The sequence below is a fragment of the Pezoporus wallicus genome, unplaced genomic scaffold, assembly GCF_028554395.1.
Source record: "Pezoporus wallicus isolate ANWC-B61680 ecotype Strahan unplaced genomic scaffold, APGP_CSIRO_Pwel_v1 contig_6665, whole genome shotgun sequence".
NCBI lineage: Eukaryota > Metazoa > Chordata > Aves > Psittaciformes > Psittacidae > Pezoporus > Pezoporus wallicus.
This window is the reverse complement of record NW_026636967.1, coordinates 524945-807914: the sequence shown is the minus strand read 5'-3', so window position 1 is coordinate 807914 and position 282970 is coordinate 524945. Positions and strand designations below refer to the sequence as shown.

The 282970-nt window shown below is 45.0% G+C and overlaps 12 protein-coding genes across 23 annotated transcripts in view; 5 read left to right on the top strand and 7 right to left on the bottom strand.

The window, feature by feature from the left end:
* Positions 1-37250, top strand: part of PXYLP1 (2-phosphoxylose phosphatase 1) — a 64373-nt gene extending 27123 nt beyond the window's left edge. For 5 of the 8 annotated variants that reach the window (XM_057402427.1, XM_057402432.1, XM_057402428.1 and 2 more), the window contains 4 exons: positions 22134-22295; positions 23183-23309; positions 33322-33461; positions 36027-37250. In XM_057402427.1, the coding sequence (XP_057258410.1) occupies positions 22134-22295; positions 23183-23309; positions 33322-33461; positions 36027-36958 (1361 nt within the window). In that variant the 3' untranslated portion in view covers positions 36959-37250. Of the gene's footprint in view, positions 1-13816; positions 13913-14958; positions 15177-17251; positions 17271-22133; positions 22296-23182; positions 23310-33321; positions 33462-36026 lie in introns of those variants that run through there. The other 3 variants (XM_057402429.1, XM_057402425.1, XM_057402430.1) reach the window with 3 other exon arrangements.
* Positions 37251-47074: 9824 nt separating this feature from the next.
* LOC130595567 (procollagen galactosyltransferase 2-like) lies at positions 47075-49691 on the bottom strand. The gene is made up of 3 exons (XM_057402444.1): positions 49174-49691; positions 48229-48361; positions 47075-47137 (listed from the first exon to the last, which is right to left on the bottom strand). Exons 1-3 carry the CDS (start codon positions 49299-49301, stop codon positions 47075-47077), a joined length of 324 nt encoding a protein of 107 aa, XP_057258427.1. The 5' UTR covers positions 49302-49691.
* A 31770-nt stretch (positions 49692-81461) lies between these two features.
* RGS21 (regulator of G protein signaling 21) lies at positions 81462-85321 on the bottom strand. Its single transcript, XM_057402436.1, has 3 exons — positions 85153-85321; positions 83756-83922; positions 81462-82783 (listed from the first exon to the last, which is right to left on the bottom strand). The coding sequence occupies exons 1-3, from the start codon at positions 85193-85195 to the stop codon at positions 82580-82582; spliced, it is 414 nt and encodes a 137-aa protein (XP_057258419.1). The 5' UTR covers positions 85196-85321; the 3' UTR covers positions 81462-82579.
* An 8508-nt stretch (positions 85322-93829) lies between these two features.
* On the bottom strand, positions 93830-102481 carry RGS18 (regulator of G protein signaling 18). 2 transcript variants are annotated; one of them, XM_057402434.1, is made up of 5 exons: positions 102122-102481; positions 101359-101460; positions 97878-97939; positions 96678-96844; positions 93830-94302 (listed from the first exon to the last, which is right to left on the bottom strand). In XM_057402434.1, the coding sequence occupies exons 1-5, from the start codon at positions 102238-102240 to the stop codon at positions 94048-94050; spliced, it is 705 nt and encodes a 234-aa protein (XP_057258417.1). In that variant the 5' UTR covers positions 102241-102481; the 3' UTR covers positions 93830-94047. The 2 variants fall into 2 exon arrangements, with proteins under 2 accessions (XP_057258417.1, XP_057258416.1); XM_057402433.1 differs by having other exon boundaries at positions 97878-97942; positions 102122-102480.
* Positions 102482-133142: 30661 nt separating this feature from the next.
* On the top strand, positions 133143-138568 carry RGS4 (regulator of G protein signaling 4). 2 transcript variants are annotated; one of them, XM_057402423.1, is made up of 5 exons: positions 133210-133463; positions 135994-136098; positions 136723-136784; positions 137540-137706; positions 138239-138568. In XM_057402423.1, the coding sequence occupies exons 1-5, from the start codon at positions 133420-133422 to the stop codon at positions 138488-138490; spliced, it is 630 nt and encodes a 209-aa protein (XP_057258406.1). In that variant the 5' UTR covers positions 133210-133419; the 3' UTR covers positions 138491-138568. The 2 variants fall into 2 exon arrangements, with proteins under 2 accessions (XP_057258407.1, XP_057258406.1); XM_057402424.1 differs by lacking the exon at positions 137540-137706 and having other exon boundaries at positions 133143-133463; positions 138239-138309.
* Positions 138569-143891: 5323 nt separating this feature from the next.
* Positions 143892-153098, bottom strand: RGS5 (regulator of G protein signaling 5). Its single transcript, XM_057402422.1, has 5 exons — positions 153037-153098; positions 148202-148312; positions 145388-145449; positions 145118-145284; positions 143892-144602 (listed from the first exon to the last, which is right to left on the bottom strand). Exons 1-5 carry the CDS (start codon positions 153078-153080, stop codon positions 144441-144443), a joined length of 546 nt encoding a protein of 181 aa, XP_057258405.1. The 5' UTR covers positions 153081-153098; the 3' UTR covers positions 143892-144440.
* A 5253-nt stretch (positions 153099-158351) lies between these two features.
* Positions 158352-160841, bottom strand: HTATIP2 (HIV-1 Tat interactive protein 2). Its single transcript, XM_057402378.1, has 5 exons — positions 160653-160841; positions 160472-160579; positions 160253-160390; positions 159440-159501; positions 158352-158867 (listed from the first exon to the last, which is right to left on the bottom strand). The coding sequence occupies exons 1-5, from the start codon at positions 160824-160826 to the stop codon at positions 158642-158644; spliced, it is 708 nt and encodes a 235-aa protein (XP_057258361.1). The 5' UTR covers positions 160827-160841; the 3' UTR covers positions 158352-158641.
* A 1492-nt stretch (positions 160842-162333) lies between these two features.
* On the top strand, positions 162334-163385 carry LOC130595566 (1-phosphatidylinositol phosphodiesterase-like). Its single transcript, XM_057402443.1, is given in 2 exon segments — positions 162334-163216; positions 163219-163385. Coding segments are annotated over 2 exon segments (1050 nt in total).
* Positions 163386-167319: 3934 nt separating this feature from the next.
* On the top strand, positions 167320-175246 carry SELP (selectin P). Its single transcript, XM_057402421.1, has 17 exons — positions 167320-167472; positions 167882-167972; positions 169638-170027; positions 170115-170222; positions 170335-170517; positions 171482-171667; positions 171802-171987; positions 172141-172326; positions 172460-172645; positions 172782-172967; positions 173104-173289; positions 173425-173610; positions 173764-173949; positions 174100-174222; positions 174622-174652; positions 174854-174909; positions 175121-175246. The coding sequence occupies exons 1-16, from the start codon at positions 167368-167370 to the stop codon at positions 174906-174908; spliced, it is 2574 nt and encodes an 857-aa protein (XP_057258404.1). The 5' UTR covers positions 167320-167367; the 3' UTR covers position 174909; positions 175121-175246.
* Positions 175247-175265: 19 nt separating this feature from the next.
* Positions 175266-249629, top strand: ATF6 (activating transcription factor 6). Of its 2 annotated transcripts, none has more exons than XM_057402419.1 (16): positions 175266-175344; positions 175428-175504; positions 177154-177241; positions 177576-177670; positions 178176-178305; positions 178552-178758; positions 181382-181602; positions 185252-185437; positions 185860-185951; positions 197616-197759; positions 200055-200174; positions 201060-201162; positions 202351-202415; positions 205844-205958; positions 231699-231783; positions 248960-249629. In XM_057402419.1, the coding sequence occupies exons 1-16, from the start codon at positions 175272-175274 to the stop codon at positions 249166-249168; spliced, it is 2010 nt and encodes a 669-aa protein (XP_057258402.1). In that variant the 5' UTR covers positions 175266-175271; the 3' UTR covers positions 249169-249629. The 2 variants fall into 2 exon arrangements, with proteins under 2 accessions (XP_057258402.1, XP_057258403.1); XM_057402420.1 differs by lacking the exon at positions 248960-249629 and adding an exon at positions 233445-234583.
* Positions 249630-251746: 2117 nt separating this feature from the next.
* OLFML2B (olfactomedin like 2B) lies at positions 251747-265671 on the bottom strand. Its single transcript, XM_057402418.1, has 8 exons — positions 265477-265671; positions 264201-264464; positions 260698-260805; positions 257403-257579; positions 255508-255736; positions 254256-254780; positions 253597-253773; positions 251747-253291 (listed from the first exon to the last, which is right to left on the bottom strand). Exons 1-8 carry the CDS (start codon positions 265618-265620, stop codon positions 252690-252692), a joined length of 2226 nt encoding a protein of 741 aa, XP_057258401.1. The 5' UTR covers positions 265621-265671; the 3' UTR covers positions 251747-252689.
* A 12599-nt stretch (positions 265672-278270) lies between these two features.
* The window catches only part of HSD17B7 (hydroxysteroid 17-beta dehydrogenase 7), a 6592-nt gene continuing 1892 nt past the window's right edge, over positions 278271-282970 (bottom strand). Inside the window, exons 5-10 of one of the 2 annotated variants that reach the window (XM_057402417.1) lie at positions 282588-282782; positions 281351-281455; positions 280260-280316; positions 279616-279714; positions 279092-279224; positions 278271-278921 (exon numbers count right to left, since the gene is read on the bottom strand). In XM_057402417.1, coding sequence (XP_057258400.1) covers positions 279129-279224; positions 279616-279714; positions 280260-280316; positions 281351-281455; positions 282588-282782 — 552 coding nt within the window. In that variant the 3' untranslated portion in view covers positions 278271-278921; positions 279092-279128. Of the gene's footprint in view, positions 279225-279615; positions 279715-280259; positions 280317-281350; positions 281456-282587; positions 282783-282970 lie in introns of both variants that reach the window. The other variant, XM_057402416.1, reaches the window with a different exon arrangement.

Below are 282970 nucleotides of genomic sequence, written 5' to 3'. Positions count from 1 at the left end.
ATGCCATTGGCCTTCTTGGCCACAAGGGCACATTGCTGGCTCATGGTCATCCTCCTATCCACCAGGACCCCCAGGTCCCTTTCCCCTTCACTACTGTCCAGCAGGTCAGCCCCCAACCTGTACTGGTACATGGGGTTGTTCTTCCCCACATGCAAGACTCTACACTTGCCCTTGTTGAATTTCATCAAGTTCCTCTCCACCCAACTCTCCAGCCTGTCCAGGTCTCGCTGGATGGCAACACAGCCTTCTGGTGTGTCAGCCACTCCTCCCAGTTTAGTATCATCAGCAAACTTGCTGAGGGTACACTCAGTTCCCTCATCCAGGTCGTTGATGAAAATATTAAACAGCACTGGTCCCAGCACCGACCCCTGAGCGACTCCACTAGTCACAGACCTCCAGCTAGATTCTGCCCCATTGACCACAACTCTCTGCCTTCTTCCTTCCAACCAGTTCTTGATTCACCTCACTACCTGATCATCAAGCCCACACTTCCTTAGCTTATCTATGAGGATGCTGTGGGAGGCAGTATCAAATGCCTTATTGAAATCAAGAAAAAACACATCTACCGCTCTACCATCATCCATCCACCTAGTTACTTGCTCATAGAAGGCTATAAGGTTGGTCAAACATGACTTCCCCTTGGTAAAGCCATGTTGGCTGCTCTTAATGACCCCCTCATCCTTGATATGCCTAGAGATGGTGTCAAGAATAAGTTGTTCCATCACCTTTCCAGGGATGGAGGTAAGGCTGACCGGTCTATAATTACCCGGGTCCTCCTTGCCCTTCTTATAGACCGGTGTGACATTTGCCATCCTCCAATCCTCAGGCACCTCACCTGTTTCCCACGACTTACCAAAGATGATGGAGAGTGGCTCAGCAATGACCTCGGCCAGCTCCCTTACCACCCGCGGGTGTATTCCATCCGGATCCGTCAATTTATAGATGTCCAGATTGCTTAACTGATCCCTAACCCAATCCTCATCTACCAAAGCAAACTCCTCCTTTATCCTGACTCCTTCCGGGGCTATAGGAATCTGGGTCCCCCAGGGAGAGTCTGCAGGAGTAAAGACAGAGGCAAAGAAGGCATTCAACACCTCTGCCTTCTTTATATCCTCTGTCTCCAGGGCACCCACCTCATTCAGCAGTGGGCCTATACTGCTTCTTGTGTTAGTTTTATTCGCTATGTATTTGAAGAAGCCCTTTCTATTGTCCTTGACCCGACTTGCCAGATTAAGTTCCAAGGAGGCCTTAGCTGTCCTAATTGCTTCCCTACATCCTCTAACAGCTGTCCTATATTCCTCCCAAGTGGCTAGCCCCTCCTTCCATATTCCATAGATTCTCTTTTTCCGTATGAGTTTGCCCAGCAGTTCCTTGTTTAACCATGTTGGTCTCCTGGCTCCTCTACTTGACTTCCTACTCATTGGGACACTCTGATCCTGAGCTTTGAAGAGGTGGTATTTGAATGCTGACCAACTGTCTTGAGCCCCTTTACCACCTAGTACTCTTTACCATGATACTTCCCTTAGCAATTGATTGAAGAGGCCAAAGTTTGCCCTTCGGAAATCCAGAAATGTGGCCTTGCTAGGTATTCTATTCCTCCCACACAAGATCCTAAACTCCACCATCTCATGGTCACTGCAGCCCAGGCTGCCATTGACCGTCACTACTTCAACCAGACCCTCCTTGTTGGTGAGTGCCAGATCCAGCAGCGCTCCTCTCCTAGTTGGTTCATCCACCATTTGCATTAAGAAGTTATCATCAGTGCACTGGAGGACCCTCCTAGACTGTGAATGACTGGCTGTGTAAGTCTTCCAGCAAATATCGGGTTAGTTAAAATCCCCCATAAGGACCAAGGCATGTAGTCATGAGGCTGCTTTCAATTGCCTGTAGAAAGCCTCATCAACTCCTTCATCCTGATCAGGAGGTCTATAATAGACCCCCACAACTGTGTCACCCGTACCAGCCTGTCCCTTAATTCGCACCCACAGACTTTCCACTTGCTCTTCATCTGTCCCTGGACAGAACTCAATACGTTCTAGTTGCTCTTTCACATAAAGAGCAACTCCACCACCTCGCTTTGCTGATCTGTCTTTCCTGAAAAGGACATAGCCATCCATGACCACATTCCAGTCATGTGAGCTGTCCCACCATGTCTCTGTAATTGCCACCAGGTCATAACCTTTAGACCGCACACAGACTTCTAACTCCTCCTGTTTATTCCCCATGCTGCGTGCATTGGTGTACAGGCATTTCAGGGAGCGAGCTGAGCACACTAGTGGCACCCTTGGAAGGCAGGAGGCCTTCTGGTCTTCATTCATACTAGAACATTGCCCCGCTACTTCAAACCAAGCTACAGCCCCCTCACACTTCGAATCTAACCTAGAGCTCTGTGAGTGAGGTACCCTTTTTCCCCTGCAGGACAGGGTTTAAACAACTACCCTTTCCCTCAAATGAAACAATAGATTGAGAGTTCTCCCTAGTCTGCCATTCTTCAAGTCCTAGCATGTTTCTCTTGGGCTTGTCCCCAACAGGACCAGTTATCTCCCCTTCCCCTTTCCTACCTAGTTTAAAGCCCTGTCAATGAGCCCTGCTAACTCGTGCCCCAGAAACCTTCTCCCCCTCTGGGACTGATGTATCCCACCTGCCACCAGCAAACCAGGTGTCTCATATAGCAGCCCATGATTGAAAAACCCAAACCCCTGCCTTTGGCACCAGTCCCATAGCCATACATTGATCTGCAGTCTCTTCCTATTTATCTCTTCTCCTTTGCTTGTAACAGGTATGGAGGCAAACACCACTTGTGCTCCAGACCCTCTAACCAGCCGTCCCAGGGCCCTGAAGTCTCTCTTCATTGCCCTTGCCCTGCTTGTAATAATTTCATCACTGCCAACCTGAAAAACCAGCAGTGGATAGTAGTCAGAGGGCTGCACCAGATCAGAGAGTTTCCTTTTAACATCTCCAGTCCGAGCCCCAGGTAGGCAGCAGACTTCCCTGTGGGATGGATCAGGTCGACAAACGGGCCCTTCTGTTCCCCTCAGAAGGGAGTCACCCACCACAATTACTCTTCTTTGCTTCTTCGTTGAGGAAGTTCTAAGGCATGGGGGTGAGTGACAAGCCCTAGGTGACTCACTAGATGGATCTACCCCTCCATCACCATTTACCTGGCCCTGTAGTTCCAAGACCTCATACCTGTTACTCAAGGGCAACTGGGAGGAAGGAAGGGATTGTGAGGGTTTTCGCTTACCTCTCCGAGGAGGGACCTCCCTCCATACTTCCTTGTCCCTTAAGTTTACTCCTTCTGTCTGATGGTAGGAGGGAAGGGGATCCATCAGTTGTTCAACCACTTCCCTCTGCCCTTGTCTTAGGGTGTGGCTCCACCAATCAATTTCACTTTCACACTCTCTGATTGCTCTCAATCTTTCTATGTCCTCCCTCAGTTCAACCACCTGCTTTAGCAGGTCATCTACTTGCTCACACCGCACACAAGCGGTGTCACTGGCTCTCTTTGATACAAGTGCCAGGCTCAGGCATTCACTGCAGCCAGAGACCTGCACGGCCACATGTCTGCAGGAAGGCTCAGTCTGGGTACCCACGTTATTCCTAACTACAGGTTTTGATTGAGTGGTGACCATGATCTATCTGGTCAATTGGTCCATCTATGTCTCTTTGCACAAGCAAGCAGTCCTTCCTCCTCCTGCGCTCCAGTTGAGTCCTCTGGTTTTGCACTGGAAGTTTTGGTTTTACAGATGAGTCATGAGAAACAGAAATCAGGATTCTCCACAGGGAAAAGCAGTGGAGTTTTATTTTGTCAGCCTGAGTGATGCAGCCAGCTCTTACTCTATGAGGACCATGTGGGCACTGTATGCAACCCACCAGGATGTTGCCTGTAGGAGGCAGTTGCTTCCTCTGGGGAGCCTGTTTGCACCCTGCTTGGTGGCTCAATACAGCTGTACAAGAGCAACACTGCAGCTTGGTATCCTCACCACTGCTCGCTGCAGCTCCTACCACAATAGAAGCCTGTAGTGCAGTAGGTGCTGGATGGTCTGGGGAGGAGGTGGCTCCAGGCGAGTGTGTGCCAGGGTCAAACGCTCAGCGGGGACTTGCAGGTGGGAATAGAGGTGGAAGCTGAGGGGGTGAGGCATTCCTGTTCAGCCTTTCCATTTGCAAAGCAGGATGTGCTTCCTTAAGTTGTGAAGTTGTAACTGTGGCACTGCAGAGCTGCCACTTTTCCCCCACCCCAAACCAGAATGTGAGTGTGAGCTGCACCCACAGCCTCATAACCAGAGACTGCAGTGGGATGCCAAGAGGAGCTGGGATATGTGAAGCCTGTGGGGAAAAAAAAAAAATGCGTGAGTTGTTTTTTTCCAGAACTTAATTTCTGAAGAAGACGGGTAGAAAGACTCCAAGGTATTCAGTAAAAAGATATATAAGCTTCTAGCTGTTTCTGGATAGAATACATATCCTTACCATCTCTCTAAGGTGAATTCCTTACCATTTTAGCATTGTTCCACCTGGAGAAGAGAAGACTCTGGGGAGACCTTAGAGCCGTCTTCAAGTACCTAAAGGGGCCTACAAGGAATCTGAAGAGGGACTTTTTACAAGGGCATGTAGTGACAGGACAAGGAGAAATGGCTTTAAACTGAAAGAGGGGAGATTTAGACTAGATGTTAGGAAGAAACTCTTCCCTGTGAGGGTGGTGAGGCACTGGTGCAGGTTGCCCACAGAAGCTGTGGCTGCCCCATCCCTGGCAGTGTTCAAGGCCAGGCTGGACAGGGCTTTGAGCAACCTAGTCTAGTGGAAGCTGTCCCTGCCTGTGGCAGGGGACTGGAACTAGGTGAGCTGTAAGGTCCATTCCCACCCAAGCCATTCTGTGATTCTACAGTCTCTTACTGTTCCTTACCAACAAGCAGTAGCTACTGATGTTTCTTATTTTAAGAATATAATTTCTTCAGTGGAAGAAAAAAATTTAAGAGTATTGCTTTTTCCTGATTTATTCAGCTACCTATATTTCAGAAGCCACGACTTTAGAATTCTTGATGCAGGGAAGTTGTTTTTTTCATGTGTTACCAGTGTACAAAATTAAAATGAGACCAGATACATCCCTCCCTGAATTTGCCTTCAAGCTTATAAGCATGGCAGATTTTCCACTAATGAGAAGTCTCTCTGGGTTTTTTGAAAGTACTGATTTAATCTGAATTTAAGATTAAAGGGAAAAATAAGGCACAAATAATATATACAAGGCTGTGGAAATTTTGGTAGTGAATGAAGAAAACTAACTGCAAATATACAGATATTTGTTAAAGATGCTTTTTATGTTGTAACTGGAGATACTTAAATAATGTTTTTTGTGATTCTCAAAAGTGGTGATCTTACATACTAAGAAGGCAGAAATTAAGCCTGGAAGGGCGAGGAGACACAATGAATACTTGACAATGACACTGTGGGACAATCTTGTTTTCTCCCACAAATATAAATCAATCATTTTTAAATATCTTCTTTTATTATAGGTCAGGTTAGGTTGCTTCAGACAAGATTTGACTTACAGAAATTACCTGGCAGGCTACAGAAATTCATAGATCTTCTTTAAATACATATTTTGGCTTCATTTGTGATGATTATTTGAAATGTATTTAAGCAGATATTAATGTGAGCTGTTAAAACATATGTTTGAAAGATATTATAAGTAAAACCTAATATTTTGCAAAATCTAACAGCAAGTTTCTAGTTAGGCTTCTGCAAACCCTTACTACAGTGTTAGATTATATTATGGAGAGAAGGAGACAAGACTAGAAAATAATAAGCGTTTTAACGCTATTTCTCTTAAAATCCAGCTCAAATCTTTGTCCTAATATCTGTAAGAAAGTTTAAAAGTGTTGAAATTTTTGCTTCAGTCTTTTAATAATTATAGTGATACATCTTGCAATTATTTTAAATATGTGAAAGGGTCAATGACTTTTTTAGGGACAGTCTTATAGGTATGTACCTATCATTAATTTTTCTGAGTCTTGAATGGATAGTAAACAAAGGAAAATCAGTATTCACAGAAGGGAAAAAAAATGTTGTGCTTACAGTAATTAATATTTTTGTCAGCCTTTACCTGGACTAATGCATTGATCTTAATTCTCTCTCTTTATATTTAAGTTTCGAGTGAACTCTGTTTAGTTGCTAATAGTTAAGCTATCTTTCTTGGAATACCTATGCTGTAGTTAAATCCTTCCTGTTCCTGCATCCTGTCAAACTGGGCTCTTGCTCTAATTGCAAATAATGCCACAAAGAGGTTCCACCAGAAGATGACTCGTATGTTATATGTAGTATTTTATTTAAACAAACCTGATCTATGTTTCCTTCAGTGATGTGGGTAATACCTTTATCTTTCTACACACCATGGTCCAGCTGTCTCAAGATACTTGGATTTATCACCAGAATGGGGCTGTAAAAGTAAATGAGAGTAAAATATGAAATGAGGAAGGATCTAAATTTTTTTCATTGTGATTATGTGAGACACACCTATAGGTTTGTTGTGTGAAGATGTGAGACTGGCCTTTGCTCCTCCTAAAGCACTCTTCAGCCAAGGACCCTCCTCTTGAGGGGCCTTGTGGAGGCCAAGAGGCTCCCCAAGAAGTGTGTGTACTCCTTGGTGACCTGGACTAAGATTTTTTGCAATTCAGTGCTGTTCCAATGTAACTGCTAGAAGCTATATTGCAGTTGAACTCTTACAACCATTTGCATAGCTAGTCTTGCATGAAAGTCTGTGAAAATGCAGTTGGCTTTTGGGAGCTAATAGAAGATGATTGTATAGTGTTTTCCTCTTATGACTCATGATCTATTGTAGGTTTTTTCCTACCTCTTCAGATACTGCAATCATTTTACGGTCATGAACTCAGTAGTGGGTTTTTTGGAACCATTGCTTGGGACTGTCTGGCATTGCAGTTGCATACAATTTGAGTTACAGTGCATAGAATAAGTACCTCAGATTTTCTGTAAAGCTTTAAGAAATGCTCTGGGTTTTGTTTGGTTTTTGTTTGTTGTTATTGTGGGTTTTCTTAACGTGGAGTATACCTCTTATTCCTATGCCACTTTTTCTTCTTTTTTTTTCTTCTATGAGCCATTAGTTACTTGCCTTTTTATGTCAACTGAATGTCTTCTTAGAAAAGTGCAGTTTGTACTTTAACGTGTATAAACTTGATGATGGGCAATTTCAGTTAAGACGTGACAGTGAAGAAATTTGGGCTTTTTCTTTTAAGAATTGCTTGGTCATACCAAGCTTTAGTATGGCTACTAATGTTCTATGTTGTAGGTGGTTTTAGGCAATGTATGTAACTTTTTAAACTGTATACAGTTGTCTGCACAGTGCGTTGAGCAACCTGATTGGAGTTAGCTGTTTTGAGGGCTGTGTTGAAACAGATGACTTGCAGAGGTCCCTTCCAATCTAAATGAGTAGTTTATTCTGTAGCAGTAGACAGTCAATCAGGTGATTATTTATTTATTTATGAGCAAATTCCTTTTTTGTTTTTTTAAAATTTCAGGAGTATTACCCTTATCAACTCAACAAAAGCATAGTAATGCAGTTCTCTGCTGTTCCTTTTCCATAGCTTTCTAATGCTGAGTCAAGCTGCCTTAGAGGTAATGCCAGATTGTTTTGGATTGGCAGGTCTGTCTTTTAAAGCAAAAAAAAAAAAAAAACCAAACTGTTCTAGGATTTTTCCATAGGTTAGTTGTATACTGACCTGAACTGTGTTCTAGCACATGTAATGTTGTTTTTACATTCTGAAATTCACCTTGTTTGTAGACATACTAAAGAGAGATGGTTGTATTTCTAATGTGAAGCTGTTATATACTTTATAATCATAAAATGTTTGGGATTCGGGTTTGGTTCAAGCAGGTGAAATCTGTACAGTATAAGCCCTCAATGCTCACAAGAATGCAGCCCCTCTGAGCAGGGTTTTCTTTCTAGCTCCTGTTTGGGTTTTCCAGGATAACAGATTTCAGTGTTATAGAGGCAGTTGTGTGGATCCAGTCCCCACAGCCACGGCCTGCCAGGAAGACAGACGTGCTTTGGGCAGCTTTGGTCTTCGCTCACCTGTGGGAACGCCTGGGGCTGATTCTGCCCATCTCTTTTACCCTCTCTGCTGAGCTTCCCTGTTCTGGCTGGTTGGGCAGTGGGAAGTGATTGTCACCTCTGAAGGTTTCTTCTTTTCCATGTGCAATTTCTCAGCTGCTCATCCCCTTGCTGTAGGCTGCCTTCCTTTATACCTTTGTTTTTTCATGGTTCGTAGATTATGGCATTGAAACAAAACCTGGGTGTCTTAAGCTAAGAAGGTAAAGACAGCCTCATCACCCTGCTTTGTTTTAGTAAAGCCCTTTATTAATCCTTTGCTGACCACTCTCTTTAGACCAGCTTTGTGAGAATTCACAGTCAATTTATACTCTATTAGCTTTATCCCTCTTTAATTAGACCTTTTAGGACAATGCTGTCTCTTAATTGCAAATGGATTCCTCCTACATAAATTGTTTGTTCTTTGTTTGAGATTTGTGTTCTGCATCTTCATCAGAGGAATGTTCTGACCTAACTCTCTCTTCCCTCCTTGTTCAGAGTTCAGGCTTAGAGTCTCAATGTGAGAATACCAAGAAACTATCATAACATCAGTGTTTATAATGCAGTTGTATTCCCCTGTTTATGGGCTACATGCAGTCTTCAGGAAATCATGGATGACTGCTTAAATGTTAGATACGATGATAGGTTTGTTGTTCAGAGCTGTGCTTTGTGCCTGCCTTAATCCCTACTGTGCTGTTGCAATTTTAGTTGAAAACCATTGTTTTTATGGATTTGCTAGTCCTCCTGTATGTATCTGTTTCATATTCTTCAGATAGTTTTTCTGCATGTTTCTTCTTAGTCCTCTTAATTTTCCTCTTGCAATTTATCTTCCAGGCAGTTTTGTTCTTTTATCTGTGCTTTTGCTGGGCTTTCATTGCTGAAACAATACGGTGATTTACTTAATGCAAAGCGTCTCATCATTTGACTCTGAAGATTTTGGGAAAATTTATTGTGTGTTCTTGGGCTTGTGTGTCTTCTGTGATTAATGAGGTTTCTTAGGCTGTACTGATTTTGAAGATTTTAGTGACTGCAGGCAGGTTGTTTTTTTTTGGTTTTTTTTTGTTTTTTTTTTTAAATTGTAATCTCTGTTTCTGAAGTTACTTCCCTTTTAAATTTTCAGAGCTTGCTCACCAAGAGAAAAGCAGTGCTTGCACATACTAAATGGCATTGTGGTTTATTTCTTAATGATGTTGGGTCTAAGCAGTTTGTATTTAAAAGACTGAGGCTTTTGTGGACTTACTGCAGTGAATTGTAAAGTCTTGCAAAATGGAAGTGATCTCCCTTTATGATTTTTGTGAGATGGTTGGATTAAAATAGCTGGAAACCTTAGGTAATTTTGGGTTTACCAACTGTGCACATTAATAAGGATGGAGACAAGAAATAAGATTCACCATCTTCCTCTAAGCTGGTTTATGGCAAGTGTCCTAAAGATATCAATAATGCTGTGATGCAGAGAATGCTGCTCTGAATTTCTAAGGTTAATGAAGGTGCCTGGACAGCCTTCCCCAGCACAAAAATCTATCAGGCTCTACAGTATTAAATATGTTGTTCTGGAGTTTACTGCTAGCAAACCCATGGCAGTTTTCTGTGCCCTGGTGCTGACAAGGACAAACAAGTGAGCTCGCTTGGCTTGGGTAAGCAGTGGCATATGGTGTTGAGATCACTTCCCTGAGCAGGTCAGGTTGTGGACAGAAAACAGTTGGGATTAGATATGAAACAGAAAGCTGCTAATTTAATGCAGTAGTGAAAATATTGATTTGAATTTGTAAGGCTTTTTATCTTGGAAGGACACTCATGTAGAGAAGTGGCAGATGTCTGTGGATTGTGTTTGACGGATGATATTAACATATTAAACAGTTTTCATCCTGTGCCTTTGCAGAGGCTATGGCTGATCTGTAGACATGGTGGGGTTTTCTGCCTTTTGTGCCCTTGAGAGAGATTACTCTATCTGACCCAGGTGTGCAGACATAGAGATACTGCTGGGAAGTGCAGAAAGCAGCTCTGTTGGGTGGTGACAGAAAGATGCTTTTACTAGTGAGCAGATGTACAGAATTTGTTACAGCCCAAAAAGCTGCTGAGTTGGTGTTCTGAAACCACAGGAGCAATGCTTGTAAAGATGGGCAGAGCAAATACGTACTTTTAACTCCTTTAATCTGCTTGCTTTTACCTATGCGTTTTGTGATTTTAATCCTAAGAAGAGCCCTAAGAGGCAACGATATGCACCTGAAGCTGTAGATAACTAGATGCTATCTTTTAAAGGGGTAAAAAATATTTTATCTAGGATAATAAAAAACAATTGTGCAGACTTTCTCTTTGAGGAGTAAGGGATTAGTAGAAAGAGTTAATGAATTTCTTAAAGAATAAATGCAGGAGAGCATGCATATTTCAGCAGCAGAGAGCCAGTGTCAAAGATGTTAAGTGTTAGCGACAGATTGCTAGGGAAGAGAACAGGAGCAGCTGCTGAACTATCTTGTACTCTACTGCACAGGGCATATTTTTGTATCATTCTCAGCTGCTGTCAATGAAACGATCACTGAAGCCAGAGGATATGCAGTCCATGTTCCTGAGAAAATTTTTTTTTGCCATGTTTCCTTCTGCAATGTTGAACACTTATTGTTGTCCTCCATTTTTGTGTTCAGTTCACATGTGAAATCTGCCAAGTGTCTTTTTTTCAGTCATGATGTAATCATTGCTGCACAGCTTCCCACTCCAGTATTTGCGAGATCCAAAAAATACACAGGACAAAAAAAAAAAAAAACAAAGGTCACCACCAACAGGCAAATTATGGCAGTAGCATTCAGTGCATTGTGTCCTGCAGCTACCTTTTCATGTTGACCTTTATTTTGAGACAATACTATGGAAATGGGAAGATTTGCCAGCAGTTTCTGAACACAGCTGATAAAAGCTATTTTGAAAATCTGTTCCAGGACAACTCAGCTGGATTAGTTCATTTACCAGTTGCTGAGTTCTGTAGACAGACACAGAACAGAGCTTTAGAATCTTATAGTAGTGCTCATGAATTTTGTTAGATAAGTTGTTAGATAGTGTCTAGCTCTACTGTATTTATAAAAATCATGTTTCCAGGCCATAAAACCCCTCAATTTTGTATACTTAAGCCTTGTGTGGTACCCTTCAGGACACTGATTTGGTGCAGTCGAAGTCATCTCACAGCCTGATAAGACACGACAGCTATGCAGATACATCGATAGGAATGACTTCATTTATAGCATCATGGTGCAGTTTATGTAACACTTCTCATTTGTGAATCCTAATGAGACAAGAATAGGCAAGGGACCAACATAACTGCTTCATTGTAAGCAGTGATGGGGCTTTTTTTGCATCCTGTCACTAAATAACCTGGAGCATGAGCAATATCTGACTTGAGTAATGTGTTTGTAGAGCAGGAAATCTGTCCGCCTGTCTAGATGTCTAGTAGGAACCTCCCCCATCCCCTTCAAAGTGACTGGAGAGCCAAGCAGTGAAGTAATTAGTGAGAAGCTGGTAAGGAAAATCTTTATTATGCAGATGTATTTATTTTAAAGACAGGAATACATTTAATTGATGGAAATATAAATCTTTTCCATGTTAAACAACATAGTGTTTCAGTGTAATAGGAAAACAGAATAGAGGGTAATTTTTCACTTTGGGAGGAGAAGTGGAAAATTACTGTCTTCTTTAGAACTTGAAAAGGCTTGGATTTGCAGTCAGTATTGCTATGTTATTGCTGTCAAGCTGAAAATCCTGGAACCTATTTAAACTGTGCCATATGCCCTTCCGAACTGTCAACTGAAAAACAACTGAGGGGTGGGGAACCCTAAAACTATAAAGCTCTTTCAGAGCCACATCTGAACTTAATTAAGTACAAGCACCCATTGTGTAATTCAATGTACCTGATTAAATTCAGTCCCAAAACCACAACACTGCAAGGCCTGCCATATTGTGCTTTGGTTAAAAAAAGATTTTCTTAATGTATTTATTTTCCTTGTGTAAGTCAGAGTGGGACCCTGTAAAAGAATCAGCAAAGCATAAAGCTAATGCAGCTGGAAATAAGAAACTTGTTCTCAGAAATACTGGCATGAGTTGTTTAAAGCTTTAAACAACCAGTAGTGAAAAAAAAAAAAATCAAAGCTTAAGGAACTAGAAAAAAGGAATGGAAAAAGGAAAACTTCAGGCAGCATTTATTAAAATTTCTTATTTCCAGTAGATATGTCCATCTCAGCCTTGACACGTGATTTTCCTCAGGTTACAAATGAAAATGAAGCTGCAAACCAAAAAGAGTGTTTGTTTTCACTGTGAGATGCATAATAGTGAGTTGCTGTAGCTGATGGTCTTGTTAGTTATATTGTCTGCTGCACTTTTTTCCTCTAATGATGTCTTTGACAGTCTTTAAAAGGTAGCTGAAACACCTTTACTTTCAAGTATTTGTTAACAGGAAACCTGGCTGATGTTTTCTAGCAGTCAGCCTGATGATGATAACTTAATGCTGAAGTTGAGTCACATTAGCACATTAGTAATGCACTTGCTCCAGTGAGCAATGTGCAAGCCGTCATCTAGGTTTTGCCAGTTCTGGGGCATGTACTGTGCCTTGTTAGCGAGGCTCTGCCCAAGTGAGGTCTGTGATGGATCGACTGCTGCTTCTGTCTTGGGTAATTATTATAAGAAGCAAGGCTTCAGGTGAAGTTTTGGGGAACAGTCATTATCTATGTACCTTAACTTGAATGGCACTGCTTCTCTTATAGACAAAATGTGTACCCATATATGACATTTATGAAAACTGTGATATGCAGCATGTGTCACAGTGGGCTGAGCTTCTCTGCCTTTCTGCTGAAGAACAGTTGAGGCAATGCTGAAGTTCTCTTTGGCTGTGAAAACCAGGATCTGTTTATCCTAAATCTTAGTTCAAATTTCCCGTACTCTTTCCGGTTAGAAGAGAGTGGTTGGTTCCTCATGTGGCCTGCCCTGCTCCCCTTCCCACCATGAATGACTGGCTGAATCCTCCAGGTGGAGGGAGGGTAGTGGGGGAACTGATAATTCAGGCTCTGTGCTGACTGGGTCTGCAAAAGTAAAGGAAAAGGGAAATCCACCTCTTTATTATCACAACGAGTAATTTGGGAAGGAAACGAGACTTTTGTGTCATCATTTGCCGAGGTATCTCCAAAGAGTACGCCTTAAACCGGACTGAGGGGAAGCTCCGCGTGCCGGAGCCTCAGATCTGAGCGAAGACAGCCCCGAGCCCTCGCCAGACCTTGCCTAGGAGCTGGCAGCTCCGCTGAGACGGGCAAACGCTCACGGGGGCGGTGCCAGGAGGGGCGGTGCCAGGAGGGGCGGTGCCAGGAGGGGCGGTGCCAGGAGGGGCGGCCCTGCCCTGAGCCGGGAAAACCCGCCCCGGGTAGCGCGGGAGCAGGGTTAGGCGCGGCAGTTGGGGCTGGGGTCGGGCAGCGGGTGCGATGGTGAGCGGTCCTCTCGGGTTTAGGGCCCGCTCTGGGAGCCTTGCTCTGGCTGCCCCGGGAGTGGCAGCGTCGGCACCAGGCAGAGCCGATGAGATGGGAGGCTGCAGCGCTGAGCTCGGGGTGCAGGCGAGGGCGCACAGTGGGCGGGGCTGCCCTGGCGGAGGTCCTCGTGCAGCAGGTGCTGAGCTGCGGGACGCTGTCAGTAGCTGAAAGGTGTCAGGGAAGCTCAGAGCGAGCTGGGCTGCTTGCTCCAGGCCCACACTGAGCACCAGTAGTGGCACTGTTTATTGGTGCATCAGCAGGATGTTCATTTGGTGCTGTGTGCGTTTCCTCGTTAGCCCCCTGCAGAACTATGAAACCGTCCTGGGTGGGGTTGTCAGATTTTGGAGGAGGAAGACCCTTGCTTTTAATTGTACTTTTTGTTGTTGTGGTGGTTTTTTTGTTTTTTGGTGTTTTGTTTTGGGTTGGGTTTTTTTTTTGGTGGTGTGGTTTGTGGGTTTTTGTTTTTCTGGTTTGCGGTTGGGTTTAGGGGTTGTTTTTTTTTGTTGGTTTTGGTTTAGGTTTTTTTTGTGGGCTTTTTTTTTTTCTTTGTTACTAGCTCCCAGCTTCCTGGACTAATGTAGTCCTCCTTTTCTGTATGCGGTATGGTGGATGCTTGTGGCCCCTGCAGAGTCTGCATTATGGATGAAGGCCCTCTCTGTTAATATAGATCTCACATTTTGGGGCTTGCAAAGCTTTTATTCAGCTGTACAAAAGAATAAACTGAGAAGGATAGATTGTGTGTCGTACAGGCATATCTGAACTTCATTGGCATCCAAATATGCATTCGAAATCTGAAGTAGAGCTCTAAAGCAACCCTTGGGATGAGTGCAGGGTGACAGGGCTCAAGCGCAGGGCGGCTAGGTATTGGAGTTATTGCAGCCTTATGCCCAGGCTTCCTTGCTGCCAAACTGGCAGTGTGTACTTTTGGTGTTGCGCTATATGCTCTGCAGCCCACGGGCACTTTATCTACTTTTTCCAGGTTGTTTTCGTGCTGTATGCATCTTCACCTTTTTCCCCCATCTCAGGTTTTTGAAGCGTTCCTACCTCTTTGTGGTGGCTCTTCCCTGCACTTCTCCTTTTCTAGCTGCCATTTTTTTTCAGAGGAAGAGGAACTAGAAGAGAAGGCTGTATTTCATCATCAGAATTTCACAAGCCTGAGTGCTCTCCTCTGTGCTAGGCACCCTTGTTAGTGCCCTGCTAGGAGCAGGGGGGCGGGGAGGGGGAAAGGTGGAGGAGGGATAAATAACTTATTGTGCTCTGCTGTGCGTATTTACTTTTTTTTTACCTGTTAGCATTAGGTTACTTTCAGTGGGGTTGGTGGAACTTTTTTTACTTACGCTACTTTTTATTTTTAATTTTTTTCCTGCATTTTTGCTGTGTGGCTTCATTTCCATGTGACTGTTTTAAATAGTACGTTTGCATGGGGCTGAAAGAACCTTCTGTTTTGTAAATGATCAAAACGTCAGGTCTGTTTAGTGAGAATATTGAGACTAACATGGCTACTTGTGCTGCTGCTTCTCAGGCTGGTTGGAGCTACAAGAGAAAACAGAAATGGAAAATGTTTTTACTGCCTATCTATCTGGGTTTAGGTAAATGTTAATGGATTTTTTTTTTTTTTAAATGGATAAATGTTTTTCTTGGTGGTCAGGGGTGATACCTTTTGTTTTTCAAAACAAACTAGGACTGCAAGAGGGAAAGAAATGGGTAATGGGGTGCTTAAGCATTTAATTTGGTGTTTCTACTATATGAACTGCACTTTGCTTTGTATTTATTTTTCTGCTGTACTGAAGTCTGTCAAATTTATGTCAGTTTTGTAACTCTAATTCATATCAGGCTGGCTTCTGCTTGGGCTTCTGAGTACAATAGCTGATGCGATAAATTTAACATTGTTCTAGAAGGGATTAGTTGCTGTGTAGTGATTGTTACAATTGTTATTCTGAAAGCATTTAGGAATGATTGTCTCTCTTGCTTAGAAACTACTTATCTCATAGTTGTCTTTTTTGATATATTTTGTGCCATTCAGGTCTAGGGGGGAGGAGGGGTAGGACATGTGAGGGGGGAGGTGGAAATCAGTTGAATTAGCTTCTTGATCTTATGACCTATTTAAGGTAATATTTAATGCATACTAAGAATAAAACCATATGTCATAATATTTAAGATGCCACTGGTTTTGGTCATAACGACAAAACAGTTGACTTTAAAATTCGGTGTCCAGGTTCTGTGGTTTTATTTAAAATAAAAATTACTGGGGGTTTTTTATTTCATTAAATTTAGTATCAGAGTTTGGATTTTATTTCCTCTGAATTTTGCAGCTTAAAAAAAGTTCAGTTTGGACCTGAGGAACACCTGAAGGCAGGATTGATTCTTCAGCAGTGTTTAGTTATCCTACTATGTGACTAGTGCCCCTCTCTCTCTCACAGGATAGTTGCTGTTTGACTGTTCTGTCAAGTCTTGCTTTTGTCTGATACCAGCCCATGTTTTTAGTTCTACTTTGTGTTTCAAGTAGCTTGAACTAGTTGGGACACGAAGCAGAGTTGCATTGAGGTCTCTTTCTTTTTATTGTTTCTGTAAATCTTTTGCTTTTTTCCTAGATATAACTTTTTCAAAATTAATGTTTCAAAGTAGTTTTTATGCAGTTTCTTTAGTTTTAAAAATCAGCTTATGAATAGTGGGAAATATATATTGTCTTTCCCTTTCTGTTGTCAGACTAGCTCTATAATAATATGTACATATTCTTCATAGTTTCAGCATTGGCAAAGTTTCCAGTTAGATCACCAAATAGGTTTCAGATATGTTTTATTAACTGCCCTGGCTGTGGGGAATGAACACTGAAATCATCTGTTTCATTTCTGTTTTACAGTGTTGTATTCCTGTCATAGTAAAACATGAGCTTTGAAAGGCACAACAATGTAAAAATCCTGTTCAAAAACTCCCTTAATCAAAGATTTAAGTATGACTATATACACATTGGCAGACTTCTGTTTTGGGCAAGTGCTTGTTACTGTGAACTAATAGAGCAAGTCATAAAACAGTGCTAAGCTATAAAAAGTTGTGTGAAACCTAGATAAGAGAATTCTGATCTTATGATTTACAGCTGAAAGAGCACAACAGCATTTGGGAAAAAGATTAATTCCAGCTCCATATGAAGGACCTTTTTGGACTCTTTCCCCCCACTCTGAGCTGTGTCAGGCCAATACTGTTGTAGGTTGGCTAGTTGCATATGGACCAGAAAACCCACTTGGAAAACAGAGGTTGGATTGACACTGCAGAGGAGGACTTTCAGTAATTAAATACTTGTATACAGAGAGACAGTTGACTCTCCAAAGAGCTTTAAATAGCCGCACTATGCGGTGAAGTGGGTACCAAAATTGAGGAACTAATGGAGCCTTTTTGTGCAGTAGAGAGCTGGAGAGGATGAGGTGTGCAAAGAAGGACTCAACAGCTAGGAAGCGGTATAAACAAAGGCAGCAAGGGAACATGAAGCCCAGGTAGTTGAAATGAAAAGGGAGGGAGAAAGGAGGAAACAGAAATGCACAAGGCACTAGCAATGTCCAGGGAATTACAGAAGATGAGAAAACAATTGAGAGACCACTGAGATTTTAGTTGTTGGTATATATCCTGGGTTCAGTATGAAAAAATGTGTTGTCGTTTGGACCAGCAGAAGTCTTGAGTCCTGATCCAAAGTATTGAAACTTGCACAATTGTTACAGCTTGTGAGGAGCTTTAACGAGGGAAAAGAAAGACCAGCCTCCTGGGTGGGCTTTTCAGGGTCACTGTGCTGATAAGGCTGAGCAAACAGAAAGCAGCTTTCCAACTGGAATTCATCTCTCCTTGGTCTTATTTCTTCACTCTTCTTTGGGAATACTCTACTCTTATGCTTATACATTTGGTAGAAATTTCCAGTAGACTGCCTAGACTGGTACCCAGGTCATATGATTTTTTTTTTTCTATTTAAAATTTTTCCCCCAATATGTGTTATTTCAGGTGTGCTAAAAGTAAATACTGTTTGCTACAAAAGTGCTTATTTAGGTGACTGGAGATTTTTTACCTCCTTGATATTTTTCTCTGTCAACAATATAAACAGTTTGAATCATTTAAGTCAAGTCATAGAATAGTTTGTGTCGGAAGGGACCTTTTTAAGATCATAGAATAGTTAGGGTTGGAAAGGACCTTAAGATCATCTAGTTCCAACCCCCCTGCCATGGGCAGGGACACCTCACACTAAGCCATATCACCCAAGGCCTCATCCAACCTGGCCTTGAACACTGCCAGGGATGGAGCATTCACAGCCTCCCTGGGCAACCCATTCCAGTGCCTCACCACCCTCACAGGAAAGAGCTTCCTCCTTATATCCAATCTAAACTTCCCCTGTTTAAGTTTTAACCCGTTACCCCTTGTCCTATCACTACAGTCTCTAATGAAGAGTCTTTCTCCAGCATCTCTATAGCCCCCCTTCAGATACTGGAAGGCTGCTATGAGGTCTCCACGCAGCCTTCTCTTCTCCACGCTGAACAGCCCCAACTTTCTCAGCCTGTCTTCATACGGGAGGTGCTCCAGTCCCCTGATCATGCTCGTGGCCCTTGTCTGGACTTGTTCCAACAGTTCCATGTCCTTTTTATGCTGAGGACACCAGAACTGCACACAATACTCCAGGTGAGGTCTCACGAGAGCAGAGTAGAGGGGCAGGATCACCTCCTTCAACATGCTGGTCAAGCTCCTTTTGATGCAGCCCAGGATACAGTTGGCTTTCTGGGCTGCAAGTGCACACTGCTGTCGGCTTATGTTCATTTTCTCATTGACCAACACCCCCAAGTCCTTCTCCGCAGGGCTGCTCTGAATCTCTTCTCTGCCCAACCTGTAGCTGTGCCTGGATTGCTCCAACCCAGGTGTAGGACCTTGCACTTGGCATGGTTAAACTTCATGAGGTTGGCATCAGCCCACCTCACAAGCGTGTCAAGGTCCCTCTGGATGGCATTCCTTCCCACCAGCGTATCAACTGAACCACACAGCTTGGTGTCATCGGCAAACTTGCTGAGGGCGCACTCAATCCCACTGTCCATGTCAGCGACAAAGGTGTTAAACAAGACCAGTCCCAACACCGATCCCTGAGGGACACCACTCATTACTGGTCTCCAGCCGGACATTGAGCCATTGACCACAACTCTTTGCGTGCAGCCATCCAGCCAGTTCTTTATCCACCGAGTGGTCCATCCATCAAATTGATGTCTCTCCAATTTAGAGACAAGGATGTCGTGTGGGACAGTGTTGAACGCTTTACACAAGTCCAGGTAGATGACATCAACTGTCATCAGTTCCTTAGCCACACCATAGAAGGCCACCAAATTGATCAGGCAGGATTTCCCCTCAGTGAAGCCATGCTGGCTGTCACCAAGCTCCTTGTTGATTTTCATGTGCTTTAGCATGCCTTCCAGGAGAATCTGCTCCAAGATTTTGCCAGGCACAGAGGTGAGACTGACTGGTCTGTAATTCCCCGGGTCATCCATTTTCCCCTTCTTGAAAATGGGGGTTGTATTTCCCTTTTTCCAGTCATTGGGAACTTCACCTGACTGCCACGATTTCTGAAATATGATGGCCAGCGGCTTCGCAACCTCATTCGCCCGCTCCTTCAGGACTCATGCATGGATTTCATTAGGCCCCATGGACTTGTGCATGTTCAGATTTTTAAGATGGTCTCGACCCAGATCCTTTCTTACAGTGGGCCCAAGGTCTTCATTCTCACAGTCCCTGTGTCTGCCTTCCAAGACTTGAGTGGCGTGGTCAGTGCCTTCGCCAGTGAGGACCGAGGCAAAGAAGTCATTCAGAACCTCGGCCTTCTCCAAATCCTGTGTAGCTAGATCATCTAGTCCAATTCCCCTACCATGGTCAGGGACATTTTTCACTAGATCAGGTTGCTCAGATGCGTTCAGAAATCTAGATAACATGGTTATGCTCCAGGCAGGTTCAAAGTTAGAAGGTCCTTTAGCCCAGTCCCTATCTGAGGTACTTGGTCAGTGTGGTAGTAGATTAGTGGGGAAAGGAGTTTACTAGGCTTGTACCATGTACCTCCTTCCCTGGTATAAACCAGGCTTATTCACTGTACAGTAAGGGCAGTATTTACTAGCTGTTACTAAGTAATTAATAAATGTAGTTATCAGCAGCATTTAGAGTAAGTTAATTTTTAACAAAACTTTCTTAAAATTAATGACATGAACGGTTGTTATTCCTAATCTCTTGAGTCCACAAAACAGTCTTGCATTGCACCCAGAACTGCTGTGTTTATCCTTTAAGGATGTTCTGTCAGTGGCTTTTTAAACTTCAAATGTGTAATCTGATAATCCTGTTGATGCTATTTTTAATATGCCATTTTATTTTTAAATGGAGTAGACTTTTCTCTTTAAGATTTAGTGCTTTTCCTTATTCTTAAATTTGTCTGTCACTGTTAAAATATTTATTCAGCTAGTTTTGTTTGCAGATAGCAAGTCTCATTTCTAATCAAATATTTGGCCTCATGAATCATAGGCACTTGATCTTAATAAAATAATGTATGCATCTGTTGACTGCTGTAGTTAATAGTCTCAGTGCACAAATGTGATCTGTTCAGGTTTTTTATAGTTAAAACTGCATGAGATAAAAAATTAGGTTCCTTCTTTTGCTTTTAAATCTCCCAACCAAATTTTAGCACCAGTAAATAGCTGCTGCTGTTGGGGTATGGTTTCCCCTGTCTTCTGAAACACTTACTTCTGTGAGTGCTAATGCCAACTCCATATGTTTTTGTGACACTAAGTGATTAGTCGCAATGTTGTGAGTTGCTCTGGAGAAAATATTGGTAACAGGAAGCTGAGAGTTGCTGCTCCTAGCCTTTTCTGGCTAGGAAGCTCAACCAGTATAACACAACTGCTTGAATTTCACATTTCTACTTTTTAACCAGCTACTGTCTTGTACTGTAGTTTACTTGCAGAGTCCAGCAACTGTTGTAGCACACTCTTAGCTTTTGGGATTTATACCCCAAATGCAAATTTGCTGCAAGCTCCGCTTCAAGCCAGAGTTACCAACCTCTGATAGATGTTGCCAAGACTCTGTGTGACCACTAGAGTTTCTTGGTCAGTGGTTTGCAGTGACTCACAATAATGTGAGTCTTCACGTGGAAAGAGCTAAAGACTGAATCCAATGGATAAATGCTGGAAAGGCAGCTGAGCTCTGCAGTTTAAGTGGCCAAAATCAAAACTACAGTTTAATTCTTACCAACTACAGTCCTGTGGGCAGTTATATGCAAAATATGAAACGGCTTAAGGAAAAGTTGAAAGTCTCTGCATTTTGCAAGTATTAGCTGTGTCAACAGCACTAGGAACGGTATGGAAAATGCTTCAATTCTGGTTTTGGCAGGCAAAGAGAAACCACATAAAATATTTAAAATGGAGTGAAGAACGACAAGTCTGTGTTATATTAACAGCTACATGCTCTTAAAAATCTTTGAAGGTTTCACTTCAGTTTGCTGTTTTCATTGGTTTTCTTTGTCTGCACAACCCTACTGTGGAACAAATTCACCTCTTAAATTAGGACCGGGAGTCAAGATGCAACTGAGGAACTGACCCAGAAGGAATAGTAAAAATTCTGCATTGAAATGTGTTCTCTTTCTTTTTAATTTTTCCCTCTCACCACAGAAGACTAGTAAGGGTAAAAATATTAAGTTTCCCTCCTCAGTTTAACCTTCAAATCTTCTGGAGATTCAAATATCAGAAAATAATAATAGAAAAAGAAAGCGTCCATTTGTTGTTACAAGTAGGCTTGTAAGGCTCAAAAATTAACAAATGCTTTCACATCAAGACAAGGTAAAGAGACATTGCCAATACAACTCTGGCCGTGAATTCACATATGCTTCAGCATGATTCTACGTGTCAGAAGACTTAGTGACGGTATTTATGTTAATTTCCTTGCTGTGTGTGTTAACTGCGTTTCTCTGTATTTAACATTTTTGTGATGGTCTCGGTTGCATTGCAACTAATATAGTTTGTGTGCATTTTCTTTAGATAAGTCAGACAGTTTAAGGCTGGCAAGGGTAACAATGGAAGGGCAGAAATTAGTAAGAAATTATGAACAATCCAGCCACTTGAATCTCAACTACTTAGTTTTCCCAGTGGTTTGTAGCACCATTGTCATAACTGTGCTGTGCCTTTTGCTGATGTCCTTCAATCTCGGTTTTTAAATTAAAATGATGAGAGGCAGCTGGGCCTGTTATGGCCCTTTTCTTCCTGTTCATACTCTTAGAGCTTTATGAGAAGCTAACAGAGCAGCTTCAAAAAGTGTGCAAAAGGGAAAGTTGTTCTACATCTAGAGGTATTTCTGCAGTCTTAGTCAAGCATTGACTTTGGGCTTGCTTTACTATGTATATCATGAAGAAATCACAGCAAAGATCTATACAGTAGAGTGACATCTTTTCATGGAAACCATAATCTTTGTGCATAATTACATTTTAGGAAAAAAAAAAAAAGTCCCATATGTCCTTAAACACTTTTAAAGGTATATGTCGCATGTTTTGCATTTTTCAGTGCATTTAATCCCAGTGAACTCTGTCAGGGAAGATGGGTTGAGCACTAAGAGCCGAAAGAGAATAATGCCTGGTTTGCTGACTGAGCCTCCTGCAATAGATCCTGTTTATGAAGCACATGTTTACTGCAATGTTCCCACCATTGCAGAGCGCAGCATGGAAGGTAAGCTTTGTGAATGCAAATGACAGCTTATTTGCTTGTTTCTACAGATGTCATGGATTTGTGCATTGTCAGTTCTTTGGTGCTTGGAGAAGGAACAGCAAATGCCAGCTGGTTGCTGGATTCTGTTAAATCATTCAAAATATACTGTTCTTCTTCCCTTTGTATCCTCTCTGTTGTGTTGATTTTTGGAAGTGGTTTTGTTTCCAGTCAATTGGAGGCCTAAAACTGAAATGTGTGGGAGAGATACAGGTATTTAATACTTGAGCTGTAATTCTTATTACAAGTGAGCTGCATTGTAAATAGTTGACTTGGGATTCTAAAAAATACCCTAACCTCCAAAACACAGAAGTAATTAATTTTAGAACTCCAAATCAGTAGGCAGCTAGAAGGTACATTTGCATTCTTGCCCTCGCAAGACAGCAGCAAGTTATTCTGAATGAGTTCCTTCATTAGAATGTCCCACTAATACATGTAAAATAAGTTACAAACTGGTATATCAAAAAGTTCCACATTAGAAATGCTGCAAAATCCATCATTATGCTAGTGGTCTGGAAGAGAGGCATTATAAAAGTGTGTCAACCTTATCATGTTGGCAGAGGTCAGTGCTTGACTAATGTCTTGTATGGTTGCTGGACTTTAGATGTATTGTGGAAAATGTACTAAGAACCTGAGTCTTGCCTAAGTTGTCTTGCAGTTTAAAGTGGAAATCCTTCTTGAGATAGTAAGTTGTCATTTCTCACGGGGTTTTCTTTCACTGCATTACCAAAGCTATTAATCTAATTATACCTGCTCTATTTTATTAAAGAAAATACATGCAAGGGAAAGATTTCTCTCTCACTCCTTTTTTGGGGTTTGTTCCCCCCCCCCCTTTTCTGTCTTCACTTTAGGGCACGCACCTCATTATTTTAAGCTAGTGTCAGTTCAAGTGTTGATTCGACATGGTGACAGGTATCCACTATATGCCATTCCCAAGACAAAGAGACCTGACATTGACTGTATGCTGCAGCCTAACAGGTAAAATTCTTGGTTTTCATCATTGCCAAGTGTGTGTTTTGCTTGATAATTATTTTGTTCCTCTTCAGGAAACAGTTTGTGCAGCCTGAAGCACATTGTGACTTCTTGTGCATTGTCATGGATTATAAAAAAAAACAAACAACAAACTGCATCAGTACAAGTTCCTTGGAAACAGGAACTATTACCTGATACCAGTTCAGATCAGAAGAAATTCTTGGTATTTCTTTAAAAAGCAAAACCTATTTAATTGAATATTTAGGTTACCATTCCTCTTAGATAAGCTTCTAGATGTTTTCTAAATGCATGTGCAGTATTTGAGAATGTCTCTTCCATTTCAGCTAAGCGTACTTCCTTTCGTGTGGATACAAACAGGTCTTAGTTCATCACTACCATAGGAAAATGAATATTTGTGGTTTGTTGTTATCTTTTACTTTTCAGAAATGTAGGTTATCATAGTTCCTTCAAATTAATGATCAAAGTCATTAGTTAAAGTCAGTGTTAAGGAAAAAATATGGAGGCTGTACATTTAACTATTAAAATAAAAGTTAAACAAAAAGTACATTGTTTGCTACTTGAAAACTACACTTTTCCTTTACTTACCATTCACTGTTTAAAGCTGTCACACTTTATTTGTGTCTGTCATTAAAACATAAACGTTTACCTCTCTATTTCAGTATAGTGTGCTTCTGTCTAATATCATGTCTTTGTAGATTTCTGATGCTTGTCTTCATGCATGAACCATTGTGAGCTGTAGCTATGAACTGAATTGCTTCTCTTCCTTGTGGAAGAACCTTTCTTTCTTGTTTGTCTCACTGATAAAGAGGAATTATAGCGTTAGAGCAGTAGAAACAGTTATGATGTAAATCGCCAACCTTTGTCTTAGCTTGCTTGATTACGTGAGGTTTTTTTCCTTTTAAGTAGGATCTGTGGTATTGTTTGGGTTTGTTTTTCCAAACAAAAACTGAGGACTTGCCAGCGAACCTACTGAATACTTACAGTTTTTCTTGTTTTCTTTCTTTTAATTATCAGATGTGTTAGCAAAACCTCTAAGCAAATCTACACATTTATGCTGCTGCCCACTCAGCAGTGTCAGATGCGGAGATTTCAGTAACTGGGAGCTGCATCTGCATTGTGCACTTGCACACATTACTCAGGAAAAGAGGCATAGACATGCTGGTATACAAAGCAATGCAGATATACCATAAATACTTTTTTTGAGAACAGCATGGAATCTCCTGTCTTTAAAGAAATAACGTTCTTGCTCTTCAGTTATTCGGAATTGGCTTTACTCTCTCATGCTGAAGGTGTTAATGGAACACTGAAAGTACGTTTCTGACTTAGATATATCAAATGAGTGTTTCTTGGTTTGATAGATTCATGGGCTATGTTCCTTGAAATTTTAGTAGCTTCCTGTCATCAATAGCATTTATGATTTTTATCTTTTATACCTGAAATAGTCTGTCCTTGCAGCTTTTCCTTAATGGGCTTTTAACAAATGAATCTCTCTGAAGAAGATGGATTATGGTACACTTTTACGCTTCTAGGTTTGTGATTAGCTAGTCTACAGCAGTTCCCTTTGAAAACATGAACCAGCTTTCATAAATGGTCCTGTGTCAGTTTCTGGCTCAAATATATTAAAACCCAAACACCATTGTGATATTGCACAGTAGGAATGTTGCTTAAATACACTGAAGTGACATGAAAGAATACCTGGAGCTAATTAAGTATAGCTTCATCTCTCAAAGCTGATGGGAAGCTTGATTAAAGAGACTTGCCTAGTATCTAGTAGATACATACATTAGGGGACACAAAGGCTAGCAGAAAATTGTAAGAAAATTGGATCTTTCTCTGACGAAAGCTGAAATATGTTGCTTTTCTTTTTAGATACCTGGCTGCATAAAAAAATTGTGCTTCTTATTAATAGGTGTCCTGAAATCTGCAAGGTGTGCAATGCTGTCTTCAGTTGTGGTCAGTGTTGTAATGCTATTTGGCATGAGTAACTGAAAAGTAACCATTACTGCTGAATCAAGGGCAACCCTACAAAACTGTGAAACCATCACCAGTTTTCACCTGTATGTGTGTCTCCCTGTTCATAGGTAACAGGTACTTAGGAGCTCCCAAGTTATTCACGCTACTGTGTCTACCTGCCTACATTTTGCATGAGGATCTAAACAGATTTAAAGTTTCCTCTGATACCATACTGGTTGCTGCTTTTCTGTATTGATACTGCAACTTCCACCACAAAATCCTTGTTTTGTGAAAGTGGCATTCAGTGATCCTATCCAACATCCTCCAAGAGAAGTCTGACTTCTTTGAGAGATGTCCAATCCCAACAGTGTTCTATGCCTGCTGTGAGCTGACTGGCTTTCTGAAATTAGATATGCAGCTCTGAGATTGCAGACAGGAGACCAAACATCAGTTATCTCTGCAGTAGATTTAACCGACCAATTAATTTCTTTATCAAGATGAAAAATAATCATCTGCTAATAGCTATGATAGCATTTTTATGACCTGCCTATAAGGACTGAGATTATTCTCAGCATGACATACTAAGTAAAGAAATACGATGCAGATTTCTTCTGGAGTTCTTATAGGTTGTGATCTTCTGATCTTGCTCTGTATCTGTCACATTAGAATGTATGTGAGAACACTTTATTGCAAAGATGTTAACTGCAAGTGACAATGTTGTATGAAAAGCTGTATTTCTCAGTGTTACAGTGCCACACGAGACATCAGTTTTGTATTTTCAGAGAAGTTTTTATAGCTGTTTCTGCTTCAGTTTCAGGCAAGGAACGCAGCATGAAGGCCCTGAACTCAGGAAAACTATCCATAAAAGGCAGAGAAGGAGTGCAGCTTTTAACATTGCCAACAGAATCACCAAGTCAAGCAGATAGGGAGGGCACAGTGTCAGGATGTGATGCAGCCAGCAGTGTAGATGCTCTTGGCTGTTACTAATTTATGAAGCATTAGAACATCAGTGTATAGATGATACCTCCCTTACTATTCACAGCTGCTGAATATGAGTGGAGAACCAAAAAGACTGTCTCCTTGAAGCAAAGTTTATGTAAAATAGAGTCTCCTGGCTGACTTTGAAAGGGCAGCAGAAAAATTAAAGGAATTGACTCTACCATTCTGTCCAGATGTGTTAAAGCTGACCTGAATAAAGCTAGAATTGTTAGTTTCTGCCATTGTTTTGAATGGAACATTTATTACTTCAACATCAGGAAGCTATTTGCTGCATTTGGTTGTCAGGCCTATATTCTTTTATTATGTAAATTTGGTGCTCAGTTGTAAACATATTTATGTTAAGAGTATTACAAGGTTTATAATTGCTACCTTTGAACTAAAGGTTTTGTGATGCTGTATGGCTAAGATTTCTGAAAGTCTGCCTTATTTAAGCTTTCTTGACTTCAGTTTCAGATAAGTATGCTGTTCATATTCAGTCTGTTCTTTATTTGACTTGGCATTCAGCTGATGGAATTCATTAATTAAGTAGATTATGCTACAGGCCCATGGACTTCTAATGGGTATGCAAAATAGCCTTGAGGTCACAAGTCGGTTTTGTGAATTACGGATTGTGACATGTAAGTGGGAAATGAATATAAGCAAATGGATTAAATGCTTTGGAAATTTGTTCCATCTAAAACTTCAATTAATACTGTTTTCATTGTTCTGGAAACAAATTTCCAAAGGGAGCTGAATAATACATACTTTTTTTCCTCAAAAAATTAATGGAATGATGTTACAAAAATCCTTTCATTGTAGTGTTTGCTTATGGGAGGCATAAATTAATCTTCCGCTTTTTCCCTTTGTATCTTACAGTGTCAAAACTATAAATGTACTATACTGCATATAAAATGCAAAAGTATGTAAGTATATACTCATAAAATTATAAATGTACTATATTGCATATAAAAATATGCAATGTTTCTTCATTGAGTTTGTATGCAAGACAGTGAAGAAATGCTTTTTGAAAGATGCTGTCGTTTCATAGTATGCTGGCTTAATTAGCATATGCTTTGAGGCATTTTGAAAGGTGTTGATGTTAATCGTAAGAAGCTTAGTAACAAACGTTTGAATTTTAGGTTCAATATGCACATGTCTTGAGACTGCCAGAAAAATGAAAGCAAAAAGTGTGGGAGAGGCAAGTATCATATTGTAAGCTAAAGGAGGTGTGGGTTTGACTTGGAGGCAGGTCAAAGCATGATGCAGGCCAGAATTAGGTGAAGAAAGGTCTCCTGAGGCCTCTTCTGACTTCTCTAGAAACTCAGAAGAGCAATGAAGTAGACTGGATCACTATAGAGCATTATAAAAATGTAAAGGCTCTAAGACCTTTATGAATAAATATGCCGCAACAGTACTGATGCTGTTGTAACTATCTGTTTTGTAGACTGCAATAATCTGTTGTTGGTTTTAGTGGCTCTTTCATTCATTTGCCTTCTAAAAGGAAGCAGTATAGTCCTTTGATCTAACGCTTTTTTTGTCTACTTAAATGTCACAGAAAACACATTATTTTTGCTTGAAGTTGTATGTTTTTTCATTTTAAGTAAAGAGAAAAGGGACTGCCCTTTGATTCAGTTACCAGACAGAATCTGGTATATCTATTATATGATTACAGAAAGGTAACGTTCCTCTGTCCAAAGCTTTGCGTGTGCAAGGCATGGTCATGTTTACTCACCAAGTGACACACTGAAGGTTCTGCAACTGCCTGTGATGTGTTCAGTCCTCTTCAAATTCTGCATTTATTAACAAAAGTGACATTTGCATAGATAAATGCTATTTGGGAAGGAAAAAGTTATCTCATTTTTGTAAATGTCCACCTCCACAAGTTCTTTCTTGTGGCATGTAGACCTCAGAACTCTATAGTGCTGTAAAAGGACAGCACTGTGCAGTTACAGAGGTAAGATGAGTAAAAAGTTTACTTCTCCATAATTCTACTTTTAATTAAATGACACAGTAATTAATCTCAATAATTACATTTTTTTTTCTGACAGTTTCTTTTTAATCATAACCTTGACCAATATATTTTTTTTTGGCCTGTAGCATTTTGCATGATGGCAAAAACATGTTATTTATGCCACTCCTGAATTTTTATGAACATGTAAATTATTAAATAAACTGGAGCTGCCTGTAATCTTGTCAGGAGGATGTCTTTCCATGTCTGTTCCTTAAATTCTGTAACTTGACAATTTTTAGCGATATATGGTCTCAAACTTGTACATGGTTCAAAAGAGCATTCAATTTAATGAGTTGGAGGACAGAGTGGATGCTGTGGTTTGTTGACCATCACGTTTGTTGAAGAAACAAGGCTTGCACTGTACTTCATTTTACAGTATACGTAGTAGAAATAAGACAGTAGTTCAGTGGTCTAGTAGCCTAAATAGGGAAGAATGTTAAAGGAATCTGAGCCTGTTCCCACTGAGGAATTAATTTTGATAAAAGTAATCCTAAAATTAATAAATGTAAGGATTAACAGGTGGGGAATTTTTACCCAAATTGACCTTTTTTGGGTCTGTTTTGCAGTTTAGGTCAAAGGAGGAGCAAAACTAGATCTGATTTCTATTTATGTTTTAATTCTTTAATAAAAACAATTTCTGCTAACAAGGATCAGAAGGGAAGCAAGTATTTCACAAGTAGACAATATAAATCAATAGCAGTATTTTCCTGAATGATCCTGAGGCAAGTAGACCTGAGAAGCAAGGGTGATTTTCTTTTTGCTCTGTGAATTGACTATGAAATCTAGCAATGATCTCCATGCTGTGCTGCTGATGATAATATTTAAACAGAGGCAACCAGCTCAAAGAGCTAGCTTTTTACTGAAAGAGGCTTCCATACACTCAGTCTGAGCATTGCTTTATCCAGGGGCAGAAAGCCCCATTGTCTCCCAAACCAGTTCCTAAATATCGACCTTGAAGTCTTGAATTCAGTTAGTCTCATGGGGTGGGGTACAAGAATGTCCTGTAACAAAGTTGTTCCACTGCTATGCAAGATTTGAAAGTTTGCTGTATAATATCTTTAAACTTAATGTGAAGCTGCATGAATAAGATTTCATACCTTTGCATGTCTATAATAGATGCAATAGATGTATTTTTGTGCCTGTTTCTCACAGTGTTTTGTGCCATTATAGCGTAACCATCCAAAATCAATCAGCAAATTTTCTGAGGTGTCATGTACATATGCTCACCCTGGTACTATATTTCTCACTTTGCTGTGCTAATTCAGAACAACCAGCAAGTTAGTGTTCGCTTCTCATAAATAAATAAATAAACAAATCAATCAGTCAATCAAGCAATTAATCCAAAAAAACAACCACCTCATTTCTATTTTTTTTTTTTGTAGCTCAGCTCCTCAAGGAAAAGGGAAATTGTTATTAAAGGGTGAAAAGATGTCCGCTCAGTTGCTGGCATTTGAACCATAGTTCAAATAGTTGCACAGGATGGTTTCTTTCAGTGTATGCTGGTTACAGTGTAGCAATAAAGAGGTGACATTTTGGTATTAAAGCTTCCTAAGACCTTTACAAATAAGATATTTAAATGTTGAATAAGGATTTAAATGTTGGTCCATTTTAATGCTAGTGCATGAAAACTGCGCTATTAAATCTGGGCCCATTATCCCAGCGTTTAGTTTGTAAATAACAAAAAGCTGAATTCATTATTTGAGGGGAAAATAACTGTTCTCAGCTTTGTCACAGATAAAATTTATTTTATTTTACAAAAATAAGATAATTAAAAGGAAAATTAACAGACATTAAAGATGGAAATAAATATTCAAATTAAGAAAAAGTGTGTTTATTACTAGTGGTGTTAGGTGAAAAGCCATTCCATGTTCTGACACAATTTGAAATATTTATTGTATAAATACATTTTCCAAATGTGGTAACTTACCGTCATAATGTCCAGCAATGTGCAGAATGATATCTCTTTAGCCCATTTTTATTTTCTGGTTACTTTTATGGAAATTAATTTTAAGGATATTTTAGTCTTTTCAACTATACAACTGAGTGATTTTCTTTGCTTCCCGCTCAAACAGTCCCAGCAGTCTTGGTCGTGTTGCCTAGATACTCCATCTCTTGCAGCATCTGTAAATTGGCCAATTCAACAGGAGGATTCTTATTCTAAATAAAAGAGAAATCTTGGAGCAGGGAGGGGGAATCTTTTGTTACCAGGTGGCCTGAGTGGTGCAGTGAATTTTGCTTTTGAGAAAAATAAGTTTTTATTTGCTCAGTTATACATGGTTAATCAGAGAATTGCCAGTTTGTTCAGAATCTTGTTACATACATGAGGATTACATTCAGGGTAAAAGTATACTGTAGCCTGAGATGTCTGTCCCTGTCAGGCAAAATGGTTCTTCACCCTCACTGAGAAGAAGTTTCTTCTCAAGTTTATGTCTGTCCCTGTCAGGCAAAATGGTTCTTACTTCTGCTGGTTTTTGGGGTTTTTTTTTCTTCTTCCCCTGGAATGTATTTAGCAAGTAGTAAGCTTTGAATTTATATTCAGAAATACATTTAACAGTCGTATTTCATAATTTAGTTCTGCAAGCATGTGGTTAACCTGTGCTCACTTTAAAAAGAATGTAATCCAAAGTCAAGTAACTTGAATCTAAATGGATATATGAAAAGCTATATTAATATAGTGGAATATGATTTTATAAATTACCATATATGTTATTATTTTATGTTGGATGTTAGTTTATCTTGCCTGCCACTTTTTAGATAAATCTTTTCGCAAAGCACTGATAAATACTTCTTTCTCTTCTTTTCTTTCTTCCTTTCCACAAGTGATTGCTGAGGCAGTTTTATCGGTGTGGGTTTGATTCCGTTAGTATTCAGATTTTTGTAAGCAAAGCAGCAAAAGAAGCAGAATGGTTAATGCAGTTCTTTTCATTTTCTTGCACATGTACTTGCAGAAATTGCTAATTAAGTAAACAGGGTTTAAGGAAAATTATGACTGACAATTTATTCGTGTTTATAGCTTTTTAAAGGGCAAAGTTTAGAACATTGGGGGTTCAGCCTGCTACATCTGTAATAAGCTTAAAAAGCTATTTACGAATGAGTTTAATTTAATTTTTTCTCAACCTGATTCTTCCATTTTTAGATTGCACTGCTGGGCTGTAAAAACAATGAAATGTACAAAAAGTTAATTCACCTCTGGAGCTGGATTAAGCTTTCTAATGTATGCTTACTGTAAGAGGAAGCTCTACTGCTTTGGAAAGGAGCAGTACCTTTTCTATGTAGCTCTACTTCTCAAATACTAATCTTCAGTTGAATTCTCAAAATTATAATATACAGAAGAAGCTGTGGATTTAGAATGCCATAAATTGGGTGGTTTTCTTTTTAATTGGAAGTAAATATGAAAAAAATTCTTTTGATATTTTTATCTCACCTTGCTTTTGTCTCATTTTACATTTTATCTTGCTGGCAGTTGCACCAGAATTTATTGTACCATTTTACTCACAAGATATTCTTTTTCTGAAGGTAAATTAAATACTAGAAAATTCAAGTTTTATAAAATGGTATGACAGTGTGCTGCCTCTCTGTCGACAGAGGTATTGATTCTTATGAGACCTCCTGTACATGCATGCTGTGAGCATTGCTCTGCAAGAGGTGCTTTTGCGCTTGGGAGTGTCTTAGTTGTCTCTTCTATGTATAAGCATGAATGTCTTTGCCCTAGCAAACTTCTATTAGACACTTCCTCCTACTTTAATAGTGTTATTGCTCCCTCTTGTGGATCGTGCAACTCTGGAAGGGTTTTTTTTCCAGACCTGAAGTTTTTTTATCACAATAGTTGATCATTTTAGCAAAGTGTAAATATGAACAATAAACACTAAAACCAGATTTCTGTAAAAGTTATCTGATCCAGTTTATCTTCTATTTTATATACTTTTGTTGTTAGTAACATAAAAAACACTTACTGTATTCAGGCTGAAAGCCCTATTAAGATGAGGACTGTATGGGGTGGAGTTGGGTTGCCAGTTTTTTATTTAGTTCTGCACCAAAGTAGAGGTGACTGTGACCTTTCTTGAATGTTGACATTTAACAAAGAAAATCCCTACTTATCTAATGTATTTCTGTTGCAGAAGTGTGATTGTAGATTTAGTTTTTTAAAGGTTTAAATCATAGTGGAGTTTTTTTGTGTATGTAGTTTTCCACACAGTAGTACAACAATGGACAGAGCCTGTAGTGTATCTGAAATTTGCAGAACAGTTTAGGAGATCTAAGCATTCTTTCCCTGACTTGAATTCAGTGAGTTAACTTAGACATTTTTGTCTGTATCTCTTTTCCAGTTGCATTCATTATGTGCATTGTGGGAGTATCTCATCTTTTTAAGTGTCCAGCAGTGTTGGTCTCTTTCTTCCTGGGTAATGGTACAATACCCAAAACAATGATTTCCAATTTTAATGGGGATACCAGATACTACTTTCCAGGTGCAACTTAACTGAGGCTATATGTGCTATTTGATTTGGAGCTTGAAGTGATCAGAATAGTTAGTGTTGGAAAGGACCTGAAGATCATCTAGTTCAAATAAAAATAGAAATAGTGTCTGATATTGTAATCAACATAGTACGTTACAAAACTTGAGAATACCTTCAAGATCATCTACTTAAACTACTGGTTATTTGAACCCTTTTAGATTGTTAGTGCCTTTGGTCATAGCGTTAAAGTGCAATAGTACTTCAGAAACTGGACAGAGTATTTTTTGGTAGGGATTTTTTTTTTTAATTCACAACAGCATTAGTGACTGCGTTTAAAAAAAAAAACAACTTTCAAAATTAATCACCAAAAGGTAGCATAGTTTTAACATGACAAGTTTCCCTGTAGGCCTTTGGTAGTTAGTAAGTACTTAGGTTAATTTTGCATACTTTCAAAATTCTTCAGTGAGACCAGATGTTGTCTCAGTGGGAAATAACCTCACACTATGAAATGTCTGAGCTGATATAGTCAGAACGCTTGACTCTCCTGAGCTGTTTTTCCATATACTTTGGGAAGTTTTCACATTTTGGTTTACCTCTCTAGGAAACCTTCTCATCCTCGGCTTGAAGCTTTCATTAAACATATGTCAAAAGGGTCTGCAGCCCAGATGGGTGGTTCCCTAATCAGCCTGCCTCGCTACCCTAGCCATTCTTTGTGCGAAATGGGAGAACTAACACAGACGGGTAAGTTCCAATAGAGCTCTGTCTTTTCCTCTGTTCTGTTAAATACAGTCTGCTTGAAAGGGGATCTCCTATTTTTCTTTATATTGAAATAAATGCTTTTTTTTTAATGGGAAATATATAATATTGGTCATAGCCTAGCTTCTGCTGAGATATGAATATAGTATTAGAGTCTCTACAGTAGAAGTGGTAACAGTTCTAGAAACTGTGCTTTATCCTATAGCTTGCCAGTTCTGTTACAGGTCCATCACGCTTGCCATCTCTTAATAATGTTATTTGTAACAAGTCAGAGCACTCGCACCACAAAATTGCTTGGTCACCCTTGTAAAAAATGGCATTGCTCAGTCCCTCCTGAGGAAGGTCTGTAAGGGTTTGTAATTCAGCATGGCCATGGAACTAAAGAATTTAGTTGCCAGTTTTTACCTATGATGAAACTACTGTGTCCCCTGCAAGGGATTCAGATGTAATAGATAAATATGATGCTTGTATTATAGAAATAGAAAACTTTTTACACATGGTGCTTTTTCCTTCTCTCCTCCCCTGCCCCAAGCTTTGTAGTGAAATCCCAAGGTTGTGGGTTTTGGCAATTTTTTTTGTATTTTTTTTTCCACAGGAAAATTAGTTATTTTCTTATTCCATCTATCAGGTCTGCTGAGCTATTTATTGGGAGGAAAGGTGGAAATATTAGCAATTAAGTTCCAAACAACTATTTTAAAAGTTGAAGTTTTGAGACTTTATCCAGTATTACTTATGACAAGAAGACTGCTGAGCTCTGCTAGTGAACATATTGTTTAGTTCATCTGAAGCAAAGAGGTGGGGGAGATGGGAGGTAACCGAAGTGTTGCAGTGAGGGATTTGTCTATGTAGAAGAAAGTATGTGGAGAGTTGAGAGTAATGTGGTGCTGAGGGCGCTGAGAATGTTAGAAAGAGATAAAGGGTTTGGGATTGGAGAGGGAAAATGGTAGTGGTGGATCAGAGCCGCGATAAAAGGGCCATTTGCAAAAGACCTGGGACTGCTGTCAGCAGGCAATAGAAAATATGAGGAGAACAAAAGGTAAGAAGGCAAAAGTATAGAAACAAGTTGTCACTTTGTATGAAACAGATTCCACAGCTCTTGGAATTTTTTGTGTTCTCCACCCAGAATAGCCAGATGAATTAATATGGGCTGAAGTCCATGCGTTTGTTTGCTGTGCTTATTTTTCTGCATATATCCATATCAGTGTGTCAGAACCAAACATATAGAAATGCTTTCCCACAAACGTGGAAACATACTGTTGCATCACTGGGCAGAAATGCGATTGTGAAAAGGGTTATTCACGTGGATTTTTCTCTTCAACATTCAGGAATTTAACAGACTATTCATATTAATAACACTTTTTGTTCTCCTATATCTTTTCAAATTTTAACATTGATCCATTCCTTTTTATTCCCACACCTTGCTTTTTAATGTGTTGCTCTTTTTATCTTAAATACCAATGACGGAAAGAGCATATCACAGTGGATCTGGGTAGTCAGTAGGTTTGGAGACTGCCTATGGAGAACAAAAAGAGTGTTGAAGATCCGAGGAGTTAGTGGCATTTTCCACTTGCCAGCTGTCTTTCCAGGACCTTCTGTATTCTTCAGTCCAAAACTTGCCTGTCGTATTCTCGTAAGTTCTGGGATCCCACCAGAAGAAATGTTTGTGTTAAGCGAGTGTCAAGTCTTGCAAAGTGATGTCAGGAGAAACCTAGTCAGGTTACCGAGGAACTCCTCCTAACACAGCATGTTGTGTGTGAAACTGGACTCAACACTGCCCACAACTTGTAACTGAGAGAATATCTGGGACTTGTATTGCCTGTAGTAAGCTATATAGATGATCTAGTTCATAAAGGGTTCATGCCTGCTGCTTTGCTGCTGTGGGAGGATAACACAAGCAAGGTGGATTCTGGAATAAAGGTTTTGGCATGTGACAAGGATATGCACCCTCTTCCTTTCCAGCTGGATCAAGGCAGAGCCTTAGTGTAAGATTTATTGAGCAATTGTAGCACTTCCCTGAAGAAATCTGGAGAAGGAAGTTTGATGCAACTGACACACCTCACCACTGTGTTTTGTGAGTTTACACACTAGTTTATATTCTGTGTGTTCATTTCCTGGCTGCTGGTAGTTTTACCAGCTGCCATAAATTTGCAGGGAGCGCAGCATTCACTGCCTGTCTGAAAACCTGACTCAGCTGCAGTCTGGATCCATCTTCATAACTGTCTTTCAGTTATGGTAGACCCATTCAGTCTGTGTCTCTAGTCCAGAAAAACACTAAGGTTTGAAACAAATCTTAAGGAACCAGCTTTATTTATCTACATCTCAGTTTAACTCCTACAATCTAAGACATACTGAAGAATAGCAGGTATCTGACATTACATGCAATTTTCCTAATAGTTAAGCATAGGTGAAGTTCAGTTGTGAACATTTTTGACCTTTAAACTAATAGTTCATTTATCAGTAGGACTGCTAGCAGTGCTTTTTTTTTTCCCTCCAAAAAAAAAATCAAGATTCTAATCATGTGTTGTAACTTCTTTTAAAATTCTCTTTCAGGGGTTGTGCAACACTTGAAAAATGGACAACTGTTGCGAGATATTTATATAAACAAACATAAACTGCTTCTGAGTGACTGGACAGCAAAACAGCTTTACTTGGAGACAACAGGAAAAAGTCGAACCCTGCAGAGTGCTTTGGCACTGCTCTACACTTTTTTGCCAGATTTTGACTGGAAGAAAATTAACATCAGACATCAGTGGAGCACCATTTTTTGCTCTGGAAGCTGCAACTGTCCTATGCGAAACCACTACCTGGAAGAGGAACAGCGCAGACAGTACAGTTTGCGGGTGAAAAACAATGACTTAGAGAAAATATATGTGGATATGGCAAAGATTGTAGGCATTCCCACCAGGCAGTTGAGAGCTTCTAACCCAATAGATTCTCTCTTGTGCTATTTTTGCCACAATGTCAGTTTTCCGTGTACCAAAACTGGCTGCATTGATATGGAACACTTCAAAGTGATCAAAAGACATCAGTTGGAGGATGAGAGAGAAAGACAGGAAAAGAAACTTTATTTCTTGTATGCACTATTGGCTACTCATCCTCTCCTCAACCAGACTGTTAATCGGCTGCAGCGTATTGTAGAAGGCAAGAAAGAAGAAGTATTTGTTCTTTACTCTGCACATGATGTCACATTGTCACCTGTTCTTAGTGCCTTGGGCATTACAGATGCCAGATTTCCTAGATTTGCTGCCAGATTAGTTTTTGAGCTGTGGCAGGATGGGAAGAGACCCAAAGATCACTTTATCCGCATCCTGTATAATGGCGCTGATGTCACATTCCAGACCTCATTTTGTAGGGATTATTATAAACAGTCCGCAAAGCCTATGTGCCCCCTAGAAAAATTTGTCAATTTTGTCAAGAGGGATGTGTTCATAATTTTTAACAGCACTAGTTATTACGATGCATGTCATAGAAGACCACTGTAGGGCAGGTGAGTGGAAAGGAAGCAATGTTAACTTGTGTATCAGTGAAAGTCTGTATTCTGGTTGAAGCGCAGTTCAGTTCTGTTATTTCTCGTACTTGTATGTGTAAGTACAAAAGGATATTGCTTGAAACATTTTTCAGATATTTTTATTTTTCATTCAGACTGCAGGTAGTCTCCAACAAAAGAACAAGTTCTGAGGGGGTGTTATGTCTATGTGTATGCTCACATATGCTGTGTGAACTGTGATGGTAAATCACATGGCTATTATAACCGGTATGTCACTTGATAAAGAGTGAGAAAGCATAGACTTTGTTTCTCTGTACTCCGGAGCAATACTTGGATACCTTAATTTTAAAACCAAACCCACAATCTCAGTAATTTTAAGCAGTTTGTATCATGGCCTTTATGAATTCCAGGCATCTGTATTAAGTCATTTGTAATAAATTCTTGAACCTCCCTACTTAAAAACAAAGAAGCCTTGTAAAGTTTAGGGGCAGGTCTTTAAAGCAAAGTGCATGTGCGTATCTGTGCATCCTTAGCTGAGCATGTACAAAGGAGCATGTGCCTTTCTGACCTCATAGACCTATAAATATTTGGCTGTTGTTGCCAGTGCCAGAGAAGAGTGTACTGGAGAACAGATACAAAACTCTATTCTTTGATTGCATTTTCAGCACTTTGAATAGTTCAAACAGTCTAGAAATATGTAAAGGTCTCATGACATTAAAATAGATGGCAAACGCTAACATTACCACTAAACCTGAGTGGTTAGGGTTAGAAATCAGTTTTATGGTGAAGTTTTGGGCTGTTTCCTGTTGTGAACATGTTCAAGCTGCTCTGCTATGGAACACATCAGTGGTTTTGGAATTTGATGTAGTGACTGCTTGAGACAGCTTGACTAAACAAGAAGAAAATTTTGTAGTTGATTTAGTATTTTTATGGACTAGGAAGTTCTTATTTTGTAAGATTAGACTTGTATGTATTGTACTGTGTATATTTATAACACAGTAAATTTTTCTTACTTGTTTAGTTTGTAAAGAATTGTGAAGCTTACTTTAGATGTTTTTTCCCCTTGATCAGGATGTTTAGACTTAAGAATAAACTTTTATGGGTAACTTGAACAATGAGTAGATATGAAAACTTGTACTTCAGACTGCTTTCATCTGTTTAGGAGTGGTAAATTGAGAACCAATTTTTAATAGAACTCATAGAAATTTTATAATGGTGGAAGTTTTTTATGCTTCTAGAAATAATTTAGTCTGTGACTTGTGATGCAATGGTGCTAGTTTATCAAAGAAAACACAACTCAGTGTAAGTCCTCTGACTAGTGGCACATTCCACTCTCTCTGTTTTCAATGCTGCATTTGAGAATGTTTTTTAAATAAAATTTTGGGGCCTGTTTGTAACTTGTGTGTTACATTTATTCTGACTTCCTTAGCTCTTTGCAGTAATGTGTATTGTGTTGTTGCTTGTTGCATTAGTAACTTCTGCACTTAATACATATTTTGGTTCCTCGTCTGAGAAGAAGCAGATATACATTTTGCGAATACTGAAATATTATGTATGCCACATTAGAATGTGTAACTTCTGGAAACATTTTCTGTCTAAGAGACTAGCTCTGGTAGTTGTTGTACATGTTTGTGTGCTGGAGGGCAAACAGGAAGAGAGAATCTGAAAGTTGAGTTCGCTTTATTATAAATGGCATGAACTGGATTGCTTGTCCAGTGTAAGTACTAAATACTCCAAAGAGCTGTTGAGCTATCAGCAAAAGCCAGCTATAGCTCTTCAGAGGGTTATCTGTTGGACCTTTGTTGCTGTTTGGTGACCATTTGCAGGAATGATGTTGAAATGTAGAGAATGTTACCATAGGCATATCATTGGTGTTTCAAGCAAGTTATTTACAAACTTTGAACTCTTTACAGCTTTTGCACATGCCAGTCTTGGTGTCTTCAAAAGCCTGTGTTAGGAACAGTATTTAACCTTGCATCTTCTTCTGAAGACAGACCATAGAAGTGTTCTGATAGATTTCCTTGTGCAGAAAGATCCCCTCTGACTGTTGAAGAAGTTTTGAGATGCAGCCATGAATTGGAGGACATGAGAATTAGGGTGGATTTTTCACTTGTTGGGCTCAAAGAAACATTGAGATCCCAGATATTAATGGATATTGCAGCTATTTTCAAGACTTCTATCTTAACTTTTTTTTGAGAGCAGCAAAATGGCACTGATTTTGTGGACTTTTGGTCAACTAATAAGCATTCTGCTTGAAATTTCCAGTAGATCTGGAGGTTAATTCCCTGAAGTAAATGAGTTAAGTTAGGTGCCAGGAAATACGCTCATCTGTATAGTCACACATCTTGAAAAAACTGAGACAGATGCAGAAAGGCCAGATTCTGATAGTAGCTGCAGTTCCTCAGATTGCCCCAGATATCAAATGTTTGCCCTTTCTGGATGTCTGATCACAATCAACAGTGCTGTGTGGAAGGGTGTCCCTAACAATGGTGGTAAGGATGAATATGAAGCATTGCTATCCTCTAGTCAGACTTCTCTTTATGCTTAGAATTACGGGAACTGGTATTTAATTCTTCATTTCTGTTCTCTCTTCTTCAGCCAGTGCTTCACAGTTACCTATAAACATCTGTAGGTTTTTAAGGAGGGTAGAAAAGTGGGTATAGGGATACTTCATTCTCTTTCCTGCGTTGTTCAGCCAAGCACTCCCCCTGCTGTCACTCCTTACTGCACAATCTCTGGATAAAGGAATGATCCTTAATATCATGTTTTTAAGAAAGTCAGTGTGCTGCTTGAGTGACTTAAAAAGTATACATTTTATAAATGGAGGAGCACAGGCTGAATTTAACACTTTTGTATAGAGAATTGTATAAGAAAAGAGGTGCATGGCCATAATGGAATGTAGCAAGGTGAAAAGGAGTTCACTTAATTGGTGGTGGTTTACCTTTGTCAGTTTTTCTTGTGGCATCCAATCTATAACAGTGTGAACAATCAGACCCATGTGTGTGTAGTATAGTGAAAGGCACCTATTTTCCAGTTGTTGCTCTTCCTGCATGCTTCTGTCTTTCCTTTGAAGAAAAAAACAGTTACGTGAAATTTAACAGGTAAGTAACTTACCCTCTTTCTAGGGGAAATGCAGACAGACCATTGCAGTTACTTTAAACATATGTATACTTTGCTGTTAAGGAAACTTCTCCAGAACTCCAACAGGAGTTAATAATCTTATAATATTGCAGTGTATCTGTGTTCAGACAACTTTTGAGTATCTCCAAGAGCCCAGAGCCCCAACCTCAGCCATCCTCACAGTAAAAAAACAAACAAAAAAACCAGGATGTTTCCTTCTGTTTCAGGTGGAGCCTCCTGTGTTTCAACCTCCTGTGCCTACTGCCTTTTGGCCTGTCACTAGGCATCAGTGAAGAGATCCCTTTTATTTACACCCTCCCTTCAGATACTGGTATGCATTGATGAGATTCCCCCTGAGCCTTCTCTTCTTTGGGGTAAACAGTCCCAGCTCTCTCAGCCTACCCTCATGTAAGAGATGCTCCCATCCCTTAATCATTGTGGACCTTCAGTGGAGAATTTATAGCAGCTCCATCTTTTCTGTACTGGGCATGGTAAAGAGCATGATAGGTCTTTGAGCCACAGTGGCCTTCCACTATGAGCAGGGCAGTGGGGAGGAACCCGAACTGGGGAACTTAAGGAAAATCTGGAGCAAAATTTTCAAAGGTTCAGAAGGGTCAGATTCTTCATATTGTTTAGATGGCCAAAAATGCAGGTCAGTTACAACAAAAGGTATCTTTTCCTTCCTTTTCCTATTTTTGTGCTCATGTCATAAATAATTTTCCTTTTTTCCTGCAGCTGTCAGTGTGAGTAGGAACTTACTAACCATATTGCTAGCACCTGCTTACCTCTGTGTCTGAGGGTCAGTGCATGAGCATTACCAAATCTCTAAGGTAAAAAAAAAAAAAAAGAAAAAGCTAAGCTACTTATTTTTTTGTGTATACATAGTTCATAAAGATATGCTCATCTCTTCTAAGCAACATACTCAAAGGCAGCCACAATACTGGATTGGAGAAATTACTCCAGGCCAAAGGGGCTCACCCACCCGTGCTGATTCATCCCTCCTGTTCTGACAGACTCGGATGCAAATGAACATTACCATGCGCTGTGCCAAGCTAAGTCCCTTGTCCTCTCATGCACCCTTCCCACCACAGCTCCAGCAGCTGCCAGCCTTCAAAATAGCATTACTAAAGGCCTCGAGAAACAGCTACTCTGCAAAATCAGCCTCAGGTCCCAATCCCAAGAGAAGCATGATGTGATGGACCAACTTAGTAACATCATACTCATATCCACATTGACACCTGACAGCATGCTGGTTGCATACAGGAGTCCTGCTTCTGAAGGCTACACCAAGCTTCTCACCAACGTCTCTGGGATGGCCATCGTGCTCCAAGCAGGTCAGACTTGGCACTCGTAAAACAAGATTGGAGGAGGAAGCAAGAGGGCTTGTCAGAAAGGAATGACCCAGGCTGTGTGTGGCGGCCCACAGCAGAGCTGCTCTTCATACTCACCATGGCACATGGGCACCTGCTCCAGCCTGGACAACAGAAGGAATGTGGCTTCTAGGTGGTAGCTGTGGAGCAGGCACATTTTTACAGCCAGTGACTCCATGGCAGAGTGACAGAGATGCAAAACTCTTGAGCTGGCCTTCCCTGCCACGGCTACTCCCACCCAATGAAGAATACACAGCTGCTCATCTTGCACCAGGTTTTATGTATTATAAGACCTGCTGACAGGCAATAAGACGTCTTCTTTAGCAGAAAGCACAACACTAATCACTAATTATTAAAAACGTAAAAAACCCAAATGCCACCACCATCACCACCAAAAACCAACCAACCCAGCCGCTGCAACAGCAATCTGTAGCTTGAGATCTGTGCCTAATAGAGCTGTAGTGCACAATTCTGTCATGGCTGTTGAGAACAGTACGGTTGACAACACTAACATTTCTGTAGGTTGTTTTGGTTTTATGAGGATAGTGGAAGCAGTTTGTAAACAAACTTTAGATTTTAAGTTCCTAGAGGTCCTATGCTTGGCTTTATGGCCTAATTAAGCAGGCCTGCAAGTAGGTTGTCAGGCTTTGTTTTCCTGAAGAAATAAATTGAGATGGGGGAAGGAAACAGGACATGACACAGACGAGCTCCACCTGTGCTCCCTTCAGGCACTGCAGAGATAAACCCTCCACTTTACCATCCAGCTTCCAAGATTTTAGACATGCCAAGACATCAGTTCTGGGCTGGGAGGCCTGTTTTGATGGGATCTAGCAAGTTTTGAAGTCTGCGGAGGGGAAGCTAGCAACAGCTTTCTTTTGAGATGCAATGAGGGAGAAGAGGCTACAGAGGAGCGCTGCTCCAGAGCCCTCAACGTTTCTGGAAACCATCTTGATTCTGACAGGGATCAGTGTCAAAACCAAATAACCCAAATGCTTGCCTGCAGTTTCTCTCAATGCACAGGGCTATAAAAGCCTGCAAACCTACAAGGAGTTATAGTTACACAGCAGCCCAGTTACAGCTATCCAGACAGGTATTAACACTTGTACACCTCTTTATAAATACAGCGTTCTACATGAAGAACTATAGAAAGATGTTGTTCAAGGCTGGGGATTTTTACAAAAGCTTGTGAGGGCTTTTGTTCACATCTCTGCCTTTTTTCTGCCACTTGGAAACACTTGTTCTTTCTCCTTCTTCATCTCCCACCCAGTCCTAAGTGACTCGGTTAGTCGGCAGATCCAACATCTTTGCTTTGCCATTCAAAGCAGTGGGAAGGAGGCCATGTGAAGAAGGAGGTCACAACTTTCAAGAGTGAAAAGCTAATGTGTGAGGCAGGTTCAGCTGTCAACAGAGTCCCAGGGGAAGTGGGTAGTCATACCTCATCCCTGGAGAACGGCTCACTGAGAGGTGACTGGGAAGGCAGAGCATCCTTGTTCTGGGCATCGCTGTGGATCTTGCCCTGCTGATGGGATTTCCAGGAGTGTGTTCTGTCCCAGTCTGTTGACACAGTCTCCTTGTCCCAGACTGTAGAGGTCTCTGTGTCACTGAGGTAGCCTGGCTGCCCCGTGGAGTGCATAGGGTAAACAAGGAGGGGTTCTGCTGAAAAGGCTTTCAAGTCTCTGGACTCATTGTACTCCGTGCACTTTGCTCTAAAGAGGAGAGAAAAATCACTCCAGTAACAGAGTGAACGTTCACCAGTGCCACTGCTTATAACTGAGAGATACAAGCCAACCCACCTAGCAAACAGATCCCAGGGAGTGGAGGAAGTTGCTGGGTAGAGTTCTAGTAGAGAGTTCTGACCCTCTACAGCCAGAACCTCCCGTCTTACAACCACACACAACCTATACAACGAACTCCTCCATTACCAGAGACAGCCAAATGTCTCGGGACCGGTGCCTGCTTGGTTCAGGGCCTGTGAACAATAACCCCTCTGCAGCAGGTCTGTCACCTCCTTTGACCTGTGTCAGGAGCTCTGCTCTAGAGAGCCAAAAAGCATGAGTAGCCCTGTCTCCCACCAACCAGGCTACAGAAGTGAGACACACCAACACGATCTGGCTTAAGGACATTAACAAGATCCAGCTCACATCAACATAAGCAACAAAGACTTACTACTTACACAGGGTGCTTGTTGTACATAACTGGCAGAAATTCATCTACAGGCAGCATCTTGCTGAAAGGCTCAGCTCTGATGAGTTTCTGAGCCCCTTGTAAAGAGATTGCGTACCCCAGGGCCCAATATGAGTAATTATCTTCCACCAAATTCATGACACTGGGAACGGCTTTCTCAGGCTCTTGCACCCACACCCTTTTCCGGCCAATGTAGCTTAAGGGGTAAAAAAAAAAACAAGGAAACTGGAACCAAAGTGAATCTGAAGCAACTAAGACCACAAGACTATTCATGTCAACCAAGGAAGGGCAACAGAGCAATCCAAGAAGTAATCCCTGACCAGGCTCACAGATTTCTATCCTGCGCCACTCTCAGACATCCAAGCCTTAGGCTACTGAGTGGTAAAACTGTGAAAGACTTCATACGGGAGAAAAGATGACATGGCCCAAACCTCAGGACTGAGCTAACACCACCATTTCCAGCCTGCCCCAGAAGGCAGATCTGTCCTGACGGCAAGAGCCACTGAGAAGTCTCTGCCGCCTTCTCCTGCACTCTAGCATTAACCTGCACCTCCACCATGACACAGCAGCTGCTGCTGACCTCCCCTGTGTGCCCAAGAGTTCCCAGGTGGCTGCGGAACAGTTACTTACATAAGCTCCCAGTCTAGCGGGGCTTGTTGAATGTTCACCTTCACATTGAACATCACAGCTTCATAAGCTTCCTCTTACTGTTGGAATGGAAGGTTACAGGCTCTTTAGGAAAGACAGGCCTGGCAGGCGGGGAGGGGGAGTTGCCCTTTATGTTAGGGATAGGCTGGAGAGTATGGAACTCTGTCTGGGGACAGGTGAGCAGTCAACAGAGAGTTTGTGAGTCAGGGTTAAAGGGAAAACAGCTATGGGGGACATTACTGTAGGGATCTGTTACCGACTGCCTGATCAAGGAGAACCTGTGGATGAAGCACTCCATAGACAGATAGGAAAAGCCTCACGCTCACAGGCCATTGTTCTCATGGGTGACTTCAACCACCCTGACATCTGTTGGAAGGATGGTACGGTCCGGCAAAAGCAATCCAGGAGGTTCCTCGATTCTGTGGAAGACAACTTCCTTCTGCAAGTAATAGAGGAGCCGACAAGGAGAGGTGCTACGCTTGACCTCATGCTCACCAACAGGGAAGGGCTCGTTGGAAATGTGACTCTCCAGGGCAGCCTTGGATGCAGCAATCATGAGATGCTCGAATTTGAGATCCTCAGGACAGTGAGAAGAGCGTGCAGCAAGCTCACTGCCCTGGACTTCAAGAGAGCAGACTTTGGCCTCTTCAGCAACTTGTTTAGTAAGGTTCCCTGGGGTGTAGCCCTAGAGGGCAGGGGGGCCCAAGACTGTTGGTTGATATTCAAGGATCACCTGCTACAAGCTCAGAAGTGTTGCATCCCAACTAGAAGGAAGTGCAGCAGGAGGGCCAGGAGACCTCCTTGGATGGATAAGGAGCTGCTGAGGAAAATTCAAGGGATAAAAAAGGCTTATAAAAGGCAGAAGCAAGGACAGGCAGCCTGGGAAGTATACAGGGATGTTGTGCAGGAAGCTAGGGACCAGGTTAGGAAAGCTAAGGTCCAGTTAGAATTAAACTTAGCTAGGGATATTAAGGATAACAGGAAGGGATTCTACAGGTAGGTAGCAAATAAAAAACAGAGTAGGGACAACGTAGGCCCCCTCAGGAAGCTCTCAGTAGAACTGGCTACACGGGATTTGGAGAAGGCTGAGGTTCTGAATGACTTCTTTGCCTTGGTCTTCACTGGCAAAGGCTCTGACCGCACCACCCAAGTCTTGAAAGGCAGATGCAGGGACAGTGAGAATGAAGATCTTGGGCCCACTGTAGGGGAGGATCTGGTTCGAGACCATCTTAAAAATCTGAACGTGCCCAAGTCCATGGGACCTGATGAGATCCATCTGCGGGTCCTGAAGGAGCTGGCGAATAAAGTTGCTAAGCCGCTAGCCATCACATTTGAGAAATCACAACAGTCAGGTGAAGTTCCCAATGACTGGAAAAAGGGAAATATAACCCCCATTTTCAAGAAGGGGAAAATGGATGACCCGGGGAATTACAGACCAGTCAGTCTCACCTCTGTGCCTGGCAAACTCTTGGAGCAGATTCTCCTGGAAGGCATGCTAAAGCACATGAAAAACAACAAGGTGCTTGGTGACAGCCAGCATGGCTTCACTGAGGGGAAATCCTGCCTGACCAATTTGGTGGCCTTCTATGATGGAGCTACAGAACTGATGGACAGGGGTAGAGCTGTTGATGTCATCTACTTGGACTTTGCAAAGCATTCGACACTGTCCCACACGACATCCTTGTCTCTAAATTGGAGAGACATCAATCTGATGGATGGACCACTCGGTGGATAAAGAACTGCCTGGATGGCTGCACGCAAAGAGTTGTGGTCAATGTCTCAATGTCCAGCTGGAGACCAGTAATGAGTGGTGTCCCTCAGAGATCAGTGTTGGGACCGGTCTTGTTTAACATCTTTGTCACTGGCATGGACAGTGGGATTGAGTGCGCCCTCAGCAAGATTGCCGATGACACCAAGCTGTGTGGTTCGGTTGATATGCTGGAGGGAAGGAATGCCATCCAGAGGGACCTTGACACGCTTGTGAGGTGGGCTGATGCCAACCTCATGAAGTTTAACCATGCCAAGTGCAAGGTCCTACACCTGGGTCGGGGCAATCCCAGGCACAGCTACAGGTTGGGCAGAGAAGAGATTCAGAGCAGCCCTGTGGAGAAGGACTTGGGGGTGCTGGTCGATGAGAAAATTAACATGGGCCAGCTGCAGTGTGCGCTTGCATCCCAGAAAGCCAACCGTATCCTGGGCTGCATCAAAAGGAACTTGACCAGCAGGTCAAAGGTGATCCTGCCCCTCTATCCTGCTCTTGTGAGACCTCACCTGGAGTATTGTGTGCAGTTCTGGTGTCCTCAACATAAAAAGGACATGGAACTGTTGGAACAAGTCCAGAGAAGGGCCACGAGGATGATCAGGGGACTGGAGAACCTCCCATATGAAGATAGGCTGAGAAAGTTGGAGCTGTTCAGCGTGGAGAAGAGAAGGCTGCGTGGAGACCTCATAGCAGCCTTCCAGTATCTGAAGGGGACCTATAGGGATGCTGGGGAGGGACAATTCTTTAGAGACTGTAGTGATAGGACAAGGGGTAACAGGTTAAAACTTAAGCAGGGGAAGTTTATGTTGGATATAAGAAGGAAATTCTTTCCTGTTAGGGTGGTGAGGCACTGGAATGGGTTGCCCAGGGAGGTTGTGAATGCTCCATCCCTGGCAGTGTTCAAGACCAGGTTGGACGAGGCCTTGGGTGATATGGTTTAGTGTGAGGTGTCCCTGCCCACGGCAGGGGGGTCGGAACTAGATGATCTTAAGATCCTTTCCAACCCTAACTATTCTATGATTCTAAACTAGTGCTCAAAGCACATATTGTCCTCAATAACAAGCATCTTCCCCAGTTCTCTGTTCACCACCTGAAACAAAAGGTTCAGAAGCGATCACAGTGGCACATCCCCACCTGAAGCTGCACCATCTAGAAGCCAAGAGCTACCATCTTGTACGAGCACAGCAACCACCTCCTCAAAGGAACATGCAGCAGCCTTTGATACTAAAGCTGCTGTTCAGGAAACACTCCTTCTTAGGAGAAAGTGTTTGTGAAGTCTGTGAAGGAGGACAATCTAGCATATCCAGAGTCTGGCCCTGACAACTTGAAGAACACATGCGCGAAGACACCCTGTATGTTGGTTCCCACATTGCCATCTGATATCTGCATTGCCCAACTTCTCAGCACTGAAGTCACTCCTGCTGGCTCTAGGCTCCTTGGAGCAGTGCCCCCCCTGCTGAGAAGTGCTGCAGCTACCACCACCCAGGGCAGAGGGCTGTCTTCATCTGAGTAACCACTGCCATTGCCCAGTCTTCTTTCAGTACCAAGTCTTTCTCCCTGTCTCCGCCACACTGTACATGAAATAATCCCTCCCGTTTATGTCGGCCTGTGTAACTGCAGCATCTACGGCCAGCACAGCCCAGATCCTCTCAAGCGTCGCTCCCAGGTGACCAGGGACAGACAGAAGCTTTTACCACCCAAACAAGATCTCTTAGCTCAGGTAACAGAGGTGCCTGCTATTAAGCATCTTCATGACATGCCAACTCAAAAAAGCCAGTCAGCAGACTTGGCTGGAACTTGCTTCAGCCCACATGCAGAACAAGAGATAAAAAAAGGAAGTTTTTGAAACACCATTTGTTCTTCAAAACCTTCTTGCCTTTCTCCGAAACAAACTTGCTCCAAGCAGGCTACTGGATAGTTTGCAAACAGTCATGGAAATACTCTGATAGACATCATTTGTCTCTGTTGGCAAATGGAAAGCAGAGATGAGAAAGCTGAATATTGTATTCAAGAAAATGCCCATGCCTGATCCCTTACAAACCAAGGAAAATGGTTCCATCCTACAGTTCCAGAAACCAGCATCGTACTTGATGCTCTGCCCTAGGACTGGCTATGTGCCCACCTCCTGCACCTACCCAGCACCTTCCTGCAGGAACACCAAGGCACCCGCAAACTCCTTACCTCCTCCCAGATGTAAGAGTGACTGAGAAAGCAGCCAATCTCTCCTCTGGTTAGTGGCCTGGAAGAGTATGGGTCGCGGGATCCCAGGAGCATACCGATGCTGAGAGCTTTGAGCTGACTCGTGTTAAGTGGTCTGAGAAAAGAGAAAACATCTATCACCATTTAAAAGAAAAGTGAATTCAAGTCAGACACGGACACAACACGGGAAACGCTGCTGATGTTCAAAGAAAACCTCTATCTTGAGAAATGCCTGCACTGGTTTCACTCAAAAACCTCGAGAAAAATTAACTTACTGATTTACATTTCTAAATCAAGCCAACAAATCATAGCCTTAACTCTTCTAACAGCTTCTTGTGCAACCATCAATGTGTCAAGTGCTTGGCTCAGATTGTTTTCCTAAGAGGCCTTGACGGGTGCCAAAGTATTCACGATCTCTAAATGGCATGTGGGTTCCTATCTCCCTGATGCCTTCTGCAACTCCCAGACCAAAAGTTTCTGCTTTGATTTCTCATTATAAAAAGGCTTTGACACACCTTAGAGTAAACTTGGAAAGGGCAATGTCAGGGTTTACAGTGTAACACAACAGCTCTGCAGCACTAGGGTGGACAGCCTTCCCAGGAGATAATTGCTCTCACTTTTACTGCCGACTCCTTTGAACTGTGTGCAAGCGTTACAGTTCATAGAAATCAGCATGATTTTAACCCCATTTTCACCTTAGTCTGAACCACCCTGCCCTGGTTCTCTCACGGAAACTGAAAAATTGCAGAAGAAAGAAGGAGAGCAAAACTGCCCCAAACAGACTGTTAGGTAGATAAAAGTGATACTCACCTCTTCCCCCAGCCCAGCCTTCCCCACCAGAAGGGAGGTCAGGGCTTTCAATGAGATGGTGTTAAGCAGTTTTGGACATCCCGCTCCTTGCAAACAGCAACCCCAGCCTAAACTCACTTTCCATGCACAGCCTCTACTCTCTTGACTGCAATCTCCTGCTCATAGAGAGTCCGCAGTATCCGATCCTGCCTGTCTTTCCGACAATTCAGATTGATCATGAAAATCTGGATAGAAGAGAAAGCCATCAGCCTCCCAGTTTGGGACTGAGGAAGAAAAGGGAGTCTTCATCCACTCTTCTCCAGCAGCCCCACTGGAAAAGCACATCTTTTGAAAATATTGGGTGTGTTTTCATTCAGGTTACTTAGAATTTGCCAAAAAAATGGAGTTGGTTTTGAGTTGAAAGCTTAGAGGCAAGTTCTCGATCTTAAAACCATTTTTTAGGGATGCTCACAAGGGAAACTTGCTCTTTGAGGGTCAATAAAGGTGAGGGAAGACCAGTCACAGGAAAGTCTGTAACTTACAAAGATACAGGATGCTTTGATTTATATTAAACACAGAGTATCTTGGCCATCTCCAGCCTGAGTCCTAGAGGAACACTGACCCACATATTTCTCCACAATGCTGCCACTGCCTCTATTGAGTGTTACCAGTGGGGCCACCAGTGTTACCAGTGGGGCCACCATTCAAGTACAAGGACACAATAAAGAAAGGATTTTTGTCATTGCCTCAGGCACTGAAAATCCACTGCTATCCCTGCCAGAGCAGAAAGCCTAGCAGAGAGCCAACACTGGGGATAGAGATGTCTGGGCAGGGCTTCACCTAGGCCTTGAGGAGACACTCTCTGGTGGAGGGCAGAGAACTTAAGCCCTCATTTGTAGGTACACTGCAGAGGGTCAGCAATATTTTTCAGTCCCCGGCAAGCAAATGCAGCCCGGTAAGGACCAGATCAAATTCCAGCTCAGTACAAATGCAAAAATAATAAATTAGATAAATAAAGTGCAGCCACAAAGGACAACATGGAAAAAAACTACACCAGCTCTGTCCTCAACACAGACACTCAAATGCAGAGAGCCAAATCAGGTTCAGACTTTACAATTCCTATAAACGGATGGAGCAGGATCCACCAGGAAAACAAAGGCTCCCCTGATCAACACAACTCCCTTGGTCACAGTGCCACTGCCACCCTGCAAGAAGGATACACAGAGGTCTGCTGGCTCTGTGAATAACACAAGCACTGGTTAATTAAAGCACAGCAGAGCCCTATCCAGTCTTCTGTTCTCAATGCTTGCCCTCTTCACAACATGAGGCAGAGTTGGGAGAGGAATTTCTGTGGTTTCTTGGGGCACTACCACTGTCAGCAGCTGTCTTTGTAGTTCACTACTACTTAAGGCCATAGCAGAAAAATGTGGCAACCAAGAAGGGCAGAGGGAGGAGCTGCCCCAGTAAAGAGACAGCATGCATGCTTTTAATCACCCCTGACCATACCCAACTTGGGCTAGAATCCAGCCGACAGCCTGTGTCCCACAGCTGCTCCAGAACTCCAGTGTTTCTCTCAGGTGAGAGAAATCACTCCCTTCTGTCACTGGAAAGCAGGAGAGTTTTCCAAAAGACCAGGTTTTGGCACAGAAAGGAAGGACTGCCAAGCTGCTCTGCAGAGTCGGATGTAGAGGAAACACACGAGAACTGGGGAAATAACCTGCTTTTCAGCCCAACTTCTCCATCTCCTCCTGGCTGGATTCAAACATCCATACCCTCAAGACAGGAAGCCCAAAGATTTGCTGGGCACTGCCATTGCACAAAAGTCCACACTTCTAAACATGGCTCTCATAGCAGGTACGAAGTGCTCACAGACCTGACTGGCCTTGTGTCTCTACAGCAAACAGCAGAGGCAAAGTGCACGTCCTGAGCCCTTTCCTTTCTGTTCTCCCAAGCTCAGCATTTCTCCCCACATAACAAATGGCTATTTTCTCCTTAAGACCAAAAGATGAGGGATCAGGAAAGAGCTAACTACATGAAAAGATAATATACTCTGGGGGAAATGGCTAGAACTCACCAGCAGGGAGAACCCAGGTCCTCTAGGTAATGAATGGACGATCGACTGGAAGAGAGATCCCAAGCATCACCTTCACATACATGTTGCATCGATACAAGGTATAGCCAAGTGTTTTCATCACTGGGCTGAAAGCCCCAGGGAGCTGGCATGTGAAGTCAGGCCAGGAGTGGGTACAGCAGAAAGCATCCATGGTGCAAAGCAGAAGCCAGCAGCCATGTGCCAGACAGACATCATGACAAAAAACTGAGTTCTGTAACATCTACTCCACCTGAAAGATGCATATTTGCTTTTTATCTGGGGAAGTTGAGGGATTTTGTGAATGAGGTTCACCTGACTGTGAAGGGATTACATCCCTGGGGAGAAAATGGAAAACCGCATATCAAAACTGCATGAGAACCGTCAGATCAGGATGCAGGTTCCCAAGGGGAAGAAAGCTGGGCTGCTGGCAAGAGAGCTCCACAAACATTAACTGGGGTTACTGGGAGTGAGGGCTGGTGTTTGCAGTGTCCATCATGGCAGGGCACAGCAACTTACTCGTAGCCTCGATTAACATGTGCACAAAGTTCTCAGTTTCTTCTTGCAGTGTCTGCTGTGATTTCAGGGGCATGGGAAGGAAACCGTAGTGTTCACGGTTGCAGATGAACATCTGAATTCCTGGGGATCACACAAAAAAGGAAATTAGAATCAGACCTTTACCAGCAGATTTCACTGCTTTGTTGCTACATCGCCACCATCCATCTTTATGCCAGGACCTCAGTCCCAAGAAGGTCTGCTTCATAAGCAATCTATCAAAAAACACCACAGTGCCATTTTCCTGTTTATTCGGCCAGCAGCAAGTGATCTGTCCTATGAAATCAATTTTTACTTGCTCCCTAACAGCACGTACTTTTACCCTGCAATCAGTTTCCCTCTGGGAGAGACTGGAAACCCTCCTATTAGAACAGATGAAGGTATTTTTTCAGCCTTTACCTTCACACTACAAAACCAAGCATACAGCAGAGGCATAACTGCCCTTTAGCAGAAGCAGTGTCTGATACACAGACACATACAGCAGGACTCCTGCGGGTACCTGGGGAGTACCACAGGAACCCCCATTCCCAAAACTCCACCTGTTCTGTTCAGACCTGGCACCTCACCTGACAATCCCTTCATAAACCCAGAGCCAAAAGCAGCAACAGGTTTTCAGCCTCTGAGTAAGCCAGCTTCAAGTGATGCCATGGGCTTTCACCCGCAGCTGTGATGGAGATGCAGCAGCAATCCTAGGACATGGGGCCTCTCTCCCTGCACACACCCAGGGCTCGGCAATGGCCTCCAAACAGGGGATGGGGGGTGGAATGTGACAGGACAAGTGGGAACATGAAAGAAAGTTAGTGTTAACATAGTGTTAACATGAAAGAAAGGAAATTTAGGCATTAGGAAGAAGTTCTTCACTATGAGGGTGGTGAGATACTGCCACAGGTTGCCCAGAGAAGCTGTGGCTGCCCCATCCCTGGAAGTGTTTAAGGACAGGCTGGATGGGGCTTTGAGCAACCCGGTGTCCCTGCCTGTGCCAAGGGGGTTGCAACCAAACAGATCTTTAAGGTCCCTTACAACACAAATCAGTCTATGATTCTATAAATGTGGCTTAAAGGTAGGGGAAACACACGGGTTTCAAAGTTCACAGTGAAGGGTGGAGGCATTTTTACTCATGAGTGGGCAGGCAGGATGTGGCATTTCATGACACGGACTCAAGTTAATGCAGACTCAAAGCCTCGTTTATTGTCACAAAGCTTAAGGGCTGGGTTAATAAGAAACAGTCTAAGCTAATAAAAGCTAGTAAAACAAACATTCTTAATACAATTCTTTCACTCATAGCAAATAAACTGTTAAAGAACAGTTAACGTTCTGCACTAACAATTGGTTTTGAACTGTATAATGAAAATACAGATACATATCTGTTTCTACAGATCTCAACAAATCAATTTCTTGCACCTGTGTTATTATACCACCCAGCCATCCCACGTGTCCACAGGATTTGAGGTTGCCATTGCTTCCAACAGCAGTCCTCTTAGGTGTGGCAACCAACAGGCACAGGGTGTCTTGTCCATTCGCATTGGCTATAGATGTTCTCTTTTGGCTGAGCGGGAAACCATGGCTGGGTCAGCCCTCTTGTGATGAAGAGACAGAAGACAAGGCAGGACGAACCCATCGTGCAGGGACCCAACGAAGTCCTTTATCTGTGGAAACACAAGCATACCCTTGTCCCCAGGTTAGTAAAAGGAACGGGCCTTCCCATTCATGAGTTTCAAGATTACGTACTTTAACATGAGCTTTCCCTTGTTCAGAATTCTTAGAACCCCTGAAATGTTGCTGTATAGGAGGTCCATCCTCCGTCCAGTGATTTAAAAAATTCAAAACATAACAAACTTTTGCTATATGTTCTTGTGGGGTTAACCCTGAACTCCCCCTTTTTTGTTTCTGCAACATAGCCTTAAGGGTGCTATGTGTGCATTCAATAATTGCTTGGCCTATGCGAGAATGCGGAATACCTGTAATATGTTGAATTCCCCACTGTTGAAGAAATGCTTGTGTTTTGTGTGCTATATAACCTGGGCCATTATCTGTTTTTATAGTTTTTGGAACTCCCAGGGTAGAAAAAGCTGTAATGAAATGTCGACTATAGCCGGGCCCATCCTCCCGAGGCTTGCTCTTCAACCTTCCCTGTCCTTCAACAGCCCAGCTCATCGCCCCAGGGCTTGTTAAGCACTAAGGCCTCAGAGCTCACTCCCAAACTGCTCACCTTCACTCCCCACAGCAGGACTCACCCCCGAGCAAAGGAAGGCTGCATTTGTTACACACCTGCGAGGGGTGAGGTGGTTCAGATGAAAAGGAAGCAGTCCTCCTGTGGGAGAGGAGGCCCTGCCTTGCACCTGGGCACGGAGGGGTGCAGGTCTAGCAGAGCAGGCAGCCTTAGAGAGGGAAAAGTTCAAACAAACCCAGCGTGCCCAGGGGTGATGGAAGCTTTTGTCTGTGCTTTGCAAGGAGTCTCTGTCAGAGAGATAAGTAAGTATGGAATGACTCTGCCAGGGTGGAGAAGCCAAGTCTGACACCCAGCTCCAACAGCGCACAGTAGGTCAAATGTGGGCCCAAGCACTCAGCTCCCCTGGGACTGATAAGCGGATTGACTCCACAACTCATTAATAGTTGTAATGCAGGTATGCTTTTTATTCAGTGCTGAGATGCACAGGGATAATTCCTCAAAATCATGCGTGCCTCAGTCTTGTTTCCCTCTACATTTATTCTCTAAAGTTATATATATTCATAAGGTTGCATAACATGCCTATACATATTCATATCCTATCCCTGCTTCTTATTATAATGAGATAGAAGGTCCTTTGCGCTTGCACAGTGCCCCCTCTGGTCATGGGCAGGGGTCTCAAGATGAAGTAAATGAGTCTTCCTCCTGTGGGTAGGGGTCGTCAAGATGAAGTAAATGAGTTTTCCTCTTCTTGAACTTTTCACCTTTTAGTCTTCACATATGGCCTTAGGGTTTGGTCGGTGTCCCAGCCATAAACCATCTGCTTCTCCCCCTTATCAGTAGATTCAGGTGTCTGCTTTTCCTTATCAATAGCTGCTTATCAGTAGAATCAGGTGTCTTGCTTTTCCTTATCGATAGAACCAGGTGTCTTTGTTCTGCTTAGTAGGCATTTACAACAGACAATACTTTTGTTTAAGCAAGGGAATTCCTCTAATCCGCTTGTACAACCCCCCTGTACAACCCCCCTGTACCACCCCCCCTGTACCACCCCCCTGTACATTGGTCAACCCTCTGCATCAGGACCACACCGGATGGAGCTGCAAGGCCCAAGGCATCAGGATAGGTGCAGCATCTGTTCCCAGCCTAGCAAGGGATTCAGGCTGAGTTTTGCAGAATCATCTTACTGCTTCTGTTTGCTTTGGCTACAAAATAAGACAGTATGTTTTCACCTGTGCTGGCAAAAGACTTTGAGGAATATATATGATGGCCATCTTGGAAGTGCCAAGCTGCCACCAAACGCCGCCCTTTTCTTTCCAGGACTAGTTTGTACTGTGTCCTGAACACTACAGGAAAATCCCAGAGAGAGCCACCAGCAAGGAGAAAAGATGCTTTCAAAAAGAGGTCATAATATAACATCCTTCCACTCAAAAGCTTTTGCAGCTGCTTGCTCAGGGAGCTGAATCTGAAGGTGAGAAAATAGAGAGAAGATGGAAAGTCTCTCCTCAGAGCAGACACCTTTGCAAGAGAGACCCACCCACTGCTGAGCTTGTTCACTGGCAATGTCCCAGGAACCTGTGATCAGCAAAACACTGTTCCCTCTGCACTGACAGAGGGTTTTCTCATGATCAGCTATAACTGCAGCACCACTAAGCCTGATGTCACATCAGGCATTACACTCAAAACCTACATCCAGGGAAGCCAAGGGAAAGTATTTCGTTGTTTTTCACTGAGGTCTCGTGACATCTTTTATTGTTTAACCACAATCTGAAAGCCACTTTCTTTTTTTTTTTTCTTTTTAATTTTAATGAAACAAGCACAACCACCCCCTCCCTGTAGGAAATAAATGAAAAGCAACTACATGAATGCGGCAACATACCAGGTATTAGTCCCCCTAATCCTTGGTATTTTTAGCAGAGCAGAATTGTCTGCATTAATGCCCCCAGGGTTTCTACCACTTTAAGTTCTGCAGTAAATTGCAGGCTACACTACTTGCCAAGACACATCCAGCTGTCAGCTGCAATTTAGGTAGATGGCATAATAAAAAATACTACCTGCTGACATTCATGGATTTGGCGCTGATCTAATCAACTAATCTTATCTGGCTCACTGAGCTCTTTTCTTATCCTCTGCTGGCTTAAAACACAGATGATCTGTATAGATTCATGCCAGTATTTCTGTTCCTTCTGGGATAAAAGCTGCTTTAGAATGGTAAAACAACCTTAAAATGGGGAGGTGGACTTGTTCTTGGGCTGTGTTTTTGTTATCAAGTAAACGATTGCTACCAGGGACAGAAAAGGCATAGATAGCTGTATAATGATCAGCCTTTGTCAGGCAGTGACCAGCATTCACAGCTACACCCTAAACCCACAGCCACATTTAGGTGACTTCTATTTCCCCCGGGGCCCTGTGAGCAGACCTTCCTGCTGGCTGGCTCTAGTTCTTCAGAGCCTCAGGCTGAAAGGAAACTCAGGACATCTGTCTGGCTAAACGCTATCTTGCATAGGAGTGCAAGGGGCCCGACAAAGTCCAGCCACACTGAGATTTTGGTCTGAGTCAGTACTCCCACCACAGGCCACATCCTCCCAGCAGAGGTGGGGTGGTCTCTTTGGAGCATCACAAAACAGTTGCTTTGAGCAGTAGATCCACTGTGGAAAACCCATGGTTTGACCTGAGGCATTTTCACATTTCTGAACCTGGATGTCATCCTTTTATCCTGGGTGACAAAACTCAGCCCAAGAGGACAATCTGAGCAAATCGATGGGCCAGGGTGTTGAAGCAAAGCCTTTGATGTCATGGGTCAGTCCTGGAAAAGCTAAAGTGCTCTAAGATAGAAGTGAAAAATGATGGATTCCAATCCCTAAAGTACTTCTTACACAGATGGAGCTAATGCAATGCAGTTAGCACACTCAGTGGATGCTGCATTTCTGGGAGAGCTGTCAGAGGGAACAAGTGGGAAAAGTAGATTGGAGGGAGCCTACTTTGCTAGCCAGGCTTAAACTTTAGTTTTCCTCTCTCCCATCTTGCCTCCAAGAGCCTCCCAAGGCTCAAGTTTCAGCTCTTGCTCCTTCTGCCATTTGTCTCTCTGATTTCATGCCCCTTGTTGTGGTTTAAGCCCAGGCCATAAATCAAAAGCATGCATTCTACTCCCCCAACCCTTTCTTCTGCCCCCCCCCCCCCCCCCCCCCCGGCTCCCAAAGGGACGGGAAAGAGAATTGAAAGAATGTAACTCCCATGGGTTGAGATAAGAACAGTTTAGTAACTAAGGTATAACACAAACCATTACTGCTACCACCAATAATAATAATGATAAGGGTAATAACAAGGGAAGAGAATACCGATACCCAGCCTGACCGAGCAGTGAACTAGCCCTTCCAGGTAACTCTCAGTTACATCCTGGGCATGACGTGCTGTGGTATGGAATACCTCTTTGGCTAGTTTGGGTCAGGTGTCCTGTCTCTGCTTCCTCCTGGCTTTCCCTCCTCCCTTGCAGAGCATGAGACTCAGAAAGTCCTTGATTAGACTAAATATTTGAGCAGTAACTAAAAACATCGGTGTTACCAGCACTGTTCCCAGGCCGAAAGTGAAAAACACAGCGCTGCACCAGCTCCTAAGAAGGAGAAAAGATGACTGTTACTCCTAAACCCAGGACACCCCTGTCGTGGTTTAAACCCAATCAGGCAACTCACTCCCCCCCTTCTTTCCCTCCCCCTACTCCCGGAGAGACGGAGAGGAGAATCGAAAAGAATGCAACTCCCACGGGTTGAGATAAAAACAGTTTAGTAACTAAGGTATAGCACAAATCACTACTGCTACCACCAATAATAACAATGATAACAAAGGAAATAACAAGGGAAGAGAATACAACACCTCAGCACCAGCTGACCGATAACTCGCCCCCCCCCAGCCCAACCAAGCACCGACCGATACCTCCTCCAACCCCGCAGTCCCAGCCCTTCCGGCTAACTCCTAGCTACCTCCTCCTGTGCATGATGTTCTGTGGTATGGAATACCTCTTTGGTCAGTTTGGGTCAGGTGTCCTGTCTCTGCTTCCTCCTGGCTTCCCCTCCTCCCTGGCAGAGCATGAGGCTCACAAAGTCCTTGGCCAAACCAAAACATCCTTGTTATCAGCTCTGTTCCCAGGTCGAAAGTCAAAACACTGCACTGCACCAGCTACCAAGAAGGAGAAAAATGACTGCTACTGCTGAACCCAGGACAACCCCTCATGATCTCACAGCTGAGTTTTAAAATGTCTTGCTTAGTCTGTCAAGACAGTGCCATCTTTTTCAGTGCTGTCAAGAGCTTCAAACCAGAAACATCCCGAAAAGGAAAGCTACAGACATCTGGTGTCTGCTTTGCTGGTCTGGAAATGGTGGGAAAGGCAGTTTTCTCAGCCTGTCTCTTCTGCAGAAGCAACTGCCAAAACCAACCAGCTATACTTCTTCACTTTCTCTCTGTTTGTCTGAAGGACAGCCCTTCTTGCTCACCTTAACTCTGCCTCCTTTACAAACAGCACAGGTAACAGCAAATGCACTTCACCTGGAGGACCCACAAGCCATTTTTCTCCACCACTTCAGTAAGTCGGAAAACCAGTCATGAAGCTCCCACAGCTAGGTGTAAGTAAAGCTGGCACAGTGACATTTGGGAAGGCTGCTCAGGGACTGCAGAGCCTGCTTCAGGGAGCAGAATTCTATGGACTTTGTTAGGATATTAACTTTTAGCACTGACTGCTCTTGCTATTTAAAGACCACCAAAATGCTGAAGTTATCTGCCTGGATCATCTGTGTGATAAACACATAAATGTATTGGCTTTCGCAAATCATAGGTGTTGCTATGTGGATATAACTGTAGGAGTTTGCAATAACAGAAACAAAGCTCTCTAAAGACACAAGATCAGACAAGAAGTTGAAAATGGCCAGAACTCTTGAGCAAAATGGAGTCACATAGCAAAAGAATTTGAAAAGGTAAAAGAAAAGGGGGGAGGGGACACACACACACAACGACTTGACATGAGGCAAGCAAATGCCTGGAAAACCTAGAGATAAAGTAATTTTAGCTTAACTTGGGTCGAAGATAGAGAACAATGTTTGTGCTGTAAGTCTGTGGTGAGATAACAGTATTTAGCAGCCCCACTAAACATGAGTGAATTATTTCACACTATCCTTCTACTTATCAGTTAGTTTGAAGACAGTGCCTCCCGAACATCTGCTAGCTTTGGATGCTCCTTGTCCTCCCATATTGTTTTGCTTGCAGTAAATTTTGTATGAAGGTCACACTGTTCTAAATCTTTGCAGCTATCAGAAAAATTAGATATGTCTGGTTTCAGCTAGTTTTGTGATTACTGGGGCACCCAACTGTGCCAAAGGTGAAAAGTACACCGTGAGGAAGACTGCTTACTGTATCTTGAAGACTCCTGCCTGCACAAGGAAGACTGCTTACTTCATCCTCGAGACCCCTGCCCACGATCACCAGAGAGCAGTGCGCAAGTGCTGAAAGGAAGGAGACTTATGATAATAAGTTCCTGGAGCTAGTTATAATATTCGCCGCCCATACGCGGGCATTATGGATATGTATATGGCTATATGCAATAGTGAAAGTATATAAACCTGTAACAAATGCTAATCAGTGCGCCGCTGGCTACGGTGTTGCTTTTGCTTTATTCACTCTGTCTCTCAATAAGATCCTGTTATCTCCATGAGAGCAGTGAGCTCGTATTTCACAATCTGGAACATCTCCTTGTGTTCTCTCCTTGTCTTGAGGTGTGAAAAAGATTTGACCACTTGTGACCATGATCAGAGGATTCTTAGTCCAGAAATAAGGATATTAGCTTGTGGCCTGAGAAGCTAAACATCTAATAGTTATTTCAGGCTGTGCCATGGCTTTTTCTCTGCCTTGGGCAATATGGTCTAGCATGTGGCGTCTGTGCCTGTGGCAGGGGGGCTTGGAACTAGATGATCTTCAGGTCATTTCAACCTTGATCATTCAGTGATTCTGTCGTCTCTTCCTGGGAATCGGTGCTGCTGTGGATGTTTGAGGCAGATCTACAGGTGATGGCTATTAATCTCAATATGTTATGTTTCTATAATTTCTTTGGGATAGACTGAGGTTAGCGGAAGAGGGAAACATTCAGAAATGCCAGACTTTGTTTTGGGATTCTCACTTCAGAAGATTGCTCTCTGCAGACTTCCCTCATGTTTTAAATCTAAGTGATGGAGTTAGTTTTGGACATTTTAATTGTGATCTGGAACGCACATAATGCTACTGAAAATGTGATTCCTAGGATTTGCTGTAGGAACAGCATTTAAATTGAAAGTTCATTTACTCTTTCTGGAAACTATGTATGCATGAATTGAACGAGTCAAACTTAAGCCATGCCATCCGATTATAACTCAGTGAGTGGGAGGGACACAGTCCTTAGGCTTTGAACTACTTAGATACAAATGCAGAGCTAGCTGGGAAAACTCTGACCAGAGGAACAGGAGGCCCCAGGTAGAGTGGGATACTCCCAGTATCCCAACCAATAGACAGTGCGACATAGTTATTAAGGCCAGAGTCCTCTGAGGAATGCTTGGCTGAAAAGACACCCGAGTGTTACAGACTTCTAGGGGAGGAAAAAAACAATTTGTTTTTGAAAGGAATATTGAAAAAGAGCCTAGAATCAAAACTAAAGAGATGAAAATCCTCATAGTCTGTAACAGAGATTTATACTGTTTCAGCATCCTGTATCAGGGCCAGCAAAGGCATAACTGCAATCAATGTATCTGTAACCAAAGTAAAATGGAACAGAGCAGAACGGAAGAAGAAAGTTATGGTTATAAATGGAAAGTTTTGAGAGCTATTTAATCAAATAGTTAATTGTCTTGTTATGGAAACTGAAGCTTGCTTGAAAAGAACATGAACTATGGCAAGGAATTTGCAAATGAGGAGAAGGACTGAGTAGCAACTAGCCAAAACAAAAAACCAAACTTGTAAATGTACTGAAAGTAAACAGCTTCTTATGGAGGATCAGCCTGTTTATGGGTAATGGAGAAAAATCAGGGAAAAGAAGAATTTTGCTGTAGCAACCCAGTATGTGTTTGTGCCATGACCAATCTAATGATTACACCTTCCTTAGGTGCAGAAAAAAGAAAAGGAAGGTCTGCAACTAAGAAAAGGCAATCTTTTGAGTGACACTTGTATGTGACAGCCATTTGATTCGCAAATCAGGAAGAGAGGTTTCTTTTCCTTAATTCAGCTGATGCAAACAAAATGACCCATTTACATGACAATGTCCATCAGACTTTTTTTTTCTCATGTCTGTTGGACCTAATTTCTGATGCAGTCTAGAAGCTGTGGCAGAAAACTTGGTGGTTACAAAGTGATGATACTAAATGGAAGTGTGTATGTGTGTGTAAAAGATGGGAAAATCAGTCCCTTCACTGAAAAAAATCGGTAAGCTCCATCTCCCTGTCTTCTCCTTTCTATGCACGCTTGCCTATTCCTCTGTGAAAAAAATCATAAGGAACACAGTCCCATTGTTTACAAACAGAGCAAACTCAACAGGAGAGCAACTTTCACTTTGTTAATACCCCGCTATCCCCTAACACAGTCTTGTTTCAAGCACTGTGCAGTATCTGAGTGCTTTGGACACTGCTTCTTCTTGACCTGTTCTAGCGGGTTTGTATCATCTTTATGAAAACAAATTAGTGAATAAGACTGCCTTGTGAGATTGGAGATACCTTTTCTTCTTTTTTCTTTTTTTCTTTTTTTTTTCTTTTTTGGTGATATGTTTGAATTATCGTGAAAGATTAGTAACCTCATGCAACTGGTAGGCAGTTCAGGTCTAATTTCATGCTAAACTACCAGCTGAGCAAGACGTGGGCTGTGCTGGTGCAGGGTCTGCCTCAGGATCCCAGCCTCCATCTGGCTGAAGTCACCAGCTTGTCCTGGAGCTTTGCCATATGCCAAGGCCAGCTCCATTTGACCATGTCCTGGGAGAACTGATGGGGAGCCATTGTGCTTTTCAACCTCGGAAGCTTCTGCAGATCTCCCTTCCCATCATTTTTCACTCAGTTTGTGACATGACGATTTTGGTATGGAAAGGACAGCTTGCCAAGAACACCTGCAGTGTTCCCCCAATCTAGAAGTATGGCTTTGATTGTTCTATTTATTATGTGCAGGCCATTTTCTGCCCTCCGCTCTGCACGAAGCAGTAGAGCACCTGGTATAGGTTGTGGTTAGCAGAGGAGGGAAAACATTCTTTTCTCTTACTTTTCTTTCTTTCCACTTTTCCTGGCAGAACACCAGTGAGGAGGAAGACGGCGCTCTTTCCCACAGCATCTTGGTAAGCACGCTGATTCTCGACGCTCCTGACAAAGAAACACCATCGCTAGGGGTAGAGTGCAGCTGGCACAGTGCCATTTTGGAAAGCTGTTTATGGGCTTCGGAGCCTGCTCCAGGAGTAAACAGCAATGAGACATCGTTCCAACGCTTCCCCCCCCCCTTTATTATTTTCTTTTTTTCATCCTAAGAATTTTGATGTCACAAAAAATTGCAGCCACTGAACAGAAAAAGTCTTTCCCTAGTACTGTAATGATAGTGATACTGCTTTATAAAAGCTGACTAGTTTTTGTATTTGGTAATTCAACTGAGTTGTTGGAAGTTTTCTACATTTTGGAGCAGGGAGGGAGGGAAGCACTGAACTGTATCCTTGGTACAAGTCATGAAAAACTGCAAGCGCACCTAATGTCAGAGACAGATAGTGGGTTTTGGCTGTCCCAACCAGTATGAAATATCCCAGTATGCTGATCCGTAGCCTGGCCAGGTAATCTTCAATTCAAGGGAGGGTATGAAGTTTTTGACAGTGTAGGTAGTTAAATCAACATAGATGTGTGTGTGTGGAGATTAGGAGGATTTGGGTAGCTGAATTTTATACTTTTATCCATTGAAAGTCAGTGCAAGTCCTTGCAAACATTTTCTTTTTAAGTTTCATCCTAGAGAAAAATATTAACTGCAGACTAAATTTTAAAAACATTCTTAGGTAAATCTTGTTGCATATGAAGCTACTCATTTCAGCAGCGACCGTAGTGATAGGACAAGGGGCAATGGTTCTCAACTTGAGCAGTGGAAGTTCAGGTTAGATATAAGGAAGAAGTTCTTTACTGTGAGGGTGGTGAGGCACTGAAAGAGGTTGCGCAACAAAGAGTAAACGCTCCATCCCTGGCAGCGCTCAAGGTCAGGCTGTACAGAGCCTTGGGCAATATGGTCTAGCATGTGGCATCCCTGCCTGTGGCAGGGGGGCTTGGAACTAGATGATCTTCAGGTCATTTCAACCTTGATCATTCAGTGATTCTGTTGTCTCTTCCCCGGAATCGGTGCTGCTGTGGAAGTTTGAGGCAGATCTACGGGAGGTGGCTATACCTCTCAGTATTGTTATGTTTCTATAATTTCTTTGGGATAGACTGTGGTTAGCAGAAGAGGAGAAACGTTCCTTTCTCTTACTTTTCTTTCTTTCCTCTTCTCCTGGCAGAACACTATTCAGGAGGAGGATGAAGAAGGTGCTCTTTCAAGTGACAGCCTGGAAAGTGTGCAGATTGAGAGCGCTTCCCAAGAAGAAACAACATCGCTAGGGGTAAGTGAAGCTGCTACAGTGGCATTTTAGAAAGCTGCTTATGGGTTAGGAGCTTGTTCCAGGAATAAACAGCAATGAGACATCATTCTAGCACTTCCCCTCCCCCCTTTTTATTCTTTTCTGTATTTCATCCCAAGAATTTTAATGTCACAAAAAATTGCAGCCACTGAACAGAAAATGTCTTTCCCTAGTACTGTAATGATACTGCTTTATGAAAGCTGACTAATTTTTGCATTTGGTAATTCAACTGAGTTGTTGGAAGTTTTCTACATTTTGGAGCAGGGAGGGAGGGAAGCACTGCACTGTAGCATTGATACAAGTCATGAAAAAGTGCAAGGGCACCTAATGTCAGAGACAGATCGTGGTTTTTGGTTGTCCCAACCAACATTACATGTCCCAGTATGCTGATCCGTAGCCTGGCCAGGTAATCTTCAATTCAAGGGAGGGTATGAAGTTTTTGACAGTATAGGTAGTTAAATCAACATAGACTGTGTCTACGGAGCTCTTTCAAATTCCCGGCTTGTGACTGTTTTTCTTTCTTTCTTTCCTTCTTTCTGGCTTTCTCTCTGTTGTGTAGCTCTCTGAATCCTCCATTCTACCTTTCTGTGGATCCATTCACTTGGGGGAAGTGTCTGGAATCGCCACCCCAGCCGTGACCATCTCGAAGGAAAAGGACTCCTCAACCAATACTGCACTTGAAGATTGCCATAGATAGGATAGGATAGGATAGGATAGGATAGGATAGGTTATCATAGGATAGGTTATCATAGGATAGGATAGCATAGCATAGCATAGCATAGGGTAGCATAGGATAGGATAGTTAAAGAGATTTTATTTTTCAAAGCCATAGGCAAGACATAGATTGTAAGCAGCCCTTATTGAAAAGTCTTCGAGTTACATTAGTAGTAGTAATGTATTTTACAATTCTGTAAGAGGGTACTCTTAGCATGGTTTCACCCTACAATTAGTATAGTTTATTTATATTATTAGTACAGTGTATGTTAGCGTAGGTTTGCACTACTGTAAGATTTACCACTTCTATTTACAAGTACCAGCATTTAGCTCCTAGTCCAAATAGTTCAAGAATACCAAGTTAGGGTTTTTTGAGAGGGTAAATATAGTGTGTTTCCATAGTTTACACTTTACATTACATTGCATATGAAAAAGATGTTTTTAATTGCTTTCCTGCAATATGTATACATAAGTATTAAATGTTTTTCCACTGGTATTTGCCTTGAGTTAATCTGCGTTGTTAGCTTAGACTTTCTTACTGAATGTCAGGTTGGGGGGCTTTGTTAGTTAGGTGTTGGTTTTGGGTTTTATTCAACACCTCACACCACCTCTGTTGCTCTGTTCAACTTCATTGCTTTTACTGTTGGAACTTCTTCCAGCTCCCACAACTCATCTTCCCTGCCCCCTTAAGAACTTGAAACACCCCGTTTCAGCTGAATGGCCTGTAGGTGTAACCCTTCAGCTACAACCTTCCTTCAGCATTGTTTTCATTTTCAACATCACATCCAGTAACAAGGTATGGACTGGTTGTAACACCACCAGCGTTACTGGCGTGCATCTTGTTTAAATTCGTGCAGTTTTTCCTGAGGGTGGCTTCTGTGTTTCAACAACAGTGGGGCTAGAAAGGGTTGTCCAAGTAAACCAGTCTCACCTGCATTACCCATCGAGTCACAGCAGCTTATCATAAGCTCTGTGTAGTCCAGTTGCATGCTGCAAGAGTGCAATGAGCTTATTGCGAGCTAGAGGAAAACGTCAGGAAAGCAAAAACTGTCCCAGTGCTTCAGCCATGCACACCAACCTGCTGCTGCTCTGGGATATTTTGTGCTCTTTTTTGAGCTCGCAGTTTAATGATTTCTGCTGCAGCTAACTGGGCATCTGAGATTATACACAAATTTTACAACTCCTTCTTCATGAAATTGTTCTCTTTTGGTGCACTGAATGATTTCTACAGCAAGTTAATAAATGTAAAATGGTTTTGAGTGTTTGCATCTTTTCCCCATTGTCCCCATCATGGCCTTTTCCCCTCTTGGCCTCACAGCCATTACTATCTTGGGGTTTTTTCCCCTCCTCTACACACAATACTAAGGGTTGGAGTTTACACATAACAGCTTCTTATTCTACCTCTTAGCACAGTCCCTCTTCCACTCAGACCTCTCACACAGATAACCTGCCATTCACAAGTCACTTCATCACTAGGGGAGACTCCTAAAGTCACTGCCAAAGTCACACTTAGTACCTGAACTGTGGCAGTTGCCTTTGCCACGACTTTCATGACAACTGTCAACTGCTTTTCATGTTACAACAGCAAAGCCAAGAAGAATGATTATACTGAATTTAAGCTGCCTCTTGTTTTTTTTCCCGGGGATACAAAACAAAACAAAACAACCTCACTCAATTTCCTTCAGGATAAATACAATCTATCTGTGAACTAGGAATTTCATATTGCCATATTGAGAGTACACCACCACTTGTCCTTTTCTAAACAAGGGCAAAGACAGAGTTATCAGATTACAAGCACTCTTATTGCAGATATTCATTTTTAGGGCCTGTCACCATAACCTTTCTTGGGAACAAGCTACTTTGTCAGCTGGCTTGCTACTTAAGACTCTAAAACCTGTTGCTAGCTTCCACTGCTCTGTCACCAGACTCACTGGGGTAGGCATTTGCTGGGCGTTTATTCCCATCAGCTGGGGACTCCTGGGTTTCAGCTCTAATGCTCCGCAGCAGAGCAGAAACCTCATACCAAAGAGAGGGGGGGAAGGAGGAAAAGGAGCCATCTGTGCGTCATGAAGCAGCCGGGCCAATTCTTACTTTCCTCTTGCTAAGTTCTGCTAACGCAAACTCATTTTCAAGGTGTCTGAGCAAGCGCGTGACTACACACAGCACAAGGCGCCTTCACATTTGGGCTGTGGGTGCTAAGCCTGCAGGAGGCTCCGAGGGGACACCTCTTCCGTGCCTGTGCTGCATCATACCCCAGGCCAGCGCAGTCCCTGCTCTGCGCACAGCAAACAGCATCTCCACCAGAGCCCAGAGGCTGGTTCAAGCCTGAGCTCCTCCTTGCCCTCAGTTCTGAAGCCCATTATGTGAGTTAAAAACAACAAACAAACAATCAAAAAAGCAAACCTCCCAAAACCCCAACCACGGAAAGTGGAAATATAATGGACAAATACACAGGCGTTTTAGCTGGCTCCTACTTTTCCAAAACACAGTTAATTCCGAGTAGGGCAAAGCCTGGACAACACAGCCAAGGAGCTGAAAATGAGAAAAACAGCAGGTGGAACCACTGGCCATCCACCAGGTCTTGCATATGAAATCTCTGTCTATATGCGCACACAGGTACGCAGATAGGTAAAAGAAAAAGCAGCTAGATGGAGGCCATATCTGCTCTTAAACTGACACATTCAGTTAATTCAGGTGTTTGTTAGTTCTTCCTTCCCAGAAACCGCCGTCATGCCCTTTGTACCACTTACTCCGAGGGTCAACTAGAAGAAAAAAAACACGCACACAAAGAAACCCCAAACCAACCAACCCACCTCAATGCTGCTGTCAAGATGCTTTTAATAAACTGCTACTGCTCTACTTCAGGAAATCAAAGTTAACGAAACTCGGCCTCCCTGAGCATCCAAATCAGCTCTGTGATAGCGTCATTTCCTGAGACCAGGGCTGTTGAGGACCATTTAAAGAACACAGTGCAGCTGCACATGCGAGGCTAACCACAAAGTGCTGGCATAAGCAGACCAAGGAGAAAAATAATGTTTGTTCCTCACAGACTGTTTCAAATAGGAAGTTCTGGAAGCAGAACATAACTTGTGCTTAACTGCTACGCAGTCGCAAAAAGAAACACAGTCTGTAAGAGTGATGATTGCTTAAGCAATAACATAGATTGTTGCATCTAAAGCACGTATCAGCTAGAAACAGTAACAAGGAAATGGTTAGGAAAAATGGTGACTGAGTAACCTATATAGGAATATTTGTGCCATGGGTTTTTATTGGTTATTTGCCATAACACCCTTGTAAGCCTAAAGCATATAACCCAGCGACTTTGTTAACTAAATGACTCTGTATCTCCATGGAGTCCGTGACATCATACACCAGAAATGGTGCCCAACGTGGGTTGAAGAGAATCTCAGGCTGAAGATAGCTGCAGAAGTCCGGTGGTGTACCCCATTTGGCTGGACGCATGGAATAACCTGAATTAGAGGATCCTGATAAACATTCATCACCAGTTGCTGGACGTCTAAGGTGAGCAGCCGTGGGTAGCTAGACTGACCCCTTGATTTCGATACAGGTCAAAGCGCAACAAAGGAGCAGCGTCTTGGTAACTATCTGCTTCAGCATATTTTACAAAGACAAGGCTTTAAGGGAACCCAGCTTGAACTGGTTAAATTGCTGGTCTGAATCAGAGATCATTGTTCCTGGTTCCCATCGACTGCCTCTTATGAATCGACTCTGTGGCAGCAAGTGGGAGAGGAGTTGCAAGCAGCCCAGACATTGAAACCTGACTCCCTAAAGGGACATTTATTGACTTGGCGCATGGTTTACTCTGCCTTGCGAGCTTTATAGCCAGCCGAACAGGTGCTGCAAAACATGGCAGCTCCTAACCCTGAGGCGGCTGAGGCAATGGAGGGGAAGCAATCTTTTGAATTGCTTGGCTCTGAGGTGGGCCCGCACCGCACCCACCCCACCCTACCCCACTCCACCCCCCCAGTTGAAAATCTGATGAATTGGAGGATCCCTTCAATCTGGGAGTGATTGATCCGGAAGCAGAACCTGATCTTTACCCACCGCTGACACCCATTAAAGCTTTGGCTGCTGCGGCCCTCACTGCCGATGAAATCCTGCAGCAGCAGTGTAAACGTTTGCTGTCCCAGTCCTCTGTGGTGCGTCCTTCACCAACTGCCCCTTCACTTTATCAGCCAAAGCAGTAAAGTCTTGGTCTATTGGGCAAATGTAGAGAAGAGGCTTTGCGATGTGATGATTTACAATTAGTGCAAGCCATGCCGGTCTTCTATAAGCCTAATCAACCTCCTGAGTTCGGACAATTGCCTTATGATGTGGTAAAAGAGGTGCGGAAGTCTATAAGAGATTATGGTTTACAAGCATCTTTTTCTATGAATTTGCTGCAAGCCATAGGGGAATTGCATACCATGACTCCAGTAGACTGGAGACCTCTCCTGCGGCTTGTATTGTCAGCTGCACAATATTCAGAGTGGTCAAGAGAATATAGAGACCTAGCCATAGCTCAAGCAATGGAGAATTTAACGTATGGTCTGGCGATTGGACAGCTGGAGTTATTGGGGGAGGGTCAGTATGCAACAGGGGCAGCTCAAGCAGCTTTAAACTGTGATGTTTTTACTCAAGCGACTAGCCTTGCCATCAGAGCACTCCACAGAGTACCAGATGTGGGTAAAAGGGAGACTTCTTTTGCAACGATCCAGCAGGGGGTGCAAGAGCTCTATGTACAGTTCCCTGATTGGTTGCAAACAGCTATACAGTGAGAGATTGATTCCCCACAGGCAGCTGACTTGTTATTTTTTTCAACTTGCTATTGAAAATGCTAATACCGATTGTAGATGGGTGATAGACCCATTGCGGAATCAAGTTAAAACAGTAATCGATCTCATAACAGCTTGTCAGAATGTTGGGTCGGATCAGTACAAAGCTGAGCTTCTCGCAGCAGCCTTATCTCAGCAGCTGACTGTTGCTAAGGCACAGTGAAATGCTTTCTCTGTGGGCAAGAGGGTCACATTAAGAAGGATTGCCCCCATCAGAATGAAAGGGGCAAGGGATCACAAGGGGAAGCCCAGGTTAGGGCTCCTACCCAACTTTGTGCTCAACGTCAAAAGGGCTATCATTGGGGCAATCAATGTCGGTCAAAAATGGACAAATCTGGTAATGTTTTGTCAAGTCCAGGAAACGGCTGGAGGGGCTCGAGATCTGGTGCCCCAAAAGCTGCCAACAGGGCCAATTGGCAAAGCTCACAACTCTCAGTCCAGGTGGCCAGCTTGCAAAACAACACACCCACAATGGGGTGCAACCAGGGACCATCGTCAGTCAACTCCAGCCCGCAACAGCAGGGAGGGCTGGGTCAGAATTGGCCACAAGCCAATGCACCATAATCATAGACCAGAGTGTATATTTAACACCCACAGGAATGTTCGGGCCATTGGCTAAGTGTCTGTTTGCTTTGTTAATCCATAGAACCTCCAGTTCCAGAGCAGGGTTGTTTATCCTCTCAGGGGTAATTGATTCAGACTATACGGGGGAAATCAAAATTACAGCATGGACACCTATGCCTCCTTGTACAGTGCCTATTGCACAATTAATTCTGCTTCCCCTCAGTACATCTAATGCAGGGCAGCAGCAATTGTCCTACAGGGGATCAGCTGGGTTTGGCAGCTCCGGACTTCCATATATCTTCTGAACGCAGAAGGTGACTACTAGTCAAGCTCTGCTAACATGCAAGATACAGGGATCTCCCTTTACTGGCTTAATTGACACAGGTGCAGATGTTTTAATTATTCAACCGTCTATATGGCCCCCTGAGTGCTCTTTGACACATGCAACAGCCGTAGCCTCAGGAATTGGAGGAACTCAAGACCCTGGGCAAAGTGCTGTACTGTTATGTGTCAAGGGGCCGGAGAAGAAGGTAGCAATCTTGCAGCCATATGTTCTGGACATGCCTTATACCCTTTGGGGATGAGATTTATTGAAACAGTTTAACATGGCAATTATGACAAATTTTCAATAAGGGCCATTGATGCTCAGCCGCTCCTAAAATTGACCTGGTTGACAGAAAACCTGGTCTGGGTAGATCAATGGCCCTTGAAGAAGAGCAGCTTCACAAAGCTCAAGAACTGGTTCGGGAACAGCTTTCTCTGGGACATATTGTTCCATCTACCAGTCCATGGAATACTCTTATTTTTGTTATACCTAAAAAATTAGGAAGGTGGCAGCTTTTGCAAGATTTATGAGCTGTTAATGCTGTTATGGAACCTATGGGTGCCCTGCAACCTGGCATCCCTAATCCTCCATGTGTACCAGACAGCTGGTTTTTCCAAATTATTGACTTGAAAGACTGTTTCTTCACCATTGGTTTACATCCAGATGATGGTCCCAAGTGGCATGTATCCAGATGGTCCCAAGTACCAAGTATCGATAAGGATCAACCAATGTCACGGTATCACTGGATTGTTCTGCCACAAGGCATGAAAAATAGTCCTGCAACATGTCAACTTGTAGCTGCTGAAGCATTCCTAATGTGCAAAATTCTCATAACCAGATCAAGTTTTATCACTACATGGATGACATTTTGCTGTCATCTGAGACCAAAGTTCCATTGAAACAAGCAGCTTGTTGTCTTTCTCTGGAATCACAACATTATGGTTTACAAATTGCTCCAGAGAAAGTTCAACGGCTTCCTCCTTGGCAATATCTTGGTTGGAAACTGTACAATTCCTGTGTGTTCCCGCAACAAGTACGCATTGTTAAAAATATTGCTACTTCAAACGATCTGCAAAGGCAGCTTGGAACTTCCTTTGTTTAACCTTTTAAAAGGGGATCCTGACGTAGCCTCGACACAAAAGCTCACTCCTCAGGCAAATGTGACTCTCATTAAAGTGACATTTAAGATAAGCACTGCCTTTGCACATCGTATAAAGCCTGCCTTGTCAGTAAGCCTTTTTATTGCGTTTAATGATTTTCAGCCTTATGGACTAATAGGTCAATGGGATGTGAATTCCTCTGACGAAAAGAAAACACTCATCGTAGTTGAATGGTTATTTTTACCCCATTCATTGTGAAAACCCTGGTAAGTGCATTAGAAATTATTTTCTGTCTAATTTCTCAGGGCAGATTGCATTGTCAGCATTTGCTGGGACAAGATCCTGATGTTATCCATCTGCTTTGCAACCTCTTGAATATGCAACTGCATTCAGAGAAAGCCTATCATTACAGAGTGCCTTGGCAGATTATTTAAATGACATTTCTCACCCGTTACCTCGGCAAAAACTGCTTAATTCTTTAACCTCTTTGTCATTACAGCCAAAATCCTTATTATCTGATTCTCCCATCCCAGGAGCTCGCACAGTTTTTGTGGACGGTTCAGGTAAAACTGGTGAAGCTGCTGTGGTTTGGCCAGCAGGTAATGATTGGACCTCTGAGGTTATAACATTATCTGGGTCCACACAAGTAGTGGAATTAGGGGCCACTCACCATGCCTTTTTCTTGTTCCAACATGAAGCACTTCACGTTGTTGCAGATTCTGTATATGTGGTAGGAATAGTTCAGTGTCTACAAGTGGCCTTTATCAAGGAAGTTTCGACCAAACAACTTTTTCAGCTGTTATTAAATCTTGCCTATTTGCTTAAACAGCGACAACATCCTTACTTTATAATGCATGTTCATTCACACACCCGTTTACTGGGCCCAATAACACAGGGCAATGTGTGGCTGACAAGATGACTTTGACAGTGGTTTTGCCACAGCAGTGTGAGCAGGCTAAATTATCCCACAACTTTTTTCATCAAAATGCCCATTCATTGCATAAGCAGTTTTCTCTTAGCCTAGAACAAGCAAAGGAAATCGTCCGTGCATGTCCACGCTGTCAGTGTTTAGCTCCTGTACCCTTATTGCAGGGGATAAACCCTCGGGGACTAAAGGCTAATGAAATATTAATTATTTGGATTATTGGATATGCAAATGGATATTACTCATATCCCTTCATTTGGCCACCGTAAATACGTTCATGTTTCGATTGACACCTTTTCAGGATTTTTAATTGCCACAGCTCATACAGGTGAGAAAGCCAAAGACGTTATTAAGCATCTGCTTCATTGTTTTGCCACCATGGGAGTCCCTGTGCAACTAACAACTGACAGTGGTCCTGCTTATAGTTCTCATCGTTGGGAACTGTTTTTACAAACCTGAGGCGTCACTCACCTTACTGGTGTTCCTCACTCTCCGACTGGTCAAGCGATTGTAGAATGTGCCCATGGCATCCTGAAAGCTATGCTTGACAAACAAAAAAGGGGGAATACCCTGGGTGTGAGCCCACAGGAGCAATTGCATAAAGCTACCTATGTGTTAAATGTTTTAAATTTCTCAGGGTCTCAGAACTATGCTGCAAAGGATGGGCATTTTTCGCCAAAGTCAGTTCCAGAAATGTATCCTGAGGTTTTTTAGAAGGCTCTGCAGACAAAGCAGCGGGAAGGGCCTGTCCCTTTGCTTACATGGGGACAGTGAGAATGAAGATCTTGGGCCCACTGCAGGAGAGGATCTGGTTCGAGAGCATCTTAAAAATCTGAATGTGCACAAGTCCATGGGTCCTGATGAAATCCATCCACGGGTCCTGAAGGAGCTGGCGAATAAAGTTGCTAAGCCACTGGCCATCATATTTGAGAAATCATGGCAGTCAGGTGAAGTTCCCAACAACTGGAAAAAGGGAAATATAACCCCCATTTTCAAGAAGGGGAAAATGGATGACCCAGGGAATTACAGATCAGTCAGTCTCACCTCTGTGCCTGGCAAAATCTTGGAGCAGATTCTCCTGGAAGGCATGCTAAGGCACATGAAAATCAACAAGGTGCTTGGTGACAGCCAGCATGGCTTCACTAAGAGGAAATCCTGCCTGACCAATTTGGTGGCCTTCTGTGGTGGGGCTACAGAACTGATGGACAGGGGTAGAGCAGTTGATGTCATCTACCTGGACTTGAGTAAAGCGTTCGACACTGTCCCACACAACATCCTTGTCTCTAAATTGGAGAGACATCAATCTGATGGATGGACCACTCAGTGGATAAAGAACTGCCTGGATGGCTGCACACAAAGAGTTGTGGTCAATGGCTCAATGTCCAGCTGGAGACCAGTAATGAGTGGTGTCCCTCAGGGATCAGTGTTGGGACCGGTCTTGTTCAACATCTTCGTCGCTGACATGGACAGTGGGATTGAGTGCGCCCTCAGCAAGTTTGCCGATGACACCAAGCTGTGGAGTTCAGTTGATACCCTGGAGGGAAGGAATGCCATCCAGAGGGACCTCGACACACTTGTGAGGTGGGCTGATGCCAACCTCATGAAGTTTAACCATGCCAAGTGCAAGGTCCTACACCTGGGTCGGGGCAATCCCAGGCACAGCTACAGGTTGGGCAGAGAAGAGATTCAGAGCAGCCCTGCGGAGAAGGACTTGGGGGTGCTGGACGATGAGAAAATGTACATGAGCCGGCTGAAGTGTGAACTTGCAGCCCAGAAAGCCAACCGCATCCTGGGCTGCATCAAAAGGAGCGTGACCAGCAGGTCGAAGGAGGTGATCCTGCCCCTCTACTCTGCTCTCATGAGACCTCACCTGGAGTATTGTGTGCAGTTCTGGTGTCCCCAACATAAAAAGGATATGGAACTGTTGGAACAAGTCCAGAGAAGGGCCACGAGGATGATCAGGGGACTGGAGAAACTCCCATATGAAGATAGGCTGAGAAAATTGGGGCTGTTCATCCTGGAGAAGAGAAGGCTGCGTGGAGACCTCATAGCAGCCTTCCAGTATCTGAAGGGGGCCTATAGGGATGCTGGAGAGGGACCCTTCATTAGGGACTGTAGTGACAGGACAAGGGGTAACAGGTTAAAACTTAAACAGGGGAAGTTTAGATTGGATATAAGGAGGAAATTCTTTCCTGTTAGGGTGGTGAGGCACTGGAATGGGTTGCCCAGGGAAATTGTGAATGCTCTGTCCCTGGCAGTGTTCAAGACTAGGTTGGACGAAGCCTTGGGTGATATGGTTTAGTGTGAGGTGTCCCTGCCCACGGCAGGGGGGTCGGAACTAGATGATCTAAAGGTCCTTTCCAACCCTAACCATTCTATGATTCTATGTGTGTCTCTTCCAAAAGGCCTTTATTGGATTCCAGCAGCAAAGACTGTGAAACCTGCGCAGAAAAGTGAGCCACGTAATGAGGACGCCTCATCAGGATCTGTAGTGACCTGATGACGATAAGAAAATGAAGTTTTCCAGTTACTTGTTTATTTTCGTGACTGTTCGTATGTGTCCTGAAGGAACTTCTGTGTATTGGGCACAGATTCTAGATCTGCCCCTTTTCCGGCCACTTACATGGTGGGTTCTATAGGGGTGCATTGATGAATTAGACCTACCAACTGGGAAACACTGATGTGCGCAGTTTAACAGCTTAATCAAATGATAGAGCAGAAATAAAAGCTTCTGCTTTAAGGAATGATGTTTGAGATCTTGTTGCCTTGAAATTGATGTAGGACTGGGATGTTTTGTTTGCGTGTTAAACATAGTGCTTAGAAACTGACTTGTTTAAACCTGTTGTGTACTTTTACCATGAGTGAAATAGGTGTAGTGTTTCCTTATAAAATACAGCTTATTTTTCAGTGCAGTTCTGATGGGTCTCTGCCTTACACACACACACACACACACACACACACACACACACACACACACACACACACACACACACACACACACACACACACACACCCCAACACCTCTGCATTTGTTTCTGCTCTGGTAGCAGAATAATAATAGCTTTAGTTTCAAATGCTCTTTGAACATTATGAATACCAAATAGCTTTCATATTCCACTTGTTTACTTGGGAATCATTGAGACGATATCTAAATACAAAATATCGGGGCACAAATTAGTACAGAAAAAAAGTTCTATTTGAAAATGCGGAGGTATCTTGAGAAAGAAATGGTCTGCCCTCTCGTGGCGGTTTTCTGTTGTACAAAAACGAGTTGGTTTGAATGAAACTGGAAAATAAATGCTTTTGTTCTGAATTGCAGCACTGTGGAAAAGCAGAGTTAAAAGCAGCTAAGTTGTAAATGGATTTCATCCTGCAGTCTGACAAAGAGTTCTCTTTATTTATGGTTTAAGTGAATGGTTGCTTATTTATAGAAGATGCTTAAAATGTTATGAAGTAGGAATAATAATGAGAACCATGATGGTTATTTGAAGTATGTTGTTCATATTGTTGAACGTAGATGTCACTACAGCTTTGCTATCCTCTGTACCAAATTCAGTCCTACTCTTTTCAGCAAAGCCATTTTTTAAGTTAGTAAAGCCTATTATATGTGGAATTATAAACCAGACTTATTTCCCTGTCAATTTGCTGGTTTGGAATTGGGCAGATTGCCTTGTGGTTTGGTTTCTTCCCCTTTTGCACATGAAGGGAGCTATGCCACATGTGTGTACTATGTCTTCATTCAAGTAGTTGAGATAGAACGGCCATTTGCAAAAGACCTGGGATTGCTGTCAGTGGGCAATAGAAAATATGAGGGAAACAAAAGGTAAGAAGGATGATGTGTACAAAGTTGCCACTTTGTACAAACAGATTCAACAGCTCTTGGAATTTTTTTGTTCTCCACCCAGGGTAGCCAGATGAGCTGGTATGGGCTGAAGTCCATGTGCTTATTTTCTGCATATATTCATACCAGTGTGTCAAACATATAGAAGTGCTTTCACACAAACATGTGAAAACATGCTATTGCACTAGTGGGCAGAAATGTGATTGTGAAACGGGTTATTCACATGTGGATTTTTCTCTTCAACATTCATGAATTTAACAGACAATTCACATTACTAACACTTCTTGTTCTCCTGTATCTTTTCAAATTTTAACATTGATCCATTCCTTTTTATTCCCACACCTTGCTTTTTAATGTGTTGTTCTTTTAATCTTAAATACCAGTGACTGAAAGATTATATCACAGTGGATCTGGGTAGTCAATAGCGACGTAGAATTGTCCCTGAATTGTATAAAGACATTTCCCTGAAAACACCAGGATGCTTAGGATTCGAGGGAACAAGAAACCTGGGTAGTTTTGTGCTATGGGAATTGAGCACCAGCCTTGTGTTCACTGCCTGCTGTAGGGGTGGAATCAGTGTCCAACTCAAGTGAAATATGGGCAGAAAAGAATTTAGTGGTGAAGCCCATCTGCTGTGCCAGTGAGAATTTCTTCTGTGGTCCATTATCTACTTATTATTCCAGTGAGTATCCTATCTCCTGGGAATTTTGTGCTTTCCCTCAGGAAAACAAGGAAAAGTTCCTAAAAAATCCTCAATCTGTATCATGGAGCTGTAATCCCATCACGCTGGTTCCTTGAACCGTGTTCCATGTTTTCTGCTTTTATGCTGCTTTAACAGACCTGGTTCACATTACCTTGGCCGAGATACTGTATTTATGGTCACTTCTGGTCATAATGTTTTTTCATAACTCAAACATCTGTTGCCTTAATTTCCTAGTCACTGGGTTCCTGCTGGTTCACGGATATCTTTCAGATAAATGAGGTGCTTCCAATTTCAAAATGCCAATGTATGAAAATTTTGGAGAGCAACGGTTCTCTGCCCCGTGAACACCAACAATATTTTGAAAATGAAATGAACCCTAAATAGTTCAAGGCTGTGTACATTCAAGATGCTTATTGAATTCTAGGACTGCGTTTGGACCTAATACATTCAGATCCATATGAACTGCTTTCAATTCCTGAAGCAAAGCTCAGTTGGAGCTGGTTGTCCTTAATGTGAGGCCATGCACTTGGAATTATACTTCTATACTCCCCATCATAGGCAAAGCCAAAAGGGACATTGTTTAAACATTATCTGCTAGTTCAGATCTTTGAAAGGTATTTTTGAGAAGAGCTAATACATACACCTGAATAAACAAGCCCTTAAACCAAGGGTACAGAATGCCCTTCAACAATACTGCTAGATACCACCTGCCCAGTGGGCTGCATTTCAAGCTGTCTTCCCCTAAATGTATTAGATTAACATTTATGAAGCTGAATCTCATTACTTTTTTTTGTCATTAGTCTGCTGCCTCTATGCAGTTTCTCTTCAATTACATTGTACTACATCCCCTTTTAATGCCTGCAGATTTCATTTGCACATGAATTCCCCTCACTTTTATATAATTGAGAACTGAAAGGAGATCTCTAATGGGCTGTAATTCTTTTTGTTATTTCTCTTTTTTCATATGGATTTCCAACAAAAGATCAATTCCTGGAATAATTTTAAATACACAATTAACATAAAAATTAATAAAATCATATAGAAATGTATTACAAAAGTAAGATGTGAGATACAATTTTCTTCAAAAATAAAACCAGATAATTTTGTGGCATACACCGCAATGCCTCTGTAAGCACTTTGGCAAGCAACAGCTCATAGGAATTGTCTGATGAACTTCAATTACCAATGCATAAAAACCTGTTTTCACAGAGAACAGGTTTTTTTATGGACTTCAATTTTTTTCTTTTATGGACTTCAATTACCAACGCATGAAAACCTGTTTTCACAGAGGACAGTAAAGTGTGAATTACTTCATATTTCTGCCCATTCTAAGGAGAAACAAAGCCAACAAAAAACTCCACCCTTCTTTTAAGAAACATACATTTTTATTTTCATAATAAAAATAGAGCTAACCTGAAATGGCATTTTTAGGGGATAAAGTACTTAATTGTGGTAGGTATTCTTTATTATTAATTCACTTCACAGAAACCCGTGACACTTTATGGACAAGATGGACATTTTTTTTAAACTGGAATCCTTCATTCCTGTCCCCTTTTACCATTCCTCCAATTCTAATTTCAGTTTAAAATAGAGACTTACTACCTAGTTATGCACAGAAAAAAAAAAAAATAGTCCTAATAAAAATGTTGGACGCAGCTTGGAGACCTGCCATTAAAAATGACAGAACCAATCTAGGCATATTTTTTAATATCCAATTTTCCTGATTTAAAATTTATGCAGAAACTCAGTTTTGCTAAGAGAACCCATGTATTCACATCAACAGAATTCAGCTCCAATGGGGTATGTCATTGTCACTGCAGAGAGCTGCATAAAGGGTGAGAGTAACTGCAATATGGCATAAGTATCACAAAATATTAAGTATGATCCAACTACAGGTTATTCTAATATTTCTAATATTTCTAATTCTAATTATTCTATTAATTCCTGTCTCAAAATACAGAATTTCCAGTACTGACTCAATATTAACAGTGAAAGACATTTGAGACTGTAAAAGGTGTCAATATTAATGACTGCCTAGCTTGGAATATGTTGCACTTAGCATTTGGCTTGAAAAGACATCATATCACAAACCCCCCTTTTATGCCATTTAACAAGCCACATTTTTAATTTTATTCTCCTAAAAGGCTCAGCTCTGGTAAGGAATTCAATAAATACAAGGGCTTCCAACTGTGCCATTTTATCTCATTACAACAGGAAAAATGATTGCATTTAGATCAAAATCCAGTCAATTTGTTCTGGAAATTAAATTCAAATCAATTTGAAACTATTCATATTGTATAGTTGCTGGTGGTGAAACTATACAATATGAATGCAAGTTCAAGTAGAAGACAAATGATAGCTCTGTACAAATTTAGAATGAGCTTGAACCAGGAGAAGTTCCTTTGTGGTGAAGAGCTTGGGTGAAAGACCAGGTAGACAGAGTGCAGAACTCAGAAAAATATTAGCAGTACAAGCAGTAGTGTCGTTGTCAGTCCATGGCATTTTATCTCTTATCTCCTAGTTTATGTAGTGTCATTTTACAGTGTCAAGAGCATTTCAAAGATGAAATGTTGGCCCTTTCAGCCTGAATTTGCCTATGCATCTTACTATTGAATATAGTATTTTAAATACCAAACTAGTTCAGCCTTTCAAAGCAGCTTCCCATGTTACATTATGTGAAGAATGAGCTTTCCTGAGTTTGTGATGTTTATATTTCTTTGTATTCTTTAATTTTTATTTAGAAGCAAATGCCCCTTGAGCCCTGAATGTTGAGTATTTGCTTAGCTTAGTGACAGAACTATCTGTAATTAGACCACAAGAACCATTAATAACATCATTTATGTGTGGTGGTCATTTAAAGACTAGAGAATCTGTAACCTGAAGTTAACATGGCACAATTACTCTACATTTCAGAGGGAGAGAAAGGTAATACATTATTAATGAGGAGTTCTTTGCCACTGGAACTTGGTGAAGAACTGAAGCTCCAACCTAGGCATGATTGACCAGTGTAAGGTAATCTCTCTGTACCCTGCCTTGCTACATTCTCCATGCTGTGCAGTCATGAAGATGTTGCTGCCAACACAGATGTTTTTTATCCAAAACAGTAAATCCTACATTTTCCTTATGTCTTCTCTTCCTGCCCTTTTCTCTCAGCTAAAACAAGGTATTTATATGACAGCATAGTACATTTGAAATTATTCAAAAAATACAACTTATTTAAAGATTTTTTCCATTCTTCTCTGGTTTATGAGCTTTTAAGTTATAACTACTGTATTAGGAAAAACATGGTTTCCGTACAGTTTTTACTGAGTATGTGCCTTTGTTTACCTTTCCAGGACTATTATGCATAGTAGGCAAAATATTCATAGAACTAAAAATAACCTACATGCAAACCTGAATGGAAACAGATATGGACTGAGAGACAAATCCAACTCTACTCATTTTATATGCAAATAACCAAACCCATGCAATATAGAAGAAAAAATAATGCAAGCTAATGTCTTCCTTAGGACAGCTAAACCATAGCAGCAATATAAAAAAATAAGGCAGGGAATCATTTGCTTTAGTATTGTCTCATTTTTCTCACTAAAGATCAAAGCACTCAGGGCCTCCTCTGAAAGTTGTAAGAATACATTGAGTCTAATTTCCATGGCCAAGTATTATAGAAGTTGAAAAGCTGGGAAAAAAATGGAAAAGAAACTTTTCTGGGAGGTGTTTTCTCTCAAAATGAACATAAAAATTAATTAATAAAATATGATCTTATACTGGTGTTATTAATTTAATCTACCTGCACTTTCTTTGCAGGAGCCAAATTATATATGGTAGCTTTCCCTTTCTTACACATAGCAGTAAAGTCCAGATATAACAGGTAGTCTTCCCCAAAATTCAGAGTCTTTATGGTAAAAAAACAGCTATTTTTAGTCTCTAGGCTTCAGAACTTCTAGAAATTTTATATTTCTAGTTCAGATAGTGGATTGTATTATTTCACATTTGATCTAACTCACACAAAGGTGAGCATGGGCCCTTCCACTGGCTTACGTGGCTTCATTCACATGATTCCACACAACCTGACTGTTTTATGTATATTTTTAACTTTTCCTTATGCTGCGTTTTCAAGCAGACAGGAGTTGGAGACCCCTGGAAGCCATCTTTTTACCAGTTTCTAGCTCTGTCTGTGATGGTGTAAAGTCAAAAGTGTGCAAGTTTTAAAGGAGTTGTGAGGTTTCATGATCACACATCTCTTTTCAAGGTAAATTTTTTTCTTTCTACTTGCCCTGCTAAGAAAGGTGATGTGATCCCACTTCTTCCAACATGCGGCAAGTTTCTCTTCTGAAAATGAGAACTGGATTTGTAAGAAGAGAAAATTACCTGCTGCATTTTTGAGTAAATTTCAGCAATCCTGACTGCTGCCTTCACTGTGACTTTAAGCAGCAGAAATCCCCTGGTGCAGAAAGGAGACCAAGGCTGCACTGCAGGCAGAACTTGCAGTTTTCCACAGAAGTATCATTGCAAAATGAATGGTAGCTGTGGGACTGCAAAACAAACCTACATCCTCTTTTCAGCTCAACCGCAGTGACTGTGTTTGTTTCTCTGTTAAACACTAGTACTGGGGAAGAAAGAAATGAAAATGAAAAGAAGACAGCGAGAAAAAGTAGGTGATAGTAAAGATGGTGGGTGTCAAAGAAGAGGCATTTTACACCCTACCTAACCAACTACCTACATAAGCTGTGGCAGGGAACCTAAGTATACAACTCAAGACAGTGTACTGGGGCTTTCAGACTACTTAATATCCTTTATTTCCTACATGAATTAGTTCTTTAATGTAGTTGGATAGCAGAGAGGGTCTTTTGCATAGAATATGCGATGGTGTAGAGAAGGCATGAACAGAGAATGAGAGATTCCTAGAGATTCAGAGCAGCTCAAAAGCAAAAGAATCGAAACAATCAAATTAATATCAAATTAAAGGTTTCGGGGGGTATTTTCCTGTTTTGTTTTTAAGAAAAATCTTACTGCTGTCTCTTGTATTTAGAATTAATTCCATAGTGAAGATTCTTCCTGGCCCAATATGGTTTAAAATATTTCTTATTTCAGTACTATACAACAGCTCCTTCCTTCATCAAAATATACACAATAAACTCTCCAACAGCAATGAACGAGAGCAGTGTGTGCAAACATGATAACTGCACTAGAATCCTACTGCATCTTGCTTGTTTGAAAAATAACACCATGACTAAATTCTGATCTACATGCTTACTTGCCTGAAACTGTTCCTCTGATGTTTACTTTTCTGCTCACCTGTATTTCATTGAAAAATTGTAATAACTCATTTCATGAGTGCATGGGGACAGTATCACTGATACACTTGGAAAAGCAAAGAAAAGGAACTACTAACTGAAAATGTACAAAGGAATATTTACTCAGGGTTTGTTGTTTTTTTTTCCAAATGCCTACACAATTAATAAATGAGACTTCTCAATAAAAATTCAAATTAAATAAACACAAAGAAAATTGGATAGAGTCATATTGAAGACAGCTGCATTATGAAACAGTAATATGCTCTGAAAGCCAGGGACATTTGTCATAAAACATCTGCCTATTAAATATTATCATACTGTGTTATCTACCATATTTCTACTTCTCCTGTTTTTAGTTGGTATAAAATATGCTTAAAGGAGGATTTTTTTTTATTTTTTTTATTTTGACATATTACAAATGAGATGATGAATGAATGAGTAAATGTATCCAAGTCCCCTGAAATTTATTTTTGAGGCCATACTTCTACAGAAAAATCAATAACAAATCAGAAAATCCAAAACATTCTGCTTAATGTGAAAACACTTTGACAGATAAAGCAAGCACTGGCAAAATTTTCAATGGCAAACTTCTTTACAAAAAAGGAAGCTCAAATGTCTTGGCATATTCTATCCTGTTTCTTGACTATTTCTCCACTGTTATTAGAAAGTATCATGTGCCTATTGTACTTAAAAACAAGCTGGCAAAGGCAATTTAGATCTGGTTTGTACAATCAGTTTAATAAAATATTAACTGTACTGACTTGCAATGGGAGACATATACAAATTCATAATCCCTTGGGCATTTTCTCACAAAAATGGGAACCATCTCTTCTGATTTCCATTCTGTTGCTTCTTTACCAATTCCTTGTAAACTTCTGACCTTAGAAACCTGGGAAAAGAGTCCTTTGCCATGAGACTATAGACTAACCTCTGAGCATCATCAAAGCAGCTGAGAGTGGGTTCAGAGATGTTCTGAGAGATGTGGGTTTTAGTTTGGAAGTCGATATTAATCTGTAGGAAAAAAGGAAGCATAAAACCAATGTCAGTTTGGTTGGAAAGCTGAGGTTTGTTCCTCTACAAGACACAGTCTGCATCTGAATTTCCCCTCAAATATCCTGGCTGATGCAAATAAGCAGGAAGGTTATCCCTTAATTTTCTACCATACTGAATTCTTAATTTTATTTGACTCTTAAAGAGACGGCATCACTGCAGAAAAGACGGGGAAAAACTTGCTTCTGTTTATCTCATTTTTTGCCAATGCAAATCCTTTGAAGTACTGATTATCAATGGGTAAATTAGGGATGAAGGTACTCAGCATCAGTTTAGGTTTTGGCCTTATGTATTTTATAAAAGTATTTTTGGGTTTTTATCATAATAAAATGGATTTCAATCATATGCAAGACATGGAGACACTCAAAGCACACTCACTGTCAGAGGCAAAAACATGAGTGTAAAAATTTGTTAGGGAGTAGAATGTGAACAATAATCAAGTAGTAATTTCTTCCTTCATCACAAGCATTTTTTGAGTAGATAACATTAAATGCTGTGATGGAAATGTTTTGCAAGTTTCCATTTTAATTTTTATCATGTCAAAATACCTGTATGAAAGAACAAATACAACCACTAATATACTAATATTCCAATATACTGGTACCTAAAATATGGAGGAAATGGTGCTTATTGCATTATTAAAATGGTTAGAGAAAACAAATTCTATCAAATATATATTTCATTAAATTTTAAGGTAGACTTTTCAGAAGGTGAGATAAACCCATGCCCTCTGTGAAAAGCACATATACCATAAAAGGTCTTATTTTGCTTTACAGAGTCCCATGCAGTGTTTCCTACCTGGTAAATAATTGACATGAAAATGCAAAACAGCCACACTGAATTGTATTTTCTGTTATTCCTAGAAGTTTGTATCTGAACTTTCCAATTGATTCCCATACTCAGTACCCAAAGTACACACAGAAAACTATTTACCTCCTTTGGAGCATCAGCTTGTATGAAGTCAGAATAAATCTTTCGGGCTTTTGAAGCGATCTTAGCCGAGGACTTGGTTTTCTTGAAGTCCTCACAGGCGAGCCAGAACTCCACATTCTCCTCACTGAACTCTGACTTTAAAAATGTCCTAAAAGCTGCCAAGCCATCTGGAGAAAAAATGCATGAGATGATGGGTAGAGGAAAACTGAAAGACGAATACAGATCATATGTATGTACATACACGTGTGTATATATATATGTGCATTTTATACGGTGTAACTTAAGTGTCTGATATTGTTTGGCCTGTCAGCCATCAATTAATCTTAAGAGGCTGTTGAGGGAGAAATAAATAGGAGATGAAACTACAGCAATGATAAAGTGACTAAGAGTTCTTTCAGAGAGTTACTAACTGAGGAAAGCTCCCTGCTACTATCTGGTCTCTAGCACTGATACACTAGTTAAAAGGGAATCCTAGAGATCTTGGCTTTCAAGAAGGATTTTAGTGACTAGAAAATTAGGGATTTGAGGCTCACTGCTGTTCTACGAAGCAATGAGAAATCTAAGTTATATTGCACTACTGTGCTCCCCTCAGAGCTGAGGTTACCCTGCTTGAATAGCCCTTCCATCTTCTTTCAAATAATGATAGAGACTTGGACAAAGACATGGACTCTGTTATTTCTTTATTCAGCATTTTTTACATTTTTAAGAGGAAAAAGATAAATAAAGAAAGGACAAAATTGATTTACACTTAATCCAAGTTGCAACCTCTTAGAAAAAAAAGCTGACAGCACCCAAATTAAGTTCTGTTAGTCAAGTTAATGCTATTTAGATACAGCGTGGAGGCACCCCAGTGTCCAGGCCACAAAGTTACTGTAGAAAATGGGGCAGGGGCAAGGAAATTTTAAAGTTACATGTGGCTTGAGGTTTCAGGTCAGTAGGAATGGGATCTATTAGAGAAGTGACTTTGGATAAATTAGAAATTACTTTTTGTTTGACTGAAAGCCAATGCACAGCACATATATTTTGATGTAACAGGAATACTGAAGAAAGGGTTTGTGTGTTTGATTTGGTGGGTTTTGGGAGAGTTTTTTAATTAAAAAAAAAGGAGAAAGAGAACCATTGCATGGATAGTTTAACATGGTACCTTAAACCAAAATGCTTTCAGAGGCTTTTGCCTTCTTATATGTCCCTTTAGCACTGACCAGAGGTATATTGTGTTTGCAGCTTGGAGAAACATGCCCCCTCTGCCTTTCAGCATGGCAGGTTGCATGCCTCCAGTATTAGTGTAGTTCAAAGCACGTGGAGAGTCCAACTGGAAAGCAGTGTGAAAACCTTATGGCAACGTTTGTGAACTGGGTTGATGCATGTTTTAAAAAAATTTATTTTTCACTGCTTACCTTTATTAGCTAGTATTGTATCCACAGACTCAGACCAGGCCATGGTTTCCCCAGCGTTTGACCTGTGGAAACAACATCTATCCTTGAAAATAGCATTGGGATCTTTTGCCTGTGCAGTCTGTGGCAGCTAGTCTATTATTTGGCTATCTCCCTGAGGGAGCAGAGCGAGTAATTCCTGTTACCCTATGCACTGAATAACAGAAAGTCAACAAAAAGCAGGACGCGTTTTTTTTTTAGAGTGTAGAGAGCCATATGGACTCATACAATATATTATTTGACATTGGAACTTGAATGTTCATCCAGGAGGTAGTAGTAATGCTTACAATTAAAATAAACCTGAAAACAAAACACCAGGAATAAATCTCATTGGTTGTCTAGCTCATATTTTTCACGTGTTTTAAAATAAGACACCTACTTCTTCAATAAACTTGGTTCAGTGGTTTGTAACTACATTTTTTAATAGTGTTTTTTTTTAAAGAAATTTTTTCTTACAAATGTCCCCAGCCAAGATTTTTGAGCTAGGAATTTCAAGTGTTAATCAGTTCTTCTTGTAACCTCTAGTGACAGGTAAAAAAAATGAAGAATTCCAATGAGCTGATACCCCATTATCTGCTTGGAACAGACTTAGTAGGTTTTATTTTATTTTAGTAAAATTAATGCAGGTGCTCTGCTTAGTGGATAAGGGAATTGCTGTGGATGTTCTCTACCTAGACTTAAGTAAAACCTTTGACACCATTTCCCACAGCATTCTCCTGGAGAAACTGGCTGCTCACGGCTTGGACGTGCGTACTCTTTGCTGGGTAAAAAACTGGCTGTATGTCCAGGTCCAAAGTGTGGTGGTGAATGGAGCTCAATCCAGTTGGCAGCCAGTGACAAGTGGTGTTCCTCAGGGCTCAGTACTGGGGCCAGTTCTGTTTAACATATTTCTCAATGTTTTGGATGAGAGGATCAAGTGTACCCTCAATAAGTTTGCAGACGACACCAAGCTGGAAGGGAGTGTGATCCGCTTGAGTGAGAGGCCCTACAGAACAATCTGGACAGGCTGGATCACTGGACCAAGGCCAACTGTATGAGGTTGAACAAGGAAAAGTGCCGGGTCCTGCATTTGAGTCACAACAACCTATGCAACGCGCTAGGCTTAGGGAAGAGTGCCTGGAAAAGGACCTGTGGGTGCTGGTTGACAGCTGCTGAACATGAGCCAGCTTGTGCTCAGGTAGCTGAGAAGGCCAAGGGCATCTTGCCTTATATTAGAAATAGTGTGGCCAGCAGGAGTATGGGGTGATGATCCCCCTGTACTCAGCACTGGTGAGGCTGCACCTCAAATCCTGTGTTCAGTTTTTGTCTGTCTTCTAAGGTGAGAAATAAAAACCCAGGCATCATCATGCACCACATTTTGACCTTAGTAACGTTATGGAGTTATTCCTCATCCACACCTTTTGTGAAAAAAGAAAAACAGTATATAAACAGCCAGTGAATAAATTTAGACTGAAAATGAAGAAGGCTTCAGAAAAAGTGTTTTTAAGTCTCCCAGTAGAATTTTTGGCCTCTCTACTCCTCTGTACTTCAAAGGTAGAGCTTCACATATTTATGAAATAGATTATTTTAAATTGTTGCCTTTGATAATAGGGAACTAGAAATGATGACCCAAGGTACCCCTTCCATTCCTACATAATGCTGAAAAAGACTCCTGGTAGCAAAATACAAATCCTTTCTGCAACTTCTTACTTTTGCATCCACCTTCTTCTGAAAGTTATAACAAAAGGAGAAAAATATGAACTATCATCCTGATTCTTCCCAGTGTTTCTTATTTTCCATAATCAGTTATTTTCTCTTATTTCCACTGAGTATGTACTGCAGGCTGTAACACTGCCAGTCAGGACCAAAAGCTTTCCATGCATTGCGCTATTAAGATTAATTTCAACATCTTAAAGGTGGAGAGAAAACCCTCAACATCTGCATGCACATTGAATCCTTTGTGACTGATTCAGTCCTAGGTTTGAGATTTGGTAAAGAGGAAAAGCATGATATAAAATCCAAACAATATTTATTTGTAGAGTTTCTGGCCTTGTAGATGGTAAATACCTACAACTCGAATTTTCTTAGAGTGAGATTGTCTCTTTCTCAATTAATGCTGATACAGTAATTTTTTTCCCCTAATGTCATGTTTTGTGATTGCTGGTCTACCTTTCTCATGTAGCAATCAGGAGATTCTTCTGCAAATCCATGCAGGCATTTACGTGTATTACTACGCCTTGTTATTTGAAAAAAGACAAAAAAGGGACTTTGCTTTTCAGTGCCCTAGGTTCCCAGGGAAAAGTGGCAAAGACTTAGGAGCAGTTCAAAATAGGCATTGAATTTCAGCCAAGAGACAAAATTCTAGATAAATGTCTGATGCAAGTTTCCTCCAGATTCCTTGGTGCAATGCCAGTAAAGTCAATGCAGTTATAAGCACAGAGATGACACAGTTATGAGCAACATTCTTGGATGGTTCCATTCATTTCTTGATGCTTACCCTGTGTCTAGTCCCAATGATTATAATACTCACTCACCTTAGAACTATGATCATAAATTGACTTATTTTAAATTTTTGAAGTGGTAATAACATTCTTGTTAGAAAAGAGTCCCATTCACTTCTGTGACACTATTTATGAGAGGGAGGGCTGCAGAATCTGTCCCTACTTTATTTATAATCAGGTGGTTATACACTTTAAAAAAAAAAAAAAATCAAAAAACCCAAACAGTTCCAAACACTACAACAGATGGGTTTTTTTTAAATATTTCTAATTGCCTGGTATCGAATGACACAGACATAAGCATCTCTTGAAGATTTCCAGCGCTGACAGATACTTTTAAGACAGTTCCAGCAGTCACAGAAAGGTGCTGAAACCTATGAGTGTTCTGACCAGCACACAGAATAACTAGATGATGCAGTCTGATTGCTCATGCAATTATGGGGTATTGATCACAATTCACAAAACCACAAAGAAGCTATGAGGGATTTTCACCATTGTGTAACATGCTGTTCAGGGACTATTTAGTGTACATAAACTGATTCCAGGATATTCCAGGATATTCCAGGAACACAGCATGTAATAGGGTTGTTATTATTATCTTAGTACAAATACCACAAGTCCAGTAAGAGAAGTCAGGCATCTCTTCTCATAAAAAGTAGTTGGTAGCATTTTCATATACTTCTAATGCTTAAACTTATCAGTTTCTTTCCAGAAATTATTATTTTACTGAAATTTCATAAGGAGCAAAAGTCATCTTAGTATTAAAACAAATGCATCAGCTGCTTGTGCAAATTGGAAATCTGGATCCAGCTGACAGTGCTGATGTTTGCATCCTCAGTTAAATAATAACTCAGACTGGACTTGCAAGGCAGCTTAGACCCTTATCTGCTCAGCTGATTTCAGTGTATTTTAAAAACTTTATCGATGAGGCCTCTGACTTAACATTTCTGAAACTTGCAGAACTGTGCTATGGATTCCTGTTTTGAGCCTCCTATCTTTGACAGGCCACAGGAGAGTTAGAAATGTAGGAAAGGGAATGTGGATCTATTGATTGAACGTTTCCTCCTTTGCCAGTATTACTTGTTAAAGACTACTGATCTGTTAAATATTTAAATCTCCTCAACTTTTAAGCTTACTGCTTGGCTGTTTACTGATAGTCATCTTTTATTCTTTTAGCTATTTTTAGGCACTAGTTTCACTGACTTACCTTCCTGTACAAAAAGCTATTGGCTGTTTAGAGGAATATGGTGTGATGTTTTTTGTTCCTCTGATCCACATTGGAGTTAGATATTAATGTCAATAGACCATATAAAATGCTTTATGTTCAAACTCTTGGTGCATTAACCTAAGAAATCACTTTCATTTATATATGTTCCTAGAACAGTTACCTCGTACTCACCTGATTGAAATGAGAAAAAGGGTCACACTCTCCAATAGCTGTTCTGGTGTGCTAGTGTTTCCCCTGGGTCAAGTTCAGTATGTTACTGCCCTTCCGCAGTTGGCCTCTGTTCAATCCATTCCACACCCAGGTTTGCTTGGATAATATTGCTTTGTATAGCGTAAGCTAAGCAGAAGAATAAAGTTAACGTTCTGCTGGTCCAGGCAATTCAAGCACACAGAGACTTGGCTGCATTTCTTATGATGGGAGAAGCCAAGATGATTTGAGCACTGCTGGCATCCTAAGTAACATAGAAACGCCTGTCATACGGGATGCAAATACATTTTAATCACAGCACTATTTTTTCTTCCATATGAATAACTTGGTGTGTCTGCAGTATGCCACAGAGTTGTTTTGCGTAAGAAAACGAGCTGTTATTTTCCACCCAAGCAAAGTATGCCCTTCAGGTAAAATGTTTTGATTTCAAGAACTATCTGTCAAAATGTTTTACAGCATTCTGGGCCCCTCATATATGGGATTTCCAAGTACTATGCAAACACTATACAAACACAAATCTACATCAGAGAAGAAATGGAAACATTTCTCAAGAAAATGTACAACCTTGAAGATTCTCATTTAGTAATAACTAGCAGATTATTTGGCATAGTTTATGGATGAATACACTGGTTTTTACATAGCATCACACTTCACAAAACTTCATACAAGAAGCCAATATAGCACAAACATATAGGATCATATTAAAACCTTATGATGAGACAAGTATAAATTGCACCAATGCAAGAATATGGGAAAGGTAGACACTATGCCTCAGAAAGCTCATATGGAGTAGCATTAACTGCAGAAATCTAAAACAAGTCTGGAAAGCTGGGAAGAAATGGGGGCCTCTAAAATACAAGCAAATTGCCTGGTGAAGGAACAACAGCTCAGGGTTGTCCTTACATTAGGCTGCAGCTTAATCTTCTGTCCTGTTTGAAAACTCTAAATTGACTTCCATGGAATTTTATTTCACGCTAGTTAATTTTAGTTACGTTTCACAGAGAAGGCAATGATAGAGGCTAGACTGTAAATCTTGGTGTCTAGATAACCTGTTGTAAGATTTATGAGGAAGTTAGGCAAACAGATGCTATTTAGGAAAGGAGAGAGAAAAGCTTTAGTATAAAACCAGAGGGAGCTTTCGAGTCCAGCCCTAAATGAATTGAATACAAAAAGTGGAAGATGACAACAAGACACTAGCAAGACAAAAGTAGGAATGGAAGCAACCTGGATGCTGTATAGAGGAAATACATGTTTATCTTTGGCATAGAGCCACACAGGTTTTGATTGAGGCATTTGACTAAAATGCAAATTACAGAGCGGGATCCAGGACAAGCACCTAAGCCAGGCGTACGTTCATGAGCATATGAATCACTGAGGAGAGGATGATGATTTTATGTTTTTTTTTTTCTCAGTTGAGGTTTTTTGGCAGTATGCGTGGTAAAGAGAGGGAACTGCATTCAAAGCAGTACCTAATTAAGGCACGCTGAGCAGCTGGGGAAAAAAAAGGGGAGAAAAATGATCTGACTTTTGTGAGTCTCTTGTAAGCCGTAGCATGTAAAGGCATCTAAGAGCCATATTACTGACTGCCAACTTCAACAGAAGATGGAAATCTGTTTCTTTTAGATTCTTGATCTTAGATTGCATTCCTCTTGTTTCTTGTCAAATCAAAAATTAATACAGCTTTCTTTTGCACAATATTAAATTCCAAAAGCCAAAGAAGATAATGTGTCTGTGAATTTCCATCTCCCTGCGGTTAAACAAGAAGAGCAGATAATAATTCAGCTGGTTTAAAGCATCTAATAAGATTTAAGTATTGAAGCAGGAGACAAACCTTTGTGCTACACAGGTCAGCAGATTATTTCCCTTGTACTTTGGGTATGGTGACTTCATGTTCATAAGGAGTAAAGTGAAGTGTGCATGTACAGTGAGTTATGTTGGTAAGAGGAATATTTTGAGAGCTGAGTATTTTGAGCACTCTTACTGGATGCTGAATGGCACATACAAATCTAAAAAGCTGCTACAGAAAATAATCCCCAGTAAAAATTCTTGATGATTGGTTTTGTGTATGTGTTATTTGTACTAGGTCAGCTAAACAAGAAGGTTTACATAATTATGGCATTGATTCTGCCAAAGCTAGAGAAGCCCGACCATGCTCTCTGGCACCACTCTAAGGTTCATACCATAAACCCACCTGTGCAGGGGTAGCCCTTAGTCTGATCAATCCCATCTAATTCAACCTTGGGACAGCATCACAGACTTGTACTAAATCTATGCTTAGTTCATCTTCTAGAACTACAGCAGAGAACTAAGTAGTAGAGCACTCATTTTCTCCCACTAAAAGGACCCTCTTTTAGAAAAAACCCTTTGCCAGCTAAATACGTCATTTTAGTTTATCTTTGTGCCCTCTGCTTTCCTTTCTCTGAATTTATCTTGACTTTCTTTTTACAGCAGTTCCCATGACATTCGTATGCTGTAAATTCAGCTACAGTTCATAATTATCTTTGAAAACCATACATGCATAAACAGCTACCAGAAATATCTTGTTTGCTTTCATCATAAAACTCCTAAGAGGGACCAGCACTGTCAGTACCACAAGACTGATGGTTTTGAGGAAGGCCTCCCTGGAGATAAAGAAAACTTTCCATGTGTCAGTGAAATGAAACAAAGGGTGCCTGCTGACCTAAATTTATCATTACAGACCCTTTTGAATAACAGCTGGCTTTTTGCTAAGAAGTAAAAGTCTTACTCAAGGTACTATATTTGTCATTTGTTTGGGTTTTAGAATAGTATTAAGTATTTTTTTTTAATTATTTGATCAATGGCAAGATTAAAGGTGCAGATTCTCAGCTGGTATGAAGAAACATAATCACACCAGGGGAGAATCTAGCTGCAGATGTCCTCAAACCTGTTCTCTTTCTCTAACAAAGTTAGTAATATAGGAACTTGCATATTTTAAATACCTGCAAAACCTGGCATTCAGACATATTAGTCTAGTTGATTCTATGATTAGAGATTCCCTAATCTGAAACAGGATCATTTGTGCAGAACTGATTCATGACGCAGGGACAGTCAAAGAGCAGGGATAAATAATCTATCCAGAAGAACATACTGACTTCAAGCCATGAAATTGTGTTAGGAAGTTGCTTTTCACTGTATTCACTCATTCATGTGACATGTGTGACAATGACAACAGGAGTGCAGTTTGTAAAAAATGGTGCTGAGAAGCTCCAAAGCTGCATTTGATATTGATAGAGACTGAAACACATTATCAATATTACTAAAAACATTTTATTTATTCCTGAATCACTGTGCAGAGGTTCTGACGCCTTACACAGTTAGAAATAGCATGTGTCTGGAGTTTTGGGATCAGGGAAGGATAATGGAATAAACCAGCAAGGTTCATACTCCTCGCAGCTGCAAAAGTGTTTCCTGTCTCTTCCCAGGGTAAAGCTGAGAGCTTGGAGATGGCTGTCAGGACACTGCAGCTCAGCAGTGTTTCCTGGTGAGTCCGGGTCTCTCTGCACAGTAACACCGGATTGAAATGGCCACAATTACAACTGGTATTGAACTGTAAGTGAAGTCTTCATGTTTTACTCATCAATGTACTGGTGACAAACTGAATCCTGACAACTTTTTAAGTAGATCACTTAGGATTTATTGAAAGTTAGTAAAGCAGACAGGGGAAGCCTCAGATCAAGCAGTTCATATATACCCTGAATTAGTAATGAACACAACTTTTCATCCTCAGGAACTGCACCTCTTCACTTTGACAACTTACAAAGAGGGAAGAGAAGGGAAATATCTTAAAACTCCATGAAAAGCGACTGAATATACAAGTCATAGTTACAACCAAATCCTGCAGCCACTTGTTAAACTGAACCAATGTTTAAGATTTTAAAAGCTTTCCCATGCTTCAAGATATGTCTGCATCAATTCTGAAAGAAGACACTGTATACTGACTGTGAAAATGACATATCTGACTTCAGTTTACTACTGAAGGTAAAGGGAGATTTCTCCTTCCTCCTCTATAACCATGGAGAGTAATGACCAGTAGAACTGAAGGTTATTCTGCCTGAGTCCAAGAGCTGTTAATTTTCAGATTATTTTTCAAAATAAAAGTCAGAAAAAAGTTTAGAACAAAGCTTAGTAACGAAGTTGGTATACCATAAATATTTGCAAATAAAAGTAGGACTATGATATATACATATACACATCCATGTGACCTGATATTTAATGACACACATTGTGTTAAAACAGCATTCTTGAGTCTCTGTTGCTACTCATTTGGTTGCAAAAACCTAGAATACAAGTATTTGATGGCTAAACTAATAAATACAGCATAACTTAAATACAAAGAGACACATGTAATAAGAAAACAGTACAAATTGTACCACAAAAATTAAAGATATTATGTTCCTCTTAAAATATGCAATAGCTAAATTTTAATTACGCAGTGGCTGTAGAAAAAATCCCTGTAACTTTACATTATACCTAATAAAGTTCGTATGTGTTTTGCAGTATGAGAAAATACCACAAATACTCTGTGCTTAGTGTAGAAAATATTGCAGAAACATAAATCATAAATATGTGCAAAGGCTAGGTATATAGATTCTAACTGTGATGAGACCCTGTCCTAAATAATACAGGCCAACGATACACAGTAGATATTATCAACTGGCATCTTATACGTTTTTATGCAGGAAACTCAAGTTTTTCTTCTAAATACTTGGGTTAAAAAAAATACTGTATGAAAGCTTTACGTGATATGTCTTGACAATATGTTGCCTACTTCTCTATAATAAGATTAATCAGTGGCTACAGAACTCTGACCTGGTGTAAGTGCATGTAACTTCGCTTTCCACTCATCTACACCTGCTAAGGATTTGGACTGTAAAATACATATGAGTTGCAGCAGTAGCTAAAATTTATGAGGGTTCAGTTTCCCTGCTACCAAACAGTAAAGTCTGGTCGTACACCTTTAAAATCATTGACAGTGAAAGACCGTGACCGTCTCCTAAGGGTAGGACGACTGGGACTTCTCCCCTTAACCAAATTTAAATAAGGATCAGATCTCAGGAAGCGTGGGTAGCTGTCTTGCTCCATCAGCCTGTAGACAGTGTTTTGTGCTCTATCAAAGGTGGTGATGATGGGCTGTTCAATATTCTGACTTGTGACTTCTTTGGTTTGAAAGTCCAAATTCACCTGGAGAATGAGGAAAAGTGGATTTCTTTAATATACATTCATGCATTTCCTGTGTTATTATCCATAGCAATGATACTGTATTTTGGTGAGTTTTTTTCTGATAAAAGGACCTTGAATCCCTGATACAATGGATATTTATATCACAGAAATAGTTAGTATGTTCATGTAACATCTGCCGGAAAGTCTGCACAGATGTGCAATTGGTACAATGGAAAACTGACAAAATAGAAGGTAAAGTTTGATGTTTGACTAAAAGTAATTTTCTAATAGCAATCTTTGTATAGTTGCAGCTGTCAAGCTTTGCAACACCGGACTAATACAGAACTTCATTTGATGGGGTATCAAAATGATCATTTATTCAATGTGTCATTGCCTTCATCCTGGAAAGAATTAATTAGTAATTCTGGAAAAGAATTACTGGAAAGAATTAATTAGTATGAGAATTTTATTAAAGTCTCAGGCACTTACCTAAACAAGATATTTTGAAAAATAAGATAGAATGTATATTAAAAATTGCTGATTCAGTCAGAAAGTAACTTCTCTAGTATTCCTTTTCTTCCTCTCTAAGATACATCTGTCATTTCCATAAAGCTAGTTAAAAAATAAATCCAAGAACTGAAGGACAGTTAATGACGATAAAATAGTCCACTCATCAAACCTATGATTTTATGATCCTATCATAAAACTGTACACTCTGAAATGTGTGTGTAAAAGAGCTCTGCTCCGATGTTAGCCAGAGAAAAGATGCAAGTTCCAGAGCTGTGTGTTGTTAAATGAGATGCTGTTGGCTGGTCTCAGCTGCTCAGCTAAACCCAAGGAAGGAAGTCTCCCCATAGCCAACTGCTCAAGGGGAACAGCAGTACTCACACTACCCACACATGCACCAAATCAAAAGTATGACAGTTAAAGAAATTGCTACGTTACTGTTAGTTAAAGTATGACTTCCACACCCTGCCCTCTCCCTAGCTTTCCTACTGCTCACCTCTTCACTATGTCAACCTTGGAAGTGCTGACAGTACCAGTACTTGATACCCTACCAGAACTGCTCAGAGATTGGTCAAATGGCAGTGACAGGTTCTACCTTGAACAGCTATGGGGTCTCTTTTTACATAAGGTCCACCCCAAAGACAGGCAGCAGGGAAGGAAATAAAATGGGACATAAGCCTTTGAAAGTGTGCATTTCCTAGGAAAAGCAGACCTGAATCTGAAATATAGTCTATGCACCATTTTGCAATCTTTCTCTTAAAATAAGAATTACATCTTTTACACCCTTGTTACAGGGAAGCAGCAGTTAGTGTGTAAATTTTGCTATATTGACAAATAAGAAAGAAATAATACAGGAAAAAAAGGAGCATTGGCCAGTAACATAATTTGATCTCAAACTCAACAGAATTACAGGAAATTATTAGTCCAAAAGACGTACTGGAGAGGCTGATGGTGATTTCAGTGAGACTTCATCATTTCCCAGTCTGTTCATCACTTTCGTAGAGCACGCAAAAAAGTATTCCTTTTGCTCATTTCTGAATTCTTTATAACATGTTTCAGTAATATGAAGAAATTGTAAATATGAAAACTTCTTGCACTATTACAGTAATATAAAAAGGCCTTACTGTTGATGAGGATTGATGTACCAACATATTTTTATGTATGTGTGTCGTGGTTTAAGCCCAGCTGGTAACCCAGAACCATGCAGCCACTCACCCCCTTCTTCCTCCCCCACTCCCAGCTGACAGTAATGTACCAAGAACACACAATTAGATCTGGGGAGTAGAAGGGTGGAAGGATCAATCAGGGGAAGGATTAATCAAGAAAAGCCCATGCTTAAAAGAGTTATGTTTTAAAGGATATGTTTAATTTTAATAGCTTATTCTAGTCTCTTTTAGTCCTTTGGCTCATTTAAAGTAAAAGCTTCTGAACCTCAGTCATGTAATAATTCAACAGAGGATTACTGGTTTAAAAGAAAGGGACAATAGTTCTGTGGTTCTGGAGGTAGCTTTAAATAAAGACAGATAATACTTCCACAAATTCTAGCTATTATATCTCATTGCAGCTTTAATATTTAACATCCCTATTTTTTCTTTACAGACCACTAGGAATCTCCGAGTCCTATAATATAACATTTAATCTCTTGCTCTACACTTAAAAGAGTAACATGGAGGGGGTATTGAAAGGAATATGGGGGACAATGAGAATAATCTATGCCATTGCTTGCACATTTCCTTCCAAACTTTGACATTTAAGGTACAGACTTCTTATGTCAGTGACTACATGATTAACTGTTGCCTCCACATCTAGGCATGCACTTCTTAAAAGCAGATTTCAGCAGATGCAGTTGTGTCAAATACTGTATACAATGAAGAATGTTTTTACTGTACCTCTTTTGGAGCATCTTTCTGTATGAATGTTTCATAAATGGTCTTAGCTTTTGGCAAAAGTTCATGTGCAGTCTTGCTCTTCTTGTAATCCTCACAAGCTATCCAGAACTCAATGTTTTCCTCACTGAACTCAGTTTTCAGAAACTTCGTAAAGGCATCCAATCCAGCTACAGAAAGGAATGTTGAATGGCGTTAAAAAAAACATATATCCTTATCAAACAGCTACTCTTTTCACACAGTCTGTGCAAGGCAACAAAATAGGTTCTGCTCCCTTTGAATTATATCACATTATAGATAACTACTTTAAAATACATAAAGATTTTCAAATAAGTGCAGTTCTTTCATTATGACCCTGACTACTGCAACTCCCATTAGAGAATTCTCAGCAGCTGTAAAACTCCACTACCAAGATCTTATTAATTTAGAAACAGAAATAATCAAAACGTGTGGATGTTTGTGGAAGTGACAGATTTTATTCTGGCTGAATGTCAACTTAGGTTGACTGAAACACTATTTGAATCTTTGTTTGTATGTAGGCTGTCTCCAGTAACAATTTAAAATGAATGGCTTTTAACATCTTGACAGTTTGATTTATCTTATTTTTATCATGCTGAAGATATTTTCATTTCAAGTATGCTTAATCTGCAGAAGTAATGCAATCGTACTGATGTCAGCTATTCAAGGGGCAGATCTGAAAAGCACATCGTGTCCAGCATTGTAGCTGGATTATACATGTGTCCCTCCAAAATTGAAGGAGGGGCATACGTGCATTTGATAATTACATAAGCAACAAGCCCTTTCAAGTGACGGTCAGCTTTGATCCTATCACTGTTTTAGAAACAAACTGTACCAGAAGTGACAAAGTCTGTTCTTAAATACACAGAACATGTTTTCATTTTTAAGGTTTGATCTTATGGTCAGGAATATTTGAACAATGCTCAAATAAAATTCTACTGTTTATTGAAGGAACTCCTTGCTGTCTGTTACATTACTTTGCTCAATAAAATACAAAACTTAAAAGCTATTTTCAACTATTTTCAATACTTGACAGCATGCTATAGCCTAAGCACAGGAGAGCAAAAACACAAGCTACTACAGATAACCCATCCTATCTAGTTTAAGGTAGTTGCCAGGTCTATTTAAGTGCACACTGGATTTTTCTATCCCAACAGTCTGCACAGAGAGGGAAAAGCTACAAACCTTTCTCAGAAAGCAGTTTGTCAAAAGACTCTCCCCATTTCACTGCTTCTTCAGGAGACACACTGCTTAAGAAACAGAAAGTGGGTTTGAAGAATTGTGCATATTGTGTATTTATGAAGCTGCTGCAACTTATGTAACCTGTTACCATTATTGCTTAAGACTGTTTCACAAAGTCTTTGATTAGATCACATTACTAAAGGAGCTAATTTTCTTAGGGACTTCAGAAACATTTGGTTTCATTTTTTTCTGACACTTTTCCTGCAGAGTTGCATTTTCCCCTGCCTAAAAATCCATAAAAGCAGAGATTTTTCTTTTCAGTGTTTTGTGTTGTGCTACTAATTAAGCAAATTGATATCATGCAGTATGGCAAAACTCTTGGGGGAACCAGGCAGTCACCTACTTAAACTTAAAAAATATTCTTGCAGAGATTTGGTTTTGAATGTACTTGGTCTGAGGCTGTGTTACCACCAGAAGTTCTATAGCCTGAAGACAAAGTTGTAGCAATATGGTTTAGGTGATAGTCTTACAGGGTAATAGCACAAATAGGCTGGTTTGTTCTCCACAAAGTTATGCTCCATTTATAAAACATATTCTTCAACAAATATGTCAAGTTGCACATATTTTACTTTGATTTCAAATATTCTGCCTAAAAGAACAATGAAGAAAGTAAAGAAGAACAGCCAACATCACTCGCAATTACAGATTTGGAGAAACCCTTTTTTTTTGTTTTGCATAGATTAACCCTAAATGCACACCTCAACAGTACTTTGATTTTTAGCAGACCAGAAATGGAGTAAGCCCAGAGATTAATTTCATCATGCTAGGAGCAGGATTTAAGTTTCAAGCCTGAAGCTTAAGTCAAATTTTATCAGCTGCTTGAATGTTAATATTTAGAACCATTTTCATTCAAGGGCAAAGCACAATACACTGAAAGTATCAGTAGGTGACTTGTCTGGGTTAGTTGGTTTGAACAACTCTTCATGGACTGAACATTTCTTGGACATGACTCCCTCTTCCTCGTGGAGGCTTGACGTTCTGTTGCCTGATTCACAAAATTTGGGTTGCCTTGGCAAAATCTGTAGGCACATGAAGTTTAGATGAAAAGAAATTCCAGTCATTTTGGGAAGGAATTAAAAGCCAGTAATGATCTTGGTCTTGCACAAAACTAAAAGGAGTATTTTTTATTTATTTAATAGGTGATGCATGTATCTTAGTCATTGCTTATAGGAATGAAATCTTTAACTAGAAAGAAACAAACAGTTCTTCATAGGTACACATGCTGGAGAACTGAAATTGAAGAAATGAGCATAGACCAGTAAAGTAAGGGGATTCTGGAGTCAGAGAAAACAAGAGCTCACTCTCTTACAGATGTTTTTAGTTATGAAAGTACAAAAAGTGCAGTTCTCTGTGGACTTGTAAGTCTGGGAACAGTGAGTTCATATAGTTACAGGAATTAATTTGGTCACAGTGAAAGAAAAAACCTGATGACTTCAGACAACCTATGTCATCTGCAACTGCATGGAATGTGAGAAGTTCTTTGCTGGGTTTGGAAACTTGGTGTGGATTTCTGGTTTTCCTTCAAAAAACTGCATCAACCCAACAGCGCCATAGATCCCCGACACTTGGGTGCAGAAATGAGTTGCTGCAATAGATGGAAACCAAGATTTGTTCAGCTTTGTCACTTTCTAAAGATGAGAAAAAGCTAATTTACAGGTCAGAGGCATTTCCACAATCACCACTCTGGCCAACTGCAGTGTTTCATTATTTTTTTAATACCTGTGTTAGTCAATATCTGTGTGAAGAATGGAAATTATAAAAACTGTAAATTATTTAAGTAATAAATCTCAAACTATCATCTCATTTTACTATTCAGAAAAGAGTAATTATCTTTTATTTTCATAAAAAAAATAATACCCCTCTCTAATCCATATGTAAAGATTGGCAAAAATCTACCAGTTTCTCTTCTGTACCACAAGAAGGTATGAATCCCTGTTAGTCAGGCACCCAGCTGAGAATAACATGGTAAAAGGCAGCTGAAAAGGAAGTGATAGTCTGTTAAAAGGGGGAAATTCTTCAGAGAATTATTTATTGCTATAATATCTGGCTCCAAAAGTGCCTTTCCAGAGATTATAAGAATGCACTGATGGCCATGTATTTTGAGATACCTGGGGTAATCAAACACCCACCACTGCCTGCATACAGGTGGCGTGGAGACTGTGCTTCCTGTTTTCAGCTGCAATCTCACATGGTTTTACATGTATGGAAAAGAGAAATGGGAAAAGGGTGTTCTCAGCACTGTTTTAACTTTGTCATTGCAATGTCTTGTATTCCTGAGTGAACTGTAAAAACACTGAATTAAGGCTTCTGCCAGCAGCAAAACAAGAAGGAGAGAGGAAAAAAAAAATTAATGAAATGCCCCACAGGTGTGGACTGGAAAGTTCCACATTCTGAGTACACCCTATCATTTGGATGGGCATGATATTTGGACATACAAGCAACAAATGGCTAATTACCCTGATGCATAGGTGCAAATATTCTTGACCACTTTTTCATGGGATCTAGAAACAGCATTTGGATCTCTATACCATTTCTACTACACATTCACAATTAGTAAGGGCTTGTAGAAGCCCTTTTTCTGGTCAAAGTGGCATCTTGGTCCCAAAAGATAGTAACTGCTTAAACAAGGTTCACCAAGTTCTAAAGGCAAAAGAGCATGGAAAGCACTGAAATATTCTGAAGTGATCTGTAATGGAAAGAAAGGGGCAGCAAATTTGTTTAGGCCACGGAGTTGCAGTATTTCACAAATTCCTTCTTTTCAGTCATGACCTACAAATGCAATTCCTATGCATCAGTGAGATCTTGGTACCCCACTGAAGTCAGAAACTAAATTCTTATTGAATCCAACAAAACCAAGATTTTACCCTGTATCTTTATAAGAAATAGTATAATAGGGACAATATTACAACAGTGTTTAAACTTCAGTATCTGAATTTTGGAGACAAAAGTGTTCCAATAATTACTGGAATTATTAAGGAACTATGCATTCAGTATTTGACATTTATCTGGCATTTGTACATCACAGAATTCTATGGGAAACCTGCTTTCCAAGTAGCTGTATGATTTCCCTGTAAGCAAAAATTTGTCAGCTACATTTCTGAGTTGCCGCTTGCTCCATGTAGTCAGTGGACTAATAAAAATGCTGTTGGCATGAGGAAAGGTTTAAACATATCTGCAAGTGTATGGTGACCAGTCTACACTTAGTGGTGTAAAAACACTTGTGGTGAGCTACCCTGGTGCATACCAGGTAATTCTATAGTGTTTACATGCTTGAGTTAGACTGCTAGCTTTAAAATTAAATAGAACTTGAAAGCCTTGTCTCTGCCAAGTCTGAACACACTCACATAGATGCAGGAAACGATCTGACTCACACAGGCACTTCTTGAAAGGAATCCCCATCTCCTCAGTCTTTTATAACACTTACCTTGCTGCTTTTGTCAAGTTTTCAGGTTTAGCAAGATGATCACCTTCATGAAATTCAGGTTTCTGCAGGAGAAGGCTCAGCCTATTTCTCTTCTGCTTAGCTCTACAACAGAATTAGGGTGGCTTTTCAAGCAACGTTGTTGAAAATTAGGGGGTTTTCCCCTCAAACATTTCCTTTGACTAATATCTCTTTCTGCATCATAGATCCACATATATTTACTCACATTAATGTTGATGCTACCTCTCCTACTTATTCACATTAGTGATTTTTTTTTTCCTTTATAGCTTAGCACAAACTTACATAGACAGCACTGGCAAAGAGAAATAGAAATCTTTTCATTTTCACTCTCTTGATTTTGAAATGAAGGGGTGAAATTTCACATTAGAGAACATAAACAGCTGGCTCAGCAGTTCAACTTTTAAAGTTTTGCAGAGAAAAAGGAAGTATTGTTTCCTGTCATTTGAAATTTTTACAAAGAAACTTTACCGGCTCATATTCAGGCTTTAAAGAAGCATTTCTCAGAATGTGTTGAAACCTCCTTTTCCTATTTTCTTGCCTTATTATTTGTTCCTTGTTCTTACAAAGGAAAAAAAATAATCTGTGATGAGTATTTTGTGTATATGATTTCAAAGACTGCAGTTCTTGAGTTTTCATGAATACACAAAAAAAAAAAAGATCTGTGCCCTAAATTCATACCCACAAGCTATGTTAGAATCCTCTATGTAAACAGAATACTCAGTATCAGCATGCCCTTAAAACTTACCCAGGCTTGCTTGCTTTATGTGGCTCTTCCTTAATGGTTGATTTCATGACTTTGTAATAGGGTTTATCCTTTGAAGCAGAAACGTTTACTTGAGGGAATAAAAGAAGCGGATTCTCCATCTTCCTCTGAAAAGGCTTCCCAGTTTCAGAAAATGTTTCTTTTACTTCCTTACAGCAGTTACATCTGGTGTGACTGATGTGCTCAGGAGGGCTCTCACATGCTGTATCGGTTGCCCCCAATTGGCCGTCGAGCAGTTTCCAGAGCAGGTAGTAGGAAGAAGGAGGTTCTCCACCTTCACTGCCACTGCAGCTGCACGTACACAGGATTTCAAGTAGGGTTCTGGTTTTACACTCGTCATTTAGGGAAGTGAGATTGCAACTTTGCAAAATGGCCATTGACCATCCAGACAAACACGGCTACCAGCAGGGAGCACCTCCTGGGTTTCTGCTTGTGGAAGCTGGTATTCTACTGGACTTAGGATGTTACCAACGCATAACATTATCTTAAGCTCTTAGAAGAACTTCTAACTGACCTTAAATTGCCCTCTACAGCCTCCAGCAGTGCCATATGCCAGACATAGAATCAGTTCTATCAGCAGCATGCAAAATTGAAATGCAGGGTTTCTCAGAGTCTACTGCAAAAGCCAGATGAACCTGTGGTTGAGTAGATATTTTGTAAGCAGAGATTTTAGTTTTGCCCCATTTTTCAGAAATTATGGGCACCTACTCTAATTTCAAGTTTCTCCACTTCAAACTCCTCTTTTTTCTACATGTGGCTTTATTTTCATTTAGTTTCCCAGACAAGGTAAAAAGCCTTTAGAAAAAAAAAAAAAAAAGGAATTCTATTTGCTTGTTTTGACAGTAAATAACAAAAAATTTCTCATTTCAGTTTGCATAATGTAAAAATGTATTAATTTTTTAGCCTGATAAGCACAAATTACCTCTTCAAATACAAGTTTGGTGTCAGTTAAGTTTCTTAAGCACAATTTGTGTTGGTTTTGCTCAGTTCTGACAACTACTGCAACGTGGGTAAGTTCAGGTGCCTGTCCCACTATGGCCTTTTCCTTGTGGCTTCCAGAGATGAGAAGTACACGAGGTATTAAAATTCAAATGAATTACAGAAAAAACCTCTGCTGGGACTACAGATTCCTGAAACATAACAAAAAAAGATGTTCTCTATTGTGAATTTTTTAAGAGAGAAAAAAAATGAAAGAAAACTCACATGTATTACATATGTGACACAAATTTTAAAATCAGACTAAGTGGGAAATACTCAGTGCAAATCCACATTTTGTAACACAAGGATCTTTAAGAAGCCGAGTTATGGTTTTAACATTCAGTTTCAGTTTCAGAGTAGACATATATCACATCCTGCTTCTTTTAAACTGGCTTTAACCACAGCTGTCTATAACAATATATTCTGCCTTTTACCAATAAGTAAGTAAATACAGAATGAATGATTTTACTTTGTTGTTCTGCAACAGTGGTATTCACATGACCTTTTTTCCCCTCCTATTATGTGTATATAATACTGTCTGTTTACATCTACCATAATTTTATTATCTGGTGACTTCAGTTTCTGAAAAATGTTGTTAATTGTAGCCTCAGTATTTCATACAATCTTATTTAAGAAAGATCTGGAGCATGGAAGATCACTCAGAAGTGAGTTATTGTGGCCTTGCCACTGCACCATGTAACTTATAGATGGAAATGACCTGTTATGTCATTTCTTCCAGCACCCACCAATAATGGCCTCTCCTCAGCGTATGCATGAATGGCTTTTCCAATCCACTCTTAAAATGACTCTAAAGCAATGGGTGTTACATCTTAGATGCTTGACATATTACTGTACTACATTGTGATAATAGCATCAGTCCCAAATGCAGCAGTGTGCTGTGCATCTCCTGAGAATTCATTCAGAAACTTGAATAATTACAATCTCTCTTTTTTCTATTTTCTACTTCCCCTGGCCCATTAATAGAAAGCTAATATTAAATTCAAGCCCTGAAGTAGCCAAGTTGCATCACAGTCAGTCTGTGTTTTGTCAGCAATGGCGCTGGTGCTAATAAGTATTTCTGGTTTGCACTGCAGGCTACAGTAGTTACAGCAACAGCATTAATGACCCTGTAAATGCTTCTGGGCCATTTTGCACACTGCAAGATGATGATACAGAAATATGCATAAGTTACTTTAAGCTAGAAAAAGCAGACCCAAAATATCACGCTGATGACATGACTAGAGACCTAGGAAGTTCTAAAGATATTTGGGATGAGAACTAAATGTTCTAATTCCCAACCACTTCTCTAACCACTGAAATGTATTCACAAATCTTTTGGGAGATTTTTAAGCCCTCAAATCATGATCATCTCTGCAAAGCAAGAGCAATATTGACTTAATGATTTTTTACTTGTAGACAAGAATAAATATATTTCTTCTAGAGCTTTCATAGATGAATAGAAAATGCATTTTCAAAACAATCTTCATGCAACAAAAAAGCAAAACTGAATTGACCATGAAGTGCAGGAGAGATAGACCATGAAGTTCCTTGAGGTGATGTCCTGATCTCTTTAGGCCTGTTGTGAAAAGTGCCTGGCTTCTGTAGTGTTTCATAAAGTCCTATAAAGCTGACAGTCAAGTCATTCCTGACTTGTGTAGACCCAATAGCTGCCCTCTGTGAAACAAATACTGACTGATACCATTAGTAATAAGTTGTATTATACACTGAATATGTAATTTCTTTTTTAAAGTTTAGCACTGAAAGATTCAGGCTTTCAGTTCAACCTATGTGAAGCCCTCACTGAGGGGTTCAGCTCAGCACAAAGAACTAGAGCATAGTGAGAAATTCTTTGTCAGCAATCCAGCAACATCTCTTTCCAAGCTATTTTTGTTACTTGCCAGGTAAGTGTCATGTCCATGCTCATGTTCTAGCATCGCCTGTGCTCCTCCACAACCAAGTTCCACCACTGTTCTTATTCAAATCCAGTTTTACCAATATGACTTTTGCAGGGTTATGTTTGTTTTAGTTTCTCCTTTGACCTTTGCAGGAATGAAAAAAAGCAACACAGTCTCTACTGTGCTGTGAAGAATAAGCACGGAAAGAAACTTTACTGAAGGGCATGGGCTGAAAAGCTGCATTTCCACATCTTTCTTTTTCCTGTTAAGGACTTGAAGAGTTGAAAATTAAAATTACATGTTTTTAATGAATTTAATTGTTACCATTCTTCAGTAACTTCCTAACCATTTATCACTTCATCAATATTTATGTTGTTTATTCCTTATTGGGAACCACAATTGGACCTACAATTTAATCATATAATCCAACATATGTTTGTTTTGCTTATCTTCAGACAAAAAAACATTTTTGCTTCATGAAGGACTACCAAAGGGAAAAGTTTTATTGTAAATCTCAAGCAGAGGAGCTTGCAGTCTAATTCAGTGGTGCATTTACATGATTCATCCTAGTAGAGGAACTTGGCATGTGGAATACTTCAGAGTTAGTGGAAGAGAAGTATTGTAATGCTTAAACATAGCTCTCATTATAAAACCCTCTTCTGTTGTTTCTGTTTAAAAGGAAGGAAACAAAATTGCATTGCTTCAGATATGGATCACTGACAAGAATAATGTAACACTTCTCACTCAGGGTCTGTAGGTCCTGTCAGCTAGAGATCTCACAACAGTTTTGTTAAGGCACCTGTGATGAAAACTCAAGCTTGCTGGAGGCTCAGGAATCTTTGTAGTTCCAGCAGAACTGCTGCTGTGGGAAATGGTTACATCTGTGCTAAACTAAATTCATTTATTTTGTCTTTGAAAGGTCAAAATAAGAAAGTGAGTCTGCAACGTTCTCAGCTGTACTCATTTCCTGCCTGTCCCATGGGTATAGGGCTGGCATCTCTGATTAGTTCTATTTACATACATCACTGTCACAATTAATCTACAGGAAGCTGATTTCTTAGTTGAACCACTTAGTGTTTACAACCAGCTCTCCATAAATGTACAGCAATGACATGGGTGCTCATTAGACAATTGCATTTTAATGACCAGCTTCTGGAAGACATGCACACACACTTTAAAATGCATTTTTTCAGCGCGGTATTCACAGGAAATGCTGAAGGCAGGAATGTATTCTAAATCCTTACCAAAATATCCTACTGGAGTTGCTCACTACTGGATTTATTTCTGTCTTACAGAAACCCAGAGGGATTCTTCACATGACACCCTGCTTATTTTTCAAAGACAAAGATTTTATCAATCCATTCTAACAGTGCAAGCAACAGCAAGTATTTGGCTGAGCACCCTCTGGGCCTTCTGTGAAAGGTGTGAGAGACAGAATGGAAAGACTATTGCTTAATGATGCAAGAGGGCTGTGACTCCTGGCCCACTAAATATGAGTCAGAAAATCAAACTCCCTACAGCAGACAAGGCGATAAAATCTGTTTTACATCAGAACTGAGTTTGCCATCACCAAATTATTGTGTAGTTTAAGCAGAGCCCACGTTTGGTATCAAGCATGTCCTCACTCTGCTTTTCCAGTCAATGATTCAGGAATATTACAGGGATGCTGCAGCACAGGTTGAACAAGGGCAGGCACTGTCAAACCTTCATAATGCAGAAGCCATAAGGAGTGTTTCATATTTAAAGGCAGCTCAGAAAATCAAACTTTTGAAGGTCACATCCAGGTAGTCAGCAGGCTTTAAAAGGGATAATAAACTGATTCTTCTTAAAGCACAGCTTTATATACTTTCTTCAGTTTATATACTATGCTTTATTCTTCCTGATAGCGCATTGTTCTGATGTTGTGATTTAGCTGACATAAATAGTTCTAGGGTTTACAAAGCGGTATGGTGGATTGCTCATCAGAGCAGTAAAAAACTTGGTACCAAAACCTGAAAAATTAGCCTCAGTCCTCATTAAATATATAAATACATATGCATAAAAATATATAAACGCATCTTCAAAGTCTGTTAAAAGAAGACAGCATCTGAAGATTTTAAAGCTCCTACTTTGATTTTTCTCTTCAGTAATTACCAAAGAAGTTCACCAATAAAATGGGATATAACATTAATAAAGCCAGGTCAAATCTGAATGAGTACAAAATCTTCAGAATGACTGAGAAATTTTCCAGGAAGGTTCAACTCTTTTTTGAGGCTCAAGAAAAGCTGTACTCTAAAGTATAAGGTGGGACAGTTTTATTTCCTAGATGATGAAAGTTTTGCAGTAGTACTTTTCTTTTGCTCCTCCCAGTCTGTTACAAATCTTCCCTTGTGAGGAAGGTGGCTGCAAGGCAGGGACACTCACTGTCAGTGTTCAAGAGCCAGGCATAGTCTCATCTTCTTAGGTAATACCAAAATTTCCAATAAGTCTTCAGTTACCAAGCATCAGAGCAACACTGCCATCCCCCAGATTTGGGGGATGATCCCTCAAGGAAAGCTTCCTGGTTACCTAACACAGTAATATGCTGAGGGCTTCAGAAAAGCTTGAGACATAGCAGAGATAAAGCTCCACTCTAGTAAGGTACTTAAACATATGCTCACTTTCAGTCATGCAAGAGATCTCATCTGATGAATTTGCTGTGCTGGATTGGAGACTGTGTGATTTGGCTATGATCTGAAACACTTTGGGACACAGCAAATGTGAGCAGCAACTTAAGAAGGTATTAAACTCACTCTTCATTCTGGACTCCAGCCAACAGTATGGATTTTATGGATTCCTCACTGTCACCCCTGCCATGTTTTTGACAAAAGACCTTGCCATTTGGGCACTACCCATTTCTCAATTTTTTCCAGCTTTTAGCCCGAGTCACGGCGTGCTCCATTATTACAGTTTTGATTTGATACAGTCCTCAGCTTTTGCAGACCTTGACCTTGGCAATCTCTGGTTTTCACATCAGCACCTAAACCAGATTCTCATCAGGTCCAATCTGCTGCTCCTGTCTTTCTTGTCCATGCTTTTTTGTTTCTAATGGAATAACTGGAATCACAAATTTAAGTTTTGCAAAGATTGCCAAAAATATTTCCTCAATATGGAGGAAATGTGAGATTTGCGCTTTTGGTATGCACATCAGGAAGCAAGCTATTCTGCTCTCTCTGTTGAGTAAAACCAGGTGATCGCTTATGAGGTTACACTGTCAATTTGATAAACATAAAACTTGCAGTAATTTTGATATTGCTATGGTCACCGAATCGAACACAAATTTTGCATCTGTTGCCAAACAGCTGGATTGAGGGTAAAAAATGTTGGTCTGAAACATGTCCTTGCGGCTTGTATGAAATAATTTCCATTCCAATTCGCAGTGATCACAAGTCACTTCCTAGGGAAGGTCTCCAGACTGCTTTGCTTGATTCACAAGTGCCTTCAAAATTCTGACTTTAGAGATTGTCACTGAGAGTAAGAAAGAAGGGGTTTGTTCTGTTATGTTGGAGGTTTTGCCCAGAATGGTCTCCAAGTTTAAAATCTTTGCTTTCTGATGACCAAATTACACCCCAATCCTGACAGTGTTGATATTTCTTCCCCAAAGGATGCAAGGTGAGAATAGCTGTATGGACATCCAGGTCTTTCAGCGTGAAAATAAAGCGACGTAGGTTGACCGTTCAATGGCCACAGCTTTCCCAGTGCTCCCTCTGTTGGAAAAGTTCTGACATGTCCTTTCTCTCCTCCTTCAGAGGAGACATGAACGGCCCTGCTCGGAAATCAGTGGCGCAGGTGTTTCTCCAGTCAAATCCAGAAGAGTTGTGAGTCCTGTGCGCATCCTTCTGCTGCTGGCTTCTTCCTTCCTCCCACCTATCGCTGGGGTTTGTCTGGCACGGCCTAGCTGAGGGGGCTTGGTTTGGTTCGGTTTGTTGCCAGACTGTACAGAGCAATACATTTTTTGAGGACTAAAAGAAAAGAATCGGTAAATAAGTCTTATTTTTTGCGAGTATTTTACCTAGGAGCGTCTTCGGTGTCGAGTTATCCGCTCCGTGCCCCGGACACAACCCGGCGGCCCGGCGGCTCCGCCAGCCGGAACTACACCTCCCGGCACCTCGTCTAGGGAGCCGTTGCCGGCCGGAGCGGCCGGTCCAGCCCCGGGGCGGGGCCGGTGCGCAGCCGTGGGTCGGTGTGACCGGACACCCGGCAGCCTCCCGCTCTCTCGTCTTCCTGAGCGGGCAGAGGGGGCAGCGGCGGGGAGCGGGCTGCGCAGGCACTGGCGGGGGGGTGGCGATGCCACGGATCGCAGCAGGGTTGTGCATTGGATATGCGCTGTTCTGTCCACGAGGTTTTCCACAGCGAATGGGTGGTGGAAGCCCTGATCCATCAGGTGTTGCTGTTTAAACAGTTGCCCTGGGTTGGGCTAGCTGTGGCCATGGGCAGGTGAACTGGGCTTCCTGACTGTTCATCCTGCTTACCCTGTTTAGTTACCTCGTTTTCCTTGTAACGATGTATTTCTTTTCTGGAGGTGATTTAGGCACATCCTGTCCTGCTCAGGTTTTCCTGAGATTTTGAGCTCGATCTGTGTGCAGAGCTAGATCTGCAGCTAGCAGAAGGATGAGCTAGTGAGGGTTGAATACAGCCAAGTCTCCATATGGCCAAAGCAGGTACAGCCCGTATGTTCATGATACTCCACTAGCAGAGGTCTGCTGAGCTTCCTGGTGGGACAGTTGAGTGGGCTATGTGAGTGCACAGCCTGGCTTCAGCTTTGAGCTTACAGCCCATGTTCCCTGGTAACCTACCTTGTGAGCTATGGGAGAGCTTGTATGTGAGCCAGGTCTCTCGTGTACCTTCACTTTTGCTGTCTGGTTCACATGGAATCATCTCAGACGCATGCCACCATGTGAACTTACCTGTCAGCTGCCTGGGGACCAAAAGACTTGCCCCCCTTGACTCTGTCCCTGCTGAGAATGACCAGGATGCTCTTACCACCTGCCCAGCCTACACACTGTCACTTCTGATGGGTATCTGGTATTTAGAGCTAGGCCATTGTGCACTGGTTTCCTGGTCACCCTCTTCCAGTGACAGCCCCATCAATAAGAAATCCTTGTTTGTGTTGAGGGCACACACCCTGGTGGGTTGGTTGGTTGTTTTTTTCTGGTACTTTTGTGGCAGAGCTGTGCAGACGTGGCAAAAGACACAACTGCTCTCTTGATGTTTGCACCTGGGGTCATTATCTAAGTAACCAAGTGCACGCAGGAGCCTGCATAATCTCAATTGCAAAACAAATCCTACAACAAACAGGTGGACTGTGAGCTGGGGACCTTTTCTGGCTTCTGAAGAACCATTTGTGACTGCTTTGTCTCTGCACTTGCTATGCTGTATTCATTTATCTGGAGTGACTGTGATGGTTATCTGAGCAGAGCTGGAAACAGGGAACCCCAGCAAGCCCTTGGGGCGGAGCCAAAGCAGACACTTCAAAGTAAAACCCCAGCCTTGAGCCTGTGACACATGAGGGAAAGCCTCTTGTGCACAGTGAGCCTCTGAAGTCTCACGCAGGCTCCTGCAAGACGTGCTTCTTTTCAGGTGACTTCTTTAGCTGCACATTCTGCTTGTCATCACTTGAGGGCAGCTACACTCATGCTAGGTTTTGCTCTAGCTATGCATGCTTTGTTCAGTTGTTCATATTTCAGTTGTATAATGATACAAAACTCAGCAAAGCAAGGAAAAACTCATGGCTTTGGGGCTGTCTGTCCAGGCTGTGCCAGGGAAGCTACAGTTTGTTAATCACCATCTTCTTGAATGGGAAAGGATGCTCTCCTGTTGTTTGAAAACTGCCTGTTTCAGCAGACCAGTTGGTGCACCCTAACATCACAATTGCTAGAAGTGAGACTATCCTGTGGTATTGCTTGACACAGTCTGGTCTAAGCAGGGCTCAAACTTCTGGACAGGAGCTGCTGGCAAACGATGTTAGTCACATGAAAAAAAAAAATGATTGTCCGGTGACGGATGTTCAGCTCAGTGTTTAATTGCAGCTGAATGCTACAGCGATAACAGCAGGCTGAGTAAGTCTGGCCAAAGTTAGTTTCTTGAAGAGGATGGAAAATTCTTATCTCTTGTCCCCAGTACGAGTGACTTAGTGGCTTTGTATGGACTCTGTGCAGGCACATGTGGGCATACAAATGAGCACCAGAGCTCCCCAGATGGAGGGACGCAGTGTCCAAGAGAGAAAGCCAAGGTGTGCGTAGAGCAGTGAGCCTTCAAATCACAAGTGTATGGTGAAAACCAGTGTGAACGATAGCAATGCTCAGGCATGTCTATCTGCCCCACAACAGGCACCCAGCTGACTGTTAGCTCCTTGTTGTCCTTCAGGCAGTGGTGGTAATCACTGTGCCATGCCTTCTACTTCCTTAGGAGACATTAGAATTTTTCTCCTGAAATTTTTCACTTCCTGCATTAGCAGCTGTGAGCTTTGGGAATAGAGGTGTGGGTGATGGATGCACACAGCTCCTGTCCCTGGCCTTACTGATCAACATTGTGAAAAAGTATAAGGTGAAGCAGTCCAGTGTCATCTGGACTGATACTGAAAAAAAGTGCAATATTGCTGTGGCCTTGCAAAGCTCTGGGTAGGCTAATTAGCAAGAGTGATGGCACAGCTAGTTGGACAAGGCTGGGTGTGGTGCTGGTACAGCTGTTTCGTTCATATGTGCAAGACAGAAGCCTTCTTGGTCCAAGTCAAACTAGTTCCAGGCCCTCCCTGACATACCTGGTTGAGATTTCCTTCTGGTGGGACCCCATGCTACCTGGTCCATAAAAAGAATACAAGACGTCAAAGCTGTCCTTGCTTTGCGTTGTATATTGGACCAGATGGGCCCTGACTCCCTTCCAGCCTCAGTTACTCTGTGATTCTGAACTCACTAAGGAGCTCAAGAATTTCCCACAACACAAACAAGCCAGCAAATTGTCTCCATTGAACCAGAAATTGTAGGGCAACGAACAGCACAAACACCTTTGCTGATTTTTTGCTCAATCCATCATAGTAACTGAGTTAGTTGTACCTTGGATGCCTCACCAGTTTGCTGCTGCTACTGTGTGTGAGTAATCGCGAGAGACGCGTGCTCCAGGGAGCAGCAGTTGAGCAGAAGTCGCGCAGGGTCATTTAGCTACGATTAAAGCAGAATCAGAATACAAAGCGTTCTCTGTAGCAGATGTTTTGCTGCTGGCAGGGCTGTGCTGTGCAAACCAGCAGTGGGCAGTCGAAGCCCATTGTAGAGTCCAACCAGAGCCTAACCTGCACTGAGGGTGGGACGCTGGAGAGGTCGCACCAGCAGCCAGCAGACGGCAGTTTTGCCCTCTGTTAGGAACTAGATTTCTCCTTGGTCTTGGCACTGCCCTGGAAACTAGCACCTGAATGGAGTCTGCAGGTCAGAGAGGAGCTGGGAAGAAGGTTCAACATAACAAGCAGAATAAAGCAGCTTTGATTTATTTTCTGATAGATGAGATTATTTCTTCTCTTCATGTCACAGTGCTGGGCTCTTGTTTTTTTCATGCTTTATTACAAGTGTTTGTAATTATATGAGTGGCTTCAGAGGGCAATTAAGCCTTCATTTGGAGTCAGCTCTGGATGCTGGAAGCCCTCCATTAGCCTGGGCTTCTGCCAAGGAAAAACACTGCATTGTCTTTAACAACTGCACCAGCTTCTATCTGCTTAATGTTGATTTTCCTGTTAAGTTCAACTAATACTTTTCTAATTGTGTGAGCTGGGCCTGAAGCCAGGCTGGGTGACTTTTGATGGCTGCTTCCTAGGCTGAATCAGAGATGAGCAAAACCCTCACAAACACTTCACTGTGTTCATGTTCAGTTGCACCTAATCAGCAGCTGTTCTCCCCAGAACTGACTCAGGCTTTTACCTGTGCCCCTGTGTTGCTTCGCAAAGCAAACCCTACACAGTAGGAGATGTGGATGCTCACTGGAGCACTAGGGGCCTGGCATTGATTGAAGCTTACCCCATGAGGTACCAAAGAAGATGCCATGGAAATCAAAGGCCAGCCCACATCTCTGCTTGTGAATGAGCCACAGACTGGGAATTATTCTGTGGGTTCTTTGAGGCAGCTGATAGGATACAAACTACCCAGGAGTGAATATTTACATTAGTCAAGTTTTAATGCTTTATTACATCCCAACACTGACAAATGGAAAAGAAATTCACCCTGATTCTCCGAAGCTTGTGTTTGGAGCTGATTTGCTTAAGTCCTGTCTCTGGGCATGACTGCAGCCAGTCACTTCACAGGGAGCCTGTCTCATCACTGTGTGACAGCACATGGTGCTGACCAGGGTCGCCGGGGACAGCAGGCCACCAGAACTCACTGGTGGCCACAGGACCACCTGTGGTCATTGCACATGCTTCAACTGTGAGATCACCAGCTCTCATCCTGCAGACCTGTTAGAACACCTGTTTTTCAAGAGTTTATTTCTTTACTGAGACAGCATTAAGAAAATTAGGAAGATTGCTGAGAATTTTGGTGTTTAAGGCAGGAAATAAGGTCTCATAGCAAAAGTCATCATTACTTTATTGAGCATTAAAAAAAATATATATTTTTAAATGGTCATTTGACAGGTTCAAAACCTAATTAATCTTGGAATTTCTGGCAGCAAAACATGCCTTCTGCTTAGGATGTTTGGTACACAGAGAGGAAAGTTTAGATAGCTTGAAATGAACTGTAACACAGCACTAGACATCCAAACAACTCATTATTGTAGATGGTTTCCTGGTAGCATAAAGCAGCAAGAGGGAGCCACGGCTGTTTCAGAGCAAATTTGAAAACACTAATTGACTTTCACTCACTGGGAAAGAAGATGTAGCATGACAAATGGCTTTGTGGTTTGAATCATTAGAAACTAACAAGACAGTTGCTGCCTGATGGGACTCTACTGGGCAGAAATGGCTGTGTTAAGATTGCTGTGAGCAATTTGCAAGATGTGCTTATAAAGCACAGGAGGATTCAGCAGGACCCCAGCTGAACACCACGTGGCCAGGCAGAAAGCAAGGTGGTAGAGGGATGAGGCTGGAAAGGGTCAGAGAAGAACTGAGCAGCACTTGATGTTGCCTTTGTCTCTGGGATGTGGTGTGCAGCTCTTCTTGGGGAAGACAAAGATGACTCTGCCCATCTGAGGAGCAGGCTCAGAGGGCAGACATGATGTCAGAGCCCCAAGGGCACTAATAAGCCTTAGCTACCCTGACCATACTCACCTGGTACCACACCCCTGCTCATGGACCAGGAACTCTATTTAAACTCAGGCCTGGGGCTCTAGCTCTCGCCTGAGCTATGTTGTAGGTAGGTCTATCCTCAACCCTATTCCCTGCTGCTCATTACAAGGCTGCCTATGTGCCCCCTGCTCTGCTTGATCCTAGGGCTGTGGATGGACCATTTGTTGGTCCCTGTGCAGCCTGCCCTGCCCTGCTCAGGTGCTATGCGATGATGCCTCTCAGTGAGGACATAGCCTATGCTGGAGTCATCCTCAGCTTCTGGCTCGTCCCCCTTTATGGAGCATCTCCAATCCTACTGCTTCCTAACACAAGCATGTTTTGAAGTGGGTCCTTCCGAGAAGGTGGGTGACTGGAAGTCTGATGAGCTGCAGAGGGCTCACTAGATAAGCCCTAGGAGGAAGAAGCCAATCTTCTTTCTTGTGGCCTGTCTTCTGCAGGAGAAATGTCTTCTAGCTATAACAATTGAACATGTTTATTTGTTGAAATAATAAGGTATGAGTCCAATGCTCCCTATTTCGCATCCTACGCGTCAGGGTTTGGTTTAGCTGCTGGAAGAAGTGAGCTCAGAAATAACCCAAGGGTCAGCTTTCTAACATTAGACTGGAATTGTCTTTATTTACTTTTACAAACTTGGCCAAGGCTCAAGGCACTCTAATGTTATGTATTCTTCAGTAAACACAATTAACTGGAAACTCGGAAACACTGATATCATCTTTTCTCTCGGGACTGGTCACTGTGAGCTGCTTTCTCCAGGCAGAAAATCAACTTCCTTCTCCCTAGGGTAGCAGAGTAGGTGGAAATCCATTTGGCTACAAAAACAAAAGAGAGAGAACCAAAAAGTTTATGAGTTTGATGATGCAGACTGGCTTGGCTTTACTGCAGTTGTCAAGGGGAAGCAAATCTTGGTAAGAATGGGAAAGTCTATACTGTGAGAGGCAACTGCACTTGAAGTGTTGAAGTCAGGTTGTATGGAACAAGTGGATCCTTGCTGTTGAGCAGCAGTTTTTGTCTCTGAGGCACCTAGGTGGCATTGTTAGGACCTGTTTTACCACCTCCTCAATAAGCTCTTACCGAGGAAATGCAGAAAGGCCATTTACAGCCTCTCCAAGGAAGAGGCAAATAAGCTACATTTGTAGTAGGAGCTTTTCTAAGTGATGTTTTAAGACCTTCCCCAGGTGATACAGTCTAATACTTCATAATCTTACAGCTGGAAAAAATCTTGTCTGCTTGTCTAATCTAATCTTTACTTGCTGTAATTCGGACAAACATTTCTTGTCCTTAACCAGCATGGGCACACTGAACAGTTTATCATCATCTTCTCTGTAACTGCAGCCTTTTATGGATATGACATTTAGGTACTTCGAGTATCGTTACCCTGAGTCCCTTTGGTCTACTTGCTTCTAGATTCAACAAACTCTCATTTTTCCATCTGGCCTTATAGGTCTGTGATCTGGACACTCTCCAGTTGGTCTACAGCCTTCTTGAAGAGCAATACTCATCTTCCAGCCTCTTACATGGGATAATCATTCAGACATTCAGTATTCATGTATAAGACATTTATAACAGAAATATTAAGGTTGAAGTGAAGTCCGAATTGAAATGTGTGTGTAAACAATGGGAAAAAAAACAACAGAATCAGGATTAAAAGAATGACCAGCACTGCTCCCAGGACTGGGTTCCTAGGATGCCATTCCTGGTTGTAAAACTGAAGAATATGTTTATGGCATGACCAAAAGGCCTGCGCTCTGGTAAGATCACAGCACAAACAAGTCATCAGCAGAAGACCTCGCATCCTGCCTGGAAAACGACATTGAGATTGAGCAATTCACATACCACTGCTTTCCCTGACAGGCCAGGAGGAAAACAAACATGTCCAGACAAGGAGAAGCAGATCATTCTCAAAACTGAAAAGTTTAGCCCATGCTGTTGGTAGCAAGAAGGCCACTATGTACAGCTTCAAGCTGGCATACCTGGCTTTCTGCACTTTCTACATCTTGCCCTGCTGTCAGCAACCTTTCTCTTCCATTCCTCCAGCAACACTAGGCTGTCCCAGCTTTTCCTGTTCTTCCAGGGTCTCCATTCCCCCTCCCCTGCAGTCTGTCATCTTTCTTGTTGGTCTTGCAAACCTTTCATTGTGCTGCTGTATCCCAGCTGCCCCTGGTTTTCTCCCCAACTGTCAGAATGTCACAGCTACCTGCTGTCTTGTGCTTTTGGCTTGAATAGTCCTAGTCTTGCTTCTCAGTGCACAGCAGTCCCAGGCTGGTGCCTTCTGCCTCCTGGGAAAAACTTTCATCTGCTTAGCCCTGTAGTTGATTGAAAGCTGCTGTATCTCATCCATTGCACTGACCTTCAGCAGATTGTGTGTGTATAGTACACTCTGCTCTCCCTCTCTTTATTTTCTGTGTAGGATGGCTCACATTATAATTCTCCATGCTTTTTCTCATTACCAAGTCTTGTACTTACACTGCTTCTGAGCCCTCTACATGCTATGTTCAGTACTGCTCTTACATGGCTGAATATTTGGAGATTCTGGACTGATTAAGAAGAGGGAGGGTGTCTCTACTGAAGCCCTTCAGAGGTCTGATCTGAGGTACTTTCAGCTAAACAAAGTATTTTCTTCACTGAATAGTAAACTCTGGGTAACTGGGCTAGCTAGTTCATCAGCAGAGGCTGGTTAAGGTAGTCATGTTTCTGCACCAATACTAAAATAGGTTTCCTGAAAATACATTAGTAGCTGCAGAGCAGAGAATAGGGATGAATAAAAAATGGATGAACTCTTAGCTAGAAATTCCTTCCATGCCCCTATATAATAACACCTGATAATGTACCATGGGTCAATTTGGGGTTCAGGGTCTGTTACTCTTGTTATGATACCAAGCAGCTACTATTCATAGAATCATAGAATAATTAGGGTTGGAAAGGACCTTAAGATCATCTAGTTCCAACCCCCCTGCCATGGGCAGGGACATCTTACGCTAAATCATATCACCCAAGGCCTCGTCCAACCTGGTCTTGAACACTCCCAGGGATGGAGCATTCACAACTTCCCTGGGCAACCCATTCCAGTGCCTCACCACGCTAACAGGAAAGAATTTCCTTCTTATATCCAATCTAAACTTCCTCTGTTTAAGTTTTAACCCGTTACCCCTTGTCCTGTCACTACAGTCTCTAATGAAGAGTGCCTCCCCAGCATCCCTATAGGTCCCCTTCAGATACTGGAAGACTGCTATGAGGTCTCCACGCAGCCTTCTCTTCTCCAGTCTGAACAGCCCCAACTTCCTCAGCCTATCTTCATACAGGAGGTGCTCCAGTCCCCTGATCATCCTCGTGGCCCTTCTCTGGACTTGTTCCAACAGTTCCATGTCCTTTTTATGTTGAGGACACCAGAACTGCACACAATACTCCAGGTGAGGTCTCACGAGAGCAGAGTAGAGGGACAGGATCACCTCCTTCGACCTGCTGGTCACGCACCTTTTGATGCAGCCCAGGATACAGTTGGCTTTCTGGGCTGCAAGTGCACACTGCAGCTGGCTCATGTTCATTTTCTCATCGACCAACACCCCCAAGTCCTTCTCCGCAGGGCTGCTCTGAATCTCTTCTCTGCCCAACCTGTAGCTGTGCCTGGGATTGCCCCGACCCAGGTGTAGGACCTTGCACTTGTCATGGTTAAACTTCATGAGGTTGGCATTAGCCCACCTCACAAGCGTGTCGAGCTCCCTCTGGATGGCATTCCTTCCCTCCAGTGTATCAACCGAACCACACAGCTTGGTGTCATCGGCAATCTTGCTGAGGGCGCACTCAATCCCACTGTCAATGTCAGCGACGAAGATGTTGAACAAGACCGGTCCCAACACCGATCCCTGAGGGACACCACTCATTACTGGTCTCCAGCCGGACATTGAGCCATTGACCACAACTCTTTGTGTGGGCCATCCAGCCAGTTCTTTATCCACTGAGTGGTCCATCCATCAAATTGATGTCTCTCCAATTTAGAGACAAGGATGTCATGTGGGACAGTGTCGAATGCTTTGCACAAGTCCAGGTAGATGACATCAACTGCTCTACCCTGTCCATCAGTTCTGTAGCCCCATCATAGAAGGCCACCAAGGTGGTCAGGCAGGATTTCCCCTTAGTGAAGCCATGCTGGCTGTCACCAAGCTCCTTGTTGATTTTCATGTGCCTTAGCATGCCTTCCAGGAGAATCTGCTCCAAGATTTTGCCAGGCACAGAGGTGAGACTGACTGGTCTGTAATTCCCTGGGTCATCCATTTTCCCCTTCTTGAAAATGGGGGTTATATTTCCCTTTTTCCAGTCGTCAGGAACTTCACCTGACTGCCATGTTTTTTCAAATATGAAGGCCAGTGGCTTAGCAACTTCATTCGCCCGCTCCTTCAGGACTCATGCATGGATTTCATTAGGCCCCATGGACTTGTGCATGTTCAGGTTTTTAAGATGGTCTCGAACCAGATCCTCTCCTACAGTGGGCCCAAGGTCTTCATTCTCACAGTCCCTGCATCTACCTTCCAAGACTTGGGTGGTGTGGTCAGAGCCTTTGCCAGTGAAGACCGAGGCAAAGAAGTTATTCAGAACCTCAGCCTTCTCCAAATCCCGTGTAGCCAGTTCTACTGAGAGCTTCCTGAGGGGGCCTATGTTGTCCCTACTCTGTTTTTTATTTGCTATGTACCTGTAGAATCCCTTCCTGTTATCCTTAACATCCCTAGCCAAGTTTAATTCTAACTGGGCCTTAGCTTTCCTAACCTGGTCCCTAGCTTCCCGCACAACATCCCTGTACTCTTCCCAGGCCGCCTGTCCTTGCTTCCACTTATTATAAGCCTCTTTTTTCATTTGAATTTTCCTAAGCAGCTCCTTATCCATCCAAGGAGGTCTCCTGGCCCTCCTGCTGCACTTCCTTCTGGTTGGGATGCAACACTCCTGAGCTTGCAGCAGGTGATCCTTGAATATCAACCAACAGTCTTGGGCCCCCCTGCCCTCTAGGGCTGTATCCCATGGAACCTTCCTAAGCAGGTTCCTGAAGAGGCCAGTCTGCTCTTTTGAAGTCCAGGGCAGTGAGCTTGCTGCACACTCTTCTCACTGTCCTGAGGATCTCAAATTCAAGCATCTCATGATCGCTGCATCCAAGGCTGCCCTGGAGAGTCACATTTCCAACGAGCCCTTCCCTGTTGGTGAGCACGAGGTCAAGCATGGCACCTCTCCTTGTTGGCTCCTCTATTACTTGCAGAAGGAAGTTGTCTTCTACACAGTCGAGGAACTTCCTGGATTGCTTGTGCCGGGCCGTACCGTCCTTCCAACAGATGTCAGGGTGGTTGAAGTCCCCCATGAGAACAAGGGCCTGTGAGTGTGAGGCTTTTCCTATCTGTCTATGGAGTGCTTCATCCGCAGGTTCTCCTTGATCAGGTGGTCTGTAACAGATCCCCACGGTAACATCTCCCATAGCTATTTTCCCTTTAACCCTGACCCACAAATTCTCTGTGGACTGCTCACCTGTCCCCAGACAGAGTTCCATACTCTCCAGCCTATCCTAACATAAAAGGCAACTCCCCCTCCCCACCTGCCAGGCCTGTCTTTCCTAAAGAGCGTGTAACCTTCCATTCCAACACTCCAGTCATAGGAGCCATCCCACCATGTTTCTGTAATGCCTATTATATCATACCCCCGTAGACGTGCACACATCTCTAATTCCTCTTGTTTGTTCCCCATGCTATGGGTGTTTGTATAGAGTCATCTGAGCCGAGCTCCAAATGAAGCCAGCTCATTGGCTGGAGCGGCTGGGATATCTCTACATTGCTCTGAGCATTTATTATAGGTGCTGGCAACTGACTGGGTGTGTTGGGATGGAACGATGCCCCCCTCCCCCAACACATCTAGTTTAAAGCCTCCTTGACCAGTCTGGCAAGCCTCCTACCAAAACTGCTCTTTCCCTTCTTTATCAGACCAGCTCCACCAGCCCCCACTAGACCTGGCCTACAAACTTGGGTCCCGTGTTCAAGACACCCAAACCCCTGACTATGACACCACCCTTTTAACCATTTGTTAACCTGGCTAATCCTCCTAGCTTTTTTTAGGTCCTCCCCTGTATCCTGGAGAATTGATGAAAAGATAATCTGAGCTCCAGAGCCCCTAACCACCTCCCCCAGGGCTCTGTAGTCCTTCTTTATGTTCCCCAGGCTACTACTATCCATATCCCTAGCACCCACATGTATCACCAGGAGTGGGTAATAGTCCCTGGGACTTACTAGAGCAGGCAGCCTCTCTGCCACATCCCTGATCCATGCCCCCAGTAGGCAACACAACTCCCTTGAGACAGGGTCTGGCTGGCAGACGAGTGCTTCTGTCCCTTTCAGTCTAGAGTTCCCTACTACTACAACCCGCTGCTTTTTCCTAGCAGCACCGGTGGAGATCTTCTTTACCAGTGCATCAGTCAGCTGCTTCTGGCTCGAGTGCGTTTCCTCATTAGCCCCGTGCAGGACAGCTAAGCTGTTCTGCGTGGGGACAACAGATTTAGGAGGAAGCTCCTCGCTTTTGGTGGTCCTTTGCCTTCTTTTTTTGTTGTTTTTTTTTTTTTTTGTCACTAATTCCCAGCTTCCCAGGTTAACGGCCTCCTTCTTTCCTTCATGAGGTAGAGGTGAAGCTCGAGGCCCCTGCACAGTTTGGGCCAGGAGCAAGCATTCCTACTTCCTCTCAGCTTCCCTGACATCTTGCAGTCTATTGACAGCGTCCCGCAGCTCAGCCCCTGCTGCAGGAGGACCTCCACCAGGGAGCACCGAGTGCAGCCCTGCCCATTGTGCACCCTCCCCTCACCAGACCGGTGCAGGCACTCCCTACACCCCGAGCTCTGCACTGCAGCCTCCCCTCTCACCGGCTCTGCCTGGGTGCCTACGCTGGCACCGCCGGGGCAGCCAGAGCAGAGCTCCCGGACCGGGCCCTGCTCACAGGACGAGTGCTCACCATCCCGCCCGCCTGCCCGCGCCAACTCCCTCACCGCCTCCCTGGGGCAGGTTTTTACCCCGTCAGGGCTGGTGCCGCTGCTCCTGGCTCCGCCCCCTGTGAGTCAGCTGCTGGCCTCAGCTGAGCTGCCGGCTCCCGGGCAGGTCCTGTCGAGGACTTGAGGCTCCCTCGGTGGCTCTCGCTCTCTGAGTTGAGGCTCCTGGACGCTGATCTCCCCCCCGCTCCGGTGTTCAAGGCGTCCTCTCTCGAGCTGCTCACCTCAGCAATTGACTATTAGATTGAAGGATTTTCCGTAAGGCTTTGTTGACCTCAGGCTGGGTGTAGCATATCTTCCCCCTGCTCCCTCAGGGGGGGAGCAACATCAGGCAACATAGGAAATTGAAGAGGAAAAAAATTAATAATCCTTCCACTCTTAGAGGTATTCTCATTCCCCTTCCAGCCTCTGCAGCACATTACCTTGGGTGACTCATACAGAACAGAGACAAGCAGCATTTTTGAGCTAATTTCTTTAAAATTTGAGCACGCTTTGGTCTCTGCCATTGGCAGGATCCAATCTGCCTCCCATAATGGACTGATGGATTTTGGAACAAATGTGTATATATTAGAGAATTTTAAAAGCAATAAAACAGCGCAGCAGGATTCAGCCTCTATTGTCCAGGAGCCATAAGTAAAGGTAATCCACAGCTGGGTGCCAGAAAATAGAGAAAAACAGAAACAAAAATCTCCCCTATTAACACTAGATTTCACATAGTGCGGTAGCTTTGTTAAGCTCAGCGCTATCATGCTGATGTGCCTTGGCTGTGAGAGTACGTGATGTGGTTGTCATCTGTCAACAGTGCCTGTTCCCTCTTAGTATGAGCATCATGGTGTGAAGTCCTTTTGACAGACCAGCCCTGGGGATGTCAAAGTTTAGCATCTGAAGTTTAGCATCTTCGGGCACCAGGCTGAAGATGCTAAACTTGACTATGCTGATCCTAGGTCAGTGAATTCTTGAGTGGGAACAGTCTAAGCTTTCATGAGAAATATTTGAGCCATGCTGGGTTGTGACACTGCTTGAGCAGGTGATGCCCTTAGTCCCAGTCCTTTCTCCATAATTTTTCTTTTATTTTTTTGTGATTGGGGTGCAGCTGGCAAGACAGCTCATCCCTATGCCTCCTGGCTTACTTCCTTCACTTCTCATTGATCAGAGGCTACTTCAAGAGTTGCTCATTAACCCTCAAATTAAAAAATCCTGTTGGAACACAATTTTTGCTTGATACAGAAGGCATCACAGTCCTCACTGGGAAGCTGCATCAGAAAAGCTCTCCTGGCAGGTGAAAGCATGACCAGAATGGTGCGTTTAGATTACTGTAGCACAGAGTCCCTCAGCATACCAAGGATGTGAGCACCAGTGATTAGCAGAGAAACCGGGCTTGAGGGCTTGTTTTGATTTTTGCTTCAGCCTTCCAATCTAGTACAGTTAATGCGCACCAGGAAGCAGAGCAAGAAGACACTTTGTTCTTGTATCTTGCAAAGTCAATCAGTTGCATAATATGAATCACAGAGGCAGCACGAACGTGATCAAGTGCAGAGAAGGGACACATCAAACGCTTTATTGTGGCTATGGGGAAGCCAGGCTTCACTCTACCCAACTTATCTTTTCCAAACTGCCTTTGAGCCTGTTTTGCTTCAGCTGCCTGTCACTCAGATTGCAAGGTAGCTTCCCTCAAGTCCTTGTCTATTACAATAAGAATCCCCAAAAGCCTCCAAAACAATTCAGAGCCACTTCCTCTGCATTAGCCTCACAGCAGGACAGGGATTGCTCAGGATCTGTGCAGCGCTCTGTGCTGAGCAGAGTGTGGCTAGAGCATGTTTGAGAGACAGGTGAGAGACAGCAGCAGGGCAGGTTGTCACCCTGCTCCTTTGATTCAAATGGCTGATCTCTGAGAGGGAAATAGCTTTTGTTCTTGACAAAAGGCTTACATTCAGAGATCCTTCAGCTTCCGGGAGGTCTCTAGGCAGCTAGTCTGGTGTGATGCAAGTAGGTTTCTTTCTATGCCCCCCCCATGCTCCTGAAGCTGGGTCAGTGGGCAGCAAGCAGTACCTATCACACCATCCAAAGAGGTGAACACCTGTGACCCAGGTATCATGGTAGCCTGAGCTCTTGGCTGTTTCCTTTCATCAATGAGTGCTTATAAGTTTTACAAATCCATAGTGCTTATTCAAAGGTTGAGCTGCAGGTGTACTATAGGCCACATCACAAGGGGCAGACTCCACACAGGGCAGAAATTGCAGCACCCTGAGGGTGAGACTGAAAAAAAGCCATATGTGGTTTTGGCAGCATCTGTCTCTGACAAGGAAGAAATGCTTCACTGAAGCTTGATGCTGACTTAGAAAATAACAGATGCCCAGTCTGTTCTCTCACAATGCAATTTTTGATGTGGTGGTTTACCAGATGCTTTCCACCTCTACTGGCAGCTAAGCCCCTCATATGGTAGCTGAAGGAAGCAAGGTTACACAGTGGATAGCAGTGAGGTATGTTGAAAGAAGAGGGGGCAAAAGGAAACTGCTCCAATATGAAGGCTTCCAGGCATCTACCACTGTCTTGGGCAATTTTCTTCTTTGCCTAGCAGCAAGAGCATTTGCTGTTGAAAACACGTCTGAAAACTGTGGGAGGATATAATGACTGTGAGGGGCTTCTGGGCTTTCTTTATCCACTCTGTAAATTCATCTCTTATCCTTGTTATATCAGCACTATTTTTAGCTGCTTTTACTCAGAACAGAAGTGATTCTCCATTAGGAATCTCAAGTACAAGATAACAATAAAGACAGGGATGTTGCCAAGCAGAAGGGTCATGCTGAAGGGCTGATTTGAGCACTGAAAAGGTAGCGGAAAGAAATTTGTGCTGCCAGTAGCTATCGTAAATGTGTTAATGTAAAGCTGGGGGATTGCTGGGGAAGGACTACTGGGACACTTACACATTTGCCTTCACTCTCTGAAGAGGGAGTTTAAATAAACCTGCCTCAGTGCTTTTACACTGCGTTCTTGGGATTATGCAGTAAATTATTCTGCGTGCATTTTGTCCTGTTCATGGAGTACGCTTTTGCTATTTATCGATATTTAAGGAAAGGGATTGTTTTAAAGGTGGAAAGCTTGTGAGAAAGAGAAGTCTGTGTAGAGGAGTCAGGATAAAACATGTATTTTCTTACTAGATTAAAAAATGCCACAGATTCATGATTTTTGTTTGCTGTCTTCATGCTGCACTCATTGTTTTAATATAAGAAAATACAGTAATTCTAAAATTGATCTGCTGTAGAATAAACCATTTCCAGGGTGAGTAGCCATTTACAAAATTTTCTCATTTATCTTTGTTTTTCTGCAGTGATAGATACACTTCATTTGCATGCTTGAATTCAGCAGGTTTGAAAATGACAGTATGGACAGCGCTGGGACATTATCTGTTTCCAGAACTGTAATTTCTACAGAAAAAAAAATTCTTCCATTGACAACTAAAAAGGTATTTTTCCCAACTTTTCACTCCAAAATCAATTTTGAGTGTGCCTGCACAGCTTCCCTAGATGTCCTACCTCACAGTCCCAAAGCACTGGGGCACTGGTTTCAGCTCTCAGTGACTTCCCTTGCAGGGCAGCAAGGCCACTCAGCACATACACAAGCTCCCTCCAGAGACAGCTGAGTGTCCCTGTAGACCCTTGGCTGCTGAATAGCGTTCCCAATGATTGTCTTTTCCAGATGCCATGGGTCGTATACTCCTCCCTCCCATGGCTCATCTCTGAGGCCTCTCCTCACATAGCTTCTGCCTCCTCTGTACATGACTGACCACTCTTTTCTTCCTTTCCATCTTTCATGACCCCAGCCTTTCCTATTCCTGTCCACCATAGATTCATCCTATTTCCCAGCCTGGCATTTCCTCCACAGGCACCCCAAGGCACTGGTGGTCATGGGGCAAGAGAGAAATACAGCTGGGGTCTGCAGGAAGCAAAGAGGTAGGACATGTCTCACAGAGCATAGGTGAATACAGAGTGCAGCATGGTCATGGCATGAATCTACCTTGCTGTACAAGCAATGCCCAGGGAGGATTTGCTAGCTGACAGAATATTGAGCATGTTTATTTGGGGCATCTAGTGCTCTGTGTAACAAACCAGTGTGTGCACCTGGCAATCTTTTCCAGGTGGGGCAAGCCCATGAAATCAGGCTGAGTGGCAATCTAATGTGGGGGTTTTGTGGGTGAAGTTTAGCAGGACTAACTGGGATTGCAGCATGATTTCGCAAAATGGGGAAACACAGTTTGTCAGTACTAGGCGCACCAGAGGCTTGAAATTTCCTATGGTGCACAAGTAAGATAAATAGTCTGTACTTATGGAATATAAAGCACTTTGTACATGATGGCAGTCAGTTTATACCATGATAATGCTGAACAATACAACTCCTTTCAGAGCCATGCTTGGGTTTAGAGGTAGCTTGTCTCTCCATTGATCAGAAACAGTATCCTGGGTGTGAAAACACTTGACCTGAGAAAGTCCAGGTCCAATAATGTACCTTTGTGGCTCCATCTCTGAGATTATCTAAAGCAGAATCTCCTTTGATTTTTGCACTGTATCATTGGGACTGCAAATCCTCTGTGGATGACAGTTCAAGGATTGTTACAATAGGTGTTGGGCAGATTCCTGTGTGATCCAAGTGATCCTGTGTTAGATGAGCCAGTTGTGGATCATAACTGGAGGCTTGATTCAGAACAGAAGCCCATATTTTTTTCTTCTGTGTTTAAACTTATTTCTAGCTAGAACACCAAAGCACAAATGTGCTTTGGGATAACAGCTTGCAGGAGTCCCACCTGCTGAGCTGGTAATTGCAGTCTTTATCATCCAGCCTTCATCCAGAGTACCAGAAAGACAGGCACACACAGTTTCAGAAAAGACAGTAAGATCTCAGCCACGTGCATCCTGCTGAGAAGTTCAAAAGGATGAAATGTAACAACATGGAGCATTTATTTCTTTTTTGGAAAAAAGGAGAAATTTCTAAATGATAAAGCACTAAATGTTGTCACTCTCAGCATGATGCTGTGAGCATCAGCTGCAGGGCACAGCCATGGACCATGTGCCATAGATTTTACTCACAGCTCTTTCTGCCTTTTTTTTTTTTCCCTCTGTGGCACAGTGAAGCTCAGTTCCGCTTGATTTTCAGCATTGCAGCAACATAACTTTCAAACAGCAAGAGATCTTGCAAAACCAGAGCTCACCAAGCAGTGATTGTTTTCCAGTAGTCTTTGCATGTCTATCATATACTGTATGAATTCCAATGAAATCAGCTTCTGCAGCAAGTGACTTTTTCCCAGTGTAGCAATTCCACATTTTTGCTACATTGGATGTTTGCCACTTGCAGTTTCTTTGTGTCCAATTCACCCCGACGCAGATTGAGGAACTTCAGGCTAGGATCAACTGCTTTCAGTGCAGTCTCATTTTGTTGCTTCCTTTCCGTGATTTCTAAACTACCTGTGCATCAGGGCTGACTAAGCTGTTGAATACTTGGCATCTTTTAGAATTGCCCCCCAGGCTGGGGCCATATCAAGAGCATTTACTTCTACCTCAAATCAACTCAGCCATTGTATGCATCAGGCTATTATCACAGCTTTTGAAAGAATGCTGTTTCTCTGCTGCAGGTCCTTGTGCTTGCTTTTGTGTTTCTTTAGCCTGAAATCATGAGGCTCTGCAACCCCAGACTTGTCAAACTTCACTTTTAAATAACTAGCATACTCTTGAGACACCATTGACAGATGCTTGCTGCTTCCTAGCTGTCTTTTGTAAGTAGGCTTAGAGAATTAAACAACTAAACTGTGACCAGAGCAATAAGCAATGTGCTTTGGATGCTGAGCCATGACCCCACTGAGAAAATGTCCCATGGGCTTTGCACTTCTGAATAAAGCTCTAGCCTCAGTTCTCTGGCATGGGCTTTTGTGGTATGGCAGCTCTAATCCTGCTCAGCTGCCACTGGAAAGATAAGAGGAAAGGAAGAAAGAAAGGTCCATCTAAGGTTAAGACAGTAGATCCCACTAGCAATAAAAGATTTAGCCTTGTAGCCTGTACTTCACATCCTCTAGTAATTGTCTGGCAGATGATAGCTCAATCACATTAAAAAGTTGGGCTTTTAAAAGCTGTAGAAAAAAGAGTCACTGCACAGCTGGGTTGCTAAGGTGCAGTAGTTCTGCTGTACACTGTACATAAAGGCGTCTTCACTTCTGACGCATCAACTCTCTTCCTGCCTCCTCTCACTCCTCCTCCTCCTCCTCTCCTGTACCTTAGGGCACATTCAGGTGAAGCAGTCAGCCCACAAATGAGAGGTTCTCAGGCAAGGTGTGTGAGACCCTGCCTTTAAAATAACATGGTGATGGGCCCACAGGGCTCAATCTGAGCTGTCCCTCCATCACCCATCACAGCTCCTGTCTCAACAGGGGATTTCCCAGTAAGCTTCAAATAGCAAGTGCAAAGAACATGAAGGAGCACAGAACTGTGTCTTTAAATCAACAGCAACTATATTCATATTACACTATATCAGTGTATATCAGTCAAAATATGGAGTGGAAATGCTTAGACTGGACTGCTGTCAAGGGTGAAATTGCTCACTGTGAGCAGTCCATGACGTGTGTCTCACCAGAGCCACCTTTGCTCAGTGGGAGCAGTGCCTGGCTCTTGGGTGCTGTGCTTTAGCCAGGGTGTGTGAGCTGAGGAGGGGCTGGCAGCACGCAGACAGGACAGAACCAGCTGCTTCACAGCCCCAGGCACGTTCACCGGACAGAAGCAATGGCAGCGTTGGCGTCTGGCACTGTGAGACATCCACAGGAGCTGCAGGCAGAGCTGGGGCACAGCACAAGGGTCTGCTCAGTGTCCCTTACAAAAGACCAGCAAGCATGTCCCTGCCTGAGGGCTATGCAGCCGTGGGGGTGATCTACACAGTTTTATATCACCCAAGTGCAACTGCCTTGCACTAAGATTTTTGAAGGAACAGGCTAAAGATCTCTCAGGACAAAGAGTGGTTCTTTTTAATACATTTTACAATAAAAGGAGACTGGAAGCAAGCCATGCTCTGAGAGGGGGTGAGCTGTATAGTCACAGAGCAATTAACCTTTTGATCAGTGCAGAAGCACTATTAGTATGGATGATAGCAGGCTCATTTGAAAAGGTGGTGATATAATTTGTACCAGCTGATGTGATTTAATGGAAAAATAGACCTTTTCTAATGAGCTTAATAGTGCTTTTATGAGGGATTTATGGTGGTGAAATAGATTTATAAATGAATATGACTTGCTATCAATATTTGGCTTAAATGTCATAAAATCCATATTAAATGGACTAAAAGTGGCTGAAACATTTCAAAGTGGTTTTAGTGGACAGGCCTGTGTTGGCTTGATTTGTGGTTCAGTGTTATGTGAAACTTTCTCAGTGATTAAGAGGAAATGTTTAAGGGCTGTTAATCAAGATGGATGATGAGACAGAGATTTTGAAGATTGGAAGGCAAATTATTCAAATTATATAGCTTCTTCTGTTGCCTGATGCCGACAAACGACAACAATGGCCAGACAAAAAACAAACACAAAACCAAGCACTTCTTTCATTTGCAAACCCAAACCAGAAGAAAATTAAAAAATCCATTTGGGCTGAACAAATTTCTTCCTTCCAGAAATATTTTCTTCTGGGTAGTAACAGCAAAAGCAGGCAGCCCAAAAGCTGAGGATTGAAGCAAAGAAAAACCCAACCAGCCCCCTCACCCCCCCACCCCCCAAATTATTAGGAACTTCCAAGCACTTAGAAATTACAACAATCCACTGATGTTACAGGTGCATCTATAAGTAGAAAAAAGCTGAGAGCATGGGTAAACTGTATAAGGTGTATGTTTGGTTGTATGAATTTTATGAAGTTGGAGCTAAGGAACATGCTGAATGAATTCGCTAACGTTTACAGAGCATCACGTCAGAGAGGAGCAGGCTCAGAAAAAAAACTCCAGCAACATGCAAAGCTGCTTTGCCTTTCATCTTTACCTCATCCAAGAGAAGCAGAAAGGTGACTGGGTCAGCCTGGAGGTGCATCCACTTGAGAAGGTTTCTGTGTGATCTGCAAATTAGCGGCGACATAGCATGGTGAATTATGCCTCTGGTCAGGGCTAGTTTGGGAAGAGATTCCCCCTCCTCAAAGCATGCCTCTGGGGGCTGGTTGCAGGGGCCATGGCTGCGGTCAAGCATGAAGTCAGGCAGTGCATTGCAGAGATATGGGAAAGAACGTTTTCCTCAGGCTGTGCTGTGGGACAGTATTTCTGGGAATCGAGCACTGGCTGGGGGACTCTATGGGGACAAGTGTGTCCTCTCCATGTGTCTTTTAGAGAGGTCAGGCCATGGCCCTGAGGTTGGAAACGTGGCTGCATGCAGAGTCAGGCACAAGCATGCACTGAGCTGATTCATCCAAACTCAGGCCAAAATGGTCCTTCCTGCTACCAACTCTTTAGCTGTAAGTCAATCAAAGCACACAGGTACGTGGATAAGATACAGCCTTCATGACCAGAAGGAAATCTTACCCACTATAATGGGTGTACCAGAGAAGAAGTTAATGGTTACTCAGGGGTTTCACTGTAAAAGATTTTGTGCAAAGAGTGCTAGGAGATCAGGTACGAGAGAAACAAATCAGGAGTTCAGCACAGCTCCAGGCCCCCTCCCCAGAGCAGGGCTTGGTGCTGGGGTAGCTCACAGGGGTTTAAGTGTCACCAGGGCTTCTGGGGCCCTGGGGACCAGTGCCACCCTAGTTAGCACTTCTCAGGGGTGTGGAAGCTGCTCTGGTTCCTCAGCAATGCTGTCTTGCAGAGCAGATCAGAGGTCAGACACGTATTGGGGTGGGGATGCCCATGGAAAAGATGGACAGTGCTCTGCCCAGCATCCTGCTGTGCACCCAGGCAATTTGCTAGCCCAATCCCAAGATGCCTGGCATGAAGAAGAGGAAGGGTGGGACACTGTTAGCCTCTGCAAGGCACATGAGGGAAGGCAGCAGTGACAGGAGAGGCTCTGGCTCAGCAGCACGTCCTCACAGCTCCCATGTCATGCCCTTCCCCTTTTCAATGACGCAAAGCAGCCATCTTCCTTGTGCACTCATGCATCCCACAGCACGCTGCTCTGAGATGGGAAGGGACTGAGATGGGAGAGCCCCGTGTTGTCAGGAGGGCAACAGCCTGGAGTAGCTTGGCTCTGGGCAACGACCGCTGAAGCAGCGTTCCCGTGCTCCCTTCCTCCTCCCACGGCCTGCTGCTTGGCTGCAGCAGAGCCGAGGGACACATCCCACATGCGCTTGTGTATGGGGGTGAGCCGGTGTGCATGACGTCTTTCCCCAGCAGTGATGGTGGGAGGGAAAGCTCCCTTCACTTCATAGCCTTGTCTCTAGCTGCCTAGGGAGGCAGGGTGGGCGATGCAGCAGGGATGAGTGCGTGAGGGATGAGGGATGCCACAGTGCGTACTGCAAATGTTTGCTATCCTTTATCTCCTGTGAGCCTCCAAAGCACCACATGGCCAAGAGATGCATTTGGCCAGGGAGCCCCAGCCCTAGCCTTACACCTCCAGCCCGTCATCACCGAGTTCTCCATGCTGCAGATGAAGTGAGCCAGAGGTTGCGTGGTAGGCGTAATAAGCGGCGTGAGCTGCTGCTTCTCTAACTGGCAGGGAGGAGGAGTGTTGAGCACAGCACAGTCTGTGCCCTGTGAAAAGAGGCTGACTACCAGGGGTGAGAGATGGAAAGGTGTACTTTTGATTGGGGACCAGCTGGAGCAGCTAAGAGGGTATTAAACTGCAACAGCTGGGAAACACAGCTTAGAGGAGAAACAGTATGCAAACCCAAACTCCTCTCATGGGGGCCTGACTGAACCAGTCTGTATTAATGAACTGGAAAAAGGGAAATTTCAGCTGCAGCAGTTGTAGGAGTCTGCATACCCTAGTCCAGAGAGGATGGACTTAGTTGCAAAGCTCTCTGGGCTGGCTCTTGTGGTGGCAGTGTTAGAAATTTCTTCGTACAGCCTGCTCACACAGAAGTCAGGGAATGCAGAAGGTGGCTTGATGTTGGCAGCACCAGACAGTATTTGGATGTGATTAGAGCCATGCAGCAAACATGCTTACAATCCACAGAGTGACATTCCAAAATCTGATTACATGCCAGTTCACAGAGAAACTGCAGGATTTGTGTTCTGCACAGAGGTTCCCTGCCCTAGCAAGCAGCCTTTGGGACCCTCCTGAGCCGGGAGGTCAGGCTCTGGCTGCCAAGGTTAGGGTCAGGGTTAGAGCTTACAGACACCTTGGCCATTTCAGCCAGCTGAGCTCTTGAATTGCTTGAATAAATATGCTGCATGCATGGCACCTTGGGATTAACATGCATGAAACACATTTCACGTGTCTGAGAGTAAAATTAAATGTTAATTAGTTTTTTTCATGTAGGCCATACTCTGCCCTTTGGCTTCTCTCCTTCCCAAACAGAAGATATAAGAGCTTTGGCACTAACTCTGCCAGTGCTCAATTGCTACTTACAGATCTACACAGGTGCTGTCAGCTAAGCAACGCTAAAAACAAAAGGGGATTCACTCAGTTAAAGTTTTACACTGCCCTGAGCTGGAGCTGCTCTTCAGTCCAGACAGTGCAGAACCTGCAGGTTATGTTGCTTCAGGTTTGGAAACAGGTTAGTTACATTCGTACAAAAGCATTTTTAGTTAATTCAGCAGTTAATAATCTGAGAGGATGCAGTGTGCCAAGGCAGGTAAACTAGCCTGGGGTTTGGGCTGTCTGTGCTGCTGGCTGTAGGCTCTAGAGACACAGGAGGGAAAATCTCACCCTGCAACTTCTGCAGGTCATGGGCAAAGTATTTAGGGGTTTCTGGGGGAGGGAGTGCAGCAGTGGTGGCGTGGGTAGATAGCCTGCTCCGGAAATGAACCTTCTTTATTTCGCAGCAGAAGTAAGTCTTCAAGTGTGGCACGCCAGTCTGCCCAGAGCTTTTCCCTCTTCCATAATGATGGTACAGGCTGTGCTGAGCTGCAGCTCAATAGATATCAGCCAGCTCCCTCCAGAGAGACAACTGCTTTCTGCACCCTCCAAGGGCTGAGCACAAGTAATGTAGCTAGGCTCATTCTGCTCTCCCTTGTGAGTACAGGCATTGTAGTCACCACCAAACATCCCCACAGCCAGGGATTTCATCCTTTAGCACACAGCAGCCTCAACACTGCTGCAAATTCCTCTCTGGGCAGGCACAGTTATGCCTATTGTTTTAATTAATCATCATCCCTTGGAGATTCAGGGACTCCCGATTCCCAAGGTCTGGCTTTTGATTAGAGTCAAATATGGTATATCTAAGGCAGCTGTGTGGCCAGCCTCCTCCTGTCTTTATTTGTACACATGTACATGAGCTGTCCCCAAATGTGTGTGTGCCAGGACACACACATTTTATGTTCCAATAGCAATATGCCCCTCAGAGCTTTTGTTTTTAGCTCCACCAAAAGCATATACCCACATGCCTCTAGAATAAAACAGGACAGTCTTGTCTGCCTGGGTTGTTCCCTGTTGAATTTACATTCTTCTTTCCTCAGAGCTCTGTTTTCTGCATTTCCTGGGATTATAGGAACCTTTTGTGTTTAAAATTCTTGTCCCTTGTTTTCCCCAGGTTGCTTTAAATAGAAGAGGAAAATAAACTGAGGAGCCATCAAAGCTCATCTCACTTCTCCAAACTGATTCTCTGACCCTTTTTACCATCTATGTCCCTCTCCAGCTTTTATCTGCACCGTTCCACCTTTTGCAATAGAAGAAAGCCCCTGAAGATCTTTCTGCCCTTTTAAAAGAATCCACCTCTGCAGCCAGACACCAAGCTTCATTTCTGTTAAGGTTTTCAATCCCGCTCACTCCTTTGTCTTGGTTTATACGTCACCCTGTTCCTCTTGGGTGGGCAAAAAGGGGATGGGTGCTGCCGCTGTGCTGAGTCCTGACTGGGTCACCCAGTGCTGCTGGGCTGTCTGGGCTAGGCTATAAAACAGAGCCAAGGCAGCGCAGCTGGCTCAGAGACCAGACTGAATTCTGCAGACGCGAGGGACCCACGCACAGCCTCTGCCTCCTCCTGCGTTGCTGTTTTTCCTGGAATACAGAACCAACCTCCAGAGCAAGATGTGCAAGGGACTCGCTGCGCTGCCAGCCACTTGCTTAAAAAGGTACTGTTTATTTCTGAGCGTCTGTTAATGGTCTTGTTAGGCTGATGTATTGAACTTGGTGTCTGAAGCACAAGTGGCAGATTTGGTTCTGCTGCTTTTCTAAGATAAGATATAAATGATTGCTTACAGGCTATTTTTTGATTTTTTTCTGTTATTCAGAAGCAGAATTACATGAAGGTTTTGTACTGTGCTGTGCGATCTCTAAGCCCATCCTTCTCATCAGCAAAACAAGCAGCTCTTAGCACTGCTACATATTGATATTCCTGTCATTTGTTCCTGCCACAAGCTTTGCACCCCTTTTCTCCATTGAATCCTTTCTCTGCTGAATTTTTCTTTCTTGATTTTTTGAGGGAAAAAAGAAGGCAGGAAGGATATATATATAAAAAAAAAATAAAAACCAGAATTCAGAGTCATTCTCCAAAACGCATCCCAAATGCAGAAGGCCAGCCTGGCAGGACAAGGCAGGGCTGCAAGGCAGCCCAGGGCAACGCGGATCTGGATGCGGCACCAGCCAGTACAGAGTCAGCCCCGGCTGTGTAGGGGCAGTGAGGGACCAGGGCAGGCTGTATCCTGGTGCACAGTGCTGTGGGGCTGGTGTGGGGCTGGCCATTCCCAGTGTGCCATGCTGATCAGGAAGGGCTGAGCTGTACCCCTGCCATGGGTGCATGATCCGGCTGCACCCAGGTGTGCGGTGCCAGCCAGGCATCCTTGTGCCCCCCAGACATGCTCTTGGCTTCATGGCCTGCCCTGCAGCCCAGTGTGAGGTGATCTCTATGCCAGCAAGGTGGCCATGAGCTCTCATGGAGGGGTGTTACTCCCTTTCAGGTGCTATGGGGCCTTGAGACCCCCAGCAGAGTGGCCCAGGTCCCCAGAATGGCACCAGTCCCACAGAAGTCCCTGCTCATCCAGCCCATACAGACTTGCATGGGTCTCTGATGATGCAGTGCTTTCCGGCCCCTCATGCCTTCAGGCTGCTTCCCAGTGGCTGTGCAGTGGGAGAGGGTTGGGAAAATACAAACTGAGGCTCAGCCAGCTCCCATCTAGAAGAAAAAGCTTCCACTCATGGTGGATTTGAAAACAAGTGATGAAAATGCAAGGAAGAAATATTGACACCCTCCACCAGACACCCCCCCCCCCCCCCCCAGTTTTCAGGAACATGCGATTGGGAAAAAAAAAAAAAAGAACATTTAAAAAAAAAAGAAAAAAAGAAAAAGAGGAGGGGAGAGTTCACATCTTTTAACCTTTCTGTTCAGGATTGCCAAGAAAATCCCTCTCTCCCAGAAAGCTGCTGGACTCACTGCAAGCAGCAGCATCTTGTTTCCCCCTGCTGCCGCCTTCCTGCAGACCTGAGCAGACTCCTTCTTCTGGGGGCAAGCAGCATGACCGCGCGAGGCAGCCGAGTCTGCCAGCGCAGAGTACCCGATGTCTGCCAGGGCAAGGCCTGGGTGCTGGCCCTCATCACAAGCTCTAAGGAAGCTCTGAGGTCCCTTCACTCTCACCCTAGGGCTGCAGTTGTTAAGGAAACATTTAGGAGCACAGCAAAGTAGTGAGATAAGATATGATCGGGGGTGCTGACACGGTGTAAAGAGCAGTGCTGGGAGGCTGAGAAGCTACCAGTGCTCAGCCCCTACACAGCCTCTTGCTCTTTTCCAGGCTCTGATCTGAGAAGCAGGAGAGTAATTTCATGCTTACACTATCGTTGCACCCTGCAGCAGGCTAGGGCTTGCACCCCAAAGCAAGCAGGACTGATTTACCCACCCCTTCCTCCAGTTCTTAAATTGGAAGAAAATCCAGAGAGATGCTGAGAGCAATACCATCTGTAATCTAGATGCTGCTGTCAGGCAATGATTGTCCTAAGCATGCTAGAAGGCAGAACAAAATTAAACATGAATCCTTGAGGAGCTTGCTGTGGAGCAAGGGATTAGCCTGCAGCTAGTATCGGCTGGTTGTGGTGAAGCTCATGGCTCGGCCTCAGATCTCACCCCCTGGTCCTGCTGTGAGCCCTTTGCTTCCTCCCTTGCTTCTGTGTCACAGGCAGCTGCTTGGTGGTGTGGCCTGGCATGGCCCTGCTGTTCCTGTAGCTCGATGATGAGGCAGGGAGATGGCAGGGTCTGCCAGAAAGGATTAGCAAGGGTGTAAGAACCAGACACTGGTAGCTGCGCAAACCAGCTCAAGGAGAAGTGACGCATTTACAGTGCAGTGATGCCTTTCTATCATAATAATGTAATTGTAAACAAACAGTAGGAAAACAGCAACTTCTCCCCCTTTGCAAGGCCCGCCTCCAGGCAGATGACCTTCTCAGCAAGAAAATGGTTGGTGCTGTTGAACACGAAAAATTACTTCTTTGACTTTGTTGTGTTTGTCTAGCAGCAGAAATGTGCATTATGTGAGGAAAGTCAGCACTGGAGTCACTAGCAGCCACCTGCATTTGTGTCATGAGTGAATTTAAAGGAGCTTGTTGTGGGTGAGGACACTGCAGCGGGAATTGCAATGCATTATCTTCATCTTGCTCTTGAATTGTTTCTTTCAGTGCCAAAGACATGAAGCATCGTCTGGGCTTCTTGCTGCAGAAGTCAGACTCCTGTGACTACGGCTCTTCCCAGGGCAAGAAGGAGAAAATATCTTCAAGCCAGAGGTAAGAGCAGATGCTGCCACGTAGTTAAGCCCAGGCTGGCACCAACATGTTATTTACTCCTTCACTGAGCTGAACTTCGATAGTGTTTCTGCTGCTGCCTCCTTGTAACTCCTGAATGCCTGTGTCTGAATCTAGTGGGCAATAGTTCTCAGGTATTGATAGTCCCTTTCCATGAGGAAAGTTAAACTAGACGTCCTTTTCTGCCAGCACTTCTGTGATTCAATATGCATATGCACACGGAAAGATTTGTGCAGGGAAATAACGCCATCACAAGACCCAGCTGCTGTTCCCCTGACAGGTTAAAGAAATCAGCTCTTTGGAGTTAGCCGATACGACCTGTGTAAGAATGGTACCAACTCTGTGCTCCAGCAAGAGATGCGATCAGTCACAAAATAAACACAAAGTCTCCAATAATTGCCAGGGATCACAAACCAGCATTTCTGTAGATTGGATCTGGGATACTCAGGGGTCTCTCTAAAGGAACCAGACATTTCCTTCTTGGTCTTTTGTGTATGCTCTTAGAACAATCAGGGGAATTCTAATGGTGCAGAGCAAAAGAACAAGTTTGTCTCTTCTGTATGGCCCTTAAATCTTCCCTATGTTTCTGCCTTTGTCTCCTTTTAGGGTTAGCCAAGAAGAAGTCAGAAAGTGGGCGGACTCTTTGGAAAACTTGATCCATCATGACAGTAAGTAAAGAGGGCCCTTCTGCTGCCTGCAGAGTGTGTGTGCTGTGAGCAATCCCTGAAGTGAGCATGGACTGTTATGTCTCTTAGCAGCACACAGTACCTCTTTTGGCCACACAGGCCTCTGGGATGGGTGGTGAAGTGTCCCCTTGGTGAAATCCCAGGGACAATCATAAGATGTCAAGAGTGGGGCTTTGACCTGTTGCTAAGCTGTCCTGTTTGTAAATGCAACTGGTTTATCCCCTCTGCAAGGGGAGTGCAAGACCACAGCACACAGTTAACAGTGGGTTAAACAAGAACCAAAAAATGGAGAAGCTGAGCCCATGGGAGACTTTGTCTTCCTGTCGGTTCCAGGCTACACTGATGTTCTTGAGGTTTCCTTTGTGCTGTTCCCATGGCCTGAGGCTCTGTGGCAACTGTTGGCTGTCTCCTCAGGGCCTCCTGGGAACATGTGAGTTGCCTGCGTTCTCCTGGCTGAGACACTAGAGCAGTCTCACAGTGGGGGAGCAGGCAGCTGGGGGACCCAAATGCAACATCCCCGTGGGGCCTGTCTGAATTTCAGGCTCCCTCAACAGACACGAGCTGCACGAGGAACTACCATGGAGGCAGGCAGCCATCCTTGCTGCTAGCCCCAGGGGAGCTGCTCATTCTGCTCCGGGAAGGAGAACCCAGAACTGCTGTTTGCTGGAGTTCACAGGTACAACTATCCACAAACCAACACTCTTACCTGACCTGTTTTTTCTCTGAACAATCTGTAGGAGGACTGGCTGCTTTCCGTGCCTTTCTCAAATCTGAGTACAGTGAGGAAAACATTGAGTTCTGGGTCAGTTGTGAGGACTACAAGAAAACCAAGTCACCAGCCAAGCTCAGCACCAAGGCCAGAAAGATCTATGATGAGTTCATCTCAGTGCAGGCAACAAAAGAGGTATGTGCACAGAATATTTCTTGGGCAAAGGTATCACCCTGAATTCTGAACTAGGCCAGCAGTACAGGGAAGTAGAGACTGGTGATTTCACAAGAGTTGAAGGGTGCTGCTTCTCTGCTAGTTAGCAAGTAAATGTGTCATTTTTATTGCTTCCATATTAAACTTGGATAGAGAGAAAGTGGATTTAGTCACAACCATGTGACCGTCCTGTGGGCATACTCAAATGGGAGAAGCCCAAGAAGACTCTGATTCCCAGTGTTCCTGGTCCTCCCATGCAGTTTAGTTTCCTGGCTGGCCGCATCCCATAGGGGTATATGTCAGTCCTCCCTGACATTTCATCTGACAGAAGGGATGCATTGGTATCCAGCTGCGCAGATTCTGCCACAGCTACGGAGTGTCAAACAGCCATTACAGACATCTGCCCAATAAGGCGAGCTAAAGCACGTTTGGTGGAGAGATTCTTGGATTTTCCCTTACCTATGCTAGCCACTTCTGGGACACGTTCTAATTACGCTGTCCCTTTGGCCCACAGGTGAACCTGGATTCATGCACACGGGAGAAGACAAGCCACAACATGCTGGAGCCTACACTGTCCTGCTTTGATGAAGCTCAGAGAAAAATATTCACCCTCATGGAAAAGGATTCGTACCGCCGTTTCCTCAAGTCCCCCTACTACCTGGACTTGGTCAGCCCACCTGCTGCTGGCTGTGAGCCCGAAAACTGCAGAAGAAGCCACACTCACACCTTAGACTGCAACTCTAACATCATCTCCCAGTGCGCCTGAACCTGCAGCAAGGCAGGAGCAGGCAGGGCTCTTGCAGGAATATACGGCAGCAAAAGCATTCATTGGCATGAAGCAGCAGAGCTGTCTCCAATAGCTGTCTAATGTCCCAGGTGCATCCCATGTCATGCAACAGCCAGCATTGTAACCCAAGCCAGGCTCAGTCTGTGTAGCAAACCCTCCTCTGACTCCATCGGTATAGGAGCCCTGGAGTCTGTGTCTGACAGGAAAGCTGGGTGCAGTCCTTGTGTGTCCACTGTGTTTCTGGTGAGCCCTGCAAGCCCAGGAGGGTGGTGGGGAGCACTCATTCAGACCCAGCACTACCCACAGGGGACCAGACTTGCAGTGTTGCAGTGTGACACTTAGCAAAGAGCAGGGGAATGAGGAAGCCAAGGGAAGTGTTGGGGACTGTGATCTCCCCTTTCTAATTGGCAAAAGCTTAGATGAAAAGGACTTGCTCTGGTCCTTAGCAATGTGAAGCTCTCCCCTCTGTCCACTTCTCCCTCTGTAACATCTAGTTAATGCTGGCCAAGGATCTTTCCAAGGAGTGTACAAAGCTATTGTTTTGGGAGAGGTTCATTATTTTGTATATTATTGTGTCCCTCATGCTCCCATGTTAAACACTGTAGCAGAGCAGAACAGAAACATGTTTCTTCTCTCCCGGATGGACAGGTGTGTATTTCTGACTCTGGGAGCGCCATTTGAATTTAGGTTTATGTGCCCTGGCTTGTACGGAGCAGTTTGTGAGGGAGCAGGACCACAGCCACAACAGCTGGGGGAGGAAAGACCCTGCTTGGGAGTACTTGAAAATGTCTTTTTTTTTCTTTTTTTAATATTATTTATGGGAGTTTATATTTCAGTAGTAGCATGACTCACTTTTTTTTCCTGAAGATGGTAGGAGGAATGTGTCAGGCTCATTACTGCTCCTGGGCTTTGCAAGAAGGCAGCTTCATTTTTAGTCACTGTGGTTAGACATGGCCTTCATGGGGGGCTTTGGGACTGACACTGACCTGCAGTTGGAGGCAAGAAATAAGTGCAGGGCTTGCTGTCTTGGGCTGCCGTACCAGGTACCGCACTGTCCCCCAGCCCCTTGGTCTCTCCTTAGTTGGATATCACTGCTCTGACAACCGTGTATTGCTTGCTCTGCATCCCAGCCCAGATAACAGTTCTCACACGGGGGTTTTGACACGGCAGGAGGAGGCTGTGGTTCTCCAGTAGACACTTCCAGGCCCACAGAGAAACGTCTCTTTTAGCATTTGCTTTATTTCGTATTTATTCACCTGTACTGACACATACCACCATAGCATGTTCAGCTAAAAGATGGAGAGGCTTGCTAAAGCTCTGAACATAGCCAAGCATGTGGTTATGTTTTATTTCCCCTGGTACTGGGAATTCTTGATAACTATTATAAAAACTGCATTGATATTTAAATAATAATGAATTCATTCTGAATAAAAAAAAAAAAAAATTGTGGTAGTCCTTTCTAAAACACCATTGTGTGAACCAAAGAAAATGCACAGAGTCCCAATTCACTGGGCAAGGTTACTCTAAGAAGTCATTTTACAAATGGCTTCACACACGTTTTAATTACGGAAAGATGGAACAGCCATTTTTTCCTTCAGATGCCTTTGGCATCATGAGTGGGGGGGGTACTGGGCTTTTGGGGTCAATGCGATGCCTGAGAGTGAGCACAGCACAGGGACCACCCAGTCTTCCGAGAGGCTGGTCTGAGTGTTGAGGCCCCTGTGTCAGCGTTGGAGGGGGCAACATAAAGGAACACCTCCTCACTGCAGATGTCTTCCCAACCACAGCTCAGCCTGTCCCTGTTCCCTGTGGACACAGAGATGCCCAAAGACTGTGCAGCTGGCAGTGATCAGGGCTGGCTCTTGTACCCCTACAGGCACCACAGCAGCTACCAGGCTGTGAGCCAAGCATGTGAGCTGAAGCCTGAGGAGTCACCTGGGCCGTGGGGCTGAGGGTGCCTGTGCCACGCTGATGAGTTTCCTTTGGACCAGCCTCCTGGGATGATGTTTTTATTTGCTTTTTCAGTTTCCTGAGAAACCAACACATCTGTTGCAGCAGTAGCTCTCAGGAGCCCTTGGTCTTGCCAGGCCTTTTGGGTACAAGTTTTGGGAGAGCACTGTATTGGGTAAGTAAACTTCCAGTGCAAAGAGATAAAATAAATCATCAATCAAGATAGTAGCAGAAATAACATGTTTATGTGTGGATTACTGAGTAGTACAAGAACATGTGTTAACACAACAAGTCCCTCAGTGCACACCTGTGCTCATGTCTTCCCCATATGAAGATCTGTAGTGGAAAGCACATGGAGAACGTCAGCCTGAAAATCTGCTGCTTGTGTCAGGAGCCACTTGCCCCTCCTGCTCTCATTTCAGCCCTTGTCCACAGCACTCAGCACCCTCCAAGAAGTGACCAAGGAACAGGGGGAGCCTGGGTGAGCCCTGGGACACCCTCAGCCATCCCTGGGCAGTCCCCAAGGCTGGGACCAGGCAACACCAGCAGAGCCCTCAATCACTGTGTTGGGGGAGAGCTGGATGCATCACACCATGGCTGGGGGGGTGTGAGGGTCTGGGTCACTGGAACAACCAGAAAACACACAGCAAATGATCCGCTGGTGTTATTCCAAGGGATGCGGCTGCAGGGAGCAGTCCTCCACATGTCTCTATGGTGGGAAGTGGGATCCAGGGAGGCACTGAGGCAGTGCCTGGTGCCTGGGGACCCTGCTGCAACGTGGGGTTACCTTGCCCCACAGCCGGGTTGGGGTCCTTCAGAGAGCACAAGAATGGCCTCCTGTGTCAGCTCCGGTGCCAGGGTGCACCCAGCAGCCACAGCACAGGGTGATTCTGGAGGATGTTTTGGAAGATGCACCTTTGCGTTCACTTAGGGGAATGGCCAAGGTTTCCCTGCACAAGGTCTGAGGCTGCGCTCGACCCACACATGCTCATCTCTCTGACAGACCACAAGCATAATAACCAGAAACTGCTTTTTGGCTCTCTGACTCGCTAGGGATCCAGATGCCCATGTTAGGAGTATTGCATATATGTATGTGTGTATACTTATATATGAGTATATGGATACAGATGCACAATGTTGTGTGTATAGTGCTCATACATATGCCAAGTATCACAAAACCAGTGTGATAAAATATATGAAGATATATGACAGTTGGGATTAGCCCAACAGTAAATACCTCTGGGCCTGTGGAATGCTCTGCTATGGCAAAGGTACAGGTATTGCTGCCTTTCTGGGATGAGCCTGCTTGAGTAATTAGCCATATGACCCTTCTACACAAACACAACTTCCCAAGAGCTCCAAAATGCTTCAGGGGCCACATTTTATGGCCATGTAGCAGATCACTGGCACTTGTTCAATCGCCCCCTAAAGAAGGCTTCCAGCATTGTAGCAGAAATCGAGCTGGGGAGGGATTTCCAGTAGAGCTGTTTCATCTCTCCTGAATCCAGCCTCCACCTTTCTTTTCAGCAAAACATACCTAGACACCTTCTCCATGCCCCACACATCGCTGTTGCAGCTAGTCACATCTCAGGTTTTGGTGGCATACAGCAAGCCAGCCTCCAGCAGCATCCCACCCGATATGGCATTGGTGTTGGCATTTAAACTGCGAAATGTGTGACGGTGTCTGGAAATAGCAGCCAAAGGCTTAAGTGAAAATTAATGCTCTAGGTCTTTATGCAGGGAAGCCTGTCTGGATTTGCATTTCTGAGTCATGCTGTAAATAGGGAGCTTGAACATGCTGAACCTGCTTGTACTGACACCAGTCTGTGGAGACATTAGGAGAGTACATGGAGCACACATGGGCGGAGGTCGTGGGAGCATCCTGCAGCAGAAGGGTTGGCCAAGTCCCCAGCCCGTGCCCAGCCCTGCTCCTGCCTCCCCATTGCTGCCCACCAGCTTTGGGCAGTGGGCACTGCTGGGGGAACCTGCACTCTCTTGACAGATCCCTCCTGCTGCCCAGGGTTCCCTTGGGCTCCTTGGGCCACCCAAACTGCTCCCCACACTCACCCCAGGGGAATGTCCTGCGAGCATCACCCTCTGCAGTTCTAGCACCGACTTTCCCAGGCCATTTGCTCCAGAGTTAGAAAATGTCACGTTTGTGATGGCCTCCATCTTTCTCCTGCCTCCCCATCCCTGCCTGGAAAACACAGCCCTCTTCCTGCAGCTCAGGATGTATTTTTCTTCATCACCATAGTGACACCATGTAAATATTTGGGGCTGGTGGGGTTTTGATCAGATTTTGAAGAGGCTGGCAAACCCCTTGTTTATGTTACTGCATTTCGCACAGTCTCATGACCTGCAGTTGAGGTTGAGCAGCCTGAAGGGGTGGCTGGTCCAGGATGCCTGCTGGGAGCATGGGGGCTTGTTATTTTGCTGGCGTGTGTCAGGTTGCCAGCTGAAGCAGCTCATTTCAAGACATGTCCTTGAGGATGCTGCACCAGGAAACCATTGTGGGGATGAAATGTCCTGGAGCCCAGGGGTTCATCACATTTGCCTTGAGGCTGAAATGAGACCCCAGTTGCCTTTCATATATGCCCTTGCCCTATTCTCATTCGTAATTTCTTGTGGTGGTGAATAGTGGGCTGGCTTTAAATCATTTGAAAAGAGCTGGTCTTTTTAAGAGACAGCCTTATAGAAACACATGTCCTGGGCAGATTGGAGGAGACAGGAGAGAGAGATGCAGGCTACACAAACTCAGCAGATTTTGCCATCTGTTAAAGAAGCCAGGGGTTTATTTTTCATGTCTCCAGTGATGGTTTTGTGTTTGCGTTTGTTGGGGGGATATGGGGGGTGGGTTGTTTTTTTAATCAGCTGTAAACAGTTGCAATTGCAGTTTTTTCAGCCCCAACGTGATTTTCCTTCCTCCTCTAATCAATGCCCCTCAGTTGGGTTTGTGCAGAAGTATTGCTTTGGCATGCCTACTGCAGAGAGAAGCAACAGGAGCAAGAAATCACTGCAGCAACACCTGAAGCTGCAGTCCTGTGGAAGGCTGCGCAGGCACTGGGGACAAGGCCACAGGCTGCAGGCTATGAGCTCAGTACATTGTGCAAGTGGCTGGAGCGACCAGGAGGTCTGGGTTGCTAAACAGTCCCAGTGTTTTGAGCAAACAGATCTCGTTTTATCCTCTTTACTGTCTTTAGCGTGAAGCAAACAGGCTGCCTCACAGCTGACTCCAAGAGGAGTCATAGGGGAAGTGGTGGTGCAGGCTCACTCTGCCACCCCTCATGCCAGCCCAGTGCACCCTGCAGCACATGGCCACGTGGCTCCTGGCTCAGCTGTCCCTGCCATTCCACCAACCCTGCCACCCTGCTGTGCCTGCCATGCAGCCATCACTGTTCCTGCTGATGATCTGCTTTCTGAAGACCAGGTCCATTGGTGGACATGCCCCAGCCTGCACCCCAGGACTACAGGACTTAGCCAGGGAGGGCAGCACCCACAGGGTACCCTGTGCAGCCACAGCAACACCCTGGGAAGCTGGGAGAAGGGGGCAAGCCTGGGCTAGACCAGCAATTTGGGCAAAACTGGAAGAAAAATTGTCACGTCCTAAGATGTCCTAGAGAAGGCAGAGCCAGAACTTCTGAGCCTCCGATTAAAGCCAAGACCCACAGCGCCAGGAGCATGCCAGTTCACAGTCACTGCAGGGCTGGGGCTGCTCCCACCCTTCTGGGTCCCAAACCCACGGAGGATCAGAGGGGTTTCTGCTAACTGGTCTTTCATGGGAGAGGAAAGAGACTTTAAGAGAGGAAACATCAGGACATCTGACAGTCCAAAGCACAGGGCGGGGATGCTTAGCAATGCTCCTGGGTGCTCCTCTAGGGTGGTATCAAGAAAGTAAAGCTGCTGAGGAGAAGGGGCAGGTGTTTAGATAGAAGCAGTGGGGCCGCCCGCAGCGAACGCCTCACACAGCCCTGCCACATTGCTACTTGATTAACTCTTGATAAAACTCCGACCGCACAAATCTGGGTAGGGAGTCTTTCTCCATCAGGGCAAAAATCCTCTTCTGGGCCATGTCAAAGCTGCTTGGTGATGGCTCCACCAGGTTCTTCATGGTCACAGCCTTGGTGAAGTGGTCGATGTTCACCTGTGATTGAGTGTAAGAGATGTGGGGACCCTGCCCTTGCAAGGGATGGGTGATGGCATCTCCCATCCCCTGCTCTGTCCCACCAACAACCATGCAAAGGTTATGAGGAGGGACTGAATTAGGTTCACTTATCTGGGCGGATTATTGGTGGCAAATCTGTAAGGATGAGGTTTATCCTGCAGCACAGCTAACTCGGGGAGGGAGATGACTGTAAATTGTCACCCTTTATGATCAATGTAAGCCCTCTGTGGGGAGAGGGGAACAGGCATGTGCTGGAGGTGCCCATGGCAGGAAACAGCCCAGCAGAGGCTAAGCATGCAAACAAGGGCACCAAGGCTGTGAAGGGTGGGAGGGCAGCACATTGGGATGGGGATGCCCTTGGCTGGGGGTACAGCCCTCCAAGCCCCTCAGCCACGGTACAAGGTGCCCTGCAGCCAATGCTTTCCTTGGGATTAGGCCACTGGGGCAGCAGCCTCAACCCTCCTGATACCACCTCCTGCCCCAAGGCCACTGACCTCTTTGGGTGCCTCAGTCTGAATGAACTCCTCGTAGATCTTTCTGGCCTTCTCTGCCATCTTCACGGGGGACTTGGTTTTCTTGTAGTCCTCGCAGGCCATCCAGAACTCAACGTTCTCCTCACTGAACTCGGAGCGCAGGAAGCTGTGGAAGCTGGCGAGCCCATCTGTTGGGGGAGACAAGCCCTCACTGAGCACTGGTGGTCGCAAGGGGCTGACCCCTTACTGAGCACCTGGGGGGGACATGACCACAGGTGAACGTGAACTTACAGGGGTTTTGCAGGAGCTTCTCCAGGGAATCACGCCACTGCAGAGCCTCCTCCAGTGATGGCCTGAAGGGAGTAAAGAAAGCCCAGGTGGTCCATGCTCAGCACAGCACCGGTCTGGGCTCCAGGTTTTTAAACATTTCCTTTAAAAATCAGGAGGAATGGAGGAACAAGCTGTGGACACTGTTACAGAGTGAGAACAATGGTGGAGAAATGGGGATGCTACTATGCTGCAGTATAGTACTCTCTCTCCTCCCAGGCAAAGCCAAGAGCCAGGGAAGGTGAGGATGGGGCTGCATGGGCAAATTTACTGGTGTCTGAGCAGAGATACAGTTGAACTGCGAATCGAGCCCCCTCTGCAGCCATGATTCCCTTCCTTTCCCCAGCACCCATGGATGGGAGGGCAGAGCGGGGCTCTGCAGGCAGCTGGAAAGCGTTGCTATGTTTTCCCTCTGGGATGGGGAAGGATGCTTCCTGCTGGAGGGGGCGGAAAGGCCGGATCATTCTAGCCCTGCACTGCCGGGTGGGGGTCAGCAGCCCTCAATTCCCACAGCCCTCTTGCCCCATTCCCACGGCCCGCAGCAGGGCAGGATGCGGCCCTGGCTCCCTTCCTCCCCAGTGAAAACCTTTGGTGTTTTTCATGTGCGTGGGTTTTCCTCTCTTTGTTTCTTCTTTTTTGATGCAATTCGTGTAAATGTGACAGTGTGACTAAAGAGCTTGGGGGGGGGGGAGGTTTGCGGTTCTGGGTCTTGTTGAGTTTTCTTAAGCCCCAAGGAGTTTGACCACACTGCCCTGGGGTGCACTGATGCCCAGTGTTGGAGGGGAACCCTCCTCCAATTCCTGAGTGCTGGATTCGCTGCAGGCCATCACCACTCCCCATGGCCAGTGCAGCACTCAGGCTTGTTTTGCTGCTTGTTTGGCTACGCACTGGGTCTGAACCCCTCTGGGTGAGCAGAGCAACCCTGAGGCTGGGGAGGGAGCAGTGGGCAGGACAACTTGCTGGTCCTGGGGACATTGGTGCTTCAGCAGTGGGTCTGGGGTAAGTGCAGGTGCTCCCATTCAGCCGCCCTGCCCTGGCTTCAGCTGGGAGAGGAGTGTGGCAGAAATGCAAGGCTTGCTCAGGTTGGGTGTCCAGCCCTCACTCGTCATCAAACCGCCAGCAACCACAGTAAGGACCATGGTGGAGGCTCTGGTCATTCACTTTCTGCACCTCAAATTGCATTTGCACTTGCCACCAAGGATGAAAAGCTCTCCCTGCCCCCGTGTTCCTGGCAGGCGTCTCCCCACCCTGGCGAGAGGGAGCATCACTGCAGGTACCCAACACAATCCAGATTTCCTGGAAACTACCAAATTCATTTTTCCATTAGCTGAATGTCCCAGGGATGAAATTAACTCTGAGCAAGATGCTGACGGATGAGTGATACAGAGGCTCCACAGTGCAGGAGAAAACAACTCCTCCAGCCAGCGGGGAGTGAAGATGTTCTCCAGCTTTCTGCACAGACAGCTAATGGGGACAAATGTGTCTCCTTCACAGGCATCCAGGGCACGCCAGCGACAGAGTGTGAAATGCACTGTCTGTCGAGGTTCTGCCTGACCTGCCTGGCCCAGGCAGCTCTCATTGAGCAGCGCTGCAGCAGACAGGCACAGCACTGGCAAGTGTCCCTGTGCTCTCTTTGGGCTCTCATCAGGGTGAGCAGGATGTTCATCCATACTTTGGCTTGTTTTGGGGGTTTCTTTTGGGTTTTTTTTGAGTTTTTAGCAATCCCTCGGCAGAGGGTTACTGGCTTAGAGTAACATTTCCTGGGCTGAAAGGGACAGGTGTAAAACAAAAAGTCATGACTTTCAAGAGGAAATAGAAACCTGGCCTCATGAACAGTGGGCACAAGGTTCTCCTGGTTTTCATTGTGACATGGCCACTCAAACCCTTCAAGATGAGCTCTTGCTCCCGGTGCCAAGAGCAAGACTGGCTGGGCCAGTCAGCCTCCTACCTCCAGCAAGTCATTCTGGGTGCTGTCAGACCTGGGTTCTCCAGCACTGCCTGTGCAGCCCCAGGACAGGGGCATTGTCTCCAGGACAGTCACACACATCTGATGGTGACACAGCTGAGGGGTGCCAGAAAAGTGGCCAGGGCAGCAGCTCAGCTACCTGAGGCTGTATTGAAGGTACCACAGGCAAGGCCATCATCATATGGCCAGGAAGCTATCCTGCTTCTAGATTTAAGCTAACATTTCTTTCCAAGGTTTGTTTTGCCTCCTTTGAACTGTCAATCCTGCAGCACAGCTCATCAGCCTCTCTAGCTTCAACTTCTCTTTGCTTTGTCATTAACTCAGCTCAGTGCCAGAGAGCAGAGGCTCGGGGCAAAGGCAATAAGGTGAGAAGGTGCCATCATCACAAAGCTGCCCAGAGCCAGGCATCACACTGAGGGGCCATGCACACAGCTTGGGGACACACTGCCATGTTGAAACCAGCAGACTGTGCAAAGCTGGCACCCCTGGACTGAGGCAGCTGACTCAAAGAAGTCCAATTGCCAAATGCCTCTGGCAAAACCTTATCAAATAATGTGAGATCTCATCAGAAGTAAATTGAGTTTCCATGAGAAATCTGGTTTCCATAAAGCTGTATTGCCTGACACATCTCATGTTGCCCTGACATAACTGTCTGAGCCCACATCTAACCCATGGTCATGAGGACCATGTCACGAGCTGCATGCCATGTAAAGCCTCCTGTGCCCACTAGCAGCAGGGTCTTCAGCTCCTTCTTGTCCACCTCTCCAGCCAGGCATGAGTGCCTGCACAGCCCACCCCAGCACAGTACTCACTTCTGGGCCTTGGGAGGCTTCTCCGGCTTCTCTGGATAGGGGATAATGAAGTCAATGGCCGAGTCAGGTTTCTGGAGCAGTGTGCCCAGCTTGGTCTTGATCTCCTTGGCCCTGCAAGAAGGGATGAGCAAAGACAGGTCAGGTGGAAGGGATGGGACAGTGGGGATGGTCCCTGCTTGTGCCTGCATGGACCCTAGCACAGCCACTGGTGAGGTACAAAGCTGTGTAATTAATTAGACATGAATAAATAGACCCTAATGCTGTAAAGGTGCCTGGCTAAAGCATTTCAAACCGGGCACTCTGAATTAGCGGCAGTGCTTGATCTTGATCTTGATGGCTTTGCTTTGTCCCCATCTGTGGCCATGATAATTGCATCAGTGGAGCTGGCTGCTCTGAGGATGAATTAGGGGACATGTGCACAGCACTTAGTTTCTATAGTGACGAGCCCAGTGGAAATGCTGGTGAGGAGGTGCAGGAGCTGCCTTCAGAGAGGAGGCTGTGCAGGATGCCATGCTGGGCTGCACGGCAGTGCCTGCCCCACACCTGTCCATGTTGTGACTGCCAGCCCTGCTTTGCCATCAGTATTCAGAGCAGGGTGCCCTAATATATACATCTAGTGTGTATATAAGTAATAAATAAGCCTTATGTCTGCACAGGAGGTGAATGAGAGCAAGGGGACTCACTGCTTCCCCGCAGGGTAGCTGGGCTTGTTGCCTTCTCCATGGCACAGCTGTCGAAGCTGGGCTGCAGCTCCCTGGGTCCAGGGCTCACTGTGCTTCTCCTCTCTGCTGTTTATTTTCACAAGTCCTCTGTGGATGCTCACTCCCTTGCTATGTCTGCTATTTCATTTCCATTCCTTCAGCTTTTATCCCGCCTTTAAAACCCACACTGTGTTTTGATTTTCCACCCTTCAGCCCCACGGGTGACTTTTTGAAGCCTGACATGGGCTCTGCTTCTCCATCAGCTGCCCCCCAACTTCTGCTGCAGAATCCTGGCTCTGACAGCCACCCTAGTGTGGGAGCAGGCAGTGGGGTGAGCAGCTCAGCGGGGTCTGCAAGGACCACCTGCAGTGGGTGTAAGCACAGACCTGGAAGCACGGCTGTGTTCATGGAAAATGTCAGCAGCTGCAGGGACAGCTGCCACTGCTCGTGCTTCTGAGAAAACCTGAATGTTGCCTGGAAGGACCAGGACCTTGGGTGAAGGGTGATGAGGTCCCCACGTTCCCACACCAAGGTATCTCTGGGATGGAGATGCTGCTATGCACTGTTCATCCCGCTCCCTCTAATAAATAAATAACATGCAAATAAATGCTCCAAGATGGAGCTGGCTCCTGACACACAAAAGCTGAGGTTGGCTATCCTGTGAGCCTCAGGTGCCCCTCGGCACCCCACTGGCACCACTGTGCCAGGACCCCTGTGTCATGGCTGTGACCCACATGGATGGCACAGCAGCAGTGAGGGGGGCAGGTGAAGTGGGCAGGAGCTGCAGCCCCACTGGCACCAAAGCAATAGGCTGGTGCAGAAGGTGCCACAGGAAAGCTGATGGGGCAGGGTGGCCATCCCTTTGGCTTTGCTTTCACAGGCAGCTCTGTGGCCCCTGATGAAGAGGACACATGGGCTCAGGGAGCAGCAATCAAAGAGGGGCTGAGCAAAAGTGCTCAGGAGGACAGAGCTGGGAATGCTGCCATGGCCAACCCACTACTGGTGCTTGGTGTGGGCACCAGGGACAGTCCCCTTCAGGTGATAAGACCATGTGCTTGACCACAGGGGTTTTGTCTGGCTGGAGCAGGGCTGAAGAGCTAGTGGGAAGTGGCTTGCCCACTTCCAAAGCAAGGATGGTGCATGCCAGGGGGACCCAGACAGGCAGAGGGGAAACATGGGCTGTGCGGGAGCAGGGCACTAGGAGCAGAATCTAACATGCAACAGCCTAAGGAGGTGACAAGGCAAGACCAGCACTCTGCCACTATCTGAGCAGGACCCAGTAACCCCCACACCCTGGTGCCAGTGAAGCCAGTGCACACGCAAGGTTTGGCTGTAACTGATGGTGACTTCAAGCAGGAGCAATGGATAATGCTTAGACCTGGTTCAAAATCTTGTTCTCCAGTTCTCACCCTCTGACAGCTGAGCCGCACACCCTTCACATGGCTGAGGACTCCATTTCAGTTCAGCCCTGGGCCACCTTCCCTTGGGCTGTGATGTAGGTGTGCTTCTCCCCAGCCTGGTCTGCTGGGCTGGTGTTGGACCTACACTGCAGCCCCACTGCCTGCTGCTCCCAGTGGGGCTCCCTTGATGGCTCCATCCCTGCTCCATCCCATGGTGCCGTTGGTGCACCATCAGTGGCTGCCCACCCTGCTGAAGCCCCACAGATCCTAGTGTGGGGACAGCAGCTGCCCACAAGCAAGCCCTTGGCTATGGGGCCTTCATGAAATATGGGGAGATGACAAAGATGAATAAGCCTGTTGAAAAGAAGCAAGAAAGAACAGGCAGGGGGCTGAGTGCTTACAGGCTGGCGGAAGGGAAGGACTATTTAAAGACATCATCCTGGCATCCTCCAGCAGATGTATCATAAGCTTTCAAGCAAGGCTTCAGCAAAGGCTAAACAGCAGGGTAAAAAAAGGCAGTTATAAACAAAAAGGCATCCTTCAACCCCCTCAGCTATGTCCAAGTGAGAAAAAGCAGGAGAACCGTAAACTGTGGAAGGTTAAGTGTGAGAACATATGGGAGCAAGCCAAGAAAAAGCCTGAGAAACAGCTTCCAAGAAACATTAAAAGAAAATATCTTTTTATTAAAAAAAAAACAACTCTGTCAAACACATCAAGGGAATGAAGGGCTCTGGGGAGGGTCACGAGAGACTCCAGCTTCACAAACAGAACTGAAAAAAAGAGGCTCAAAGACCTTAAAGCTGGAAGCTAAAGCTCCTGCTATGGCAGGGAGGTGCCAGAGGGAATGCCCTTTGAGTGGAAAAGGGTGCCAGGGGGATTCAAGGAACCATAAAGTTGCAAGTGTGATGCTGTACAGGCACGTAAGCAGCAGTCGTATCAGGGAGCCATGGTGGACACATGGACAAATATGGTCTATTGGAGCGGAGTCAAGGCAGCTCTGGCTGTAGGAAGAGATTCCTCCAAACTTATTGGTCCTCTCTGAAGAGGCCAGCAAGCATGTGGTTTGGGAAGAGTCAGGGGGTACCAGCCCCTTGGGTCTGCAGGGGACCCTGGATGGGCTCTCCAGACCCCAGGCAGCTGCAGGGGACAAAGTCATCTCACGCATGGCAGCGTGTGGAACAGCGTGGGAAAAGTAGCACAAAACACGCAGGGGACATGGTGTGTTTTCCTGCATGGGGATGGCCCTAGGGGAATGCAGGCTGGGGCTGTGCTGTTAAATGTATCACACCACACACAGTGCCCAAGCAGCAGATATTGCACTGGAGTACCCGGGTGCAGCACTTGGGGATCAGTTGTGAGAAGCTGTAGGAGGGTCTCGTGAAGCAGCTGTTGAAATGCCTGTGGAGCAATACAAAATGATGCACATGGGATAAACACAGTCCTAACTCCACATATAAAAGCATAAGGGAAACTGACTTTGAGAGTGGGGATTTGAGCATATAATGGAGGTCAATGAAAGCATCAGCTTAGCACCTGTGGAAATAAACCTATTTCAGTATGCGGAAGTAGCAGAAGAGTGACAAGAAAGATGACACCAGAGTCAGAAATGTGTGGATCACCCATATCTTGAAGTGCTGCTGAGCCACCCATGGTGCAAGAGTCTGCAGGAGACCCAGCAAGGTGAGCAAGGGGCCAGAAGGATGACCAAAAGGCACATTTCAAGCAAAGAAATTGTGGCAGGTCTGTGCTGCTGTTTGTGCCTGTGATGGGAATTTGCCTTGTTTTTGAGCAAGCCGCATCAAGTCTCCAGTGGCACAGCTTCCACTGATAAATGGGGGCTTCTCCCAAGCTCCCTCCTGAACACTGAATGCCACCCTCACTCTCATCTAAAAACAGTACTGACACATTTGTAGCTGTAGGAAATCCTCACTGGGTAATTCACATATAAACTCTTATCAGCTTTTACCCCAGCCTTGTGCAATAGCCTCCCTTGCACCTCTGCTTCTTCCCGGAGCCCCTCCAAACCCCCTCCAGCTCCACAGGTTTTGCTGAGCATGGAAATAGCTGGGGGCTGGAGCCTGCCTGGGTTCTCAAGGGGCAAGAGCAGCTTAGGAAGCACCACCACCACCCAGGGCAGGTTGAGGCAGGTGCCAGGGTGGAGGGGTGTGAAGATGAGGATGGTCATCTGCCACAAGTGAGGCAGAGTGGGTGCTCTGCACAGAGCTGAGCCTCTTGAGAGGGGCTGGGGATGGCTGATCTGTCTGTGAGGGAGACATAGGCACATCAAGAGGATTTTGAGGCACTTTGGAGCCAGGCTGTTTGTGCCTCAGAAAGACAACCACTTTCCTACTCTTTCCCCACCTCCTGTGTTTTGCAATTAGGATCTGAGGACAACACACCCCTGCTCCAGGCTCGCACAGGGGAGCAGATGAGGTTGAGGATAGGTAGGGGCCCAAACTCACCCCTCAGAAAGGCTCGCAGGCTGGAGAGGAGAGTTCTGGACTGCATCTGTGCTCACCCCCCAGGGGTCTTAGCCACTTGCAGCAACCTGCTGAGACCCTGCCAGTAAGCCTCCCTTCCCTCCCTCCTCAGAGCTGGGCCACCCCAGTCCCAATTGAAGATGTCCATCATGGGAATGTGCTATAGGAAGAGCCTCTCTGCCCGCAGCCACCCCTGGCAGAGCCCTGGGAGGAGGCAGGCTCCCCGCATCCCCTCACGGGCTGTCCGCTCTCACCTCTCCAGGCATGTGTGGGGCAGTGCTGCTAGTCCTTTGCACATCTTGTAGGCTGTAGCTTTCCTCGGGAGGAGAAAGGTGCGAAAGACGTCTAAAGCAGGCAGTGGCTCAGTCTGAAGCCTAGCTCCCGCTCTTGCTCCTATATAGCACAGGGAGCTGGACCCCCGCCAGCTCTGTAACCAATGCCGTTCGTCCTCCCCAGCTGGCCCCAGCACAGCAGCTTCTGGATATTGTTTTCTACTCCCTAAGCTCACACAAGGGGAAAAAAAATGTGCTTTTTTCTGGGGTTGATCTGATAATCAAACTCGAAGGGCCAGGCTGCTGTTTGGGGCACTTCAAGAAGCCCATAGAGTTTCTCCTTAATGACATACCAGTATTTAGATAAGCCAGGCAGAAATACTTCATTCAAGAAAGGTATTTTCCAGTGCAAAATGTCACTTTCTTAAAAAGAGCTTATGAGAAGTCCTGCTGTTGAATTGAAGGCTGTGGCTAATGTCAAAATATCCACAGCTTCAACAGTGGTTATCAGCTGGTGAGTGACAGTGGCTGTTGTTCCAGAACAAATTTATTTTAATATAAGCGTAAAAAAAACTTTTAATCGTAGCAAATGTTGCAGTTTTATCTGACAGTGACACTTTGATAAGGCCAAAAAAAATCCCACCCAGAATTTTATTATGTGCAAAATCTGGATCCTTTTTGATGCCACTTCAGAGCAGTAAAACACACCAGAGACTGGAGTGACCACAACGTGGGATGCAGGGCCTGAACAGGGACTGGTCCCTGGCTCACCCGGCATAGCTCTGTCCCATCGCAGTCCCTTGCTTCCTTAAGGCTTGGGTGCTACACAGCACTGTGGCATTTCTGTTTGCTTGGGTAAGATCTCTTTGACTGCACCACTAACTCGCAACCACAGAGCCAGTGCCTCTCTATAGTGCTGTCATCTGTGGCATGAGTTTCTTCCAGCCTCAGCCAGGCACCCAGCACAGTGTATGGGCAAACCCCAGCCAGTGAGGCTGCTGCTGCCAAGCAAACCATGGTGAACACTGGGACCAGCCTGGCTCTGAGTGATTCCATAGTCAAAGCCCTCACGCAGTGGCTCCCTGTGCCACTGAGGCGGATGACGAGCTGCAACCAGCAGCTGCCATGGAGTCACTCTTAACACGGCTTAGCTGTGCTTGGAGTGGAGATGGTAACACAGCCATCCTGGGTCTCTCCCTGCTGCCTGTCAGCCAGAATGTGACAGCCTGCCCTCAGCAGGGTCACCTGGGCCATGGCCCATCACCTAGGTCTGCATGAGGGGGAAACCCTCAAACACAAGCAGAGCCTCAGCACCAGCTCTCCTGCAGTTTGTGTAGCAGGACTTGCTCACACCCGCATGGGTCTCTGCCACCCCACAACAGTGCCTGTACAATTACAGCCACTGGCACAGGCACAGTACAGAAGGTGTGAGGCTCCACTCTGCTTCCATCTCCTGCTCCCCGGGCATCCCACCCGAGGTGTGGGCTCACGATTCACCCTGAAAGTCTGCCACCTGCCTGTCCTGACCTCGGCTGCCTGGGTGACTATGGAAATGTGCATCTAAGTGCCTTGTTTAACATCCACAGCTCAGAGCTGGAAACAGGGGACCTTGCTCCTCTCCCTGGCTGTCCACAACCCAAGGGCCTTAACTGTGCTGACCAACCCCACCTGCTCCCTCGGCCCAGGGCTACATTTAAGCTCAGCCTTGAGCCTTATTTCTTGCCCCCTTGAGCTATGTCAGAGGTGTGCCTGGCTCTGGCTCCTGTTCCTGGACGCACTTCGGGCTTGTATTGTAGTCCTGTTTTCTGCTGTTTTGGGATTATGCAGCAAGCCAGCTTCTGCATCTCAGCATGTGAGTTAACTGAAAGCTGCAAGTCTGCTGGAAACTCTGTATCCCTGCAAAGCTTGGGCTAGCTTTTTACTGGCTTGCAATAGAAATTGAATGAAAAAAGTACAGCCATTTCAAAGGATGAGATTCTTGAATGATGTTTGCCTGAACTTGGGCTGATGAGAGACCCCTGGATGGACTCAAGCAGGGGTTCCAAGTTCCTTCCCACTGCCTGGCACTGATATGTCCACTAGCCCACCTTGTGCCTCACTGAGGGGAGCAGGAAACAAGGGCAGCCGCAGAGGATGGAGGTAGTTTAGTCCTTCACAGGCTGCTTTTCACAAAGGAGCTGGGGGGAGGCACCGTAATGAGCACAGAGATGCTTCACCCGAATTTGGGGGTAGCCCAGAGCCTGATTGCCCCATGTCCCAGCAGCTGTGATGCAGCGCCCTGCTCTTTGCAAGCTCAGCACTTTTCATAGGCTGTGCCAGTTGCCCTCGGGGTCAGAGGGCACGTCCAGGCCATTCATCTGCTAGCAGAGATGTCACCAGGGTGTTCTGGCGAGTGTCAGGTCAGCGCCTGCCAGCTCCATGGCTGCTCTGAAAAGCCCCTTTGACACCGAGGTGCTGTTTGCAGGGTGCTTTGCCAGCCCGCTGGGCACCTCCCGGTGTGGGGAGCGGGTGGCAGTGGCGGGTGGGTGAGAGGTGCCGGTGGTTCTCACAGCTCCAGGGCTGGGAAGAACAGCGAGGCCATGGGACCGCATGGGAAGCCCCCCCAGCCTCGCACTCAGCTGCTGAGCCATTGGGAATACAGTTATTTTTTCTCATTTATCTTCAGTAATAAAGTCATCGTCAAAATCCCAGGGGAGCTCGGATCTGTGGGATCAGGCGGTTTGTGCAAACGCTGTCCAGCAGACAGACACTCCTACGTGCTCTCCTCCCAGCTCCAGCTGAGCTGCATGCCCCTGGAAAGCAGGCAGCTGCTCCAGGTGTGCGGGAGGCATGGCTCCAGCTCTGCAGACCTCCCACTGCCCGGAGGAGCCCAGAGCTTTGTCCTGAGAGACTCCACAGAGGAACTGGGTCTACCCCCTAAAGACTTACCTACTTCATACCTCTTTCAGCCCTGCATGGGCAAATCCCCTGTTTTTGTGGCTCTCCTCAGTGACTAATGCTCTTTAATTTCTTCCACAGCCTTAGGGCGGGGGTGTAATGAATGCACAGAACAAGTTGTGGAAATTTAGGTCCAGAATGACTGATGAAACTCCATGCAGGGTGATAAAGAAGCTATACTGGGATATAATGTGCTGGGATTGTAGTTGTGCGTTTCAGCAGAGACTTTTCTGGAACACTGAAAAAGAAACCATATACCACTGAGCAGAAACAAGGGTTACACAGAAATAGCTTGTGTTTTCCATGGACCTTTGTCCAGTAAGAAATGTTTGGTTTGTGTGTTTCAAGGCTTTAAAGCGCTAAGAAAATATTTCCAATAAGAAACTACTCAGACCTTTCTTTTCTTCCCACGACAGCTGAATTTCTTTAAGAGCTCTTCTGGGAGAGCTTTTTGGAGACCCAAGTGCACTCTGAGGACCAAGTTGTCTTGTGTACACAATGGCTGGCTTCCCCCAAGAGCGTTCTAGGTTTGTGCCTTGCAACTGCCCCCTCAAAAAACATGTGGAATCTCCCATTACACCAGATTTATCCTAGGCCATGTTATTTCAAGACTTTATTATCCTTTCTAACTACTTGACTTTTATAGAAGGCAGCCTTGCTGCTTTGTGGTTTCCTGGTTCCCACTGGAACTTCTTAAAAATTAGCATCATATGTAACAACACTGACTTTCTGGTCAAGGGATTGCTGTAATTCTCACCCAGGCAACTGTTTGGCAGTTTGTCTGCACTCCTTCCAGGAGGTTTCTAACCATGTGTTCTAAAAGTGGGGTTTAAAGCAATTATTCTCCCCCCTCCCCCCCAGGTGCTTTGTCCCCTAAGGCATAATGCTGGTGTGAGCTCCTACAGAGTAAAGGCCACTGCAAGTAACTCACCAAGCCTTTCTGTGATATCTCTTTCCTTCTTACAGAGCCAGGTCATGTTCCATCCCTGGGGCTTCTTACATCGTTATGATTAATTTTTATGCCTTTAGGATGCTTTCTTCAAATCTTCTGTGCCTTGCCTTTCAATTTTCACTTCCTTTAAGGTCTACCACTTCAGGTGTTCATTTTCACTCTGTGTAAGCACATCGCCTTTTCTCAAGAATCTCTTTGTGCGTTGGCATGCTTTTATGCCTATGTAATCCAGTGCTGCATGCATACACAGACTTTGTGAGCGTAAGCTTAACGCCCCTCAGATACTTGTGTGATGCTCCTGACCAGCCTACCTCGTATTTCCCTTTTGACACTAAATATTACTCTAAAAGTATTGAGTTTGCTCTCATCAGTAATTATGGCTCCATGGCCCCTCATTTGTTACCTTTGGACTAAGCCTTACACGTGTTTGAGGAGTCCATTAACACACTCCCCATTAACACACAGTTTGAGGCTATACCAGCCAGCTGCCTCCCCCAAGCTTCTGAGGCCCAGCCCGATGAGTAAAGTGCTCGTGTAAGAGGAAGGAGAAGAGAGTCAGGCTCACTCCACTCACCACAGCCAAGTCACTGACACAGGAGCCATGGGTGAGGTTGAACAGAAAATCCTGGAAAGCAGCACTACCCAGAGCACTGGGACTCTGGCCAGCTGGGAATTCGGGAGTCACGTAAGACTCATGTCCCAGCTGCAGAGCCACTGAGTTCCTCGACCCTGAGAGCGGTCAGGGATGAGGCTGGAACACGGCACTGTTCCTTGTGCCTGTTCTGTGCCCACGGCAGGGACCTGCTCCTCTTCTAGGACAGCATGGGGCAGGGGCAAACCCAGCCTGAGATGTGCATGGGGCTGGCATCACCTCTTACACATGCAGAGCACCCTCGGGAACATAGGGCTGAGCTCTGGTTCACTTGTGTCTGTAAGGAAAGCCCAGAGAAGCCTGCTTGGTACAGGCATTTTCAAGTCAATGCAAGCATTTGCATAGTGTTTATGCTCCTACAGGTACTAAAGTGACAGTCTGGTTCTGAACAGCAGCATCCCTGTAGCAGTCCCTCTGCACCCACAGCAGATCAGTGATGACAGAGAGGCAGGTCAAGAGACCTACTGCAGGCAGAGCCACGACCCTAGGCACCTCACACCCTAGGCACCTCACCAAATACTGTTGAGCTTCCAGGAGCTCCACTATTTAAGTGGCACTGGTGCCACCGTGTGCTCTGTGGAGTGCAGCCTCAGCACAGGCAGCTGTGCACTGCCTCTGCTTTCCTGTGGCTGTCCACAGCATGGCCACCTGCCTGTGTGTGCTTGCTGAAAGGTCACCAAAGGCACAATTTGTGAACAGATGCAGTTCAATTGACGAGGTGACAGACACAATTTCAACCCAAAGATGGCACAAACAGACCAGTCACACGATTTTATTTAAGAAATAAAATTTGCCCGTATTACACCTTTTTTACCCAGGTTTGCATGCTGGATCCCAGCAGAAGAGCACATAGTTTCTTGTCACCCACCAACCAGCACCTGCATTTTTGATTAGTCTACAGAACCAGCTGACATGCAAAGAAGTGCATCTCTACCTCCACGCTGGCCATGAGAGCACCCTGCCCCTATCCCACATGTGCACTCATCCTTGGCCCAGAAGAGTATCTGAACAGTGAATCAAACTCTTTCCTGCCCATCCTTTTTACTCTATGTGCCCTGCTGTGACACTGCCTTTCCCAGCTTATGGATGTCCCCATTCTCCAGCACCTCCACCTTCCCCTTGCCTGGCTGCAGCACACTGGCCACCATAGCCCTGGCCACCTCTTCCACAGGTACTGAATAAGCAGTAGGGAAGACCCAAGCCACAACACCCAGAAACTGCCGGGCTATCCACTCCATGGGCCGGGACTCCTGGCGTTTGCACAGCAGCACCCTGCAGAGCGAGCAGGGAAGGTGGGTCAGACTGAAGCCATCCCTCAGGAGAAAGCTGGAGACTGGGTTCTCCAGCTGTGCTAGGGGCCCAGCCCAGCTTGCTAAACCCACGAGGCTTTGGCAGGGTCCCAAAACGTGACCAAGCTGAGTCCTGGGACATAAAAATCCTTTCCCCACTGTGCTGTCAAAACTAGTATGCCAGTACTCCCAGGTGGCAAGAGCACAGTACACCTGAAGCGATACAGGCAAGTATCTCCTCTGCTGAAGGTCAAGGTCTGTGCAGAGATAAGCTTTGACCTATGTCCCTCAACCTCTGCTTTCAACCCAGTCCTCTTCTTACATGGCATGTGACACTAGCATTGGGATACAGGCCATGGTAAACTGCTGTGCTTGCTCCCTGCAGCACTGGGAAGCAGTGTGCTTATCCAGGAGCTGCATCTGCAGCTGGTGGCTTTTTCCATTTCTCTCCCCAGCCCTCCCCTTACAGATCCTTTCTTTCTCCATCTCCTAGCCCGCTGACCTGGCAACCCTCCACCCAAGTCCTGTGCCCACCCTCCCTCGACTGCTACTCACGCTGGCCGGAGAATGGTACAGCGATCAAAACCAACAGCTTGGACCAGGTTCTCCACTTCTCCCTGTCACAGCAGTAGGGCAGGACGAAAGGAGACAAGGGTGACTGCAAGTACCATCCCTCCCATGCCGTAAATTGGCAGGAAAGGGCTGTAAAGTAATGGGCAGGACTGCACTAAAGCAAATGTAAAGCTGGTACAGGCCAGACACAGCCAGGGCAGCCAGCAACTCCCCAGGAAAAGGCAGTGGAGGGCGAGCGTCCAAGGTGGTGGACTGTTAATCAGCAGTGCACCCTGGCAACCATCATGCTAACTGCAACTGGATGCTCCTGAGACAGCATATGGACAGCGCCCAGCCCAGGGATCCCAGAACAGGACACTGGAGACAGTAGTGAGCCCAGTAGATGCTGGGGGCTGCAGCACACAAAAAACCTTCACAATAATCACGGTTCCACATGGGGAGCCTGTGGGTTCTCCACCCTGGGATAGCTCACATCTCATCTGGACACAGCCCTGAGCCTCCTCACCTAGTAAGCCGTCCCAGTTTGGGGAGCTGGGATCGGGCTGGAGACCTGAGCAGGTCCTTCTGTGGTCTGAAGAGGGAGACAGACGCTATATGCCAGGGTTGTGCTGCTTTGGACAAAGCCAGTTGCACAGCTGTCCAGCCAGGCCCCCTCCCTCATTCCCTTGTGTCCTAGCAGGACCCCCAGAGCCATTCTCATCTCTAGAGACCTCAGCTCTTGCTTCATTCCTGAGCATCCCAGCATTTTCTGACTCCTGCACGAACATCAGAAGCTCCCCTCATGCGCCTCCTCACCTTCACCCGGAGATAGAGAAAGCGGCTGTGCTGGTTTGCCCCCCGGGAGGACTGCAGGAGGAAGTGTTTGCAGCCCCCTGCCCGCGCCAGCTCTGCCGCCTGCCCAACGTAGTCCCGGTCCACACGGATGAAGCCATCCTGTGGGTAAAGGACAGAGGAGGGTCAGCATGGGAGGGAGAGGGCAGGCAGGACCCCTGCTTCCCCCGGGGCCCCACTCACCACGCCAGCCTTGGCCCTGGTGGTGCCCAGGCAGCAGAAGCCTACGTCGTGTCCCCGGAAGGCAGCATTGTGCTCGCTCAACCGCTCGAAGTCCACCACAACCTGCTCCTGCGGGGAGCCCAAGGGTCAGCGCGGCCACCCCGGCTCCCGGGACCCCCGAGGGACGCCCGGCCCAACGCACCACGGCCGCGCCGGTCTCCTCGCCCAGGCTCAGCCAGCGCCGCCCGATCAGCGTCACCCTGGCAAAGAGCTGCCGGGCCAGCAGCTCCCGCAGCAGCACCCGGCCCGTCTCCCCGGAGGCGCCCAGCACGAAGCAGGACCTGCCCCTGCCGCCGTTACTGCCCTCCGCCGCCATGCCGAGCGAGGTGGGGCGGGCCTCTTCCGCCTGCACGCTCTTTACCGCCCGGCGAGCAGGGCTCTTCCTGGCCGCGCTGGCAGCGGGGCCAGGGAGGCGGACAGAAGCTGCTGGAGTTCAACGTGGGGCTGCGTTCAGCGCGTAGGGGAGGTAGCACAGGGAGGCTGCCCGGGGTCCCGAGCAGGGGCTGCCCGAGGGGACCCGCCTCAGTCTCGCTGCTGCTCCCAGCGCACAGGGACACAATATACTAGTGCTCCCCTTCCTGTCCTTGCGCTCGGTGTCCTTGCAGTGGCAGAGCCCACAGCAGAAAGCCGTCCTGGAAGGCTGCATGGTGCCAGATGCTTTACAGTGGTCTTAGCGACAGGGACGAGGAGCAATAAAACTAAAACACAGGAAGTTTCACCTCAACATGAAGAAGAACGCTTTATGCTGAGGGTGGCAGAACACTGGAACAGGCTGCCAGGGGGGTCATGGAGTCTCTGTCTCTGGAGATTTAAAACTTGCCTGGATGCGTTCTGTGTAACCTGCTCTGGGTGCCCCTGCCTTAGCAGGGGGGGTGGACTGGATTATCTGCCGAGGTCACTTCCAACCCTAACAGTTCTGTGATCCTGTGAGTCCTCTGCCCTCCATGCTCAGGCGGAGGGGATGTGTTCCTGGGGATGCTTACAGGTGTCTGTGATCTCCTCCCCAAACCCATTTGATGCAGAGTGCGCTGCTGGCCAGCGTGCCCCATAGCTGTGTCCTCAAGGCAGCAGGCAAGTTACCCACTCCAGGCACCAGCTGCCGGGACAATGAGAGGGACAATGGCAATCATCAACAGGGCAGGCCAGGTGCCATTGAAAGCCAACCTGGGACATGGCTCTGCAGTGGGCACCCAGGGGCTCTGCACAGCTAGCTGCTCCCACAGGTAGCATTAAGGGGCCCTGCAGCACCCCAATCCCGTTTATCCTGATTCCTGAGAAGGGAGGTGCACAGGCTTTAGGGATCAGCCAGGTGATTTTCCAGCCCGGCACGTCTGCCAAGCACTCCTCTTGGCCGAGGGCTGAGGATGAATCCCTGGTGCATGTGCCACATGCAAGGCAGGATGCGCGTCATGACCATCACAGGGTTAATGGCCAGCATCCCGCTCTACTTGCCAGAGTGCCTCTGGCACCCATGGCTGTGCGTCCCATCTGGTGGCCTGCATCCCACAGCCACAGGCAAACCCAGGTAGGCGCAGGACGGGAAGGCTGGCGTGTAGTGGGTGTCCAGGGTAGTGGGATGAGTGCTTGAGAATGGGAGGGGGACTGGGAACTATATAGTGCTATGCTGCAGAGTGTTGGCAGCAACATGTATGGGGTGCGTGGTATGCCATAGGGTTTCATAGCATGGTGGGGACACCTCTGGGCAGGAGTGGGATTGGGATGCATGGGGCCATGTGGTGCTCCCACTGCTCATGTTATGCTTCTCCTCCACGGCAGGCCTCTGTATGGCTGGCCAGGCACCGGGTGTCTACTCTCCCAGTGGCATGGAGGCGCAGTGCTGGCGCAGCGCAGCGTTTGACTGCACGCCCCAGCCATCAGCCTGCTGCCCTGACTGGATGGCGGGGCTCCCCGATTCCCTGCCCCTCTCCCGCCTCTCCATCCCTGGCACCCACGACTCCCTCAGCCTGTTCGGTGGCCGGCGCCTGCGGTGCCAGAGCTGGGGCCTGGAGGCTCAGCTGGCAGCTGGTGTCCGCTTCCTGGATGTGCGCTGCAGGCTGGCACGGGGCGAGCTCCATGTGTACCATCTCTGCACCTTCCAGCGGGCCAGCCTGCGGGGGGTCCTGCGCCGCACCCTGCGCTTCCTCCGCGCACACCCCGGTGAGGCTGTGCTCATGCGCATCAAGGAGGAGCTGCCCATCTTCTCCCGGCCTGGCTTCGCCTCCCAGCTGCAGCGCTGCTTACTGGAGGAGGGACAGGGCTGTGTGTGGTGCCGGGAGGAGGTGCCAACGCTGGGCCAGGTGCGAGGGAAGATTGTGGTGCTGGAGGCGCTGGCGCAGGAGGTGCTGGGCATCCCCTATGAGCAGCTGAGCATCAGTGATGCCTGGAACGTGCTCTCACTGGAGCGCAAGTGGGTGCAGGCACGGCGGCACCTGGAGAGGGCGGCCAGCGGGGACCCTGCCACCATGCACCTCACCTTCTGCTCTGGCAACGGGCTCTTCACCTGCCCCGAGGAGGTGGCCCGCTTTGTGAACCCACGCTGCTACCAGCACCTGTGGCGCCGGCGGGGACGGCCCGTGTGCTGGGGGGTGGTCATCATGGACTTCCCTGGGGCAGGACTTCTCCGGCTCATTGTGGAGAGCAATGGTCTGCAGGCCAGCAGACACATTACAGCGGCCCCCAGCAGCCCCACCGTGCCCTCGCGGCACCCCCACAGCAGAGGGGAGAGACGCGGCAGCCGGCACAGCTCCGCTCACTGCCCGCGCTGGTGCTCATCAGGACGGACGCTGCTCCCAGCCCCACGACTCTGCCGAAGGATGTGAGTGCCTTTAAGAGCAGAAGTGGGTTTTCTAGCTGCTGGGCACCAGGAAGCCTTTGACTGCCAGAGGCAGAAGAGGAGGGTTGGCAGCTGTGGTTGGAGCAGGGCAGCCCAGGGAACTGCCCCCTGCATGCAGCTCTCCCCAGAGGAGCCAGATACAGTCCCATCACAGGGCTGGGCCAACTGAGTCCCTGGCAGAGCAGCAGGTATGGGTGGAAGGAGCAGATCCTGCCTTGTTTCCTGTCAGGCTGGTGAGTCCACCCAAAATGCCTCTCTGCAAAACAGTCCTTTTCCTTTCAAGGGTGAATAAAAATAAAAAGAACCTAGGAAAGCACTCCCCATGTTTCCTTGCCATTTCATAGCAGAAAAGTGCAGAAAATACCTTTTATTTTACTGCTCAGATAGGAAAAATCCTGTACTCCTCTGCCCATGGCCCAAGCACAGTTTAATTGGTGTTTGTAACCATCTTGCTCTGAAAGCAGAACAGCAAGAGGGAGGAGAAGGAAGTCACTTCAGTTCAAAGGTGACAACAAATGGTTAGCAACATCTTTCCCCTCATTATTTTAGCTTTTATTTTTTTCTTTCAGGGGCTTGCCCCAGAAGTCAGGACTTTTAGAAAGGTAACTTCAGCAAGCACCACCCGACCCTGTGTACGGAAAGCTGGACAGCCACAATAGTAGCAATTCAGATGGGGATACCTCTTGCCTGGTGTCACACACAACTGGAGGATGCTGCACAGGGCAAAGCCCAGCAGTTTGCAACAGCATGGGCAGCATGGACAGGGCAGTTTGCAGCTCCACAAAAGCAAAGAGGCTGAGATGTAAAAAAGACCTTAAAATGCACATAATGCCAGTGCCTGCCCTACCTGCAGAAAATAAATTGGCAATTTAAATAGACTGGCAAGTCACAACACAGTAGCTTCTTGGAGCAGAAAGATAGTGGAGATTCCAGGGGAGAAGCATCAAACGACTGTGCTGAAGCAGGGAGGTGAGAAAGAGGAAAGCCCATCCCTGGCCTGATGAAAGATGAAGAACATCCTCAAGAATCCTCCTGCCTCAGGGAAAATGCAGCTGGGCACAGTGCCTGCCGGAGGGGATGCCACAGGATTTCCTGGCTGGAGCAGAGGATATTTTTGCTCCACAGGGGCTGTCTTAAAGCACCCCTGTCCTTCTGTCCCTAGCTAATGCTCGCAACCATCTCCCCCACTCCAAGCCAGGGCAGCACTTGGATAACACATCTTCCTGTGGCCAAACGCTTTCAAATGATGAAAAAGATTTTATCAGGCACTGCTTTCCTCCAGGGCCATCCGAGGAGAGTGGCTACTCAGGCTGCAGACCAGGTCTTGCACTGGGAGATGTGCCCAAAGGCACCCTGAGGCTCAGGAACACTCTATGGGTCAACCACCCTCTACTGACCCTGAGGTGGGAAGGAGCCATCCCCTGCCTGCACTCAGAAGGTGCCTCTAAAGCCTCAGAGAGAGCCACCTCTGTCCCCACGGTGGAGCTGGGGATGGAAGCAGCAGGGCTGCACCCTGTCATGGTCTGGGTTCCTGCTGGTACCACAGCACACCCCTGAAGGGTGCCATTGTGTGCCTCCTCTCTCAGGTGAGTTGCTGATCCCTCCCTGGGAGCGAGGGGGCTTCCCAGGAAGGTGTCCACTATATTGTGGTCAGCAGCTGAACCAGGCTGGCTTAGTCAGGGTGACTCGGTTCCTCTGTGGTTTGCCAGGGGACATTGCACAAGGACGTGAACAGTGGGGCTGGAGCCTCTGCCAAAAACAAGGGTGCCTCTGCATGGGGGAGGGTGTGTGTGTGTGTGGGGGGGGGGGGTATGAGTGTGTAGCATGGTGGTGATGTGTGCCCCAGGGTCTCACTGCACCAGGTTCTGGGCACTCCCTGGGGACACACTGTGGGGCACAGCCTGGACTTGCCCCTGGAGCTCTGCAGGAGCTAGGGCCAGTGCCACCTCCCCACACAGCACGTACAGCCCCTGGCACCAATGGTCCCAGCCACACCTGGGTGCCCCCAGTGCTGTCTGGGTACTCCTGCAAGCATCGCACCCTGCCCTGCCCGTGAGACCCTGCTGCAGCACGGCTGAGCATGCTGAGAGGGCACAGAGCATCAGCCTGGGTGGGCAGCGATGGCTGCAGCAGCTGAGCCACTTTCCCCTGGCCAGCCCTGCAGTCACAGCCTGCGGGTGGGTTGCCCAGCCCCTGGCAGTGGTTTGTAGATGGGAAGGGCACCCATGCCCCCTCCCCACATATACTGCCTACAGCAGGGCTCTCCCGTGAGTGGGAGCATCACCTCTGTCTATGGCTCAGGACCAGGGCATAGCAAAGGAAGCACATTTCCATTGTAGATTCCTGCAACATCCTGAATCCTTCCTGGGGGGCTGAGCCTTGGAAAACACCCAAGATGTGAAAGGGCTCTTGGTGATCACCCAGCTCCAGCAGAGCTATAAAGCTAATTCAGGTCTTCTCTCCCTCCCACAAAGTGTACCTTTTTTGACTACCTGCAAAGCAACCTGCTGTGCAGGAACCGCTCTCTGAGCCCAGGTACCTGTGGGCACAGGGCACCTGTCCCCACAAAGAACTTTGAACTTGGCTGTGTTTTTGTGGTGGCAGCCTCTAGGTCTCATCCACTCTGATTCTGTTTTTCAAACAATACCAGAAACTATTTGTAGCTACAAAAATAAAGGTGGGAATATTTTATTCCTACTGCTCTGCCCTACCATCATGAGTTGCAGCAGAAGTGAAACTGGCAGGGGCACAGCCTGCTGCCTCCCAGGGCCATACACCTATGAGCACCTCTCTGACTCGCAGCAGGTCTCACACCATTAGGAGAGACAGTTTCAACCCTCCTCAGGTGACTCTCAGCATCTGGAGTTGCTCTCCTGCCCCAGCAGTGGCCCTTTAGCTTCTTTGCCTGCCCATCTGCTTCTTTCCTAGCTGTAACTGTACCCTCTGTACATGAGCTGCTAGAAAGTGAGTGCTCCTGGATTACTGGACACACAGGCTCATCCTCAGCAATTCCATAAAAGTAGACAATTACAGTAAAATTGAACATTTTTGCAAGGAAAATACCCAGAGACAGGAACCAAGATTCATTTACATTGGCCAGGTATAAAGTCATCGTAGTGGGTTACAGCTTTTGTGGGATGGGTTCCTGCTTTTGTCTAGCATGAGTCCCAGTGGAGCAGCATCAATTTCTATGGAACTGGAAAATGCATGTGACTTGCATGGCTCACACTTTGGCTTTAACTGGAAGAGAGCAGAGTAATTCCTGCAGAAAACCTGCCAAGTCAATTTAACTTAGAAACAGAATGGGGTAAGGAAAGATTTATGATGATTCAAGAGTGATCCAACGGGAGGTGGACACAATGAGGCATGTTCCTGAAGCACCAGTGGAAGTTCCTAAAGGATGTTAACAACTCCGGGGAAATTCCTCTGGCATGTTCTTGGAACTTTCTCATAAAGACTTAAAGGCAAAGATGGGAAAATTCATTGTGTAAGTAACCATTTATAAATGGTATATGAAGCTTCACAGCCAGAGGAAAAAGCCTGCAAGCAAGGAGAGCATCCAGCACAGGAGCTGGCAGGCTGTGAGCCACGCTCCCACTTAGCCCACGTGGGAGCTCATCACAGCTCATCCCTCCTCTGTCCTCCAAACACCTGTGAAGAAACATGGACGTGGTGGGTTAGAGAGGTTTCAGTGCCCTGGGCACCACGGGCTGGACCCTTCCTGGGGGACCCTTCTCCACCTCCTGGGGGGCTTGGGCAAGCCCAGCTTGTTGTCTGTCTGCTCCTGTGGCTGTCATGTCCCCGTGGGGATGCACCCAGCTCCTGTGCCATGGGGCAGACATTGAGCTGAGTCCTGCCAGGGCTGCAGCCAGGGCTGACCCTGCTGCTCCTCTCTGGCTTCAGGCTGGGAGCGGGGTCTCTGCAGGTGGGAGAGCCCTGTGCTGGGGGAGGCGGGAGTGCAGGGCAGGATGCGGGTTGGCAGCAGGGCTGGGGTGGGAGGGGAAGAAGACAAGAGCAGGGAGCAATGCTCTGCACACTTGGAGGAAGTGTGAGCACCACTGCCCGCAGAGGGGCAGATGCGCCTGGCACTGCCAGCAGCTGGGCAAGGCGTGTCTGTGGTGCTGACATGGTAAGTCCTTCTCTTTTCCTTGGGGATGTGTTGGGGTCTGCTTAAAAAAGGGAATTAGGGGAGGGCAGGGCTATAGGTGGATACTGCCAGGAAATGGTGCTACTGCTGGAGGCAGATGCCAGCCCTTGGTGTGTGGGGAGAGTATGCCCTGTACTTAGGGGCTCCCCAGGAGTGAACTGCAGATGGGCTCCCCCACTGTCCAGCTGCGCTATAGGCACAGCGCCGGCACTGTGCCTCACTAGAGAGGCCCATTCTACAGCATAGCAGTACCTGCACACAGCGTGCCTCTGTGTGAGCCAGCATAAGCAACGTACCCGTGTGGCTACCAGGACTACCTGGCAGGGGTGTGGGTGCACAGCCCCACCCGTAAGCCCCCATGCATGCTCATACCTCTCTCCCTGACATGCAGGGCACTGCTTCGGGACTGCGGTCTGCTGGAAGGACATGGGCTCTGAGCTCTCATGGCATCTGCTACCTGGGCATCGCTGCCATTGCATGGGGTAAGCCACTCTCCAGCTGCTCAGTGTGACTCTACTGCCAGGGAGCCTGCAAGCCCAGGAAATTGAAGAAGGGCAGCAGTGTTATTTTGGGAGGTCATCACTCACAACCCCCATGGCTGCCAGCCCAGGGCTGGATCTTTCTGGGCTGGGAGGGCGCTGCATCTGCCTGGGGATGGAAATGCAGGCAAACAGCACCCACCTGGGGTTCAGCTCCAAGTGAGCAGGGAGAGGTAACACAAGGCTGTGTGGAAGGAGTGGGGATGAGTTTTGCTACAGAGAGGGTGTTGCTGGTGGAGCTGGAGGAAAGAGGTAGGAGAGCATGTGAAGAATGGGCATGCAGCAGATGGGCTCCCTTGGTCCTTCTTGGTTTGGGGCTGGAGTGTGTGAGGGTAGCAGGGCAGCTGCCCTAAGCTGTGCTGGGAGGGTAGCAAGGGCCAGGAGGTAGGTGGTGGGAGCTGAGGTTGGAGCAGTTTCCCAGGAAGTGCCCTGGGCTTCTCTCCTGCAGCCCCAAACTCCCAAGTGGTGGAGGGCTGTAGCTGAAGGCCACCATTTCCTCAGCTTTGGTTGTTTTGAACAAAGTGGATAGTTTGCTCTTCACAAGGAAAACCAGACAAATTATGGGAATTTTGCTTAGAAAAAACATAATTGACCAAACCAGAGACCTAATTAGACTCAGAAACCCCTACATTTACATCTAATCTGCGATGTACAGACCTCTGCATGCACGACCACAGTTTGATATGCTTTCTTGAGGCACAGGGTTCCCCAGGCCAGTTGTTTGGAGCAAACTCTGATCCCCATCTCACTTTCTGCTAAATGGAGATAGGATTCCCATATCGTTTTTTGCAATTGTGGAGATACCTGCTTCTGTGGAGGTGGGAGGAAGCTTTTTTGTGGCTAAACCCTTTGATTGCATCAAGCTGTGGTGTGAAACGCTGTAAGTAAGAGCAGGGTGCTCTTCACTTCTGGGTGTGGGTTCACTTCTGGGTGTGGCTTTGTCTTGCCTGGTGGCCATGACCAGGATGTGAACTTGACTTTTGCAAGATGTTATTTTGCAATACTGAATTTTACATGATTCTTCAGACTATCTCTGACTCAGATTAGTAGGTTGGGATCTAAGTGCTTTTGGGGGTGAGGGCATGCTTGTTGCTCTGCCTTGCTCCAAGTTGACTCTTGTGTAGAAGTGTAAAGAAAGAAAACCAAAGTGGTATACCTCTGTGCTTGAAGAAGGAACTGTGTTTAAAGAACCATCTTGATATTGGGTTTTGCCCTTTGGGAAACCTTTGTGGGCAGGGGAGCAGGGCTGTGGGGTTGGGCTTTCATTTCTTGTCCTGGAGGAGAGGTTGCCATCTTCGCTTGGGGCTCTTCTGCTACCTGTGCTCTGCCTACCTCATCCTATGATGCCCTCTGTCTCAGCTTTCACCTCATCTCCCCCACCTTCCTCATCTCTGTGCCATCCTCCTCAGTCTCACCTCAGCTCCTTCTGCCATGCCTGATCCACCCACATTTCCATTCTCACCCACACTCGTCCCATTGACACATCCCCTCACCCAGCTGGCCATTGGCATCTCTTGGCCTAGCCCACCCTCATATGCCAAGGGACTCAGTTCCCGACCTAGCTTCCATCCTTTCTGTGTCAGTCCTGGACCTCATCCATTCTCACAGGCACGATAACACAACTGGAGGTGAGTGCCTGGACATACCACTACAGTGACCAAGGGGACTACACATGGGAGCAGGCCAGGAACTACTGCCAGACCTTCTTCACTGACCTGGTGGCGATCCAGAACAAGCAGGAGATTGAGTACCTCAACAAGAGCCTGCCCTTCTATGGGCGCTACTACTGGATCGGCATCCGCAAACTGAGTGGCACCTGGACCTGGGTGGGCACTAAGAAGGCGCTGACAAAGGAGGCAGAGAACTGGGCAGCTGGGGAGCCCAACAATCGCCGCTCCAACCAGGACTGTGTGGAGATCTACATCAAGCGGCTGTTTGAGTCTGGCAAGTGGAATGATGAGCCCTGCAACCGGAGGAAAAAAGCACTGTGCTACCGGGGTGAGCTGGGGGGATCGTGGATCAGGTGGGCTGGGGACCTCAGCAGGGTGGCCAGTGGCTTCTGATGACTGTCCTCTGTGTGCACAGCCTCCTGCCAGCCCTTCCCGTGCAGCCAGCGTGGCAAGTGTGTGGAGACCATCGGGAGCTACCGCTGCGAGTGCTACCCTGGCTTCCATGGTCATGAGTGTGAGGATGGTGAGCCATCCATCCCCATCCCTCCCTCCCTCCCGGAGAGCCTGAGCCTGGCAGCAAAGTGGGCAAGTTCATTTGTGCTCCTAACAGGCTGCCGGTGCTTTGTCTCTCCCAGTTGTGCAGTGCACTGAGCTCGACCCCAAGGGAGTGCAAATGAACTGCAGCCATCCCTATGGACGCTTCAGCTACAACTCCACCTGTGTGTTTGAATGCCAGGAAGGGTTTGAACAGCAAGGGGCAAGCACCCTGCGGTGCCTGGCTTCCCAGAAGTGGTCAGCAGACACTCCCATGTGCACAGGTATGGCCTGCCAGCAGCTGGGGGTCTCAGGGATGTGGCATTGATACTTTCAGGGGGCCAGCCCTGCACGCCCAGTGGCAAGCAGGGGCTCACTGGGCCCCTTACCCATCAAGGAAGTACCTTCTGGTGACACATGTGGGAAGCAGTTTCCCAATGAGGCTGTGATTGGCAGAGTGGCTGTGAGCTCTGGGTAAGCCCCCTGCTCTCCCTGGCTGTCCCAATGCTCTTGCTCACTATGCTCAATCCCACCCAGGTGCCAGCACCCTGTGTGCACCAAACACATGGGCAGAACGGCATCTTGGCACCTCCATCACTCTGCTGGCACTATTTCCGTCTTGCCAAGCCCACTCCAATCCACCTTGGAAGGTGCTCTGCATCTTGGGAGTCCTCAGAGAGGAACAAAGAGGGGCTGCTGTCCCACTGCCTCGGGAAGGGCAAGACTGGGCCACACTGAGTGGGGTTGAGGATCTGTGAGATAAGATTAGGTATAACATGGGAGGGACAGAGCAAGCAGGAAGCCACAAAGGACAGAAAGCCATGTTACGTTATGCTTCAGGGGTAGGGAAGGTCTTCACGCCAGTGGCTTGAGGGTTTGCCGCCAGGTGTCACACAGAGGTGCTGAGATTTTTTGGGGAATGTGAGAGCCCTGCTCCACTTTCCTGTGTCACCGAGTAGGACTGCAGCAGCTGCAGGCCTTCATCCCGGGGGCTGTGACCAGGGATAGTGCATGGGATAAACAGGTCTCTGGCAGGACAGCAATTTTTCCCCCAGGAAATCATATGGCAGAAAAATCATAATACCAGCTACATTGCTACTGTTTTTAAAGAGGTAAAACTTGTCTGGGTGAGAAAGGTAAATCAAAGACATTTCACAATAGATTTGGTTTTGTTTGATTGGGAATCAGCCCTAATCCCTAGATTTAACCTCATCTATCCTGTCTCTGAGACCTGCTCTCCCACTGCAGCCATCACCTGCCCAGTGCTCAGTGCTCCAGACTGGGGAGAGCTGAACTGCTCCCACCTCCACGGGGACTTCGCCTTTGGCTCCACGTGTGCCTTCTCCTGCCAGACAGGATTTGCACTGATGGGGTCGGAAAGCCGCGAGTGTATAGCCACAGGAACCTGGACTGGGGATACCCCACACTGTGAAGGTAGAGTTGCTGCTAGAGCTCAGGATGTGATTGGTCTTGGGGTAACCATAGGATGTTCCCCAGCCTCTTGATCCCTGCAGTTTAGTCTCTCAGTCCCCAAGCTTCTGCTTGAAGTGTGCATTTTTACTCTGCAGCCATCACCTGCCCAGTGCTCAGTGCTCCAGACTGGGGAGAGCTGAACTGCTCCCACCTCCATGGGGACTTCACCTTCGGCTCCACATGTGCCTTCTCCTGCCAGGCAGGGTTTACACTGATGGGGTTGAAGAGCCGTGAGTGCATGGCCACGGGGACCTGGACTGGGGATGCCCCAAGCTGCAAAGGTAAAATTAAGGTGTCACAGGCCTTGGGTTGTTATCCTAGGTTGTTATCCTGTAACATCCTAGGATATTCTTGGGTATCTTGGTCCTCTTATCCCAGTAGTTGAGCCTTGTAGTTCCCAGGCTCCTGCTTGAAATGCATCTCTATCCCTGCAGCCATCATCTGCCCAGAGCTCCATGCTCCAGAGTGGGGAGAGCTGAACTGCTCCCACCTCCATGGGGACTTCGCCTTCAGCTCCACGTGTGCCTTTTCCTGCCAGACAGGGTTTGCACTGATGGGGCCAGAGACCCGGAACTGCACAGCTACAGGGACCTGGACTGGGAATGCCCCAAGATGTGCAGGTATTGCTGCTGCTAGAGCTCAGGGTGTCAATAATCTTGGCAAACATTCTAGCATCACCCCAACCACTTTCTCCCAACTGTTTAGTCTCCCAGTCCCCAAGCTCCTGCTTGGAATGTACCTCTGTCCCTACAGCCATCACCTGCCCGGTGCTCAGTGCTTCAGACCGGGGAGAGCTGAACTGCTCCCACGTCTATGGAGACTTCGCCTTTGGCTCCACGTGTCTCTTCTCCTGCCAGACGGGGTTTGCACTGATGGGGCCAGAGAGCCGTGAGTGCACAGCCATGGGGACCTGGACTGGGAACACTCCACGGTGCAAAGGTAGTGTTGCTACTCGATGTGTCACAGGCCTTGGGGTAACCATAGGATGTTCTCTGGTGTCTTGGATGTCTTACTCCAACAGTTTAGCATCATAGTCCACAGGCTCCTACTTGAAGTGTGCCTATTTACTCTGCAGCCATCACCTGCCCAGTGCTCAGTGCTCCAGATCGGGGAGAGTTGAACTGCTCCCACCTCCATGGGGACTTTGCTTTTGGCTCCACGTGTGTCTTCTCCTGCCAGATGGGGTTTGCACTGATGGGGCCAGAGAGCCGTGAGTGCACGGCCACAGGGACCTGGACTGGGGATGCCCCACACTGTGAAGGTACAGTTAGTGCTCAAGGTGTCACGTGCCTTGGGTTAACCCTAGGATGTTCTAGGGGGTCTTGGTCCTGTTATCCTAACAGTTCAGTGTCATTGTTCCCAAGCTCCTGCTTGAAGTATGCTTATTCACCCTGCAGCTGTTGCCTGCCCACTGCTCAGTGCTCCAGACCAAGGAAAGCTGAACTGCTCCCACCTCCATGGGAACTTCACCTTCGGCTCCACATGTGCCTTCTCCTGCCAGACAGGGTTTACACTGATGGGGCCAGAAAGCCTTGCGTGCACAGCCATGGGGACCTGGACTGGGGACTCCCCACACTGTGAAGGTAGAGTTGCTGCTCAAGGTGTCACAGGCCTTGGGTTGATCCTAGGATGTTCTTGGATATCTTGGTCCTTTCATCCCAACAGTTTAGCCTTGTAGTTCCCAGGCTCCTGCTTGAAATGCATCTCTATCCCTGCAGCCATCACCTGCCCAGAGCTCCATGCTCCAGTCTGGGGAGAGCTGAACTGCTCCCACCTCCATGGGGATTTTGCTTTTGGCTCCACGTGTGTCTTCTCCTGCCAGATGGGGTTTGCACTGATGGGGCTGGAGAGCCACAAGTGCACGGCCATGGGGACCTGGACTGGCGAAACTCCACAATGCAAAGGTAGATTTTGTTGTAGCAGACTTTCCTCAGCATCAAATTCCCCTTAGCACCCCAGTCCATGGCAGCTCATCCCCTACCTCCCCAGCGCGCATGTCCCCATCCCACTAACATCTGTCCTGTCCTACTGATGCTGCTGCTGTGCTCTATCACCAGCCATCAGCTGCCCGGAGCTGGACCCCCCCAGCAGAAGTCACCTGAGCTGCTCTCACATGTATGGGAATTTCACGTACAACTCCACGTGCACCTTTTCCTGTGAGGAGGGGTTTGTTCGGATGGGAGCAGAGGTGCTCTGGTGTGCAGTCACAGGGAACTGGACTAGGCAACCCCCTGTCTGTGCAGGTATGGTGGGACTCCATGCTTCTCAAGCAGTGTGGGGGGTTCAGCTTCCTGCAGCACACCTTGAATATTGTTGGGGGCACCCTAGCAGCTTGGGTACTGTGAAATCTTTCCGACAACTTTCTAACCTCTGGGTCTGTGGATCCGTTTTAGAGGATGGTGCCCTCTTCTTAAAGCAAGTCCTGGCCTACAGCAGTGGCACAGCTCTGGCGGTAGCTGGTGTCATGCTCTCTGGGATGCTCATTGCCCTCATAGCCAAGCGGCTCAGTGACAGAGGTAAGGAAACACCTCCTGCAGCCCACTGTCACTTTGAGTGGGGGCTCCCAGGGAAGTTGGTTACAGAGTCCCAGGGGAGGGTGGGATGATCAGAAGAGTTTAACAGTGTGACTGCCTCAATCCACTTGTCTTACTTGCTTCAAGTTGGTTGGCTTCTTGGCAATTTATCCAGCTGAAAGCGTCAGCAACCACGTCTAGAGGGGAAAGCCAGAAAAACACCTTCACTATGAAGGGGAAGAAGGGAAGTGCTTCAGCACCCCACCCTTGCTTCATCCCACACATGTAAAACTCAGTTCAATTTCAGATGCTGCTGCTGCAGCCTCTCATGTCCTTCACTAAAGAGATCTGGTTTTTTTTCCATCTGCTGTATCCCTGTGGACATTTCAACACCATTATCAGAGGAGAAGAAGAAGCTCTTGAACCCTACCAGGTGAGAGTTGTGCTCTGGAGGAGGATGGCTCTGCTCTGTGCCCATTACAGCCCTGCAGCCACTCTGCTCTCAACCAGCTCTCACTCCAAACTGCCTGTGTGAGGCTGTTTTTATATACAGGGCTGATAGGCCTGTTCAAACCCCTGCCCTTCACACCCCTGCACCCTCCCCGAAGGTGACATCCTTGTGTTTGTCTTTCAGTGACCTAGGCTCGCCTGGCATCTTCACCAATGCAGCCTATGATGCCAACCTGTAAGGTGAGCGCTAACAAGATGCATATAGCACCCTGTGCTCCTGCAGTGGGCTGGAAGTGCTGCTGCTTCTGCGGAGTCACTTGTGGAAAATCCACCTCGGCAGCTATCCTCCTGGCTGGGGTGCTCCCAAGTGTGGACATCCCTCAAGTGGGGAAAGGGGAGGCACGGTGCTTTTGGTGGTGTACCAAGGGCTCTCTCCCCCCTGTGCTTCCAGCCTGGCCCGGACCAAACCCCACCGTGTTCCCCAGCGCCGCAGACCCAGCAGGAGCTGCTGCCAGGGCCTAGAAGGGCTTCGTGTCTTTGCCTGCAGTCCCGACCTGCGCTGCCCGTGGAAGCGGCGTGCGCGCACACACAAGACGGAAGCGATGGCGGCGGTGGCTGAGGCCGAGTGGGAGCCTGCGGGGCTGCTGTCGGCCCCGGGGAGCGGTCTCGACTGGGGTGAGGGCGGCTGTGGGGGTAGGGGGCCGGGAGGTGGGGAGCCCCTGGGCGGGTCGGCGCTGAGGCTGTTGTCTCTCCCGCAGAGGCGGTGCTGGGCGAGGAGCTGAGTGAGCTACTGGGTCCCGCGGAGCCGCGGCGGGCCCTGAGGGACGAGCCCGACGTGAGTATCGGACGGTGGCGGCGGGAGGCCTGGCTACCCGCACTATCGGCTGCGGACTGGGGGGCGGCGAGGAGCAGCAGTGCGGGTGTCACGGCACCCATTGGCAGGAGACACTCGCTCTCTGCCGGTGGCGGGCAGGCTGTTCACCCGTGCGTTAGATGTGGAGGTGCTGAGTAATCAGTGCCTTAATAAACTGTCTGTGTCAAGGCTAGAGATCTAAAAGCCAGGTTTAAAGGTGAAAGTTTGAGGTGCTAAGTTGGGAGAGCTGTATTGTCACTGACCTAATGAAGGCAGAGCTAGTGGGGAGAACGTTTCTGGGTTGTGTGAAAGGAGACATATGGAGAAGCATTGAAATGCTACGCCTGCATCCAGCAGTGCTGTGCTTTATCACCTTGCTTGTATGACAGCTTCTTGTTTTCTTGTCTATCGTAGGGTTTTCTCCTAAAACTTTGCTTGCAACCTTATGCATTCATCCCCATGTTTTTCACTGTCTGATTGTACCTACTGCTTTTTCTGTCCCAGAGCATGGATTCTCCTCTCTGTGTTGTTCCACTGCCTTTCCTTTGCTCACCGTGTCCTAACCCACATCCAGCACAACCCCTGCGTTATCCAACATAAACCTCAGATGCTAAGATCATTCTTACAGGTTCTAGAGCTAGGTGTTGGACAAAATGTGAGAACTCCTTGACTGTAAAATGGATAAGTATTTCCAAGTCAGCTTTAGTTACCCATGTGCTCTTATTGCCCAGCTTGGGCTATGGCTTTTGGTCATTCTCCCTGTAAATGCACCCTGATATGCTTTCTCTTCACACTAGTGTGAAACTAATATCCATGCAGTCTGTGCCTTTCTGAGCCTCCCTTTACAAGGCAAGTTGAGAGTGTAAGGAAAGGTACATTTGCAGGATAGTTTTTAGTGATAAGATATTTGCTGTGTATTTGTATAAGTTGAGTACGTGATATTTGTATTTTTCATGCAAGAGCTCATAAAAATGTCATATTTGAGTAGGGAACTGAGGCTTACAGACACATCAGCAGAAGAAATGCTGATGGAGCATTTCTATCATTGTCGTAAAGGTCATTCAATAAAGAATATGTATAACGTGATTTTAGTCTTTCCCCCATCACCTTCTGATGGAAAAGGAAACTGGTGTCCCTGGCTTTAGAAGGTTATGATGTCAGTTTATTCAAGTATAGGGAGACCTAATATGTGCTGTTCATTAGGTGCTGAGCGAATCAGGGCTTGTGGCTCTTCCTGCTGTTGCTGGTGCTTTTGCTTATGAAGTGCTTTGAGATGTGATGGGATGCAGATGAAGGGGAGGGTGGGAACAAGTTGGTAAAACTTGTGCTATGTATGAGATGATTCAATGACTAGACTTGGAACTTTTGCTTTACAAATTACTGATAACAGTACAATAATTAGTGATAGTCTTAAAATTACATTCTTCTTTCTTATGTATCTACGATGGCCTTGTCTTGTGTATTCCAGCTGAGAATTGCCTCCTTAAGGGCTTTTATCTCTGTGTGCTTTAAGGCAACTGAAGTGATAGTTGTGTTGTTTTCCAGAGCTGTAAGAATGTGAACATAATGGATGGTAGCTTCAACTTGTATTGCCTTTTTGTATTCTTTCTTTTTCTGAACTGTCGTTCCAGGAAAATGATCTCTATAACTTTCATTTTGATTTGGATTTGATGTCTTGGGACTCAGACCTTTGGAATATTACAGGCCATGCTTTTACAGGTAATTAACCTCTGTATTTTGCAAGTGTGACTATTCCCCTCCATCCCACAAGGGTGAGCTGTTACAATTTAAGAATATTGGTAACTTGTTGAAACTATTTCATACCCTATAGCATTTATCTCTGTGATAAGAAATCATGATGTGTTTATGTAGGATGGATACAACTGGTGAGGACTGCCCTACAAGCTAAGCTGTTTAGTATCTTTAATCTTGCTATGTTTTCTGCTGTGCCTTGCTTCAGGTATTAAATAGCTGATATAGGGCCGTGTGTTTTTCACTGATCTCCCATTGCTAAAAATTTGTACGGTAAAATTTCTTTATCTGCCTCTTGCAGATGCAAGCGTGAAGACAGAACCCTTATCACCAGCCGCTTCAAATTGTTCGGTCCCTTCTCCATCATCTGTGGACTCTCCAGTGCAGAATGTGCCTGTATGCAGAAACTTCCATGTAACACAAACAGCATCAGTCATTCAAAACCAGCTGTGACAAACAAAAAGCCCAGTGATTTAACTGTCTGAACAACTTCATGGCATAAGAGGAAACAGCTTATTTTTCTAACCTTTGCAAAAGCAAATTTCCTTCAGCTATGTTTTGGTTTTCCTGTCTTCTAGAGACCCATTCTAAAAAGAGCATGTTCAGTTCTATTTCCTCAGCTGTGTTTATTGGCCTGGTTGCCAAACAATATGCCTTCTAAAGGCTTCTGAGTCTAGCAGTTGCTGACCTTTGCTTCCCATCATACTGCTGATAAGGAGAGCTACTTGTTTGCTTTTCTGTAGTACTTAGCTTTGATCAGAATAAACCTGCAGAACAAAACCTTTCTTCTCTTTGCTGCAGCAGCAGCACAGATGTTATAAAAGGCGGTTATGTTCTGAACTGCTAGTAGACACTTTCAGGTGTTTCTGAAGCATTAATTTCATACAATTTCTGTCTGCAGGATGATGTGGACTTCAGCAGTAGCTCCCAGATGTCTCCAGTCTCTCTCTACAGCAAGAGTTGCAGAAGCCCTGCAATACCTGAAGAAGATGGAGGGAAGAAGCCTGTTATCAGCATCACTTCTCAGTCTGGTATGAGATTAAGTTACTTTGATTCCGTAGATAGTATGTATATTGTCTTGCATATGAATCTTTAACTAACAGACCCATTATGTATCCTGTATATCCTGTCATTTGTGACTTGGATTTGTGACCATATATGTCTGGATTTAACAAATATTATAGATGAGTAAAAAAAAGAACATACCAAAAGTCATGTTATTACTGCTTGAGTTCTATATATCTTCTGGTCCAACTCTGACCCTTTTTCTTTCCTAGCAAATAACTCTGCAAGGACCCTCAAGAGGTGTAGTCAGACAGTGTCCAGGCCTTTGATACAACCCAAACCCCTTTTGCCTGCTGTACCTGAAGCTCAGGCTAATGTTGGCATCCCAGCTAAAACCATAATTATTCAGACTCTTCCCACACTTGTGCCACTGCCAAAACATCAGCCAGTTGTTAATGTCCAGCCAGCACCTCCTAAAGGTAGGTGAATTGTCTTGAGCCCGGTCTTGGGGCAAAAACTATGTTTGGGATGGTTGTTAGAATGGTTAAGTGTGGCAGGTGAAATAGGAGGGATATGAGTAAAACAGGGGGGTCCTAACATGCTTTGCTGAAAAAGCTTTGACTGAGAAGATGGCCTTATTCCTCTCGCATAGTCCAGTGAGAAACAAGCATTCATCTGAGCATTATGTGGAACGGAGGACAGTATAGCAAAACAGGCTATGCTGAGCACTGGTACATGTGGAGATGAAACTGCTCATTTTGAAAGATCCCTGTAGGCCCTCTTCTCTTCTCTGCTTGTGATGGCAAGTGGTGCATAAGGCGATTGCAGTGCTATTCTATTGTAATCAAAGGAAGATGTAGCAGAATCAGGGTGGCTTGAATGAAACTTGTAAGTTGGGGAGGTATGATAAACCTTTTTTTTTTTTTTTTTACACACATGAAATTCTGCCACAGAATGGTGGTAACATGAGTTTATGGCTTTTTATCGTGCCAAACAGCATTATCTAGGATGTTGTGAAATCTGCTAAAAGCAAAATCTGCTAAAAGTTGAGAATCATGTCAGAGGTTAGAAAAGTTGTTTATAGCTGTAAGCTTATGATAAGAAGAAGCAAGTGATTTCCCGTCCACTGATAATTCTTCATTCCTCCTGTTGCCCTGTAACAGATTTTTTGAAGTAGCTTGAGCCTCATTTCTGAATCTAAAGCACTATTCTACTCTTCAGCTAAGGCAGTTGCATTGCTGAAATTGTTAGATGTACTTGCTCATTTTCACCAGCTGATGGCTTGTGGTTAACATACAGGCACTGAGGTGTGAAATGAAAAGGAGACAAATACCTAAGAGCCTGTATCTAGAAATTAGTGAAATAGTGAAAAATTTGTCTTCATTACTAATTGCTCATCCAGCAGGAGTTAAGCCAAAGCTGTAGCAGCTGACATTTTGTTACAACATTCCTAAGATTGTTAGACTGCTTAAAACACAGGTCAACACAGTCATCATGACCTAATTCTTATTCCTTCTGATGTTCCAGCTGATAAAAAACTGTCTAAAATAAGGAATGTTATGAATATGGATTTCTTGGACATAAGTATAGTACTGTGAAGACTAGCTTCTCCTTTTTCCTGAAGAAAAATCAGGAGCATAGTTTCTGTGAGGCACTATAGAGGAAATACTTTTGGGAAAGTATTTCCATGCCATGTATTTACTTTAACTGCTGCTGTGTTTAAAAATTCTGTTGTGCTGCTTCCATAACAAAAAACATAAGGATCTTCATTTATCAAAATTCCCTGCGCATGACAAGTTGGAGCTACCAGTTTGAAATATGCCATTATCTTCAAGGGAGCATGTGGAATGGTATTTTTATAGTCATTTTTGTAAAAGCTGGAGGAAGAAGGCATGATCTTAGAGCATCACATACTTTGTGCCTGAAAAAAATGTTGAAATCTAAAATTCACTATCTGATGTTCTTAATAGGATGGTACTGACTTAGATGTCTTTGAGATTATCTCTGCAAAAAAAAGAGATCTCATCCTACACCTTGTATGTAAAAGATCTTGGTGCTAGGTGAATTACTTCATTTGTCACCTTCCAGAAAGGTGGGTAAATGCTGTAATACATTATGCATATTGATTGGAATGATCAGCTGGAACGTGCTGTTTCTGAAAGCTGGCGAGGAGGTCATCCTGTTTCAGAGGATTAGAGACATGTCTGTGTGTTGTCAGACAACAAAATATTACTCGAGCACTTGCTTGAGTTACATGTAGTTGTTGGACTGAAATTTCTTGGAACTGAGTTTCTAATTCTATTTCAAACTCTGTTAAAATTACCTAATTTTTTCCACTTGCTTTTCTTTAAGCTCTGTTCAACTTGTGTATAAAATTTCTTACATAAGACATTTTTTTAAAAAATTTGTCTTGTCTTAGTGTGAATTGGAGGTGTAACTTGTCTTTCGAAAGTGTAACTTCCATTGTTTGTTCTTGTTCATCTTCTTTCTCCATGCTGTTTCTGAATTGGTTTGTAAGCATGTACACTTACTTCTGTGTAGTAAGGTTTCAGTTCAGTACAGCAATAAGTTAAGGATGAACAAAAGGGAGAGGGAGGATTGATGTAAGCTAACTAAGTTCTTTGAAAAAGTGGCTCAAAGTGCATCAAGTGTTAGCAGTACTGAAATGAGTAATGCTTCTTGCAAGTGTCAGCTTTTACTAACTTTGAAGAGCTTTTGGGAGAGAGCCTGATTTATTTTTTTTTTTAATCTCTTTTATATGTGGGTTCGGTTTGCAGGATGAATGAAGAGCCCTGCAAACTTTTGAGCTTTTGGGGTTTTTTTTTGGTTGCTTTATTTTCGGGGGGGGGGGGGGGGGTGGTGTTAGGGTTTTTTTGTTTGTTTGTTTTGTTTTTCTCCTAGCCTGTGGAGTATATTAACATGGTAGAATTGAACTTGAGATAAATGTGCAGGACAGGAGAGGAAGCAAAGCTTTCTGCTCGTATATCATGTATTTTATACTCATATATTTTATACGTATATATATAAAGTATTCCCCTGCAAACTGTTCACATACAAATCCATTTCATATGCTGAGCACTCCTGTTTGTTCTTGTGTTCTAGGTCAATCTGTGGTGCTCCCCCAGCCCACTGTCGTACAGCTCCAAGCCTCTGGGGTGCTTCCTGCCTCCCAGCCAGTCATTGCTGTCACTGGAGGGACCACACCACTTCACAAACATACTGTGAATGCATTGCCTTCAGCTGCTGGAAATGGCTCAACAGCTGGCAAAATAACAGTGACAAAGCCCTTGCTTCAAAGCACCACACCAGCAATGGGGCTGGATGTAAGTTCTGACTGTGTGAGATAGCTAATAACCAAAGCTTGGAAACAGTTTTCAGTTACCTGCATGTGGGATATAATGGGAAAACCAGGTCGCTTCAGAATCTCAGGAAGACTGAGCTATAGTTAGGCTTGTTAATATAATTTCTAACAGTAAACAGGGAGTTTGGCAGCTTGGCAAAGAATGGGAAGGAATAATTTGATATTTCCTGGCCTGTCTGGAGTTCCAGATCAGGTATGCAAGCATTGCAGCAGGAGGCAGTGCTGATACATTTTTCCTTCACTTGTTTTCTCAACAAGCTCTCAGTGACTGGAGCTCTCTTACATAGAGGAAGATTTGATATAGCTGGGTTTTGATTAGTGCTAAACCAATTTTCTAATGCATATAATAAAACCACTTTTTTGGAAGTAGATGAATTGGGAATGTCAGCAGTAGGCCTGATTCTTTCCATCCCCTTCCCAGAGTTTACTTGCGATTTTAAGAAAATTCAGGTATTGAGTTTCATATGATCCTAATCTGTTCAGGCTGCCTTTTGATCATATCCTGAATTGAGTAGAAAAAGGGTAAGCTTTCAACAGTCCCTGTGCAGATAAGTTTTTCCACAGTAGCTCACAGTAAGCAATAGCTGTAAACAGAAACAGCTTTTGAGATATATGGGCTTTTTTCACCCTTCAACTTTGATGTCTTAACTAGCTGGCAAACTGGGTGTTAACTTGATTTAGTTCACAGAGATCTGGAGCTGCTTTGTTTGGATTTTGTTGTCCAAAGGAAGGCATGGTTGTGGAAAGTACTGAAGCTTCTTTGAGGCTTTTAGGCTCTCAGGGTTCTTCAGTGTGGTAATCCAAGCGCAGTTGTCATGAGTTGAGGGTCCTAACAGATCTCTCTTTAAGGGAGAAAATACTGGTGCCCATTCACATGAAATTTTGCAGTATAGTCACCTGCTTACTAGCAACACAAGTCATTGTTTCTCAAAGGCATGTGCTTTCTGGCTTCTTTGGAGGGATGTGGTTGTATGGTTTCCTAGTGTCTGAGAATTGCCATTAATGCTTGGATGTTAATTTTTTCTCACTATTCGTGTTTGCTGCATTTTTGAGTGAAAAATTATTTGCTACAAGTAATTCAGTAGTCAGACTGCAGTGGAAGCCTAATGTTGAATTTGCAAGAAGCTAAGAAGTGTCCATCAGTAGATGGACCAGGTAAGAGTGCTGTGGTTTTAAAGGATAATTGCCATGCAGAGCCAAGCTAGAGACCTGTCAATAGTCATTAGGTTTGTGACTCCCATTATCAAGACTAGCATGGCACCCTGCCACTGTCTGAGTATAAGGTTTAATTGACAAAACCCCCTTCTTGTCATCACACTTCATATAGACTTCTATGACAGTAGTAAAATGGGTAGCTGGGGTACCTAATAGCTGTTTGTTTTGAGTGGTGGTAATGTATTTACACCTGAAGTTGTTTTAGGGAGGCAGATCTTACCTGTGTTTATTGAAACAGAACAAACAGTCCTGACTGCTCTTTGGCGCATACTGAAAAATAGCACTTTGAAAAGAAACAAATGTTTTGGGATACAGATGGTGCCAGCAGGGTTAAAACATCTTGTGACTGCCTTAGATGCCATGTGTGTCTGTCAGAGCTGCACAGATGTAGCTGTCATTTGAGCTCTGTAACATGTGGTTTTGTTTGCTAATCTAAGCAGATATTGCAGGATAAAAAGAAACACTGCCGGACTTTCTTTTGGGTTTAGGAGGAATAAACTGGTAGCTTAACACTCAGCCCTTCCAGTGAATTAGGCTGAAATTGGCTGATAGCAAGCTGTGAGGCCCTGTGTGTTGCTTATCCTGATGGTACACATTTCCACAGCTTGCCAGCCATGGGGAACTGCCAGGCTTTCAGTGGGGTCACTCTTCACTAGGAAACTGATTAAGAGCTTTCCATTAGGAAATTGGGCAAAACAATAAAAAGCTGCCTAGGCAAGCCACGCTTCCAGTTGAGGGAAAGAGGCACTTAACTGAAAAAGCAGACTGCCTTTCTGTTGTGATTGAGTGATAATGAGGACATAAACAGTAGGTGTGTGAGGGCATTCAGTTTAGCTCTGTCATTGTAGGGCCTTTCTGTCATGTTTCCACTCATGGATCTCACTCATGGAGAAAGGATTTAATTTTGCCCCCCAGTTCTGGTGATAAAAAGGTATTGAAAATGTGGTAAAAATTAGGTTATGGAAAATTACTTCAACATAGGTGTGGATTTCTATTAAAGAATCCTGTTTTCTGTGCAGTACATTGGGTCATTTTCATATGAAATAAAATTCATTAGTCAAGTTGTGTTCTGTTGAGTTAGAGACAGGAAAACCCACATCTTTCATGAGAACAGAGAAAACACTGCATAGGTTTTGTATGCCTGCATTTAAGACACATCGTAGAAGATGGCAGTTCTCATAAGCGAAGAAGCCAGCCAATGTACAGTTGAAATGGTTTGTACTTTCAACTGTTTCTTAACTTTCCCAAAGTGTGTACCAAAACCTGTGGAGTGTGAAAGACGTTCCTACCACCTAGTGCCAGAAATGCAGCTTGTTTTGGAATGGAAGTTATGTTTTGCTCAGAACTGGGGGAGACGAAGGGCAGTCATGAGCGAAGATCATGAGGAGAGAGGAAGGGCGGCCACAAGGGGAGATTGTGAGGGAGATCATGAGGGGAGATTGTGAAGGGAGAGGAAGGGCGGCCATGGGAGGAGATTCCGAGGGAAGAGGAAGGGTGGCCATGAGAAGAGAGGAATGGTGGCCATGAGGAGAGATCGTGAGGGGAGAAGAGGGGTGGCAGAAGGAGTGAGTGGCATTTGTGAGGAGGGAGCAAGGGCAGCCATAGGATGTGAGGGGAGATCATGAGGGGAGAGCAGGGGCAGCCATGGGGCATGAGGGGGGGCCATGAGGGGTAGGGGTGGCAGCTACACCTACACAGTGTGGGCCACTAGGCGGGGCAGATGAGGAGTGGCTGCGTGGAGGTCATGCAGGGCAGGCATAAGGGGAGATCTTGAGGGGAGATCACTTTGCCTTTAGTGACATGGCTTAGTGGTGGGCTTGGCAGTCCTGGGGTGACGGTTGGACCGATGCTTGTAAAGGTCTTGTCCAACCTAGCTGATCCTGTGATTCTGTGAAGTAGCAGTTCATTTTTAAAGTATGTGAGTTTGTAAAGACTGAAGACAAGAGGACAGTCTGAATGTAGTTAGTACTGTTTGAAGTAAGGTTTTACAACAAACCTTTCACTTCTTCATGTAGCCTGTAAACTGGTGAATGGTAAAGTAAAGGTGAAAGACATTCTTGCTACCTTGCAGACCTGAAGATACGTATTTTCTGTCTTTTTTGATCAGCTGCTTGAGTATACATTTTGTGTCCTCAACACGTAGAAGTTTAAGAATGCAGGAGAAAACAGATGGTGCAGGACCTGTTTTTTCATGTTTTTTTTTCCATGAGCTGTAACTTTTGGAGATGTACTGTGATTCCTAGTTGCCTCTGTGCTGAATATTTCAGCTCATTTAAAGCAGAGGGCAGAAAGCTATCTATGCAGACTTTTGCCAAAGTAGAGGAGCAGATATTATGTGTGAAATAGAGGCACTTTAACTTGTGGATCATTAACAGGCTTCTATATTTTCTGTCCAGGTCAATGTCTTGAGACGGCAGCAGCGCATGATCAAAAACCGTGAGGCAGCCTTTCAGTCACGGAAAAAAAAGAAAGAATACATGTTGGGGCTGGAGGCGAGGCTGGAGGCAGCCTTGTTGGAGAACGAGAAACTCAAGAAAGAAAACAGCACATTGAAGAGGCAGCTGGATGAAATAGTATTGGAGGTAAGAGACTGTGATGAGGATCTGACTTTATAGGAAGTTGCTCTAATGGAAGTTGCATGTAAACCAAATCATGGATATGTTGATTGGAAGACCTTTGGGGGTTTCTAGCCCAGCCTCCCACTCCAAACAGGACTTTCACCAACTTTAGGTCAGGACAGCTATCACACTATCTAGTTGACTTTTAATTCATTATTTCATGGTTCTCCTGAAGATTTCGGTGAGCCGATAGACTGGCTGGAAGCTGAGTGTGATGTACAAACAAGACAGTTTTATTTTTAAGTTGTCCTTGTGTGTATCCGTACACAATTAGGCAAATATCAATCTAAAAAGCAAGCATAGTTTGCTGTATTTAGCTTTTGACATACCTTTGCGTGCTTGTGCCCCTTTTTTATTGCATGTTGTCTCTATTTTTTCCTGTCTAGAATGAGAAGCTCAAAGTTTCATCTCCAAAGAGAAGGACCCTGTGTGTGATGGTTATACTGGCTTTCATAATGTTGAATTATGGTCCATTGAGGTAAGATGCCTAGGAATTACTCTTCACATAGCAAGTTTGCTGTCTGTTGATTTTTGCTTGAATCTTTAATACAGGCAGTGTTATTTTAAAGCCTTGAGCTTGAAACCTGACTTCTGTCCTCTCCTCTTGCACAGGGGAAGACTCATCTGTATAATGGTTCCTCTTTTGGAATCCTGCTGGCAAAAAGAGCTAGATCTTGTACTTTTAATTTCTTTTGGCTCAGCATTTTGCCAATCAATGCAGTGTGCAGCCGTTTGTCTGCTCCATTTATCCCTGAGGAGATTAAAGAGCCATGTTTGTGACCTTTTTTTCTGAAAGGATTCTAGGCTTTGAGAGCCCATCTGCTTGTTTATACCTATGCTACTCCCAATAGCTATGAGCTTAAGCTGCTTCTAGCTCCCAGTGCAGGAAATCCCACACTTTTTCCAGTGCTTTGCAATCTCGACCATTAGATGTGTCTAGGCACAGTCTTCCTCGTTACAATGTAAGCCCTGTATTACTTGTCTTCTTGATCTGGTGAAGAGGTTGATCCCTCTCTTTAATTAGTTGAAGTGGTTCTCAAAAACCTCTCTTGTTTGAACTGTGTCAGAGGGGCATAGGAACCAGAGAAAAGCGAGGAAATACTGCATTTTTTCCCAGGCAATTTATAAAGAAATCTATGGAAGAGAGGAGATTAAAGATAGATACTTCTTGCACAGATCTGTCTGTTTAACCTCGATTTAGAACATAAAGAAGAAACCTTTATAGGAAACTGTTTGCTTTTTCAAAAGGGGAGGATATTTCAGTATATTCTCAGTCAGCAGTGTCTCCATTTGTCCAGGGACACCTCACACTAAACCGTCTCACCCAAGGCTTCTTCCAGCCTGGTCTTGACACTGCCAGGGATGGAGCATTCACAACCACCCTGGGCACCCTATTCCAGTGCCTCACCACCCTAACAGGAAAGAATTTCATCCTTATATCCAATCTAAACTTCCCCTGTTTAAGTTTTAACCCATTACCCCTTGTCCTATCACTACAGTCCCTAATGAAGAGTCCGTCGCCAACATCCCTATAGGCCCCCTTCAGATACTGGAAGGCTGCTATGTGGTCTCCATGCAGCCTTCTCTTCTCCAGGCTGAACAGCCCCAACTTCCTCAGCCTGTCTTCATATGGGAGGTGCTCCAGTCTCCTGATCATCCTCATGGCCCTTCTCTGGACTTGTTCCAACAGTTCCATGTCCTTTTTATGTTGGGGACACCAGAACTGCACACAATACTGCAGGTGAGGTCTCACAAGAGCAGAGTAGAGGGACAGGATCACCTCCTTCAACCTGCTGGTCAAGCTCCTTTTGATGCAGCCCAGGATACGGTTGGCTTTCTGGGCTGCGAGCGCACACTTCAGCCGGCTCATGTTCATTTTCTCATCGTCCAGCACCCTCAAGTCCTTCTCCACAGGGCTGCTCTCAATCACTTCTCTGCCCAAGCTGTAGCTGTGCCTGGGATTGCTTTGACCCAGGTGTGATTCGGTTGATACGCTGGAGGGCAGGAATACCATCCAGAGGGACCTTGACACACTTGTGAGGTGGGCTGATGCCAACCTCATGAAGTTTAACCATGGGAAGTCCAAGGTCCTACACCTGGTAATGGGTTAAAACTTAGAGGAAGTTTAGATTGGATATAAGAAGGAAATTCTTTGCTGTTAGGGTGGTGAGGCACTGGAATAGGTTGCCCAGGGAGGTTGTGAATGCTCCATCCCTGGGAGTGTTCAAGGCCAGGTTGGACGAGGCCTTGGGTGATATGGTTTAGTGTGAGATGTCCCTGCCCACGGCAGGGGGGTTGGAACTAGATGATCTTAAGGTCCTTTCCAACCCTAACTATTCCATGATTCTATATGTGATGTTTTTCGGTCCCTGCAACTGCTTACAGAAAGAAGTAAATTTTTTTGTTATCATTTCCATGCTAACTTATAGTTCAGCAAAAGTACTTTCCCCCCCAAGTCAGCTACCTATGGAATACCTACTTTCTATGCAGTGGTCAACTGGAGGTAAATATGATTTGAAACTTTGTGACAGTGTTGCCATTTCTTCTAAGTAGGAAACAATTTCTCTTGCATACCTGTGTGGAGGGAGGGTGTGATAGTGTTCAGGCGCAGGATGTTTTGATTCAAATATATTAGCAGTGAATATTTTATTATTTAAAACCAATTAACCATTGCGAAGAGAGAGTAACATCCCAAAAAAACAAAATCATGAGAAATTCACCCCCTAAATTCTATAACAGACTTTGAAATTCCCTCGGTTGGCCCTGTTGTGAGATGCTTCTCTGATTCTTAACTGGAAATGAAAGGATTCTTTGAAGGCTAGAGGTGATACAAAAGAACAGATACATGAGTTTTCTCTTGAGTTGCTTATTTCCTTCAAATCACAGAAGGCAGGGAAGTGACTGTGCTGTTCTGGGATGGGGATGCGAAGCTGAGGAATGGCGAGTCCTGCAAACCCTCTGTGGCCTGCAGTAGTTCAGTAGAGGTGCACTTGGCATGCCACAAGAAAAAAAATCATCTGGGTAGTGGGCTGCGTAGTTAGTTCTGTATTTTCTTCTACCTTAATTGGATGTGTGTTGCAGTAACAATGGTTCACACATAATTTTGTTCATTGGTCTTAAGCCTTGCTGCCTGTGTATGTAAGTGGAGAGATGTGTGTGATATTTCATGGAGGACTGAGGCTGTGCTATTCTGCTTTTTTAAGATTATGGGAAATAGTTCAGGATGTGGCAGCCCTTGGCACATAAGTAGAGCAGATAAAACTATTTCTGCTGACACATTTTTTCATGCTGACAAATACGCTATGTGTGTGGGTAACCTGTAATGTTGAACTTGTGACTATGGGAATGGGGCTGAAAGTCTGGTAGGGAAGCTGGTGTATTGACCTAAGAAACCCGTTTCAAAATATTGGAGGGAGAGTCCAGTCCCGTCCCGTCTGCTTAATTGCCAACAAGCTTTTAAGAACATTCTGTGGTGTTAAGACATGGTGCCATGTTATCTCTGAGAAAAGAATGTAAATTGAACGAAATATAAATGGAATATGAATACGAATTGAATACTTTCTGGTTGTGAAAGTGGCTTGTGTAAAGTTAATGGTAGCTCTTCATTATATTGTACTGTGTGCTAAACTCCTCTGGGTGTGTTGATATTTTGTATAGAAAACCGAAATTTTCAATTATTAAAAGCAGAAATAATTTAGCAGGAATTCTATTAGTGTAAGTTTCTATTTTATCTATTCGCTTTATACTAGGAGAAGGGTGCCAAGGAATTTCCCATCTATGTGTCAATGAACTATTCTCTAATCTTTGTGAATTATTTGGATTTGGATTTAACATCTATAAAACCTTCCTTTTATTATTATTTAAGAATGATTGGTGAGGTGTATGAAAGGAAAAAGCTAAAAACATTTTGATTCAGTTCCTTGCAGAGGTCACCCCTTGCTCCAGTCTTACATATCATGAGATGTAGAACAGAAATTAGAACCCACAGTATTTGCACAAAAAGCAGTGGACACAAACCTCAGCATGCAGCTGGGTTGGGAGCTGGAACCACGATATGTGTGGAGGCAGGTATCCGGGAGAGGCAGCATCTCCTGCCTTCAGACTTACCTTCTGTGAGAGCCGGTGTGCATCAGCACAGCTGTTTTCTCAGCTGTTGTGGTACCCCTGAGATTGCTGACTTGTAGCATTAAGAAACATCTAATTAGCTGTGCATTTATTTATTTATTTTTTAAGTGCTTTCAACATGCAAACTGAAAATTTTCTAACTATTACAATTCCTAGATGCCTTTTTTTATTTTTATTTTTATTTTTTTCTTTCTTGTTTAATTTCCACATTTGTGTTGGACTGTGCCTAGGTAGTAACCAGACCTGAAAATGGATTAAACAAGCACAAACAGTGCTGAAACAAATGAAATGTAAGCACATGTTCTAGCCTAAACAATCCACGTATTTATTTTGGGAATATTTTCCTTTTCTTTCTTTTTCTTTTTCCCATTTGAATATAAATTTTCTTGGGTGTTTGGGTTTTTTTTCAATGCAAGTCCTATATGTGATAGTAAAGTATTTTCAGGAACTGACCTAACTAATGTGTAAAAAGTAGGCAAGAAGAGTGATCACAGAAGATGCAAAACAACTTTTCTGCATCTCTGGTACTTGGGGCAGCAGCAGCAAAGCATGTAAGCCGCATACTTGCTAGTGGCCCTCGTGTTACTTTCGTGGCTATGAAAACTGTTCAACTAGTTATTTTCCCCTTTAATCAGTCTGTTCAAGCTTACATGGTGGTCATCATCTAACAACAGTCTTAAAGCATTTATAAAGATGTCAGCCGGCCAGAATGTGTCCTACCATTTCAGGTACTTAGTGGACAGAAAACAGAAAAATACGAAGTTGGAGAGAGGAAAGGCAGAGAGGGTGCAAAGAGAAGGTGGTGTGATTTTTGAAATTAATTTTGAGGGTTTGTTGTTTTTTTTTTCTTACAAATTGGCCACATCTGTATGGCTGGAAACCCTTTCAAACTAGAAAACAGACTTCATGATGTAAGCAAAAATTCTTAAGCTGAGTGGTGATTGATGGAGCTAAGTAAAGCTGCTGCTTCAAAATCTCTTGTGTTCTGCTGACCTACAGCAGCTGCACTAGAATTCCTGGCCTTTTTTGTAGAGACTTCCTTGCCGCTCCTCTCTAGAGTATCTTGATAGATTTTCTTTTACTTTCCAGGACTATCCTGGCAACTGAATGGTCTATTAAAAATTTACATCCACTGAGCAATCTGCAAATAAAGAAACCAGCCTGGGTAGCTGAGAAGTGTGCTTTGTGTGCTGTTGTTGTAGGCTGCAACAAACGAAGAAGCAGTGCTTTTTTTACTTCTGCAAGACTGTGTGTGATTAATTTCTTAGATTGGTAGCACAAATATTAGAACAAAAATCCCAAAGTGCTAAGGTTAAGCATCTTTTACTAAAAATGACAAAATTGCTCAAGGGTTGTTCAGCTGCATGCTACCATGATCTGCTGCTCTTAAAGGATAAAGTAAGAAAATAAAAGTCTTTCACCAGCACCCAGATAAGCGTCCCATCTACTTTGCAGTCTTCTAAGTCAGTACTGATGTAGCCTGCTGAGCTTTTGGAGCATGGGTGATTTGAGCTGCTGAAAGCACCATCCATTGAGCATACCTGTGTTGGTGTCAGTGTGGTTCAGAGCCCTTACTCAGTCTTAGCAATCTTGCATTGGTGTGTGGAAGAGCAGGATTATTCTGAAGTTTGATGCATTCAGCAGTGATTTTGTACAGGTCTTCTATTGTTTGACCCTTAATGCTGGACTCCTTGATTAAAGGATCAGATTCATCTTACGGCAAGCAGGAGTTTAGGGATACTGTGGTGGTGGTGTGTTAGAAGGTTTAAGAAATAATTTTGTAGTTCCCTTAAAAGAGCGTTAGCAGTGTGGGCAACACAGCACTGAGATCCAGACCATACTGAGACTTCGGCCCAGGGCTGACTGCTGTGTTTTGGTAACAAGATTAGCTCCTTTGCCCGCACAGCTAATTCAAGAGCACATTTGGGGTATTTTCAAAAACATCATGACAATGCTTCATCTTGCATTTGAGCCCATCAGCAGGTGATCATTAAACATTTTAACCATGGCCCATGATTTTCTTCAGCTGTAGGCTGGATAGTGTTGTCTAAATTTGCCCTGCTTGAAGCATCTCTGAAAGATGTTCTGAGAATAGAGATACGGAAATCATGGGCAGTACAATAGTGTGTCTTACTGTTAGTTCATACAATCCTTTCCTACACTCAGTAAAGGATAGAAAAGGATTGTTTCTCTGCTTTCTGCAAGCCTCGATAGCCTTTCATGTATCTTTAAGAGGTTAGTAGACTTAAATGTCGTGTATACCTGAAAGTATGCAAATATACATACAAATATTAATTATGATAGCCAAAGGGCTATTAATTTCTTTCACAGTAATAGAAAGGAACTGATGAAATGTAAAGAGAAAATTATTAAATGAGTGCACGAGGCATAGAGCAGTACTATGTTAGCCAGCTGCTTCTGCATGCCAAGGAAATACAGAGCCCTCTTGAGTGTTTTAGCAAAAGCTCTCTCTGAAAGATGTTTGTAGCTCTTAACGCTTCTAATACGGGAAACTTACTTTGTTGTTTCTGATACTGGAATAATATGTTTTAATGCTGAATTGAGTGTACATTTTTATTGAAGATGTCCCAGAGCTGGAAAACCGTTTTTGCAGCACACCTTTGGTCTTTTGTTATAGTTTCTCCTTGAAGAAAGAGAGAGAGAGGAGAGAGAAATCGAGAGGAAAGAATGGGTTGAGTAATTTGGATTTAGGTTCAGGTTCCAGACCTTTCAGAACCTCTCTTGATGGGTTAGCACTTGAATAAAATTGAATATCCTTGATTTTCTTCAAACTACAACTGCAGGAGCAGGAAGTGATTCCTTCTTCCTTCCACCTTCCTTTACTGATTGCAGCCACATGTGCATCCTGGCAGAGTTGTGCCTCACCTGGCTGTGCTCGCTTGCCTTGTTCTGCTGCTGCTGGTGCAGACCCTGCGCAGAATGCCAGATGCACTCTCTGATAGCTTACTCTTTGCTCCAGGTGTTCATCTGCTGGGCTGGGAGCAAAATGCAGAAAGTTTTTGCCTTGAATGAACATTGCAGTTGAGACAGTTTGCATCAGGCCTGCCCAAGCTTTGTCAGTAAGATCGAATCCACTTCCAAATAACTATGTAGTTTTCTAAGCAAAAGTAAATGCTCTGGGTGCCAATATTTGCTTTTTTTCCTTTCTTTTCTAACAGCTTTATGATAAGTAAATTGCTTTTTTAAAGAAAGAAAAGCACAAAAATCCACAGAGATTATCCCTCCAGTTTGGACTGCTTTCCTCATCCTCCCTAGGCGAGGAAAGAGGCCAGGTTCCTCTTACTAACTGAGCACTCACAAGAGGGTAGCTCTGGAACAGCCTGGCACTAGAAGGTAGTGCCTTGCTGTCAGCAGATGGTGCCCTCTCCGGGAATAAGAAACAGGAAATACTTTCCAGAGAGCGTTTGGCATGCTGGCAGCCTTGTCTGGAATCACTTAAGATGAGGACAAGGTCCTTGGTTGGTGTCTTCTTGCAATGTCAACTTTAGCCCATTGGAAACATCCCAGCTCGTATTCAGAAATGGTTCTACCCCAGAAAACTGTTATGATATCACTGTTGGCTTGCATCTACAAATTACTGTACAACTTAAACGTCAGTATTCGAAAACTTGAAGTGCACAGGGTTTGTTCAGACAGAAGTACAAATGAAATTTAGTTTGGGCTCCTGGCAAGACTTGCTTTCACATTTATCACACTGACATTCAAACCAAAGAAGTAAAAATACAGCTAAAATATCAGGTGCCATTAAACGCCTGGAGAAACCATGGCAGGAGTGTTGCTTTTCTTTCCCTCCTATAATCAAATTTATCTACACTTTAGAACAAACATCTGCGTGAAGTATTTAGTGGTTCTTTCTTTTTTCCTTGGATCGAGTTTTGCATCTTAAACCAATAGCTTAGCCAGATTGGACAGGGTGTTTGTGGCTCTGTGGAAACCCTTAATACTCAGAGTATCTGGAATGTCCACATGTACACTTCAAAGCCTTGGTAGGTGCCCCAGGTGTGTAAGTGTGGCAAAACAGAAAAAGCTTACAGCTTACAACTTCTGACTGGACATCTTGTTAAGTAGAGCTGTTTCTCAGCTCCAGTCTTTCCTGACTTTTAATGTGGGACAGCAACTCCAGTTCCTGCAAATAGCAGGACTTGTTCAGGACAGATACACCAAAATGTTCTTTCTTTTCCAAATTCTCATCTTGTAGCACAGTGGAATGAAAATATTGTCCATGCTTTTGCTGTCTGTCATATAAAAACTTCTTCTAAGCAGCCATTGATCTCTTAGCTGAAAATACTGGTTTTTTTGAAGATTTTTTTTTTTTTTTTTCCCCCTGTGGAAAAAATGGGGTCATCTACCTTTTTTTGTCACTGTTTCCAAAGTTTCTTCTACCTGATGTTTTTAAATGCTCAGTATTGGCTTCATCTTTAGTATAACTGTGTTGGGATCTGCTCTGTAGATGCTTCCTGTTCCAGCTTGTATTGTAGCTGTTCTGCCTAGCACTTGTAAAACTCAGTATGCCTCAGGTTTTTCCAGGTGCTGCAGGTGTTTCCAGATGCACCTCTGCAGGAGGGGTCCATCCTGCTTAAGGGATTTCTTGGTCTAAAGTTATGCTTTTCCCCCTTGTCAGTTTGAGATGTCAAAGGAGTAATATTTCTGATACCCTGTGTCATACTCTCATGTGCCCACTTGGCAAGGAAAGGTCTTTGAGAGTAAGAAGTCAGAAGATACAGACTTACCTACATGTCCTCTCCTATCTGTTACCTGAAGATGGAGCCCTATTTACAGCCAAACTTCACAAGTGACCTCTTGTGGGAGTAAGGAAGGGGAAGAAATGATACCACAGAACAACGATGTCATCTGTTCAGATGGGGGGAAAACTGGCAAAACTCCTCAAGTAACTAGTAGGTGGAAACAGGCAGTATTTCAAGTTGTGGAGCTTTTCCTCATTCAGAATGGAAGTTCATTTGGTTTGGGGTCATTGTCACAAACCAAAGGAGCAATGAAGGGTTTTGGTTATTGTTTGTTTTTTTAAAGACATATTTGAGAAGGAAGCTTTTGGTCCTCCTCAAGGCCCTAAAAAAATGAATGGGAAAGGGAAGGCAAATGTAGCCCATGTAGCTTAAGGCAGAAATTGCTGCTGGCCCTGCTTCAAAGGAGACATTCTGTAGAAAATGACAGCCTTGGTAAAGGAAAGAGCACTGGAATAAATACCATAAATAATACAAAATAAATTTTGTCCTCAAGTTAGTGTCCATGTTCTCAGAAGTGGGAGCCATGGTTTTTGCCTGTAAGGATGGCAAAATGCACTCTGTTCACCTCCTTCTTTGTCTTTTTGCTGCTGACTATATCTTCTTTCAGGTTGAAGCATAGAATCATAGAATAGTTAGGGTTGGAAAAGGCCTTAAGATTGTCTAGTTCGAACCCCCCTGCCATGGGCAGGGACACCTCACACTAAACCATCTCACCCAAGGCTTCGTCCAACCTGGCCTTGAGCACTGCCAGGGATGGAGCATTCACAACTTCCTTGGGCAACCCATTCCAGTGCCTCACCACCCTAACAGGAAAGAATTTCTTCCTTATATCCAGTCTGAAAACATCCCATATTTAGCTGCTGCAAAAAGTGAAATTTAAATTGTGATTGCAAGATTAAGGTGTTTTAAGCATGAGAAGAGTAAAAATAAATATTTCTTTTCTATTTAAAGCAAATATAATGAGGTGTGTGTGGGTTTGAGTGGCTGTACAGCTAAAACAACTGAAAGATTAGCTGTGATTGCAGAGTGGTGCTTATCTTTATCCTTGAATGCACTTGGTTTGGATTTCTCTCTTTTTATTCAGAGTTCAGGGTTAACTGGTGTAGCAATGTATTGCATATAGCACTTCACCTCAGACTAGTTACCTCGCCAAGCTGGAACCCAAAATAACAAGAATTCCCTTTGCAGAACACAGCAAATGTTAAGAAAGAGCCATTATGGAAAAATTCAGATCTGTTACAATTCTGGTGATTAGGTTTTTTTGTCAGCTTTAGCTAAATAATTGCAGGGAAATTTTCCTGGTTTGATGTGTCATTTTGAACAAGAAAGTAGAGAAGTAGGATAGGAAAAAATGCCAGACCCAGTAGGTTCATCAACACACTGGAGGCTGATACACTTCAGGCTGTGTAGAAATGGTTGGCAGGAGAGCTACAACTTTCAGATCTTTTGATGGATATTCTTGGTTTCATGATTAAACTTCCATATACTTTAAGCTGTCATGGCTCCAAATTAGGTAGAGCAGGGACATTTTACTGATAAGTCTTCCAGCAGGAACATACAGCATCCCTTTACGCAGCAGCCTTAGTTTTGGGCTCTGGTTCTGAGCTTGAGATGCTGTCAGCTGTGCTGATGCTTTCGTTGGAAGAGAAGAAGCATGATCTCATAAAATACAGTAGGTAGTGGCCATTGTTTCTGTAAAATTGGATAGCCTGATGTTGCCTGATCTGTGAGGCTGTGAATAAACCATCCAGCTTTCCATGTTGTTCAATAGCGATGAGACATTCTTATGCTAAGGTACATATACAGCAAGGAAACTGTAAGTACCTTTCTGCCCACTGTCGCTAAGTGAAAACAGAGCCTGTAGCATTTCTGCTGCCCTGATTCTGTGCTACTGCCTGAAAACCTGAAGGAGAGGGGGCAGTCAAAGCGATGTCAGCCTGGATCTGGGATTGCCCTGGCTCCAGCAGTTCTGCAGAATGTGACAGTTATTCAAGGGGAAACCTGGGTTACTGCTAAGAGGAGCACAACTGTCTTGGCAAAAGCTAGGGTATTGCTAAGCAACTATGTCTGTGTGCCTTCTGCTTAGTTGTGTAGTGTTTAATCTGACCATCTTGCTAGTTCTTGCCTTTCTCTGTTATTACCATTTGTATTCATTGCCTGCTGCAAAGTGATGCCATGGAACAGATGAGGTTTTTCCCTGCAGAGTTTATGCTCTGCTACACAAGGGAGATGGGGCATGAATTAAAATGTACTCTGTAGGCAGTGATCAACATGCATGACAAAGATCTCATCAGCATGCTGGGTCTTGGTTTTTATATTTCTCTGTGTTGCTGCTGGAGGTGCTCTGCTGTTGTCAGCTAAGAAGGTTAGGGCTTGATTTTGTAAATAAATGTATTTCAGGAAGCAGCCGTGTTTATGAAAGAGTAAAGCTAGCCTCTAGAGAGAATATACTGAAGATTTGCTTTTGTGCTTTCAAGATCTTTCATTTCAATCACCCTTCTGAACTAAGGATGCAGTCACTCTTGTATAGGGCTCGCCTGGTCATTTTTCCAGCTCACATGGAAATGCTGCTACCTTGATTTGCATGGACAGCAACACAGACGTTCTTGTGCTGGCTGGCTGAGCATCCCCAGGGCAAGATCATTCAGTGCAAGCGCAGACAGGGTAGCTGGGACCATGGCCTGCTGCTGCTATGTAGATGGGATTGCAGGGCCTGCCAGTGTTTCTAAATCTAAGTAGAATTAAACATATATAAGTTTGTGTATAGTTTTGTTAGCTGTCTGGCCTAATATTCCAGGCTTGCAGCTGCACGGAATTTGGTAGCTATATTTTTCTTGCATATTGTATTCATATAAACTATGTCAACTGAGCTTTGAGGCTGATGAAAGTTAAAGTTCAGAGGTACTGTTATTTGAATGTAAGTAACTTTCTTATGCCTGCAGGCATAAGTTTACAAACAGATCACGGTTTCATCAAGTGAAGCTTATGGAGGAACATGAAAACAAGAGCATCAAAATCCTTAAAACAAAGCTGAAAAAGAGAGCAGAATAGCTTTTCTGCTACTAATGGTTTGGATGACAGTAATGTAATGTCACATCATGTTTTTACATTAGCTATGACATGAGCCTTATCCCTGTAACATAGCAGCAGCCAGAAACTTACCCACCTGAGTATTTAACACCTTACAGTAAAGTGTCGTATAGTCCCTTTATATATGTGATATGTTTTACTATGGTTATTATGTCTTCCAGTGTATTTGAAAAGGATCCCAATGGAGTTGATTCCACTGCGAGTTCCAACCACAGGACCAGAAATCTTCTGGAGTTCTCAGCTAGGCAGGAGTCCAGCACAGCTCAGAAAATACCTGGGGACATAATTCCCGAGAAGAGTAACAGGTAAGATGAAAACTTTTATTTTTAGTGGTAGAGGGCAACTGTGCTTTCAGACCTCACCACCCTTCCATTTGGTAACCTTTTTGGCAGTGTTATCACTCTTGTGAGACCTCACTTGGAGTATTGTGCACGAGGATGATCACTGGAGCACCTCCTGTACGAAGACAGGCTGAGAAAGTTGGGGCTGTTCAGTGTGGAGAAGAGAAGGCTGCGTGAAGATCTCATAGCAGCCTTCCAGTATCTGAAGGGAGCCTATAAGGATGCTGGGGAGGGACTCTTCACCAGGGACTGTAGTGATAGGACAAGGGATAACGGGTTAAAACTTAAACAGGGAAAGTTTAGATTGGATATACAGAGGAAGTTCTTTACTGTAATTGTGGTAAGGCACTGGAATGGGTTGCCCAGGAAGTTGTGAATGCTCCATCCCTGGCAGTGTTCAAGGCCAGGTTGGTCAAAGCCTTGAGTGAGATGGTTTAGTGTGAGGTGTCCTGCCCATGGCGGGGGGGTTAGAACTAGATGATCTTAAGGTCCTTTCCAACCTAACTATTCGATGATTCTATGATCTTCTACAGCAACTGGGTTTACAAAAACAGTGTTTTGAAAGCTGATCTCTTTTACTGTTTTATGTTTAACAAAATTTACCAGGTTGCTTTTCAAATGAATATGATTTTGTTATCTACAAGATTACCCAATACATACAGCTTCAGAAACATACACTTCTGGCTGTGTTGTATGGTGTTAGGAACAGTGTGGTGGAAGAGAGCATATAAACAAGTGTATATCATGGAGATTTTAATGACCTTCTTCAGTTCTTCATCTCTCTACTTTTTTCCCTGATCTTTATTTTAACTTGCGTAGTTATGGTATTGGTCATATTATCTATCTCTTCTTATTTTTCAAGCCAGAGTATTTATTTTCTTAGTTGTTCAGGAGAAGGCTAGGGAAATTCACAATTAAGAATATACTCTGAACTTAGCACTGTACTTCTCTAGAAATATCTGAGTCCATTTTTATGCTTACCCATTATTTAATTACATAGTTGCTTTCAAGCTTCTCGATCTCTAGCATTCTGTGCACAAGTGAACATATAATTGTCTCCAGATTGAAGTCTGGCTAATCCAGCTCATGTTTTCCCCTTACAAGATTTATCCTATCAGATTGTCCCTTTCCAGAAAAGTGTTTTGGCTGGTTGAACAAAGCCAGGCACAGATGTGCAGAAAGCTCTAATGTATTTTACCATGCAGAAAGAAGGCAATAAATCAAAAGCATTTTAAGGCTGCAGCCACGGAGAGGGCTTTGTGTCCTATATGGCACGTTTCAAACCATGACTTATGTGACATAGTAGTAGGGTGGTTCTCTTAGGAAAATATTCTAGTGCCTGTACCTCCTCCTTTTCTTTTGCTTTTTCTCCCTGTTTTTTGGCAAGCTGTGAGCTCTTTGCTGCATATTCTCCTTTATCAGTTCTAAATGCAGAAAACAGGAGAAGCAGATACAAAGATGGAGAGAAAGCTGGGAAAGGGAGGGGAATGTGAATAAGGTTTTCATAAGCTCTTATGTTTGTTTTTTCAGAAAGAAGTTGAGGTTTAGGAGCTACAAGTCTCTGTCAAAACCAGGACTAAGGCTGTCATATTCATACCCTATCAAGAAAGGAACTTATAATAGGTATTTGGTGTTAGGTAATTAACCCTTAAGGAGGTACAAATAACCAGGAGAAAGGAATATTAGTCTTTGTTGCTGAAAGTGCTGTGGAATTTTGTGTTGAAATACATGTTCTTTTTCACCTTTTATCAAAGCTAAGCTAGCTTCTGGAGACTGTTGGAGGTGTAAATCCTCTCCACTCAGTTGTAATCCAGTTTGTAGCTGTTCCATTGTCATATAGCTCATGGTCTTTACATGTGTATGGCCTTAGTGGCTAATAAATTTAGTATTTCTGTAGCAAATCTTGCACAGCTCTGAAATTAAAGAGAAAGTTGCCTCTGTAGAGGTCTTATGGTTTTCATATTATGAGGAATATTTTTACAGGCTACTTTTTATTTCAATATCTGGCCTGTTTGGAAAGAGATCCAACATCTGCTAATGTTCGTCTGTCTTCCCTGTGTTGAGTGCTATCAGACCCCTTTGGGGAACTGACTGAGTCCATTGTATATTTGCTATAAATTGTTATTCACCTTTTTCAAAGGTCCGTTGAGCAGCTGTAACATTTGTGGGTGTGCTGATGGTAGTGCATATTCTCTGGATTTGGTCAAAGGTTCATGGAAAAAGTATTTTAAGGGATTTCTTTGTGTCTTCTCCCCTCAGGTATGATAGTTCTGTATCTGATAACAAAGCACTGATGATAGTCTCAGAAGAACCACTGTTATATATTTCACCACCACCACCGCCCTGTCAGCCCCTGATTAACCGGACAGAGTCACTGAGGTGAGCAAACAGCCTTTTCTGAGCATTTAAGCTTTTCTAAGGAGTTTAGTTATAAATTGAGTGAGTGCTACTATGTAGACAACTGTGAATGATGTTATTGTCCATTCACAGTGTTCATCCAGTATGTGACCAGTGCCTCTGTAAGCGCCTGCACTGTCCAATGTCTACTACCATAAAGACAGGAGATCAATTTGTATCTTTGTAATCTTTTTATGGTTTTGGTGATGATTTTCACTCAGTTTTCATTCTGGTCATTTGTAATAACCAGATAACAATTTTCTGATTTCCTGGACTCAGTAGAAATAGAATAAAAATCACTTCATATGTAGAAATGTTCATAATATGAAAATCAAGTGCAGCTAAAAGCCTATTCCATCTGAAATACATAAAAGATGGTCTTCTACTCTTCAGCTTCTGATGCAAGCAGACAACGTGACACTGCAGATGTGTTCTCTTCACTGTTAGAAAACAGCTAGCTCTGCTTGTTCTGTGTTGTCCATTCCTTGTCTCAAATTTAGTTGCCATATTGTAGCTTTCTTAGCAAATACTTGTCTTGAACTGATCAACTTTTGATATTAAATTTCAGTAGTCCTTCCAGTAATTTCAGAATTACTGTTCATTGGGCAAAAGAAAGTACTGTATCTGCTTTATGTTGAAACATCTGTAATCTCAGTACTTCATAGATATTCCCTTATGAATTCCCTCATAAATTTAATCTTACAATTAAATTTTCTTACTCTGGTATTAAAAATAAATTATTATAAGGTACACATTATTATAAGGTAATTTGCAGCACCTTGTAGTAATTAGTTAAACTGTTTTCTAAAATTAAGCAATTCTGCCACTGTTCTTCAAAACGTCTGTTAATGCTCTGGGTTTTTCTAGGCTGAATCATGAACTTCGAGGATGGGTTCATAGACATGAAGTGGAACGAACAAGATCTAGAAGGCTGTCAAATAACCAACAGCAGAAAGCACGGGTTATGCAGGTAGGCAGATTTATACTCATGAGTCAGTAGCATGACAAGTTAATTTCAGACAGCATAACAAAATACTCTCTCTTACTTGTCCACACTTGTCATTATAGATAAAAGTAGCAACGGCGCCTCTAAACAGAGTACCCTACATGTCCCATTTTGAATTGCTGTATTTGGTTGATTATTATGTTGTCAAAGCTCCTCCATTCTTGCTCCTGGATTCAGTCTAGAAGTTTTAAATTTTTTTTAGCAGTCATCAAAATATGTTCATTGTTGTCTAAAATGAAATTAATACCCTTTTCATGACTTCTCTGTAAGACTGTATAAGGATGAACAGTTGGTTAATAGAGAGAAATGCAACCTACAGCACATTGATCTGGCTCACTGTTAAGGAGCGAAGCTGATTGGTTTTGTTGAAATATTTCCATTTCGTTTTTTTCAGTTTTTTGCTAGAAGGATATGTTTTTGATAAGACTACAGAATTATGAAATTTGTGCTAATAACTTCCCATTTTTTAGAATTCTTTTCATCTACATGGTATACCAATAGTGAGGTTGAAATTAAGACCATGAATTTTCAAAGTGTTTCATATGATTAAGCGGTAGTAACAGCTTTAAAAAGAATTGAACTTCACAGTGTGGGAAATACCATACTTTTCTAGAGAGAAAGTATTGAATATTAAACTTCAGATTCTTCTCCCTGGTGGCCAAAGGAGAATGGTAGAACATTAAATAGGCCAAGTTTGGGTGCTTCTAGTGTTTCAAACACCAGGAAGTGTGTTATGGGTAGTATATTTTGGCCGTGGTAAAAAGTGATTTGACCTCAGAAGAATTCTGCAAATCTGACATCAGTGGTAGCAAATTTTGCAGTTGAATGACACAGTATGTGCAGCTGTTGTGTGTGGTGCCAGCTTCCCTTCTTTGTCTCTGAATCTGTGACTTCAGATTGGCTGTAGTAAAGCACTTGGGGGTTTTTGTGGTTACAGCTTGACTGCTGGCCATTTCAGTTATTCATGTTTCACTAGGGGAAAAATGCACATTTGTTGTGGAGGGCACTGATTAACCTCTGCACCCCGTTATATATTGACTGTTTGCTACAGATGTGCATGATACTGTATGTAGTGCCAAACCAAGAAAATGCTTTTTGTTTTCACTTTGTGTCACCTTTTTATTTCCTGCCTTCCTCCCTGCCCCTTTTCAGAGCTCCCTCAGCAAGAAGGCAGATTCTCAGCTAATGGCTGTGCCTTACACAGACACCAGCCTCAGGTAAGACAGAACACCTGCTACTGTTTCCTACTTAATGACCTAAGTTGTCACCAACAGATTGTAAAAAAAAAAAAAAAGAAAGCCTGTTTTCACCTTATCAGGATTCTTAAGCAACGTGCTAGATGCATTTATTGGGCTAGTTTCTCTTTCTTAGCAATAAATGCTTCTAATGATTTCAACTACACTTGAAGGGACCCTTGTATCACAGCTCTCTGTTCTTCTAGGGTCTTTCTACCAATGAGCCTTAAGAAATTCTTTACTTCACTCTGCAGAGTCCCTTCCTAAACAGATTTGAATCTTTGGGAGAGTAAGGGGGAAAAGAGAATTGTCTTGGGACATCATTAGTTTATATGAAAGTGTTCTTCCCTGGCAACAGGAACAACTGGAGAGAAAAACTTAAGGAAATGAAATTTCTCTCTCCTGAATTTCTTGTGACACTGTTTAAAAGGTTCTCTGCTTTGGTGCCAAAGAGGAGTATAAGAGCAGATCAGAGTATGAAGGGGGCATTCTGCTGAGAAGAACACCTGATACGTTACCGTTGAAAGTAATGCAGCTGTGGCCCTTTATTTGTATTGCTGCTTTGAAAGCAGGAGCACTCTTGCAGAAGGGAGTGAGTTGCAGGCAAATGTTATGGAATCCAGGCTGCCAAATTTTGATGTCTCGACTTATAAGAAAAAAAAAAAGATAAAGCTTTTTAGTTGTACAGGTGGATGAAGGATATCTGTTTTAATTGAAGACTGGATGAACAAACATCATGGCATAAGGCAGTTTAGTATACATGCTTGCATTACTCTTATTAGAAACAGTCTGCAAGATCATGCAGCTCTGCATGCTCAGAAGGAAGTTGAGGGTTTTTTTCAGGTGATTGATGTTTAAATGAACAAGACTAGCGAGTCATGGCAGCTGCATGCTGTGACTGTTCTGGAACTGCTAAGAACATAGAACAGACTTCAAGTTCCTCCCAGAGCCATCATGTATTAGATGCTCCATGAAATCATAGAATCAGAGAGTAGTTTAGGTTGTAAAGGACCTCTGGAGATCTCTGGTCCAACTTCCTACCCAAAGTAGGTTTAATTTCTGGTTTACTGTGAGGTCCTGGGTTCCAGAAGAATGTTGATGAACTGAAAAGTATTGCAGTGTAGTCAAAGCAGAGAAAGAAGATAAAAATTAAAGTGATTTCAAAGAAAATCATTAAACCCCCTCAGCTCTTTATAGTTTCTCTAGCTTTCTTCAGAGGTGATTTTGATGAGACTTTATGCAAGTGTGTTTTTGTGGCTCCCGGTATCAAACTGGGACTCTTCATTTTCCTGTTTCTAAATTTACCACTATTAAAATGGTGTTTCGTGGTGCATAAAGTACTGTGTCGACAACCACATTCCTTCTTAAAGCAACCATGTGGCTCTGTGATGCATAACAGAGTGCCCTTCAAACGTAAACTAAAACAAGACTTGTTTATTTCCCAACAAATGGCCGGACACAGCATCATTGTTTTGGATATACAGTTTAACATGATGCTTTGTACGTGTTTTTGGATCTTAAGTTACTTTTCTTTCATGGAGCAGTCCATTGTGGTTACCCTGGGACTAGTGTTGGATTTGTTCCATAGACCAGGAGAGCTTTGTAAAGGCCCAGTGGTTTCCAAGTGTTTTGGAACATTTTTCTAGATGAACTTAGGTTTATAAAAGGCTGGTTTTTAGGTCTAGCTGTATCTGCTGGAGTATGGGTGAGCAAATGGATCTGTGGGACCTGTTTCAGTTTTCAGGATGTGTTTTACTGAGCAATGCGTGGGTGCAATGCCTTTTATCACAGTAAAACTTCAGTGCTGAATCTCAGGGGAAGTTTGGTGGGCCTTCGTGGCTTTACAAGTGAGTCATCAAGCTCAAATTAGCTCCAGTCTTTGTTTCCTGTGTGTGAAGGATATGATCTGATTCCTCACTTGCGTAGGTCTCCTAAAGAGGATATGTAGGTTAGAGCTGCCTGCTCTTGATTGCCCAGGACTTACACCCCCAGTCCTGTTAAAGGGCAGCTGGCTTGGCATCTGCAGTTTTTTGGTTACAGCAGGACTGTATTAGCAGTGGAAGAGGAGATAATGACAGTCTGCTATTTCTGCTGCTCAAGAAAATCAATTGATGATAGATTTATGCCTTGTTTTGGGTGCATAGTTATATATATTTTAGAAACATACCAAAATAATCTAAATTAGCCACCATAATTTAAAATCTGGGTCAGCAGAAGATAGCTTGGGAGGGATAGCTGATCAGTGTTTTTGCCACAGATATTGCAAACAGTATGTTATTAAAGTGGGAAAAAATTAAAATGACTGGTTAAAGTTTCAGCTAATGGTTTGTGTAAGTACAGCTTTCCAATCGGATTAAATTCTGGGGTTGTTTAGTCTGGTGAAGAGAAAGCTCAGGGGGAACCTTATCACTCTCTACAACTACCTGGAAGGAGGATAGAGTGAGGTGGGGGTCGGTCTCCTAAGTAACAAGTGACAGGACAAGAGGTAGGAGCCTCAACCTGCCCCAGGGGAGGTCTAGATTGGATATTAGGAAAGATTTCTTCACAGAGAGGGTGATCAGGCATTGGAACAGCTGCCCAGGGAGTCATTGTCCCTGGAAGTGTTCAAAACCGTGTAGATGAGGCCTTTAGTGATATGGTTTAGTGGTGGACTTTGAAGTCCTGTGGTAATGGTTGGACTTGATCTTAAAGGTCTTTTCCAACCTAGTCAGTTCTGTGATTCAATGAAATATGTTATTTTTGACTAGGATTGGGGAAATATACATGATAGCTATATATGCTAGGGATTTCTCACTTTTCCAAGATAAACAGTAGATAAGTACCATGATTGTATGGCTTGCCAGTGTTTTGCTTAGAATAGTTTATAATATAATAGTAAAATGAGAATTGTGAAAAAGATAATCCAGAATTATGTAAATATCTTATTTTTGCTCCACTGCCTAAATTGAAAATCAAGAGCAAATCTTGTCACTTGACAGTAAATGAAAAGTTCTGTTTATGCATAAGTTTGCACTTCTTTCATTTTGAGCAGTTTGGATTTTCAACAGTAAAAAAATAATTTCAGAATGATGTTTCATTCTAAAATTTGTTTTCAGAAGTCATCACAATTTTTCAGACACTTTGACTTGAAACTTCTTTTTTGTTGAGCTAGCAAGCAAGCATTTGCCAGCCTCAGAAGCATGAAGAAAATAAAGCTGGGAAAAGTTTCCCACAGCAAGACCTTTAATTCACCTTTAACTTTCAAAAAGTACCCATCAGTTTAACTTTCTTTACCTGTGTTTAATGTTTGTCATGCTTCTCAATGGATGAAGAGCCGCTGATCTTTTGAAAAGCAGGTCTTTAAAGTCATTGTCTCACTGAAGTTAACTTTCTTGTCTAAAGTAATTACCATCTCCTCTCCTTCATTTCAGCAAGAACTCAGGGAATGAGCTGCAAGTGTATTATGCCTCTCCAAGGAGCTATCAAGATTTTTTTGAAGCTATTCGCAGAAGGGAGGATACATTCTATGTGGTGTCATTTCGCAGAGTAAGTGTAGTAGTTGGCCTTTTATGTGTATCCATAAGACTGTTTCTCACACCAAGTGTATTTCCTTCTAACACAAAAGATGACCTAGTCAAGGTTGAATCTAAATTTGGTTCTTCGGAAGTGATGCTTCTATCTTTTACAGTAGTATGGCCAGATCATGGTCTTTGCGAAATATGCCCATCACAGTAAGGGATGGAAATAGAGCTTTGCAGAGAATGTTGTAGTGCCAGGGCACAACAGCACAAAATTGCAAGAACCCTCTGGTTAAACACTTATACATGTTAGCGGTCCAGAAATTGGAATAGTTAACTGGATATATATTCATAGGTGTATAAATCTTTTGTGCTTCTGGGTATAGGAGTAAATGTACCCTGCGCACATATTATTTTTGCTAGCTTAACGTAATGTTATTTTTATCTTCCCCTGAAACTGCATTTGCAGTTTTGTGTGTCACATACTGCACCTGTACAGGGTTGCATGCAGTGGCATCATTTTTTGGCTGTTTTGTGACTTATAAGTAAAGACAAGCAGTTCTCCTGTCTATGGTGGGACACAGCATAGGGTTGTGCTGCACACACAAGCACATCCTCACATTGCAGTTCAGTTAGTGACCATAAAAGCTGGTTTAAAATTTAATTCCAGGTATTTGATGGTACTTTATGTACTGCAAGCCTGAGTGATGTTGAAGCCAGGACAGCTGCAGTAGTGAAAAGCTTCTTGGAATCTGGTGATGGAGATGATCAAGGCAAGCAGTGGTTGAAATGCCAGCTGATGGTTGTGACAGTTTATTATCTCCTTTTTCAGAGGTCTTCATTAGTCCTTAGACATATCTATGAGGCATCTTTGTCCTGGCCTGAAACTGGATTCTTGACTTGATAAGTCTCCTGCCTTACTATTTTGCGTTTGTAATACTAGATCGGAATTGTTATGTATGTGCTCATGACCAGCCGTGGTTTTCATAGGACCCTGTAATTTGTTTCCTCATCACAGGAGTGTCCTGAGAGGGGTCCCATGGTGGTGGAGGACCAGTAGTTGCCATTACAACAGCTCATACAGCTGCAACTAGTTCTATGTAAGAGCACACAGATAAGCAAAACTAGTTCTAGCAGTTTCTGTGTTGCTATAGTTCTAGCAATCTGTAGATGCCATATGTATGTAGGTAACACAACCCAGTTCAACCTGGTCTTAATTTGCGAGATACACGTCTTTAGAAAAGGTTCAGGCAAAATAAAAATAGCGGTGCTCTTGTTAGGATTAGGGTTTTATGCAGAGTAGAAATACGAGGTTAGTTTCCAGTCTTGGGATTACTGGGTTGTGTCACAAGGCTGGAATTTTGTTATTAAATGCTTGGCATGTTCTGCTGTTCTTTTAGCTAGCAACACAAATATAGCCAGCACCAGGCTCCACATATCCTGAGGATGAGTAGAAGGGAGTGGAGAATTGATATAAAAGTTTTTCTGGAAACTCTGAACAAAAAGCAGAGTAGTGTTTGTCTAGTTCTTCAATTGCAGCTGTTGCTCTAGTCCACCTGAATGCATGCATGGGTACATAGTTGTTTACATTGTCAGATTAATGACCTGGAAGTTGCCAGCTCTCATTTTGACTTGCAGAGCTGTCCCTGGAAACAGAGTGTCCTGTGCCACAGAATCTCTACTGCTTGGGTCTGTTGTATTGCAAGGACAGGTGTGGGGACTTTTAAAATCATGTAGAAACTTTATTTTGTAGCAAAGCTGCTGCTATGTCTGTTTATGAATGAAATATCCTCAAATTGAAGGCAGTTTTATACATTACCTCATTTATTATTTCAGCAGGGTGAAACTAATCTAATGACAAGCTCTGCCCTGAGGCATTTTTAAATTCCTTGCTTGGGTTCTTTTTTGAGTGCAGAAGAAGGGACTCCTGTGCAGCCCAAGGGGTTGCAATCTTGCCATCAGCAGGGCCCCAGCCTGGAAAGCACTCACTCACGTTCTCCTTAGGGTTGCTAATTTCATATTCTTTGCACCACAGTTCCTTTTCCACTGATGATTAGGAGCTGAGAGAGGGGCTGATTTCTTCCTCAGTGTTTCAGAACAGAAACTTGCTCGCTTGTTGCTTGCTCATTTGTCCAAGCTGGAAGGCAAGGACTGGAGATGTTCTTCTTGTTTTGTTATTCTTTCTGGCTGTTTGCCCTACAGACACTCCCAAGCACTTAATAAGATGTTAAAAGCCATATACAAAAAAACAGGAATCATCCAGCTGAGAGTTCCAGGGAATGGACGGATCTGGTATTTGATGATGGTCCTGCTCCAAGTGGGAGGTGGGACTGAAAATCCCCAGAGATCACTTCCACCTGATGTCTCTGGGATCCTCATTCCACATGCTTTCTGCTCTGTGCAGTGTCACATAACCAAGCATCTGTCCTGTGTACATGTGATGAAATGTGATGCATTTTTTGTGTTTTCTGCATGTTGTCACTTGCACCACAGGAGCTGTGCCCTGAGTTCCTTGGACTTCCTAGAAAATGGCATTTTCTAGGACTGCCCATGCTTCTCGTGTAGTAGAACTCAGCCAGGGCTTCAGAAGGTGCAAGGTAAGGGAGCAAATCTCCCATGCACTGTCTCATCCTCTCTCTGAAGATGCTTGGTACCTGTAACTGCCTATAAGACTGAATTTTTCGTAATCTCATCAATTTTACTCTCTCTCGTTGCCTTGGAAGGCTTCCATGTCTGCATATGTACAGTTGGAGTTCGATTTTATTTTCTTTTCTAAGGAGAAGAGAGGAAAATAAAGTAGTATTTGGATCAGCTGAGTCTGTACGAGAAGCAGAGCTTTCACTCCAGGACTTTACAGAAATTAATTTCTGCTATTGCCAGTGGAATCTGTAGTGCCATTTTTAAACAAGAAGAAATACGTAACTGACAGTGAGTAAAAAAAGAATTCTTGAACTGAAGCAGTGCTGTCTCCCAGCTCTGCCAGACCACAGCAGCCAGCATCTCTTGTAGGCAGGGCTCACCACCATTTATTTCTTGAGATGTTTAACTTTTAGGAAGTTAACTTTTCTTGCTGCTTTACATTTAGGAAGCTATTTTTTCAGTGGTCTTATAGCATTGCAGAAACTGACACCTAACACTAAAAAAATACGCATTCCCCATTGTATATGTTCACAGCTGAGCCCTCTGCTGTCCCCAAGTGCTCCAGCATTCAGAAGCTATGCCTTTCCAATGGGTCTATAAATTGTGCTGGTTTGGATTGGCGTTGGGAGCACATTCAGACCTGAGAAGTCTGTGCAGTGGTCACCAAGAACAAGATACAATGCTTTTGTGAAAAGGGTACAGCAGTTTAAGCTCTGCTGAAGCACATTGGAGTCTGCAGTTGGTGCTGAAACTTCCTTCCATTACTTCCAGGCCTGAGAGGCAGAACTGAGTCTGTTACACTGCCAGCATCTTTGATTGCTCCCCTTTAAGGTCTGTGATACTAAGTCTGCTTGATATGTTCCAAAACCCCAGTGGAGCATGGCTGCAAAATTCCGGGTAGTTGATACAGTGTGCTCTGTCAGCAGGGAAGTAGACACCTGGCTGCCCCTGCAGTTCTCCTGTAAGCCTGGCACCCAAGTAGTTCTCTCTCAGAGCTCACATATGTTTTGCCATGGAGTATTCAGACCTGGAGATTATTTCTAGAATTACTTGAATAGAAGGTAATGAAGTAAATCATTGGAAAAAACAAATCCTTTCCAATTTACTTTGGCCTGAAGTATGCTGCTCCAGATCATCCCACTCGTGTGGTTAGGATCAGAGTCCCCACAACTTGCAGTGATTAAACAGTAGATTTCCCCATCCTGGAAGATTCTGTTAGTGACCCTGCAATGACATTTCTGCAGGCTTATTAAGGACAGTGACATTTTCAGGGTAAGAATGTAATTACTGTTCTTAAGGAAAGCGTGGTTTAAAGTTTGATTCTCTTGGGAAATTTAGAAGGCTACCAGCATTTCCGCTCACTACTTTCTTCATTGATTTCAAAGTGCAATGCCTCCTGATATCCAAGTTTGCCAATTGCAGTTAATGCAGCACGTATACAATATCTTACAGTACATTACAGTAAAAAAAAATATTAAAAGGTGATTCTGATTAGAGCAGGAGTGATGCTGGCCCGATGGAAATCAATGGCAAGCCTTTACCAACTTAATTAGGACCAGAATTTCACTTTGTAAATATCTGCTTCAGTGCCATAAACCATAGAGCTTCAGGGAAACATATTATTATGGATGAGAATTTCTGGTCCTACAAGCCAACATCTGCAGTGAGCATTTAAGGATTTCTCAAGTTCTGCAAACAAATTTTCACTGAAGTGATTAAGCCAAATTTAAATCAGAACTTTTGTTCTTTGTGTGAATGCTCAGTGTGCTAGGAATAAAAATATCTACATTGTGTTTTGCTTTTGTTGGCAATAAGTCTTTGCTGTATTAATTGTATTATTTGGGATGATATATTACTTTCAGGCAGCAAAAACTTATAATGCCTGCCTTTGACTTGCTTGTGTAGCAGTAGTTTGCTGTGCTGTGCACAGAGTAATGGCAATAGCCTGAATTGATTCAAAGAGTAAGGGTGAGACGGGTTCACATTCACTGCACTCTTGATGCCATCTACATCCTGCAGGCAAAGCTGCTTTATAAGAAGTCAGCTTCAGATGATGTTTCATAGCCAGAAATTCAGTCCTAACATGTACTTTTCTCCTATTCTGTTGCACTTGACAATGGGTGGTTTTCACTGAACATGAAGTTTTCTGCTGTTGACTTTGTGGATTTCTGTGGACTAGGATGTATAATTTGGTCTTTCATTCAGATAAAATGCACTGATTAGACTCACATAGTCCTGCTGCTCTGAAAGACACGTTAGCTATCTAATACGTTTGAGTCCTGTGGGTTTGCAACTGCTGCAAGTTAAGATGCATCTTTTTGAAAGATTTTACAAACTCCCCTTTCTCCTGGGGAGCCTAACCTTAGCTATTCAGAGGAAAAAACTGCTTTATCCCAGGATTTTAAGAGCTTGTCCTATATTGTATACAGATGCTGAGAATAATATTTGTGGAAAGAACTGAGGCTCAGGGCATAGTATCTATGATAAGATTGTTGTCCTTTTCAGAGCAGAGGTCACCCTTTAGCCTCTCTTCTCTGTGAGGCCAGCCCTTGCCTCCCTGGGAAAATTTGAGAAAGCAAACGGTGTGTGTGATTGTGCTTCAGCATGCCTTGAAGCTCTGCAGACCAGCCTCTGTCAAATTATGGATTTATTTGACTTTCAAATTTGAAAATCCATTATGAAAACCTCCTGTTTCCATCAAAACGTCACTAGTGAAAATGAAGTCTGGCCTGCTGCATTCTTTGTTACGAATTCCTTCTTTTCTGGCTAAACTGTGGATTTTTTTCTGTGTCAGAGAAAACTTTCTCCTCCCAAATCCTTGCTGTTCCTATGAAAACAGTGAAGCAAGCTTGCTCTCTGATCTTTCTTGGGCTGCTGTCCTTCCTCGTGTGGAATATTCCTGATAGGTTAGGAGTAGGGAAAGATGACTGTCAAAGGGAAGTGGTGTGGAGAAGGTTTCTCTATGGCCTTCTGGTTTCTCAGCTGGGGACGATGTTGCTTTTGGTAGCATCTTAAGAGCTTAGCCTAAAAACCTCCAGAGAGAAATATAATAATCTAAGATTAAGTCTGAAAATTTATGTTGGTCTATGGAGCACAAATGGCTTTACCTCAGTCCTGGGATTATCAAAATACATGTGTATGAGAACAACACAACTCCAAGTTTAAGTAACAGGAAGCTCCAAAGAAGTTTTCGTAGGTTTTCAGCTAAAGGATCTCAATTCTTCAAAATAATTTCTATCTATGTCTTCAGGTATTTTCCAGAAAAACCTCTGATTGCTTCATTATTTCTCCCTGTTGTTACTCTGCAACACCTAGAGGTTGTGTTCCCATGTAAGAACATACTTCAAGAGTGAAGTAACAAAGGGCTATGCATGTGCTCTAGCAAGCAATCAGACTGAGTGAAGAAGAAAGAGAAGGAGCCAGGCAATGAGACGCCTTGGATGTGCAGTGAGTGGAAACCAGAGGAGCAGCCAGCAAGTACCAGTTGCAGTGTAGTGTCCTCCTGGGCAGCAGCTCTTTGGCTTAGCCAGATGCAAACAGTGATTAGGACGGACCTGAACAAGAATGCAAAACGCGTTTCTGAGAAGGGAGGTAATGCCTGTCACATCAAGTGAGGTTTTGTTTCCTTTGGAAGTGTCTTGTCTGTTACTAGCTCTCCAAGACATTTTGGAAGCAAAGTCTTAGTCATTCTGATTTTTATCTCTTTGGATCCCTTTAAACCCCACTGTCCTCCAAATAAAATTGAGAATGAATGTGGTGTTGAGGACAGATGTATAAGCAGACAGAAAAGTTCTGTGAATATGTCTGGCATGGAGCAAAAGGTACTCTTGGGATTTGTGTGTATAGTCTTGATTTGTTTGTCTTCTATATGGTTGGTGGAACTTCATGAATCATATTAATGCTGTCACTAAACTTATTTCAGCCTTATATGTCCCAGGCCTAACTAATACTTTGTTATTTTTAAACTAGTATTTGGAAGGACAACATACACTGTAGATAATTATAGTGAAAATAAAACATACTGCAAAAAATGTCTCCAAAACCCAAACTGGTTGCAGACAGACGTGACCAGTAATAGTATACATGTATTTAAAATATGCTGCATGCTTGACAGACAAAGAGTGGTGGGCAAGAAATAGAGGAAGGTTGTTGGTTTTGGAAAGCCTTTGTAAAAGAGCCACTGCTTATGAAATTGGTGTGGACATAGGCTAGAGAAGTATAATTGGGAAGTGTGGGAAGAAGATGTGATTATAAAATGGGAATTGTCTCAGCAAGGAAGTGACAGCGGTATCTCACTTATTAAGAGTAGAGAACAAACAACTGCTGGCATTAAAGTGAGCAGGAACACAAGTTTATCCACAAACAAGTAATGTGAATTCAATTAGAGCAGGCAGTGGAAATGCAGCTCTGAAGCAGTTCCTTTCCTTCAGGAAATAACACAAGCTTAATAATGCATTAATAATACTTTAATAATGCTAGGTAATAATGCATTTCCTTTAGTGATAGCATGGTATTCATTGAAGAAAATTTGGGTTTAATTATTCTGAACAGTTCCCAGAAGGGAATGATGGGCTCTTGCTTTGTGATCTGTAGCAGTATTTAATTACGGAATTGATGCTGACGAAGCCCTAACTGTATAAAGACAAAAATGACACCTTCAGCTCTGGAGCTGCAGTAGCCACTATGGCATTGACTTGTGTTTGGTAGGAATGAGCTTCTGAATGAAAAAATTACCTTCATGATAGTTTATTTGCCTTGAATTAAGTATGTGCAGAGCGCACTTTGAAATACCCATGCTTATTTTCTTAGTTGCACTTCACACCTTCACAACTTCAGACTAGATTTTCAGACTAAATTTCCAGATTTTATTTCTGACAGCCCTACACAGAATCTTTAGAAAAGTAGAATTTGCAGAATTGAGATGTTCTTGGTTTCATTAGGTAGCATTTGTGGCCACAATAGAAATCATACCTTTTATTGAATGTTAATTATGATAATATTACATCAAGAGCAGCATTTAAAATCTTAGGCATGCTTTTAGAGTTAATTCTGGTCAGAGAAAGTTATTTGCTTCCAGTTTGAATTACTTCTTTTGCCAGATTTTTGGCTGGACAGCACACAAAGCTTGTTTTATGAAGTAAGAGCCCAGGTGCTATTATGAGTGTGTGCTGATCATCATCACCTCCCACTGGACCAAACAGAACACTTGTGGCTTCCAGGTTTTATTTTTAAATCACACTCCTAGGACAAGAAGTGTGATAAAATTAAATGTACACTTTCATCTGTTGAACTTTGGGATTTGAATCTTGTAACTGACTTTAAAACTGAGAGTGGAACATAAAACTTGTTTTCTACTTCTGGGACTTGTGGTTGCTTGTGGCCTATTTACTGGGATGCAGTAGGTGCAGAAATTCACTTGCTCCTTATGAAGGGCTAAGAAATGTTAGGAGACTCTCTGGCACCTAAATCTGCTCTCTATGAATCTTAGAAAGCAGTAGGGTCTTTTCCCCAAAATGCAGTCTTTTTTTCTTCACTGTGCTTTATCACAGTATCAGGATGGGTCTGCTGCAGAAGTGTATGCTCTACGGTTAAATGCTTCTATATAGGTTAAAAGACTTCTATATAGGTGTGTTCTGCCTGTGTCCATAGCAGGTTCTCACAGCTTAATTCTTTTACGATGTATTTCCATACCAGCTGGGTAGACTTTTGTTTCTGATAGTTGAAGCAGAGAGATGGGTCCAAGAATGAGATAATTTTGTTTCATGCCTGGTATAGCTTGCTCCTCACCATGTAGTTGGATAAACTGGAGTTTTGCCAGCATAGTTGACAGAAACTGTCTGTCTTTGGGTCAGTGATTAAGAATTTGGGCTAACTCAGGCTAAGCTGAGAGATCTTTCATGCTGGAAACCACAGGTCAGGAAATCCTCTTTGTGTTTCGATTGCAAACGTTAAAATGTGCCTATGAATCATGCTGGCACTAGTAAATACTTCTGATCAAGAGAAGGCAAAGCTATGTGGGAGGCCCATGCGAACAACTCAGCAGCATGGTACACCATGAAAGTACTAGGTAGAACTAGCCTATTTGTTAAATTCCATATGGCCACTGCCCTTGGAGGTCAGTTAACAAAGCTCCACTAAGCATTGCGTTGCATAAGTGATTATTATCATTCCTTGGTGTTGTGACTATCCAAAATGAATTTTGAAGTGTCAGCTATCTCAAAGAGATGTCATACCCAATATGAGGAAAGCAATCTTAAGCTGTGTTCAGACTGAGAGCTCACTCTGTAAGTAAGGTACACAGGCCTTATTCTCTTGATCTTAGTCTAGTCAGGCTCCTGCGCATTAAACAATACTCTCCCTTGAGACTCTAGAAGTGGACATTCCCAAGCTGTTCTTCAATGATGGTTCCTTCTCTGAAGCTTTGGCGAGTGTGGGGGTTCCTGGATTGAGTCACTTGTTAGCATCTAGGAGGCTCTTGTTTAATCTCCTTTCCAGGAAACCAGCATGCAGCTTTCCTCCTTTCTAAGAACAGTCCTGAGTGCTTGGACCTGGAGTTTTTCATCAAGGTCAGGAACTCAGTAGGTAGTCACTGGGCAGGTGACTACTGGAAAACAAGGTTGAAAAGGAACCATTGTGTTACCTTAGGTAGTCTGGAGCCAGCATCTCCAGAAGGATGTCTCTTTGGCATCGGGGAAGGACGCTGTGGGTTTCTCTTTGCTTTTGCTAAACCATCTGTTTGGAATTTGCTTACCAGCTGTAAGCTGTAAGTTTCCGGCAGGCAACAAAGGTGCAAGAAGTTTCCTAAATTCTCAAGCTCAGTTTCCAAAGCACCCATGTGGAGAAATGTGGGCAAAAATAAAACAGGGCATAAACATTTGGAGAAAAAGGACAGATGCAGCAGTTTTCTTGATGTAAAATTTTTACAAAAGCACTTAATTGTGGCTCTAGGAAAATAAAGAGAAATTGTAAAGAACTACATTTACACAAGCAGAAGGGAACTGTTTAGGTTCAGGCTAAACACAGAGGTGATACTATAAATGCTAAGAAAGGAGTTTTAAGCCAGCTGGGTAAACTGTTGCAATGTCGTGACATGATATTTCCGTTTGGGTGTAGAGTTGACTAGTATCAGCTTTGTATGGCAATCCAGGATGAGAATTTTACCCACAGCTCATGACTTGTCAAAAGGACATAACAAATGCATGTAAAAAGTGTGTGTGTACTTCAGTCTCATTACCTTGCACATGTGTGTCAGTAAACAGGAGACTACAGCTGCAGACCTTGTCAGGGAGAACAGCCTGGTGTCCTGTATGTTCTGGATAATTAGCTTTTAATTCCCTACAGAACTTCTGTCCTTCCTCTGTTTCCTTGGCAGTTATAACCATCACTGTCCATTACCTTCCTGCAGATTATTCCTGCAGACCGCTTCATATGGATCAAATTGTATTGGACTGTATAAACCTCTCCAAATCTTAATAATTGATTGAAGAATTTACCTGTTTGGTTATAGAAGTCACTTCCAGAAACTTAATTCTCATAGAAAATAGATGCTGAAGAGCAAGACTGGTCTGGATTAAAAGAAGGAAAATAAACCCAGAAACCTGTATCTCAATTATGGCACCTTTTATCCAATTCTGTTACAAATCACCTTCATCTGCTTGCAGTACTTTTTCTGTTTGAAAACATCCTGGCAGAGCCTTGATACAGCTGCTTTGGCTTGCATGAAATTACAGTATTGAATCTGATCCTTCAAACAATGTGCTGTCATGCTCCTTGTGTGCATTTCCCTCCCAGTAACGGCATGTGCAGTTGTTGCAGGGCTGTGTACGCTTTTGGTATGCTTAGAAGCAGATTTCTGTGTGATCAGAGGGGGAGAGGAAAATGATCTGCAGCTTGGGGACTGCCTGGAGTTCATGTTGCTTTGTGCAGGTCAGGGGTAGCTTCTACAGAACCAGGAGGTGTTCAGAGAGCAAGAGGCAATGGAAGTGAAAAGGAGTGCATCCACCAGGATGAAGTATCCTCAGGCTCATGCTCTTCTGCATACCCTCGCATCAAAGGCCTGTTTAGATATTTGCATTGGTGATTTTGGGTAATAGAAAAAATACAGAATATAGCTATTAAATTGGTTGATGACAAACTAGGTGGCCCTCCAGCTGTGTTGGAGGAGAGGATTAGGAGTTAGGGCCATCAGGGTGCTCAGTACCTCTCATGTTTTGTGGAAGTTGTAGTGAGTCCAAGATGTTTAATTCTTGCATAGAATTAAAGCCACTACAGTAGTAAGAAAAAGAGGGGAGGGTTCATATGGGAGTGTAGTTCAAATGATTAAAAAAGTGTTCATGCAATTGATGCTGTCCATATAGTGAAATCAAGTTTTTTGCCATAGTATTTGTAGCCTCAGTGTCTAAGAGTATGCTGTTTTACTTACTTGTCTAAAACCTTCACGCATCATTTTTCACATCTTTATTCTATGATTAGAATTCCAAAGAGCCTTTCTTTGACCTGAAAGTCTGCTGTATTTTGAGATAGTTAGAAAACCCAGAAACTCCAGTGGGTTGGTGAAATGTTGTCACTGGGGCATTTCATTTTTTAAACCCACATATATGAAAACACAGCTTCTCTGGTTCTCTGATACAGTTGTATCATACTTTGCAGAATATTGGCAGAAAATGTTGAAATTAGCTTGAATTTTCTTTTACAAGCAAAATCTACATAATTAGAATACTTGAAGGCAAAAGCATTAACTGTAGTTCTAGATGTTTAAGTTAGCAGCACATGTCAGGTGAGATGTGCATAGTTAAAGGCACAGAACTGCACCCATTCATTTCTGTTTGATATCACTGGCACCATCTCCCTGTACACCAGAGTTTCTAAATAATCATTAATGAAACGGATTTTGTAAAAATCCACCACTATGGAGTTTGGCTTCATTGTCTCTGCAACTACTTCCGGTAATTGCAGGTTGCTCCTAGATTGACTGCTTTGTCTCCTCTTCAGCAGACTGAACCAGCCTAGCTCCCTTTATCTCTCTTCACAGATCACATGCCTCAGGCCCTGACCTGATCTTAGTAGCCTCTGCTAGCCCTGCTCCAGTTTCCTCACATCTGTCTTTGCTTTGGAGAAGGGTACCCCAAATTTTACGTGCTATTCCATCTATAGTTTCACAATGCTGAGCAGAAGGTCACAAAACTCTCCTCAGTGCCCTGGCCACACTCCCTAAATTTGGCTTAGGTTTGCTTGATTTGCTGTGTTCCTTTAATACTTCTGTTTTTCTTCTGTAACTTCTTTGCATCTGGGTTTATTTCTTAAATTGTTTCACAGACTGCTGTTGCTGCTTTATGGACTACCAGGCACCACAAATTCTCAAGCACCACACAAGGCTCATTCTTCACTTAATGAGGCAGAAAACTCCTTTAAATTTTTCTGACCTGTCTCAAAACACTTACTATTGCATGGGATGAATCTCCTTCGGGAGGTGCCTCTCTCCTTCTGTAGATGTTAAAGGAAGCCCAGTCAGCTCATCAGACTTCTAAAGCTGGAAAAAATTAATCTCACCCTAAGTGGGGAGATGAAAGTCTTCTATTTGCTCCAACCAGTATGTTTTAAATGTGGTTCAGAGCTGGCAAGTATCGATAGAAGAAAACATATTGCTCTCCAGGAAGAAAGGCCCAGCCTGAAAGCTATGGCCTGATCTGTCTTTTGAGTAGCGTGCAAGCAAGCATCTTTCTACATTTTTATCTTCCTGAGGCTGACCTTACACTCTTTTAAATCTAATCTGGTGCCTGTGATCTTCCTAATTCAATTGTTATGACAGGCAGGCAGTTAATCACATGCACAGATGGACAAGGAGTGTGATGTTTTTACACCAGTTTATACTCCTGTGTTTATCCTTTCTCAGTCAGGCTTCAGACGAGGATCCAAGTAAACTATTGTCACAAGAGAAAGCTTTCTTCTAGAGAAACTGCTGGTTTGGTCATGAAAAGTGCACAGTGCCTTGCCTCCATCACAGTGCTGTAAGTTTTGATGGCTTGTATGAATTCCCAGAGCACTGCAGTAAAAAAAAATAATGTGCTCTTACACTGTTCAAAACTGGATGATTTCTTCTCTTCCCTATATACACATGAGCAGCTTCCAGGATTTTTTTAGAATAAAAACCAGTGAGTAATTAGTTTACCACCACCAAAAAGGAGAGTTGCTGTTACCAGTGTCAGTTCCTTGGTTGCGCCTCTTCGTCAGATCTGTCCTTGAGCAATTTATCATGTTGGCAGAAAAACAGCTTAGAGTTCAGGGAACTCGCAGAAGAGTCTGGCAGTTGCCAGAGGCTGGCACGGAAGGTGCGAGGACTGAGGGGCAGAGGAGGAACCTTTTGGTTCTGGTGGCTGTGCTCAGCCACCTGTAGGATATGCTCAGCCGTTCTGAAGTGCACTTCTGTATGGTAGGTTAGCAGTGATTAAGGAGGAATCCTAAATGCCAGGCATCCAGGATCCTTTTTACCACCAAGTGTGAGTTAATCATGTAACTTATTTATGTCTTTTAAGACCATTTTCAGTCAGGTTGTTTCCTTATTTTGGTTTGAGGTTTTCTTTTTTTTTTGGGGGGGGGAAACATTAAAAGTTTATAGATGTTTTTTCCCTTAAAAAATGAAGTCTATAACTGATTTACATCTTCTTCAGCAACACTAGAAATTCAAATAGGGCAGACATTTGGCAAAAAAACTGGACTCAGAATTGAGACTTAGAAGTGAAACTTAGCTACAAATGTGAAGAGAAGGAAGCTCATCAGGTTGGGGTAAATATAAGTTATGTGAACCAGCGGGCAAAAAAAATGAAAGGAAACTTCATCTTCACACTATCTTGTTTCAGCTAAGATTATTAATAACAGAGGTAACAGTTTCTTTAACACTATTATATTGAATATCTCTTTAATTAGAAGAAACTATGAATAGTTGATGAAATCCTCAGCCATACAGATGTCCTGGGATATGCAGAATGAGAAACATCTTTCCAACAGGCATCTGTAATGCAATACACATTTCACAGATTAAAACGCTGCTGTCAAATTTGGATTCAGCACACTACATGTTGATATTAAAACCGTGTTGTCTCTGAAGTGACATTTTGTGAAAATCAAAAGGCAGTTTGGATTTGGAGCACCAGCCCTGGCCCAAGTGTGCCAGACCACCGGCCAGCCACTGGCAGCCTGAGAACTTTGCCTGTCCCTGCTGCCAAGACGTAGAGAGACCCACCCAAGACTGAGCTGAAGTCACTGCAGAGGTCTGGGTAAATCTCGGGGATTCAAGCAAAAAAGGCAGTCTTGATGCTGACTGAGAAGGGCGTTTGTTTCCTTGTTATCTGGTTGTGTTTGTTTTTATATCTCTCATGTTGCTTTATTCTTGTGGTTTTGACAGTGGCATTTGCATTGTGGGAAGTTATATAAAAGCATGCTTTTATTCAACTTTGGCAGAAGGTGGGGGAAACCGTTTTCTGTAGTGAAATCAGAGGAAGAGCACCCATTTCTTCAGGTTTCTTAGAGAGATGCTCCTAAAGCCACTTTACCCTTCAGTTACTGACATTGCAAACAAGATCTAGCAGCTTACTGAAAGTACTGCCTGTATTTATAAAACACTTTTCTGTGGGTGACCTGAAACATCATTTCTTGCCACTGTTGGGGAGGTGATACCTCTATTTCAGTGAAGTTTGAATTGCTGTCGGAGAGGATAAGAGGTATATTCAGGTGCATTGAGTGTATGAGGCTAAAGTATGGGGGACAGGAAAGAACAGCGGAAAAAGGTGCTTGTTGATCACAATATTCCTCGTTCAGTTTGTGTTGTGTGTGCTCTTTTGGGGCAATCTCCAGCTGGGCAGTAATTCTGGGAATCCAAAATTTGTCTTATGTAGAAGACCTGAGGTCTTGCAAGCAAATATAGAAACTCTGGGCTAACGTTTTGTCAGAGAAGCAAAGAATCTGGATTATGTCCTTTTTGGTTTTACTGGACCTTATTCACAAGCCCTACCTAAATTACATGTTTTTGCAATTACAGATTGCAGTTGCAAAACTAATAGCCTGCAGATGCTATGCAAAAGCAGAGCCCTGCTGCAGTGAATTGAAGAAGGAGGGGAATTTCTTTTTATGGGTAGTAGTAATAAAACAATTAATTCCTTTTGGGTCTTAAAACTTTGTAAATTCTACAAGGATAATTGACAGACTCTACTGGGAGTTACAGGTAAGCTGCATTTCTGTGCTTACACAGCCCATGGGAAGGACGGAAAATGTCAGAGAAACACTATTCTCAAATAACTTGGAGCAAACATGTCCCAGTTTTATGATGCTCATTTGACTGGGAGAGCCTTTAGAAGAAAATCTGATTCTTACCAAACATTATAGGAAGAACATTTCTACCAGTACAAGCTGGGATGTTTTTTTGTCTTCACCGAAGCCCAGAACTGAATCAGCTATTCATGTAGACAAACCTTTTCTAGTTTATCTTGAAATTCAACTGATTTCCACAAATAACACATGCACAAATTATGAAAGCATTTTCAGGTCCTTAAAAACCTTCCTATATGATTTTAACTAAAACTGTTTATTTAAACATAGAATTCTGTTCTTCACATCCTCTTACTTTGCCTTTAGGAATTTTTTTTTTTTATCTGCTGCCAAACCAAAATTACATCATAGCAAATGCATGCATTGTTCTTTACTTTCGGGCCTTGCAAAGCAGTTCTGCAGACAAGTTTAATTGGCTTGATTTCTGTCCAGTCTCTGTCCTGTGCCTTCCTTGTTCACATGTCCTTTCTTTCTCTTCCCTATACAGAGGTAAAAAGACAAAATTGGAAGGAAGAGTAGAAGAGTATGTTTATGATAGAAATAAAGTCCAAATGGGGTGCCTTCACATCATTCTCCGTTGCAGTCGGACTGGCTCTGCTGTGCCTCATGGTGTGCCTAATTAATGTGTACACACAAGTAAACTGTGATTTCCTGGAGTATTTCTGATACACAGGGGAAGGCTGATGGTATTTAGTGCCCCTTATTTAGGATGTGTTGCAAGTTAAAAATGAGATTCAGAAAGCTTGGATGGAAATGAGGCAAGTTCATCTTGGGTAATTCGCAGCAGGTGTTACTTTGTTAACAGGGTAAAGATAGATGTTTCAGTGGAACAGAAGGTTAGCGGTCCTGTCTTCTGGAAGTATGCTTGTATTCTGATTCCTGAAGGGAGACCAGGAGTCCTTCTCAGAAGCCACTGGGTAGTCTACTGCTTGGCTAACAGATACCTAATTACCAGCATATTTCAGTGTTATCTTAAGGCATAATTCTTTCTCTTCAGCCTTGGAAATTGAAGAGAGGGAATGTAAACCATGAAAGGTAGAAAAACTGTATAGTATATAATTTTTTTCCACCTTTATATGACATCTGCTTTACAGCTGCTTTTGGTGTGTCAGAGTAATACTTTGCATTATAGTCTGTTGTGTATTAGAAAGGTGTTGCATTGGTCTTCTCAAATCGTGATGGAGTAATGAGATTCTCTTTCATTTTTATTCTTGCTTTCTCAGTTGTAACCTTGATCTTCTACCTAGAGGGAACTGAGTCAGATACTAAATGAAACAAAGGGGAACAAATTAAGCCAGGAAGACATGAGTTCAAACCAAGGAAAGGAAAGCAATTCATACAATAGAAATAGATTTGTGGAACTTCTTGCCAAAATTCATTATAGATGCTATAAGCTTACATGTATTCCAGGGATGACTGAGAAGGTTCATGGAAGAGAAATCTACTAATAGCTATGAAATATATGGAAGTCACATCTTTGTCATAAAATGCCTAGAACAGTAATTGAAAGTGGTCGGTGGCTGGAAGACAGGTAGAGAAAAGTGTCATATCTGTACACACTGCTTGTTTCCATTTTAGCATGATAAGTTGGCTTTCCTTGGAGTCAGAAGAGGACAGCATCAGTTCTCAAGCAGCAGCAGGAATGTCCAGCCCAGGACAGGCAGGAAGAGGAAATCAGGAGCAGCTACAGCATCAGGAAAGCTTAATTTGCCTCAAGTCATTATGAAACTTGGTCTGCTTCTACACCTGGAAAGATTTTTTTTGTTCTAAAATAGAATCATATGTGACTGCTGTTGTGTCTTGGATCTTTTGGGATTCAAGGCTCAACACCAAGGAGAGGTGACCTGGATTAATGTCTATGCCTGAGACACTTGCAATCCTTAAAAAATCTAAACTAGATCACTTTAATTTGGCCTTTGATTTTTAGGTTCTTTTTGGTCTTTAAGGCAATGTAACATAATTTCAATCCAAAAGGAGAAGGGACAAAAAGTAGTTCTTGCTTTACTGGTATTTGCTGTCTCTGTTTGTGAACTGCACAAATGGACACACCTCACAGCAGGTTTCCATGTTTTTATTAGGTTCCATAACCTTTTGATTTCGCAAATCAGAAGAGATTCTTTGCCACTGGTCCTGCTTTACACCAAGAAAATGCTCCAAAGCTGAGCCTGGCTTATAAACAAGCAGCAGTGCTGCCATTGAAGGGAATGGCGGAAACTTCTTCCAAAGGAGGCATGTGACAGAGTGTATTTTCCATTCCTCTGAGGTCTCCGGGATTTTCACAGGGCTCTCTGACTCACAGTGAGGTGCTTTCCAGTTAGTTTAGTTTTGGAGCCCAGGCCATATCACATCTGGTAGTAGCTCAGCTGACAATAAAAGGCACTAAAGACTTCTTCATTAAAAGGTCTCTCATGTGGGAACTAAACTGGATAGCAGCTCCCTTTTCTGCAGGGACAGTGACCAGAAAGTGGTCCAGAGTGCAGTTAGGTGTTGCTTATAGAAATTTGTCTGAGAATGTCAGAAAGGTGTAATCTTACACTACAGGATATTTTATTGACTGTGGGATTGAGCTATTTCTGGTAAAACACTTAAAAAACATATCTCATCACTTCATTGCTGTATGCGAAGTATAGACCATAAAAACCACCTGTGCACAAAAACACTGGGATTGGAACAGCATCGGTGTGAATAGGAGCACTTTTGGCAAAAATACAAGCATTAAAAGAAGCTCTGTTCCCACCACTTCTGGGAGCTTTCCTTGTATGGGACAGTATCCCCCTTCCTCTACCCCCAAATAGGCTTAAAACTTTGAAAAGTAATTAAATTCCATGATTAGGGGTTGGAAGTTGAATTCTCGATTGCAAACTCTCTTTTTAAAGTATGCTGCAAAATCAAACTGTGTTAATACATGCTATCTAACCTCAAGTTTAATATTTGCAGAACTGGTACTCTTTCAAATTAAGTTAAATTGTTATTGTTAAACTCAAAGTAGTAAAACTACTGGAGCCTTCCAGGGTGGGCTGTCAAGAGCCAGTGAAGAAAGGCTGAGACCTTGTGAATTTTTATTGTGGGTTTTCTGTGGATTCCTTGCAGTTGTTATCCCATCTTTAACTTGCTCCCATGCTCATCTTTCTGTGTCATGGATTCTCTGTGACGATCCATGGTGGGGTGAGTAAATCTACTTGGATTTATAAGGTCTACCTTAAAAAAAAAAAATCAATTTTAAAAACAAGTTAAACAAGTTTACAGTTCATGGTGTAATGAGCAAGTGTTGTGGCTGAGTCACATTTTGCGTAGAGGTTTTAGCTGCTTTCCTCTCTCTTCTCTGCTCTTAAAAGTATCCCTGTGCTTTTCAGATGTAAATGTTGGATTGAAATGGTAGGATATCGGCAGTTTCAGAGGCACCCTCCCCTCTGTAGTTACTGTCCTGTTTAATGTCCACTTAGAGTAAAAACAGTGTTGCAGCAACTTCTGGCATTTTCAGAGGGACCAGTACTCTATCTAGTGTGGTGTATCCTCAGGACACCATATGGTTGCCATCACCCAACTGAATCAATAATGAAATTATACAGCCGTTTCCTCTACAAATTTGTAAACTTTCATACACCTCCTCTTTGAACTGACAGAGGAAACCAGAAACATACGCCAAGACCTGATTCTCATTTACACCATGATCTGTGCTGTGTGCTTTGCAGTGTAGGGGCCTGCCATGGTAAATGAGAATCAGCCCTTAGGCCATGAGTGCATTGCAGTAAGTTCTCTTCCCAGGAGAACAGCCTCTTCTTGTGTCCAGAAAGCTGCTGAAGTTCAGCCCTAGCAGTCTTAATGAAATTCTGGCATCAGAGGTACCGTTTCCCGGTCAGGAGTCACAAGCCAAAGGCTGCAGAACTGCTCAGTGCAGGTCCGGTGGCCTGTGTAGGAGATGAGGATCGAAACATCACAGCTCTGGCAACAGCCAGACAGCCTGAAACAATTATTTTGAAATTTTCTAAAAAGTGTAAAATCTGTGGTTTGTGAAAGACACGCTGATTCATTAGCTCTGTCAGTCCAGGGTTTTAGAAAGTCCAGCTTCTCAGAGGACTGTACAGGGCAGTCTCTGAAGTTGCATGCAGCTTTTTGGGCCTGTAAAATCACACTTTTGTTTCACACTCTGCATGGCTGAAAACATACCTCTAAAGAAGGTCCAGTGTGATCTTGCTGACCTGAAATCCCTGAAGATGTTCAGAAAGATAGGTTTGAAAAACAATACACAAATTTAATGAACAATGTTTTATGGTCAAAAAACCACCTGCTTTCAATCTGCCTCATCTTGAGATCACTAGATGTGGTCAGATAGTTAATAGATAAGTTTTTAAGATGTCAGGACATGTTGAACACTACCGAAAGTAGTGCTGTTAAAGAAAAATGGACCCCCAGCAGCTTTGGGAAGCTGCCAGCACTTCAGTGGGATATGGAAAGCTTCTCAGCCTGTATCAGCAGAGGTTGTAATCTGGTCCTAGAATCACAGCATGAAGAAATTGAGGCATGACTCCCTGTGAGACCTCTTAGTCATAAACAGAGATGAAAAAATGCCAGCTACAGTGTTTATTTACTGTAAGAAGTCTTCTGAAGCTGCCTGGACACAGTAGCCTTTGGCATACCAAAGTGCCTGGCTTTATTTGCCCTCTCTGCTCTGGCAACTTGGTTAGTTGCAATATTCTAGCACATAGGTGGTTTCCAAGGCAATGGTAAAGATCAAATCTCCTCATCAAGGCAAATTATGAGAACAGCACACTGAGGTTTTCCTTTGGTATTTTAATCCAGTCTCCTTGGAGCTTTTATTCCTGTAAAGTAACAAATGTCAGTTGTTTTCTAAAAGGTTATCCTTAGTTAACCAGAGATGGATCTCCTAGATGAAGTCTTTGTAAGAAGTGAGATAGGGTTTGTCTTACAGGAGTGGGTCACGTCTGTACTTTTCCAGGTACATGCTCTGAACCACTGGGAAGAGTCAGAGGCATGGCTTGCCCTTCGGAGGCATGACAAACAATGTTTACTTAGGCAGATGTGCTAACTACACTGTAACAAAGCCCATTTAAATCAAGTTACATTAGTTATTTTCTGATAGGTAATGCTTTTTCTCAAGATACTAGAAAAGGATTTTGAAAAACACTTATCCAAACCCTAAGCACAACAGCTCAACAAAGATCTAAGCAAATTGATTTGACAGATAAGTAACCTCAGGGATAGGAGGAAAGACAGCTCATGCTGAGAGTGCAGAGCCTTGGTGGGCTTGGAAATCCATTTCTTTGTTTCCTGTGCCAGTCGGGTATCCCTCAAATTGCATGCACATCTCTAACGTTCCCCATAGCACTGGTAATATTTTCCTCCAGTACGTGCTGCAAGGATGTTTAATGAAAATTCGTGGTATGCAGTGATGATGTTCTGTTTATATTTTTTCATTGTGAGAGTTAGAAACAATTATTTATTTTAAATGATGCCCAAAAGTTACCTAGAGGGGACTTTGAAAACCAAACCACATAGTCTGAAGCTGATCAGCCAGTTTTGGAATATTCAAATCCAGTGGAACAGGATTTCAATTGCCAGTTGATCGTGAGGGTTAGAGATACACAAGGCTCCAAAGCTTAATCCCTGTTAGAGCCCTGACAAGAGTGATCTTTTGTAAAACCCTTAAAATCTTTATTGCAGTTCTGTGCACTGTTGAGTCCAAAAGCAGATCAGCAGGCACTGAATTAGCCAGCACAGTAAAAAGATTGTGAGGAAATGAATACTATAGGGATGCCTAATTTTCAAGTGTTTACGGCTCTGGATAATTATGTTCTAATAATATAGTGTCCTCAATGTTTTGTGGTGGCAAGGACTCAATACATATGATTATTAATCAGAAGCTTAACGAGTAACAGCTTCAGATCTTATCCCCAGGAAAACATGTTTCTGTATCCCAAAATACTAAACTAAGGCAATGCATTTGTGGCTGGATTTTTAGTATCTCTGTGTTAATCTATCTGTCCATTTCATCTGGCTTCAATATCACTGAACTGTAGAGATGATCAAAAGAAAATGAGAATGCTGAAGCTAGGGTCTCATTTGAAGTATTGTCTTTCCAGGCTGATATTTTTCCAGTCATTCTGCCAGCAGTCGCAGGTCTGTATCGTGTATTTAAATTATCATCTCATCTAAGTGCAAAACTTGGTCCAGGCCAAGGCCATCTGTTGTTGGGTAATAGTTGTGATTTATTCTGCCTCTGGTTTACATTCATGCTCATGGACCAGATGTTGATTTGCAAGATTTGCTTTTATTCATTTTCAGTTTTGTACCATGTGTTAATATCACAAGCAGCACTTTAATTTTAGAATTTTTTTTGTCTAGTGTTTATATTTAGGGATGAGTAATAGCATCACACATCTCTCTGGGACACAGTTCAGCATTTTTCAGAACAGGGTAGGTTAGGAGAAACTATTTTTACATTTCAGAGATGCATTCAAACAATGTTACTATATGCCTAATTTCTTCCTAGTCACTAATTCATACACTCATTTATCTTGCATGTGAACAGTTACGCATTGCTTTCAAATTAAAGTTGTGAGCAATTTGAAGACTTGTGGGCTCAAGATTTAGGAAGCTAAATAGTAGGCAAAATATTTATGATGCTCTGCAGCATATCCGCTGCTACCTTCGCTTTCAATGTAGAATGAGGGTAGTTATGAAACTTTGCCAGTTAAGACTGATTGTCAGAGGGACACTCCTGCTTATAAAAGGTAAAGATTATTAGGAAGATGGATGCATTTCCTGAATTCCAGATTTTAAAAGATGGATCTTTGTAGTAGAGATTGGCAGTGTCCACCTTCTAGATGACGTGTGCATCTTGCACATTAGTTCCTGGTTGCTGTTTGGACTTAGAGCTGACTGGCTTTTAATATGGCTGTCTTGTCCAAAGTTGGTGTTGGAACACTGAAGAGCTGTATGGCAACTCCAGATTACATTTGAATACACAAATACAAGTGGAAATTACTTCATTGTCTCACTATCTGCTGTGGGAGCAGAATGCTCTGGGTCTTCCCTTTCACACTGTTCAAACTGCTCTGGTAAAACAGAGGAGTAGCAGGTGAATTGATACATTAACATACCACTTTGCTGTGTAGTTTTGGGAGGCATTTCAGAGTCTGGAAACTAATGGTAAGTTAATTCTCATGTGTTGGGTAACAGCACCTTCATCAACAGTGATTCCCTATGCAGTTTGTTTCAGATCCAGTGAGTTGATCTTGTCAGGTTGTGTGTGGAGGGATTGCTAGTAGCAGCGCACAGGTAATAGGTATCTTACCAGTTTCTTTCACTAATGGGATTTTGTGTGGCTGAGCAGGATGTGCTGGGTCTGCCATGATCTGTGTAAAAAAGATCACTTCGCTAGGCTAGACTAGATTATAATATTGGCATTTTATGTGTCTGTCCTCCTTCTTATATTCCTTTGGTTTTGAATGTCAGTAACTGTGGTCTAGAAAACAATGCTCCTTTTGTTTCTCTGAGTCAGGGAAAGAGACTGTCAGGGTGGGATTCATTAAATACAGCTTGAGGTGTTTGGATGTTGGTTGACCAGTCTGAACTAGACTGTTTTCATGAGTTACTGAACAGCAGCAGACTCCTCTAGAGCTCTTGTCTTCTCTAGTGCTGTCTTGGTGTGGAGCAAAATACTTGCTGGAGTTGCCCACCAGTTGACTGATCTAGTAGAAAATTACTTGCTGGTTTTGTTAAAGTCGGTATTATGAAGACAGAGAGCACACAGTCGTGGACTGCTTGTGTCTTCTTTGCAGCTCTTGAATGATCATTCACAGAAGTCTAAAATTAGTTGAGACTAAAGCTAAGTTCTGTTATTAAAAAAAAAAAAAAAAAGCAAACAAAAAAGCCAGCTTCTAGGTGAGATAGATCTAAAAAAAGGTGAATTTTGCATTTTACTTCCAAAGCAAGGTTTTAGAATAAAGTGTTGTTTTCCAGCAAATCAGTTTGGTGGAATCTGAACCTGTCTGGCACTGTTAATGAATAGTTTGACTGTGTTGTAGTCATGGAAATACAACTTGTGCAAGGTCAGTCTGAGCCAAGTCTTTTAATTTAACCATGATGGAGGAGATGCAGAGCTTGTAAAGGCCAAGTTGGAGGTGTTTGCACCGTCTCTGTAGTTACAATAGGACTCTTATGAGAAGTTGCTACTGCCTGTCTCTGTCCTGTGGACTGCAGAAAGAAACTCACAGGATCACAGAAATGGGTAGAGAAAACCTCTGCAGTGCCTAGCCTAGCTTCCTCTGTGAAGTGGAACTGTTGCTGACAATAGATACAGGCAGCCACGCCTTTGTATAGCTGGGTCTTGGAAACCTCCAAAATCCTCTAGCTCTCTGCTGACTTATTCCAGGATTACACCATGCTCTGCATGAAAAACTGTTTCTAAATATCCAACCTGAACCTCCCGTGGTGCAGCCAAGAAAAGGAACTGTGCAGGAGGAACTGGAGGAATTTTCCTTATTTCGGTGCTATCCAGAAATTTCTGTCATGACACTGATGTTTCTTTCTGTAGAGGTTCTCCAACTGTAAAGTTTTTGTGATAGTTCTTAATATAATTTATCCATATAGTAAATTAAAGTGCTGTTATAAGCAAAACTAAGCCAGCATCAATTAGTGTACCAATATTCAGATATGTTGGCAAAAAATAATAGTTATTTGTAATGATTCACAGGTCATCATATATGCAGTATTTGTGTTTTGCTGGGTTATGATATTATGGTCTCTCAGAAGTATTGAAAAAAGAAAAAAAGAACACAACAGGATAAGCATTTTTAAAGCAGTGTTAAAAATAGTCATCAAGTCATGACAAGAACATTGTTACAAAATCCGTTTTTAATGGACATCTTACCTTTAGACTGTTCTCTTGGGAACACTGAATTTCAAGAACAGTTTTTCTGTAAAGTTCATTGCCTGAGTGTTGTCTTAATGTCAGTGGTTCAAAAATGAAATGGGAATTACATATGTGGTCTGAGAATTATAGCAGAGTGGTTTTATAATTTTGGTACCAAGATGTTTTTAATTACAGTCATACATTGAAGTAAAGTTTTCTGCTTATGGTCAGTTCTTTGTTATTCTGGGGGATTTTTTGGTGGGAAAAAGAAAGAGTGATATTTCTGCAATGTATCTACAGAACATCTTGGTATATTTAACACTTATTTTTTTGTGTAACTCAGTTCCCTGAATCTTAGACATAACAATGTAGTGTTTAGATACTAAAATGGAGAAATCACAGTTACTCTGACATTAAGATGTTAACAACAGTGTCCTGAAGGAAGTCTTAGTTCATTCTGCCAAAAAGATAACCTTGGCGAAAACCATGAGTTGTGTGCTCATTCTTCGCCCTTAAGCTGGGAGCCGAAAAGCGGCATGTGAAGTTTCCAAGTCCTGGGTTTGTAAAATACCATGGGAGTTTTACAAATGGGAAAGCACAAAATGAGATGAGAGAATCAAACCTGGTTCTGCTTTTTAACCGCATGAGAGAGATGCTGACTCTTGAAAAGTGAAAGGCAGATGTCAGGGTCTGGTTTTGGATAGTTGTAAAAACTTCTTAGTGAGCTGGTCTCCACACGTTTGACACGGTGGCACCTGCCAGCTCTTGTTCTTCTCAGAGACACTGGGAGTGTATTTGGCATTGCTGGGACTGGGAGAGAGACAAACTCAGGGGCTAGGAAAATAAAGCTTTCCAGGTTCTTTGGGACCTGGAAAAGATAGTTAGCGATTGGAAGTTTTTTTCACTTAAAGCATGAGTTAGAAATTTAAACTCAGTTTGTCAATTATATAAACACACTGTTTTGTTCCTAATTAATAAGAAGTAGCAAATATTCTTCCCTCACAACTCTCACTGTGTAATGAGATGGTGCAGTGAAGCAACCTTCTGTCAGGTAAGCTAAGTTTTGAAGGGCGTGGGAAGCTTCCCTCATTGTTAGTAGCCTTTCTTTGGTCCATCCAGATCAGCATAGCACAGTAATATAGGATATGCTTGGACTGGCACTTTATGTTATATTACTTCCGTCGATAAGGGAAGACCCATATTTCCCCAGGCTGCAAGTTGAACAGTTTGAGTTCAGCAACAGCCGAAAAAAAAAAAAAAAGGCTGCATTTTTCCTTGCAGTTCAGGTCCGTATCCAGAGCATCTCCTGCAGATGCAGCTTCCATTGCTTAAACCCAGGGTAGCTAGTTTTAACACTGCTGTCGTACAGCAGTACCCAGCCACCTCACAGATGAGATAAGCTACTAAAGCACAGCTTTGCCATCAAACTTCCCTGGCAGGTTTTGTCAGCAAAACTCACAATTCACACCCTGTCACAACCCTGTCTGATACAGTCCTACTGCACAAAGCATGTGGGATAGGGCTTGAGATAGATATAGCAAGATGGCATTTATTTTATAAAGCAGACAGAACTGCAAGTAGAGGCTCCAGTTCAGCAAAGCCTGTAACCACATGTTTAAATATCACTGAAGTCAAGTTAAATTACTTTAATCATATACATAAGTACTCCGTTGAATGAGGGCCTAATAGTAGTTTCCATCTCTTTCCACATGATCAAGGCTTTTTCATATTCTGCTGTATGCGATAGGGATTTCTTCTTGGTTACACAGCCTGAGCAGCTGCTGTGACTCTTAGAAGACTTCCTCAACAATTTGAATTTGCTAAGCTGTCATAAATAGTTTTATATGGAATGCCTCTAAGATAGAATGGAAAGGAATTTTCCCAGCTCTACTTCCAGGGTAGATTTAACACATCTTTTCCTATGTTTTCCAGGACCACCTGTTATTGCCAGCCACAACACATAACAAGACCAGAAGACCAAAGATGTCTATAGTGTTGCCAGCTGTAAACATCAATGGTAAGTCCAAAATATGAAAGAGAATGATAGGAAAAAAAATTTCAAAGAGATGTGACTGACTTGTATGTGGAAACCAAATTTAGACTAAATGTCTATAGTTACAGCTTTGAAAAAGACATCAGACTGGTCATTACTGGGCCTTAGTTGCCAGGGTCCCTGCTGGAGTTGGGGTGCTGGTAAATCACCAGTGCCTGGTCACTGAGACTGTAATGAATGGCTGCGTGACTTGTCCAGCAGTTCGTGGTATCACATTCTAGCTCCTTCGAGGAGCTAGTGATTTATACACAGTCTCAGTGATTTATACACGGCTGATTAAAGGTTACTTGAATGTGTTCTATCTTCTCTAACTTGGTGGCTACAAAGAACCCATTTAGTGTGGAGACTGTTCTCGTTCTCATCCTCTCATTCAGGTTCCTCCTGCATCTGCTTAGCAGGCCAAATTCCTTGGCCTTACTAGCTTGTTAGGATACCAACTGCCTTCCGTCAGCTTTCTTAGCTGTTTACCACTGTTACACAGCACTCAGCGTGAGTGGGACCTCTCAGCACAGCTTCGTCAGGATTAATAATAATCATCTTACAGTGCTGCAGGACAGCAGAGAAAACAGCTTTGCAGTAGGGGCACAGGCTTATCAGCGAAGAGAAATGCTCTTGATATGTGTTTTAGTCCCACATGAGAGACGTGACCTGTATAAATGTATTATTAATTCATGTGTTGAGGGACTGCCAAGTTAGGACATATTTGGGGCACAGGGTCACTGTCACAGTCATCAAACACATCATGAACACTGTAACAGTATAAACTTTACTTTCTGAATATCTGTGCACATAGTGCTTCTAGAAAACTTGTGTGTTCAACAGTACAAGCAAATCATAAACTCAAATGTTATTGTTAAATTCAGGCATGCTGAAAACATTATTTTATGATGCAAATTTCCATAAACTAAGGAAAAAAAAGTAAAATCAGTTTAGGTTTTCAACATTTTGATAATTGCATTTTCCCATGCAGTACAGTAAATTCAGTGTGATAATCTATAGCTAGCTATCTTAGGGGAATTTTTATTAGATGGATCAGTATTATTTTTGGCATTTATCTGCCTGAAACTCCCTTTTCATGTCCATTACAAAAATCCTTTTCTGGCTGAGCCATAAATTATCACATGCAAACGGTCACTTTATCACTTAAAGAACAACCGCTGTTTCTAAATTGCGAAGTATTTCCTCTTAACATCTTACTGAGTCTTGTTTTACTTGAAGTAATGTTTCAGTTGTTGGAGTAAATATATTTTGGAAAATACACATCAGAAGCCAGTGACAAATCTTATCCTTGATTTATAATGAAACATTGTGAAATTTTATTTACTTGGGTTCTTTGGGAATTTTCTTCAGAACATCAGCATAATCCAGGAAATAAGAAAATGTCCAGGGATTCGGGGAGAGATGTTGAAACAGATGAAACACAAGGATAGCATTAAGTAAACAATGCCGTCAAACACTGCTTTGTCTATGACACGTAGCCAGGTATTAGGAAAAAATTTGCAAGGAACACAAGAGGCAGTAGGTAACTTGGCTTGATTTTTAATTTGGTTATTAGTAGATTACCTAGAGGACACGATTCCCTAAAAAGTTCTGCCTGGAGAAGGTTCCATTTTCTTTCTTTTCAGAACATTGCTCCTCCACCCTATTCTGCCTCCTCCGTAGGGACTGAGCATGTCCTGAATAAGCATCTGGAAGCTAGCTGACAACAAAGCTTTCCTCCCAGCTGTTCTTTGAAGCCCACCTTAATTTTTTGTCCACCTGCAGAGAGCTGGCTGCTAGAAGAGAATGGGTCTCCCTGGGAGGATTTGGCAAAACTTTCAATGAAAGGACTTGTCCCCTGCTGTCTTTTCTTATGCCTCAGCCAGGTCTCTGTGGAAGAACAGAAACCTTTTCCACTGCCACCTACTTGCCCTTCCTTTTTGTTGCCACAAACCTGGCAGAGGAGATGAAGGGAATGAAAGTGAATGTCCTTTTCTTTGAAACTCTTTTGGAACTTCATCATTTGCTTTCTTCTTTGGGATTTTTGTCTGTGTGCTAAAGTTTACCCATGACACTGTTTCCAAACATGAAACAGCTTACAGTTCAGTCGAGAACCCTTTGAACTGCTTGGTTAGTCTTTTTCCCAGCAGAACTGTCTGACTGCACTTTGATTATTTGAGTGCCTTCTGAGCTTAGCTACAGACTCTGCCTATAGTTGGCTTGAGCTGTTCCCACCACCACTGCAGGGACAAAGGGCAGGTATGGACAAAGATGACGAAGCAAAAAGAGTTGTCAATCACTGTCCTACATGACTCTGCCTGGATGTTTATGACATGATTCTGCATGACTGGTCTGGCAGTTTTCACCAGTGTACAAAGTAGAATCAAATTCATACTTTGAAGAGTTTTTCTTGGAGGGAAGAGTGGGGGTAAGTCTAGATAGTGGCAGTCCGAGTGCTTTGCAGATAATGGCAAATCTCAATGGAAAGGTTTGTGGTAGACTGGTGTGGGTATGTGAGCATGTATGCATTCAGTAAGATGAAAGTTTGAGAACAATTCTGTACAAACCAATAGTACATTACTAATGTTCAAGGCAAAAGCTTGATAAAAACTATTGAGTTGCTGTATGTTGGAAAGAAGTAAAAATGTCCATTACCTTGCAGCTTTCTCCTGTGTGCTGCTTCTGGTAAGACTGAATTGGCTTTGAATCATACTAATGTGAGCATGAGGATAAGCCAGCAAAAACCTCATTGAGGACTTATGCACAGGTGCACAGAAATAGGTTTAAATATTTAAATATATTTAATATGCTAACATGTTAAATACGTTAAAGTGTAAGTTTTTTAAGTATAATAACTTGTTACACATTGGTATGTGTTAATCCTCTCTCTTTTACCCTCTTTTCCTTCTTCCACGCCCTCTTCCAAGCCTCTTTCCAAGCTTGCTGGGCTGCCTACCCCCTGCCAGTTGACAGCCAGTACTTGCTGTCAGCTCCTCCATTTCTGCCTCCCCCAGTTCCCTCCCAGCCCTTTAGCCTTCTCCCATTCCGCTGCTGGCTGCTGCCCCTGGGTACAATTCTCCATTTTGCCACCACAGCCACCCATGCCCACATTTTGACCTTTCTCTGCCCAACAACAAAGCCCCAGCATTTGTGCACAAAAAAAGTGTCACTCACAGAAAATCTGCCTGATGGACCTTAGGGCTGGTGAGCCTGGAGAGAAAAAAGCAGAACTGGGTAGTCTTGGTTGCACTGTGTATGGTTTTGGAGGCACCATTGGTGTGCCTTAACTGAGAAGTTATTCCAGGAAGAAATATCTTTCAGTTTCTCATGGGAATGAAAGCCAACTGCAATTTACAGTTAAACTCCAGCTTTTGTTTTTAACCAAGTCATGTTTGTTATGCTGGATTGCAGCTATTATTTTAGAAATCTAACTATGCACTCGAGACCAGTTAAGTCTCCAGTAGATTTCATTCCTAAATTTGCTTTTATTGTAATTCGAAGTCTTGTTGGCTCATAACTCCAGGTCCAAATTGACATATAGGCAGTGCCTTTCTTGAAGTTTAAGTGAAAACATCTGCCATTAGCCTTCTATTTACTTAATTGCTGTAAAAAATGCAGTTACATGTAAAAAATGGGTTATAACATCAGTCTTTGTATCAAAATAATCTATAGAGTACAGCACAGCTAAGCCAGTCTCCCCTACCCCAGGCACAAGCCTTTTGTCCCTGTAGAATGCCCACAGCACACCATGCTACCAGTAGTCCTCTCCTTGCAGCACACAGAAGCGAGAACATAATGTACAGTCCTTCAGTATAGGCGATAGCATTCAACATTCAGCCCAAGAAGCCACTTTAATTACTAGATTTCTCCCTAGGATTAGGTTAGGTACTCTTGCAGCATGCACTTGCTCTTGGTAGGAGCAGCTGTAAACATCTGTGCAGATGTGTACTCACCATGAGTATTGGTGCCCTGAGCAGCAGCACAAAGACCAAACAGTCCTGTTTTATTCTTAGGGTCCCTATGCAGAACAATTCCCCATACGTAAAAGTCCTTCCATCACCTGCTCTCATTTGAGGGTTGGTGCCTGCGGAACAGTGAGAGGCCTGATGAAAAAGCCCGTGGTGAGATCTGAGGCTCATTATCTGGGAATTGGCAGCCATGACAATTTGAATTTTTTACAAATATTCTGAGTAGGTTTTTGGTCTAATGTCACACAGCGGGACTTGTCTTCAGTCTGCCTTTGACATAGCTGTGTGCCTGACCCTCTGTAACTTGTATGTTTCTGATTTCTTAAGGAGCCCTGTTCTCCTAAGGGTTGCTTTTTGTCATGAAGCATATCATGGAAATAGTCTCCTAGAGGCAGAAATGAACTGTGAACAAGATGCTGAGTTTTGCAAAATCCATGTGCTCTGTTGCTCTGTTGTGTTGGCCAGCCCCTGATCACGACCACTTCCTTCAGCCTTCCTTACCACCGTCATACTGATGTAACAGACTTCAGAAGTGCTATGAAATAATACATATTCTAAATAAAAAGGTCAATAACAAATCTAGTGTTAAGGCTTTTTGATCAAAACTGGAGTGATTTCTGCCACCAAGCATCATGATTATTTGCATGCAGTTACAAAGAATTGTCTTTCAACAGACAGCCTTGTGTAAGCCGCTCACAGATGTCCACGGCTGGTGGCAAGCTGTGAAAAATCCATAAGGCAAACAGAACCCACACGGGCTGAGAAGAAAAATACAAACAAAAGCTCTTTGGGAAGTAACAATGTTCTGTGAGTTCCCATGTCTTGGGGTTGAACAAATAAAGTCTCCAACTTCCTCTGCCTTTCAGGGTCAAGCAAACAAACGATGCCATTTCCATCTTTTGGAGAGAGAAGCAGGATTCCCAGTCAGTCATTGAAAGAGGAAGGTCTAAAACCATACATACCATTTAATGGCAGAGGACTTCCCTGAAGGTCACTGCTTAACATTTGGGTAGCCTTCTCTCTCACTTTGAATAGCTTCAGAATGGTTTCCAGGCGGCTAATGGCCCAAGCTTTCTCTACCTGTTGCTGGTTCACAGAATCACAGAATAGTTTGGGATGGAAAGGACCTTAAAAATAATCTTGTTCCAACCCCCTGCCAAGGGCATTTCATTCTTCTCATCATGCTTAGAAGCCAAGTCTTAGTCCCTGTGGCTCCTCCTCACAGCTGCTGTCCTTGGCCCCAGACTGAGAAGCTCATGCCACCCTAGTTGGTACATAGGACACATCTCCTGGCTACGCAAGCATGATCTGTAGAGGTACCTCTCTCTTTGTTTCTGCTCTTATAGCTGGATTTATCAGAAATCATTGAGAAATCAGCAACTTATAAGCTATAGTGTATAAGCAGAAGGCTCTGGAGGTTATGTATGTAGGATTACAATCTATCTGTAATATGAAAGAATGGTGGCTGCTTTAGTTTTTTGAGAAGATCTCTGAGAATCCTTCAAAGCATGAAGACCTAAACCAGGATGTAGGAAAATATATCTAAGAATATCTACATGTTGTAAGTCTACAGCCCATTTTGAAAATGCCACCCTTCTGCTTCTTGGGCTGCCAGTTGAGGAATAGCAGTAGTTTGGTGAAGCCTGAATGGGAAAAATCAAAGCCGTGGTCAGCTGTCAGTTAGACCTTACTGCAGCAGCTGATTACTGAGCCTGCCCTAAGAAACAGGGAGAGTCTGCTATGCTCTCTGTGCAGTCATGGACAAACATTATGTCAAGTTACTGTGGTTCTGCTGTAATTAGGGGTGGTACTTCAGAGGTACTTCAGCTCGTGTGCTCGTGTGCTCATACAAAGCTGTGCTGTAGAGATCAGGATTGAAATCATGCCATAAGATACTTTATCAAAGAATTTTAATGACAGTTTTTAATCATATTGTAAGATGTTGCTCTTGTCACTCCTGTTTTCTTTTCAAAGTAATGTAAAAGCAAAGTTTATCAAAACAGAATACCCTCCCAAACTTTCGTACATTTCTTTGAACATCAAAATCAATCATTGCCTAGATGCAGTCTTAAATATTTTCCACATATTTTATTATATTTGAGAGACTGCTCTCCCCAGCCATTGTGTGTTAATATATGTTGTCTTTGACAGGAAGGAGAAGATTAAATTACTCAAAAAAGTATGAAAGAAATCATTCAAGAATCTGCGCACAAAAGTAATGGAATCAGTGTCACTTGAGTTCATGTTTATTTAGTTAGACAGGAAACGATCAAGAAATGAAATCATAAAGGCTTATTCCCCAGTGACTTTTCATAATGAGCTGTTTACCTAAATTGCTAAATAAGCAACCTATTTTTATGTATTCAAAAGAACAGGAAGATGATTTTGTAGGGTCCTCTGTGCCTTTTTGTCCTTTCATTAATACAAAAATAATATCTCTTGGGTTTTGTGTGGTAGAGCAGGCCAAGCCCCAGTGTGACTGGTCTTCCCTGTATGGACAGGATAAATGCTACAGATGGCATTTTCTTGGGAACACACTGTTCCTGAAGAGGGTAGAGAATGAGTCATAAATTAATTGGACTTTTTGTACTTAGTGTTTCCAATACCAGTGTCGAGTTATTACACCAGATTATTTTTTCTATATAAAAGACGCGCTTCTATAAAATCCACAAAATAGAAGAAGGAAACGCATGGCATTAGCTGCCAGTATAGATGCCAGTATGCACTTACAGAAGGAACAAGATTCAGTTTAGAAATGAACATGTATGCGTCTCGCTGCAGAGATCCTGTCTTCTAGACTTTCGTTAACCCTAGATGCTGATACTGCTCTGTAGGTAACGCTCTCCCACCAAGCTTCACAGGGAGCACTGTGCTGAGAGCTGTGCTGAAAAGCAAAGAGAAAATTTTCATCCTCATCTGTGAGGTTACCGTCAACATCTCTGCTCCATGGAACTGTTTGCACAGCATATTGTAATTCTAACCTCAAGCCCAGCTGATCTGCCTTAGTACATTTTCAAGTGTTGTAAATTCAAGCTTACATAATTCTGCCTCATGTTAATTTATAGGTGGCAAACACAGTTTTATGTTGGTGATGCATAGGCTAGCTCTGGTAGCTCTTTATTTCTACAGCGATGTGAAACATAATTATCCATAGTGAGCTCACCCTGTAAAAACATAAAAAAACTGCAACAGAGCTGGTAGAGGAGGTTCACATTTATGAGTTCTGTCTTGAGAACATCACTGGACTAAACTTAGAGATTAGTAAAAACACAGCAGTACAAGAGGGTCATTTTCAGTGTTTGGGTTGCAGTCTCTAAGGAGACTGGTGCACTGGGGCCAGAAGGCTTTTACCTTCTCATACACCAGGTCTAACCTCCATGCAGCTTTGCTCACCATCATACAGTCCACCTTACCTCTGGTGCTTCCTGGGCATCCTCTGGGCTTAATCATTTGTAGCAAGGTTGCTGTAGGAAAGCATTTGAAAAATATGTCCTGAGCATCTGAAGAACATTTTTGGTCATCCACATCATTGTAAATCATCTACCTCCATCCTGTCTTCTTCTATAGAAGCCCTGGAGAAGCTTGTGTGGAGAGAAGTGCTCACCCCACACAGACAGAAGCTTCACAAAGATGGTGTTAAAAATACTCTTCTATGAGCAAGAGCTGATCACAGTATCTAAATAAATGAGGTAATTTTATGTATCCAAGTGAGACAGGTGGAAAATTCAGCTCACTCTTTGGATACTATCCAAACTATAAAGACATTTCAGCTGTAAGTGAATACAGGCTCTCACCAGCCCTCACTCTTAAATCAGTGAGACATTTTTAACACAAAGACACAGATGATATTGGGTGGCAGAAAAGGTCCGTGTCAATGAAAAAGTGAGGCTGCCTCTTGGAAAAAAAAAAAACATGAAGCCAAAGAGATCATTTTATCAGTAAGCGCCTGCAAATTGAAATGGTGAAGTGTATACTACAGTTCACAGCTAAGGGCTAAATAAGAATAGGAAATAATATTAAAAGAAAAAACAATAGGATAAAGTGCTGGCAAATGTGATGAAGATTAATTAAAGATTAAAAGCTCACTGCAAAAGTCTTTAAAAGGACCCTAGAAATCCAAGGGGCTTAAATAACACATTAAAGTCAATTCATAGAAGTAAGAAGGTATCTTTTAAACAATAGACATTGTAGCCAAATGAGGGAATAGAAAAATGAAGGCAATTACTGGCAGACTGAATGTCAAACCATAAGAAGTCAGGCCAGAAAGAGATACTGAGGAACAGCATGCCTGAGGCTTAAAAAAATAATAGAAACATTTCTCAGAGGAAGCCTGCCAGAGAATCTCTAGTGCCCATAGAGAACTAGAGCGCTTCAAGTTTAAATCAGCACTGTTGAAGGAAAGAGGAAAAAGTTCTTGTTCTGGTGTTAACCACTGAGGTTATCTATGTATCAGCAGAATGGCAAATGACAAATAAGGCAAAGATTTTTAAATAATGGTCTCAGGAACTGTAAGAAATGAAGTCTTACTTTTGCACAAGCTGAATCTGTGAGAGTTGAGCATGCCCTGCTACATACAACTGGGAAAAGCTATCACAGCTTCTGCAGAGGAAAGTTCTACTATAGTGCTGCATTGGAGGCCTCAGAGGGATAGTGAGTGTGAGGATAAGGGTGGTCTCACCAGCCCAATACCTGAGTGTTCAAAAAGCTTGGAAAAAGGTAGTTCTTCAGAGACGAAAGCAAGCTTTTGGAGACAAGAGGGAAGCCTCACTTGCAGATCAGTATCTCTCTAAAATATATAAATATTTGTGGAAAAAGGTGGTCACATTTTGCAATGAAGAGGATGTTACCAGTAGACTCCCATGCAGGTCTGTGCTGGGGAGATGCCCACGCATCTCCAGGCACAGGCTGGAAGATCTTGGGAGGGAGAGAAACTCTGTTCAGCAGGTGAAACTTGTGAAAAAAATGCAAAAGAACTCCATAGGAAAAGTGTTCCTGAACGAAATGGCAGATTCTAACTGAGCTGTTACTGCCCAGAGGAGCTACTGCGAATCCTTCCCTGAAGCATTGGCTTAGCCGAGGAAGAAAGGCACTATAATTCATTAGAGAGGGAGAAGAAAACAAAATATGAACCATCTTTACAGCCCTATTGAATCTCTCTCTTCAATGTTATACATTTTTGGTTATAGAGGTTTATAGATATATATATAAACCAATGAAAGATGCAGTAAAAAAGCAAGAGAACATTAAGTGTATCAACTTCCCTACTCCAACGATTATTGAATTTGAGGGCAATGGCTGAGGGTAAGGTTATAACAGAACCCTAAGAGCCATGAATGTTGTAGATAAAGGTAGGTAGGAAGCAGTTATTTACTATTTCACATATCACCAAAAGTATATGCTTACCCTAAATTTTGCTTATGCTACTGGTCACTGTCAAAGGCACAGGTTGGATGGGACTTTGCTCTCCTGCAGAACAGCCATCCTCAGGCAGTACCAAGGTTAGAAAAGGAGAACAGCCAGTCCACCAGCGCAGCAGGAAACAGAGGAGCTTGCTGGTATTTAAAACAAAAGGTAGCGTTAGGTCAGAAAGGTTTTCCAGCTCTAACAGCCTCTGTGGAATGCTAGGCCCATGGTAGGGACAGAAGAGACCATGCCCATGACTCCCAGTCCCTCTCTGCTACACTGAGAGGGAGCAGTCCCCTGTGTGCTGTCAGTGACAAGCCCTCGAGCCCTTGTTCTTGAAAGAAGCCTTTACTAGGATATCCTCCTAGCCTACTCTCCTGTGTACAGTTATTTGTCTTGTAAGTGGGTATGTCTGGATTTGTGGGCTGTGTGGGGATTTTGTTTATACTTTTTATGCCTCCCAAGCAGACATGTTCTGCCTAACAGAGTTGATCTTCCTCCAACCTCTTCACTCCCAAGAGTTTTCTGTGCAGCAGAACTGCTTTGCCCCTTGTCTTTGTTTTCTCTTCTATTTTTTATCCCTTGTCATTAGTATTGCCACAGCTGGTTATGTTTCAAATATGGCCATCCTGCAGCAATGATACCCTGCCAACAACATGCATATGCATAGCCAGTGCTGTCAAAAATGTCTGTTTCCGAGAAATACTCTACCTGAGGGAGCTTTAAACGATGTGCCTGGGAGGGCCAACACTGCTGATTCTGAGCCTTTCTTCTTGAGATGGCCATGAGCTCCCTCCAAAGTAAGTAAGAGCAATCACAGTAGATCCACACCGGCCCCTCTCCTCATGCTCTTTCTTGTAGAGGGAAATGACTGTTCAATATGGAAAGAAGGGGAGGTGGGAGATCAGGTGAGAAGTGGTCCCCGGGAGGAGCCAACTTTCTTTCCCTGATTCCGAGACGTTCCCTGATTCCCTGAGACGTTCTAGTCTGGACCAGGTACTGCAAAGCAGCATCTGGCACAGATCTGCTACTGACTGTGTTCCCCACAGGTGGTGTCCTTTTCCAAAAATCACACAGTGGTGTACGCTAAGGGCATGTTGTGCTCCTCATCTGCAGTCAGTACTGATATCTCCTGTGGCTCCTTTATTTACTTAGGAGGCCACAGAGAGTTTGTTTCCTTCGGCTTTCTTGCTTACCCCTCTTGCCTGTAAGTATCCCCCTTAGATAGCCCCAGTGCTCTTAACAGGTTAGACTTGGAGAGAGACCCGATCTCCTTGATGTCTGCTTGTGATTTGTCAAAGTGACCTTGATTGTGTGTATCCAGAGTTTCTAACCACGGCCCCTGTTCCTGTATGCGTATAGACCCAACAGCCTGGCTCACAGTTTGCTAGGAGATCTGCAGAATTGAAATGCCCAGGATCTCACTTAGCCTGTGTCAGGGTCTGAGGACAGCAGAGTCCACAGAGCTGAGACCATTGCAACTGGTTTGTTTGGACGTAGTTCCAAGTGAGAATTTACTTTTTAAAGGAGAAGTAATTTGGGTCACAATATAATTCCCTTGCCTCCAATAATCCTGTCTAACAAGCGAATCTGTGAATGCTTTAGGAACCGCACTGCATTGTTGTAGTGAGTGTATTTTTAGTCTGTGTAGCTGTTACAGTAACACCACTTCATTTCTATACTTATTTGGTAGTGTATAGCAACCCTTCAGATGGAAACATTGTCCAGATGTGCTGGGTAGAACAGTCAGGGCTGCTCAGCAGAGATGAGATGGAAGACTGCAGGAGTCATGGTGCAGAGGAAGCCCCTGAATTATGTCAGGGGACATCTGCAGCCCTTCAACAGGCCAGCCCCAGAGCTGTGTGCCCTCATCTTCTTACGAAGCTTGTGCTTTCTGAACTCTGTGCTGCCTTAAACATAAGCTCTGTTTTGGGCCAGGGCAGGTTGCAGGATAAATTATTTGGGTAATTTGGGGCTAAATCATTCTTTAAAACAAACTTTAGCATTGTCAGCTTGGCAAAGCTAGCACAAAGCAACCAGGTACTGGAATACATCTGGTGGCTCTTTGAAAGCTGCCTTGGTTCCTGCTGGTGCGATAGATGGGGCTGCAGAAGTGGCTCCAAGCATAAATTAACGCTGACACAGACTGTCTTTGGAATCTGGTGTAGCAAAGAAAACTTTCTCATTAGAAGGCGGTATCAGAATGGCATTGTAGCAGGCATGAGTTCAGCAAAGATGGGTTTAAAAGATTTGGTGGTTTTGTATCACCTTTGGCAGAGATAATTCTCTGACACCTATTTTCATATCAGCTAAACTAGTTACATGGATAGTGACTTCACTCAGCACCGCTGTCCATGAACAGGGGATGATTCTCTAGCCTTAGTGACTAAGACAGGTAGTTGAAGTAAAGATGGTGCAAGTGATTTCCCTTCATATCTTACCAGAAGGAATAAGAACATAGTCCAGCTCTATGTGCTTGACACTAGCTTAACTGTGTATTCAGCAAGCACAGTGGGAGCAGAGCCAGACAGCTTCTGACCACTTTTACAAATCACCTACTAAGAAACAAGGCAGTAGGTATGTGGGTTATCTACTGCAAAAGCACCTGGAGCCTTTGAGAAGAGCCTGAGGATTGGGGATTTCAAATTAGTGGCACAGGCCCTGAATTATACAGGTTTGGTCTCACAGAATATGTAGTCCACTGCGGAACTGCCTGGGATAAGGTAAAATTCATAGTTGATATGGTAGAACAAAGCTCTGTCCTAAGCTTACCTAAGGCGTAAGCATATCTTCAGAAAGCTGCAAAGCTCTTCTTCGATGGTTATTTGATTACAGCCCTGAAACAGTTCAGCAAGGTCAGGTGGCATTTCAGGGGAGCTCTGTTTCAGCCTCTCTGCAGACTGTGCAGTTTTCAAGGCAAGCATTTTCCTGCAGCAGAGCTTTTGGGGGAAGGTATATGTAAGTGGGAAGGGGTAAAATACCAGAATAATGTGGTTCTGCCTTATGACTGCATCCATAGGGCCAAACAGCCAACTGACATGTAGAGTTTAAATCTAGAGACAATTGACATCACCATTTGTTCTGACTTACTACAGAACAGACACTAACATTTTAATTGCTCACCTCTCAAGCCATCTGCCTGTCTTCTGCCTCTCTCTAAGACAGCATATCTTATATAAGTAGATGCCTGATCTCAAAGATGGACAATTTGAATGTTCAACTTATTGGTACATGCCAGTACTACTAACGGGAGAAGGAGGACTTCGGCTTTATGGTCTCTCTATTAAGCCAGTTTTGAAAATTTAGTGTTTCAAATATGAAGGCAATCTTCCATCATCTCCTGTAATTTGTAACAGTAGTTATTACCCTCAGCCTTATTTGCTAAATTTTTTTGGTTTGGACTGCAGACTTCAGCTTTCGTCAGTGGGATCTAGCAACATGTTTGCTTTTTAGATGAACTGCCATAAACCCTAGAGAGCAGCACTGCAGAATTAGATTTCTGTTCCTTAAACCAAGCTTGTGCTGGGAGTCTGGTACTGGCTATGAAAACCAGTGAGCCTCATTGAGAAGGTGCAGTCAGAGAACAGCAGTGTTGGCACAACTACCTGTGCTGTTGATTTGAAGTTGTCTGTCATCTGAAGCATGGCTTTTAAACCTGTTAACAAATAATTAACTGCAACACAGCCTTTTGGCCTGGGAAGGATAGCTTCCTAAGCCTGAGGCTGTACCGTGTGAGAGGCTGTGTGTTCTGAACTTGAAAGAGGAGAAATAAATCTATTTATAAATCCAGACACCTCTGCAGGAGAACTGTTCCTGAGTTTTCGCTTATGTAATCCACAAAACATAAGTCGTAGGTAACTAAAGACAATAAACTTTAGAAATAACATAGTGTCAAGTGTTGCTCTGGGCTATTAAGCCACCCTGTGTAATGCATGTTAGGGGTGCTGACCTTCCAGCCAGCAAACAAGCAGCGGCAGCAGGCAGCAACTTCAGGCAGTCAGCCCTGCCTGCCTTCACCTCTCTGTGGGGTGTGATGGGTGCATGCTTAGGCATGTATATGCTGACCTGAGTGTTGAGAGAAAGCACCGGTTACATACTCTGGTGCCTCCAGAGATCAGCCATATGCAACTGGTGAGCTCAACACTCATCAGGGTTTCTCTGCCTTGGGGCCCCACTGTTGTCTCCCAGATGTTGATTATGCTGGATGTCCTCATGGAAGGGGAAGGAAAGAAAGCTTGATCAGGCTACTCTTAAAAGTTCTGATGCAGGAATCACCAGGCAAAATTGTTCAGGCCACGGGGTCCCATGGGGAATCCGCAACTCTACTTCAGATATTGGCCGCTTGCTGACAAGGGGTTAGGAATAGCACAACTGAGTGTGTCCAGGTATGTAGCCACTGGATTTAAACTGGCCATCAAGGAAAATTGCCACAGTTCTCACTGCTGCCTGAACCATAGGCACTGGAGGTGTGCATCGCTTCCCTGTGGGAAACATCAGCTCAAATCTCACTTCAAGGGCTTTGCCCAAGTTGCACTGCCTTGTCTTTGTCATGAGCAAAGAGTAGAGAGAGTCATTACAGCTCAGTGAATTATGTTGGCTTCTTTGTGGAGCTGAGCTCTTTAATGACTGCTTGCAGTCTACTCTAAGGGGCTCCAGTCATGAACAGGCTGGGCCAGAGGGACCAGGAACAAATACAAGTGCCTGTGCCTGTGGGGAGTAAGAGTCAGGTACCCTGGGTCTTGTCTGAGATGTGGTCATCAAGCCTTTCCTTAAAATCTGACAGTCACAGATGCCCTCTGGTCTCCTGAGGTAGCTTCAGACAGGGCTTGTAGTTCATTATGATTAGAAACTTTGCAAAGATAAATCTGTTTCTCTTGAGATTGAGCTGATAATTTCTAGTCCTGCCATGCTGTTAGCTTATCCACAGTGATCTGCAGTCCTCAAGCTTTTTCTGCAATGCTTCTGCCCAGCCCCATTTTGTAGGCAATTTCCAATTCTCCTGAGCATTGTACTTCACTCTGGCCTTGGTTGAAATGCATCTTGAAGATTTTGGACAGCCTCTCTTATCAAAACTGCAGTCTAATCCAGTACTCCAAGGTGGTTGAAATTTCTCCAGTTCAGCATCTTCCAGAAATCTTACAAGTATGCTCTCTATTCCTTATCCAGATCATGAAACAGTTTAATGGCATCGAGGTCAGGACAGAGCCATGTGGAATCATTTTTGCAATGCCTGCCCCTTTGACAGTGAGCTAATCTTTCCAAACGTCAGATTGCTCTGGCTGCATTCAGGTCATGTTTGCCTGGTGTTTTGCTGAGAGCATCACATGGGCTTACGCAGAGCATCAGCCACTCCACCCTCCAGGCTGGGGTGGGCTGGGAGGGACTCTGGTAATGGCCATGCGCCGTGGGGCTGGCACAGCCTTCAGACTGCTCCTTTCAGCGCAGCTGGTCCAGGCCCCAGCAGCATCACCAAGCAGTGACTGCTGTCTTTGTGTCAAACGTCACCTCCTCTGCTAGGTCAGTTTGGTGCTAATTGCAATGAGAAAGGCTGCCAAAAATGCCTGTACTGGGAATTGAGCCATTCCCGCTACTGTCCTTATCCCTGTGAGACAAGTCCCTTTGCAGGATCTGCCTGCAGTTGTTCTTCATCTACAATGCCTTCAGCCTAAAAGGGGAAAGAATCAGGTATCTGCCTTTAAACCTGAGTGTCACTCCTGGGCTAAGTCACATACACAGGACAGGATCTGAGCACTTTGCAAGTGCCGGGGTTGAGTGTGTCCCCCTTCCATGCCTGCTGGCCAGAGGCTCATTGGGAACATGACTCCTCCCAGCTATCTCAGCTGTGGTGGCCTCAGAAGACACAGCACCTCTTGCACAGGATAGCAGACCTGTGGCTTACTTAGTCGTGGTCCACGTATTTGCAAGGGGAGCCTGCGTCCGTTCTGGGAGAAGAGGGATCCCAACTGGCTGAGATGTGCTGATCCGATTCCCATGCTCCCTGCTGACACACACACAGCACAGCTCCATCCCTCCACGGGCTGCTCTCAGGATTGCTGTTCTCCATGTTGTCCAATGCCAGGGAACCTAATGATAGCCCACTGCGCTGACTACTGCGGGCAGACATGGGAAAGTCTTACTGCCTTACCAAGAGGATTTCCTGGCTTTGGCTGCCATCCCATCCCACCTCACCCTCTTGTGGCTTTGGAGCACATATTCTTACATAGCCAGGGTCCTATTGAGCTGTTGTCTGCAATGTGAGAGCTGAGGAGCTGTGCTTTCAGCTCGCTGTATCACGGGAAACTGACCTGTTCCCATTTGCTGTCTCCAGGCTCTTTACCCCTCCACTCTCCTGCCAGCTTACCCTCATGCCCCTCCGCTGCCCTGTGCAGCTCCCTTGCCTGAGCCGCACTGCCAGCACAGACCTCTGCAGCCGTCTGGTCCTGAGCTTGTTGGGTGGGAGCCAAGCGCATATCCAAAGGATGAGAGAAGGAGTGACCTGGAGGCATGGTGTCTAAAAGGGTCCCAGCTGGGGACCAGGAGGGACAAGGTGCTTGTTGTGGTGTTTGGGTCAGCAGCACAGAGACATGTAACAGCTGCTCCTGGCCTTGGTCACTCCGTGGCACATACAGACCTTTTTCCATTCCATTTCTGCAGGTGGGGGCTTTGATTTTGCTTACAGGCTCTCAGCCCCCTTTAGCAAGGGTTTGCTCCTGCTTTTCATTACTATACCAGACATACTAGATCTAATGGCTTCCACAGGTGGCATGGGGTGCAAGAGGGTCCAGCCGTGGTTGTCAGCTGTCATCCAGAGTCAGAGTTAATCCAGGAAAACAGTAAAAATTAGTAATGTATATTGCATTCCTCCAATCCATACGCTTTCCATTAGGTTATCTTCCATCCTCCTTAGCACAGAAAGAAAACCCTGCCAATGGCAGTCTTCTGACTCTGAAAGGCAAGGATTGGTTGAGCCTGGAAATCTGATCTCAACTCTCTCATTCCTGGACACACTGTCTATGCAGGGAATAGTTTCCCACCTTTAAATCTAGGCAGCAGATGCTAGCCATGTGTACAGCCTCTGCATGTAAGGCCAGGAGCTTCTGCAGCAGCAAGACGTGCCTGTCCTGGGACTGCGCTGGGGTGATGCAGCCTGGCATGCCCTTGTGCCAGGATCCCATCTGCTGCCCTGGGTTTCCCTATGTCCGGAGGTGTCTCAGGGTAATGGCCTTGCCCAGTGTCACCATAACATCATGCAAGTAACAACAGCTGGGTCTGGGTGGTAATGAGGCACAGTTAATTCTTTCAAGCAATCGCATTTTAACTTTTTTCATTAATAATCTGGTGAAGAAATTCTTCTAGATCCTCAGTGTCAAGGGGGTTACAGTATTCTTAAACCAATAAAAAGAAAGTGAAACAATCAGCTTGCTATCTTCACTCACCCCTACACTTTAGTGGATCAGGAACAACAGTTAGGTAATAAATTTATACAATACAAACTCAATCAGTAATTATGTGCAGCTGACAAAGGGGGAAAGAAAAGACTTGCATTAATTTCTCTGTGTGTGCCTGCAGTTGCCTGACATGGCCTGAGCCCTTTGAGGTGTCACAAGCAGGGTGGGGCTGCACTGTGTGAGATGGAGCTCCATGTGTGGAGCTGCAAAAATGCCTGGGGTCTCCTTCTCCAGCTTCTGCGCCAGACAGAAAGAGGTCCAGAAAGCTCTGGTTTTGGTGCTGTGGGATCACCAGTTTGCAGGGCTAAGTCTCAACTTCGGGGTTTTTTTTTACTTTTGCAGAGAACGTGATCAATGGGCAGGACTACGAGGTGATGATGCAGATCGACTGTGAAGTGATGGACACCAGGATCCTCCACATCAAAAGTTCATCTGTCCCACCATACCTCCGGGAGCAGCGCCGAAACCACACTGACACCTTCTACAGCGCATCTCCCTCCGTCCCAGAGACGCCCCACGCCCTGAGGGCTATTGTCAAATCTCTGCAGTAGATCCTGCAGCAGCAGCACCTGGCACACAGCAGGTCCTGTTGCCAGACCGAGCCCCTTTGCCAGCAGGTCTCTAGGGCTCCTGGCACATCAGCACAAGGGCAGACCCCACTTAGCCCATTCCTGTGCCTGACCCTCCCCAACAGCCGTATCCTGCCCAGGGATTAATTATACTGCTCAGCTGGCTCCTTGGCAGGGACAGGCCTCGGGGACCCATGCTGCATGCAATGCCTGGTCCCAAGGGTGTGGGTGGGGCACTCTGCCACAGTCCTGGTGTTGGCGTCAGCCACTGGTGCCCAGGGCTGGCACAGGGAGGACAAAGGACACAGGCCGTCCCTGCTACTTACACCCTGTCCGGAACTGTGAGTTGTTTGGTTTGTTTTTTGTTGGTTGTTTTTGTCCCCATTAAACTACTCCTTAGGTGGGGTGCTGGGGTCCTGCCCAGAGACACCACTGCAGAGACTTCCCTCGGGGCAGCAGGAGGAAGCTTTCAGTAAGCTCTCCCTGCAAGTACAGAGAGAGCCACAGCCCTACACTGAGCCTGCCACTCCAGCCCTGACCCTACACCCCAAGGACAGGAGCGTCCTTCGTCTGCCAGAGTGGCTGTGCTGGCCTGGACAGATAGTCCTGCTCCCCTTCAACCCCATATGCCTGCCCAAATCCCTGCCCATGCAGCCTCCCTTGCTGGGAAGCCCTGGGCTGCTGCCCAGGATGGCAGCAGTGCCATGGGGCAACCCAGCCCCAGCTGCCCTGCGGGATGGTGGGACCCCCCACTTACAGCCAGAGCACTACAAGCAGAACAGCTTACTACACTGGTAGGGGTGAGGCAGTGTGTACACACATGCAGAGTAGTAAAAGGTTGGAGCTTGCCCTAGGGGTGATGATTTAGTGGAGCACATGTATTTGTGGAGAGTGTACTGCTGTTCTTTTTTTGTTTGGTTGTTTTTTTCCTTCTGTTTCTTGCTTGGTTTGGTTTTTTTTGCATTTGTTTGTTGGGGGGGGTGGTGTTTGTTTGTTTTTGGTTTTTGTTTTTGGTTTTGGTTTGTTTTATTAGATTTTATTTTATATTTAATGCTTTTCACTGCTAACAGCCTATGAAGCAGTGTTGGATCTGCTGGGGCAGAAGAGCTGCTTCAGTTCAGTGGGACACAACAACAGCACCTCCCTCCTGACATGCAGACACTTGCACACCCCTTCTCTGCCTTGCGCTGACAGCTACCCATCACGCAGCAAAGCAGCTGCTGCTTGTCCCTGAGCACTGAAGGACCAGACATGGCTCTTGCTGCAGCTGAGTGCTGCCGTTATACAGCCTGCTGCAGAACTCTCTTAACTGGTCCCAAGTTTGCCAGGCCAGAGTTGGGCCGTGGGGCTCCAGCACGTGGTGCGGTGCTGTGTTCAGCTGGGATGAGACCCCAGCAGAGCATCGGCCTTTCCTAATGACTTCAGCATGTTACATTATATTTTTTCCCCTTTGCAGTTAGCATATAAAATAATGGGCTTCAGTTTGCCAGCCAACTGCATTCATTGTCTAAACTGCTGACTGATGTGGGGTGGTTTTAGTATCATTATTATTGTTATTAATATTATTTGTGTGTGCAGCTGTTAGGAAATAAAGGTTGATCCTGTAGCAAGACAAACAGCTTGGGGGAGGCCAGGAGGAGGGTGAGGAGCAATACACCCCTGTAAAGTATGTGCCTTGCAACACTATGGAAAAGCTTTGCCCTTTGCCACGTAGTCAGTGTGAGCTTCACAGGCCCCCAGTCCCCTCGGCGCTTGTGCTGCTGGGAAGCAGCCGGGCTCGGTGAGGGCTTTGGCTGTGCTCCTTGCACCAGTTCCTTTCCTGGCCCGGCCCCACCTGACTGTGGGCCAGCTCACACACTAGTCAAAACCAAACCCCAGCAGTGCCCCAGGCAGCGGCACGCAGCTCCCCACAGCCCTGCACAGGGGTGACCAGCCTCTGGGGGGTGCTGCTGTGTGGCTGGGTCAGGGACCTGGCGTGGTGGATGAGCTTGGCACAGCCCAGCCCGTTGGAAAGGGCTGCTTGTGGGGCTGGGGGCTCGGGCATGGCTGTGGCACCACATCCTCGGCCAGCACCCAGGGCCTCAGTGACGGAGAGCACCTCTTGGCCCGTGTAGTTCTGTTCTCTGTGTCCCTAGTACTGAAGGCAATAAAATGGTTATTTTATTTATTATTACTATTTTGCTTGTTGACACTGCTTTGCTTAAGCAGATGATTAGTTCAGCGCTGTCTCTTGGGCTGCGCAGCACTGCTGCTGTCAGAGGCACATGCACCCAGTCCCCTGCTCCTGAGGACGGGGCACTGCATGATTGTTCACCCAGAACCTGGGGAAGAGGGGGCCACCACAGCCTGGGTGACCTGGGGGCAACTGCAGGCATGACAGAGCCAAGCTCTTCTCACAGCTGGACGCAGCCATGCTGCCCTGCCCTGGTGCCAGGCATAAGCAGCCTAGAGCCTCTTTATGTGTAAATGAGCATTCCCCAAAACAACCAAGACCACCACCCTCCCATGCATTTCCATGCACCCAGAGGGTGAACCAGACCCAAAGAAAGCCCCAAACAGCTGCAAAGGTACTGGATGTTTTATTGTTGACAGCAGGTAAATACAAGATGCTGCTGGGCAGGGCAGGGGCTCCTGATGGCCAGCAGCCAGGACCAGGGCAAGCATGGCAGTGAGAGGGCACGTGGGAGATGGAGCGGCAGTGGTATGGGGAGCCAGGGCTCCCCCAGACACACAGCTCCCCACCCGGGCAGCCCAGTGCCTGGCCGAACAAAGCCTTTGCTCAACAACCAGCAATGGGGACTATTTTGGGTTACAAAATGAACAAACAAAAGCCATCTACGCGTATTTACAGTCCCCCTCCCCACCGCCAGCTCGCTCCAGATGCGAGTCAGGGCTCAGGGTGCACCCGGCCCCCAGAGCAGGATGCAAAGGGCAGAGCCCAGGCTGGAGGGGACAGTCCTCGGCCTAAGTGCCAGCACCAGGGGCTGCCGGAGCTGCACTCGCAGCCCCATTGTACAGCAGAATCACCAAAGGGCCTGCTGACCGTCGGCTGGGAAGATGGCCACGGGAGACAGGACAGTCCCATGGGACATGCACATCCTCTGCAAGGACAGGCAGACATCAGCGTCCCACTGGGACCTGGTGCCTGCAGCAGGAAGGCCACCTTTGCACTGGTTGTGGGTCTCTTGGTGAGCATTGTTAGATGAAACCTCTGAGGAGGACTGCATCTAGGCCACCTCTTCTCCCAGGCAGGAGAGCTGGGTCTGCTCTCCTGAAGGAAGACCTCCCTGCAGGAAGGAAAGCCAGAAGCAAGGTTACAGCAAACAGAAAGGGGGTGGTTCTGGCCTGGGGATCGATCTACAATCCGCCATAAAAAAAAACCAGCTTAAAAATCCATCATTTACTCTTTGATTTGTACAAAATAACAATAATAACAATAAAAATAATAACAAAAGGTGCTGGTGGCCCCTGGCTCGCAGTGCCCCACTCTGCCGGGGAGGGTCTCAGTAGGCAAAGATGACATGGTAGGTGACTTGGTGCCCATTGTCCCAGGCGTAGAGCAGGCGGTCCTTGGGGTTATAGTCTATCTGTGTGGTGTAGGCGTACTCATTCTCAAAGAGCAGCCGGGGGATGATCTGCGTGTTGGTGTGCGTGTCAAAGGCATAAGAGATGTTGGCGTTCCTCTTGTTGTAGCTGTCGACTGCATACAGGACCCCACAGATGACAAAGCAGTTCCCATAGAAGTTCTTCCGCAGCCCTGTCCGCCACGTGGTCTCCTTCTGGGTGCTGAGGTCGGCCGCGTTCAGCTTGCTCAGCACAATCACCTCTTGGTTGAAGCCCTCATAGCTGATGGCTGGGTAGATAACCCACAGGCCATTTTCATCCACAGCAAAGTCCACATCCGAGTGACCACGCCACCGCCACGGGGTAGACTCCTCATAGGCCACATCATGCAGCATGGCCCAGGCAGCCACGTACCGCTGCTTCAGGTCGTATTTGATGATGTTGCGCGTGAAGGCCCGGTTGTAGTAGAAGGAGCCATTGTAGACCACGTGCCCCGTCCCAATCCAGCTGTACGGGAGCTTGTAGGAGTTGCTCCAGCGACCTGTGCGGCAGAGACACCTTGCTTGCGAGACCCTTTGCTTTGGGATTGGTGGCCCCATCAGCAGCACCCTTTGCCCACAGCCCTCCTGCACTCCCTTCCCAGCCACCAGCAGCCGCCTGGTGTAGCGATAGGCAAGTCCAGAGTCACAAGGGGCAGCCTGAACTGCCCTGTGCTCTGAACTCCACACACCACCAGCACACAAGAGGGGAGGGTCCCTTCCAGACAACCCCCCCATGGTGCAGCATCCCAGGGACAGGGACACTACTCAGACCAGTCGAGAAGCGTTGGGGATGGTGCAAACCCACCTTGCTTGAAGTTGTCGAGGTTCCTGAACTCCACCAGCGTGTTCCCATAGTAGTAATTGGTGACGTAGATACGCTCCTCCTGGGCCAGGGGGTCCTTCATCCAGGCACCCTCATTGCGCCCATAGGTGTTCTGAGTGGTGGGCCCCGAAATGGTGGATAGCGTGTCCTTGCAGCGCCCTGTGCAGGCAGAGAAAAGCTTACAAGGCCAGAGGTAGTGCAGCCATGCTCTCCATGCTCCTGCTGGGGGTCTGCAGGCATCACCCTCCTCCAGCCCTTTGCCCACCCAGCAGGTACCCCCACTGCCTCAGTCTGGGCTCAGCCTTATGAGGCCCAGCAGCACTGGCCAGATCCTGCAAACAGTTCCACAAGTTCCACAACAGCCTCAGCCCTGTTCCTGCCCCAGCTGAGGTTGCTGTCTTGGGTCCATCTCCAGGGAGGCCTCTTTCTTCCCTGCCTGGCCCCTCAAGCTGAGAGAAGACTGCAGTAGGTTCCAGAATTAACAAGCAAGTAAACCTGGCACCGCAGTAAAGTGCTGTCCAGCCACCATCTCCATGGCACCTCCCACCCGTGACCGAATTCAGGTGTGCTGTGCTTAGCAGAACACACTGCAGGTCCAAGTCAGCCCTCATGCTCGCAGCTGGATCAGCGCAGGCACTCACCAATGATGTTCCTGATGTCCTCCTCCTCCAGCGCTTGCTTTGGAGTGGCAGGGATGGTGGGACTGATTGGTGTTGGAGGGGTGCTTGCCGGTCCCCAGACTCCCGGGCTGCTCTCTGGGGCAGGGCTCATCCCCATGTCCCTTAAGGTGCCAGTGGTGGTGGCCATGGCAGGGCTGGGGACAGCAATGGTGGCTGTAGATGGGCTTTCTGTGGCTGTGGCCACCACTGTGCTGGCCAAGGCTGCCAGTAGCTGTGGAGTTTCCTCTTCCACCAGCCCCGGCAAGGCGGTCACGGTCTCTGGGGTGGCATCCAGCGTGGGCTCTGTGGACATGGCAGGGGACAGGGGCACTGTGGCCATTGTGGCGGTGCTGGTGGCTGGCAGGGTGGTAGGGTTGCTGGCAGGGGTGGGCGGCCATCCCACCGGGGCAGGCTTCCTTGTGTCCTCACCCGCCCTGCTGCTGGGCCTTAGGAGCTGGTCCTCAATCAGCAGGTCCACCGTGTTGTCCCCGCTGAACAGCTCGTCCGCTGGCAAATACAGGCATGGGTGTCAGCCCCACAGAGAGCAGGAGTAAGTCCTGTACAGCCCCTCTGCGCCCACCCCACTGCTCTTGCTCCTCTGCCCACTTGTCCAGGCTGTATTAAACCCATCTGGTTTCCCTCTTAATTTCCAGGTGGAGAAGGGCTGTGTGAACTGCAGGGGCTGATGGTCAGTGAGACCCCATCACAGCCACATCCACCACCTCAGGCTGGGCAGAGCAGGAGGTGATGGAGAGTGATTCAGTCTGCGAGTTCCCAGAGATGGAGCAGGGGCTCCATGCTGCCTGGGACAGGACAGAGACACAACTGCAGTACCCAGCCAGATCCCACCCTCCTAACCCAAGGCTGCCTTCCAGCACTCCAACCACTGCACAAACCTCCCTGGATGCCATTGGGCAGGCACATTTGCAGGACTAACGTGAAATAAACTTGCATTTACTTTTGGAAATGTGTTGGTGCTGGGTATTTTAAACTAAAGCAGTGACTTATTTCCTTAGCTACCAGGGATTTTCTATGGAATAACAGTGCTGTAGTGGTCCCCCACACAGGGCTCAAAGGCTGCACAGGAGTGAGGTACCAATCATCCCACCTCCAAGCCCTTCTCCTATGGTGACCCCATGTGCCTCCCAGGGGACGAGGCAGGACTCAGGGGTGGACACTGGCTTTGCAGCAGGATGCAACCATCCTACTGGACATGGCTGCAAACCCAACTCACGTTGCTCCTCAATGTCGTTCTCTGACTCAGTGGACTGGGCTTTGTAGTAGGTGACCCCTCGGACAACGGTGGGCTTGGAAGGAGGACGGCTCCTCACATGTAGCTTTCTCTGCAAGAGCTGCTCGGGCTTCTCATCATCCGGAGAGAGGTGCAGCTCCGGCAGGGACTCAACAGAGTTGATCTGCTGGGATATGGTTTCCTCTTTCAGGAATCTTTCTTCATATTTTCCCTGGAAGAGACGCAGGAGGTTGTTAGTGGATGAGCCAGAATAGCCATGTTTTGGCAGATGCGGCAGGTCAGGCTGGCCAGCTGAGCACTGGGTAGGACACTGCCCTCCCTCCCTTCTCAGAGTCATCTTCAGTCCTTTCTCCACTGTGAGAAACCCTTCAGGAGGCAGCAGGGGTGGCAGACCAGCATTGCCTCTGCATGACATTGGTGCCACCCTGCAAAACTGGGACCCTCAGTAAGGCACAGGCTGTGGGATGCAGGATGTGAGGGCAGGGTGGGGGGACCCCGAGGCAGCATTCTCAGGGCACAGTCCTCATTGCAACTGCTCGCACATCCACTCCTGCACTGTCAGCACCTGATCCATGGAGAGCATGCAGTGTGCACTGAGCTTTGGCATAGCAGGGGATGAAGGTTCTGACAGGCAGGGACCAGGAACCATCCCCAGGGCAGGGAGAGGGACCTTGCCAGCCAGGGCAGGAAGTGGGAGCTCTGCACTGAAGCAGCCACCAGCTGCCACAGCTCATGCTTGACGGATTTCATCTCATTAAAGGAAATCGGAAAGACAGCTGAAAGATTGAAGCAGTGCCCATTTGGCTGAGCAGACAGGCACAGGGCTCCTTCACAGCCCTGCTGCAATTAACAGAGAAAAAAGAGGAACATTGGGAAATAAGGTCACCCGGGGTAATAAAAGCCCCACGCTTCCTTCTCCTGCCTGGCCTGGGCTGGCTCCTCTCCAGTGGGCAGCAGAGCCCATGCTCCAGGTATGGCCTGGGGAGCAGGGGAAAGGTGCTGGGAGTGCTGCCGGACACAGAGCTCTGCCTGGAGCAGAGTGCACAGCACATCAGGGTCAGTGCCCCACAGTGCACAGTGGGAACCCATCCTTCTCTCGAGGGCTTGGGGAGCATCCCCCTGTGTAGGACCCGCAGGGGCCATGTGCAGGGTGCTCTCACTCCCTGTACCTGAACACCCCTCTTTGAGCTGGAAATGATGCAGCAACAGACCCTCCATCCCCAGACACCTCCTTTTGCCCTGCAAAAGGCAGGATGCTCCAGCAGCCACCCAGCACGGATCAGAGCAGCAAAGCAAAACAGCAAGGCGGTCAGAACACCCTGGGCAGGCCTTTTCCCAACACTCTCTCTGGGGCTGCACAGAAACCACTGCCCCAGAACAGAATGCCAGTGCGCTGGGGCAGTCCCCGCAGGGATCCCCACAGTCTGGGGCTGGAGCCAGTGAGATGCTGCAGGCTCTGCCTGGAGCCCGTCAGGAGCAGGGACTGGCTGGGGAGGGGTAATGGCCCGGGAGGGATGGAGAGCGGCCGGCTGCCCTGCACCGAGCCCCAGGCCCTGCTAGTCAAAGGCTCCGAGTTTCGCAGCTCTCCCCAGCCGCCCGCAATGACATCATGCTTTCCAAGCAGCACTGCAGCTGACCTCGCACACCAGCAGCCCCAGAGGAAGCGGGGCGGCCCGGGGAGCTGCCCGCTCCTGCTCCCTCCTACATCCCGACGGCAGCAGCGAGGCGCGGGCTGGAGCCGGAGGCACGGAAGTGGGGTCGGCTGAGCCAAGGAGAAAAATAACCCTGGGCCAGGGGCCACATCCAGAGACACCCTCAGGGCTGGCTCACGCTGCAGCAGCGATCTCGAGCCGTGCAACCCGCCTGGGCGGTCCTACCTCTGCATGCATGTAGGCAGCCTCAGCGTCCCGCTGCAGCGAGCCCTCGATGTCAGCAAGGCTGTTGGTGAGGAAGCTGGAGCAGTTCTCCCGGTCCCTGTGGTGGGGATCCTGCAGACCCTCCTCCCCGCTGGCTCCTGCACCATGGCCTTGCTGTGTGAAGTTCCTGGACATGCCCTAGAAAAGCAAGAGAGGAGATTTTATCCCGTGTAAAGACAAGGGATGGATGGTCCACAGTCCCATCCTGACTGGCTGCTGCCTGTCTTATCCCTGAGGCAAATCCTTGAGGTCAGCATCCCACTTCTGGTTTCTCTTCCCCCAGTCCTGCACCACTACTTGGCAGCTCAGTGCCATACTCGGGGATTGCTCCTCCCTACCACCATCCACTCCCACTAAGAGAGGGAGAATGTGGGGAGGAGAGGAGAGCCATGGACCCCCAGAGAGCTGTCCTGGGACCAGGAGGAAGCTGCAGCTGGCTGTAGCTCATCAGGCAGCCCAGGGCAGACAAACCTTGTGCCCTTCTCAGTCTCCAACCATAGGCATACCTGGTATCCAAGAGGTTGCTGCAGTCTCTGCTCATCACTCCTTGGTATTTTACTGCTTTGAATAGATGGCACATCAATCACAGCATTTTTGCACAGAAAGTGAGGGTGGTTCCCCCAGCTCTTCATTATCAATCTGTTCCTCCATTAATTTCTCCTAAACCCACCATGACCTCCATCTGCAAACTCAACATCACCAGCTGATGCAACAGCTGCAAGCTAAAGACAAAGCAGAGAAGATGCCTCCCTAGAAAAGGCTCTAGCTCTTTGGAGCAAGTATTGAGGGTTCCTTCCCTTTACCAACACCATTTGTGTAAAACACCTTGTTATACTGCAGGCAACTCACAATAACTTCTCACCTCTGCAACACCACTATCCTGAGCTCAGTTAACCCCCAGTCCCCCTTCATGGGCATCTGAATTACCAGTCTTTACCCAGGAACTGTGAGACACACATTTATCACGCAATTTCTGAGGCTGAGTCCAACAACACAGGGGCTTCTCAGCAAGCATTTTCTGTAGTAAGAAAAGGAACAGAGGATTTCATGACACTCTCCTAGGAGCAGCACAGGAGCAGAAGCAGCTATGATAACATCCTCTTCTTGGGACGGTGACTGATCCTGACAGCCCTGTGTCCTTATCACTTATTCTGTGTAATGTTTGGCTTATGACTTGTTTAGGGATAAAATCTGCCTCCCCTTGAGTGGGGAGGCACCACCAAAGCCTGTCCTGTAATGCTGCTTGAGGCTGCTCAGCTGCTTTCTGAGGAGCAGCTGCGAAAAGCACACCCGCCTGGGAAGCCGATGCTTTAAAGCCATGCCAGGCTCTTGTTCAGCATCTCAGCTGTCCATATCAGATCCCGTGGTCAATGCAGGGTGTGATCCTCATCTTCCTAACAGGAATTTACATGCTAAGCCAGCAGCAGGAGGCATTTCACACCTGTTGCCTGCGCTGCCTGCATTAGCTCTGCCTTGCCCCAGCAGCACCAGAGGAATCTCCATGTACCAGATGATGATTTTCCATCAACCCAGACCTCTCTTGTCCTGCTCCATCCCATCCAAGTGAGTGCAGGCAGGTTCAACCGCTTGCTACATGCTCCCACTGTCCTACTTCTGGGAAATTAAAAACCCAAATCTGTGAATTCCCCCCTCCTACACCTTCATTGCTCCCTCTCTGGCCAAACTGCATCAGCCAGACCGAGCTTCCTGCCTGTCTGCGCCGCTGAGACAGGCTGCGAGCAGAGCAGCCATGCTGCAAGGTCATCCTGATGTGTTTAGACATACAACTACCACCAGCACTGCTTGCATTGAAACCCTGTGCAGGAACTGGCTGGTACACAGGGCCACTTTGGTGCCAAAGAAGAGCACAGTCAGCTGGTTTCAGGGGAGACAAATTCATGGACCACAGATCCACAAATGATACCAGAAAAGACCTGTTCCCTTCATCATCCCTAATCCAGCTAACTGTGGATGTTAAACAGCAATAGACCGTCAATCCGTCCTGATGGGGCCCTTCCTATCCCACGATCTGGGGGAGACCAGCTCACCGTGCCACGGTACAGGTCACACCACCAGATCCGTGGCCATCAGTGTCACAAGGGTAAAGCTCCCCAATGGGGACGTGCAGCACAGGGCTGGCAGCACAGCTCCCACTTCCTTCGCTCCTCTCCCCTAATTAGGAACCCAAGAAACAACCGGAGAATATGCTAAACCACAGGAAGAGGGTGGGATTGCAAACAAAAACATTGGTGCTTTGTTAGTTTTAGACCTCAAAACCTTTTTTCTCCTTCTGGGTCAATTGCTGTGCTTGGAAACACAGAGCCCCCCAGGCAAACACGCTCCTCTCGGCTGGCTCCTTCCTGACCCCAGGATGAAGCACGCCGTGCCTTCCCGAAACACTTTGCAAGCGGAATTTTGGCTTTATAAATCATCGCCTTTCGGCTCCTGGCTGCAGACGAACAGGACTGCTCCACTCTGACAAGAATGTGGAATTACTGTCCCAGATACGGACCACGGGAGAAAACTCCAGTATTTAATCTGGCAACCTGTTGCTACATAGCTGAGCACAGCTTAACACACTGCAAACCCTACGCTGTGCTAGCCAAAGAAATATTAAACTGCATGGGAGTGAAAAGTATTTCACTGGAAGTCTCTGAAAAAAAAAAAAGAAGAAAAGAAAAGGAAGGTACTTTATGTATCTTTTCCAGAGTGAGAGGGTTCAGCTCTTTCTTAACACAGCCCAAGATGTAACTTGGTCCTTAAGGAATCTGACCTCCTTGGCTACCAGCAGTCCTGGTAAGCGTACCCCAACACCAGCCCTGGATCTCTAGTGCCCACATCAAACAGCACAAAAGCAGCCACTTCAGAGCAACTATCACGCCAGCACAGACGTAAAACTTGGAAGGGGAAAAACTAAACAGCTGGCCCGTCTGTCCCCAAAGGGATACTGGTTCCTATGAGGCCACAGCTGGGATCCTACATCCAGTTTGAGCCACAAGGGATAGAGGGACACTGGAGAGGGTCAGGGGAGGTTAACGGAGTGATGAAGCACTGGGCACTGCCTGTGAGGAACACAGAAGAGTCTGGTCTGGTCTGAACAGCCTCGTCTGGTCAAGTTTAGTTTCAGCCTAATAGTTAATTAAGATTTCTTCCTAAGAAACAAGGCTCTGAACGCACCAAAGGCGCCAAGAACTTGACTTGAGGCAAGTCCTACTGAAGGCAACAGCCTCAAAGGAGAGTGCGGGACTCATCTTACCTCCTCGAGCTTTTCCACCCGACCCACCAGCTTGGTTGTGACTGAATGCAGCTTCAGAAGGTCTAAACCATAAAAGGCACTTTCCAGCATCTCGACAACGGAGGACAGCTGCAAGGCAAAGGGAGCACACCGTCAGTCAGAGGTACTTTCTGGTTTGTACATGTGCCTGCATGGTTTGTACAACTTAAGAGGCAAGAGCAATGCACCCATCTAAGTGAAAGTTTTTCCTTACACAGCCCTGCTGCTGTGGTCAAACCACAGCAAGCAGAGCAACACACACCACCTCTGCAGAGCTTCAGGAGCATGTTTTGGGTGCTGGGAATTAGCAAGCAGAGCAGGGAGAAGCACTGCTCTCCTTGGCAGCACTAGAGAGGCTCTGTCACAGGCACAAAGGATTAGCTACTCCACCAGTGACATGACTGGCAGCAAAAGAGGCAACAAGAGAACAGCAGCTCAAATAAAAGTGAGTCTGAGATCACTCTGAGTTCATGCCATCCTGTGCTTTTTTTTTCCTGGAACAAGAAGAAACTTGTTTAAAAACTTAAAAATATTCACAAATGCAAGAGTGAAGTAACTGAAATCCAGTGCCAGCCTGGTAACAGCTTGCTTCCCTGGAGATCAGCTCTGCCACAGGGATGCTGCCTTCACCTTCAACCACCCATTTCAGAGAGGCTCTGCATTAACTCACCCCCTTCCTGCAGCAGGAAGGGCTGTGTTCCCCACATCCTGCCCAGAATCAGCCTTTGCTCACCAAGCCTGGGGATCCTCATTCTGCATCTCACGGTGCTCAGTCTGCAGAGGATAGTGCTGAGCAAGACACAGGCTGGTGAGGAGGGCTCTTGGGCCATTCCCTGCCTTGGGTCCCACACGCACCCACTCCCTGTACCCACATGCCCAGCATGCTGCTGCAGATCCTACAGCCCCGACAGCTGAGAAGTGTTTTCAGTGCATGGGAATTACTACAAGGTGGTGAAATTTTCTCCCAGCAGTTACAAACTGGTCAACAGAGCTCCCCAAACATGGAAGAAGTGCAAGCAGCACTGCTGGCAGCACGCTGAGTTTCCACCCCAGCCTCTGCAGTCTCCCTGTGGAGCTGACAGCAAAGGAAAGATTTTTTTGGGCCAGATAAAATGTCAGCATTAAGAGACAAGGACTGTTTTATGGCTACGCATCCACTTTCCACCAAGAACTGGACGGAGACGACCGATACAATGCGTTCAACTTGCCAGACAGCCACTGGAGACATGTGCTTTCCCTCCAGGCTGGACAGTTTCCATCAATGCACAAAGGCCGCAGACTTTATTAACCACCTTCCAAATCTTCCTGAGCACAGACTCCTTGCAAGACTCTGCACCCCAGACCCCAGAACACACGCTGTGCCTGCAAGCAGAGAAGCAGCATGCTGCCACTTTACGAAAATAGATCTTAGATTTAGCTATCCCTGCCAATACCAAGCTGAGCCTCCCAAAAAGATCATACTGATGCACACCAGCTTGATGTTTCCTTTCCTTCACCAGCTGCGGACTTTGCTCTCATTGGCCTGATGGTCCATAAAGTCCTATGGGACCTTATTAAAGGCACAGATGGGACTGAAACCTTCAGCTGGGATGCTCAGTGCAGCCATTCAGCTGAGCTGGGGTGGCTCAGGTACATTCCTGCTGCCTGGGCTTATCTACTCCCTTCCTCACTGCTCCCTCAGGGGGACATCCTCCAGCCCATCCCTCATAAAGGAGGGCTCTCATTTTAGGGAGCTTCTCATGGCTCTCCCAGCATGTGGAGCATCCAGGGCTTTTGAGTCGGAGCGGAAGAAAGCCTCATAAAACACAACAGACATAGAGCACGACTCTACATGCTTCCCACTGCTGCAGGGGGCAGGAACAACGCCCATAAGACCAGCCCTGGGGCTGTCAGGAGCAATGAGGAGGCCTGGGTTTCCCGGCCCCCCTGCCGATGAGCGTGGGAGCTGCTCCTCATGAGTCACACAAGAACTGAGGCTGTATCCCCTTCTGCTTCTCATCGTCTCCTACAAGAGGTGGCTGTTCCCAACGAGCTCGACCTCAGGAGGGGCTCTGTGACCGGTGGGAATGCAAGCCTGTTTTCACAGCTCCTGGGGTTTGACTCTTGCAGCCCAGAAAAAACCCACGTGTATGTATTTGGATAAACCTTGTGAAAACGTTTGGCTGCGAATCCTTGAGAAATGAGCAGGGGAGCCTGGGCCAGTTCCTAGAGGACAAGCTTTCACACCACAGCTGGCTGTGAGCTGCTCCCTGGTGGGAAGAGGCAGCCAGAGCCAAGGGTGCAGCTAGCCATGCCGCCCTGCTCCTCCTGGAGGCTGACCAGCTCTGGAGAGGACAGGGAGAGGGGTCTGAGCTGCTGGTGAAGGAGCCTGCTTCCCAGTGAGGGACTACAGGGGTGACTCTGTCATCTCGGAGGGTGCCCCCACCCCTAACCACAGGGAGCTCCCAGCTCTTCATCTAAGGCCAAGTGGGACATCCTGGCTTCTTCTGCAGACGAGGGACCACCAAACAACTCCAGGCTGGGTCTGCTCCTTCTCTGAAATGATGAATTGTCTGCCTGTGCCTGTTTATCTTCCCTAGCTGCAGGGAAGCTTGGACAAGAAGCTGCTAACTGTCTGCAGTCAGGCAAGACAAAACACATCCTTGAGCTCCAAGTTAATTAGAACAAGCCCATCATGGTGGCCCCAGTGGCAGGCTGCCCCACAGCACCTTACATGCTGCCTGCTTTCCCACCTGAGCTGGAATGAGCAGCACTGCCCCAGGGTACATCCCAGCACTCAACCTTTTGCTCTGGGGACTCCCCAGGGCTGAACCAAAACAGTGGCCCTTTGGGGAGGATTTCTGCTGCCCTGTGCAGGTAACAAACTGGAAAACCCAGCAGGGTCTGCTGCCACCTGCTAGACCAGCAAAAGTAAGCATCCACTCAAAGCCACGAGTACTTAGAGCAAACACTTTCGAAAAGAGGGAGATATTACTAAAGAGACAAAAGACTGAATAGCACAGAAGTGTCAGCATTTAAACGAACAAAACCCATGCCGCCATCAGCCAGCTGTGTAACACACCCTCACGCTGACACATCAGCAGCTTTTGGTCCCTGAAGCCAGAACAGCTTTTTGCATGGGCCCTTAGGAGCCCCTTTCTGGGGCCGGAAACGGACCTGGCAGCTGCAGAGCTGTGCCCCAGGGACACGCAGTGCCGGACAAAGGGCAGGGAGCAGCCCGATCCCTCCTGGGCTTCCAGCACAGGCAGCCACAAGGGACTCCGGGCAGTGTGGGGTGAATGGGGTGAATCTGCAGCTGCTCACATCAATCCCTTGAGCTGAGCTTGATTTTCATATCAAACATGCAGACATAAAGGTAACTAGGAGAAGTTTTATAAAAGAAAGTTTAGGAAAAAAGTTTTTTTTTGAAAAAAAAAACCCTAAAGAAAAGGCTTCAGAGGATCTCCTCCTCCCAGAAGAATCCCAAATTCAAGGTGCTCTCCTACCTTCAGGTCGCTGCTCTCCGCCTCCCGCAGCTTCTTCAGCCTGAAGTCCCCCTCGCAGGGGTTGAGTGCCGAGGGGGGGGCTACGCACGCACACTTGCAGCTGGGTCCTGACGTGATGGTTTCCACCGTGTAAAAATCCTCCGCTTTGAACGCGCCTTCGTTAATCCTTTGGCAGGCGCCACGGCCCAGGGGCCTGACCAGGCATTTGCACCGACAGTCGGAGCCTTCGGACACCGCCTTCACCTTGTCATAGTCACCTAACAGCTGAGTACAGGTCGCCAGCAGTTAGCAAACATCTTCTCCTCTGCTTGCCCAGCAAGGGACAAGGGCACCCTAGACTTCACGGTCCAAACAAGGACACTTTGGGTACCCTAAACCTCAAGGAAACTGGCCAGCTCTTCCAAAATCCAGCAAGTTTTCTAGATAGTGCAGAGCTTTCTGATCCCTGCCTACAAGGGGAATAAAAACTGGCTTCTCCCAGTACGGTATTTTTTATTCCACTTGGCATACAGTGGACCTAGCCACTTGGAATCTTATATGCAGGAATTTTAAATATGAACTCCATCCTGCTATCTTTTAATGCTCTGTGTCCAATAAACCCAGTAAGTCACCTGTCACCCTGAACAAGGTTTTTTTTACATGGGCAAACGGGGTAAGGGTGTACTGGAAGGGTTGCTGAAAGCCACTCTGCGAGCAGCGTAACCTGGTGGTGAAGCAGTATTTCTGATTAGCCCTATACAATGCCAGGAATTTCCTTTACAGAGATTTGCAGACAGAGCTTCTGAAAGCCCAAGCACAAAAATAACTTCAACAGTACATTTCCAATAGACTCCACATTAGCCATTTCCGAGGGCAGATAATAACACACAGTCTGATCGGCCAAATCTAATAGAAACCTCCACCACATCCTACTGGCGGGGAAAGAGCCTGGATCCCTCCCCTCTGCACACAAAGAGGCTCCACCAATTCCCCTCCTAAAGAGCTCCCCGGTTTTGAGCTGCCCCCACAGAAACGACAGCATGGAAGCTGTGAACTGCTCCCCTCTGGGCTTCAGGGAGTTCACTGCACCCCGGGACGATAAAACTCCCTGCAGGGACATCCACCCTAGCACCGCCGATGAGCGCCGTGGTGCGCACAGCATCCCCCAGCACCACCGAGCACGCACATCCAGCATCCCCCAGCACGGCCCTGGATGCACACAGCATCGCCCAGCCACACTCCACGGGTGTGCAGCCCGCCCCCCCCCCGGGGTGCCCCTCTCGTCGCCAGCAGGTACCTGGGAGAGGATGTTCTCCTGGTTGTCCGCCTCGTCCTGCAGCGGCTCGGCGGAGGGCCCGGCCGTACCGCCGGGGGGGGACCCTGCTCGGCAGCCGGCGCCCAGCGCGGCCAGGCAGAGCAGCAGCGGCAGCTGCCGAGCCATGGGCGGGCGGCAGAGGGGCCGGGGCCAGCGCGGAGCCGCCGCTGCTCGCTCAGGTGCGGTGCGGCGCGGCGGGCGCGGGCGGGGCGGCGCCGGGCCGGTCTCCCGCCCCTGTCGGTCGGTTCTCCCTCCCTCCGGTCCTCCCTCCGCGGCGGGATAGGCCCCCGGGCGGGGCCGAGCGGGCCGCGGGGCGGGACCGGGGCCGCCCCGGGCGGTGCTACCCACCTGCGGCGGGGGCTGTCTGCAGCCTAGCCCCAGCCCGGCGGGGACAGGGGTCGGTGCTCAAGCTGAGCCTGTGGGGCAGGGTGCGGCCGGAAGGAGGCTGGGGGTGACTTGGGCATCTCCTGCTCCCTCACATGGGGCTTCTCTGGAGGGCTGCAACCCTTCTCCCCAAAAATAACCCACATCGCCTGTCTGCACCAAGCAAACCTGCGCATCCCACCCCTGCAGCTTGCCAGGGAGCTGGTGGGGGACAGAAAACCTTATAGCCTGCCTGGCTCCTTTTCCATCTCCAGTAACAGCCTGGCTCTCGTCCTCCACATACTTTGGGTCGCAAGGAAGCTGTGCTGATGGCAGGGCACAGCACAACACTCCTGCATGCGGTAACACTGTATGCACTGGGGTCACGCAAGCAGTTCATGTTTCAAACACAGGCTGCTAGCCATGAGCGCAGACCTCCATGTGCTTACTGACATTTAGGCTGATGCCGCTGGGAAGCGGCCCCACTCTGGCAGTCCTGTATCCTCCCGTGCCTCCTGCCAAACGGAAATGTCTTGGACGCACTGTTCCCACAGAAAGCACAGTCGCAGCATCCTCCACTGCGTAGGTGTCTGCACTGCCCTGAGGATGTCTGGGCCTCGCTGACACACAAAGAAACCTGAGATGCCCTTATAAATGTACTGATGGAGATCAAACACATGCCAGCACCATGCCCCAGTTATGACATAGGCTCACAGTTGCCTCAAAAGCTGCTTATGGGTCAGAGGAAGAAGCCACAGACACAGAGGGTGGCAAGAGGGGCCATGTGAAGCTCTCGAAGCAAGGCTGTGCGCAAGCAAAGCACCCCCCGTCCTTAATGCACACATGTCCCCAAACCGCCCCAAAACTGGTGCTTGCAGTCCTGGGACCAGGCACCTCTCTAGGGGGGCTCCACCTCTCCCATCCCATTGCTGTCTCCCAGGGATGGTCTGTGGGGATGGAGCTGCCAAACACAAAGAAAACATTTTGTGTGAGAGAGGAAGCTGCTGTGGCATGGGGGCCGGCAGAAGCTGCTGACTTCAGGACCAGGACCGCAGGCTGTGTATGGCATGGCGCTGTGCCTTCGTCTCCTTCAGCCTCCCTGGGAACTGAAGCCTGTGGAGAAGGGGACAGGAATGTGTGAGTCTCTGCAGCAAGGCTGAGCAGAACAGAGCAGGAGGGGAAGCAACTGGAGAAGGTGGGAGGACAGGGACAGTGAACCTTCAGGCAACTGCAGAGCAGTAGAAGAAAGGCATTTCTGTAAGCCTCCCCCATCAAGCTCTCTTAAAGATAAAAAGCCCCTTGGGCACCAGTTCCTTCACTTCTGTTTCCATTGCTCCGTGATGACAACAGCTCAGCTTCCTCGGGGGTAGCTGCTCCATCTGTCAGCACAGACTGCCCTGAGGCTGTGAGACCAGGGCTTTTGGAGCCCCAGCCTGTGCACAGTGGGGCCTCCAGCTGGCTTTGAGCATCGGGCCCCAGGCAGTTGTGTCACTGTGAAGGTTAGCAGCTGAGAGCAGCTCCAAGAGGTCCCACTGCAAGCAGCACCTAAAACTTTTGAAGCCTTTTCCCAGCAGTAACTTTTAAAGGCTGGAAAAAGGAGAAAAACAAATCGACCACAGTATTTCAAAATGGAAAGGAAGGAATTCACATATCACTGACATCCTTTCTTGATTTTGTTGGGTTTTTTTTTTTGTGTTGTTGTTGTTTGTTTTTTGTTTTTTTTTTAATAAGGGGAAGAAAGCCTTTCTGGTGGTATTTAGCTTGGGTTAAAGACAAGTTTAAGGCTGTCCTTTGGGGGCAAGAGGAGACAGTGGCAGGCACTTTGGGATCACTGTGGTCATCTCTAACTCTCAGCATTCCCTCCTCAAGAAAAAAAAAAAAAAAAGACAACCCCACAGACAGAGGATAGTGCAGTAATCAAGTGTGGCTCTAGCTTTTCTGTCTTGCTGAAGAAGGATGGGTCAGTAGGAGGCGCCAGTGTCCCCATGCCTGACCCCATTCTGTGCAGTTGGTCTAGTGCAGAGCCAGACCTGCCCAAGGAAGCAGGTAGATGGTGCTCTTCAAGTGCCACAAGTGAAAACATCACCGGGGCTGGGGAAAAAATAGAACCTAACAGACCTGCAGAGCATCTCTGTGCCAGGAGCTGTGGATGCAAAAAACCTGTCCTCCCAGACCCCTGAAAGGAGGTCTGAGCACCTTTCACCTCCCTGTGCTGACCTGGGCCCAGAAGGACCGGGCAGCATGTTGTGAGCACCGTTGTCACAAGGGCCGTCAAGTCAGGCCATAGGGGGTGCCTTAAGACCTGGGCTGACCTGGACGCTGGGCACGGGATGTCGTTCGGTGTGGTGTCAGGGGCTGCCGAGCTGGGCAGGACCGAGGGAGGCAAAGACGCAGCGCTCCAGGGCAGCTCGGGGCCACTGCTCCCCGCGGGATGCTCGGTGCCGAGGCTGGGTGACCCCGCGCAGGCCTCCGGCCCAGCCGCCGCTCCCGGACTGTCCCCGCCGAGGCCGTCCCGCTCCGCAGGGGCGCAGCTCCACCGCGTGGCCCCGCAGCCCCGCGCAGCGCCCGGCTGAGCCAGCCCGGGGCTTGGGGCTGTCACTCGTTAAAGGTTCTTTGCAGTTAAAATGCCTCATATCCGGGGCAGAGAGCCAGCGCTGGCCTGCCCGAGGCCACCCTGGGCCTCCCGCGGGCTCACTCAGCATTTCCTCACAGGAGAGATGCTCCAGCCCCTTCATCGCGAGTGTCCCTCCTCAGGTCTCTCTCCAGTATGCCGATGTCTCTCTTGTATTGGGCAGTGCAGAACCGGATGCAGGCGTGGCCTCACCAGTGCTGAGCAGAGGGGAAGTATCACAGCATTCGCCCCAATGCACCCCAGGGCCCTCACCACCTTTGCTGCAAAGGCACGTTTCTGGCTCGTGTTCAACTCGGTGTCCACCAGCACGCCCAGGGCTTTTTGCTGCCAAGCTGCTTTCCAGGTGGGTGGCCCCCAGCATTTCCTAGTATATGGGCTTTTTCCTGCCCAGGTGTTGAACTGTGCACTGTCCTGTGTAGAACTGCATGAGGTCCCTGTCAGCCCATTTCCCAAACCTGTCTCTGAATGGCAGCACAACCCCCTGGCTTGTCAGCCACTCCTGTCTTTTATCAGTGGTGTGAGTGGGAAGGACACACACCTGCGCAGGACACCCTCTGGCTAATTTAGGAGCAGGTTGCCCAAAGAAGTGATAAATGCTCCATCCCTGACGTTGTTCAAGGCCAGGTTGGACAGAGCCTTGGGTGACATGGTCTATTGTGGGGTGTCCCTGCCCATGGCAGGAGGCTGGAACTAGATGATCTTAAGGTCCTTTCCAACCCTAACTATTCTATGATCCCATGATAACTAGCAGCCCTGGTGGCACACAACATATTCTTGTTGTCTGGCTCAGAAGTCAACAAGGTGAGCTAGAACCTGTGCTTGATTCTTGCACACTCCTGGTACTTGCTGTAGTTCTGAGCACCTCCCTGTGGCCTCAGCTCCTGTGGCTTTTGGTCCCATGGCCTCAGGTGCCAACACCACTTCCTGTTGAGAGAGACCAAAGCTGCTGGAAGCAGGTCTTCTTGTTAGCATTCCCATGCTGGATTTTACAAGGCAGTGTAAGTTAGTCCAGCTGAGCCTGCCAGGGGTTACATATAGAAAGAGGCTGGTGGATTATGCCATCATGTCCCTGGGCTCTGCAGCTCCATGCTAGCTGTCAATAGCTGCCAGGGACTCATGATGGCACTGTTTCTGTACCTGCCAAGGGCCAGCAGAGAGGTATGGGAGCATTTGAATTGACAGGAACTCAATAGATGCCACTCATCTGGGGACAGCACATGGTTGGATGGCAGGAGGCCATGCAGCCTGCCAAGAGGCTGCAGCAGTGACAGTGTCTCGTGCATCCGCTGAAGGAAGAAATCCATCTCATAGAGCAAATTGACTAGACAGGAAAGAGCATGACGTGACCCTGGGATGCACAGCAAATTGAGAGGTTTCCCTCCTGACCTCAGCAGTGACACTTGTGTCTATGCCTGGGCGAACGGGCATATGATACGCTCTGGAAACCGTGTTTTACTAAGGCTGTCCAGCCCATGTCACCTGCAGGAGGCACAACTGCATCAAGCCTTTCAGCATCCCTCCTTCAGCAAGCTCAAGGTGGACAGAGGAGGTCTGTCCAAGCCAGAATAGAAGACATAGTTAAAAATATGTCTTAATAATAATAAACCGCTGAAACAGTGTTTTTAAAACCTGGAGCAGGCCAGGAGAGTTGTGCTGTATCAGATGGGTTAGCTGGCTCATGTGTGGCCCAGGCTTCCTAGACCGGTCTGTTTGACCTGGTAAGGGCAGCTTAAAGCTGGGTTGAGGAGAATGTGCACCAAGCTGAACTGCATGGGCAGTGAGTGCAAAGCTCAGGACAGACTACTGTAGTATGAGAAAAGTGGGACTTCATACAAGTTCTGCCTTATAATCATGTTATGCTGAAATTCATGGCTTCCTATTCCCATCTACCAAGCAGTGCCAGGAAGTTTCCCATCAGCATCAGAGATTTTTTGGACTTGCCTGGGTTTCCTGCACACTGCAGGTGCTCTGCTGGTGCTGTTACCTGCTGTGAGGGGCAGCCTTGGATACCTTGCAGCCCTGATCTCATCCATAATAACCTCTGCCCCATAGTTACCCCATGTGTGGTATGGTGGGAAAACAGGTCCAGCTAGGAGCCCAGCTTTTAGTAGCACAAAAGATGACAAAAAACCGCCAGAGGCTAGTGGGTGTGAGTGTCTGCCCCCTGACCCCAGCTCATACCCACTGTCTTCCTCCCTGGTGCAAGGATGCAGCTGTACACATCCTGCCTCCCTGAGATGCCAGCTGATTGAACCCATCCCCACTGCACACTGTAATTAACCCTGGCTGAGCCCCTGTGATCAAGGCAAGGTTCCACATTGCTGTGTTTCAAATTCCCCTTGAGCACACACACCACAGCAGCACAACGTGCCCTCTCCACTGCGTGGGGCTGTGCAAGACTGTCCCTGGGTTTTGAGGCTAATGAAAATGCCCTGCCGCATCGGCTCGCTGCCAGCACTCCCACACAGTGATGGGGCTGCTCCATCCGTACCCATACAGATGTGAATGTGAGCCACCCATCAGCTTCTGGGCCGTTACAGAAGGATCAGAACATCCCCCCTGTCCTTCTCATGTCTGCACATCCCATCTTTTGGTGGGAGACTGTGATGGGAAGGGATGCCCACGGATTCACCACAACAGCATCCCCAGCCGCCACACGCATGTGCTCACATCATCCTCTGCACAGAGTCCATCGCACAAGCTGTCAATGAAACCTGACACAGGCACAAAAAGCCGCACTTCTAGAGATGAACTTTCAGCTGAAAACACAAAATTAGTCATTTTAGACAAAAGCCATGACATAACAAGCTGGTACAGAGGAATGACCATCATCCCATGCAGCTCTGACTGCAGCACCTTGCATTCATACCTTCCGCCCTCCCCTAGACTCCAGTTCCCCTGCTTTGTGCTGACCCAGCTGTGCTCAGAGCAGTCCTGCAAAGGCAGGGGCTGGGACCCACAGGGAAAGCAGGGACTTGAGGGTGCCACAGAACTGCTCACATATAGGAAAAGGAGAGAAGCAAAACCTGTTTCTATCTCCCAGACAGAAAATGACACTAGAATTTTATGGGGAAACCTCCAACTTGGGCAAAAGTGGGTCTCTGAGGACTGGTTGTCCTCAGTCCTTTTGGCTCCAGGAAAAAGCAGCCTGGCTCTTCTTCACAGCTCCGAGGTGCCCTCACCCCTGCCTAGGGATGTCCCTCTAGTTAATGCCCTTCTGTGCTCTCCCCTGAGCTGAACAATGGACCTGAGGTCAGGAGACCTGAACTGTGCAGGCAAACCCCAGGCAGCCCCTGCAGAAGCTGCTGGTGGTGGTTAGCATTTGGCAATCCGGGCAAAGCAAGCTTGGGTAAGGAACAGGATGGACTGCCTGTTCTGCTCCAAGCAGCACTTCTATGGTGTCCAGGCCACTGTGGTTGGACCCACAGCACACACATCAGTGTTCTGCCAAACACTACAAAAAGCCAGACTTGGTCATGTAGCAATTGCGTCCCAGCTGAGCACCTCGGAGAGGGAGACATGGACACAGCTAAGAGGAAAAGGTGGGGAGAAAATGAGGATTAGCGAGGGCTGATAGACATGACCTCTTCCTGGCAGAGGTGTGGGTCACAAGGAGTGTTGGTAGGTCCTGTTGCAACTAATTATGAAGTGCAGCTCAGGCAGTGATCAGCGAGCATCAGCCCTATCTGCAGCATTCAGGGAGGGTGATAGAACAGGGAGGGTGATAGAACAGGTAGGGTGATGTGCTGGGGCAGGTGTCTCCAGGACACAGCCATCACATGCTGTGAGGTGTCCCAGGCAGCTCATCCAGAGATGGAATCAGCCCCCGCATCACCAAATCTGTCCCAACACGCTCCCTCTTTGCCCTGGAAAAACAGCAATTGGCTTCACTGCAGTCTGTGTCTATGCCTCAGTGAAGATCCTGTGGGCTCATGGGGGATCCAAGGGACTTTTGGGAAGACAATTCTTCTAATGCCACCACCTTTACATTCTCACCCTTCTCCCCTATACCCTCTATCAGCGCTACTGCTCTACACCCCAACTGCATTTTCCTCGAGTTTGGGGAAAGAAGCTGGACCCAGTTCTTCACCTCCACAGAGAATGACTGTGCACACACAGGACATTTCCTGCAGGAGATGTCCCACCCTCGTGGTCCCTTCTCATTAAATGCTGGTCCCATGACACTGGCAGGTCTGGCAGGAGTCACCAAACCTGCCAAGGGCTTTGTTGATGACGGAAGTGCCAGAGCCATCACCACAGGGGTGGGAGGAAGCCACCGGCACCCACGGGACTGAGGCAGGCATCTGGCGAGCTGCCGGCTGGGCTGGCACACTGCTGGGTGGTTCACCAGCTGAAGGGCCACATTGCAGAAAGGTGGAAGTTCAACCCCAGTGTCTGCTGTGGGAGCCGAACTGGGCACTGCTCATGTGCGTGGCTGCCTCCAGCACAGCCACAGGGACCTCTGTTGATGTCTGGCCTCACTGGAAATGGCAGAGGGGTCCCCAAAAGGCTCACTTTGCAATGAGGTCACTGCCAATGCACCCACCCCATGCAGAGCAGGCAGCTCCACCAAGGATGTCCCTGTGGTTAAGCATCCAGGGACTATGCTACCCTGACACATCTTCCCCCTTAGAGAGAGCTCACACTACAGGAGGTGTTTGGGCATGAGGATGGACCTCTTAGCTCAGATGTGAAATACAAGGCATATAAGAACCTTGGATCCAAAAGCCTTATGACTCAGAACATAAAAGAGCAGCAGGAGAGCCCAAGGACATGACCAGTACCATGGGGCTCTGCAGGGAGCAGGGAGGTAGATTATTAGTGCTGGTGCTAGTCCTGTTTCTCCAAGAGGGACATATTCAACAAGGGACCTCCAGAAGCCCATGCCATCAATACTCCAGTGACCCTGTAACAAAACATCTAGAGACATGACCCACTGCCTGTATACAGAGAAATGCCCAGACTGCCGTTGCCCCACCAATCTGACTTCTCTGACCTTAGATCTGGTGCTCCCTTACAGCTTAAACATGAGGCAATGTGCATGCTACAGCCTCCTCTCCCTAACTTCACTGACCTCAATTTCTGCCACTGCCTGGCAGCTAGCCCAGAAAAGGAGCCATCCTCCAGTCCTTTCTGTTCTCCGACACTTCTGTTAGGACATGGACCCAAGTGGTATCCCCCGAGAGCATGTTTTGCCCACTTCCATCCATGTGGACCGGATCCAGGTGACAACACCTCCCTCTCCAGACAAGAATAATCATCATGAGCTGTCTGGGGATCTGTTGAGCACTACAGGAAGATCCTGAGTCAACCCAAGAGCTGCCCAAGGCCAAGGAAGCCATGACCTGTGCTAAAGTATACAGGAAATTAAAGACAGGGATGTGACGCAGCTCTCTTGACCCCCAGCTTGTGGGAGCTGCTGGCAGGCAGAGTGTGGGTGGGTAGCTTGAGGATCTGCTCCACACCTGAGTAGTATAACTGCATTTTAAGGCCATTAACAAACCATTTACCAGTGCCCAGAGACAATGCAGCACATATCCTTGGGCTCTGTGACGCAGGCAGGAGCAGAGCAGCATCCCTGCAGCCTCCACGTGCCACTGCTTGGAAATGACATACCCAAACCATCTCCACAGGTCTGGCTTTTGCTGTCTCACCATGGATGAGCCACCACCTCTTGATGACAAGGACACGAGATATCACTGCACCTGCTTTATGCTTCCCAGAGAGGTGCAGGCCACAGTGACTCACGGAGCTACTTCAGAGATGAATCTTAGGAGTAGCTGAGCCGTGGGCAAGGATACCTCAGTTTTCAGAGCTGAACATGATGCTCCAAAGCATGGCTGTCTTCTTAGCTGTGACCCACACAGCAACTTGCAGAGACTGGCTAGATTTCCCCCCCCCCCGAGGTCACCAGTGTCTTTTGGGGGTGGGCAATGCTTAGTCAGGGTGGCAGATGTAGACTGAAAGAAATCAAACCAACCAAAGCTTCTGCTGAGACAGACAGAAACAAATAGCAGGGCAAGACCAGAGCCATGCCTGCCCAGAGCACCCTTCATCTTTAATAGCCTTTCTTTCAAGAAAGAGGATCCTATGTAAGTGTTTAGCATCTGTGCTGCCTTGCAGCAAGACCTTGCACAGCTTGACCCCGGGCTGAGTATCCAGCCAGCTGCCCCTCTTCGCTTTGCTTAAGGCAGTTGTAAGAGAGAAATGAATGCAGAGTTTTCAGTTCAGCTTGAATGTGAACATCATCCAGCCCTGGTTGTTCATCTGCCTGCCCTGTAGTCTCCCCTACTAGCACTTTGGTATAATACAAACCCTTGCATCTGCAAGAGGGTTTCTGGCAGGGCAGCCTCCCCAGGCTCCTCTCACTGATGCCAAAAATGTTAATTAGAGCACCACAGCCTCTCCAAACTCTGCTCTCACACAGGAGCACCTATTGATGAGCTAGAAAAAGGATTTACTACTCATTCTGATTATTCTCACAAGCTGTTTCTGAACCCATCCACCAGTTCCCTTTCAAAGTCTCTCCTTTGGGCACAGCTCCCTGTTTTACAAAGCAACACTGAAAAGCCTCCCTGACCCTGCAGGGGCAGTCTTGGCTCTCTTTGGACTTTCTCATTTCCTCAGCCATGTGGCACATCTGCCCCAAGCCTCCAAATTCTCATCCTTCAGGCAAAGTCATCTTTACTCTTCCTTGGGAAGATGCAAAGCGGAGTGGTGTGTGGGAGCAGCCCCAGGACAAGGCCCAATAGGACTGTGGGGTCTTTAAACCTGAAGAGTCCAGAACTTGCCTGGGCATATACCTGGGCCAGCCAGGAGGCAGGCCATCTGCTTGGAGCAGGACCGGCTGGAGGTGCAAACTCTCTGTCCCAACAGAGAACTCGTTCACACATTCTCAGCAAAACCCACCTGGATCCATGTCCCTCTCACCTCTTTCCTGCCACACAGGCACTCCCAGAGGGGTTTCTCTCACCCAGCTCTTCAGAGCTACGTCTCTCCCCCACCTCTGGGCAGCTCTCCTCCAAGCACTTTCAACATCAAAGTTGCTGTTCAAAGGTGTTTCAAAACAAGCTGGGTGTACTACATCCGCCTCTGTTTACAGGGACACGCACTGGTCCTTGTTTCCTTCAATCCTCTGGGAGAGGCACAGGTCACACAGGCATGGGGATTTCAGCCCTGCCACATGGACCTCAAGCTTTCTCCTCCCGCAGTCACACCTTGGGATGCAGTTCCCACCCATGCTGTTGTTGTCAGTGCCCTGAAATAGCTGAAAACCAGCTGAGCTGCAAAGCAGTGGAGAACTCAGGCTGCATTTGGAGCAAGGCAACACATTTACCCAGGAAGATAAACCAGTGGCTCAGGATGAGGCACAATGATTAGATACTGTCATTGCATAAGACCTCATAAAGCAACCACAAGGAGTTTTCACATTCAAGACCTGCCCTAGAGCATCTCTGGAAAGCTCTGTACCTGAGGATGCAAACAGAAAGGTCCTGTCTTAGATCTGACTCATGGCTGCCACTTCTGGCTCTTACCCCGTCCCATGCCTGGCATTTCTCACCACACTGCTCTGCCACAGGGCCCTGTGCTCTGGGCAGGACCTGTTTTCATTGCACAAAGGGCTCAACAACTCCATATGCACAACCTCAATGGAAGCACCCAATTCATACAATGGCATCAGCAGTGTCTACACTATCTTAGCAAGCAAAGACAAGGGGACAGAAGTGTATTAGGAAGAGGCTGACAGATGCATGTACCTGCCCGCTCTCCTTGACCCAGTTGTCATTTCATTACTACTATCATGCCTGGATGTGCCTGCCAGCCAAAAGCGATTACCTGGAGGATTCAGGTCTTTTGCATAGGCATCTGTTAGCCAAGAGGAGGGCACAAGGATCATCCCTCCCTACAGACTGGCAGCTCCAGGCTGTTGGCCAACTCTGCTCACAGTCACCTGGGTGGTGGGAGGCCATACCAGGTAGCACAGCATCCCTTGGGTCAGGCAAGGTTCACAGAGGGCAACAAGCAACTGAGCGACCTCCTGCCCTTTGGACAGTCTCCATTTCAAGCACCAGGTTCTACCTGTGCTTTCAGGGTGAAAGACAAAACCTGAGAGGTGGTTACAGTTCCCATCCCACAGAACAGCCCTACCCCGTGGATGTAAAGGTGCCCAGTTTCTCACAACATGGAGGAGAGGAGCAGAAGATGAAGTCAAGGCACAGCCAGGTTTTCTTCTACAGAAGGGCATGGACAGTGGTGGCTGTGGTCATAAAAGCAGGCAGAAACCCCTATATAGCAATGGGGTCCTGTGACAAATGCTGTAGGACACTAGAGCACCTCCTCCAACAGGACAGTCTTCTGGAGACACTTGGGTTGATCATGCATCTCTAGCTCCATGCAGCACCATACCCACAGGAAACCACAAACATTATCCCATCTTTCCAGGTTGCCCAATCTCTTATGGGCTTAACTTGTGCTTTGTCACCTCTTCTTACTTCTTCATGTAACTCTGTTTGAGTGGGAAGATGAGCTAGAGAACCCCAAAGGCTACTTTTCATCTGCACATACCATAACCACATGCTTGCAGCAGATCCCCAACTCCCAATCCCACACTTGCATCTCCCAGTATGTGACATACATCACAGTGCAAGAGGTGCCTTCACAACATCTAAGGTGAAACTAAAACATGCAGCAGGCTGAGCTCAGGCACAGCAGGACAGAAACACATGGTCTCTAACCCTGAGCTCCAAATACTCAAGGGAGAGGTACAGGGTGCTTTTAAGATGAGCCCAGAAGCCCATTCATAGCTCTACTCGACACCAGCATCACAACTAACTCAAAGATTGGTTCTGGTGCCTCACACGATCTCTCCCCTCACCAGTTTCTGCATGCTCCATATGAAAAAAGCACTCACTCCATCCCATCAGGCACAACTTCCCCTGATAAATACCCAGCTTCAGCCCACAGACACACACCCGAGTGAAGAAAAAACACAACCACCAATGAAAACCTCAAAGGTTCTTCCCGTGGTCATCAAACTCTGCCCACCCTAGAATTTTGCCACTTCATTCCAGGCTTAATAAAGGTCCACGTAAGCACATCCCAATCTTCTTCACAACTCTGAACAGCTACAGCCATAGCAAGAAGTTCCACTCCACAATGGCCAACTCCTCATTCTGTCCTGTTGTCAGGGCAAACCAGTACATTCCCACACACACTAATGCTGGTAACTCAGATACACAAGGGCTGAGCTAGAAGTGCTGCACAGCCTAAAGTCAAGACTGAGCTATTTCTGCTACAAACCACACCATACCAGCAGTACTCCTCTGCTTTGCAGAGCTGCTCAAAAACCGTGGAGGGCGAGAATAAAAGCAAGCACAGCCTCCCTCCTAACCTCACCTGGCCTCTGCCAGGTCCCAGGAAAGTGCCCAGGAACACTGCAATACCAGTCATTATGTGACACATGAGGGTGAGCAAGCACCAGAGACATCCATGTCTCCCAAGTGCCTAAGGCTGGGAAACAGTCTCAGACACCCCACAGGTGCTCAACACACAAAACCACACTGAAGTCTTCACAAGTCATTCCTGCCTTTCATTAACTAGAAGAAACAAGAGAAGCAAGACCAAAGAGGTGGCTGACAGCCTTCCTACAGAGGAAGAGACCTCACACTTCCCAGGTATACACAGGCTTCTTGTGCAAGGCAACAAACCAACCTCCCTTTCAGCCCTCCAAGTCAAAAGCAGCCAGCTACTGGATTAAAAACACCATTGCAGCCAGGAAAAGTCAGTTCCAATAATTTATTCATTGCAGAATTTGAAGTACACCAGGTACTTGAAGTTCCCCAGGATAGGCAACAGGAAGAATACTTGGTACAGTAAATTCCTATAAAAAGAGTTAGATATGTAAAATAACATGGTAACCTCTCACTCTTGCTACAAACAGAGCAGACCAGCCCTGAGCGCAGGTTAACATCAACAGCTTCAGTTTCTGCAGTCAGTTGTGGTTAGAACCTTTACAGCCCCACACCCAGGGTAGAGCAAGGCATCTATCCTCACAGCTGAGGCAAGTGGTGCTCTTCTGAGGCCAGTTCTTCAGGAGCTTGGCTTCACATGATGGTCAGAGCCTGACTTCCAGTAAGGTTCAATCTTGGTGAGCACATCTGTAAAGCTAGCCCCAGATTCGGTGTACAAGTGTAAAAGGAGTTCTTCTGAAGATGAGCCTTCAAGTACTTCAGGATCAGCCATCGGTAATGCGTGTAGAGCCAAAACACAGGACAGAACTCCACAGTGCTGCCTTTCGTGTGCTAAGCCAGATTTAAACCACGTGTTTTGAGGCTGTTTCCAAACTGTGCGCAGTGCAGGCATGCTTTTGCAAGACACTTCTTTGCAACTGTGTTAAGACAGTCTCCACCTACTCTAGGTCTCCAGTTTTATGCTAGAAAAAAATCCCATACCAAAAAGATTAAGTTTTCCTCTTCAGTTTTCACATTTCCATTTTCAGGAATTGTTCACCTTCTGTTGAAAAGGAAGACTGGGTCTGAAGCCACATGCCTGCAGAACAGCAGGCAACACAAGAGGCACCAGAATGAAGAAAGCCCATATTACCCATCTGAGACTGTTATTCCACTTAAATTGGTTTTACTTAATCCAGGAGATCACTGTATTTCTCTAGAGTCTGCTTCTCCAGTTCCAAGAGCTTTCCATACAGTTTCTCAGCAGTTTCTTCATCCACATCAAACTGGAAGACAGTAAGAATAGCACTGTGAGACATCACTTTGGTGGCAGCTAGCAGAGACACTGAAGTCAGCTCTGGGGATAGGCAAGGTGCATCTCCAGAGCTTCCACAATCACAGTGAGGCAATTAAAGGCATCTGTCACAAGCCAGAACATGTTCTGGGGAAGCATCATTATACACTCATCCTTCATTGTCTTCCAAACTCCAGCCTGAGCCAGGAGTTACTGTAGGAAGCCTTGCAGATAACCCCACATCCCTCCTTACTGTTCAGCATTCAACATTTTGTTTCCATTCCAGCCACAGGACACCCTTGGCACCAACCCTTCCATGCAAGGCAGATGGCAGACCCTTAGCCAAGCCCCCCCCGGAAGCAGAAAGCTGCTGCTCTGTGTACCTTTCTGGGCTCCACATAGCTCTTCCCCAGTCCAGAAGTACAGCTGTGGTACTTGACAAGTGCATCCAGGTGCTCTGGCTTCTGTTTGAAGAGCCACACCTAGGAAAAAACAGCCCAAACATGTACAAGTCCAGTGCACAGTGTCCCAGCCAAGCCTGTAACCAAGGACCCAACTGCCACTGGACACAGGAGAACACACCTCAGATGCTTTCACCACACAGAGGAAGATTTGCTATCTAGAGAAATAGTTCTGAGCTGTCTCCTCTCAGCTGTGACCTGCTCAAGCCAACAGTAAAACATGTTTATGTCCCAGTGCTAAACCACTAAAGCAGTTCAACATGGCTAAACTTGCTCACTGCTGTACTTGAGGCACACTGTTACGTGCCTCCATTCCCTGTGCCTGCATGTCTGCCAGCAGGGACAGCAGTGTCCTCCCAGCTGAGATGGAAAGAAAAGCCTTTTTCCAAAAGAAATTGTTTTTATGAAGGTATAATGCATCACCTGCCAGATCAGCCCCATTCACAGCTGGTCCCCCAGCACTCACTGCTGCATGCTGTTCAGGGCTGAACTACGTCACCCACCCACCAGCCTTATTGAGGGGCTCACTGCTCAGCAGACCCAAAATCAAGTTGTGAACTACTTACATGAGCTTCTGCTCCATTATACGGGGTCAAAGTATAAGTTTTGGCAAAAAAGCGGATCTGAGGGGAAAAGAAGCATGACAATCTGTATTGTGGCCCAAGGTTTCTCCGGCCAGCCCTCCATAGCCCAGCCACACCAGATAATCTACCAGAAGCAGCAATGCTTCTAAAAGCTGACTACAGTTAATACCACACGCTTATGACTAAAGCATCCCTCTATAACCACAAACTATTTTCTGAAGCCACCCACCGGATCAGCTAGCCTCACTCTATGCTCCCACATTGAGCTCACCCCCAAAGCAAGAGGCAACAGGCCACACATATACACTGCAGGCACCTCCTCTTGAACGGTTTCAAGAACACAAATGGCAGGAGGCAGAGAGGATCTATAATACTGCCAGCCCCGAGGACAACTGAGAAGGCATTTCCTCTCCGCTGCCAGGAGAAACGTGATCCATGAGGATCAGCTTAAGCGGAAAGACCAATCTTGCAGCAAGAGCATCAAGGCTCAGAGCAGGCAACCTTCAGGAACAGAACTGTAGTGAACCTGAAAAGGTGAAGTCCAGAGGAAGAAAGAGAAGGAAAGCTTTAAGAAAGCAAGGGAAACAGCAACGAAGAGCAGGAGGTTTTGCTTTCCAGAGAGACAGAAAGAGAGTAAGAGATGCTGTCTTCTAGAGGGATGAAAGGAACATGGTAAAATACACTGTTCTAGAAACAAATGGCATTTCAAAGCACAGGGGCCAAGTTTTGTCCTGAGCTCTGCTACCACCAAAATGACAAACAGTTTCACAAGCCCGAGCAGGCTGGGAAACCTAAGGGGAGCCTTGACAAATGCTGCTATGGCTGAAGAGCCAAGCCCTGGCTCTATGTACAGTGCTGTCCAGCACCAAATCTCCAAACTCAGCTTGGGAATTCAGGCCCCAAGGTGCCAAAAGGAAAGGTTTGCAGAGAGGTCAGCCTGCCTAATCCAACAGAAGGAAGAGCTGTATAGCAGAAAGGGTTGCAAGGAGCCAGAAGCACACTGCACATTACTTGCAGAAGTATATGACAGCAGGGCTACCTCAACACTAAAACCAGCCAGGAGATCCACTCACCAACCACATGATGGGCATTAGCAGCTTCCACAGAAAAACTGGTAATATTCTGTAGGTCATGTTAGACATAACAAGACCAGGACAAACAACACTGGAATACAGACCCTGCAAAGAAGAAACCCAATCAGTGTGTAAATACATAACAGTTAAAGAACAGAACATACTCCTTGCCTTCTAATACTTCTCAGCAAGAAGCTGAAGGTGACTATAGAGACCAGTTAATAGTAGATACTCCCCAAAGTCATTAGTGAGTGATTAGATGTAGCAATTTCTGAAAGGCTCAAATTGGAGACGTTTACGTTAAAACTGTGCCCATTGCAAGACCACCAGACTGATGTGTTAGGAGGCTATGCCTTCACAACCTCACACTGCAGTCCCCATGCAGCTCAACAGCAACAATAGCAGTCATCCCAGAAATTACAGCCCACAGATCAAAGGTTACCTCACCTTTAAGAGAAGGGTTCTGCCTTCTAGGACCAAAACATTTTCTCCTGAAGTATTTCAAGAGTGCAATCACTATCACTGGACTAGGGCTGCAGCTTGGCAACAAAAGCCAGCAATCCCCTATGACAGGGAAGGCAGGTTGCTCACACATGGTAGTGCGACAAACTTGAATAGCAGCATGGAGCCATCAGGACAGACAGCAGAGCCTGCATGTCAAGTGCTTGCAGGCAAAGCTGCCAGAGCAGCTTTGTTCTGATAGGCAGGTACACCTGAAAAGAGCAGCAGCTCTTTGCTCTTTAAGACCAATTATTTGGTCTGAAAAGTCAGCTAGAACTTGCAAGGCAGGGACCACTCCTAAAATTCTTCTGCTTTCAGAAGTTTCTGACAAAAGCCCCAGAAGCAACATAAGGAAGAAGTTCTTTGCTGTGAGGGTGCTGAGGCACTGGAACCGGTTGCCCAGAGAAGTGGCAAATGCTCCATCTCTGGCAGTGTTCAACACCAGTTTGGACAGAGCCTTGGGTGACATGGTTTAGTGTGAGACATCCCTGCCCATGGCAGGCGGGTTGGAAATACATGATCTTAGGGTCTTTTCCAACCCTAACTATTCTATGATTCTATGATTCTTCACTACACACAACAGCAGTTCAACTTTGGCCTCCATTTAGTTCTTAAATGCACATTAAGGAATATCAGTTTTCTGTGAATGAATGTAACCAGGTAACAACAATGTAATGATAATTATAAATAGTAGGAGCTCATTAGGTTTCTTCAGACATGCAAGCCCCATCATCACCTGCTTATTAAATTTCCTGTTCAGAACCACACTTGTCAGGTCAGTAGCATATTTGGAGGAACTGTATGATTCCTGCCCCTTGGCATGCTGATAGTCAGAGAGGCTGAAGGCAGACTCCCTAGCATTGCTGGAAGAGGTCCAGATGAGTCGTGAAGGCTTTTCGTTACCACAGAGTAGAGACTCAAGTTGACGAACCTGCAAAAGAATTGCTAACTTAATTAACACCATGATTTTCAAGTGTTACAGTATAGCTTTATAGTTCTTAAAAGCTGTGAGCTATCTGAGGTTTCTTGGACAGTCTTCCCTACAGGAGCCAGAAACAGCCACTGCTCAGGTACAGCTTCAGCCTAAGGAACACTTACAAGCAGCCACCATTCTCCTGC

Bases quoted from the DNA above. Each gene is read 5' to 3' on its own strand.
- LOC130595567 (XM_057402444.1), bottom strand. From the start codon at position 49,301: ATGGCTTTCTCTTCTATCCAGATTTTCATGATCAATCTGAATTGTCGG. The intron at 48,362-49,173 runs GTGAGTTTAGGC...CTCTTTTCTCAG, and splicing joins GTAGAGGCTGTGCATGGAAA to ACCACTTAACACGAGTCAGC. The intron at 47,138-48,228 runs GTAAGGAGTTTG...CTTTTGTTTCAG, and splicing joins ACTCTTACATCTGGGAGGAG to GTGGTGAACAGAGAACTGGG.
- RGS21 (XM_057402436.1), bottom strand. From the start codon at position 85,195: ATGGCCTGGTCTGAGTCTGTGGATACAATACTAGCTAATAAAG. The intron at 83,923-85,152 runs GTAAGCAGTGAA...TTTTTTCTCCAG, and splicing joins TACAATACTAGCTAATAAAG to ATGGCTTGGCAGCTTTTAGG. The intron at 82,784-83,755 runs GTAAATAGTTTT...TTTTTCCTACAG, and splicing joins AAGCTGATGCTCCAAAGGAG to ATTAATATCGACTTCCAAAC.
- OLFML2B (XM_057402418.1), bottom strand. From the start codon at position 265,620: ATGGCTCGGCAGCTGCCGCTGCTGCTCTGCCTGGCCGCGCTGGGCGCC. The intron at 264,465-265,476 runs GTACCTGCTGGC...ACCTGTACTCAG, and splicing joins AGGAGAACATCCTCTCCCAG to CTGTTAGGTGACTATGACAA. The intron at 260,806-264,200 runs GTAGGAGAGCAC...TTTGCCTTGCAG, and splicing joins CGGAGAGCAGCGACCTGAAG to CTGTCCTCCGTTGTCGAGAT.
- RGS18 (XM_057402433.1), bottom strand. From the start codon at position 102,240: ATGGAGAATCCGCTTCTTTTATTCCCTCAAGTAAACGTTTCTGCTTCA. The intron at 101,461-102,121 runs GTAAGTTTTAAG...ATTCTGTTGTAG, and splicing joins CATAAAGCAAGCAAGCCTGG to AGCTAAGCAGAAGAGAAATA. The intron at 94,303-96,677 runs GTACAGTAAAAA...CTCATTCTCCAG, and splicing joins AGAAAGATGCTCCAAAAGAG to GTGAATTTGGACTTTCAAAC.
- RGS4 (XM_057402423.1), top strand. From the start codon at position 133,420: ATGTGCAAGGGACTCGCTGCGCTGCCAGCCACTTGCTTAAAAAG. The intron at 133,464-135,993 runs GTACTGTTTATT...TGTTTCTTTCAG, and splicing joins CCAGCCACTTGCTTAAAAAG to TGCCAAAGACATGAAGCATC. The intron at 136,099-136,722 runs GTAAGAGCAGAT...GTCTCCTTTTAG, and splicing joins AAAATATCTTCAAGCCAGAG to GGTTAGCCAAGAAGAAGTCA.
- ATF6 (XM_057402419.1), top strand. From the start codon at position 175,272: ATGGCGGCGGTGGCTGAGGCCGAGTGGGAGCCTGCGGGGCTGCTGTCG. The intron at 178,759-181,381 runs GTAGGTGAATTG...CTTGTGTTCTAG, and splicing joins CCAGCCAGCACCTCCTAAAG to GTCAATCTGTGGTGCTCCCC. The intron at 231,784-248,959 runs GTAAGTCCAAAA...TTACTTTTGCAG, and splicing joins GCCAGCTGTAAACATCAATG to AGAACGTGATCAATGGGCAG.
- HTATIP2 (XM_057402378.1), bottom strand. From the start codon at position 160,826: ATGGCGGCGGAGGGCAGTAACGGCGGCAGGGGCAGGTCCTGCTTCGTG. The intron at 160,580-160,652 runs GTGCGTTGGGCC...GGCTCCCCGCAG, and splicing joins AGGAGACCGGCGCGGCCGTG to GAGCAGGTTGTGGTGGACTT. The intron at 158,868-159,439 runs GTGAGTAGCAGT...CTCGCTCTGCAG, and splicing joins TGTACCATTCTCCGGCCAGC to GGTGCTGCTGTGCAAACGCC.
- RGS5 (XM_057402422.1), bottom strand. From the start codon at position 153,080: ATGTGCAAAGGACTAGCAGCACTGCCCCACACATGCCTGGAGAG. The intron at 145,450-148,201 runs GTGAGTACTGTG...TACTCCCTTCAG, and splicing joins AAGCCTCCCAAGGCCCAGAA to GCCATCACTGGAGGAGGCTC. The intron at 144,603-145,117 runs GTCAGTGGCCTT...ACTCAATCACAG, and splicing joins AGACTGAGGCACCCAAAGAG to GTGAACATCGACCACTTCAC.
- SELP (XM_057402421.1), top strand. From the start codon at position 167,368: ATGCTCTGCACACTTGGAGGAAGTGTGAGCACCACTGCCCGCAGAGGG. The intron at 172,327-172,459 runs GTATTGCTGCTG...CTGTCCCTACAG, and splicing joins GAATGCCCCAAGATGTGCAG to CCATCACCTGCCCGGTGCTC. The intron at 172,968-173,103 runs GTACAGTTAGTG...TTCACCCTGCAG, and splicing joins GGATGCCCCACACTGTGAAG to CTGTTGCCTGCCCACTGCTC.